The sequence below is a fragment of the Lynx canadensis genome, chromosome C2, assembly GCF_007474595.2.
Source record: "Lynx canadensis isolate LIC74 chromosome C2, mLynCan4.pri.v2, whole genome shotgun sequence".
In the NCBI taxonomy this organism is placed as follows: Eukaryota; Metazoa; Chordata; class Mammalia; order Carnivora; family Felidae; genus Lynx; species Lynx canadensis.
Genome location: NC_044311.2, coordinates 158,143,643 through 158,384,802, shown reverse-complemented (window position 1 = coordinate 158,384,802; position 241,160 = coordinate 158,143,643). Strand labels below are relative to the sequence as shown.

General features: G+C 51.1%; 5 protein-coding genes and 2 pseudogenes across 7 annotated transcripts in view; 5 read left to right on the top strand and 2 right to left on the bottom strand.

Annotated features, from left to right (window-relative positions):
- Window positions 1–6,147: 6,147 nt before the first annotated feature.
- On the top strand, window positions 6,148–43,488 carry LSS (lanosterol synthase). Of its 3 annotated transcripts, XM_030329654.1 has the most exons (23): window positions 6,163–6,222; window positions 6,525–6,693; window positions 7,326–7,464; window positions 10,071–10,179; window positions 11,210–11,331; window positions 12,708–12,804; window positions 14,959–15,094; window positions 15,412–15,520; window positions 16,085–16,203; window positions 17,935–18,032; window positions 18,501–18,528; window positions 20,523–20,579; window positions 21,260–21,331; window positions 21,660–21,710; window positions 22,319–22,468; window positions 23,085–23,181; window positions 24,039–24,144; window positions 35,718–35,783; window positions 36,304–36,384; window positions 36,922–37,092; window positions 38,051–38,129; window positions 38,644–38,792; window positions 42,430–43,488. In XM_030329654.1, exons 1-22 carry the CDS (start codon window positions 6,209–6,211, stop codon window positions 38,773–38,775), a joined length of 2,202 nt encoding a protein of 733 aa, XP_030185514.1. In that variant the 5' UTR covers window positions 6,163–6,208; the 3' UTR covers window positions 38,776–38,792; window positions 42,430–43,488. The 3 variants fall into 3 exon arrangements, with proteins under 3 accessions (XP_030185513.1, XP_030185514.1, XP_030185516.1); XM_030329653.2 differs by lacking the exon at window positions 42,430–43,488 and having other exon boundaries at window positions 6,148–6,222; window positions 38,644–41,424; XM_030329656.1 differs by lacking the exons at window positions 6,163–6,222; window positions 6,525–6,693; window positions 7,326–7,464; window positions 42,430–43,488 and adding an exon at window positions 9,301–9,452 and having other exon boundaries at window positions 38,644–41,424.
- Window positions 43,489–44,077: 589 nt separating this feature from the next.
- On the top strand, window positions 44,078–44,197 carry LOC115524396 (annotated as a pseudogene).
- A 3,250-nt stretch (window positions 44,198–47,447) lies between these two features.
- Window positions 47,448–61,660, top strand: SPATC1L (spermatogenesis and centriole associated 1 like). Its single transcript, XM_030329657.1, has 4 exons — window positions 47,448–47,649; window positions 52,122–52,472; window positions 61,052–61,203; window positions 61,334–61,660. Exons 1-4 carry the CDS (start codon window positions 47,448–47,450, stop codon window positions 61,658–61,660), a joined length of 1,032 nt encoding a protein of 343 aa, XP_030185517.1.
- A 4,617-nt stretch (window positions 61,661–66,277) lies between these two features.
- On the top strand, window positions 66,278–84,014 carry FTCD (formimidoyltransferase cyclodeaminase). The gene is made up of 12 exons (XM_030330227.1): window positions 66,278–66,401; window positions 68,531–68,619; window positions 68,739–68,915; window positions 70,548–70,685; window positions 70,942–71,073; window positions 76,580–76,641; window positions 77,096–77,225; window positions 77,319–77,480; window positions 81,064–81,107; window positions 81,311–81,449; window positions 82,659–82,754; window positions 83,723–84,014. The coding sequence occupies exons 1-12, from the start codon at window positions 66,335–66,337 to the stop codon at window positions 83,807–83,809; spliced, it is 1,323 nt and encodes a 440-aa protein (XP_030186087.1). The 5' UTR covers window positions 66,278–66,334; the 3' UTR covers window positions 83,810–84,014.
- LOC115523932 lies at window positions 66,749–67,032 on the top strand (annotated as a pseudogene).
- Window positions 84,015–87,074: 3,060 nt separating the features above from the next.
- COL6A2 (collagen type VI alpha 2 chain) lies at window positions 87,075–119,574 on the bottom strand. Its single transcript, XM_030329887.1, is given in 37 exon segments — window positions 87,075–87,769; window positions 87,772–87,856; window positions 87,858–87,896; window positions 87,899–87,937; window positions 87,939–88,006; window positions 88,009–88,063; window positions 88,065–88,321; window positions 93,657–93,695; window positions 93,865–94,317; window positions 94,544–94,696; window positions 94,916–94,961; window positions 95,101–95,136; window positions 95,321–95,383; window positions 95,658–95,720; window positions 96,035–96,070; window positions 96,380–96,430; window positions 96,718–96,780; window positions 97,166–97,188; window positions 97,191–97,227; window positions 97,429–97,491; window positions 98,083–98,145; window positions 98,849–98,890; window positions 98,892–98,939; window positions 99,158–99,220; window positions 100,013–100,075; window positions 100,467–100,498; window positions 100,501–100,519; window positions 101,053–101,097; window positions 101,181–101,207; window positions 101,421–101,447; window positions 101,685–101,729; window positions 101,812–101,865; window positions 102,638–102,703; window positions 103,406–103,426; window positions 103,688–104,286; window positions 104,417–104,556; window positions 119,500–119,574. Coding segments are annotated over 36 exon segments (3,045 nt in total). The 5' UTR covers window positions 104,529–104,556; window positions 119,500–119,574; the 3' UTR covers window positions 87,075–87,719.
- A 114,713-nt stretch (window positions 119,575–234,287) lies between these two features.
- The window catches only part of COL6A1 (collagen type VI alpha 1 chain), a 21,507-nt gene continuing 14,634 nt past the window's right edge, over window positions 234,288–241,160 (bottom strand). Inside the window, exons 22-35 of the mRNA XM_030330053.1 lie at window positions 240,843–240,905; window positions 240,418–240,468; window positions 240,223–240,258; window positions 239,571–239,633; window positions 239,309–239,374; window positions 238,711–238,746; window positions 238,404–238,440; window positions 238,037–238,045; window positions 237,635–237,768; window positions 237,306–237,415; window positions 237,021–237,204; window positions 236,737–236,917; window positions 235,876–235,905; window positions 234,288–235,746 (exon numbers count right to left, since the gene is read on the bottom strand). Of these exons, the coding sequence (XP_030185913.1) occupies window positions 235,124–235,746; window positions 235,876–235,905; window positions 236,737–236,917; window positions 237,021–237,204; window positions 237,306–237,415; window positions 237,635–237,768; window positions 238,037–238,045; window positions 238,404–238,440; window positions 238,711–238,746; window positions 239,309–239,374; window positions 239,571–239,633; window positions 240,223–240,258; window positions 240,418–240,468; window positions 240,843–240,905 (1,623 nt within the window). The 3' untranslated portion in view covers window positions 234,288–235,123. The remainder of the gene's footprint in view (window positions 235,747–235,875; window positions 235,906–236,736; window positions 236,918–237,020; window positions 237,205–237,305; window positions 237,416–237,634; window positions 237,769–238,036; window positions 238,046–238,403; window positions 238,441–238,710; window positions 238,747–239,308; window positions 239,375–239,570; window positions 239,634–240,222; window positions 240,259–240,417; window positions 240,469–240,842; window positions 240,906–241,160) is intronic.

Below are 241,160 nucleotides of genomic sequence, written 5' to 3'. Positions count from 1 at the left end.
CCACAGCTCAAGCAATGGGAGAAAGTTGCAGCTCAGCTAATGAGAAGCCACAACACTTTCAGCACCCAGTTTACTACAGTTGATTTTCTGTTTACAATAGCCCTGCCCAACTCCCTCTTTTCCTCTAGAAGGCCATGTTCTGGTTTGTTCCTTGGAGTTATGGTTTTTTTTTTGTTGTTGTTGTTTTTTTTAATTTTTTTTTTCAACGTTTTTATTTATTTTTGGGACAGAGACAGAGCATGAACGGGGGAGGGGCAGAGAGAGAGGGAGACACAGAATTGGAAACAGGCTCCAGGCTCCGAGCCATCAGCCCAGAGCCCGACGCGGGGCTCAAACTCACAGACCGCGAGATCGTGACCTGGCTGAAGTCGGACGCCCAACCGACTGCGCCACCCAGGCGCCCCGGAGTTATGGTTTTGCCTTAGCTTGCTTGTCTTGCATTGTGGTTCTCTGAAATTCCCAAATAAACCCATTTTTGCTGGCAAGAATAACTGATAATTTTATTTTTAAGGTTAACAGGTCCAACTTTTCAGTTTTCCCTGGAGTTGGTTGCCTTGTTTACTTGTTTTTCTGTTATCACTACTTCACCCAAAACTTTTTGTGCTAAGTGTAAAGTTCCTTCCAACACTGTGCTAGGCTCCACTTTCTTTTGGAGATGACCCACTGGGAAACACCCATTTTTCTGCCACAGTGTGGACATGTCCTGGATTCTGAGTCCTAGATTTTCCTCTTCCTTCGTTTGCTTTCTCATTTTGATGGAGCCCATATTCTAGCAGCCTTCCGAGCTTTCCTATCTTGTCTTTATATCTACCCTTAAATTTGATTTATCATTTGAATGAAAACAGAATTTTATTTATTTTATCTTTTATTTTGAGAGCGAGACGGAGCAAGTGAGGGACAGAAAGACAGAGGGAGGGAGAGAGAGAGAAGCAGGCCCATCTGGAGCAGGGCTCATGCTCACCTGGAGTGGGGCTTGAGCTCACAAACCGTGAGATTGTGACGTGAGTCAGATGCTTAACAACAGAACCACCCAGGTGCCCTATTTTCTTTTGTTATTTATTTTACCTTTGAGAGAGACTGAGGATCTGAAGCAGGACCCACAGGGGCTCTGTGCTGACAGCAGAGCCCGATGTGGTGCTCAAACCCATGAACTGTGAGGTAATGACCTAAGCTAAGTCGGATGCTCGACTGACCGACCTTCCCAGGTGCCCCTTATCTTTTAATTTTAATTAATTTCTTTATTAGAAAAAACGTACACATAAGTAGGGGAGAAGGGCAGGGGAGAGAATCCCAAGTAGGTTCCATGCTCAGCATGGGTCCTGATACAGGGCTCAATTCCACAACCCTGGGATCATGACCTGAGCTGAAATCAAGTCGGACACTTAACCGACTGAGCCACCCAGGCACCCTGGAAATAGAATTTTAGATTGGTAATCATTCTCCTGTTTTGGTTGTTACTGTTGCTGGAAGTTTTGGAAATCATCTGTTCCTAGTGTTCTTAAATTTCTCAAAAACATGCTTGATTGTGTTGGTCTCCCTCTTCTATTACCCACCCAATTTGTTGTGCTGAGCATTAGTGGTGCATTCCCCCTCCCCCCCCACCCCCCCAGTAGTTATTGCTGTGTAACAGACTACTCCAAACATATGTGGTAGCAAATGTGGGAAGGATTCAGCTGGGCAGCTTTCTCTAGGGATTGCTCACACAGTTGCAGTCACTTGAAGGCTTGATTAGACTGGATGTCCAAGACAAGTTCACTCACATGGTTGGCAGGGGGCTCAGCTGGGCCTTTCAACCTGAGTGGCTAATATGTGACTGCACTATGTGGCCATGGCAAGGTTGCCCAGGGTAGTCAGACTTCTTACATGGAATCTCAGGGGTCCAAGTACAAGTGCTCCAGTGAGCAAAATGCAACCCCAGCTTTGGAACTCGTGCAGGATAACTTTCACAGCAAGGTATTACAAGTGTTTGGTTACAGATTCAAGGGATGGGATGTAGATCCCACTTCTCATTGGGACGAGTGTTAAGACCATATTGTACAAGAGCATGTGAGATGGGAGGTGTTGCAGGAATCTTTAGAAAACAATATGCCATGCTTTCTCAGTCTGGAAAATTATCTGCCTATGTTGGAATTTTTTGAAATTATTTAATATATTCTTTTCCTCCATTATTTCCCTTTGCAACTCCTAATATTCAGACGTTTGACCACCTGGATTGATCCTCTAATTTTTTCTCCTTTTTTATATCCTTATTTTTTATCCCACTATCCTAAAATTTCCCTATTTTAAATTGCTATTCTAGGGACTTAAAATCTGATGCCATATTTTTTATTCCTGAGAGTCTTTTTCCTTAATGTTTCTTATTTAGAGAATCCTGTTCATTCGTTTATTCAGTATATACTTTCGGAATATTTACTGTCTGCTAAGCATTATTCCAGGTGCTGGGGATATGACAAACGTCAGCCCTCACAGGGCTTATATTTTAATGGAGAGATAGGCAGTAAACAAGATAAATATGCAAACTGTTTGGTCTGCTAATCAGTGGGAAGCACTGAGGAAAATAGTGTAGGGAGGGAAAGAGCATCAGGTGGTTCTGGTTTCATGGGTGCAACATCCTACCTCTGTGAGGACATGTTTTTGTTCAAGTCCTCTTCCACACCTGGCATCCTCTCTATTTCTCAAAATTCCCTTTTTTGGTGTGTTTTGTTGTCTTTCTTCATAGAGGCTTTCCTCAAATGTCTGGCTCACGTTGATGAGGGGCTCTAAGGAGCTTGTTGGAAGCTCTGTGTCAAAACAGCCGATTGGCTTCTCCACTTTAACAGTGGGTCCCAGCTGTCAATGTCTGCAGGTCTTTTTGGGGGGCCATTTGCTCCAGAGAAATCCTCTTCTTACTGCCTGAAGTCTTATGGCTGAATGGAAGGCGCAGGACCGGGCTCCTACACGAGTGTAAGACTTTCACTCAACCTTCCCCTGTCCCCCCCACTTTCAGTAGACTTCAACTGTCTTTCCTGAGTTCACACCTGCTCTGACTCAACTGTTACAGGCTCCCACCCAGGTAGAGGAAGGGACCTATCACCATACTGCTTATTCAAAGGTCTTTCGATTTCTGCACCTTCCTTGGATTTGTTAGCAAAAATGGTCTCTTTCTTGATGGCTTCACTTCTACCTATGGGTTTCAGCTTTTTCTGGCTTGCTAGGTCAGTTATCACTTCTTACATCACAACTTCTACAATTGTGTTGATCTCTCTAGTTTGCTGGTAACTTCTCTCCCGTTCTTTCACTGTGAGTTTTTATCTTTTATTACTTTATGTAAATAGAGTTTGGATGGGAAATGGAAGTCAATGCCTGTGCTCAGTCTGACATGTTTAACTGGAAATTCCCCCCTTAAAAACAAAATAAAACTCTGTTGCCGGGCTCTTCTCTTCACATTTCCTAACATTGCTCTTATCAGTCACCAATAAGTTGTCTTGCAACATTTAGAATCATCAATTCTCAGACCCATTTTACAATTCCTCTAAAACCTTTACGCAACCATGTCTTTGCCTGGCTTCCCTGACTCCACATTACCCTGGTTTTTCTCCTGTTTTTTTGGCTACTCCTTCTCTTCTGAACTGGAAACTATTCCTGCCCCAGGACTCACCCAGAAAATCTTCTTTGGAACACTCACTTTCTAGTTGATCTTGTCCAATCTCCTATTCTCAAACATCACCTAAAAATAGGTAACTCCTAAATTCCTTTCTCTAGCCTTGTCCTCTCTCCTGAACACAAGTCTACTCTAGTGTACTCACTTACATGTCTGATGAGCATCTGTCTTAACATGTTTCCAATCTAAGTTGAAATTTCCCCCAAAACCTTCTCTACTTTTGTAAACAACACCATCATATGCCCAGTTGTTCATGCCAAAAACTTTGGAGCCTTCTGTATCCAATTTATTAAATGAGTTGGAATTGGTAGGGTGCAAGTAGAGAGAAGTATTATTTTTTCTCATGACTATCTCTAGAAAGTCTTACCTGTGAATTCTCAGATGGATTTTTACACTTTTTTTCTTTCCAAGATATTTTAAATTTTTTTTTTTTCCAACGTTTATTTATTTTTGGGACAGAGAGAGACAGAGCATGAACGGGGGAGGGGCAGAGAGAGAGGGAGACACAGAATCGGAAACAGGCTCCAGGCTCCGAGCCATCAGCCCGGAGCCTGACGCGGGGCTCGAACTCACGGACCGCGAGATCGTGACCTGGCTGATGTCGGACGCTTAACCGACTGCGCCACCCAGGCGCCCCTCCAAGATATTTTAAAAAAATTGTTATTTTGCTCATAAGAATTCCAGTACAGTAAAATATCAAAACTCAAAGTGTGCTCCAACTGAAACCGCTTCTGTCCCTTGGCTTTGCCAGACTCAGGGTTTCAGATGTCCATACTGTAGGCTGGAGCCCTAATTCCCACTCTTTGTGTTTCCACGTGGAGGAACATCAGTGGAGAAAAACTGTTTTCTACTCCCAGCGAAGTATGGATTGGTGAATTTGGGAGAATGGACAGGGTAAAGTATGCTCAGGCTCCTCTGAGTACACTTTGTGGGGTCCACAGGCTGGTGGTATCTTCTTACCTGCACTTGGCTGCATGGTGCTCGGTGAGGCAGCTCTGTGGCCTGGAGGCTGCAGCTGCCCATCTGGTCAGGGGTTGAGGGAGATGTTTGTCTGATTTAGGGGTGGGTCAGTATTCCCCTCTTGATTGCAGATCTAAGGCATGTCTTCCAGACTAGCTTTGTATATGTGGAAGGCTGGTATTTTAAATTTTTTTTTTTTCAACGTTTATTTATTTTTGGGACAGAGAGAGACAGAGCGTGAACGGGGGAGGGGCAGAGAGAGAGGGAGACACAGAATCGGAAACAGGCTCCAGGCTCTGAGCCATCAGCCCAGAGCCCGACGCGGGGCTCGAACTCACGGACCGCGAGATCGTGACCTGGCTGAAGTCGGATGCTTAACCAACTGCGCCACCCAGGCGCCCCAGGCTGGTATTTTAACATCATCCTACTTGTGTGTCATCTTCACTAGTTTCTGAACGACGATTGCAAGAGGCAAGTGTCCTTTACTGACCGTCTAAAACCCCAATACTCATTCCATTAAAGGGAAAGTGTGTGTGTTTCTTCTTTTCCAAGGAGCCCCTCCCCCACCGCCTTCCCTCTGGCTTTCGGAGGTTCACACGTGGGGTGGAGGGGGCGGCGCGGGACCGGAGGGATGTCAGGGCTTCTGTCCGCAGAGGACCAAATGCTGGGGCGACCTGTGGGTTCTTGAGGGGTTGCCTCTGGGCCCTGTGGCTCTAGTCCCTCCGGGTCAGCACCGTTTCCTCCATCAGATGCCCTCCACTCTCCCCGCAGCCCAGGTTTCGGCTGTGCACCCCTGAGGGCCAGGCTGCCCCTACCCCAGCTGTCCCTTTCAAGCTCGGTTACTCTGTGTCTCCACCTTTATCTCCCTTCCCTTTACTGTCAAGCCCTTTCACCTTTAAGTTATCCCTGACTCGGGGCACCCCTGTGAGTAGCCGAGGCTGTCCCCGAGCGTCACCTGACGCCCCCGCTTGGCCCTCCCGGCCCCTGGGCCCGGGGTGGGGGGCGGGGGCGGTGGAGGGGGGGCGGAGGCTCGCCTCACCAGGCCCATCCCCATCAGGGCAGCTCGGGGGCTCAGCCTCCTCCGGGTCCCTACCACCTCCCTCCTCCGCCGAGGAGGCTTCCCACCTCATCGCCTGGAGGCCCAACCTCGAGGCTTCCGTCTTCCCCTCAAGCACTCACCTCCAGCTAGCCGGCCTCTCCCTCAAGGGCAGGAGCTCTTCCCTGCCTGTGACCTCACCCTGAGCCTCTCTCCCAGATCGCTCCCGCCAGTCCGCCCTCCTCCGGCGCACCGGGACCCTCCCCACGCGGCTCTAAGCCTCAGGCACTCCTCCTCACCCTCCACGCGGCTCGCCACCTGGAGCTCCGGACCTGACTGCAGGCCCCGCCCCGCCTAGGCCACGCCCAGGCCACGCCCTCATCGCGCTGGGGCGTCTGGCTCTCCACCACTGAGGCGGCCGGGCGCGCCCTGGGCCCACCCTCGCGGCGTTCTGATTGGCTGCACGGACATCGGCCCACCGCGCTCCACACGTCGCGCGAGGCGCGAGTCTATGTATTGAGCGCGCGCGGACCCGCGCCGGGGCGCGGGTGGGGAATATCGCGGCCGCCTTCATGACGGAGGGCACGTGAGTCTCTGCTTCCCGGGACCCCTGCGCGGCCCTAGCACGCCCGCTGGACGAGGCCGGGACCCCCGAGAAGGGAGGGAGCGGTCCGGAGCGCGGCCGAGGGGCCGCGGGGGCGGGGGCTTCGGGGAGAAATCCGGCGGCGGGGGCGTAGTGGCCCAGCTGGCGCGGAGAGTTCTCATTTTGTGAGCTGAGGAAAACGGTGGCCTGTGTGTGGGCTGCCGGAAGGGACGGCCGCGGCCTCCGGGCTCCGACTTGGGAAGAACGGGCAGGACGGCCTCTCACCGGAGCGCGACCATTTTCAGGTGTCTGCGTCGTAGAGGGGGCCCCTATCGCACCGAGCCCGCCACCGACCTCAGCCGCTGGCGCCTCCGAAATGAGAGGGGAAGGCAGACGTGGACGTATTTCCAGGAGGGGGAGGATCCTGGCCGCGGGCAGACCCGGCTGGAGGCGCACTCCCTGGGACTGGACCCGGTAGGTGGGCGGAAGCCGGTGCGCAGCCCCTGCCTTAGCGGGGAGCGCCGGGCCCGGCGGGGGTGGGGCGTGCGGACCAAGATGTCCCCTAAAGGTGGGCCGGGCTCCTCTGCTTCAGTCCCTTTAGCACCAAGTGACTCGGAGGAAACCGCTGTCCTTTTGAGAAACACGTTTTTGATCCAGGGAATTGCATGTGAGCGATTCGGCTGGTGGAAGGAGTGTGCAGCGCCGGGCGGTGGGGCTTCTCCCTGGGGCCCTGTCTGCCGGTGCCACCTGCCGTGCCGTTCAGTCCAGTCCCGTCCCGTTGGCGGCCCTTCCTGAGGTGGGGGGGGGGGGGGGGGGGAGGGCAGGCCCGGGGCAGTACTGCACCCCTCCCGCGCGCCTGGACATCTGTCTTACTGATTTAAGACGTCCCAGAGAAGTTATGAAGAAATTTGAAAATAGTGACTGGAAAGCAGGAGAACGTAGAACCTTCCTTTTGCCTCTTGAGGTGGCAGTGCTTTCGAAGAGTTGTAGACTTTTGATCCGAACAGTTGAAACTTGGAAAGTAATTTTGGCCTGGCTGTAGGTGCTGAGGGTTCCTCTGGCCTGGCCACAGACCCCTCATCTCTCCTGTCTTTTGTCTTCTGCAGACCGGTTACTTTAAGGACTTGCCCAAAGCCTGCACAGCCCACGAAGGGGCTCTGAATGGGATGACATTTTATGTGGGGCTGCAGGCTGAGGATGGGCACTGGGCAGGTGATTATGGCGGCCCACTCTTCCTCCTGCCAGGTAGGTGGGTGCTGCCCCAGCTTGTGGGTGAGGCTGTCCTGGGGTCCTGGTCGGGCCTGGTTCAGGCCCTTGGTGAATGTAGCGTGTGAATGAGTAAACAGGTGAAAACCCAGGAGCTTACTTGGAAGATGTCTCTGGAGGGTTGCCTTGTGCCTGTGTTGTCCTGGTGTTGGTGCTGGGGAATGGGAGTGCCATCCCCAGTGTTCACTGCCAGCCCAGTGTTTCCGTAAGGGAAGCAAGGGGTATTCTTGTGGGGACAGAGGAGGAGTGGCTCTTGAGTCCCAGTACAGAGTGGTAGGGACACTCCAAGGGGGAGGACCTAGCCTATGTAAAGGTGCTAGCTAGAGTGGGCAGGTGAAGGGTGGGACCTTTTTAATTTTTTTTAAGTTTATTTTTAATCTCTACACCCAACGTGGGGCTCGAACTTACAACCCCTGGATCAGGAGTTGTGTGCTCTACCAACTGAGCCAGCCAGGTGCCCTGATGGGTGGGATCTTTAAGGCTTCTTTGGGCAGGTGGGGGGAGGCCAGACAGCTTGGGTGTGTGAACTTAACCTTGAAGGGGTGACTGAGGGAGCCAGGGCAGGGAAACTGCAGGTTCAGTTGGTTGAGTCCTAGGAGGATTGCACTTGGGCCTCCTGGGTACTGAACTGGTTTGGCTAGGTAAGGCCATTGTGTTCTGAGAGTGTTTCACTGAAGAAATACTTGGCTATGTAATGTGAGAAATCTCCTTTGAATTTATGTAGAAGAACTCTTTTCTCCTAGTGGGAGGAGCATTGGGAATCCATTGTGTTCTTGTCTCTCCTGGGCTGTACGTCATTATATCTTCTTATCCAGGAACCCACGGGCATGTCCTTAGGGGCAAGTCAAGGGCCTTTTTCTTCCCTTGGCCCCACTAGGAGCCTGTTGAGACTATTCCAGAGGTTTTCGTAGGGAAGTAGTGGCACATGATCCCACTGGTCTGCTTTGATCCTGGGCAGAGTGACAGGACTTCACTGTGTCTCAGCCACCTCATCTGTGACATGAAGATGATGAGAATCAGGTTAGGTCATACACGTACAAAACCAGGCATGCAGGGAGCTCTTGGTCCTGCGTTATTTTAGGCTTGCTGCTGCAGCTCTGGGCTCATCCAGCTGGGGCTTCTTGCTCTGTGCAGGCTGCAGGTTGGGGCTTTTCCTGGGCTTCCCCTTTTTGGACTCTGGATAGACCTTCTTCCTCAGGTTGATGCTGTTCTGTTCAGAAGTACCATTCCAGCGTTCTTCCGTGGCTGGGTGAGCTTTGGTCCTTCCTTTATCTGCTTTAATTTGGAAAATGCTCCTGGGGGGGGGGGGGCAATTCTGTATAGACAGTTCCTGACTGAGTGTGGTTCATGTGGCATTGACTATTCCCAGGGGTCTTTATGGGGGAGGCAATGACATGGCACTGGCTTGCTGTGACCCTGGGTAAGGTGACAGGACTTCACTGTGCCTTAGCTGCCTCATATGTGATATGGGGAGTTGGATTCAGTCATATATATACATATATGCATCGCTATGGTGAGCCCTGATTCTAGGGTCCAACCCCCTGGGTTCCTGCCCCAATCCCACCACTTGGGGCCCCTGCCTCAGTTTCCTTGCCTGTAAGATGAGGGAGACACTGGTTCTGTTTTTTGCCCACGTGTGTTTCTTTGTCTTGACAGCATTGTAACTGATGAAAAGAGATGGGCTTGATTTGGGATGACTTTTTTCTGTGAACCTCTGTAGCATCTCCAGACCTAGCTGTCCCTTCTTCCAGGCTGTGTCTCTGTGTGGCCATGTCTTCCAGGGCTTCTGATGCCTCTGATCTAGAGCCAGGCATGTATCTCATGGTGCATTTTGGCTAAGGCCTACCTTAAGACACCTCTCCCCTTGCAGGGCGCTACAGCATGTGACTGATGGAGCCAATGCTGGGGGAGATAAGAGTGGGGTTGAAGATGGCCTGGGAGCACCATGTTGAGGAGGGCTAGGCTGGGTAATGTTTATTGTCCTTTTCCCACATTTGCAAAGTGACATATGCTAGTAAAAAACGTATAGGGGCGTCTGGGTGGCTCAGTCAGTTGAGCATCTGACTCCTGATTTCAACTCAGGTCATGATCCAGGGTCGTGGGATCAAGCTCTGCATCCGGCTCTGCACTGAGGTTGGAGGCTGCTTAAGATTCTCTCTTCCTCTGCCCCTCTCCCCCTCTTGACACACACTCTCTCTCACTCAAAAAAAAAAAAAAAAAAAAAATTCCTACGTGTGGTTAAAAAAAAAAAAAACATATAAAACAGAGAAACATAAGCAATAAATATTCTGTCCAGGGGTGACCCATTTGGTATTTCTTTTCCAGCAGGTATGGACAGTATTGCAGGACCCTGAACTTGGCTGGGTGGGCTCTGCACACCCTATGTAAGGAGTGTCCTGTGTTGTGGCTGCTCCCCGGGTCCTCACTCCCAAAGTCCCTCGTGAGGCCAGGAGGAATAGCCTTCTCTGGTTTGTTTCCATGCAAAGGAGACCCAGCTCCCTGTTGGGTTGAGAGGAAAGGGGCCTAGGCTTGGCAGTACTGAGTGTTCCTCCTCCCAGTAAAGGAACGTCCTTTCTGCCACACAGGTCTCTTGATCACATGCTATGTGGCGCAAATCCACCTGCCAGCCGGATATAAAGAAGAGATAGTGCGGTACCTGCGGTCAGTGCAGCTCCCTGATGGCGGCTGGGGCCTGTGAGTCATTTTGTTACTGCACACATGTGCTTACTTGTGCACACATGTTCATATGTAGGAGATATACCTGTCAAGGGTGGGGTGACTAGCTCTGGACCTGGGTGGGTCGGGGGGAGAACTTGGGAGGAGGGAGGTTGGCTGGATGCTGTGTGCTGAACTCTGGTTTCCCAAGGGTCTTACAAGAGGTGGCTACTTGCTTTCTGGGCGTTGGTTTCATAGCTTATGTTGTACCTGGACTTTATGACTGGTTGAGAGGCTCTTGAGACCCACACCTCACAGAAAGCCACCTGGCTGTTATTGCTAAGGCAAAAGGAAATTGTTCTGGGCCCTGGGATGGCAGCAGGTGGAACCAGGGGGGCCAGGTAACCCTCCCCAGGTCTCAGTGTGCCTTTCTGACACTTAGCACGCTCTGGGAGCAGGGTCTTCCCCCAGGGTGGTCAGCTGCCTGCCCACCTTGGTCATGGGCTCTGCTGCCCCTTGTTCTACACCCAGAGATGGGGTTCTTTCTGGCGGGCTGAATCCACACCACAGGGATTCTCCATTAGAATTCTTGAAGGACAGCCCAGCCTCTCTTCATCCCTTGACAGAGTTGTGGGCCTCAAGCTTAAGGCCTTGGCTCTCGGGCCTGCAGGTCCCAGGGCATCTTGGTGGATGTTGAAATCTCACTAGTGCCCTTGGACAGGCACAGGGTCTTGGCCTTACCTGCCATGTTGCCTCTGATGCTTGTTCTGTGTGCTGTAGTGACAAAGGAGCCTTAGTTGGATTTGCACCCTGGGACTGGTCATGTTGATTCAGGCATGGGAAGTAAGCCGAAGAGGCAGGCAAGTCTTGCACAGGCACTTTTGGAACTGTTCAATTATGGGAGGCACGTGAATTCTTACTGGAAAATTGCTGTTCTGTGTTTTATTATGTTGTCATGTTGTATCAGTGTAAGGTAATTTAGTATTTTTGATTTTCTGAGGAAATTTTGCTGAAAACCTTACAAGTAATGAAACATGGCATTCTCTCACTCTGTCCTTTGCTCCCCTAGGCACATGGAGGACAAGTCCACAGTGTTTGGGACTGCACTCAACTATGTATCTCTGAGAATTCTGGGTGTTGGCCCTGACGATCCTGACTTGGTACGAGCCCGGAACATTCTTCACAAGAAAGGTACCCCTGGCACAGTGTGCATTGGGTTAAGGGTCCATATCACCTGGGCATAATGAGCTCTAGCCAATGAGAACTAGAAAGATCAGCCTCCATTTGAAATCCTGGGTGAAATATGTGAAAAGGGATCCATCAAAGCAGAAAGAGATGGACACATTCCAACCTCACTGGTATTGTTTCAAAAGGGAATTAAGATAAGTACATAATCCCGTTTGTCTCACACAATGGCAAAGACTCAGCCAGTAGTCCGCCAGTGTGCTGCTGGCAGGGCTATACCTGGAGTGGCTTTTCTGGAGGCAGCTGGCTCTGCTCAGCCCCACAGTCACCCTCCCACACACCCCGTGGGGCTTCCAGCAGCTGGCGCCTCTCCCTCCCCTCTGGACTCTGAAGGTGACAGATTATAGCTCTGGGGGGCGTCTTGGCTCCTGCTGCTCTACAGGTTGGGCAAGGTCTCTCCCATTTGTGTGTCACAGACGTTCCATGATCTGCCTGTCCTCCTCGCTCCGGTGCTCACACAGAGGCCTCCCGTCAGCTCCTTGAGGCCCCTTCCTACCCTGGGCCCTGTATATGGTACTTCCTCTGCCTAGAGCCTCCTGACCCACTCCCACCCTGCTGCCTGGGAACTTCTACTTAGCCTTCATCCAGCACTGTGGTTGTCACTTCTGTGGGAGCCCTTCCTGACCCACCAGGCTAGATTAAGCCTCTTGGTGGACATTCTAATAGGTCCTGTGTTGTTCTTCACAGGTTTTGTTCTGATGGTGAACTCGTCGTTAGCCTCAAGGCTGCTTTCTGGTTCCTTGCGTGGTGAAGGAGTTTCCTAGTAGCTTTGTGGGTGTTTGACTTTACACACCTGGGTTTGGGGTGAGGCCTTGTTGGGAAGCATGTCCTGGACAGTGTTTCTGTGCCTAGGCCTGGTGCTTCTGGAAGTGGCCCCAGTTTGGCGTCTTGGGTGTCTCTGAACGCCATGTTGGGGCATGGACATGTCTGCCAAGTAGGGAGTCCCAGATGAGGAACAGTTAGGTATGGTCCCCCGAAGAGAGAAAGCTGAGTGTACGCTCACTTCCCCTCATCACCTTCTCTAGGCCTGAGGCTGCTGCGTGCATCTGGGCCCCTCGCCTGCCCAGGTAGCTGCCTTCCTGCAGGTGGAGGCTATGAATGTCTCTCTTGGGGCTGGACACACTTATTCTGGGGAAGCAGCTGGTTCCACTCAGTGACTGTGCTGTTGGGTGGTTCTGAGCAGCTCTGGAACCTGCTGCTCATCTGGGGTTGGAGGATCCTTAGCACTGTCTTCAGTTCATGTGAGAAGAGGCACACGTAATTTCTGAGGAGCTAATCTTCATAGTAAGAGGCAGATGATCTGGGCCTTTTCTCTTCTGCAGGTGGTGCTGTGGCCATCCCCTCCTGGGGGAAGTTCTGGTTGGCTGTCCTGAATGTTTATAGCTGGGAAGGCCTCAACACTCTGTTCCCGGAGATGTGGTATGTTTGTCCTTCTGAGGTTGATGTGTGGCTGGGTTGCCAGTGCCTTGCTGAGTTGTGTGACGGGCCCTGGATCGCTTGCTGCCTGTTCCCCAGATGAAGAGGCGGTCCATTCTGTGGAGTGAGGCTGTGTTAGGCTCCTGGTGGAGGCCTGCTTGGCTGAATCCTGCAGACAGATGGAAGGGGTTCCCAGTTGGGCAGGACGGAGGGAGGTACCTTGGGGGTGGGCCATGTGGCAGGTGGGTGGGGCCCTGCAGGGCTGGGAGAACCAGTGCTGTCCTGTGTCTTGTTAGGGATGTTTTGAGCATCTGTAGAAGTGGAGACAAGAAGGCAGTAGGCCATGCAGCCCTTGCCAGCCTCAGCACTGGAGTGTGCTGTGCTGTTTGTTCTGTTCCCTTAGCTTTCTGCTGGTGAATGTGAAAGTTAATCCCAGGCATCATACTTTATCTGTGAACACTTCAGTGTGTATCTTTAAAAGAGAAGAATTTCCATGTTACAACAGAACCACAATGCTTTTTAAATACTCAGTAAAATCGGGGCACCTGGGTGGCTCAGTAGGTTGATTATCTGACTCTTGATTTCAGCTCAAGTCGTGATCTCACTGTTCAGTTTGTGAGATTGAGCCCCATGTCAGGCTCCGCGCTGATAGCACGGAGCCTACTTGGAATTCTTGCTCTCTCTCTCTCTCTCTCTCTCTCTCCCCTATCCCTGTCCCTCCCCTGCTCGTGCACATGCCCTCCTCCTCTCTCTCTCTCTGTCTCTCTCTCTCTCTCTCTCTCAATAAATAAATAAATAAATAAATAAATAAATAAATATTTAGTCAAATCAACACTAATGTGATACTTCTAATCAATGATATTCACATTTTGTGAATATCTACTGAAAGCTATGGGCGTCTTCCCAGAGAACATTCACGTGTGTGTAGATCCCCCAGAGTCCCCGTCAGGAGGTGAGCCCCCTGCTAGAGCCCCTGCTGGCTCCTGGGAGCACACCAGTGATGTTGCAGCCCCCCAGAAAGCTATCAGGGAGGTTGGAGGGTTTCTGTTGTTAGATGACTTTGGTAGAGGAGAGGCATCGGGTGAAAGATCCTGATGAAAGTGCTGAGGGCCAAGCCTTTGCAGCCTTGAGGGGCAGTGAGGAGGCAGTGGGAGGGGGTCTGTTACCCAAGGCCTACACTTGGGAGGAGTCCGGGAGGCATTCTGGGGCTATCCCAACGGTGCTCACTGGCTGCCTGCTGGCTGCACCCTGGACCTGCCTGGTGTGTAAGGAATGGGCAGAGTGCCAGGAGGGTGTGTGGGTGTCAGAGCACTGTTTGTTGTCTGTGCCCCTACATGGTGGATCTGGCAGTCAGTGCTAGGCTGTGAGGGCACTGCCAGTCTTTCCTGGAGTGGTTTTGAAGGGGTGGGTAGAAGATGAAAGGAATGTGTGCAGGAGGGGGACCAGAGATCCTGGACCGCCAGCTACAGAGAGATTGTAAAATACCTCCCTTTAAAGTGAGTAGACAAGCCCTTGAGGGTGAGGGAAGTGGCCTGAGGACAGGGTTGGGAGAGGCGGGAGCCTGCCCAGCTCGTGACTGGCATGCCCATGCCTCTCACACATGAGAATAGGAGGCTTGAAGGGAAAGCGTGGGGAAAATACTCTGGGTACCCACCTACGTGGGAAGCTGGTGGAACTGTGTATGCTGAGGTCAGGCTAACTGGGCAAAAACGTGTTGGTGGTGATAACTCTCCAAGCCTCAGTCCTTGGGAAGATGTGCCAGTTCTAAGTGGTTTTAGGTAAACTTTTTATTTTGGAACAGTTTTCAATTTCCACAGAAGTTGCAAAGATAGTCCAGAATGTTCCTGTAGACCCTTCACCCTGTTTCTGTTATTAACAATTTATATTTCTGTGGTACCTTTGTCCCAGCTGAACCCACAGACAGTCCTGAAAGTTTAAGAGTCAAGTCTCCTGGTTTTAGGATGTGCCCAGCTGAACTGAGAGGAGTGGTTGTCACTCTTGCAGACTGTGCTCCTCGGCACCCCATAGGAACGTGGCTGTGACATGCCGACTTGGGCTGAGCATAGCCATCTACCCCGACTCCACCCTTGGAAGGGCCTGGGCTGTACTGGTGGTGATGGCGGGGCCAGATCTCCTGCTGACATGCCGTCTCCCCAGGCTGTTTCCTGACTGGGTGCCTGCACATCCCTCCACACTCTGGTGCCACTGCCGACAGGTCTACCTGCCCATGAGCTACTGCTACGCCATCCGGCTGAGCGCTAAGGAGGACCCACTGGTCCAGAGCCTCCGTCAGGTAAGAATTCCTGGGCAGGGACCCCAGGTGAGGGGTTACCCTTGAGTCCCGACTGTACACGCCTGCTTGCCGGAGACCCTGCAGGGCTGAGTTCTATGAAGTGGGGGTGAATCCTGCACCTCCCCGTGTCATAAGTGACTTCCCAAAAGGGCTTGCACGGTGCGATGGCCTCAGGGCACCTGTGAGCAGAGTCCTGGCCTGCGCTGTGTCTTGGGGAAAGAGGTACTGAGATGGGGCTTGGGGTGCAGATGTTCCTTGGGCGTGCCCTCGGGAAGGGAGTGGGCAGAGGAGGGTGCTGAGGCGCTGCTGCCCCCCAGGAGCTCTACGTGGAGGACTACGCTAGCATCGACTGGCCGGCGCAGAGGAACAACGTGTGCCCTGATGATCTGTACACGCCGCACAGCTGGCTGCTCCGTGTGGTGTACGGTGGGTGCTTTCTGAGGGGCTGGTGGGCCTCCTACACCTAAAATGATGCTGACTCTCCTCCTCTTCCTCACCGCCTGTCGTTTGGGTCCTGTGGTGACCAGGGCTACCGTGTGCGCCACGTGTCCAGTAGGCCTGCCCTATCTTCACCTCTGGAGCAAGCCTGTGGCTGGGGCTCCTGGACAAGAGGATTGGAGGCTGCAGGCCTGGAGGGCACGCTTGTTCCTTCCTTAGGGGAGAAGGGGCAGGACCCTGTGGGGCCCAGCTCAGACCCATCTTCCTGCGAGAACCCTGGTGGCTCGGGGGCCAGCATGGGGTGCCGCGTGTGAGTCATGTTCCCTTGATCACATGTTGTCTTGCTCACGTCTTCTGTGCTGAGCCCTGGGGTGGGAGCTGGGTCTTTGCCCCAGTCAGTGCTGAGAGGCACCCGGGCTGGAGTTCCACTCGGGGGAGTGGACCCTGAACATGGCATCAGGGACAGGGCAGGGCGGCATACCAGGATGTCCAGGAGGGTCATGGGGAAGGCCCCAGGTGCTGCCCTGTGCTGACACCCTTGACTCCCCGCAGTGTTACTCAACCTGTACGAGGGCCACCACAGCACCAGCTTGCGGGAGCGGGCCATCCAGAAGCTGTACGAGCACATCGTGGCCGATGACTGCTTCTCCAAGTACATTAGCATTGGCCCGGTCAGTGATCCCACTGCTGGGTGTCTGGGCCTGGGGTGGGCACCCAACTGCAGCCCATGTGGGGGGAGGAGCTGGGGCAGAAGGCCGTCTCGAGGCCAGTCTCTGGAGCTGGCAGTGGGGGTCTTCCCGGAGGTGAGGTCTCCCACGAGAGCCTGGCAGAGAGAACCCCCATCTGTCCCCTGTGTCTTGCACTTAGTACTCCCTTCCCTTCCTGTCACCTGGTGAGTGTGTAGTGCTGCTCCTGGGGCTGCCTCTCAAGATCTCTCTGGCTGCTGGGAGGGATGCTTGGCCTCTCCTGAGTGTCTTCCCTAGAACTCATTTTCTGCCCTTGTCCTGTGGGGTTTGGAGTGCCGGGGCTCTTGGGTTCCAGTCCTGGTTCCTGCCGCGCCTGGTGACTTGGAGCTCTCTCCTCCGAGCCTCCAGGCTCCTGGCCTGGCTTTGCGTCGTGAGGCTGTGGAGCTTGACAGAGGGCGGGTGTACCCCAGCCAGTGCAGGGTTGGGGGGCTGCCTTACGGCCGTGGGGTGACAGCTGCGGGGGACGTTGTTGTTTTGGGCCCCTGGTGGGCCGTGCCGCGGCCTCTCTGGGGAAGTCCAGTTGGTGTGGCATCCCGCAGCTCCGCTCTGCAGCCTGCTCCCTGGTGTTCTGTGGGGCCTCTGACAGCCTGGTGGGTTGTCCTGCCTCGACGGAGCAGTGGAGCAGTGAGTCGTGTTCCCTTAGCAGCAGTGTGATTTTCATGGGCTTTCGGCTCAGCACTGAGTAAAGCATGGCTGACCTACATGAGAACAGCACTTAACTGCTTATGAGAAGCCAGAGTCGGAGGTTTGGGCCTTTAGAACGTTCTGTCCAGGGATGCCTGCCTGCCTCAGTCAGTTGAGCATCTAACTTCGGCTCAGGTCACGATCTCATGGTTCGTGAGTTTGAGCCCCGCATTGGGCTCTGTGCTGTCAGTGTGGAGCCTGCTTTGGATGCTCTGTCCCCTTCTCTCTCTGCCCTTCCCCGATGCTCGCGCACGCGCTTTCTCTCGCTCTCATTCTCAAAAATAAACATTAAAAAAATATATCAAGGGGCGCCTGGGTGGCTCAGTCGGTTAAGCGTCCGACTTCGGCTCAGGTCATGATCTCGTGGTTCACAAGTTCGAGCCCCGCGTCGGGCTCTGTGCTGACAGCTCGGAGCCTGGAGCCTGCTTCCGATTCTGTGTCTCCCTCTCTCTCTGACCTCTCTGTCTCAAAAATAAATAAACGTTAAAAAAAAAAGTATCAAATCATTTCTTAAAAAGAAAACAAAAAACCCAACATTCTGTCGTGAGCAAGCAGTCCATGCCACACAGGTCTTGTCTCTCTGTCTCTCCCCTGTCCCTCCTGCCATCCTGTTCTGCGTCTCTGAGTTATTCAAGGCACACCCTGCATGCCCACATGGGGGACCCCCAGCCCTCATGGTGGTTGTGCTTGCTCGCCAGTTGCCTCGGCTCACATTGTTTCTCACAGGATGCTCTGTCTTCTGTCTATGCACGTGCCCCAGGCCGTTCCCATCTCCCTTTCTGGCGGCACAACTTGGCTAGGTCTCTGGCTCTCGGGGCTTGGTGAGCAGTGAGTTGCTCCGCTTAGAGTTGAAGGCCTTGTCTGGCCCGGAGCGAGGCTGTGCTGGGGGCCCAGTGTTTGGGCTGTGGTCCTCATGCTTGGGAGCCACTACAGGTCTGGAGCAAGGTCCTGACACAGCCATGTCTCCTGCAGATCTCGAAAACCATCAACATGCTTGTGCGCTGGTACGTGGACGGGCCGGACTCCTCTGCCTTCCAGGAGCACATCTCCAGGATTCCTGATTACCTCTGGTGAGTGCAGCTGGAAGGGCCTGTGGCTGGTCAGCATCACACTTGGTCCCTGACGCACATGGCTGAGAGCCAAGGGCAGACGTGCGTGGGGGCCTCCCCAGCACAGTGGCAGGCGTGGAGATCACGTATGTGTATAGTGACATTTGGAATCAGGAATTTCAGGGGTTGTGTGGAAGATGGTGAGGGTTATCTCTGAGTTGAAAGATTTGTTATGTGGCAAGAACTTCTGGTGGTTTGGGAAGGTAGAGCTAGGAAGCCTGGGGGTGCATGGGGCAGGTTCTGGTGAACGTCAGAAAGGCCTCGCCGACAAGAGTAATGGGTCAGTCACTGATTGCAGTTGGGACCATGGTGGGTGGGTCTGCCAGGTGGGTCTGCTGCCAGCAGTGGGGTGAGCCGGGCTCTGGGTGGCCGCCTGACTTCGGCTCTTTGCCCTCTGCTTCCTGACCTGGGCTTTTCTTGTCCTCACAGGCTGGGTCTCGATGGCATGAAAATGCAGGTAAAGGCTATAAAGCCGTGGCCGTTTGCTTCCTTTTCAACCATTCCTGCTCTTTAGGTTTGTTAAGATTCAATAAGTCCTCACAGTGAGTTCTGGCAGCACGTGCTGAGCGGCCGCTGGTATCCCCAGTCCTGAGTCTGAGGGGACAACCGGGGTGCTTCCTGGGCGTGTGCCGTGTGACAGCGATGCCGACAGGCCCCAAAGGCTGCGGGAAGGCTGAGAGTCTGCAACTCCCCCATGGGAGGTGGGCGTCAGGCAGGAAGGAGGGGAGCCTGTGCTTCATGCCCCCAGCCTCGTGTCCTCGCACCCCCGGCTGAGATGTGCTCCCCCGTGGCCCTTCTCTGTGTCCGCTGCTCTGCTTTTTGTGCCATTTATCATAAATGGTGTTCTGCCACCACCTCCCTCCCTGGCTCATTTCCTGTGTGTGACCCTGGGGGTGGAGGTGTCTGGTCACAGTGTGGCTAGGGCTGACCTGAGAGCGGTCAGCCTGGGAACCGCTGCATCACCCTGTGGGAGTTTTGGTGACAATGTGTACTGTCACCCACCTGGCTAAGTGTGGAAACACAGAGCCTCTGGCAGTGTTCTTGGATCAGATAGGCCACTGGCCCTTGGGACAGATACACATGGACCCAGCACTGCCCAGTACAGAGCTCGCTTCGGCGTCCTTGCCTTACTCCCAGCTCCCTGACTCTTACATGCCAAGTGGAGGCAGGTCACAAACCCCTGTGTGGGCTCTCCATCCCCTCTGACTCCTTGAGCACCCCAGCTTATTTGTTCTTGCAAAATCACACTGCTTTTGCCTTATGGGGTTGATGACAGTCCCTAGTTTGGTTTTGTGGCAGGTTTGTTGGCATCAGGGTTTGAGCCAGGTGACTGGTCCTCGAAGCCACTTTTGCCCAGTGGTCTTCTGGGTGCTTGCCCTTCCTTCCTGGATGACTGATTGGTTCCCAGGGCATCCCCCTTCTGGATCTGACTGGTTGTTTCCTCTGTGCCCTGTATTTCCTGCAACTGGCATTTAGACCCTCAGGCTTGATCCAGTTCAGGTTTCTTTTGGCCAGGAGGCTTTCCTGGTGGCAGGTGTCCTTCCTATATATTGTCCTGCAAGGCCATGGTTTTTGTTGCTCTCTCAGTGCCGCCAATTGGTCTGGGCTCTGGCATTGCCATCCCTGTCCCTATTATCCAAGTGCCTGTCACCGTCTATCTTAGTGTCACTGGGATTTGGCCACTGGCATTCTGGTGGGACCAGAGTGTTGACCAATGAACTAGGCTCCCAGGGTGGGATTTGAAGGGGGCCTTCCCAGCTCTGTTGAGGCTTCAGCCAGGCCCCACCACCTCCAGGTGTACTCAGAAGTGAGGGGGTGTTTTTGGTCATCATTGTGATTCGGGCAAAAGCCTGTTGTTGGGTATTGGGACAGTGGAGGTCACGGGCGGTGGTTGTCCAGATACCGGAAGTGCCCTGAGAGGGTTCTGTCCCAACTGGTGGCCTGGTGAAGGCAGGTGGAGCTGCCTGACTCTCATCTGCCTGCAGAGACGTCCCCTTTCTGGCCCTCGGGCATTGAGGGGTGCACAGAACATGGAGCCTAGGTCAGGAGTTGGCTAGGCTCCCACCACTTTGCGGGAGCTGTTGTGAGCCCCCAGACTCCTCCTCGGCCCTTGAGGTGCCCTCGATCCCTGAGGATCCTGGGCAGTGGTGGGTGGGTAGAGGGAGCTGCAGCTGCTGTTCTAAAAAAATTTTTTTTTAATGTTTATTTTTGAGAGAGAGAGAGAGAGAGAGAGAGAGACAGAACATGAGTGGGGGAGGGGCAGAGAGAGATGGAGACACAGAATCTGAAGCAGGCTCCAGGCTCTGAGCTGTCAACACAGAGCCCCGATGCAGGGCTCGAACTCACAAGCCACAAGAATCATGACCTGAGCTGAAGTCGGATGCTCAACTGACTGAGCCACCCAAGTGCCCGGCTGCAGCTGCTGTTCTAATGGCTTGTGCTTGCGTGCAGGGCACCAACGGCTCACAGGTGTGGGACACCTCATTTGCCATCCAGGCTCTGCTAGAGGTACGTGGCTCTGCCTCCTTGTTTTTTAGCCTCCCGTGGCTCCAATTGACTTTCCTGGGTGTCCACCCCTGCACTCAATGTGGACGTGGCACTTGCTAGCCCTGACCCTTTGTCCACCTGGACTCCGAGGCCTCTGGCGATGGTCTTGCTGAGGCAGTGATCTTGCCCAGAAGTTTTGGCAGTGATCTTGCCAGCTGGGAGGCTTCAGGAGTAGGGAGCGTATAAGGTCTATTCCTGGGGAGACAGGGCAGGAAGCTTCTAGCGGGGAGAGTGGGCTCTAGGCTTTTCTCAACATTCAAATTGCTCATTATGGGTACCTCTGAGCACATGCTGGAGGGAAACCAGAATGTGTTTTTGTGCTGGTAGGATTGAGAGTGGTGACATTCTGGAGAACCTTGAAGAGTGGTCAGGGCCACGTATGGTCTGCCTTAGATGGGGCAGGGATCCTCTGGACATGGGCTGGGCTGGGCTCCACTGGATGTGGTGTGGACTGTCTCTTTTGCCTACTTTATTTCTCTGTCACATCTTTCTGACTTGTCAGCAGAATCCAGAGCCTGAGACTCTGGTGAGATTGCTCCTGTTTCCCAGTGGTGGCAAGACGTCACCAGGATTGTCTGGGAACCACTTCATCTGTGCAGGCTTGTGTCAGCGAGCAGCTTAGCCTCTGTTGTCTCTTCCAGGCGGGGGCACAGCACAGGCCCGAGTTTTCATCTTCCCTGCAGGAGGCACATGAGTTTATCCGGATCTCACAGGTGAGGTCGGATCTGACCTGAGGGTGGTGGGGCTTCTGCACGCAGAGGTACCGCCTCCTCACCTCTGCCTTGACACCCTGGTCTGCCCTCTCTGGTGCCGCGTGGTGCCTTGGTCATGTTTCCCCAGCAGTGGATGGGGGTGGCAGGCCTTGGGCCACGGGGTGATGCTTTAAAGGGTGCCTTTGGCCCCGATGGTTGAGAGGGCAGTAGGCCAGTGGCTCTTGGTCCCTGTGTATTTTGCACTAGCCCCTACTGGCTCTGGTGTCTGCATCTGATGGTGACATGGGCCTTCTCTGTTTTCTGCATGTGCCATGTGGATGCCGCCTAGGTGCTAGACAGCCCCCCTGACTACCAGAAGTACTACCGCCAGATGAGCAAGGTACCACGGCCATCCCTGTTTGCCCCAAGTCCTACGCCCTGCGCTCCAAAAGAGACCACCACAGTTAGCTATGCCTTGCTAGTTGAGAGGGCTCTTTCCTCGGTCTCCTGTGGCTTCCTGCTCTGATAGACACACGGTGTGGGGTTTCACCAACACACTCAAGGTTTCCCTGACTGGGGAGTTGTGTGCGTGAGTTAGTGAGCCGTGTGGGGCTTCCTCATGCTGCCACGACAAGTGTTTTGTGCGCGCGCGCGCACACACACACACACACACACACACACACACACACCTGTGCCTCAGAGATGCTATTAGACAGCAGTACATGCAGATACCAGATACGCTGTCGGAATGTGGTTTAGGGTGGTGAGGGAGCTGCAGAGGGTGGAGGGCAGCTCCTCTGGGCGTGTGGGAGCGTGGATGCAGTGCACACCTTCTCACAGCAGGTTGGGAGGCTGTCCACATGTGTGTGGTGTGGGGCTGCGGCTGCACCTTTATGGTGGCCAGGGCTCTGCCTGGGTGAGGGAGGTACCATCACCTCGGGTGGTCCTAAAGATCAGGGTACGGGCTCGGCCCTCTGCCCTGGCCATGACTGGCCCCACACTTTCCAGGGTGGCTTCCCCTTCAGCACGCTGGATTGTGGCTGGATTGTTACTGACTGCACAGCTGAGGCCTTGAAGTCCATCCTTCTCCTGCAAGAACAGTGTCCCTTTGTCACCAAGCATGTCGCACGAGAGCGGATCTATGATGCTGTTGCTGTGGTAAGGCTGCTGGGCACGAGGGAGATCCGGCTGCCCCGCCGCCAACCCTTGGGTCCACTTCGTGCTGCGTAGGAGCTGCACTTCCCGTGGCTTTTGCGTCCACAAATCCCCAGGGCCAGATTGAAAGCCCAGAGGGGCATGTCCTCTGACAGCATCTGTGTTTGGGAAGCCGTGAGCCCTGTGTTGGAGGCTTGCATATCTGGCTGCTCCCAGGGGCTGCCTTCGGGAAGGCTGGTATTCTCCACGGGGTATCTGCAGAAAGATGAGAACTTCTGTTTGTTTTTGTGTAAAACCCTTTCAGTACACCCACTCTGTGCGTGTTTTACAATGGAGATCGTGTGGCTTGGCAGCACACATGTAACTTATAAATGGATAAGCAGGTGCGTGTCAGGGTCCCAGATGGTCACTCGTAGAGCACGTGAGTGATAAAGTTGTGGCCCACTCCTCTAGGCACTGAAGGTCTCAGTTTAATATGAGAACTGGCCCCCCATTCCCCATCCCTGCCCCTTTCATTTTAGCCTTGGGTGTTTCTAGAATGGTCTGCCACAACCTGTGGGCTCTCCCGCCTGCTTAACCACATGAGTGAACTCTCAGGATGCCCTCTCTCTGGTTTTAGTTGCTGGACATGAGAAATCCTGATGGAGGGTTTGCCACCTATGAGACTAAGCGTGGGGGCTACTTGCTGGAGCTGTTGAACCCCTCGGAGGTCTTTGGTGAGTGGTTGGCCAGCCAGGTGGTACGCAGACCCAGGGGCCCTGCATGCCCTGAGATGGATTTGCCAACCAGAGCCCGGAGTTCCTCCCCCAGGGTGGGAGCAGTGCCAACAAAGGTGTTGGCAGATGATGGTGGATCCTTTAAGGAGCACTCCCTAAACACTGGAATGTTCTGTGCTCCTTGGCCTCTGAAGGTGGTCATAGTGCCTGTGGTTGTGGATGGAAAAGCTGTGGTTTTGTTTCTCGGGGGTTGGCAGAGGAGTCACCTGGCTTTCTGGCTCGAGCCTGGGCTGGCTCCTGCTCTGTTTTCCATCCTCCGTGGAGACCACCCCGTGTCCTGCGTGCTCTTCACGGAGCTCAGGCACCTGGCAGGAGGGTGTCGGTAGGGACCCCCTAGCCCTGTGTCCTCCCTGCTGTGCGCATGGTTCCGGTCTGTAAGGGCAGCTGCTTTACCTGAGTGCCTTCACCTGAGTTTCTCCTTGCAAACCTTGCAAATGCCCCTATACCCTGCTTGCAGGTCTCTGTCTCGCTTCTGTAACTGTTGAATGTGGTCTAGTTGGAGTGGCTCTGCCCTGTACCCCTCTCCTTTCCCCTCCCACTGGCTTAGCTCTCCTGTAGCCAGATGGGCCTCCAGGTCACTGTGTATGTGCCGGCCACTGTCCCCCCGCCAGTGGCTGTGTCTCCTGGGCCAGTCACTGGGGTCTCTTGCCTTGTTCCTCTGGAGGACCTTGAGGCTCTGGATGTTCCATGTAGGTCTGCATGTTACGATCTTTGCATTCTTCATGGTGTGGTCTGAGCTGCCAAATTGGGCAACAAGGTGAAGCTGATAGGCATCGATTCTTCCTTCCCTCTTCCAGGGGACATCATGATTGACTACACATATGTGGAGTGCACCTCAGCTGTGATGCAGGCACTGAAACTTTTCCATGAGTGTTTCCCGGACCACAGGGCCAGGGAGATCCGGTAAGGGTGGTCTTGGCACAGGGATGTTTGGTCACTGAGCCACGGGTGTCATCAGCTCAGGAGCCAAGAGCTGAGATGCTGCCACACAGGACACAGAGCGTGTTGTTGCTGGGGTGGGTGGCTCACTGCAGGAAGGGGACTCTGTGGATTAAAACTCACTTAATAACAGAAGGGATTTCCAGTGTTCCTGAGTCTAGTTGTATGCCCTAAAGTACAGTTGACCCTTGAACTGAACAACTTTGGAGTTAGGGGTGCCAAACCCCTGTGCAGTTGTAAATCTGTGTGTAACTTAAAAAAAAAATTTTTTTTGCCGGGGGGGCTGGAGGGCGCCTGGGTGGCTCAGTTGGTTAAGTGTCCGACTTTGGCTCAGGTCATGATCTCAGTGTTCGTGGATTCGAATCCCGTGTCAGCTCTGTGCTGACAGCTCAGAGCCTGGAGCCTACTTTGGATTCTGTGTCTCCCTCTGTCTCTGCCCCTTCCTGCTCACGCTCTGTCTCTGTCTCTCAAAAATTAGTAAACATTAAAAAAATTTGAAAAAGAAATTTTTTTTAATGTTTATTTTTGAGAGAGGCAGAGAGCAAGCAAGCAGGGGAGGGGCAGAGAGGGAGACACAGAATGAATCCAAAGCAGTCTCGAGGCTCCATGCTGTCAGCAACAGAGCCTGATGTGGGGCTCGAACTCACGACCCTCAAGATCATGACCTGAGCTGAATTTGGATGCTCAGTCGACTGATAGAACCACCCAGGCGCCCCATAAATTTGCATACAACTTTTGATTACCCAAAAACTTTACTGATAGTCTTGTGTTGACTAGAAACCTTACTGATAACATAAGTAGTTGATTAACATGTATTTTGTAGGTTATGTGTTATATATACTGTAATAAAGTAAGCTAAAGAAAACATTAAAATAACAAGAGGAAATATATTTACAGTACAGCATGATATTTATCGAGGAAAATCTGCGTAAAAGTGGAATCCATGTTCTGAAGTCAGTTCTACATCAAATATGTGTATTGAGGGCTCAGAGTGGCAGAGCTGTAACGCAAAAATGAGTTACTTTTCACATCTCTTAATGAAGGTCAGAAAGATCTGTACCCCCAACTCCACCTGTGTCCCCATAAACGGTAGTTTTTAAATAAGCCTGTCCTGTTGACATCTGACACATATGCAGAGAGGTGTACAGATCTCCTATGTGTGGTGCCTAATGAATTATCACCACGTGGGCACATAGATGTAACCAGAAGCTGCCCTCCTGGTTCTCAGGCTGCTCTGATCCTACACTTAGGGAATCAGTCCCACAGCCAGACTCGTGGGTCTGGCTTCTTTCACTCGGCTCGGTGCTCGGTGAGGCCGTGGTTGCGGAGCAGCAGCCCACCCTCTTTGCTGGCGGCATTTCTGTTTGGCGCAGATGCCACACTTTGTTTATCCGTTGGTTTGTCTTGGATCCTTGGGAGCCTTTCAGTGGGTTCCTGTGAATTATCCTGCTGGGAACACTCTGTACTTGCCCAGGGCACCCCCTTTCTTGAGGACACGTGCTTAGGAGTGTACTCTCTGTGTTGTGGGGTACGTTCATTCACTTTCGTAGATAACCCTTCATCCGGTGTGATCTCGTTGTTTCATGCTTCACAGCAAACCTGGTATAGACTCAAGTTTGGTCGTGGTGTGCTTTCTTTTTTGGATATCGCTGGATCTAGTTAAAAAAGTACTTTTGAAAGGATTTTTACCACTGTGGTTATAGGGAAACCAGTCTGCTCTTTCCCTTCAATGTCTCTGTCAGGCTCTCCCAAGAAGGTAACGCAGGACTTGTAAGAGGAGTTGGAAAGTATATTTTCTTTTTAGATTTTCTGGAAGAGTTTGTGAGGTTTGTGCTATATCTGCCTCAAGTGTTTAGAGGTTCCATTTGGCCCTGGAGTTCCCTTTGACGGAAAGGGTTAAATTTTTATTTACAGGTTCAGTTTCTTGTTATAGAACTGTACAGATTTCCTTTTGTTTGTGTTTCTATCAGTTTTGGGGATTTTCCTGTTTAGCTCCATTTTCTGTGGATCAGCACAGAGCTTGCCCACGGTGCTCAACAGCTCCCTTGCCACTGATGGCCTCATTTCCTTCCTGATGTTGGCAGCTTGGACCTCTTCTCCACCAGCAGCTTATCAATCTCACCAGTCTTTTCACAGAAACCATCTTTAGTCTTTGATTCTGTCTAGCTATGTTTATGTTTTTGATGTTTGTTTTTGGTTTCACCAATTTTTGCTCTTTATTATTTTCTTTCTACTTTCTTTTTCTAACTTAGATGGATACTAAAATGATTTTCAGGCTTTTTAAATGTGCACTTAAGATACAGTAAGTCTTGGTGTATCATTCGGTTAAAATTATTTCTGTTGTGAGTTCTTCTCTGGCCAGGAGTTGTTCAGGAGTATGAGGCTTCATTTCCAAAAAAAATGGAGGATTTTCTAGTTGTGATTTGCTGGTTTTCTTCTGTCCTGGCAGGTGGTACAGCTGCTGGGGGGTTGTCACCTCTGTCTCGTCGTGATTTTGTCACCTGGGCCTGGGGGTCCATGAGCCATGCACTGCGCTGAAGGGTGATCTCTGGTCCCTTCCTCCGGGTACAGCTTGTTCTCAGTGACACTCTCATGTAATTGACCTTTTTTAATGTATCATCTTTTTAGGAAGTATTCAAAAAAAAAGTAAAGTGTGCCCTTTGGAGGAATCTTGGAGAATGCAGAAGCAAGCAGCTCATCATTGCTGGGAGGAATCTGTGAGGACTGCTTGATCTCCACGTTTCCATGGGTCCTATAGAGCAGGCTCAGTTGGTGCTGGCGAGGAGTCTGAGAGCAGGGGATGACTTTCCATGTCAGGAAGTCCCGTTCTCCTCCTGCAGGAGTTGTGATGGTTGTAGGCATTTCATTGTTTTAGTGGCCCAGTAGTGTCTTGGGTATTTCTAAGTTTTCATTGTCATTTTTCAGCTTTTCCCCATTTTAACCTTAATTAGTGTCCTCTTGCTAAATCTTCATCCAGAACCATTACTTTTCCCTAGATCCACGTGATTTTAGGGTCAGCCTGTGTGGGGAGATCCCCCCCCTCCTCCACCCTTGCCCTTTCCTGGTAGTGTTGTCCTGGTCCCAGTCACTTCCCCTGTCGGCCTGGACTCCCCGACCCAAGGGGAATAGTGGGATGGGTGGGGGCAACAGTTCGGGAAGCACAGAGTGACTGTTGTTAACTGTGTTAAAGCTCTAGACCATTTTTATCTCTTGCCAGTTTGAACAGAAGCATTTAAATAAATGTATTAATTTATTATATTAAAATTTTAAATTTATCTGGGGGAGTTTTAGAGATATAGTTTGAGGTAGCCAGGTACTGTGACGCTACATATATGGAACATTCCATTTTTACTACCTTGACTTGAAATTCTCTCTTAATTTCAAGCTTACAGGAAAGTTATACTAGTAGTACAAAGCTTTCCTCTTTATCTTTTACCAAGATTCTTCAGCTGTTAACATTTCACATTTGCTTCATTGTGTTCCTTCAACGTATGTTTTTTTCCAAAATCATTTTAGGGTAAATTGCAAATGTGATGTGCTTTAATCCCTAAAATCTGTAGCATTTCTTTTTAAAAATTTTTTTTTAAGTTTATTTTTGAGAGAAGGAGAGAGAGAGTCGGGGAGGGGCGCAGAGAGAGAGAGAGAGAGAGAGAGAGAGAGAGAGAGAGAGAGAAAATCCCAAGCAGGGTGAAGAGCAAGATGTGGGCCTTGATCTCAGAACTGTGAGATCATGACTTGAATCACAATCAAGAGTCAGATGCTTAACCGACTGAGGCACCCAGATGCCCCAATACTTTAGCCTTTCTTAACAAGGATATTCTCTTATGGAAATACAAGTCACAGTATTAACACTGTATAATATTAATGTCGATATAATCCTATTGTTTATTCTACAGAATTCATTTAAATTGCCCAAGTTGCTTTTATAGCAAAATCTTCCCTCATGATTTAACCCAGGGTCACTGAATTGAGCTGCCAGCTGTTAGTCTCCCCCTGGAACAATCCTTTAGTGTCTCCTTGGGGTTGACGACTGACATTTTTAAGGCTCGTGACAAGTTTTTGTAGAATATCCTCAACATGTGTTTTTCTGGTGTTTCCCCATGATTAGATTCAGGTTATGAAATTACGCATTTATGTCAGGAAGATTACAAAAGTGATGGGGACTTCTTAGTGCATGACACCAGGATGTGCACGTCAATATGGACCCTGTGATTAAGGTGATGACCACTTGTTTTCTCCACTGTGAAGTTACTGTTTTTTTCTTGTGGGAGAAAGTGTTAGATTATGTAAGTGACCTGTTTCTCATCAAACTTCTACCTGTTAGTTTTCTCATCTGATGATGATTTTTGCCTGAATCATTATTTATATGATGGCTACAAAACTGTCATTTTTTCCATATGTGTTAGTTGGTGTTCTACTGTTTGCTTTTCCCCTGTTTGTTTATTAATGTGGAGTCATGGGTTCTTATGCTGTTGACTTTTTCTTTTTTTTTATTGTGTTAAAATATACCTAATGTGAAATTTATCACCTTAATCATTTTTATTTTTGTCTTTTTTAAATTATTATTATTTTTTTTTTCAACGTTTATTTATTTTTGGGACAGAGAGAGACAGAGCATGAACGGGGGAGGGGCAGAGAGAGAGGGAGACACAGAATCGGAAACCGGCTCCAGGCTCTGAGCCATCAGCCCAGAGCCTGACGCGGGGCTCGAACTCCCGGACCGTGAGATCGTGACCTGGCTGAAGTCGGACGCTTAACCGACTGCGCCACCCAGGCACCCCTTAAATTATTTTTTTAATGTTTATTTATTTTTGAAGGAGAGAAGACAGCCCAAGAAGGGAAGGGACAGAAAGAGAGGGAGACACAGAATCTGAAGCAAGCTTCAGGCTCCGAGCTGTCAGCACAGAGGCTGATGTGGGGCTCGAACTCACAAACCGTGAGATCATGACCTGAGCCAAAGTCGGATGCTCAACTGACTGAGCCACCCAGGCGTCCTTTAAATTATTTTTTTAATGTTTATTTTTGAGAGAGAGAGAGAGAGAGAGAGAGAGAGAGAGAGAGAGAGAGACAGAGTGCGAGTGGGGGAGGGGCAGAGAGGGAAACACAGAATCCAAGGCAGGCTTCAGGCTCCGAGCTGTCAGCACAGAGACTGATGCGGGGCTTGAACTCATGAACCGCGAGTTCATGACCCGAGCCAAAGTCAACGCTTGACCATCTGAGCCACCCAGGTGCCCCTGTACCTGTTAGCTTTATTTCCTCATCTCTTCTGCCCCCATTCCCTGGCAGTCCACATTCTGTTTTCTGTCTTTTCTTACCTCATGTAAGTGGAATCCTGTAATATATTTTTGTGACTGGGTCTGTTGGTTCTCACCCCCCTTAGGAGCTTCCCATGTATAATCTGAAACGTGCCTTGTATGTGGAGGGCAGGGAAAGACCGAGGAAAGAGACAGACCCTCCAGATGGGTAGGGGCAGTTTTTTTTTTAATTTTTTTTTTTTTTTTTAACATTTATTTATTATTGAGAGACAGACACAGAGCGTGAGCAGGGGAGGGGTAGAGGGAGGGGGATACACAGAATCTGAAGCAGGCTCCAGTCTCTGAGCTATCAGCACAGAGCCTGACATGGGGCTCAAACTCACAAGCTGCGAGATCATGACCTGAGCCCAAGTCTGTTGCTCAACCAGCTGAGCCACCCAGGTGCCCCTGGGCAGTTTTAATAAGCAAAGGCATGTCTTGGGGGGGGAAAGGGGCAGAAAGGTGAATGGATCCCTGCAGGCTCTCACCAGATCATAGAAGTTTATAAAGAGGCCCTACCTGGGCTCAGTCCTGTATACCTTGGAGAAGTTCTTTTTATTTTTTTAATTTTTTTATTTTTTTACCTTGGAGAAGTTCTTAGTACCACATCACCATCTCAAGGTTGGGTCCTTGTAGCAGCCTCTGGTAGCCAGAAAGGCAAGTGGAACCCATATCCCCAGGACAGGGGAAGGGGTGAGGAGCCTCCCAAGTGCCCAGGTCCAGCTCATGGGTCAGTTGTCAGTCGCTCCTTTTTGATGACCTTCCCCAACAGGCTTATTTCACTGAGCATAATGACCTGAGGGTTCATCCATGTTGTGATTTGTGTCCAAAGTTCCTTTTTAAGGCTGAATAATATTCCATTGTATAGATAGACCACATGTTGCTTATCTGTTCATCTGTTGAGAGACACTTGGGTTGCTTCCACGTTTTGGCCATTGTGACTAATGCTGTAGTGAACAGCATTTAAATTCCCTGGTGGTCACTTCAGCTAGAGTGGGAGGTGCAGCAATGTCTGATCAGAAGCAGCAATCAGAGCACAATATTTTGGAAGACGGTCCTTTTTGCCCACCTAGGCGCTGTAAGCTGTGTGTAAGCTGCTCCAGGAGTAGGTGCACACCAGCCTGCCGAGGGGCTGGGGCTGGGAGACGGGTGGCTGCTGCCGTGCTGAGAGCTGCAGTTTCCCCTCCAAGCCTCCCCCTGGAAGTTGCAAGCCTCGGACAGACTCCAGAGTTACAGCAGACAAGGTGCTGCCGGTGCCGTTGGTGCCCAGGTGGGAGACAGGTTCCTGGGGCTTCCTGCTCGGCCACCTTCCCAGAGTCCTCTCCAATTGATTTTTGATATTGATCTTACAGCTAGACAATTTGCTGAACTTAAAAATTTGATGCACTTTATCTTATTGAGCAGTTTTAGGTTTGCAGGAAAATTGAGTGGAGAGTTCCTGTTTACCAGCCCCCTTCCACCTCCTACCCCATCTTGCATAAATTGGTTCGTTATTTTACAATTGATGAACCGATATTAATACGTTATCATCCAAAGTCCACGGTTTACATTCAGGGTCACCCTTTGTGTTGTACATTCCATGGGTTGTGACACATCTATAACACGTGTGTTCATCATTATCCTATAGTAATGTTTCACTGCTCCAAAAATTTTCTGTGCCCATTCACCGTTCCCCTTACCTGTCCCTGAGAATCACTATAGTTTGCCTTTTCCAGAATTTCACAGTTGATTTGCTTCTTTCACTTAGTGATATGTATTTAAGTTTCTTCCCTTTTTCTTTTTCTTTCTTTAAACGTTTTTATTTATTTTTGTGAGCACGTGAGCGAGGGAGGGGCAGAGAGAGAGAGGAAGACACAGAATCGGAAGCAGGCTCCAGGCTCTGAGCTGTCAGCACAGATCCGGATGTGGGGCCCAAATTCATGAAATGTGAGATCACGACCTGAGCCAAAGTTGGACACTTAACTGACTGAGCCACCTAGGCGCCCCTCTTCCCTATCTCTTCATGGCTTGGATGGGTGGCTCAGTCAGTTAAGCATCAGACTTGCAGTTTGTGGGTTTGTGGGTTCAAGCCCTACATCAGGCTCTGAGCTGTCAGCACAGAGCCTGAAGCCTGTGAGATCATGACCTGAGCTGAAGTCTGATGGCTCCTTTGTCAACGATCACTTGATTAAATTTATGTGGGTCTATTTCTGGGCTCTCTATTTTATTCCATTGGTCTCTTTGTTTATTCTTTCTCCAACACCACACTGTCTGATCACTGTAGGTATTATAGCAAGTCTTGAAGTTGAGTGGTGTTGGTCATTGACTTTATTCTCCTTCCGGAATTGTATTGGCTGTGCTGGGTCTTTTGTCATTCTGTATAAACTTTGGAATCTGTCAGTATTCCAAAGTAACTTGCTGGGATTTTGATTGGGATTGCATTGAATCTATAGATGAAGTTGGGAATATCTTTGATTTCTTTCATTGGATTTTTGTACCTTTTCTGTTATAGATATTGTACATATTTTGAGAGATATATACCTAAGTATTTAATTTTTGTTCTTGATGCTAACATAATTGATCTTGTGATTTTAATTTCAGAATTGCTCATTGCTGGTAGAATTGTTTTTTGTCTATTAACCTTGTATCCTGCAAGCTTGCTATGATTGTTTAATAGTTCCAGAAGTGTTTGGGTTGATTCTTTGGGATTTTCTATATAGATATTGGGATTTTCTACATAGATAATCATGTCATCTGTGAACAGGCACAGTTTTATTTCTTCCACACCAATCTATATACCATTTCTTTTCTTGTCCTGTTACATTGGCTAGGACTTCCAATACGATGTTGAAGAGGAGTGGTGAGAGGGTACATCCATGTTCTTCATCTCAGCAGGAAGGCATCATTTCTCACCATTAAGTGTGATGTTAGTTGTAGGTTTTTTGTAGCTGCTCTTTATCAAGTTGAGGAACTTCTTTCTATTCCTAGTTTGCTGAAAATTTTTAATCATAAATAGGTGTTAGATTTTGTCAAATACTTCTGCAGCTATTGATGTGATCATGTGATTTTTCTTTTTCAGCCTAGTTGATTTGATAGAGTATATTAGTTGATTTTTGAATGTGGAATCAGCTTTATGTACCTGGGATATCGTTTGTGGTATATAAATTTTTTTTTTTTTTTCAACGTTTATTTATTTTTGGGACAGAGAGAGACAGAGCATGAATGGGGGAGGGGCAGAGAGAGAGGGAGATACAGAATCGGAAACAGGCTCCAGGCTCTGAGCCATCAGCCCAGAGCCCGACGCGGGGCTCGAACTCACGGACCGCGAGATCGTGACCTGGCTGAAGTCGGACGCTTAACCGACTGCGCCACCCAGGCGCCCCTCGTTTGTGGTATATAATTCTTTCATGTTATTGTATTTGATTTGCTAATACTCTTGAGGATCTTTGTGTCTGTGCTGCTGGGAGATAATGTTCTATAGTTTCCCTTTCTTGTGATGTCTTCGCTTTTGGTATTCAGGTGATGCTGTCCTCATAGAATGAATCAGGCAGTGTTCCCTCTGTGTCTATTCTCTGGAGAACACTGTAGACACTTTGTATAATTCCTTCCTTAAATGTTTAGTAGAAATCACCAGTAAATCCATCTGGGCAACTCTTTATATTCTAATTAATTGTGGCTTCTTTTGATTCTTCTCCCTAGACCGTCCTATCACTTGCAAATGATACATTTTTCTTTGTCTTACTGCCTTGGCTAAGCCTGCATAGCAGAAGTGGCAGTAGTGGCATCTTTGTAGTATTTCCTGATGTTAAAGGGGGCTGCTTCCAATATTTCTCCATTTAGAATGATTTTTGCTGTAGGTTTTTGTTAATTACCCCTTTTCAGGTTAACAAAGTTCTTTTTTTGTAATTAAAAAAATTTTTTTTTATGTTTATTTTTGAGAGAGAGACTGACTTCAAGCAGAAGAGAGGCAGAGAGAGGGGGAGACATAGAATCCAAAGCAGGCTTCAGGCTCTGAGCTGTCAACACAGAGGCCGACGTGGGGCTTGAACTCACAAACTGTGAGATCATGACCTGAGCCGAAGTCGGATGCTTAACTGACTGAGCTACCCAGGTGCCCCTTTTGATTTTTTTTTTTAAATGTTTGTTTTTGGGGGAGAGAGAGAGAGAGAGCGCGAGCGAGCATGAGTGCGAGCGGGGGAGGGGCAGAGAGAGAGGGAGACACAATCCAAAGCAGGTTCTAGGCTCTGAGCTGTGATCACAGAGCCCGACGTGGGGCTCCAACTCATGAACCATGAGATAATGACCTGAGCTGAAGTGGAATGCTTAATCAAGTGAGCTACCCAGGCGCTCCTGACAAAGTTCTCTTTTTTTTTTTTTTTAATTTTTTTTAACGTTTATTCATTTTTGAGACAGACAGAGCATGAATGGGGGAAGGTCAGAGAGAGAGGGAGACACAGAATCTGAAACAGGCTCCAGGCTCTGAGCTGTCAGCACAGAGCCTGACGCGGGGCTCGAACTCACGGACCGCGAGATCATGACCTGAGCCGAAGTTGGACGCCCAACCGACTGAGCCACCCAGGCGCCCTGACAAAGTTCTTTTTAATGCTACTTTGTTAAGTTGTTTTTTCCCTCTGTTGTGAATGGGTGTTGTATTTTAGGAAATAATTTTTCTATCTCTGTAAGGATGATAAACATAATCTCTTTTATATGTTAATGTCATAGATGATTACTATAGATCTTCCTAGTGTTAAAACCCCTCTGTTTCTGGAGGTGTTTTATGCCAACTTAGTATTGCATATGTCCAGCTTAGTATTGGCATATATCTATGCTGTATTCAGTTTCTTAATATTTAGATTTGAATTTTGCATCTGTGTTCATTAATCAATAGCCTGAAGATTGTGCTTTGCTACATCACTTTTATATGGTCTGTTGGATTTGCAGAATAACAAGGGGTGTTCCTTCCTCCTGTGTTTTCTGAAAGAGTTTGTGTAACATTAGAATGATCATTGTTGGTGAGTTAGTAGAACTTACCTTTTAAACTTTTAGGCCTAGACTTCTTTTTCTGGGCAAAGTGACTCCTGTCTTTAGTAGTTGTAGAACCATCCAGGCTCCCTCTCTGCTTGAGGTGGTTTTGAGAAGCTACTTTTCCAGTAGTTTGTGCGTTCTGAGTTTTCCCATATGCTGCCGAAAGTTTTTTTATTTTCTCTTAACCTTTTAGTTTCCACTATACTTGTGGTCACATCACTCTTTGGTTGCTAGTGTTATTTATTTGTCCCTTCATCCTTTGTTATCTCTTGCTGAGTCACAACATTACTAAGACTTGGTGGCTTCAAACAGCACATGTCTGTTGCCTCACAGTTTCTGTGGGTCGGGAACCTAGGCACAGCCTAACCAGGTGCTCTGCTGCAAGTTCCATGGGGCTGCAGCCAGGATGCCGGCCAGGACTGGGATCTCATCTGAGCAGCGGCTAAGGGAGGGTCTTATGGCATTCATGTAGTTGCTGGCAGGTTTCCATTCCTTGCAAAATGTCAGCCTCAGGGTCTCATTTCTTCTCTGACTGTTGTCTGGAGCCACCCTCAGTTTCTTGCCATCTGGGCACCTCTGTGGTGTCTCATGAAGCTGGGAAGGGCCAGGGAGTCTGCTTGCGAGACAGAAGCTAGACTTCCCTGTGCCCGAGTCACGGAAGTGATGTCCCATCAGCTTTGCTGCAATTTGTTGTTTGGGAACAAGTCTTAGGTGCCGTCCACACCCAAGGGATGGGATGACATGGGTGTGGGTACCTGTTGGTGAAGGTCACGGGGGTCACCTTGGAGGGTGTATTTGTATCTTCACTCTGGCCTTTTCAGGGAACCAGTTATTCTCCTAACGTACCAGTTAGACTTAGGATGGATCTCTGCCCTCAAAATCTATTATTTTCTAATTTTTCATTTCTTTTTAAAATTTCATTCTGTATATTTACTGAAACTCGCGTCAGTGACATTATTGCGGTGAAACAGAGTTTGTCTGTATCTGTAGCTGCTTGTAATACGGGTTCATCGCTGACATTTTACTTCCCTCCTGCATTTCTTTTCACTGGCAGTTTGCTTCTCCCTCCTCTGCCCTCTCATCCCTTCTTCTCTGACCTTTGCATTTCTTCTCTCAACTGTTGGTTTATTTTTACCTATTTTTGTAAGGGAGACCTTGCTCATTCTTCTGAGACCGTGGGACGGGTGAACTCAGGGTGGGTGGATTGCTCTGTTGGTTAGCCATCCTTCTGTGTTCCAGGGAGACGCTTGAGCAGGGCCTGGAGTTCTGTCGGCAGAAGCAGCGGGCTGACGGCTCCTGGGAAGGGTAAGTGAGCTCCCGGTTGTGTGCGTGGGATGGGAGGGCTCTGCTCTTCTGTGCTCCTGTGATGCTCAGTCGTGTGCTCCGGGAGTGAGCTGCCAGCAACAGATTTCTGGTGGGCCTTGTTCAGTTTTGAACACTTGGCCTCACGCTGGCGGTGCTTGCTCAGCTCACTGTTAAAGCGGTTTGGCCAAGTGTGTTGGAAGGGCTCGGTGGCCTGGTTTGTTGTGTCTGTGATTACTCCTTCCTCTGGGTGTGCATCAGTTCTTACACTGCTTTGTGGCGGCAGCAGCTGGAGCCATCTTGTGAGGGCGGGGGGGTGGCAGGTGTGTTTTCCTTGGCCTGAGAGCCTGGGGACACTAGTCAGTTGCTTGCTGAAGGCTATGTGGATGGGTTTCTTGCAAATCACCCCAGCTTCCTTGATTCCGTGATGGAGGGTGTTCCCAAAGTCCGGCAGAATTCCTGTTGTTTTACACGCCCTTCTGAATGAGACTGCAAGGCTGAGGTCCTCCTGTCTCCCCTCCAGCTCCTGGGGAGTTTGCTTCACCTACGGCACCTGGTTTGGGCTGGAAGCTTTCGCCTGCATGGGGCAGACTTACGGCAGCGGGTGAGTATGGGCATTTGTCCCTGCTGGAGTGAGGCTCTTTTCAGCAGGACATTCTGTTGGGGGTATCTTTTCCTTTGAAGTATTTTGTATTTTTCTAAGCTCATGAGCCAACAGCACCCCTTCTAGTAAAGACACTGCTCTGGGAAGTTTCTGGCTTGTGTGTGGAGGGGCACCTTGGGCTTGCGTGGGCCCCACGCCCAGTGGGATACCCTCTGGGCTGGGCTGAGAGAAGGGAGGCGGCTCAGATCTGAGCTGTCTCCAGCCACCTCACCCAGCTCTGTTTTGTGGTGTTTCGGGGTGGTCATACCTGTGCGGCATCTGCAGCCAGAGAGCTTTTCAGTTTATCTTCCCAGCATACCTAGGAGGCAGGTGTCTCTGTGCCCTTCACTTCACATAGTGGGTGGGACTGGGGTGCAGACTGCCTCCCTCCCCCCCACCATTCTCCTCCCCTTACCCCTGGGGAGGCCTGGCCAGTGGGCCATCGGGCCTGGGACCTCCCTGGAGTGACAGCATCTCCTGTCTTGCTGGTCTCTACAGGGCTGTGTGTGCGGCGGTCTCCCAGGCCTGTGACTTCCTGCTATCCCAGCAGATGGTGGATGGGGGCTGGGGGGAAGACTTTGAGTCCTGCGAGCAGCGGCGTTACATACAGAGTGCCACGTCCCAGATCCACAACACATCCTGGGCCTTGATGGGGCTCATGGCCGTCAGGTGGGGGCTGCGAGACCCATCCCCAAGTAGTGGGGTTGGGAGGAGTGGGGTGTGGGTGGCTGACCTGTGAGCAGGCGTGGGAGGAGGTGAGGCCTGCAGGGCGAGGGCATATGTCTGGCCAAACACAGGGCTTCCTGCAGAGAGGCTTGCCTTTTAGAAGACCACCCAAAGTGACAAGGGAGACAAGAGGCCTGTGTCAACAGCGTAGGGTGAGGCAAGTCCCTGTAGTTGCTGTCTTTGGGCCTTCCTACCTCCATGTGTGTGTGTAAGCACAGACACGTGCACGTGTGTGCACGTGTGCATACATGCACACAGACACGCGTAGTGTCCCAGCCTGTGCGGTCTCGTTGGTTTTGAGGCCGTTTGGGGAGTCTTCCTAAAACTGCCTCAAAATTAGGCCAGGTCAGTGTGAGCAGGAGCAGCAGTCTGTGGGGGGACCTCTAGGGAAGGGGGCTCAGGGACCAACCCCCGATCTGCCTACCACAGCCAAGCTCAGTCCTGCACCCTCAGTCCTGGGGTGTCATCCCTTTCCATGATGAGTGAGGATTAGCACATGTGGCGTGTGCGGCCCTCAGAGGGTCCTGAGGACCAGTGGGCCGACAGCCATGAGGTTTCACCTCATTCTGTCCAAAAGAGCAGGTCTGGAGCAGGCGGGGCCATCAGCCAGCCACCTGTGTGGGGCTGCCCACCTGGCCTGCTCACCTCCACATTGGCTGCCTTTTGCATTTTTGTGGGATTCTGGGTAGAAAACGTGCAGCGGTAGCCTGCAGCGTGCTAACTCTCATGGTGGGTTCTGGTTCCTTGTGTGCGTCAGCGCCAGTTTAGTCACCACGCAGGATTTCCCATCTGCCTTGTGCCAGTAGCGCAAGGGTGCGGGTGCAGGTTGGGCTGTAGCCAGAGGCGCTTCCCCCAGAGAGTGGTGGCAGGTGCACTCAGTGCCTCCTCTCCCCCCCACCAGGCATCCCTGCGTAGAGGCCCTGGAGAAGGGAGTCCGGTGTCTGCTTAGAAAACAGCTCCCCAATGGCGACTGGCCCCAGGTATGCTGAGGAGGTCTGAAGAGCTCGAGGCCCAGCACCGACCTCGATTTGCACGCGGGCGGGGTCTCAGCTTTGGGGATTTGAGATTAGTGAACACCGCCGATGAGAGCCTGTGGTGGAAGCAGGTATACAATGAAGCCCTGGCTCGGAGGCAGGGCTGGTGGTGCTGGGGCAGAGGACGCTGGATAGCCTCAGGCTCTGCCTCAGCATGGAGTGCAGGAGCACCTTCACCTGTCTCCTCTGATGTGGGGTCACGAGGTCACACGAGGCTGACCCCCTCCCTTGGATGAGTCCAGGGTTGACAGCTGTGAGGGGCTGGTAACTCAGGCCAGAGGGTTTGCTGCAGGGTGAGGGGTCCAGAGCTAGGGTGGCAGCAGGGGGATGGCCTGCAGAGGTTCCCTCGGAAACCCCCCCGCCTCTGGGAGCCTGCCAGCTCTCTGGCTAGGGTCTCTGTTCAGGGAGCCCCTTAGCCACCTGCTAGAGCCTTTGTGTTTATTTCTCTGTGTTCTTTCAGGAGAACATCCCTGGCGTCTTCAACAAGTCGTGTGTCATCAACTACAGCAGCTACAGGAACATCTTCCCCATCTGGGCCCTTGGCCGCTTCTCCCACCTGTACCCTGAGAGTGCCCTTGCTGGCCGCCCTTGAGGGTGCCTGGCAGGCAGGTGGGTGGTGGGCACTGTTGTCCGGGAGGGCGGGGCAGGAAGGGGGCATCATCTCCAGTGAGCTGCAGGATCCCCTGCCCAGGGGTCCAGTGCCCCTCACAAACCCCTTCCCCGGGGTGGGACCAGGCCTGGGGCAGGGGTGGGGCCGGTGGCTTTAGGTACTTGATTTTCAGGGTAGGTTTAGTTCTTAGAAGAGCTCGTGGAGCTCAGGTGAGGAAAGGAACAAGATGAGCCATGATCCTGGCACAGTGTGTTCTGCAGCACCTAGCCAGGGTGTGCGGCCTTGCTTTGGGGCTGGGAGGGCTTTCTCCACCAATACTTCAGTTCTTGGGAGAGGGGAGTGCGGCCTCCCCTCTTCCTGCCCGGTGCTGCCCAGGAGCCAGCCCGACTGGGCTTGCCCCTAGGCTGGCTCTTCCTATTTCTTCTGTCTGTGGGGCTGAGGGACGTGATCCGTTCACCGTGGCGGCCCTGGGCTCGGCAAGGGACAGGGACCAGACTCGCCGAGTGTCTGTGGCTGTGTGGAGGGGAGTCAGTTGTGGCTGCTGGCCGTACCCTACACCCTAGGCTCACCCACGCTGCATCGTGGTCACCAGTTGGGGGCGCCAGTATCGCTCTCTCCCAAGTTTGTAGCCTGCAGTGTCTCGTGCTGACAGGCGCAGGCAGGAGACTAAGTGTGACGAGGGACAAGTGCTCGTGAGTGGTTTAGTGGTTACCACCATGGGGCACCACGTGTGCCAGGCACAGCGGAGCAGTCAGCGCTGCTGGCTGGACGGGCCCGATGCTGTAGGGTGCCCTCTTGGCCGCCGCCAATGCTCGTGTCCTGGTTTGTGCTCTGAGGGGAAGTGAGGGCTGGAATTCCAGGGTGGTGCCTCTTAGGAGCTAAACCTTTCAATTCCCTTCTGGCTCTATGTCTGGTTTGGTGTGCATGGATTTGGGGGCCAGGATGGAAAAACTTGGGCTCTGGATTTGCCTTTGACCTATGAGGACAAGTGGGTCATGTGCTCAGGGCTTCGCTAGGAGTGTGGCTGTGAGGAGTCACCAAGAGCTTTGATGAGAATAAAATCCAGGCCTGGTGTTGCCCCTAGGGCCCTGCTCTGGTTGGCCACCCTAGTGCCTCTCTGCCTGTTCTTCTGTGCCACCTCCTGGATTGGTAGCCGCCCCTGACTGTGCTCCCTTGGCAGACCGTCCTCCCTCAGACAGCCAGATGTCTGAGTGTTCCTCTGCTCCTGCCATTCTCTGCCCAGATCCCTACAGGGCCATTGCTGAGACTTTGCACCATATGGCCTTGACCCTGCAGCTCTCTTGGCCTTGAGTGCCATCCCTGACTCTGCTTGGGGCTTGCCTGCTTTGGGCTTGAGCTGTTCCTTCACTAACTTCTCTTGCCCCAGGGTGGTGCTTCTGCTATGAGCCCTGCAGGGCTGGGTTTTGTGTACACGTAGATGGCCCCATCGGCTCTACTGGCTGCCACACTGTGTGGCACGTAGTGGGTGTTCAGTGGATACCTGTTGACATCAGCACTTCTCCCCAGACATTTTTAAACTCGGGTTTATTTTGGCTGAAGGAACTGTTGGGATCCCTTTGAAATCGTCAGGTTTGCTCTTGCACTTCTTTTCGTGGCCCCTGTTCTCCCCAGCTGGGGTAATAGCAACATAGGTGGTGATTGACCACAGTCTGCTCCTTGAAGTGGCTGCTGCCCCTGGTAGGCTCCCAGCCATGGCCAGATCATAGGGTTAATGAAACCTAAGAAATAAAAATCTACTTTTATACTGCAAATGTTGTCACTTCTGTGGGCAGCTACCTTAATAAATTGACATGTGATTCCCTTAGAAGCATGTCACACTTGTGTTTTGTCTCATCTTGGAAAGAGTCACAGATGTGGGGTTTTCAGAGACTCACTTGGATACCATGTTGGACACTGGGCCACCACCTCATCAGTTTCAGGGGATAAGAGTAACTGCTTAAAGATGAGCAGGTGCATGTTGTTTTGAATGGAAATTATGCGCTTCGGCCTAATTAAAAATCAAGTTCTCAACAAAACAGAACAGAAATAGACAGAATGGACTCATGAATATAGAACAAACTGGTGTTTGCCAGAGGGGAGAGGATGGGGGATGAGTGAAATAGGAGAAGGGGCATAAGAACACAAACTTCCAGTTATAAAATATGTAAGTCAAATGATAGAAAGTACAGCATGAAACATATAGCTGATGATACGGCAGTCCCATTGGGTGGTGACTGCACTTACTTTGGGGGTACTGAGCATGTACACAGTTGAATCAGTGTGGTGCACCTGAAACTAACACAACCTTGCGTGTCAGTTGTACTTGAGATTAAAAAAGAATCAGGCTCTCTTTCCTGGGCAAATCATCAAAGATGCTTGAATTCAAATTATTTTTGGTTATTGGGAGCAGATTCTGAGTATTTACTGGGAAGTTTTTGCTGGAGCCATATTAGGTTTTCTGCATTCACCAGATGTAAACTTTAAACCTTTCCTTTGAGGAATTCTCTAACTATAAATCCTTAACTCACAGTGGAAATTCAACTCTAAGAAAATACTTTTCCTTACTGAACCTAATCAATATGCTACATATATTTAGATTTTATTTAGGCAATAAAATGTTATAAAAAGTAATGCTATTTACTGTTGCTTCTTTATCCTTTTCTTATCTCAGCAGTTATGCTAATTATAGGTTAATTGGTCAGCTTGATTTATCTTTGTCTCCATCTGCAATATAAATTTTTATTCACGATTCACTTTGTTTAAAAAGGAATTGAGGGTAGAAACAGTCAGAGGAAAGTCGATAGGACATGAGGCATGGGTCGGGGTCAGATTGGTTTGTTCTTATGACCTCAGTTTTGGTGCTTAGCTTTCTAGGAGGTGGCTGGAGCTTACACACAACAGCCCCAGTGGTTGGGGAGATGCTGGTCTCACCGGTTGTGGATGGGTCACAGCTAGGGCGTCTGCTCGCGGTGGGATCCCACCATAGTCACCCACATAGGTGGCAATGGAAGGAGGCTGAGGATGCTGCTCTGGAGAGCACCGGGCCACTCTGTGGTATGAACTTCGTGCCTGGCATTTTCACCTGGGGTTTTGGGTGCTGTCTCAAAGACTCCCTTTCATCACTCAGGAGGATATAAGGGTGATATGGATAACTTAAGGTTACCTGTTTTCTTCAGTGAAAATGATTCACCCGTTAGTTTCTCCATGATGACTACTGGTGGGTGATTTCCAACCTTTCTCTGGGGACAGTGATGGCCCAGGGAGTGTCTGAAACCCATGCTTGAGACAAGTGGAGAACAGCTAGTTTGCATGGCTTCAGGTGGCCTCAGATACCTTCCCCACAACCAGGCCTTTTGTGGGAGTGAGACGCAGTGGGCTGGAGACCCTGTGTCTTTGATGCCCTCTCTGGTTCTTGGGAGGGGGTAGAGAAGTGGGGACTATTCTTGGACCATCCTGGAACAGGTGAGCACTGAAACAGCCCATGGTGGCCAGAATACTTAAAAAAAAAAAAAAAAAGTGCCAGTGACCTGTTGGATGATCTTGTGTGGTCCAACATGCATATGATTGGAGTCTCACAGAATGGGGTGGGAGGGAGGCAGAAAAACATCTGAGTAATCATGGCTGAAATTTTTCCAGATCCATAGATCTGTGATGCTCAGCAGACACAGAACAATCGCACAGACGAAACATGCCAAAACCAAAACCTCCTCCAGAGCACATCATGAGTTGATGAAAACCAGTGATGAATAAAGGCTTAAAAGCAATCAAAAACAGACATGTTATATACAGGTGAACAAAGGGAAGGACAGCTGACTTCTCATCAGGTAAAATGCAAACCAGAAGGCAGTGCTGCATGACATCTTTATAAAGTATTAAAAGGGAAAAACTGGTCAGCTTAAAATTCTCTATTCACGGAAAATGAAAGTGAAGGCAAAGTAGACCCTTTCCAGACAAACCAAAACTGAAGGAATTCTCCAGCAGCCTTGCCCTACAAGAAACGTTGTTTGGGCCCAAGGATAGTGATAACCAGGTGGAAACTGATCTGCACCAAAGAATGAGGCCCAGAAATGTTACGTGTAGAAGGCTTTTTCCCCTTTGTTAAAAACAAGCATACAAACAAAAACCTCTTTAAAATAGAATTAACTTTTAAAGGCAAAAACAAGAATGTGAACACGGACAAGAAATGTGCTGGAGGACAACGGCAGATGCTGCTGAGAGGGCTCCCCTTGTGTGTCAAGTGCTGCGTCCCCAAGTGACAGTATTTACCAGGACACAGATTGTTGTAAGTAAAAGGAACCTATTGTAAACCCAGAGTAAACCACTAAAAAAAAGAAAGGGGGTATAGCTAGAAAACTGATAAAGGGGACAAATAATCCCAAAGGAGACAGGAAGAAAGAACAGACAGGACGATAGAAAATGTGATAAACCTAACTCTTGTGGACTGGATTGTGTCTCCCAACATTCATTTGGAAGAAAAGGACCTAAATTTGGATATGGGGCCTTTCAGAAGATAATAAGGTTAAATGAAGTCACAGGGTGGCTCTGATCTGATAGGACTGGTGTCCTAAGAAGAGATGAGGGGACACACAGGAACGACCACGTGAGGACAGAACTCTGCCCACACCTGATTCTCAGGTTTTGTGCTTTCAGAACTGTAAGAAAATAAATTTCTGTTGTTAAAGCCACCCAGTCTGCTGTTTTGTTAGGTAGCCCTAGAAAACTGCCGCACCAACCATTTAAGTAATTTTACTAATTGAAGGGCCAAGTGCTCTAGTTAAAAGCAGAAACTGTCACATTGAATGAAAAAGCATGACTCGTGTGTTGTCCGTGAGAAATTTTAAATGCAAAAATACAGGATAAAAGGACTAGTTTAGAAAACTATACGAAAAAACATTAATCATAAGGAAAAGTACTATATTAATATAAGGTAGGTTTCAGGAAAAGGAACGGTACTAGAAGCAAAGAGTCATTTAATAACAGTAATGCGTATGCCCTAATAACAGAGCTTCAGAATATGAAAATCAAAAACGGGCAGAGGGAGAGGGAATCCGATAAAGTGGGAGATTTCAACATTGTCTCAGCAGGAACAATCTTGAGTAGACAAAATCTTGAGCCAACTTGAAGTGATGGACATTTATGGAACACTTCACCTAACATTCTTTTTCAAGAGCTTATGACCCATCATTCACTAATACCACATGCGGGGTGAGGAAATTTGAAAGGATTGAAGCCATACAGTGTATTCTCCAACTGTAATGGAATGAAATTAAAAATCAGTGACAAAAAGAATACTTGGCAGGGGAGCTACCATTGCACTCCGAATGTGCTGACCCCTGCGATTTCCCCAAATGTAGGAAATTTGACTGCATAATTTGTGATGGGGGAAAAAAAGAGAAAATCCCAAATAACTGGAAATTAAGCAATATACTTCTAAATAACCAATGATCAATAAATGAAAGTACAAGGGAAATAAAATATTTCAAGCTAAGTGAAAAAAATGACATCAAAATTTGTGGGATGTATCTAAAGCAGTGGTCATAGAAATGGTTACAGGCTGAAATATTAACACTAATATAAGGTTTCAAATCTGTGATTTAAATGTCCACCTTAAGAATTTTATTTATTTTTAACGTTTATTTATTTTTGAGACAGAGAGAGACAGAGCATGAACGGGGGAGGGGCAGAGAGAGAGGGAGACACAGAATCGGAAGCAGGCTCCAGGCTCTGAGCTGCCAGCACAGAGCCCGATGCGGGGCTCGAACTCACAAGCTATGAGATCGTGACCTGAGCCGAAGTCGGACGCTTAACCGACTGAGCCACCCAGGCGCCCCTTAAGAATTTTAAAACTAGGGGCACCTGGGTGGCTCAGTCGGTTAAGCGTCCGACTTCGGCTCAGGTCATGATCTCCAGTTCATGGGTTTGAGCCCTGCGTCAGACTCTGTCTTGACAGCTCAGAGCCTGGAGCATGCTTCAGATTGTGTTTCCCTCTCTCTGCCCCTCCCCTGCTCATGCGCTCTCTCTCTCTCTCTCTCTCTCTCTCTCTCTGCCCCTCCCTGACTCACACTCTGTCTCTCTCTCTCTCAAAAATAAAAAAAAAATAAAAATCTTAAAACCAGAGTAAGTAGAAGGAAGGAAATACCAGATAAAAGAGCACAAGTCAAATGCTGTAGGAAACATAACAGAAGAGATCAGTGAAGTTGATGCTTGGAGAAACTTAACAAGCCTCTGGTCTGATCCGGAAAGAGAGGACACCTACAGCAGGCATTAAAAAGGTGCATTGCCACAGGTCCCGCAGATACCAGGCAGTATCCAGCCTGGTTACCCCCAGGCCTACTGACCTGGCGTGGTCCGCTCGAGCTCACCGTGCTGCTGCCTCTCTGCATCCCACTGCTCGCGCTGCCTGGCTTGCTGATCCTTCTATCCTGCTGCACACACCTGCTGGCGCTGCTGTTCCACGTTCACGTTAGGTTTTCTGCTATGGCCGTGCAGTCTGTCCTCACAGGCATGAGACCACAGAGTACAATGAGAGAATGTCGTGGGGTGCTCAGTGCCAGTGTTCCACAGCGCAGACACGGAAAAATCCCCTGAGAGACACGGTTATTATATAGGTGTTCCTGAGAAGAAGTGGGAAATTTAAATCACCCTGTGTCTATTTTAGAAATTAATTTGAAATTTAAAACTTTCCTAGAAGAAAACTCTAGTCTCAGGTGGCTTCCTGGTGAATTTTGTCAATCATTTAAGACAGAAATAACAATCTAACACAAATACCCAGACATTCGAGGAGGAGGGAACGTTTTGCGACTCCTTTGAGAGGGTGTGACCTTGATAGAAAACCAGACCAAGACATTACTGGAAAAGGAAATACAGATCAATTTCCCCACACAAATACAGAAAATATTTAACAGACTACTAGCAAGTTGAGCCCAGTGATAAAAGAATGATGCATCATGATCAGAAAATTGGCAGACGGTGGTGGTCCTGTGGCTGGAGGGGATATGATTTCCATAGGGTTTTCTAGGGGTCGTAAGAAAGGGCATTTTAAATGCCATGGTGTAGGGGGGATGCTTTCATGTCCCAGGGCCTTGCTCTTAGGGGTTTCGAGGGGAGACATCCATCCTCCGTCCTGGGAGCTCCTGCACACCCTTGCTTAGTGGGAACTACCCATGTCCCCGCTGTCCTTGTCTGATGTGAGAGGCTGTGGGTCCAGACACTGGGCCTGTTTCAGGTTGAATGAGGGACGTTTGGGACTTAGAAATCCTCTTTCCCAGGGGTGCCTGGGTTAAGCGTCCGGCTTTGGCTCATGATCTCACGGTTTGTGAGTTTGAGCCCTGCATCACACTCTGTGCTGACAGTTCAGAGCCTGGAGCCTGCTTTGGATTCTGTGTCTCCCTCTCTCTCTCTGCCCTTCTGCTACTCACGCTCTCTTTCTCTCAAATAAGCATTTAAAAAAATTAAAAAAGAAAAAAAATCTTTTCCACAAAACCCAACTCAAGGCTTTCTCTCCTTGAAGGAACCTTATGCTAACTTGGCAGTCTGGGGAAAATAATGGCTTTCTTCTACCTGTACCCCGAGTGCCCTTGATGTGGCATGGGGAACCCTGGGTGTTGGGGCTGAAGGATGGAGGATATGCTGGTTCCTTGTTTGGACTCTATCCCTTCCTAAGAGGATCAGGACATGACCTCTCTGGTGCCTCAACGGCTGCCAAGAAGCACGACCAAGAACTCCAGAGCCAGGAAACAGTGCTGAGTGCATTTATTGCCCTCAGTAGTTAGTTGGAAGAGCGGGTGTTGGGGTGGCTTTTTGGTGGTCCCACTACCTGAGGACCGAAATCTGCACCCTGGCAGGACTCCACAAACACAGGTCTGTGTGTGATTGGTCCGCACAGCCCTTGTGCCCGGTCAGGGGGAGTCTTCAGTTAGGTCCAGTAACAGTCAGTGTTCCGGTCGCTCAGGGCTCACAGTCCAGCCCTTCTTACGAGGGAAATGTGGTCAGCAGGCTGCCTCCAACTGCCAGCCCCTTCAGATCAGAGCCCTCCTGGAGTCCACGGGGCTTGTGGGCTGTTGGGGGCATCCGAGCTCCCCTCCCTCTGCCCCACTGCCCCTTTTTCTTAAAGTGTGTGTCCCAGGTGCGCACCCTAATACGTGTCTGCACACCAGACACCGGCCTCGGTTCTGGGGGATCCCGCTTACCCCCCAGAATGGGGAGCCACTCATGGGCAGAGACACCATAAGTCAGGCGGAGTAAAGGCAGAATCCCCCTGAGGTCTGCACATGCCACACGGTGTGGATGGCCCGATGCTCCCCTCAGCCCAGCGCTCTGGCTGTTGCTAGAAGGTGCCGGCACATTCCTCTCTTGAGCTCACTGCCCTCCCCTCAAGACCCGTCCTCATTCCTCCTGTCCGTTCCCTGTGTTCTTGGCACTCACTCTTGGTGGGAGGTGTTGCTCTGTGGGCACCGGCCCAGGCGAGGTCTGTGGGTGCAACGGGTGGGACGGGCGACGGCCGGGGTGGCACTGGCTCTTTAAGGGCGACATCACAAGGCTGCGGAACGCCCGGCAGTGGTGGAACTCCAGGGCTGTTTCTGGAGCGTCTACGGCACTGGATTTTCACCTCCATGGGGCCGCAGGCCCATACGTGAGCACCTAAAGACGTGGCCATGGCCGAGGGGAGTGAGCTGATGAACAGGCTCATGAGTGAGAATGCAGACCTGAAGAAGCAGGTGCGCCTCATGAAGGAGAACCAGATGCTGAAGCGTCTGCTCAGCGAGAGCTGCCAGGAGCGCTGTGGCCTTCGGAGCCGGGACCTGCTCTTCCCCAAGGCACCCGCCTACCCCGAGGACAGCTCCCCCGGGAGCGCAGGTGAGGCTCCAGGCAGGACAGCAGGGCCCAGCTGGCTGCTGGGGTCCAGGAGCTGTGGTGAGGCCGCTGTGCCCCGGCAGGGGCCTTGTTCGGTGATGCCGGTGGTCTCGGGCCCCTTCCCATCCCTCAGGTCTGAGTAAACCAAGACCCAGTTCCCCATTCTCCTGTGTGTCCTCAGGTAAGGCCCTCTGGGCCACGAAGCCACATCTAGAAAATGGGGTGGGCGTTAGCCCCCCACCTCACTAGCTGCTACTCACCAGCCCCCTGCACAGAGCTCATGGATGCAAAGCCCCTTGGGCAAACATGTCCTTGGGGTCCTTCAGCCTCAAGGAGGACCTTGAAGAGGGAGCTTGGACAAGCAGAGGGTGGGGGTGGAGGATGGCAGAAAGAGGACAATCACGCCCCAAGGGGCAGCTGGAGAAAACCCTATCCCCACCAGTTCTGAATTCCCACCAGAGGCCAAGGCACATGCTTGTCACCAGAAACTTGCTGAAGAGGGACTGACCTCCCAGGACTTGTCACCTGTGTGACATCCCACAGAGGGTCAGTGCTGCCTTCTTGGGCCACCAGGGATGCATTGTGCAGTGGCTGCAAAAGGCACTTGTCACCAAGCCTCATAGGTGCTGTGGTTACTGCCAAGAATCAAACCCAGTGTGACTTCATTGTCCTTTGTCCTGAGAACTGGGTCAGGCTGGGGCCACCTCTGAGGGCTCAGAGCCACCCCTGTGTCAGTACTGGCAGGAATGCTGGGGCCCTCCCTCTCTCACCTTCCCTCCCATGCCTGGTTAGTAGAGGTGCGGACTCACAAGGGTCGGGCTGCTCCTGGAGAGACCCTGGTCAGGGCCTAGGTCAGGGCAGAGTCTCTGGGACCACAACCAGCACCCCTGCCTGTGGGTCACCCCTAGCAATCCCAGACTTTTGCCAGACACCAGTCTTAGCAGGAGCTCCAGTCCCCCTGGGCCAGCCCAACACCACTAAGCCTTCCACACGGAGGCCTGGAGCCCTTGCTGCAGGGCGTGGGCCAACGTCAGCATGGCTGACCATCCTCAGGGAGGGGCCACCCCCATGCCTGGGGCTCTGGGACGCTGCCTTTGGGCCTGGCCACAACCCTCAGCCTTCTTTGGGGACTGGAGTTTGGAACAACTCTTAACACAGCAGCAGACATTTGTGAACAGAAGGGAACTGCCACCAGCAATGGCTCATGTTTCCCACGGGCCCTTAACGTCTGCCTTCAACAAAGGATGTGCTTTAAAAACCTGTTTTCTTCATTCAACAACAGGAGCTCCTGGCAAACTTATAAATACCCCAAGAGGATGTAACATACAAGGCCAAGCTCGTGCTCCTGGCCCTGCTCCCAAAGGGAGCCACTGTCAACATTTTCTTGGGTTTCTGTCTGAAATTTGTGGTGGATATTCATGTGCACATCGGGGGATCTTCTGGGTTCCCCTAAACACGGGAACTGTTGAACTGTTCTATACTTTGATTGCCCCCTCCCTCCACCTTACTTTTGTCACCTGGAAGTCCTCTTTTCTAGATCCAGGGCCTGCACTCCAGCGCTGGAGCGACTCTCGGGGTGGAGGGCAGGGGTTCCCCACAACAGCAGCCCGGCGCCAGGCCAGGTGGTGCCCTCCAGCCCCCTGCCACCTGCCATTGGGGTAACGGCCGGGAAATCCTTGGGTCAAAGGCCCTGTGCTGTTGAAATAGATGCTGCTGTGTCCTCTGCGCCCTTCCAGTTCCCTCCTGACCCACAGGACCACGCACAGTGGCTAGGCTCGCACACCAGCCTCTTCCTCAGCTGCCTGTGTGCCCTGTGTGCTACGCTTGTTAGTTTGGTCTGTTTTCTGAGTCTACAACCGCACTGTGTGCAAATGATTTAAATGAGATCGACAGTGTGTATACTTGTTAATTTTGCCTTTGTCTTTGCCCTTGGTATTCCCAGAACCCTGGCTCTGGTGGCAGTTGGGCCTGGGGGTGGAGGGGCATGCAGGCTAGGTGCTGGGAGGACCCTTCTAGTCCTTCTTTTTAAAGAACAAGAAAATTGAGAAACAGCTTGTTTTGTTCAGTTTCCATGACCTTGTTTGGCCTTGGTAGGGTGCCCTCAGCTCCTGCCCTTGGCCTGCTCCATCGGGAGGCCCCGGGCTCCTGTTGTCTGTCCTGGTGTTCACTAGGATGGGTCTTTGCTCGGGATCTGGGGACTCTGTTCCTACCTGGATCTGGGCTTTGGTCTTCTTTCTGTGGGATCTCTGTTTGGGGATTTGATACCAGACTTGTGACCAGTTATAATCTCAATCAAGAAGCATCTTTTAATTTTTTTCAGTGTTCCAACCTTATTTATGTAATATAGGGATTAAGAATCATTTGGAGCCTGAAAGAATTTACCGCTAGGCCCCCAGGCCTGCAGCCCTCAGAGCATAATTGTTTTATAACTTCTAGATTTTTCTTCTTTGCTTACTGGTCCATTTAGTTTTTCTACTTCTTACTGAGTCATTGAAAAATAATTTCCCGCAAGAGTTCTCCTGTTACTGAAATCTTAGTGACGATGCAGTTGTGTATAATGGTTGCTTGTAACTCAGACCTCTTCCTGGTCTTTCTTATGTTGCTTTTCTCATTTCCAATTTTATTTCTTCATGTTTTCTGTTTCCCTAAGGTAGTTTTCCACAGTTTCGTGGTCTTGTAGACTTTCACAGAACTGTCTGCGGTGTATTTCGCGGTCGTGTTCATTGTTTTCTTAAGAGCTCCTCTTCATATCTTGATTTGAATGTTTAATTTTGAGATGATTTTTATTTATTTATTTATTTATTTATTTATTTATTTATTTTTTAACGTTTATTTATTTTTGAGACAGAGAGAGACAGAGCATGAACGGGGGAGGGTCAGAGAGAGAGAGGGAGACACAGAATCTGAAACAGGCTCCAGGCTCTGAGCTGTCAGCACAGAGCCCAACGTGGGGCTCGAACTCACGGACCGCGAGATCATGACCTGAGCCAAAGTCGGAGGCTTAACCGACTGAGCCACCCAGGCGCCCCGAGATGATTTTTAAAAAGTAATTGAAGCATTTAAATTACTAATTTCAATCCAAATACAGTTTTAAACGTACTGATGTCTTAATATATAAAGTTCTGATTTTCATTATTTCTCAATAATCATTGTTTTTTATTATTATTTCTTCCTCGATGTGATCGTTACTTGGGAGAATGCTTTTACTTCTGAGGAAATGCAATTTTCTCCTGGCCACATGGGCAACAGGAGGCAAGACACATCCTAATGGATGTCTTTTTTTGAACATTTTTTTCTGAGAAATCATTGCTGGAGATAGATCAGTTGGTTCCTGAGGAGGCACCTTTTAGGATATAATTTTTCATGATAGCTCTTAAAACACACTATTTCTCAAGTATATATTTACCTTATTGCCAGGAGAACAATATTATAACATGAGGGTAAGAAAGGATTTTATAAATCAAAAAGAATCGATAAGTTAAAGTTGACTACATTATAATTTAAAACTTCTGCATGAGAGTCAGTATAAAAAAGATTCAGACCTAAGCAAGGCACCCACCGGAAGACACAACACTTTTCATCAACAAGGAATTAGTATGCAGGAGACAAAAAAAGCTGCTACAAATAATTTTAAAGACTACCCCTCCCCCCGAAAAAACAAGCAGAGAAAAGGCAAAGAAAATTCACAGAAAGGAAACCTGAGGGGCCGATGAGCACATGAAATGATGTTCACTATCACTAGGGATTAGGGAAAAGCCATGTGTTGTTTTCTGCCGGGGGACCACTGATGTAGAATACAGAGGAGGTTAAACAGCACACACCTGAGCCCAGTGTAGACCGTATAAACAGCACACACCTTGCCCACTGTGAGCAAGGAGGCACATTAAGGAATGCTGATTATAGCTTTGCTTTTTCAAGGAAAACAGGAATCATCCCCATGCTTATCAACAGGGCAGTGGATATGAAAATTCTTTGTGTGTGTGTGTGTGTGTGTGTGTGCGCGCGCGCGCATGTGCGCGTGCACGCTCACATGCGTGCATGCATGCATGCCCATGTGTGCCAAGAAATGGTTAAATGTATCAGGTAAGCTACCCAATGATTCAATATGGATGAATTCCCAAAAAAATGCTGCAGCAAAAAGGTATTTTGCAGGATAAAACATCTATAGGATGATACCATTTATGTACATTTAAAAGCATAAGCAAGTCCCTCTGTATTGTGTGTGGGTTCCCAGGTGGGTGGGAAGCGCACAGGGGCACGTGTGCTTGCCATGCCCATAAACTTGAGGCTGGTGGTTTCCTCAGGTGGGCTGGGCACCCACAGTGTCATATTCTCTAGAGGGAGGAGGAGGGCTCTGAAACATGGGGTGGAGTGTTACAGATTGAGGCTGGGTATGTGGATGTTCTTCTGTATTCTCTCCCTCCTTAGGGATGTCTCAGGAACACAGCCTGACCTGCCTTCCCTCCCCGTCCCAGGTGCAGACTTTGGAAGGTTCAGTGGCGTCCCTGATGCACCCTCCCAGCTGCAGACGTCCTCCCTGGAGGACCTGCTGTGCTCACATGCCCCCATCTCCAGTGAGGATGACGCCTCCCCTGGCTGTGCCACTTCCTCCCAGGTGCCCTTCAAGGCTTTCCTCAGCCCCCCAGAGCTGCGTGCACCCCGAGGCACTGACAGGAAGCTGTCCCCGCTCCTGAACCCCTTGCAGGACCCGCTGGCAGACAAGACCCTGCTGGAGCCCAGGGAGATGGTCCGGCCCAAGAAAGTGTGCTTCTCAGAGAGCAGCCTGCCATCTGGGGACAGGACGAGAAGGAGCTACTACCTTAACGGTATGGCCCAGGCAGGGGCGGGCACCAGGGTGCAGTAGTCTGGGTGACCAGCTGGGCACAGCTTCTCCATTTTCCTGCAGAGGGAGGAGAGTGTGGCTGGGAGGCCAGGGTCTGGGGCTGCTTCTGTGGACATTTTTTGCCTATTAAAAAAAATGGACTTGCTTATCTTATGATCGAGTTGTCAGAGGTCTACATATATTCTGGATACAAATCCTTTTCTGGGTGTATGTCTTGCAAATGTTGTCTCCCACTCTCTGGCCTTTCCAGTTGCATAAGTGTTCTTTAAAGAGCAAAACTGTTTAATTTGATAAAGTCCAGTTTATTGATTTTTTTTGTTTTATACAGTTCATGTTTTTTGTGTCCTATTTAAGAAATCTTTGTCAAACTCATGGTCACAAAGATTGTTTCCTATGTGTTCTTCTAGAAGTTTTATGGCTTTAGGTTTTACATTTAGGTTTCTGATCAATTTCAAGTCAATTTTTGTGCATGGTATGAGATTTGCATTTGTTGGCTTCTTCCAACACCAGTGTTTAGAAAGATTATTTTTTCTTCATTGAATTGCCTTGACCCTTTTGTCAAAAATCAACTGTTCATATATGTATAAGTTTATCTCTGGACACCTTCCCCCCGCCATGCTGTGTTATTTGTCTGTGTTGATTCCAGTACATATGGTCTCGATTACTGTAGCTTTAAAGTAAGATCGTCATTCATATAATGTCTTGTTCTCCATTTTCAAAGTTGCCCTGGCTATTGTAGATCCTTTGCATTTCCACATGAGTTTTAGAATCAACTTGTCCAACTTTGCAAAAAAGCTTGCAAGGAGTTTGATTGGGATTGCTCTGGATGTACAGATTGATTAGGTCAGTTTTCAGGGAAATTAACAATTTATTAATAATAATGATATTGAACCTTTGGGTCTGTAAATGCTGTGTGTCTCTCCATTTATGTAGTTCTTTAAACATTTCTTTCAACAGTGTTTATAGTCTTCTATGTATAGATCTTGCACATTTTGATAAATTAATTCTTAGTATTTTCACATTTTTGATACCAGAGGAAATAGTATTGCCTTTATCATTATCAATTTCTGATTGCTCATTTCTAGTATATAGTAACACAGTTGATTTTTGTGTATTTACTCCTGTGATCCTTAATTTTATTTGTCAACTTGACTGGGCCATGAAAAGAACTACCCAGATAATTGGTCAAACATTCTGGGTGTTTCTGTGAGAGTGTTTCTGGATGAGTTGAACATTTAATAGACTGAGTAAGCACATTGCCCTCTCAGTGTGGGTGGGCTTCATCCCATCACTTCAAGGCCTGAATAGGACAAAAAGGTTGATCCTACCCCAAGGAAGAGAAAATTCCTCCTGCCTGGTTGCCTTTGGACCTGAAACATGCCTTGAACTGAAACATGTTTTTGAGTTTCAAGCCTGCAGTGCTCTGGACTGAAACCACACCATTGGTTCTCTTGGTTCTCAGACCTTTAAAGGCAGGCTAGAACAACATTTTCAGTCTCCCTGGATCTCTAGCTTGCTAACTCACCTTGCAGATCACACAGAGACCCCGTTGGTTCTGTTTCTATTTCTCTGGAGAACCCTGAAAAATAAAAATGTTGTATCTTGCAACCTTACTGAACTCACTTATTTTTTTAAATGTTTTTATTTATTTTTTTTGAGGCAGAGTGTCAGGGAGCAGGGAGAAGAGGGAGGCAGACAGAGAATCTGCGCTGTCAGTGCAGAGCCCAATACTGGGCATGATCATGAAATGTGAGATCATGACCTGAGCTGAAGTCAGAGGCTTAATCTATTGAGCCATCCAGGTGCCCCCTGAACTCATTTGTTCTAGTAGATTTCTTTAAGTTTATTTATTTTGAGAGAGACAGAGCTTACAAATTTGGGAGGGGCAGAGAAAGAGAGAGAGAGAGAGAGAGAGAGAGAGAGAGAGAGAGAGAATCCTAAGCAGGCTCCACACTGCCAGTGCAGAGCTTGATGCGGAGCCTGAACTCACAGGCCAGCAGATCATGACCTGTGCCAAAGTCAGACGCTAACTGACTGAGTCACCCAGGCACCACTGTTCTAGTAGCTTTTTGTAGATTCCTTAGGATATATGATTGTGTCATTTGCAAATAAAGACAAATTTATTTTCTCATTTCTAGTTTGTATTCCTTTTATTTTTCTTATCTTATTGCATTGGCAAGAAATGGTGACAGTGGACTTTTTCTTTTTTATCTTTTCCTAATTTAGGAAGCATTCAGTCTGTTATTGGTAAGTATGATGTTAGCTCAGGTCTTTGTAGATGACTTTTATCAGGTTGAGGAAGTTCCCTTTAATTCCTAGTTTTCTTATAATGAATGAATATTGGATTTTGTGAAATGCTTTTTCTGCATCTACTGAGATGAGCATTTGGTTTTTATTTGTAGTCTGTTTCAGCTAATATGGTTAATTACATTGATTGATTTTTGAATTGTAAACCAACCTCGCATTCCTGAGATAAACCTTACTTGGTCGTGACGTATTATACTTTTTTGTGTTGTTGGATTTAATTTCCTAAATTTTGTTGAGAATTTTTGCTGTCTATGATATTGGTCTATAGTTTTCTTTTCATGTCATTTTCTGGTTTTGGTACCAGGTTAATGTTGACTTCAATGAATGAAGCGGAAAGTACTCCATTCTCTTTAATTATGTAGAGGAGTTTATGTAGAATTGGTATCATTTATTCCTTAGATGTTTGGTAAAAGTCACCACTGAATCCACCCAAGTCTTTAATTTTCTTTGTAGGAATATTTCCCCTGCCACAAGTTCAGTTTCCTTGTTGATATACAGCTATTCAAATGATCTATGTCTTCTTAGGGAGCTTTGGCAATTCACTCACGATAGTGAGCTTTTGTATTTTTTAAGGAATTAGTCCATTTCATCTAAGCTGTCAAATTTATTAGCATAAAATTGTTTCTAGTATTCCATTATTATCCTTTTAACATCTGTAGGATCTGCGGTGAGATCATCTCTAATTTCTGATAGTGGTAATTTTTGTCCTCTTTCTCTTTTCCCCTAATATGTCTGGCTACAGGTTTATCAATATTGTTGACTTTTTTCTGTGAAGAATAGATTTTGGCTGAATCTTGGAAGGCCAAAGTTGGACTAGAAATGATTGCTAGAACATCTCAGGTATATATCACTTCTTCCATCCAATTTATGCTTTAAAGACAGAACAGGATGGTAAGAGAGACTGATTCCTGATTAGAGAAGTGTATGAATATAGAAGGGGAAATTTGCACTCTGGGCTTCATGGCCCTCATCTGCCCTGACAAACTGCTGTGCAGTCAATCTGGTTTTCAGCTTGAACTCTTGGGTACTTATGCAGCCTCGCAAAGTGATTAGGGAAGGAGAACACTAAAGACTACAGTGCACTGCGGCAATAAAGTAAAGAAGGCCTGAATAAGTGGAAAAACATCTCATGTTCGGGGACCAGAAGGCTTTACATCATTACGATGGCAGCACTCCCCAAGTTGACCTGCAGATTCAACGTGATTCCCATCACAATCCCAGCTGGCTTCCCTGCATAAATTGACAAACTCCTCCTGAAATTCAGGTGGAAATGTAAGGGACCCAGAACAGGCAACCCAATCTTGAGAAAGGAGAGCAAAATTGGAGGACTTACACTTCGCAATTCCAAAACTTACTGTAAAGCTACAGGAATCCAGGCAGTGTGGTGGTCATAAGACAGACGTACAGAGATCAGCAAAGTAGAATTGAGGTTCCAGAAATAAGCCCAGGCATTTACAGGTTTAATGTGCAACATGGACACCAAGACTTGTGTCAGCAGAGAGAGACTTGTCTTTGCAACAAATGATGTTGGGACAAGTGGACAAACATGTACAAGAATGAGCTGGACCTCACACCACATGTGAAAATTAACTCAAAATGTATCAAAGACCTAAAAAAAATCTAAAAGAGCTAAAGCCATATAACACTTAGAAGAAAACACAGAGAAAAATCTCATGACCTCGGATTTGGCAATAGATTTTCAGATGTGACACCAAAAGCATTAGCAACAAAAGGAAAAGTATATGGATTGGGTTGTATCAAAAGTAAAAATTTTTGTATTTATTGATTTTTTATTTTAGAAAGAGAGAAAGTCCATGAACAGGGGAGAGGGGCGGAGGGAGAATCTTTTTTTTTTTTTTTTTAACGTTTATTTATTTTTGAGAGAGGTAGTGAACGAGCAGGGGAGGAGCAGAGGGAAAGGGAGGGGGACAGAGGATCTGAAGCAGTCTCTGAGCTGTTAGCACAGAGCCCGACACGGGGCTCAAACTCATGAACCATGAGATCATGACCTAAGCTGAATTTGAATGCTCAACCAACTGAGCCACCCAGGCGCCCCAAAACTTTTGTATTTCAGAAGAACACATTTCAAGAAAGTGAACTGAGCCTACAGAGTGGGAGAAAATATTTGTCAATCAGATGATAAGGGGCTAGTATTCAGGATATATAAGAACTCTCTACAACTCCACAGTAAAAAGACAATCTAATTAAAAATGGGCAAAACACAATGAATATTTCCCCAAAGAAGACGTATAGATGACAAATAAGCACATGAAAAGATGCTCCAAATCCTCAGTCATCAGTCAAATACTGATGAAACCACAATGAGAAACCACTTCACGTCTACTAGGACGGCTATAAAAAAATGAGGGACCGGCACAAGTGTTGGAGAGGATGTGGAGACAATCGGAACCCATGTACATTGTCGCTGTGGAAAGCAGTTTGGCATTTCATCAAAAATTACACATAGAATTACCAATGATTCCATTTCTGGGTATATGTATCTAAAAGAACTGAAAACATTTGTCCCCACAAAATTAAAAAAAAATTTTTTTGATATTTTTATTTATTTTTGAGACAGAGACAAAGCACCAACTGGGGAGGGTCAGAGAGAGAGGGAGACAGAACTGAAGTGGGCTCTGCCTGACAGCAGAGAGCCCAATGTGGGGCTCGAACTCACAAGTGATGAGATAGATCATGACCTGAGCTGAAGTCAGACACTTGGCTGACTGAGCGCCCCCACACAAAAATTTTTATATGAATGTTCATAGCAACGTTGTCCATGATAGCGCAAAGGCCTCTCAATGGACGAAGGGATGAACAGAATGTGGTCCATCCACGCAACGGGATTGGTTCTGCCCCAGATAGGAATGCTGTGCTGACACCTGCTGGAGTGTGGAGGCACCTCGGAAACAGCTGAGAGAAAGCCAGCCCAGCCCGAGGATCACCTGCATGAAATGTCCAGAATAGATACATCCATAAGGACAGGAAGTAGTTTGGTAGCTGCGGGGCTGCGGGGAGAGCGCTGTGTGACTGATAGTGGGTACAGGGTATCGCTTTGGTGATGAAAATATTTTGGAATTTGATTGCGGTGATGGCTGTACAACTGTGAATATAGAAAAACATCTGAACTGCATACTTTGAGAGACTCAGCTTTATAGGATGTGAATTGTATCTGAATAAAAAACATTTTTAAATGATCGGGGAAGCATTGTGCCCCATATGCCTCAGTTCCTTTGTCTGTAAGTGGGGTCTGAGGCCCCTTTGGGATCATGGTGAGGATGAATGAAGTCCCAGAGGGACCAGAAAACGCTCCTGGGGAAAGAAAACGGATGCCGCCCCCCAGGATGCCTCGGAGGGCTCCGAATCCCCATCAGGTGGTGCTCCTGGGAGGGGGCGTCTTGCCAGGAACCTCCCTCACCCGCTCACCTCCTGAGGTCCAGAGCTGTGTGGGGAGCCACTGCCCCTCTTGCCGCTCCAGCTGCTTGAGTGACACCAGATCACTTCCCGACACCCTCTGTGGCTCCGTTTCCCCGGCATTCCACCCCAGCATTTCTCCTGGGCCCTTGGAGCCCTGCACCGTCTCTGTTCATATCCAACTTTCCCCACCCGGTGATCCTTTGGCTCCAGGGCCCCACAGCTCCGAGGCCTTCCTCGCGGGGTCTGCTGGGGGACGTGTGGCTCTGGGCCATCTGCATCCACACCCTTGTGGCCCCTCCTTCTCCCCACCCCCGCCTGCAGAGCCGCATGGACTGTGCCCCGTGCGCCTCGGTCATGGACTCCCCGCTCAGTGTCTGCAGGTGCGGCTGAGGGAGTGGAAGCACAGTCCCCTACCCCCTCGGCCTGTCCTCTCTGGCTGTCCAGCCTGTCCTGGAAGGAGCTGATAAGCCCGTGCTGACTGGCTGTTACGTGCTGGGAGGGGCTACCGTGTTCCTGCGGTGGGAGTGACCTGGCAGCTTTCTGGGACTAGCGGTTATGTGGACACAGTCACAGGAGGGGGCCAACTGTACGGGTCACAGGTGTGGCTGGTCCTGGGGCTCCGCAGCGCTCACGGCTCAGATGGCCACACGGGAGGCTCCCCTGGGCTGGTGTGGGGTGTCCTGAGTGTTGGAGCCCGAGCCTCGGGAGGGTGCAGTTGTGTGCGGGTAAGAGGACCCAGTCCGTGCGTGCGCTGCCCGCCTGCTGGGTGGGCCCCGTGGGCTGCACCAGGTCAACGCCCTGGAGGGTCTGCATCGCGGTCAGGTTTGGAAAAGCCACAGGGGCTCTAGGAAAGGCTCTACAGATGGCTCTGTTATTAAGTGTCTCTCGTGGGGATGAAAGAGCAGAGTGTGGAAGCGGCAGGGGTCTGGGGGCCCCGGTCAGGTGGAGGGTCCCCAGCGCAGAGGCTCTGCCTGACTCTGACGCAGGCCCCCTCACTTGGGGTCTCTCCATGTCAGATTCATCCAACGGTAGTAACTGGCAGGGTGTTTTTCAGAGAGCACAGGGTTTTGAAGGCGTGGCCGCCTATCTGCTGCTCAATGAACAGAGGCTGCTGTAGGAGGGCAGATTTGGAAGCAGGTGTTGGGGGGGAGGGTGGCTGCTGGGCCTGGAAACATCAGGAAGACAGTTAGACAGGATCTCCTGCCCACCCAGCAATCCTCTCCACAAACTTAGGGAAGAGTTTTATCATCAAGTAAACATTAAACCAGCCTGTGATGCAGAGGCTGCCAAGACAGCCAGGCGGACCGGACCCGTTACATGGGGCACGCATGTGTTGTCGAGTCACATGAGTTACACACGTGTCATCGAGTCACATGGGTCACACGTGTTGTCGAGTCACATAGGTCACGCGTGTTGCCGAGTCACATGGATCACGCGTGTTGTCGAGTCACATGGGGCACACACGTGTTGTCGAGTCACGAGTTACACGCGTGTTGTCGAGTCACATGGATCACGTGTTGTCGAGTCACATGGATCACACGTGTTGTCGAGTCACATGGGGCACACACGTGTTGTCGAGTCACGAGTTACACACGTGTCGTCGAGTCACATGGATCACACGTGTCGTCGAGTCACATAGGTCACGCGTGTTGCCGAGTCACATGGATCACGCGTGTTGTTGAGTCACATGGGGCACACGCGTGTTGTCGAGTCACATGGATCACGTGTTGTCGAGTCACATGAGTTACACACGTCATCGAGTCACATGGATCACACGTGTTGTCGAGTCACATGAGTTACACGTGTTGTCGAGTCACATGGATCACACCTGTTGTCGAGTCACATGGGGCACACGTGTTGTCGAGTCACATGGATCACACGTGTTGTGGAGTCACATGAGTTACACGTGTTGTCGAGTCACATGGATCATGCCTGTTGTCGAGTCACATGGGGCACACGTGTTGTCAAGTCACATGGATCACATGTGTTGTCGAGTCACATGGGTCAGCATGTTGCCGAGTCACATGGATCACGTGTGTTGAGTCACATGGGGCACACACATGTTGTCGAGTCACGAGTTACACGCGTGTTGTCGAGTCACATGGATCACATGTTGTCGAGTCACATGAGTTACACACGTCGTCGAGTCACATGGATCACACGTGTTGTCGAGTCACATGGATCACGTGTGTTGAGTCACATGGGGCACACGTGTTGTCGAGTCACACGGGGCACACACATGTTGAATCACATGGGTCACACACGTGTTGAGTCAACCTGCACCCCGCCCTCAGGAGATGAGGGGACACGCCTACCTAGCCTCTCCCAACGCACCTGGGCAGAGGGGTGGGCCTTCTGGTAAGGCTTACTCTTGACCCAGGTGCCTGGCCAGAATCCCCTGGGGGAGGGGCAATACAAATAGTCCTGGGCTGTAAAACAAGCTCTTAAAGACATTTCTGTCCATCTCAAAGGGACAGAGAGAGGACTCAGGATCACAGCTTTCTCAGGTTGCTCTAAGAGGGAAAAGAGAATAGGTCTCTCTCCTTTTTGGTGACAGAAAAGTCAAGGTTTTCTTTTCCATTTGTATTTGCCCTCACAGTGGAGGGCAGGGGAAGCAGCAGTGGGGAGGAGCAGGCCATGCGCCTTCATCATGCTTGGGCCCCTTTGGGAAGCCCCGCCCAGGCCCCAGTGGCTTCACCCCAAACTTACAGCAGCTGCGTTTAGGTTGGTCCTTTTCTCAAAGTAGATCCTGGGGCACGGGCAGGAGGAAGGCGGGTGGCCCCTGACCGTCCGTGTCCTGGAGCCCCCAGCCTGGCTCACTGCCCCCGCTGCTCACAGAGATCCAGGGCTTCTCCAGCGCTGAGAAGGACGGGCGCATCGTCGGGGAGATCGCCTTCCAGCTGGACCGGCGCATCCTGGCCTATGTCTTCCCGGGAGTGACCAGGCTGTATGGCTTCACCGTGTCCAACATCCCTGAGAAGATCAAGCAGGTGTGCCTCTCCGCCCCAGGGTCCCCTCCCTGTCCTGGAGTCCCCTCCCTGCTGTGAGGACCCCTCCCTGCCCTGGGGCCCCTGTCGCCCCCACCCACGCCCGCGCTGTGCCCACCCCCACCACCCCCAGACGTCCATCAAGTCCCTGGACGGGTCGGTGGACGAGAAGAAGCTTCGTGAGCTGACACACCGCTACCTGATGCTGACCGCGCGCCTGGAGAGGCTGGGTTACAACCGTGAGGTGCACCCGGTGTTCAGCGAGTTCCTCATCAACACCTACGGCATCCTGAAGCAGCGGCCCGACCTGCGTGCCGACCCGCTGCACAGCAGCCCGGCCGCGCTGCGCAAGCTGGTCATCGACGTGGTGCCCCCCAAGTTCCTGGGCGACGCGCTGCTGCTGCTCACCTGCCTGTGCGAGCTCTCCAAGGAGGACCGCAAGCCGCTCTTCGCCTGGTGAGCCCGCCCGCACCCGCCGTGCCTTGCCTGCAATAAACATGTTTGTTCCAAACCCGGGGGCCACGTGCCTCCTGCGTGTCCCCTCCGGCCCGGGGCAGGGGCCCAGTCTGCCGACAGGGCGCCCGGGGCCACAGGCGCCTCTCACCAACCGGGCCGCGCCCCGGGCACCCGGCCCGCCCGCCGCCCCACCCCCGCGCGGGCACTGTGGCACTTTATTAAAATCATCTGTTTTCTTGTGTACCTTTACCTTTGGCTCTTTGAAGGCGTGGAGGGTGTAGCAGGATGTGCCTGCTGGTATTTGTGGAAAGAAGCCAGGACCGAGCCTCCAGGGCAGGGGGCTGTGGCGCTGGCCAGGCTCCCAGACCCTCCGGCCCTCAGGGCCTTCCCCATGACCCCATTACCATCCTCTGAGGTCTGTCTCCTCCTGTGAAAGGGCCAGTGGCTGGTTTCCCCAAACGGAGAGGCTGAGGCGAGGATCTGGATGCTCGGGGGACAGCAGTAGAATCTGCAGAGCTCTGCGAAAAATGAAAACACAGGTCTCTCGTTCAAAAGTAGGAATTTCAAGAAGGTGACAGCAGCGTGTTGGATAGAGAATAAGGCCCATGCAGCTGTGAGGATTCCTGGGAGGCTATTTATTTGGGATGATTTGATGTACCCCACCCCCTGACCCCTGCTGGAGCCATCAGTTCCCTGTCTCTCCTGGGGTCTTGAGGACAGGTGACCTTCTGGGCCCACGTGAGGACCAGGGCCTGGTGCTGGCACCTTCCTGGCCTTGGCTGTGAGTAGAGGGTCTCTGGTCACTTCTCTGCTGGCGGTGTGAGGACCGTCCCTCGGTCCTCACAGCCTCCGGTGTCCCAGGTGTCCAGCACCTTAGGGCGCGGCTTGGGCAACTTGGGTAACGAGCACCACAGACCAGGGGCGTTCGGACAACACACATTTATTTCCTCCTCGTGCTGGAGGCTGGACACCTGAGGTCCAGGTGGTGGCAGGGCTGGTCCCTCCTGAGGCCTTTCCTGGCCGTGTGGGTGCAGCCTTCTCCCTGGGTCCTCACATGCTTGTCCCGTTGCATGTCTGTGTCCTGACTTCCTCTTCAGGACAGCGGTCAGAGGGGATTAGGGTCACCCTATGACAGACATAATTTTAGCTTTATTACCTCTTTCAAGACCCTGTCTCCAAATACAGCTAATTCTGAGGTGCTGGGGAGTCGGGGCTTCTACCTATGATTTTGGGGGTGGGCACAATTCAGTCCACAACTGACGCCATCCTCCCCTTCCAGCCACGGGACGCCGACGCCCAGCTGAGGGACTCTCTGACTTCGGGGGTCTCTGCAGGGCACACACAGGTCTGGCACCTGGGCTGTTGGAGGAGGGACTGGTGGTGGGCACTTCTGGGATGCAGGCTCTCTCTGGGTGAGCCTTGGCGTTAGGAGCCGGGTTCGGAGGAATGTTTCTATTGGGTCTTTGCTGTCTGCCGGGTGCTGCTGGGGCTCCCCTGTGACCGTGCTGGACCCAGGAGTGGAGCAACCATCGTCTGCGTCCACACGGGGGAGTCGTGGCTGGAGATGGCCTGGCCCGCCCCCAGCCTCCGGGGTCTCTGGGCTCGCCTGGCTGCATCAGGGCTGACGCTGGAGAGGTGGGGTCCCGAAGCCCACACAGCTGGGGATCCACGAGATCTGGGCATCTCCTCACCTGGGCCCTGTGGCTACCCTGCACTGCCACGGCTGTGTGGGTGCCTGTGCCTGGGAAGAAGGCAGATGGGGTATGGTCTGCCTTTGGGGGGTCCCTGCAGGGGGATTGAGAGTGCCCTGAGAGGCGGGGCAGAGGTGAACCTCAGGTTTGAGGTATCTGTACACTGCTGGAGTGGCCACGAGAGGTGGCTTTGCAGACTGGAAGTGCCCACCCCACTCGAGACGGCACCGACTCCAGCTGGGCCCTCTGGGTGCAGGGCCCTGGCTGCTGGCCTGAGCACATCACTTCTTTGTGGGGAGCCTCTGGCCTCGGGGGACAGCAGCCAGCGGCCGGGAGAGCCGGAACTTCGTCGTGAGCACTCGCTCCCCAAGGGCATCCACACATGTGCACACACTCGATCTCTCGCTGCCCTTCTCCTGCCTGGCCAGGCTGAGCTGCCCTCCACCAAGAGCCTCGTCCACCGGTGGCGTCTCACACACGATCCCTCTCATCTGCTTGCTGCCTGAGGCTCACGAGTTGACATGAAGCAATCGGGGCTCAGTAGGTCGCCTGGAGGGCCACATGGAGGGTCGCGTGAAGGGTCACCTGGAGGGCCACGTGGAGGATCACGCAAAAGGTCGCTTAGAGGATGAAATGGAGGGTCACCTGAAGGGTCACATGGAGGGTCGCGTGGAGGGTCACGTGGAAGGTCACTTAGAGGATCAAACGGAGGGTCCCCTGGAGGGCCACGTGGAGGGTCGCGTGGAGGCTCACACGGAGGACCACACAGACAGTCCTCAGGAGCGCCGGGACAAGCTGGGATTGGAGCCTGGACTGGCCTGAGTCCACTGCCTGGAGAGGATTTACTCCCCACCCCTGCTGAGGTCCTGCTCTTGGCTGGGTATGGGGATCCCTCCCCTTCCATTGTCTGGCTCACAGGGGTCCTGCTCCCTTCCCAGCCGCTCTGCGTTTGCACAGGGACCACAGCCTGTGGTTAATAAGCAGCCCGGCCCCCATGGGAGGGCCCCGCCAGGTGGATAAAGGCCCTGCCAGGCACTGCAGAGCACCGTCCCTCCTTCCCTCGGTCTGCCCTGTGAGAGGAGTACCGGGATCGAGGCCCAGACCATGTCCCAGCTGGTGGAATGTGTTCCCAACTTCTCCGAGGGGAACAAGCAGGAGGTGAGGTGCCGGGGGGCGGGGGGGGCGCTAAGCAAGTGGCCCGGGGCAAGGAGAAAGGGGTGTGCTTGGTTCCCGAAACAGAACCACTTCTTGTCAGCCCCACAGGGATGGGTCCCATGAGCACTGGGACTGAGAAGTGGCTGACGGGTGAGGAGGAGACTGTGGGATGGGCAGTCAGGCAGGGGTCCTGGACCTGGGTCTGCATCACAGGGAAGTTGGAAGGTCTCCAAACCTTATCAGGTGGGCTCTGACATTATCCCCATGTCAGCCATGAGGAAACTGAGGCACAGAGAGTTGGTGCAGGCCACTGAGGGCCACGGAACAATTTAGGCCCTGAGCCCCTGCTCCCAACCACTGGGCTGTCCTGCTGCCTCAGAAGGTTTCTGGGCCGTTCATGGCCCTCCCCTAGTGCAAATGCTCCCACTAGGGGCTGCCTTGGGGAAGCTAGGGCCCTGACCTCTGTGACCTTGGCCTATAGGTCACCTTCTGGAGCCCCAGCAAGCCCTCTATCCGGATTCTGACTCCTGCCTCGGTTTCTCTTGGAGGGTGCCGCCTGTTGCCCCCTTCTTGGCAACCATAGCTCGGTGGTAGGCCTCTCTGGGCTTGTACTCTTTGAGGAATTCCCAAATGCTCGGCACCAGCTCCTTAGGCCCATGTTTGGGTGGTGGTTGGGGTGGCAGGAAAGTCATGCCCACCTCTGAAGCTCCTGTTCCCTCTTCCAAGTGGGGAAACCGAGGCACAGTGTCGGACTTTCATCCCCAGGTGATTGACGCCATCTCCCGAGCCGTGGCACAGACCCCGGGCTGTGTGCTGCTAGATGTGGATGCGGGCCCCTCCACCAACCGCACCGTCTACACCTTTGTAGGGCAACCCAAGGACGTGGTGGAGGGGGCCCTCAATGCTGCGCGGGCTGCCTTCCGGCTCATCGACATGAGCCAGCACAAAGGTGAGGGGCCAGAGCACCAGGCTGTCTGTCCTCACCCACAGGGTTTGGCTCAGGGCATAGGGGCCTAATGGCCTGTGAGCTTACCCTTGGGGGACCCCTGGGACACAGAATGTGTTGTGCCGGGCAAAGGTCCGTGGCACCTCCACCATGTTTTGGGGGTTCCCTGTGCATGAGTGGCGGTGAGACTGTGGCATTCTGTTCAGGCCTAGGGGCCTTGGGGGGCAGGGAGGCAAAGACTCGGAAACCGGCCCTGTCAACAGCCTGCAAAAGCAAACACATTTACTGTGGCAGGCAGGGTCAAAGGTTGGTGGACACAGGGAGCTGGTCAAAAGGGCAGGGTCTCTGGCCACTCACAGTGGGGGGAGGTGAGGCCCCACTTGAAGGAATCCACAGGTTGATCCCACTGGTAAAGTTAGAAAGCTTATCTCAAAGCCAGGAGCTCCCTGAGGGGGGTGGGGGAACGTGGCGGTGTGAGGGGGCTCATCATCTTGGGGGGCTGCTGACCATAGCTTGTCTGACCACAGTGGGGGGTTCTGGTTTTGAAAAAGGACGCTCTGCTAGCTGCCCAGGGCCGGGGGGTGGCAGGGAGGGCTGGGCGGCAAGACCAGCCAGGCAGGACTCTGAATGCTCAGCCTGGCAGCCCCGGGCAGTGACCTTTGTGGCTTTTAGGAGAGGGAGGGGTTTACACAAAGATGCTGCTTCCCTGTGGGGCAGCGTGACAAGCTGGGTGTGTGGATGGAGGGCAGGTTGGGGGCAGAAAGTGCGGGGTCCAGGAGCCACCCACCCCTGGCCTCCCCTTCCTCAGCCCCCGTCTCTCTGCAGGGGAGCACCCTCGGATGGGAGCCCTGGATGTGTGCCCCTTCATCCCGGTGAGGGCGTCACCATGGATGAGTGTGTGCTCTGTGCCCAGGCCTTTGGCCAGCGACTGGCGGAGGAACTGGGTGTGCCGGGTGAGTGCCCATGTCTGGGGTTCCCCCTGCTGGTCCCTCACTGAACTTCAGTACCCTCATGGTTCTCTGTTCTTAGCTCCTTAAAAATGCAGTTTAACACAAAAAAAAATCTGCAAACTGACCTACAGGGAAATGTCCTGCTTCTTCCATAATGAGATAAACACAAATAGAAACCATGACCAAGTGCACCCGGGGTCAGGGAGCCAGTGGCCCTCACGTGCTGCCCGGCAGCGGACACTGCTTAGCTGTTTGTGAAGTCCAGTCCGGGCTTGCTAATAGAATTGTCTCACTTTGGGGAACTCACCCAAGTCTTTGAGTGGCATGTCTGAGCTCACCAAGTAGATGCCATGAGCAAAGCTCCCCCCACCGGGCTGGAAAAATTTATGGACAAGAAATTATATTGAAATTAAACGGTGGCAGACACTCCCAAGGAAACTGTGGGGGGGTTGATCCCTTCATGAATCTTGTGATAGATGAATGTGTGGTGATGGCAACTAGTGGGCGACAGAACGACATTAGAATGGCGGTAATTCCAGAAAGTCATGTCATCGTGTTAGGAGCCTTGGAACGAGCATAAACAGTGGGTGTGCTCAAGGGAAGAAACCAGCGGCTTCCACACACCCCCTCTCTATGGCACCTGTTTTCCTACAATGTAAAAATCAGATCGCGCATTTTCATATTGAACTTTTTTGTTAAATAAACTTTTGTAGTTGAAAATGCTTTCTCAGACATTCTGAACCTAGAAAATCGAACGTTAGCTCTTATTCTAATTTTTTCTAATATGAACTATTTCTCGTCAAGAACGACTTGTTCCAAACCTTTTATGCATTGATATAGAAGAATCTGATTAAATGTGAAGCATGGCTGGGGCGCCTGGGTGGCTCAGTGGGTTGAGCATCCAACATCAGCTCAGGTCATGATCTCACAGTTCATGGGTTCCAGCCCTGTATCGGGCTCTGCGCTGTCAGCACAGAGCCTGGAGCCTGGTTCGGATTCTGTGTCTCCCTCTCTGTGCTCCTCACCTGCTTGTGCTCTCTCTGTGTCTCTCTCTCAAAAATAAATAAACATTAAAATTTAAAATTGTGAAGCATGGCTAGGATGGCTTTTTTCCATCTTTTTTAAGTTTATTATGTATTTATTTTGAGAGAGAGACAGAGAGAGAGAGAGAGAGAGAGAGAGAGAGAGAGAGAGAGAGACAGCAAGCAGGGGAGGGGCAGAGAGAGAGGAAGAAAGAATCCCAAGCAGGCTCCACGCTGTCAGTGCACAAGCCTGACGCAGGGATGAAACTCACAAACAGTGAGAGCATGACCTGAGCTGAAGTCAGACGCTCAACTGACTGAGCCACCCAAGAATCCCGGCTTTTTTCCTCCTTTTAATGTAAAGATGAAGAACATGCAAACCTGGCTGGATTTCTTCTGAAACATTAATTGTAATTTTCAAAACTCTTGTCGCTTGATGTACTCTGACTTTTCCAGGTACACCTACATCCAAGTATAGTGCAGTTGAAGTAAACACAGGAGGTAATGGATACGGTTATTCTGAATACAAGAATAGAAATAGAACTCTAGAGGAAAAACAAAACAAAACAAGAAATTAACCTAGAACAAGTGTAGATGAGTCGGAAACAGAGTGCAGGCCCAGCACAGGTCTGCAGACCGTGTCCAATGGGCAGATGGACGCGGGAGCGCAGGGCCCCAAATCCAACCCCATGCAGATATGGGCCAGTGCGCTCCGTGCTGTCACAGTTGTGGTGTGGATCTTGGGAGTTTTGGTGACTTTTGTTTTCCTTTCCTTATGATTCTTACTTTGTGGTCATACTTATGGTACAATGAAAATACATTTTAGAAAGAAACGTGAACATCCATCCCGCACATCTACTTCTCTTATAATCTCTGTGATGGTTTTTTTGGGGGGACATCTGTGCAGTGGGAGCAGCAGGGAGGGTCTTGGCCCAAACCGAGTGTCCATCAGTGAGCACTCACACCCATGAGGCACAAAGAGATGGGAACCGAGGGAGGTTGGTCTTCCGGGCTGAGGCTGGCAGGAGCGGCCCACCTCATTTCTCCTCTGGAAGTGGGGGTTCTGGGCTGCCCCTGGCTGGGAGCCTGACCAGCCAGTCTCCCTCACAGTGTACCCTCTATGGGAGGCGGCGCAGACGGCCGGTCGTCGGACCCTCCCAGCCATCCGGGCCGGGGAGTATGAGGCCCTCCCTGAGAAGGTGCGTGTCTCCTCTCCAGGGTGGGCAGGGATGATTCCCCTCCTCCTTCCCCTTCCTCGACCCTGGCGGGGCGCCCCTCCCGTGGGGGACACCCCAGCCTAGGCAGAGTCTTCCCACAGCTCAAGCAGGCCGAGTTGGTGCCTGACTTCGGTCCCAGCTCCTTCGTCCCAGCTGGGAGCCACTGTCACAGGGGCACGGAAGTTCCTCATTGCGTTCAACATCAACCTGCTCAGCACCAAGGAGCAGGCCCACCGCATCGCCCTCAACCTCCGGAGCAAGGGCGCGGGAAGGACAAGGTGAGCAGCCTGCTGTCCCCACAGAGGCCCAGCACCGTCCCCGGGGAATCCTGAGGGGGCTCCTGGGAGAGAGCCAGGGTAGGGTGGTGCCGTGGCATGGACCTGCTGGGAGCCCAGCCTTGGTGTCCCCAACAAGTGGGACGGGGCAGGCGGAGGTTCCAGTGTTTGAAGTTGGGAACACTTGCCTTAAAGACATTTCCATGGGATCAGTCAGGGGTATAGCTATTGTTAAAATATTGCAGCATTCTAGTAGGAGAAGAGACGCTTCTGAGCCCCAGGTGCCCCCACAGGCCTCTAGGTGTCCCAGGTACTCCCAGGTACCCCCACATGCCTTCAAGATCCATAGGTACTCCCAGGTCCTGCAGGTGCCCCAGCTACCCCCAGGTGCGCCAGGTAATTCAGGTGTCCCCGCATACCTCCAGGTGTCCCAGGTGTCCTGACCCTCAATGTCTGCCACAGCAACTGTCTCCTAGTTTGAGCTTTGATCTAGCAGAAAGTGTGAGTTGGACACACAGACACAGAGACCCTTGGTGAAGGAGGTGGAGGATGACATCCTGCTTGCTTGTCAGCCCCTAACCTCCAGAGACCTGGGTCCCACCAGACAGCTGAGGCCCCAGGAGCCCAGCTTCCCAGCCCGCAGACTGCAGTACGGAAGCACAACACACACAGCAAACCCCAAATCCTTCTTTCTTCTCCTGCTGAATTCAGAGGTCAAAGGTCCTTCTTAGGTGCCACCCAAGAAGCGAGGAGCAGAGAGCCAGTCCTCTGGGGTGAGGGTGGGATGGCAGGAAGGGACTAAACACAGGAGTTAGGGGTTGGGTGGGGGTGACCCCAGGCAGGTCCCCAGCACGTGGTAGAGACCTCAAACACAGTTCTCACCACACGGTCCCACACACACAGTTCTCACCACACGGTCCACACCACACAGTTCTCACCACACAGTCCACACCACACGGTCCTCACCACAGTCCACACCACACGGTCCAACCACACAGTCCACACCACACAGTACACACACACGGTCCTCACCACATAGTCCTCACCACACAGTCCACACCACACAGTTTCTCACCACACAGTCCTCATCACACAGTCCTCACCCATACAGTCCACACCACACGGTCCTCATCACACAGTCCTCCCACACGGTCCTCCCCACACGGTCCTCCCCACACGGTCCTCCCCACACGCGTCCTCACCACACGGTCCACACCACACGGTCCTCACCACACGGTCCTCACCACACAGTCCACACCATACGGTCCTCCCCACACAGTCCTCACCACACGGTCCTCACCACACGGTCCACACCACAAAGTCCACACCATACGGTCCTCCCCACACAGTCCTCACCACACAGTTCTCACCACACGGTCCACACCACACAGTTCTCACCACACGGTTCCACACCACACAGTTCTCACCACACAGTTCTCAGCGTCACAGTCCTCCCCACACAGTCCTCACCACAGTCCTCACACCCAGTCCACACTACACAGTTTGTAAGCCATGGTATCAGTGGAGGAAGGGAGCCCTCCAACCAGCAGGGAGTGCAGGTACAAGTGGTTTTCAGCACAGGGTTCCAGAGGAGGACAGGCAGGGGCCTGTGCTGGGAAAGTCGTTTCTTTGTAGCAGGACGCCTGGAAAAAGGTTCAGGGCATTGGCTGGTACTTGGATGAGAAGAACCTGGCCCAAGTGTCCACAAACCTCCTGGACTTTGAGGTCACCGCACTGCATACGGTCTATGAGGAGACCTGCAGAGAGGCCCAGGTGAGCAGGACGCGTGTCCCCTGCTGGCCGTGGGGGCCCCTCTAGGTGAGTGGGTCAGGTGTCCTCCCGCTGGCCGGGGTGAAGTCTCTCCAGGTGAGCAGAGCGGGCATCCCCTGCTGGCCACGAGAGCCCCTCCAGGTGAGCGGGGTGGCGTCCCCTGGTGGCTGGGGTGACGTCCCTCCAGCTGAGCGGGGCAGGTCCCCGGGACGTCTCGAGTCTGGCTCCTCTGAGCGTTGACCCTGCTGGACCTCTGCAGGAGCTGAGCCTTCCGGTGGTGGGCTCACAGCTGGTGGGCTTGGTGCCTCTGAAGGCCCTTCTGGATGCCGCTGCCTTCTACTGCAAGAAGGAGAATCTCTTCATCCTGGAGGAGGAGCACCGCATCAGGCTGTGGGCTGCGCTCCCCGAGCGAGGGGCTGGTGGGGGATGGGAGCGAGCTTGATGCTCTCAGAGCAGGCCTGGGTGCTGGAAGCACCTGCACCGGGCCTGGAGCCCTGTCTGCGAGGCAGGGCCCCGCCCTCCTCTTCTGCTGTTTTAGTGTCTGGGCTTAGATGAGATCATGCTGTTATCATTTCGGGAAAAGAAACTGCAGAAGTTTTCTTTGTGACCGAGAAGACATTCAGTCTTGTAAAAATTCCTCAGAGAGGATGCACATCACTTCCCCCCCACGCCTTCTGGTGTCTGTCCTGGGGGCGCCTCGCTCTGGCGAAGGTGGGAGCCCTCGCTTCCGCGTCAGCCCTGTGCCCACAGCACTCCGGGATGCACCCACGAACATCGCCAGGTTATTTAGAAGCTGGTGCCATTGTCCCAAGTGATACCTTTACTTGAATTTCTCCACAATGAGCACGAGTGCTCTGACACACTCTGAAAGTCTTTGTCTTTTCGTAGTTGAGTTTATCCCTTTGCATTTCCTGATCCAGCAAATATGTCTGGACTCTTGTCCCATTTTCAGGCATGTGGGAGTGTTGGATGTGGTTGCTTCCAGTTTTATGGAAGAGTCTATTTTTTAGGTATTCTGGTGATTAACCTTTATAACTTATATACTTTCTGTTTTTGATTTATCGGGTTTAAAAATGTTATCCAAATTTTCAAATATATAATTTGATTTGTCAGTTCTATCACTACACTGACAGCCTTCTATGGAGGTGAGAAAACTTACTTAGCTTCTAGTCACTCTTTCTTTCTTCTCTGTTTCCTGAATTTTTTGAGTTATAGTAGTTTTAGTGGGAGTGGGAGTTCTTCTGGTGGTTAAACTTTTTTCAATTTTTCTTTTCTTTTTTTTTAAGTTATTTATTGATTTTGAGAGAGAGGGAGAGAGAATCTCAAGCAGGCTCTAACGCTGTCAGCACAGGGTCCGACTCGAGACTTGAACCACGAACTGTGAGATCATGACCTGAGCCGAAATGAAGAATCAGACGCTTAACTGAATGAGCCACCCAGGCGCCCCTCAACTTTTTCTTTTGTAGTAAAGTACTCGTAACGTACAATTGGCATCTTACCATCTTTAAGTATACAGTTGGTGATATTAAGTACATCATAATGTTATGCAGCCATCATAACCAGGATGGGTTTTTTGTGTCTGCAAAAAGCACCATTAGAGTTCTGATAAGGACTGCACTGATTCTGTGCATTGCTTTGGGGAGTATGGGCATCTTAACAATAGGAAGTGTTCCCATCCATGAAACAGGGGCTTTCCATTTATTTATGCTTTCTTTAATATCTTTTAGCAATGTTTTGTAGTTTTTTTGTACAAGTCCTTACCATCCTTGGTTAAGTTAATTAATTCCTACTTATTTATTCTTTTGATGCTATTGTAAATGGAATTGTTTTTTGCAAGTTCTTTTGAAGATCGCTCATTGTTAGTGTATAGAAATCAACTGACTTTTCTTGTTGACTTTGTACCCTGCTTCCTTGTTGAATTCATTTATTAGTTCTAGGTTGTTAAATTATTAAGTTTAAATAATATGCTTAATCCTTTCTCTCTTTATCAATGTTAGACAGTGTTTGTTGATGTTTGTTTGGTGAAGAAAGACAGAATATTAGTGCACTTGTGCAACTGGTCATCTGTGCTCTAAATTGTTATGTTGCTATTTTTACATTGTCAAATCTATAACATGTACCTTCTGTAACTGTCCACATGTATTAAATAGCCACAGATATTTAACCTTCGCTCTATTCATAGATGAGGTCATCTCTCTTCTTACTTATCTGTTTGTTGTTTGTTGCCTGGATCTCACAATCAAGGAGATTTCCCCCCGTCCCTGACCCCTCACAAGCAGATTTTGTAAACCAAGACTCATGGTGCTTTTCCTTGTGGGATCTGGCATGCTTGACAATGTCTTTCTGTGAATTTTTTCTTGCAAGACAGTTGGAAAGCCAAAATCCCAAGTCACTTGTTTTCCCTGAGAATATTGCAAACCTATCTTTACAATCTTCTGGAATTATATGTCCCGTGGGGAGGTCTCAGACTGCCTGGTTATCTCCCCGATCTCCAGGGACATGTTTTTGTCCGTGATGCCTGCAGAACTCCTTCTCTGTCCTCAAAGTTCAATAAGCCATACACGTCTTGGTCAATTATTCTACATCATTTTCTTCTCTGGATTAATGTTCCTTGTGATTTACAGATTCCATTCTTGCTTAGTTTTAGGAATATTTTCCTCTGTTATACTTTTGATCCTGTTATTTTGTTCTTTTACTTTCAGGATGCCGGTCACATTGCAGTGGCATATTTCTGTCTTTTCTTGACTTTATTTCTACTTCTTCCCTTTGTGTTCACTGTGGTTTTCTCGAAACCTAGCCTCTAAGGTACTGATACAGTTTATGGCCAGGTCTGTTACAAATTTTGTGTATTTTTATGTCGCTATAATTCCCTGCTCACAGGAAAGATGTGGGAACGACACAAGGACAGGACCTCCCTTACATACTCCAACTTCACCTGTATTTCGCATCTGCCCTCTTTGCTTTATTATTCTCTCTCTGTATTCACACATAGTCGTGTTGTGTTTTTTTGGACCGCCTGAGAGTAGGTTAAAGACTATTTACCTAGAATGTTTTCAGGTTTCATTTCTTAAGAACAAGGACGTTCCCTGACACAACCTCAGTAAAATGAGGAAAATCAGGAATTGAACGTTAATACAATTGTAGTATCTAGTCTGCAGACCATCATCGCACGACACCGATGTCCCCGTCATTCCTATTACAGTGCTTTCTGCTCCCACCCATGGAGGAATCCGGATGACAGTCATTTATTGGCTTTAATCCTGAACCATTCTTTGTGCTCCTGCCCTTCATTGACCTTGACATACTTTGAAAGTACAGGGAGCCGTTTCGTACCACGTCTCATGACTGCCGTGGCTGTATGCTGGCGGCGGGAGCAGTGCAGATGTGATGTGCTGTCCTCAGAGTGCCGGGTCAGGCGCCCATCATCTCCCTGTGGCCTGGGGTCCTGGGGTCAAGGTGCCGTTATCCGCTGCAATGTTTCCGTTTTTCCTTTTGTGGTGAGCGCGCTGTGGGACGTACTTTAAGGATATGTAAGTACCCTGTTCCTCTTAAAATTCCAGCCATAGGTTTTAGCAGCCAGTAATGGTTTTCTAATTTACCCTTTTTCTGTAAGAAAATGCTTTCACCTCTCCCACATTTATTTATTCCTTATCAATGTGTTCGATGCTCTCCTGTATCTTTTAACACATTATTTTTTATTCTTTATCTGAAAGCTCTAATATCTGCAGTCTTTGAAGGTCTGATTTGCACATTGCCATATCAGCGAACTTTCTCACAGTGACTTGCTTTGTGTGTTTTGTGATTTTTGATTACGAGTGCATGTTCTTTGCAACTTTATCTGTGGTAATTCTTGGACACCTGGGTTAAAGTCCGGATTTGCCTACATAAGTTCTTGGGGACATGATCACACAGGGCCCCCCCAGATTCAGTCTTTTGCTTGGAGCTTTGGGACCCCACATGTAGAGAGTTCTTTGTGAACCGTCGCCCACATCCCCACCAGGGAGGCCTGTGGTTAGAATTCCCATGAAGGCATCTTCCTGCATCCCCAGAGGGAAGGCAGAGTGTGAAAAGTATCCCGATGACATCCTCAGTGGACTTCTCCCCAACCCCCGCTCATCCCTGGAGATGTCCCCTTTCAGGGGCCTCCAGTCTGACCCCCAACTCCTCAGGACTTGACGCCTGCCTTGCTCATGAGCGGCTTCCAGAGGCTCTCAGATGTCCCTGGGGCACCCAGCTTCAGGGCCGGCAGGCCTGCCTGGTTCCCTTTCTGGTCATCTCTGGCCTCGAATGAGCTCCTTTACTTTCTGCCCACTTAGCCAGGCATGTGAATTCCTTTTTAAAGTTCTGTTTGTCTTTCTGAGGTCTTGTGTGCCAGGAGAGCTTTGCCTTATTGCTTGTTGAGGACTGTCTGGCGGGCTCCCAAGAGGCACTCCTTCTTTTTTTAGTGTTTATTTATTTTAAGGGGGGGGGGTGGCTATTGCTAATGGGGGATGGGCAGAGAGAGAGGGAGACGGAGGCTCCAAAGCAGGCTCCACTCTGACAGCACAGAGCCCGATGTGGGGCTTGAACTCACAAGCTGAGAGATCATGACGTGAGCCGAAGTTGGACGCTCAGCCAACTGACCCCTCCAGATGCCCCTCGAGTCCCTCTTACCCATTTCCATGTCCTCGGGGAGACCTCCCCCCGCCCTTTGCTAGCTTGTTTCTCTCAAGCATTTCTCACTTTCTAGTTTTGTGGAAAGTTTTGCCAAAGGACACAGGAGTGCTGATGCATAGGGGCACTTGTACCCCAATGTTTATAGCAGCACTCTCAACAATAGCCAAATTATGGAAAGAGCCTAAATGTCCATCAACTGACGAATGGATAAAGTTGTGGTTTATATACACAATGGAATACTATGTGGCAATGAGAAAGAAAGAAATATGGCCTTTTGTAGCAACGTGGATGGAACTGGAGAGTGTTATGCTAAGTGAAATAAGTCATACAGAGAAAGACAGATACCATATGTTTTCACTCTTATGTGGATCCTGAGAGACTTAACAGAAGTCCATGGGGGAGGGGAAGGAAAAAAAAAAGGTTAGAGAGGGAGGGAGCCAAAACATAAGAGACCCTTAAAAACTGAGAACAAACTGAGGGTTGATGGGGGGTGGGAGGGAGGGAAGGTGGGTGAAGGGTACTGAGGAGGGCATCTGTTGAGATGAGCACTGGGTGTTGTATGGAAACCAATCTGACAATAAATTTCATATTAAAAAAAAAAGATAAAAAAAGCAAGTTATGTAGAAAGTGTCAGCCTCATTGGCTCAAGAACGCACCGGGATGTGCCACTGGCATATACACCATAAAGTCTTTTGAATATTTTTTGGTGAAAAGAATTCTGATCTTAAATGGAGATTATTCCAATTTTATTTTGAATTCAGGTAAAATCTATTTTTCCTCACAAAACAAGTCTTATGTGTAGGTGAGTCAGGAAGCTCCTGGCTTTAAAAGTTGTGAGGACACCGTGTGTGACACCCAAAGAATTAAAAATCTTTCCCAAAGGGACAGTTTTGTTGGCCCCTTTCAGTGACGGGCTCACGTGTGGCGTTTTCTGTGGGACGCATGTGGCTTAGAATGAGGGGCTTCCTCTCTCTGAGCCTCAGTTTCTCTGTGGGATAAGAAGTGTGGGCGGGTGTGTCAGGAGGTCTGTGGGCCCTGCTCTGGGCTGGGGGCTCTCCCAGGAGCCCGTGGTAAGCAAGCTCCTGGCACGCGGGCACGCAGCCAGCTCTGCCTGGCCCCCGCCACAGAGGCAGATGGGAGCAAGGGGTGCCATCGCGGACTCAGGTGGGACCCCATTATTCAGTAGCCTGCCTCATGTGTGGGGGGCTGAGGTGGGTCCTCATCACCAGCCCTTTTTCCAGGTGGTGAACCGGCTGGGCCTGGACTCTCTATCCCCTTTCAACCCCAAGGAGAGGATCATCGAGTGAGCACAGCCCTCACCCCCGCAGACACCTGCCTCAGTCCTTCCAGAGCCTTCCACTTGGCCACTCATCCATCGGCAAATGCCAGGGTGCCCGTGCCAGCCATGAGGCCGGAGGCTGGTTGAGGGGACACAGTGAGGTCCCAACAGGGTCCCACTGTGTCCTCACGAGGGCTTCTGCGTGGGCATGGCCACTCTGCAAACTGGGACTGTGCCCCCTCCCCTGTGTTGGTGAGGGGTGGGGTGGGAGGGGCCTGGGGTCAGGGATCAGGGTCTGAGCCAGCCCTGCCCTCACAGCCTGGCAGTAGTGACCCTGGATCCTGTCTTCCATTCCCCTGTCCCCGAAAGCCCCATCCCCCATCCCTGGCCCTGCGTGACGGAGGACACATCCCCTGTCCCTGCCCCTAGCTCTTCCCTCCCCTCCTCTGAGCTTTGCTGAGCCGACCCTTCCCCACAGGTACCTGGTCCCCAACAGTGGCCTGAGCAGAGGCCTGGTGAGCAAGTCTCTGTGTGCCTTCGTCCGTGAGGTTGGCGCCCGCTCGGCGGCCCCGGGGGGTGGCTCGGTGGCAGCGGCCAGTGCAGCCATGGTGAGTGCGAGGCAAGGGGCGAGGGACGAGGACAGGGCCCGGGGCGCCTGGCCTGGGGTCCCGAGTCTCACGCGTGGCTCATGCCTCGCCTAGGGTGCCGCGCTGGCCTCCATGGCCGGCCTGATGACCTATGGGCGGCGCCAGTTTGAACACCTGGATGCCACCATGCGGCGCCTGATCCCGCCCTTCCACGCGGCCTCCGCTGAGCTGACCGCGCTGGTGGACGCGGATGCCCGGGCCTTCCAGGCCTACCTGGTGAGTGCTCAGAGAGGGGGTCAGCTCATGATGGGGGGCGCGCTTGGGGAGAGAAAGCTCCTGCGGGGTCACAGACAACTTGCAGGAGGGGGAGGGGCTGTTGCAGGCTCCGGTGTCTGGGCACCAGGGGAGGTTGGAGACCCCGCCTTGAGCGTGAAAGGCTGCTTCAGGGGCTCTGAGGGTTTGGCGCAGGCGTGACCCCACGCTCACATCCACGGCGGCGTCGGGGTGGGGTGGGAAGTTCAGTCCAGGCTCAGCACCTGCCCCCCAGCCGCCCCTGAGTCCTACAGTCGGGTTGGCACCCAGACCCGCAGACGCTGCAGGAAGGCGTCAAACAGGGAGGGTGGGCAGTGAAAATCCCAGAAGAGCCGGTGACCGATGGTCCGAGAGAGACTGGAGAAGACGTTTCAGCCACAAGGTAGAGAGAGGACCACAGGGAGAGCTGGCGGGTCAGATCAGAACCCGCTCGCTCACGGGCAAGAGGCAGCTGGTGTGCCAGGTGGTGGGCGACAGAGAAGGGGCTCAGAACCCAGGGCAGAGGACGGAGGAGTCCAGGACCAAAGCCTGGCCATGCATCTGTGTCTGAGAGCAGTTCCTGGTGGAAGGCCCCGGGAGAGGCATGAGCTCGCAGCTGCCAGCCGCCCCAGAGCCACCTCGCGGGCAGAGCTGGGGTGAAGGGCAGTCTGGGGAACAGGCGGGCCTGCGCTCTGATGACTGCCGGTGACCTCCAGGGCATGCCGTGCACCCCCAGAGTGAAGGCTGTATGTAGACAGGGAAGAATCAGAGTCTCATCTAAATAAGTCACCATCTGGAACTCAAGTTCATGTCCTCTGGGAGGGAGGTGTAGAGACAGATCTCCTTTTCCCATTTGTGTTTTTATGTTTAAATTTCATTTGTTTGCTTTTGAAAGTAGGTAAAAGCTTCAGGGGTTCAGAATTCACAAGGGCAGGAGAGTAGCAGATGAGAAGACCCGATGCCCTGCCTCCCCCTGCCCACACGCCCTAAACAGGTGCAAGTTCTAGGGCATGTGTCCTGGGATGGTTATCTATATTCTCGTAGATGCAGCTTTTTTTTCTCTCCTTTCTTACACAAATGGCATCATACGTGTTCTTAGTTCGCCTCTTGCATTTCTAACTTGGTCTGGCACATAGAGACCACACCCCTCGCTGCCAGCACAGATCTTCCCCAACTTACCAGGGGGTCACATCCAAAAGCCCATCATAGATTGGAAACAGCGTAAGGCGAAAATGCATTTGTTGCATGTAACTTACGCACATCACACTTAGCTGGTCTGCCTTACACGTGCTCAGAACACTTCCGTTAGCCTGTGGACGGGCACAGCCGCCTGGCCCACAGCCTGTTTTACAAGGAGGGTGGACGTCTCGAGTAGTTGACCGAATACCGTACTGAAGTGACAGGCAGACCGTGTGGGCCCAGAACGGTCGTCGGTGTGCGGGGACCGCGTGGCCGCCCAGCCCCGGGGTGACACGGCGTGTGGAAACTCCAGGCACCGTGTTTACTGAACGCACATCCTTTGGCACCGCTTACAGTCGAAAATCCTAAGCCGAACCCTTGTCAGTTGGGGACTGTCTGTATCCTGCAGACGTCTGGGTCACAGCGCGGTTGGCCAGCCCCACTGGGGGATTTAGGCCCTTTAGTCGGCACCCGGGCGGTTGCTGTGGACACCTCTGGCGTCCGTCACTGGGGGCGGTGGGCAGCCTGTGGGAATGATTCGCAGAAGGACTTGCTGCCCAAGGTGGGTGCGCTTCTTTGAAGGACGCTGCCAAGTGGCCCTTGCGGGGCTGCACGGATGGGGCTCTGCCTGAGGGGTCTGAGGGCTCCTCCCCGGGACCCCCGCCGTCGGACTTGTAGTCACCCCGTGGTTTGTCTCCTGGAGCGGCCCTGGCGTGTGCTGCTCAATGTGTGTGGCAAGAGCGTTTCTTGTATTTCTCACGGCGGTGTTGTGTCCCTTCTGGAGAGGAAAGGCACTTTCCCGCTGGCTAGGCCCTTCTCGCACACTTGGGACTCGCTCTGTGGTTTGCCGCTGGCCGTTTGCTTCCGGCGCTGCTCGTGCTGCTTCCTGCCCGGGAGCCTTGTAGGCTGCATGGGTTTTCGTCCCTGAGCTTGGAGTCTGCCGTTTGTTCTTTCCGGTCACGGTTCACAGGGCCTCCTGGCCGTGCTTGCTGGGCTTCTTCCTGGTTCTTCCCAGACTCCTGTGCTCTGAGAGGCGGTTAGGGAGAAGCATCCGTTTAAATATAGAAACAAACATTTAGGGCTAGCCACCAGCGATTTAGAAATAAGGTGAATGAATAGAAAACAACGGGAGGGAGGTAGAAAAATGAAAATCTAGTCAGAAGGCAGGGAAGAAAAGAAAGATAATCAGCAAGGGTGTGTGATTTAGAGAGCGCACCGTCGGAAGCCACACACGCGAGAGCGAGAGCGGTGTGCCACGCTCCCTGGAAGCAGGTGGAGTTCTGGGAAAAAAAAAGGGACATTCTTGTCTTGGGCCAAATGCGCAAGTAATTTTCAGGTGGGGTTAAAAACAAAGTTCACAGTCAGCCTAACTCCAAGTGGGTGGTGTCCTCGCCTGGACACAGATGTGACCGCGTGAAGCACAGGCTTCACTGACATCAGCCCCGATTGGCCCAGTGGAGACTCAGGGCACCCAGCCTGGCGGCCTCACGGTGACAGCCGGGGTCAGTGCCCCACGTGTGTGAGGACTGCTGTGGAGACTGGGGGGAAGCAGCCCCGGGAGACTCAGGAGACACTGGGCAGTGACTCGGTGGGTTCTGGGCGGGGCCAGGGCTCACTTGCCATCAGGCCTGCTGACACAAGCGTCGACTTTTGGGTGGAGATTTATCCAAGTCTTCAACAGGCACATTCCCCACCTGGCAAGGCCCTCAAGCCCTGGGCCCTTGCAGTGGGCAGGGTGGGATTTCGGTGTGTGAGGGAGAGGCCTGGGCAGATGGGGGTGCACAGATGGGGAGCTGACGTAGTCACCGGCGTAGGGTGAGCGTGGCCAGTCCCGGAGGAGGGCCCGAGCCAGTACCGGTGGGGGGCACACCCGTGAGGTCTAGACTCGAGTGGTACAGTTGCCTGTGTTTTTTTAAAATTTATTTTAATTTTTTAATGTTTATTTATTTTTGAGAGACAGAGACAGAGCGCCAGCAGGGGAGGGGCAGAGAGAGAGGGAGACACAGAATCCGAAGCAGGCTCCAGGCTCTGACCTGTCAGCACAGAGCCCGATGCGGGACTTGAACCCAAGAACCACGAGATTATGACCTGAGCTGAAGTTGGACACTTAACCTACTGAACCCCCCAGGTGCTCCCAGTTGCCTGTGTTAACGCACAAGCAGTGACTGGAGTCCATGCTGTGTGAGGGGACACCTGGTCCCTGAGGGCGTCCCCAATCCCCGAGTGCCTGGAACCTGGCAGAAGTGCTCCCGGTGCATCCATGCCCGCAGAAATGCCAGCCCTGGGGGTGCTGGTGTGGACACTGCCCCTTGACCTGCCCAGACTCTCCGTGTGGCCCCAGGCTACGGCCACTGCCCACCCCACTCGCTTGTGTGTTCTGTTCTGGCAGGAGGCAACGAAGCTGCCCAAGGACACACCTGAGGACGGGGACAGGTGAGTCGTGGGGCAGTGCCGCCCCGGGCCATGAACACCCAGGTGCCTTGATCTCGGAGACATTTAATCCACCCGCTGGGGCTGTGTTGTGATTGGGGAATGACTTCCCTGTTGGCCCCACCCTGGTTCTGTGTGCTGGGGGGGCGCCGTGGGTGGGGTCCGGGCGGCCCCTGGGCTCTCACCATGGACCCCCTTGGTTTTAGGCGTGCGGCTGCCCTGCAGGAGGGGCTGAGGCAGGCGGTGGCCGTGCCCCTGGCGCTAGCAGAGAAGGTGGCCTCGCTGTGGCCCGCGCTGCAGGAGCTGGCACAGTGTGGAAACCTGGCCTGCCGGTCCGACCTGCAGGTGCTTGGGACTCAGCCTCCCATTGTAGGGGAGCAGCGGGGAGGGTCGTTGGGTACTTACTGAGCCAGGCCCCGGGCAGGAGCACTTCCCATGGGGTCCTGGCTGGTCTTAGCCCGCAGAGCACATTGGTTCGTCCTGTTTTAAAAGTGGGAAGTAAGGATTTTATTTAAGCCTGCATGGCAGAGGGGCTGAAAGTCTAATGTATCTCCAGAGTCCACCCCTGACCATAGCCCACAGACCGTCCTGGGGACCCCATCTCCTACCCTGCCTCATCCTCTCCCCTTCCCTCCTTCTCACGGCTGCTATTCTGGAAAATGCCTAAGCCCCCTCGCAGATGTGCACAGGTCACCCTGTGCCCTGCCGGTGCGTGGAAGGCTCAGGGTGTGGGAGCATCAGAATGGGCTCTGTGATTTCCACAGTCTGTCCTGAGCTCCAGTGTGTGGGGTCTCTACAAGAGAGACACCTGTTTTCGGTGGTCCTGGGGCCTTGGAGAAGCCTCTCTTCCTCCCCTTGGGGGCAGCCATATGCCATCTGGGCCAAGTGGCTCGGCGGTTCTGGGTTCTGGATTCATCCCTAGGCCGTGCTCTGACCTGCTCTCCCCTGGTGGCTGGCAGGTGGGAAGCAGGGATGGGACTCAGGAGCGCTGGCCATAGTCAGAGCCTGAAGCTGGCAGGCCAGCAGGCCACGCCTTGCTCAGACCCGAGGGGGCCTCTTTTTCTTTCTTTTAGAAAAATTTTTTAAATCTTTATTTATTTTCAGAGAGAGACAGAGTGTGAGCAGGGGAGGAGCTGAGGGGAGGGAGACGCAGAATCAGAAGCGGGCTCCAGGCCCCGAGCTGTCAGCACAGAGCCCAATGCGGGGCTCGAACTCACGAACCGTGAGATCGTGACCTGAGCCAAAGTCGGATGCTTAACCGACTGAGCCACCCAGGCGCCGAGGGGACCTCATTTTCTCCGCTCTGGCTGTGGTTGTCATCTGTTTTCTGGAGGGGCCAGGCCAGAGCCCCCCCGGCTGTGCGTGGAGCCCCATAGCCTCCTCAGACAGGCCAACCCTGTGTCTCATGGGGACCCCCGGGGCGCTCAGTTTGCCATCTTTACTGATGGGGCATGAGAGCCCCCAGTCGTGGCCCCGTGTAGCAGAGTGGGTAGAGCGGGCCTGCCATCTGCGGGGTCAACGGACCGCCGGCCCCATGCCTGGCGCCTGTTGCAGGTGGCGGCCAAAGCCCTGGAGACAGGCGTGTTTGGGGCATATTTCAACGTGCTCATCAACCTGAAGGATGTCACCGACAGCGCGTTTAAGGAGCAGGTGAGCGGGAGGGCGTGGGGGCTGGGCCCCGTGGCGGGACCTGGAGGTCGCCCTCAGGGCTGTGGTTCCAAGATGCGGGCCTGGGGGAAGTGTCCACCTGTGGAGATGTTCCTCTGGCCTCCTGTGGTGGCCGTTGTCCTCTCTGGGGTTTCTGTGGTGGCAGGTGGCCAGGCCACATCAGCTGGGAGAGGCTGGGGGGCTGCTCGGTGGAGCCCCCATGCCCTCTATGGGGCCATCCTGAGCCGCCTTCCACACTCACCTGCCTGTGGGGGCCGCCAAGGCTGGGGTCCCCACGGTCGGCACCATAGCACTGGCGCACGCGATCTCAAAGAACGGTCACCAACCTATGATGCGATCTTAGCTTCAGCCTCTGTGAAAATTTCGTTGTGATCGCTGTTGAGGTCAATTTGAGGAATATACTGTTCACCATTTTAAAGTGTGCAACTCAGCGCATTCTGCACATGTGTGACCACCACCTCTATCAAGTTCCAGAACATTCTCATCACTCCAAAGGGAGGCCCCCCCCCATTGTAAGACCCCTTTTCCTCAGCCCATAGCCCCTGACACCACTCGTCTGTCTCTGTGATTTTGCAATAATCTTTAAAAAGTGACCTTCCAGCTCGGGATGAAGGCCTTTTCAGGGGCTGAGCTTGGCCTCTGAGGGAAGTCGCTGTCCACCACGTGCCCACGTGGCTGTGGACTGAAGGATGGGTGCGGGGACACAGCCTTACCCTCTGCAGTGGTGGCTAAAGTGGGAAAAACAGGAGGGTGGGGGGCCTGGGCCTGGCAGTCCTTACATCTCAAGAGAGACATGAGAGGAATCGGGGTTCCCCAGGTGGGGGGCTCGAGACCACCCCAGAGAGGACGGGCCAGGGAGCATGGTCAGAGGGCGCAGAGAGGTGGCAGGGACTGCGGGCCGGCAGGGATGGGCTGCGGGTGCGGGGTGACACCTGGCCTTTGTCTGGCAGACCCGCCAGCACATCTCCAGCCTCCTGCAGGAAGCCAAGACCCAGGCAGCGCTGGTGCTGGACCGCTTGGAGGCCCGGCAGGAGTGAGGACGCCGGAGACCTCGTGGGGCCTCTGCACCCCTCAGTGCCCCTCCCCCTTCCCAGAAGGGTCCAGCCTCGCCCGACAGCACAGGACAGCCTCCAGTCACCACCCCTGTGGGCCCGGGGTGGGCTGGGTGGGGCCAGGGCTCTGGGGCGGCAGAACCGCCTCCCGCCGTCTCTTGTGGCTTCTAGTAAAGTCACGGCATACCAATAGTGTAGTGTGTTTGGGGCTGGAGTGTGTTTGGGGCTGGAGTGTGTTTGGGGCTGGGAGTGTGTTTGGGGCTGGGAGTGGTGTTCGGGGGAAGAAGGGAAAGGTCGAGCTACGTGGGCGGGGATGGGGGGCTCATGACAAGTGCGCATGGGGGCAGGTGGTCGGAGGAAGTGTGGGCACAGCATGAGGTGACACACAGGTTCCAGGATTCCATGGATGGGTGTTGAGATGCCACTGGGGCCTGAGCCACAGGTCGCTGGGAGCACCCGGGGCTCACTGAAGGGTGCCTGGGCTAGGTGGCCCTGGGGTCATGCACGGGACAGAAGTGCCCCAGATAGTAGGGTCCCTCCATCACATCTCAGGGAGGGGGTGTGGCCGGCGTCCGGTGCTGTGGGGGTGGCCACGTCCAGATGCTGGGGCGGGTGAGGAGAAAAAGGAACAGCATGCCGGGAATTCGTGGGGCAGGTGATGAGTTCCCCTGACCTGGCTGGGAGGGGACAAACCATCAGACCCGGGGGTCCCAGGAGGGCAGTTCCCCCATCTCCCAGCCCACAGCCCCTCTACCTTCTGTTGCGTCCCCCTGCAGGATCTAGGGAGGGGTGTCGTGGAGGTTCCCCAGGGCTTCTGTAGGAGCGCAGGCTGGGCCCATGAGACCCTCCCGCCTGGCAGGCAGCCCCAGATTCAGGTGTTGCCGGGCCAGGGATGACAGCGGTGACTGAGGGGGGTGCGAGGGGCTCTGGGTGGGAGCTCCAGGTAGAGGAAGACAGCAGGTGTGCAGCGGCCCTGGTGAGGGGTGCTGGTGAGGCTCGGCGCAGGTGGCTGCGTTCCCCAGCGGGATGCCACCCTGGGGGCTCCGAGCCTTGACTGGGTGAGGGTGGGCTCTGCCACAGGAGGCCACGCCATCCCCAGCTGCAGGCTGAGCTTTTCCTAGTTTCATCTTTCGAAAGACGCAACGTGTTACGCGCTCAAAAACCAAAGCGACGCAGAGGTTGCGTGAAGCCTCGTTACCCCGTCCCCGCCAGCCCCCCACGCCCTCTTCAGGGTTCACTGCTTCTGTGTTTCGTGCCCACGTAGCATCTAGTGAAGCGTGAATATAGATTCTCAATTCTTGCTTCACTGTGTAAGGAGAGCAGATTACATGCTGGATTTGATTCTACTTCCCGAGAGCCCCGAAGGCCTTCGTATTGGTATTTAAGAGAACGTGTTTTATTCACTCATCCTTTCCCCGTACTTTCTTAACCATTTCACTGTGAAACATAAGACACATTCAGAAACCACGACCAGTAGCTCAAGGATTTGTGCCCATGTCCTGGTGACCCTCTCGTGTCACAGAATCCCCCCTACCCCCACAACCCTGCACTAAGATGACTGGACCCGTTTTCCTCTTGGCCCGTCAGGCAGGGTGCTCGGATGTCCCTGTTTGAACATTTGAGAGGGGATGTCAGTGACGGGTCGCTGGTGAGGAGATCTTAGCGAGGGGACGTTGGCGAGGGACATAATGAGAGGATGTTATTGAAGAGATGTTAACGAGGGGACGTTGTTAAGGGGACATTGATGCGGGCCTTACTGTGGGGACATCATTCATGAGGGATGCTGGTGTGTGGACACTGGTAAGGAGACGGGTTAGCATATGGTTAGTATATGTTTGGGATGTTAGGGATGTTTGTTAGGGCATGCTACTGAGGAACCTTGGCGAGGGGAACGTTAATGTGGGGATATCAGAGGGCATGTGTTGCTTTGGAGAGTCAGGAGGAGTGTTGCTGGTGTGGGCCCTCATCGAGATCGTGAGGGTCTAGATCATTCTAGTCCGGTCTGTCCTTCCTCCAGAGCAGAATTCATAGGACATCACTCAGGATGAGAGACCCCTTCAACACACTGTTGCAGAGGTCACAGGTACACGTGTTGTTTCTGGGTAAGAGGACCCATGGCCTTGGGCACATTAAAATTTTTAAAATATTTATTTATTTTTGAGAGAGAGAAAACAGAGTGTGAGCAGGAAGGGCAGAGAGAAAGACCCAGAATCCAAAGCAGGCTCCAGGCTCTGAGCTGTCAGCACAGAGCCCAATACAGGGCTCAAACCCACAAATGGTGAGATCATGACCTGAGCCGAAGTCGGATGCTTAACTGACTGAGCCCACCCAGGCGCCCCAACTTATGCACATTTTTGAGGCCTGGGGAGTCCACTGAGCTCCCACAGGGAGCTAGGACCCCCACTTTTTGGCGTGGCATGCTGGTGATGCCTCGTGGCTGGCACCTCTCACCGTCCTGGGTGGGTTCTGTAACCACTGTGCCGTGTGCTTTGGTTTCAGACTTCTGGCCTCCAGGTTGGGGGACAATCAATTTCTGTTGTTTAAGCCACCCAGTTAGTGGTGGCTTGTTGAGGCAGCCCGAGCAAACAACAAACAGGAAGGTTAGAGGGTGTAACCTGCGGGAGCCGGTGGCTTGGTGTGGTCCTCCAGGCAGCACTTCCCGGATGGTGAGTTTAAAAGACCAGGGGAGTCTGAACAAAAAGTCACTTAGAATCTATCTACCCAAATGGCCTCATGCAAACCGACAAACTTTTTTTTTTTTTTTGAGAGACAGAGACAGAGAGAGACAAGGGGAGCAGGGGAGGGGCAGAGAGAGAGAGGGAGAGAGAACCTCAAGCAGGCCCCGTGCCCACAGCTCTGTGCTCATGACTTGGGGCTTGGACTCAAACAGTGAGATCAGAGTCAGACGCTTAACTGACTGAGCCACCCAGATGCCCTACAACAAACATTTTTAAAGCACTTTGGCTTGGTTTGGGGATAGAGAGGGACTTCCCTGAGCAAGTAGCATTCTTTTCAGCTCAATGCCGGCAAGACAGGTGTGGATTCCATGGAATCCATGGTTGAAGCTGTCCAGTCTATACATTGGGGTGGTGTGGACAGTCAGTGGCCCGGAGACAGCACCTGCCCCCAGGAGAGGAGGCCAGCCGGGGCACCATGATCAGTCCTGGTGGCCTGTGAACGGTCTGATGTCTCCATGGCCACTGCTAGGTGTCCTTGGTGTGGCGCACACATAAGGAGGCGGAGAGCAGGAGGCAGTTCAAAGCCTTTATTGTATGGGGGTGAGTGCATACAGGAATGTGCAGGGATGCTGTCACAGCTCAGTCTGGGACAGGTGACCTCCAAAGGGCCAGGCGGACACTTTGGAGCAAGCCCAGTGGAGTTGGAGGGCCCACAGAGAGACCCTCTGGAGCATACCGGAGGGCTGAGGAGCCCAGGGCTGAGGCTGGGTGGGGGGCGGGCAGCGAGGGGCCTGTCCGAGCAGGATCTGGAGCACTGGCCACCAGGGTGCGCCCCGGGAAGCCTCTGGGGTCCAGAGAGGGCATGGAGAGCGGGGCGTGGGCAGGAGGGGTGTAGGGCTGTGGGACCCTCTGGAGGAGCTGGGCGTGGGTGGGGGTCCTCCTTTCCCGACCTCACACCCACACCTGGAGAGATCGAGTCCCCAGCATGCGGGGCCTCTGGGTGGGGTCTGAGTAGCACCAAGGATGGAGGACGGCGCCTGCGGGACCGGGGAGCTGGGGGTGCACAGGCTGAGGGCGCAGGGCAGGGCGGGGCAGGGCGGGGCCGGGGCCGGGGCAGGGGCGGGTGTGGCCTTGGGGGCTGGGAGTTCGAGATGCTGGCTGGAAGCCCGGGGCCGGGGGCGCAGGGCAGGGGACGTCGGGGCGGGGGCTGGGGGCCGCTAGCAGATCCAGCGGATGAACCTGTCGAAGAAGCCGGGCTGTGCCAGGCGTCGTAGTCCTTCTCGCGGAAGACGGCGGCCGCGTCGCCCAGGCTGATCTTGGACAGCACGTCCGCGTCCACGTCGCCGCCCACGGCCCACCACGGTGGGCACCACGTTCTGCTTGCGCATGGGAGTAGCACCGCCTCCTCCATGCTGTCGTTGCCCGTGACGCCGTACGGTGAGGAACACGAAGGCCAGCTCGGCGTGGCGGCGCGCGCCCGGGCGCGCACCGCGCACCACGTGGTGATGGCGTGCACTATGCCCGCTCCCACGTGCGAGAAGGAGTTGAGGTAGCGCGCGCCCCTCCAGCGCCTCGTGGATGACCGTCAGGTTGGACGTGAGCGGGAAGGCCACCTGCTGCTCGCCCGGGCCCCCGAACTGCAGCAGGGCCACGCGCGCGTTGAGCGGGTCGTCGTCCCTGCGCGCCAGCGTCAGCCGCCGGGACACCTCCTCCACGAAGCGCCGCGCCTTGTGGAAGTTCTGCTCGCCCAGCCGCTCGGAGCCGTCCAGCAGGAAGACGATGTCCACAGGCCGCTGCGTGCACTGGGCCACGTACAGCTCTGGGGGCAAAACGGGGTGGTGGGCGGGCGACCCGGCTACCTGTCCCGGCCGCCGCAGGCCCTGGCGCAGCCTGGCGCCCCGCCTGGCCGTGCCCTGTGCCCATCTATGCACACCGCCCCCCACTGGAGCCCTAAGAGCCACCAGGGTTGTGGGGTGGCGTCCAAAGTCACCCATCATCGGGAACCCCTACCATAGTGGCCCCAGGCGAGGATGGGGGCTCCTGCCCCATGTCCTCGGAACCTGTCACCATCTTTGCTGGTTTTGCTCTCACCAGGAAATGTCCCCCAATGTGAGGGCCGAGAGGCTTATTTCTACCCTCCAAGCACCGTCTCTCCAGGCCTTCCTGGGCAGGAAGGGGACCCCTGAAATGGCCACAGCCCACAGTATGGGTGGGAGAGAGGGTCAGGGAGGCTGTTTTTCGAATTTGTAATCACGTAAAAAAGATCTCATAAAGACTTCCAGCCCTGAAGACCTCCAGGTTGCAGGGACGCATCTCTGGCCGTAACCCCCTCAGTCCCTGTTGCCCCAAAGCTGCCAATGCTGGCTGGGCCACACCTCTCCCAGTTTTGGGGGCACAGGCAAGGGGAGCCGGTGTCCTCTCTGACTGGACACCTGTCTGGTAGGCGGTAGGCACTGGTGCACCCAGACCCCTGCAGCAGCCTGGGTGACTCTGCTACCTGAGGAGGGCCCTGCTGGTGTCTGGGTGGTCACCGGCCCTGGACACGCCAGACAGTGTGGGGGCGAGGCCACGCCTCTGCGGGATGCGAACGCCACAGCACAGCCTGAAAACCCACTCCTCATATACACGTGGCCCTCCCTCCACGGACATGCGGCCAGGCCCCCCTGCTGCGGCCTTGCTGGAGACTTCAACCGAGCCACAGTCGGGGCTGGGTGGCCGGTCCGGCTTGCATTCAGCTCCTGAGCCCTACGGGCCCCCCTCTGGGACGTGGGTCCAGATTTGCTGACCCCCTGGGGCCAGGAGCGTGGGGATCCCATCAAGGAGGTTCTAACTCCTGGCACCAACGACCAGGGCCTCAGCCCAGGACCCAGGTTTGGGGCGGCTCTGCGGGCACCGGGCACCCGCCTGCACAGGGGGCTGCTTCAGTCCAGCCCCCAGCCAGCGGCATGGTCGCCCCAGCACATCACTTGCACAGCAACGTGTTCACATTCTTTTTCAGCTTTATAGAATGTTTAAGATGTGATCACAGCATCTGAAGGATGCCCCCTGGGTGCGTCACCACGCAGTGTGGATGCCAGGCCACCAGCAGATGGAGCAACGACTGCAGGATTCTTTTCAAAGGAGCTTCTATTAACGACATAGCTTATTTTGGGGGCAGTGCGGACGAAAGCAGCTTCTGCTTTAAATCCACACAGCCAGGACTTGCTGAAAACGTCTAGCAAGTAGTCTAGGTCCCCCGCGCTCCCAAGTCACTCCCAGCAGAGACACACGTGGGGGAGGGGAGTTTTCCCCAAGGCATCAACCAGGGAGGTTGACAAAAATGCACAAGGGTGACCACAGGCAGAAGCTGGAGGGGAAGCTAGGAGTTCTGGGCTTATTTACGAGGCTCTGCTCCTTTCTCTCAATTTTTGGCTAAATGATGGCTCCCCCAAAGATGTCACATCCTAATCCTGGAGCCTGTGAACAAGACCTTATATGGCCCAAAACCAAAAACAAAAAACAAAACCAAAAAACCACCGCAGATGGAATTAAATTATGACCTTGAAACTATTCTGGATTCTCCAGTGGGCCCTGAGTGCCACCACAAGCTCCTTATAAGAGGGAGACGGGGCAGTCAGGCTACAAAAGGGACAGGCTCTGTGACAATGGAGGCAGACAGGAACTGGAGGAGGCAGGAAGGATCTTCCGTGGAGCCCCCGGAGGGAGCGTGGCTCTGCCACAGCGGGGTCTTGGATTTTCGGCCTCCAGGCTGAGCGAGAATAGATTCCTGTTGTTTTAAGCCCCTTGGCATGTGGTGGCAGCCACCGGGAGCTAACGCAGCTGGGCCGGGCAGCTCTGGCCAGCCCTGCATGTGGGCAGCCCCTGCGGCTTCAGCAGAGGGCCAGTGCGGTCTCAGGGTCCCCCACAATGTCCCTGTGCACCGAGCTTAAACGTGTCAATGAACAGTTTCCATCCAGTCCTGCCGCTCGTTGCCTGTGGCGAACTTGGCTCGCTCTGCGGTGTAGACCAGCACGGCCACCAGCCTGGAGTAGGCGGCCGGGTCCTGCGTGAACTCCGTGGCGTTTAGCAACTGTTGGATCAGGGGGATGGTCCTGGGGAAGGAGGCATCCGGGCCCTCTTCCGTGCGGAAGGAAGGTGACCGGGGGCTCGCCGCCAGGCCGCGGTCCATCTGCAGGGCATCCAGAGAAGGCAAGGGGGTGGGATGAGGAGGCGGGAGGCTGCAGCTCCCCCCACTGTCAGCACGGGTGCCAGAGCTCGCAGGGGACTTGGGGGCCAGCAGCAAAGCGCATTGCCGGGGGGACGGGGAGCAGAAGCACCTTCGGGGTCGCTACAGACCTGGAGACCTGCAAGACTCTTGTACACAAGGTGGCACTGAGGCTTGACCGGTCTCGGGTTGGCTTCTAGCGGCTTGAGGCTGTGCCCCGGAGGACCCCAGCCCCACTTACAACACCTGACTGAGAAAAGCCAGTGCGGCCAGGAGAGTTTGGTTGGTTCCAGCCCCCACCATGGCGATCGGCAGGGGCGCCCCGGACCCCCTCTCAGAGGAGCTACCAGAAACCTTGCTGTGATAAATCCTCCTTCCTGTGTTGAGGCGCCCATCCTCCAGTGCCCAGAACTGTCCCCTCACGGACCCGGGGGCTCCGACACGGACACTCGCGGCGTCAGGGCCTAATCTTGTGGACGCCCTTCTCCAGGTGCATGCACCACGGCCTCCTGTCCTAATGTTCCAGGAGTTTCTGTGTCCTCTGGGTAGGTGCCAGGTAGCGAACCCAGGCGGCCTGGTCCCGTGGAGCCCACACCCCCGACACACGCACTGCCCCCCGTGCCTGAACCCCGGCACGCCCAGCCCTAGAGAGTCTCCCGCCTCTGTCCCAGGCGAGTTGGGCTCAGGTCGCCCTGGGGCTCCCGCCCGGCAGCAGCCAGCCCAGGACCAAGCTCAGTCTGCACCTCAGCTGGTGTCCAGCTCTGTTTCTCTTTGAAGCTCTCGTGGTTCCGGCCCAACCGAGCAAGCTGCTCCCTGGCCTAGGGGTGGCTAGGCCTCTGGGTGGATGGGGCCATTTGGCCCAGAAGGTCAGGGTCAAGCCACAGCCAACAGCATCCACCTAACATCCTGTTTGCGGCCTGGAAATGCCCAGAGGCACACCCAGGCCTCAGGGTGCCAGGGGATGGTTGGTGAGATCTTATCCCATAGTTACATCTGCTTCTTCCTCTCTGGTCACCGTGTCTAGTATGCTTGGAAATTTTGGTCGCTTTAAAGGACGAGCTTATGACTTTAGCAGAAAAGGTGGGAGAAGATGGAAAGGGTGTCCCAGGGGGACCACCCCCTTTTACTGCAGGGTCTTGGGGGCTCAGGGGAAGCAAGGTCAGCATCCCAGTGGCCAGTGTTACTCTGACGGCAAAACCAGGGGCCTCACAAGAAAGGAAACCGCAGCCTGATCCTGCTCACGAGCACAGATGCAAAGGTCCCCGACGAATCGTTAGCAAACCAAATGCCACAACATATAAAGCAATTTGTGCACCACGACCAGATGGGATTTATCCCAGGTCTGCAAGCTTGGCTCACCATCTGAAAATCCATGCCCTCCATCACATTAACATGCTAAAGAAGGTAAGTCACACGATCCTATCCAAACATAAAGAAAAAAGCACATGACAAAGCCTTCGTACTGGTTCGTGATGGACTCCTCGGCGACAAGGAACAGAGGGACCTTCTCAGCTTGACAAAGAACCTCTACAAGAACCTCAGCTAACTTCGTACTCAGTGCTGAAAAACTCAAAGCTTCCCTGCCACGGCTGGGGCACGGCGAGAGTGTTGGGCCCTGGCACCAGGGGTGAGGCTCTGGGTTCTGGCCTTCAAGGGGCCAGCCTGATGGGGGGCCCCACCCCAGGACGGGCAGGGCAGGGACACAGCGGGGGGGGGGGGGGGCGGTCGGCAGCTCCGTGTGGCCTCAGGTCTCAGATAGCTGTGGGTACTGCCTCCGGCCATCGCCAGCTGACTCTGGGGACCCCAGGCCCAGGCGGCGTCCAGAGTGATCCCAGAACTCACATAGCCGTGGTGTGGCCAGAGGTACAACCGCGATGGCCACTTTCTGGGATGTTCTCTGTGAGGGGAAGTGTGGGGACTCCTGCCCCCAACCCAAGACAGTTCCTTCCCTCGGGTTGCCTTTGCGCCTTCAGTCTTGCCCCCTGGGGGGTATACACGCAAGCCCAGAAATGCTGACTTTGCACGGCAGACGTGGACGTGGGTGCAGGCCACGCGTTTCCTAGCTGTGTCCTCTGCTGGACCCGGCAGCACGGCCTCACGTGCCCCCACGGTGGCCCCCACCTCCCCGGGCCGGGTCATGGGAGGATACGGGCCCGGTGCCCGCGGCCCGGCCAGAAGGCACGGGGCTGGTTCCAGAACCCAGGCTGGTGGGGAGGTCTCCAGCACACCCAGGGCGCCTCCGTGGGCCCCCTGGCCTCAGTCACTGCACAGCTGAGCCTCGGAGGTAGCATCTAGATGCCAGGGGAGCGCGGACGATGCCGTCCTGCCCCTTCCCTGGCCCCAAGGGACCCCAGGGACAGCCTCTCTGCGCACCCAGCACTTCAACCTCAAATGCAGCGCGACCGTATCAGGCGAGGGCACAGGCCCCGAACACAAGCGGGCGCCTGCTTCCAGAGGCAGTGGCTCAGGGCTGTTGGGGCGGAGGCAAGCGGACGGGCCGGCGCCGTGTGGCGCTTCGTGCGTTCACCTCCCGGAGGTGAATCAGCCACTTTGCGGACCGGATCCAGGGCTTCCGCCTGTGGGAGCTGAGATGGCCCTGGGGTGTCTGCTCCTCCCGGAGGGTGGGGACCACAAGGTGACGAGGCTGTGAGTCTGCGCTGGAGACCAGTAGGCTGCCAGCCAAGCACGGGCCGGGACAGAGCACCTCCCTAACATGTGCTGAGTGGGGGTGGGGAGGGGTGGGGTGGTGACCGAAGGGCTCCAGATGTCAACCCCCACCCCAGCCCCTCCTCAGACGTGCCGGGGTCCTGGGGCCTCGAGACCACCGGTGTGGGCTGAGACGCCAACCTGCAGGTGTTTTTCCAGGGAGGGGTCCCGCAGCGGCCCCTCCTGCCCAGCACCCGGTTGCTTGCTAGTCTAGGGCAGGGGGCTTGGCAGCGCCCCGAATTACCTGTTTGGCAGGGAAGGTCCGGGCACACGATCTGAGGGTCTGGGAGCAAGGAAAGGGGCCGAGGGTCCCGGTCAGTCTCTGCTGGGGCCGGCGGGGGCTGGGCGCCCCCACTGCCCGTGGACGCCCCAGCCCCCTCCCCCCTGCCGCGGGTCCCCCTCCCCACTGGACGGACAGGCCCAGGGAAGCGTGTGGTCTGGCCGCTGCTCACCCGGGCACAAGACATCTTCCATGTCATCGATGAACTTCTCGGCCACCAGGTCAGAGAAGAGGGTCATGTTTCGCACCTGCTGCGGCTTGTCGCAGGCGATGGAGTACAGGTTCTCGCTCTCGTGCCTCTCGTGGAACATGTCACCAATGCCGATGGCTGTCACCGTGACGTCATGGTTGCACAGCGCCCGCAGGTTGAGGTCGTCGTCCCGGGGGTCGTGGCGGCCGTCCGTGATGACCACCGCGAACACGCGGGTCTTCTGGCGCCGGCTCTCCTTGATGAGCTTGTTGTAGGCGAACTTGAGGGCCGAGGGCGTCCAGGTGCCCCCGGCGATCCACTCCAGGTTCTTGACGGCCTCCTTGAAGCTGGACAGGGAGTCGATGCGTTCGTCATCCAGCTGGATGGCTTCGAAGGTGCCCTCGTGGCTGTACTGCACCACGCCCACGCGGGTTCCTGCGGCGGCCAGACACAGGCATGAAGGTGTCACCGCCTTGCATGGGTCGCCACCCTCAAGCGGAAACTTGGGGCCCCTGGGCAGAGCTGAGACCCCCTCCCTTGAATTTCCGTCTGTCCACCGACTCTCGTGACGGGACCTCAGGGCTTCCGGCCTGCCTGGCCTCCCTGCCCGTGATTGGGACCTCCTGATTCCCCACCCGCCCCAACCGCGGGCGCAGCTGACCGGTCTCCGACTTGGGGTCCTTGGCAATGGCCCCCAGCCTGTTGACCACGTTGATGACAAAGTTCTTTTCCAGGGTGAAGTTGGTGTAGCCGATGCTCTCGGAGCTGTCGATGACGAACACCACGTCCAGGGCCCCACACCGCTTCTCGCAGTCTGGGGGTCGGGGGCAGGGTCAGGGGGAGAGGCAGGTGGCTGTGTGCACTGACCCCAGGCCCTGGGAGACACGCCCACGGTGCACGGCCAGGCGCACAGGGGGACACAGTGACCCTGAGGGGGAGGCGCGACCCAGGCAGATGACCATGACCCCTGGACGAGGGCCCCCCAGGGACACGAGTAGCCTAGCTCCTCCGCCGCGTGGGGGCCAAGACTCACCGCAGCACCCGCATGTCTCCCTCACGTAGGTCATGACGTCGCACTCCTGCGACACAGGGGGGGGTCAGCCCCGGCCCAAGAAAGCAAGCGCTTGCTGACCTCGGCCTCTGACCTCATCCCCGCCGCCCTTGCTTTCCCATTTCAGGAGAGAGGGGAACACCATTCCATCTCCACCTGACACTTACCGTGAGGCCGGGATCTCCAGGGGGGCCGGGCTCTCCCTGGAGGAGGAAGGATGACAGTGAGGGGTGGTCCCTGTCTGGGCCGAGGCTGGGCAGCCCCCCACACCCTGTGCACCGACCGCACGGGTCTGCCACCGGCACAGCCCTGAGGTCTGCGGTGCACGCTGGCTGGGCTGGCCCAGGGCTGTGGCCTGAGCGCTGGAGGGACCAGCCACTGACCTACCTCGGGTCCTGGTGCTCCTTTTGGCCCCCGCAGGCCGGGCTCACCAGGGGGACCGGGATCCGCCTGAGGAGGGAGAAGGGCAGGTGGGTGGCAGCCTTGACCCTGGCAGGCCTACAGCCCCCTGCACCCCCTGTCCCTGCAGCCCCCGTGCACTCTCAGCCCCTGTACCCCTCGGTACCCCCAGCACCCCCCCGTAGCCCCCGGCACCTCCCCCGAATCCTCCTGCACTCCTGGCCCTCGTAGGCCCCGGAAGCCCCCTGCGCTCTCAGCCCCTGCAGCCCCCTGCACCCCCTGCACCCCCCGGCACCTCCCTGCACCCCTGGCCCTGAGTACTTACAGGCTCACCCTTCTCGCCCTTCCTCCCGGGCTCGCCTTTGGCACCAAAGTCACCTCTGCTCCCCTGAGACACGGGACACTGGTCAGCCAGGGGTGGGGAGCTGGGCACTGCCTCCACCCCCAGCCAAGACCTCCAGGGCGTCTGCGGGGGGTGCAGCCTGCTTTTGTCGGGAAGAGCCTGTGCCTGGCAGTCGGGTTTGCTGCTGGGCCACTACACATGGCATCTCAGGCGAGATGCGTTTTCCGTCTGACGGAGACTAGCACGTGGCAGTTACCACCATGCAGAGCTCAGCACGGGAAGCTGGTTGGTGGCCGAGTGGGAGGGGAGGGGCATGCAGGCCACCCCACGGTGGGTGCGGAGCGGGCCTCGGTACGTACCTCAGGGCCGCGAGGACCAGGCTCGCCTTTGTCTCCCTGGGAAGCAAGCACAGGTCATGGTCACGGAGCCTGAAGGGCTGTCCCTCGGGCTGGGCGGCTGGCTTTCCCGGGACCCAGAGATGTTTGGAAGCCCCCCCCCCCCCCCGACGCCTTATGGTCTCAGGTGTCACAACCTGTATAAAGCCATGGGGCTGAAGGTGAGTGCCACGGCAGCTGCACCGGGTCTGGGACGATTCCGGGGGCCCTGCCCCTGCCAGGTGACCCTGTGCCCACTCCCTCACCTTGTCCCCTGGAGGGAGGCCCTCGCAGGAACTAGCGGGCCCCCAAACCCATGCCAGGACTTACGGGCGTTCCTCGGGGTCCTGGGTAGCTGAATCCAGGCCTGCCGGGGTCTCCCTGCGGGACGGGGAGGCCGGTCAGGGAGGGTCCAGTGGGAAAGGAAGAGACCGGGCTGGCAGGGACCGAGGACGAGGGCGGAGGGGGCTGGGCTGCTGGGCTGGTGGGGGGCAGCCACGCGTGCAGGGCCCCGCCTGGGGAAGGACGTGCTACCCCCCAGGGTGAGAATAGCGGGGGCTGCCCGGCCCCCTCATGTCCCCCACGCCAAGGGGGCCGGGACTGGCACGCTCCCGGCCGCCTCACTCTAGAGCTGAGGCTGGTCCTGTCCGGCAGGGTATGGGGGGTACCTTGGGACCAGGCTGTCCTGACTCTCCACGGGGACCAGCGTCACCGGGGTCTCCCCGAGATCCCTGAGGGCAGAGAGAAAGCGGAGTCAGCACAGGTGGGGACTGATCAGCTCCAGCAACACTGCCCTTCTCCCCTGCTGCCCTGGGGGGACCGGGCGCCCTGAGCTTTAAGGCCCGCCTCTTCTTCCATGTGCCGCAGCCCGGCCCCCAGATTCCACACCCTGTCTCCCCATTGCTGCCTCCCAAATGATAAAGCTGGACGCCTCAGGGCAGGGCGTCCGTGTGAGGTGCACAGTGGCTCTCGTCCCCCCACTGTGCTGCTGTCCGAGTGGGTCATGGAGACAGTGTCCTGCCTGGGAACAGTGTCCTGAGGACAGGAGGACCCACGTGGCATTACAGGGTGGGGGCGCCAGAACCGCAGGGCCCTCCCAGGTGTCCTGCTGCTGACCTTCTTCCCGGGCTCTCCGAGAGCCCCTGAGGGCCTCTGGGTCCAGGCAAGCCTCGGTCTCCCTGAAAAGAATCGGATGAGGGCACCTCAGAGACCCCGCTGTTGATCACTGCAGATTAGGCAGGGATGGTGGCGGGCGGGGGGGGGGGGTTCCTCCTGCTCTCCAAGAGGCCCTGGGCAGAAGAAGGACAGGGGGTCCGAGTTCCCCCCCTCCAGCCGGGGAGCTGGGTGCCTGCCCTGGGAGGATGAGTGGCCTCACTTACCTTGGCTCCTTTGTTGCCAACCTCTCCAGCCAGACCCCGGGGCCCCTCAGGGCCAGGGTCTCCCTGTTGGAAGAGAGGCCCAGTTAGCCTGGGCATGTGGAGGGGCAGGGGAGAGGATCACTTGACTTCCTGGAGGGGAGGATGCCAGATTATGGCAGGTTTCGCTGGAACAGCAGCCCTGCTCATGCAGGTTCATGCACCAGGATAGGGACTACCACCCATTTCCCAGAGGAGGAAGCCCCTCCTTCAAGCCCTTGACCCAGGTCCTGTGGGATACGGTCAGCCCTCGGATTTTACCACAAAGACAAAGACATCCCGAGTTAGCTACAGGAGTGTGTGTGTCTGAAATCGAAAGCTGCGGGGTGGAGCAGTGCGAAGCCTGCACAGCTGTGCATGTCACTCATGAAACTGGCTTTATCCTGCCCACGCTCCTCGGCAGGGCTTGTGGGTGGGGATGACCTGCCTCCTGTTTTCTGAGAACCTGTAGGAGGTGCCTCTGCCCCCACCAATGGCCAGGACCCAGGGGTCACTTTTGTTTTCCTGGGTGAACCACGGTGGGGGGATGTTGCTTGTCCGTTGTCCCATGGCCCTGTCGACACCACGGTGAGACGCTGGTGCAGACTCAGCCAACAGCTGCCCTTCTCAGACACTCACCTTCTCACCCTTGGGGCCGTCACCGCCCGGGCTGCCCTTGGCTCCTGGGTCCCCTCTGCGCCCCTGCAGAGAACAGGGGAGGCCTTGGTGGTAGGGCCATGTGGGGCCTTCACGCTCTGGTCTCCACACTTGGACATGGACTTTGGGGAGGGGGCCTTGGTCATCTGTTGGGTAAGTTTTGTTGTACCCAAGGATTTAGGAAATGAGGAGTTCCTGATCAGCTCATAAGACCTAGTCAATTAGGAGTTTTAGTTGATGTGACTGGGGCCCAGCTTGGACCAGCCATCAGCACGGTCACTCTGTTCACTTCTGGGCGAGGCCAGTCCTCGGGATGTGTCTCCTCTGAGGGTCAGGCTGGGACCAGGTCCCATTCGCCTGCAGTAGACGTGAGGGGACAGCTGGGCGGGGTCACCGTGAGGGACCCACAGGGTGCACGCCTGCGTGTAGGTTCAGCCCTCGGAGTGTCTCGCTGGGAGGGCACTGTGGGGACACCGGGTCCGTTCCCAGGCAGCGGAGCCTGGCCAGCAGGGTTCTGGCCCTGCCTGAGTGCTACCGCAGGCGGTCTGTTGCGCCAGGGGGCAAGGGGCACACGAGGAGCAGCTGGAGGATGCAGGGCGCACAAAGATGGCCCCAAGCAGGGTGTGGGGGTTGCCCCTGCAGGCGGGGCTGGGTGGGCAGGGCCGGACCCAGAGGGAACAGCCCACACCGGCCGGCCGCCACTGACCTCTGGGCCCCAGGGGTCGGTGGGGGAGGAGCGTGAACTCACAGGCTCGCCTTTGGGTCCTCGGGGGCCAGGCCAGCCCTTGGCCTCCTTTCACACCGGGACTGCCGGGGGCCCCGTTGTTGCCTTGATACCCCTGCGGAAGAGGAGACATGTGAGCCACGGCAGGGAACGGCCCCGCTGAGCGTCCTCACCTCCACAGCACGGCCGCCGTCGGGTGGGTGTGGGGGGGCCCCGGTCACCGGCAGCGTGCGCAGAGCACAGGGCCTTCCTGCGCTCCCTGCTCTGTGGCCGGGCGGGCGCGGCTGCTGTCTGGCTGCAGCGGGAGAGCGGGGCCCCGCCAGGGGCACTTGCCTTGCTGCCTTTGGCCCCGTTGTCTCCTGGGGGTCCTCTGCGTCCCGGGCGGCCAGCATCTCCCTGGCAAAGTTTGGAGAGATCAGTCTCCCATCCTCGGACGCTGGCAACAGGGCAGGGACCCTGCTCTCGAGGGGTGGGCCCCCGCACGGCCGCGCGGGCGAGTTCGCCAGACACGGGCCCGGCGAAGGGCTGTCCTTCCTGCTCCTCCCGGCGGCCCGGGCAGCCAGGAGGGTGGACGCAGAACACCCGCGGGAGCTGAGAGCTTTCCAGAGGGGGCCCGGAGAGGTCTGGGAGGGGATTGGGCTTGCTGTGGCCATCGGGGCACCGCAGAGCTGAGCCAGGATACACGGTCCTAAGCTGGCCATGGACTGCTGCCGTTTCGGGCAGGGCACTCCGTGGCCCCCTGTGTGAGAGCGCTGCCAGGGCGGTGGTGTCCCATGACCCCCTTGGGCGTGGCACCCGACACCCTCCTGAGTGCGAGCACCCCATAACTCCCCTGAGTGTGAGTACCCCACAGCCCCAGGGCGTGGGTACCCCGTGATCCCCTCCCGAGTGTGAGTACCTCTGACCCGCAGTGTGAGCACCATACACACCACGGACAAGGGCACCCCTTGACCCCTCTGGATGCGGGCACCCCGTGACCCTCGTGAGTGTGAGCGCCCCACACCCCCTGGACATGGGCACCCTGTGACCCCTCAGGCAGGGTACTCCCAGGCCTCCTGCTGACAGCCGGTTTGCAGGGACAGGCCCCTCTCGGCCAGGCTGCCTCTCCCCGGGGCCTGGTGCTGCAGGGTGGGAGAGGGCCACTGGGTCTGTCGTGGAGGGCCTGCCAACCTTGGCCAGGCAGCCTACCTTGGTGCCCTGGTCCCCTTGCTCCCCAGGGCTGCCGGCGTCGCCTGCGTATCCATCGGGGCCCTGCAAGACAGGATGATGGGGCTGTCCTGGCTCCTGCCCCGAGCGGTGCCGGGGTTTCCCGGTCAGCTCGGGGCTGGCTGGGGGAGGGCGGCAAACACCCCACTGTCTGGATTGAGTGCTCCGCCTGGGTCTCCGCTGCCAGAACCCTCCGTCAGGACTCTGAGAAGTAGCCGCCCTTGACCTCCCCCAGAATTCCCTGAGGTTATTCCCTCCTGTGTGACCACGGCCCCAGCTGAACCCTGGGTGGGAGTCAGGTGCAGGCAGGAGAGGGGCTGAAGGAAGGGTCCGAGCTTCCTTGCTGCAGCTCGAGGGGCTTGGCCACCACCTGCCCACCCCGCCGGGTACCCAGAGCCAGGGGCTTAACCCGAGGAGGAACACAAGCTGGGCTTACCCGACTCCCGGGGTCTCCCTTGCAGCCAGGAGCCCAATGCGCCCCAGTTTGCCCTGGAGGAGAGGAGGGGAGGGGAGGGGAGGGGAGGGGAGGGGAGGGGAGGGGGAGGGTGCGTCAGGGAGGTGTACCAATCACGGGTGTATGCACAGGTGCGGTCTGTGCGGCTTCCACACCCACGGGCACACAGCTGTGTTTCAGCGGCTCGACTGCATGGGGGCATTTCTGTGGGGTGATGGTGAGTCCCCGGGCCGTAGCCAGAACAGAGGGTCCGAGTGCCTCTCCCCGTGCCCACACGTGTGCATGTGCGCAGCCTGCCAGGCGGGCCAGATCTGGAGCACGGGGTGGGTCCTCGGGAACAAATGTCCACTGGCTCTGTCGGTGTTATTTGTCCCGTGTCCACTGGATAGGTGCCACTGGGACCCATCAAGCTACGGGCTGTGGGCAGTGGCCGGTGGGGCCCAGAGGCCTGGCCCTAGGTAAGAACCTGAGGGTCTCCCGGAGGCTCGCTTACCCCCATACGTCGGAAACACCGATATGCACCTGCACTCCCGCCCAGCCCAGGGAGGGCGCCCGAGACGCACTCTACCTTCTGTCCATCCGTCCCGTTCTTGCCAGCCAGGCCAGGGGCCCCCTGGAGGGAGAGGTGTGATCGTCAACCCGGGAGCAGCAGGAGGGTGGGGCACCCGGCCCGCCCGGCCTGCACAGCCAGCTTACCTTCCGCCCGTCAGCTCCAAATTCACCCTGTGCAGGAGGAAAGTGAGGTGGGTCAGTTAGGCGCCTTCAGCATCACAGAGCTGCCTCAGGGGCCCAGGTCTGCCTTGGACCAAAGAGGCCAGAAGGGCCCCCGAGAGGGCCGCTCGTGGCATGACGACAGGTCCCGTGCCCTGATGGGGGCCACAGGCTCGCTGACGGATGCTGCTGGGGGCTGGGGCCGTGGCTGTGTCAGAGTCTCACCTTCTCTCCTTTGAAACCAGGAACACCCTGAGGTGGGAAGGAAAAAAGAGCAGCGTTACTGTGGGGTGTGAGCTGCACCCACGGGCTCAGGGGAACAGCGGCTGGGTGTCAGCCTCAGGCGGGGTGCTCGATTCGGGGACGACTTCCAAAATATCGAGATGCTTCACTTCTTGCGTTGGGAGTGGAGAGGGTGGCCAGCCCCACCTGACCCAGGCTTGTCCCCACATCCCACCGGCCATGGGGGCAGGGCGGGCAGCAACTTGCCTTGGGTCCCGGGAATCCAATGGGGCCTTCGATGCCTGGATCTCCCTGTGGAAGAACAGAGGCCACAGCTATAACCCCAGTCCTGGAGAAGCGCGGCCGACGGGGCAGGGGTGGGGAGGACACTCACCTGTCGTCCTTTCTGCCCAGGCTCTCCTGGCTCACCCATGTTGCCCTTGGCACCCTAAAAGCAGAAGATGGAAAAAGGGGTAAACTAAGGCAGAAAGAGGACAAGAGACTGCAGGAAGCAAGAGGGCAGAGGCTTCTGTACTGCTGTGTCCTGTTTTGGGGCTCCTCTGTGGCCCCACAGAGGCCAGCTGTGGTCCCTGAGGCAACTTCCAGCGACCCGCACCCGGGAGGACCACGGTGGCCAGAGCTGTGGCCACGTCCATGCCCGGGCACCACCACCCAGGAGAGAGGGCAGTGGGAGTGTTTAGCCGGAGGCCTGGTGGACGTGTGTCTACATCTCTACTGGTTTAAGCAGCTCCCTCAGAAAAGGCGAAAACCCGAGGCTACGTGGTAACAACTTCCCCATAACTGTGTCTCTGGGTGGGGGGCGCTCAGCCCCCCGAGGCCTCCCTCCCTCCTCGGCCTTCATCTATAACCTTTGACGTGAACTAGTGGTATTTCTGATACCCTGGTAGTGAGTGTTGTAAGAAAAATGGAAACCTGCCTATTTGACAGACGGCAGAAGTGGGTGCTTTGCATGAATTAGCAACCGCGTCACTACAGAAACCTGCTTCCGGTTTCGCTGCCGTGCTCGAGCTGGCTGCTTTACCAACCTCAGTACTAACAGAACTGTTCCTACTTTTCTCAAAACGCCATTTAAAAGGACGTAGATAAAAACTGAATTTTGGTACTTCTAAGGTCAGAAGCGTTGAGGCCATTCGCGGTGTGGTTGGTCCTGAATTTGGAGCTGAAGAGGCCAGGCCCGGGGGGCCGTGCAGGCGTCTTACCTTCTGTCCGCGGTAGCCCTTGGGGCCGGGAGGCCCGGGGATCTCCAGGCAGCTCACCTTGTAGCACTGAAACAAGAAGCAAGCGGCGTCCAGTAAGGCCCGGGTGGGAGGCCCACTGGGGGGTGGGGCGTGGCGAGCACGGGCTGGAGGCAGGAGCGGACTCGGGAGGTGCCTGGGAAGCCCAAGCCCACACACACTCTGGTCACGTTTGGGAAAACCGAGGCTGGGTTAAACAATGTCTGATCGTAGCCACTTATGCCTGCGTGTCAAACCACCGTGTTTGTGAGCAGCTGTTCTAGGAAGGGGCGTGTTTGCGGGAACCTCGCAGAGTGGGAAGCGACCGTTCCGGGCTGTGAGCTGGCGCTGAGGACGCACAGGGACAGGGGAGTGTCAGAGCCGAAGGTCCTGAGCCACACGGCACACGAGCCCCCTGCCCGTCCTGCTGGCCTGGCTCAGGTGGACAGAGCCCACCAGCGTGGAGGGCGACCCTGAGCCTTGGTCCTCATGGTGTGTGCTTGGTGGTGACCCTAATGCCCACCCCCGGGTTTAAACAGCCTGGTTTTGGACAGGAGCCCTTCATGCAGACTTAAGAGTCTCAGGCCCAAACGTGGAGCAGAGGGGCCTTGCTGCCTGGCCTCCGCTTGTCTGTCCTAGACGCCGGGGAGCACCAGGGGGCTGGCACGGGGGTAGTCCCTCCTGGGTCAGCGCCTCAGAGGCCCAGCGAGCAGCACCGGGCCAGGGCTGGCAGGAACGGTAAACGTCTCTCACCTCTCCATAGGCTTCATGTTTCTGCAGGAAAGACAGAGAAACCCTGCTTAGCTGAAGCTGCAGGTGGGGGCAGCATCGCATCTGGGTGGGAACACAGCACACTGGGGCAGGGGGAGACCCTGCCCGGGGCTTACCCTCTCCGGACGCCTCCCTCACAGATGGGTAAACTGAGGCCCGGAGCAGTGTATGGCCCGCCGCCGTCCCGGGTAAGTGGGTCCCAGGGCTCTGGCCCCCACCGTCCCCTCCTGGTGCCCCGCGGGTTAGGGTCAGGGAGCAGCTCACCATGACCTTGATGATGCGGTTGATGGTGTCCTGGTCGATCTCCGAGTCGGGCTGCATCGTGGCGTAGTTGTTGCGGTAGAGCTCCAAGGGCATGCTGGCGATGTCCCGAAGGCCCTGCTCGTTCAGCAGGTTCTGCCTGGGGGCCACGGCGAAGAGCCGGATGCCCTCCTCGCGGGCCCTCTCGGCCTGCAGCTTGATGCCCCCGCACGGGCTGCCGGTGACGTGGCCGTCGGTGATGACCACCGCGAAGTTGACCGCGCCCTTGCTCTTGTGCTGCCGGATCTCCTGGGTCATGTTGGCCAGCGCGCAGTCGGTGAAGGTGCCCCTGCGGAAGGACCGGATGCCCTGCAGGCTCCTGGTGAAGGAGGCCCGGTCGCTGTCGGGCGGGCTGAACACCTCCACCAGGTCGGAGAAGTGCAGGCCGCCGTAGCGCCAGCTCAGGACCACCTGGTCCAGGTAGGCCTCGTCCTGCAGCTGGCTGGTGAACTGCTTCACGAACTGCCGCATGTGGTCGAGCAGGCTGTCGGTGGGGGACTGCATGGTGATGCTCTCCGACGTGTCCAGCACGAAGTACACGTTGATGGGGCAGTCGGCCTTCTCTGGGGGGGCGGGGCACGCGTCACCGGCCCGCCCCGGGGGAGGGAGGCCCCGCGCCCGCGGGTTCCGGGCTCTGCCCCCACAGCGGCCCCCCTGCTGCCCACCCCGGGCCCCGGCCCCCGCGGCCAGTACCTGGGCAGTGGTTTCTGTCAGAGGTGCTGGGGCTGATGAGCTCCTGCTGCTGGGCACGGGGGGTCCCCAGGAGCCCCCAGAACAGGAGGGCGGAGCAGGGGCCCCGGAGCATCTTGGTAGCACCCACGCACTCTGGTGTCCTGCAACAGGGAGGAGCGGCCACTGCAGACGGCGCTCGCGGCTCGTGCCGCGGCACCCCTGCGGGCCCCTGGGGCCCTCCTCCCCAGGCGGTGGGAGCGGGCGGTGCGTGGGCTCAGGGAGACGCCCTCTTCCCTCGCCCTAGGCGGGGGCAGGCCGCACACATTTAGTGGGCTAAGAGACTGCGAGCTTTGGGCTTGGTTCTGGGTGGATTCAGACGCTCCTGTCTCTGCCCTGCGGGGCTGGGTGCACTAGGCGGATGGCGTGTTCTCGGAAACTGACGTGCCAGTGGCAGGCGTTGGTGACAACGAGCACGGTGCAGGGGCCCTGGGGGCGGGCAGGGCAGAGGGGTCAGTTGGGGTGACTGGGAGGAGGGGTAGCAGGGGAGGGGAGGAGAGGCCCAGGCTGGGGCAGGGTGGCCTTGGCAGTCGATGCCAGCCATCCCGCTGACCCCATGCTGACAGACCAGGGGGAGCGGCCTTGGGATGGGGTGGGGGGAATGAGAGGCGGACAGGCCCGGGGGGCTGGCAGGCGGTGAGTGCCAGGGTCCTGCTCTGTTGGGGGGACGGCGGCGCTGGATGGCGGGGGGTCCTTCCCCAGTGCGGCTCACCGTGTCCTGTCATGTCTTCGTGGGGACCGAGGCTTCCCTGCTGCTCGCTGCCCCTTGCAACCGGACAGATGGGGAGAGGGCCTAGGGCACGGGTGGGTGGCTGGGTGGCCTCTGGGGACCGGGAGGGAGAGGAAGGGGCTGGTTCTGGCGGGATTCGCACAACCTGGGTCACATAAACGCCTCGCTGCCTTTCAGGGCCCCCACAGCAGAGGGCGGACACAACGGAGAATGCTGCCCCAGCAGGGGCTCCTGGCCTACCAGTGGGGAGCACTGGTGGGCTGGGCCCCGGGGGCAGCTGGTGTAGGTTCCCTGGTGATGCCCCTCAGTGCATCACCTCTTTTGAGAGGAGGTGGATTTGGGCGGGGGGCAAGTTTGAGGTTCAAGGTCGCGTGGGTTGACGGTAAGAGGGGCTGGTCCTGGTAAAGTTGGGGGTGAACAGGACATGGCCCTGCCTCCCCAGCAAAGGTCATGGGCAGGTCAAGAGGCCATGACCCTGCAGGCAGAGGCTGTGACCCAGCAGGGCGGTGACGATTGCCCAGACTAAAGCAAGCCCAGTGGGTGTGCCAGGGAACCCAGGGGAGCTTCCTGCATGGGGTGCTGGATGTGCCCAGACGGAGGGGACTGGCTGGAGGAAGGCGAGCTCCTGGCTGAGGGAAGGCTCATTCAGGGGGGGCCGGGGGCAGCCCTTGGCTGAGGCGCGGGTCGGAACGGTGGCGTGAGGGGCAAGCGAGGGGCTTCCCGAAGAACCTGGAAGCCGGAGGAAGTCAGGCTGCATCAGTCAGAGCAAAGAGGTCCAGAGCCATCAACCACTGGTGACGGCCGCTGTGGTCGCTGTGGGACCTTGGCAGGGCAGGGTGGGGGCTGGGCAGGGCTGAGCACTGGGATGTGGGTGCAGCTCTGTCCTCTACGGCCCTCGCCCTGCTGCCCCCAGCCGGGGAGCCTTGAGTCCCATCCTGTCCTGTCTGCTATGGGAGGGGAGGGGTTGCTGAAGGACCGGGGGTTCTGTGCCCCGCTCGGCCCCGCTCTCCACGGGTGCACACACACTGCACAAACCACACATATCACGCACACCCACACACGTGCTACTGCACACACAATCAATTAAAAGAGGCGCCCATAATAAGGTGTTCTGGTGAAAAATCTTACTCTCAAATGAAACGAAGGATTAAAAAAGTCATCTACACAGGAGAAAACACAATAGCAGCAACAAAATACGTAAAGGACCTAAAGCAAAGAGTTATTTTGGCGTGTGGTGGGCAGCCTCCGGGGGGGCCGATGACTCCTGCCTCCTGGATCTCACGCTCTTCTGAAATCCTCACGCACTCGGCTGTCACTGGCCTGTGTGAGCTGTGGACAGTGTGTGACTTCCAAGATGAACTCACAGAAGGCATCACGGCTGGTGCCTGGCCCTCTCCCGGGTCACCCACTGGAGGGACGCCAACCGCCGTAACATGAAGACGCTCACGCGGCCTCTGCAGAAGCCCACGAGGGAGAACCGAGGCCTCCAGCCAACAGCCAGGTGAGCGAGCCACTGCAGAAACACATCCTCAGCCCAGTCAAGGCTTCATGTGAGCGGAGCCCTGGCCAATTCCCTGACTGTGACTGCAGCTCATCAGGGACCCTGGGCTAGAATCACCTGGCCAAGCCATTCCTGCATTCCTGACCCAAATAAACTATGACATAGCAAACGCTCACTGTTTTAAAGCCCTAAGTTTGGAGGTAATTTATTACACAGCAATAGATAACTAATTAAGGCATCAAACTCTTCCTCCACAATATCATAGACAGAAAAACAATGAGACCATAACTGCAGAATTTTGTGAAGAAACTAAAATGAACTAAAGATGTCTGTCTAGTCAACCTAGCTTTATGTAAAAGATAAAAGTTTCAGATGTGCAGGGGCTCACCTACATACCATTTCTAAAAAAATTCTGCAGACAACAGAGAAATGAGTAAGAGTAAATGAGAGAGCAAAGAAACCTGAGAAATACAGTAAAATATAAAAAATGAAGGAAAAAAGGGCCAGAAAGCACAATTAAATGCCAGAAACATCACATGGGCCAGTTGGGACAATATATGTGGATGCTTTAAATTCTTCCGTTAAAGACAAATATTCCCACACACCCCATGTTTACAAGAGCAGGATCAATAACGACCAAACTATAGAAAGAGCACAGATGCCCACTGGCTGATGGGTGGATAAAACAGATGTGGTTTCTGTACACAATGGAATATTACTGAGCCATCAAAAAGAATGAGATCTTGCCATTTGCAACAACACGGAAGGAGCTAGAGAGTGTTACGCTAAGTGAAATAAGTCAGGCAGAGGAAGACAAATATCATATGACTTCACTCATATGTGGAATTTAAGAAACAAAACAAACAAAGGGAGTAAAAAAGAGATAAACCTAAAAACAGGCTCTTAATATAGAGAGCAAACTGATGGGTACCAGAAGGCAGGTGGATGGGGGATGGGTGAAATAGGTGACGGGGATGAAGAGGTACAAACTTCCAGTTATAAAATAAATGAGTCATGGGGACGGACAGCGTAGCATGCACTTCCATGATAACGTCGCGTGGTGACAGGTGGTGACCACGCTAACGGGGGGGGGGGGGGGTGGCGGATACAGCTGAATGTATAGAATTGTCGAATCACTAGGCTGTACACCTGAAAGTAATCTAGTATTACGTGTCAATTATACTTCAATAAAAAAAGAGAGAAAAGAAAAGAAAAATATTCCTAAATTGGATCAAACAATGAAACCTGTCTGATGAGGTTTACACGGGAGTGACACTAGATAGACTGTCACAGATGGTGCAGAGAAACTCAGGGCAGGTGAGCACAGAGAGGAAGACGGTGGGGCCACATCGTGGGGCCAGTCTAAATTGAGACAGAAGGGTGAGGGATGGCGCCAAGAAAAAGATGAAGGCTGCTATCTGATAATGAGTCTATCGGATTTCGTAGCACAAAATTATATACAGCAAAAGTGGTGAAAAATCAAAGAAAAAGCTGACAAGCCAATTATTAATAGAAGACTTTATCTCAGCTTTCAAAGTTCTTGATAGATCACATAAACAATAACAAAAAAGAGGATCTGAATGTCATGTTTTGTAAAACTCTGGTAGTAACAAGTATGGAATATGTATTTTCTAAACATTAGGATTTGGATAATGTGCATAGAACAGACACACACGTACCTAGATCTATCTTTGAAACCTACAAGTAGGGAATGTATGTTCTTTTAAAAGTTTTAGAAAATTCATTTCTAGAGCGACCACAGATCAGCTTTAATTAATTTAAAAAACAATTAGAAATTGTAAGGATCAAATTCTCTGAACCACAATGCAAAACCAGTCACTAGTAAGACACACACACAAAAATATTAAAGCATCTGGAAATTGAAAAAATTCTCTCTTGCTAAAACGACATAGGAATTAGTGACAACAGTGTTATGTATCAAAACAAATATTAAAAGGTCAAAGCTGTAACTGCAGGACAATATGTAGCCTTAGATGCTTTATGTTGTAAGATGGAAAATTAGTGTAACAAATTAGACAGTTAAAGAAGCTAAGGGCAGAAGTAAATTAACAAAATGAATCTCAAGAAAATAAGAGAAAGAAAATAATAAGAAATAAACCAATTGATTACAAAACAACAGTAGAACTATAAATACACCTAAGAGCTGGTTCTTTGGAAAAGTCAATAAAGTAGAAAAATTTAATCAAAAATAAAAATGATGAGGCACGGATATAGTAATACAAGAATTTAGGAATGAGTAAAATAATGTAGTGATGGATGAAGAAGGTTTTGAAGGAGCATACCACGTGCAGCTCTAAGCTAACAGTACGAAAGACCATGCTCTGGAAGAGTCTGAGGAGAGGTGCGGAACTGATGGGACTCCGCCCCAGAAGGGGGCACGCCCCTAGGGTTCTGGCCCACATGGATTTGGGTCTTCAAGGACAAATGCTTCTCTGCCTGTTCCAAAACATAAAAAGATAAGCTTTTCAATTCATTTTTAAATTTGGAAAAGCCAGAGGCCAAAAATTGATCAAGGAAGTCCCTAAAGGAACTCTATAGGCAAATCTCACTTTTAAACACAGTTGCAAAAATCCTAACAGAGACTAGACAATAAAGTCCAGAAGCATGTTAAGGATGACTGTACCAAAGCTAGACGAAGTTAGTTTAGAAATACGATGATGCGACACTACAAAGCATATTAACATGAAGCACATTAATATAAAAAGAAAATCATGTCACTGCTTTAAGGAGCCCAGAAACATCCATTTCTGACTGAAAAAAAAAAAAAGGCAAACTCCATAAGAAATCTAGGAGTTGAATTAACATTACAAAGCATATAAATTTAAAATCAACAAACAATATCGTATTTTATACAAAAACTAAAATAGGCGTCCTTATCTTTGTAGGGCACAGATTCCTTCAAGAATCTGGACCATTCCATGTGACACAAATGCACAGATGCCCATGTACAGAAATCACACCTTTCATGAACTCAGGGAGTCCATCCATGGACCTGACCCCAGATTAAAAATTCCTGCACTCAGGGGTGCCTGGGGGCGCTCAGTCGGTTGAGTGTCCAACTTCAGTTCAGGTCAGGATCTCGTGGTTCGTGAGTTCGAGCCCCACGTCGGGCTCTGTGCTGACAGCTTGGAGCCTGGAGCCTGCTTCGGATCCTGCGTCTCCCTGTCTCTCTGCCCCTCCCCCACTAGTTCTCTCTGTCTCTCAAAAATAAATAAAGGTTAAAACAACAACAGCGACCACGACAAAAACCTCCTGCGCTCAAACAACGCCCGCAGACAAACAGACAAGACAAAAACCCCTCTGGTTTTCAGTGTTGTGTTGGAAGCCAATGCAATCGGACCATAAGAAGAAATAAAGTATAAATCTTGGAAAGGGAAGAGATGGAAAGTGCCCTCGCTAAAGACGGGACTGTCCACCCGGAAAACCCAATAAAATCAATTGTAAAAAGTTTACGGGAAGGCGGGGGAGGTTCAGTGAGGCAGTTATAAGAAAAATATATACGAAAGGCTGTCAATTTTCTTCTGTCGGCAACAACTAGTGAGGAAATCCAATGGAAAAAGCACTATTTACATTAGCAAGAAAAGCAATGTAAATCTAAGGAGTGAACTTCAGAATCTAAGAATGTGCAGGACTCATTAAACAGACTCAAAAAAAATTTCTAAGGAACACACAGGAGAGACAAACCTTGTTTCTGGATGAGAAACACAGTATTTAAGAATACCAGTTCTTTCTTTTTTTATTTTTTAAGTTATTTTTTTAAATATAATGTATTGTTAAGTGGGCTAACATACAGTGTGAACGGTGCGCTCTTGGGTTTGGGGGTAGATCCCGGTGCTTCATCACTTACACACAACCCGGCGCTCATCCCAAACAGCGCCCTCCTCAGTGCCCATCACCCATTTTCCCCTCTCCCCCGCATCCCCATCAACCCTCAGTTTGTGCTCTGTATTTAAGAGTCTCTAATGGTTTGAGAATATCAGTTATTTCCAACCGGATCTACAGCTGAATGTAATTTTGACTAGAATCTCCAGGAAACATTTTTGCTTCGTGCCTGCCGACATGTTGACAAAAAGAACCCGAGGCAGAAAGAATAAAGGGTGGCCGAGAGCAACAAAAGACACAGGGTAACGAGGAGAGTTGTGCTATCAAGGGCTCGTGCAGCGATCCGGCACTTATGGTTTGGTGGTGGACTGCGCCAACAGGCCACCCGGCAAGCAACGGGCCACGCCGCACGGAACTGGGCTGAGACTGGCCCTTCCGCGCAGCGACGGGGTCCTGGGCCAGGGCTCCCCGACGTGATGAGAAACGGGCGTAGTCTCGCCTGGACCCAGATAAATCCCAGAGGTGAGTGCGAAACAGACTAAGAAGCCTTTGGGGAAAACATGGAAAGAATGAGACGACGAGGGAATAATATCTCCTACGATCGCCGTGCACCAGACGCCACGCTACCTCTCCTCACGCAACACGACCGCCCTCGGGCACTGGTACCCTGACGGTCCCCGCCTCCCAGTGAGGAGACGGAGACCAAGTGGAGGCAACTTGTCCAGGATGCTCAGCCAAGAGCTGAGGTCCAAAGCCAGGCGGCACGGCTCGGGGTCCACTCTCTTGATAACTGGACTCCCGCAGGGGACCTTCCTCACAGCACAAATGTGAGCAGCCCTGGGACAGACCAAGAGCCAGACAACAGTCTTTCCAAGATTCCATATTTTTCTGAAGTTTACTTACTTATGTATGTATTTATTCATTTAGAGTGAGGGAACACATGTCAGTGGGGGAGGGGCAGAGAGCGAGAGAGAATCCCAAGCAGGCTCCATGCTGACAGCATGGAGCCCAATGAGGGGCTCGATCCTGCAAATCATGAGATCATGATCTGAGCCCAAACCAAGAGTCAGATGCTTAACCGACTGTGCTTAACCGTCGGTTAAGCAAGAGACTGATGCTTAACTGACCGCTTAACCCAGGTGCCCCAAGATTTCATATTTTTAAGGTTTAAAAATTTTGATGGCCTGCTATTAGGTGTGCAATGTTTATAACTATTACAGTTTCTTGCTCTATTGAAATTTTTATTAACATATAATGTCTTTTGTCTCTTGTAACTGTTTTTGACTTAAAGTCCATTTTACCAGACATTAGTACAGCCACCCTGCTCTCTTTTGGTTCTGAATTGCATGGAATAACTTTTCCATCCTTTCACTTTTTTTTTTAATGGTTATTTATTTTTGAGACAGTGAGGGTGAGAGGGGGAGGGGCAGACAGAGAGGGAGACAGAGGATCTGAAGCTGGGTCTGCGCTGACAGCACAGAGCCCAATGCGGGGCTCAAACTCACAAACTGTGAGATCATGGCCTGAGCCAAAGTCAGACGCTTAACCAACTGAGCCACCCAGGAGCCTCCTCCATCCTTTGACTTTTAACCTACTTGTGTCCCTGGATGTAATGTGAGTCTCTTTTACACAGCTGACCCTTGAAAAGTGCGAGGGTCAGGGACGCCGACCCCCCGCTCCCCACACTGTGTAAAACTTTCGACTCCCCCCAGACTTAACTGCTAATAGCCTACTGTTGGCTGGAAGCCTTATTGATAATAGAGAGTCGATTAACACTTACCGTGTATGTTATACGTATTACAGATTCTAATGCTACAGTAAGCTAGAGAAAAAAACGTTAAGAAAATCATATGGAAGAGAAAATACATTTATAGTACCGTAGTGCAGAAAATCTGCACGTAAGTAGGCCTGCACAGTTCAAACTCAGGTTCAAGGGTCGGCTGCAGTTGGATCGTGTTTGTTTATAATCCATTCTGCCAGTCTCTGTCTTTTGATTGGAGAGTGTAATCTGTTTACAATTAATGTAACTACTGATAAGGAGAGACCCACTTCCGTCCTTTTGCTATTTGTTTTCTATATACCTTATAGCTTTTTGTTTCTCATTTTCTGCATTACGACTTTTTCTGTGTTTAGTTGATTTTTGTAGTGAAACATTTACATTCTTTCCTCATTTCTCTTTGTGTATATTCTTTAGGTATCTATGGTTACCAGGGGGATTACATTTAACATCCTAAAGTTACAACATGCTAATTTGAATTTATATCAGCTTTACTTCAGTATTATACAAAACCTCTGCTCCTTTACAAGCTCTACCCCATCACTTTCAGTTACTGATGTCAAAAAACTACGTTTTTATACATCGTGTGTTCAAAACATAACAAAATATTATTTTTAATGCGTTAGTTTCTTAAGTTATGTAGAAAGCAAAATGTGGAATTACTGTTGTTACTATAACATTAGCTTTTATAATTGCTCATGTGTTTATCTTCACTGAGATCTTTATTTCTCCATCTGGCTTCAAGTTACTGTCTAGAGTCCTTCCATTTCACCCTGGAGGACTCCCTTGGGTGTTTCTTGAAGGTCAGGTCTAGCAGTAACAAATTCCCTCAGCTTCTGTTTATCTGAGAATGTTTTAATTTTCCCCTCACTTTTGGAGGACAGTTTTGCTAGATATAGAATTTTTGGGTGACAGTTTTTTTTTTTCTTTTAGCATTTTGAATATCATCAGCCCACTGCCTCTGGTCTCCCAAGTTTCTGATGAGAAATCTGTGGGTAATCTTATTGAGGACACGTGGATATCATGAGTCACGTCTCCTGCTTATTTCAAAAATTTCTTTGTCTTGGTTTTTTGATAGTTTGATGACAATGAGTCTCAGTGTGAGTCTCTTTGAATTTATCCTACCTGGAGTTCATGGAGCTTCTTGGATTTTATGTTCATGTCTTTATCAAACTTGGAAGTTTTGAGCCATTATTTCTTCAAATACTTTTCCTGCCTGCTTCTCTCTCTCCTCTCCTTCTGGGACTCCCACACTGTGCATGCTGGTCCTTTAGGCTCGTTCACTTTTCTTTGATCTTTTTTATTTATGTTCCTCAGACTCAATAGTTTGCACTGTCCTATCTCCAACTTCCCTGGCTCTTTCTTCTGTCTGCTCAAGTCTGCCTTTGAATTCTTCTAGGGAAGTTTTCATTTTAGTTATTGTACTTTTCAGCTCCTTTATTTCTTTTTGAATTCTATATAGATATCTCTTTATTGGTATTTCCTTTTTTTTCAGACATTGTTTTCTTGATTTCTTTAATGCTTTCCTCTAGTTTTTTTGAGTGTTTTTAAGATGGTTGTGTTTAGGTCTGCCTAGTAGATCCACCATCAGGTCTTTTTCAGGGTTAGTTTCTGTTGGTCTATGTTTTTTTTTTCCCTTTGAACAGGCCATACTTTCCTGTTTCTTTGTATGATTTGTGATTTTTTTTTTTGTTGAAAACTGGACATTTGAATCTAATGATGTGATATGTCTGGAAATCAGATTCTCCTTCCCCAGGGCTTGCTGTTTGGTTTTGATTGTTATAGGCCATCTTCGTGCCAAGGATCAGCCTGAAGTGTAAGTAAGAGGTATTCTCAGGTGTTTCCTGACCCCACACCTTCCCTGAACATGTTCACTGCCCACCTAATTCCCCTCTATATGCAGCTGCATTCTAATGCCCTACTCTTCAATGTCTGGCTCCCCCAAAAAGAAAGAGAAAAGTGAATAGGGAAAAAAAAGTGGCCATACTTTAAATCCCCTGTAAGTAAATTCAGCCAGAGAAGGAAGGGATGGGGACTTGCAATGATGGGAGGAAAGGAAACAATAATGGCAGCCTCAATGGTTTAAGAAGAAAATATCACAGAAAGTAGCTTCTCTGTACACCAACAAATTGGATAGCCTTGGGTAAATGGACAAATTCCTAGAAACACAAAACCTACAAACCATGAAGAAACAGAAATTCCGAACAGATCTATAACTAGTAACGACATTGAATAAGGAACTGAAAACCTCCTGACAAAGAAAAGCCCTGAACCTGATGGCTTCGCTGGTGAATTCTACCAAACATTAAAGAAGAACTAACACCAGCACTTCTTAAACTTTTCAAAAAAAGTTGAAGAGGAGGGAATATTCTCTTACTCATTCTATGACATCAGCATTATGCTGATCCAAAGTCAGACAAAGATACTACAAGAAAAGAAAATAGAGACCAGTAATCCTATTGAACATTGACACAAAAATCCTCCACAAAGTATTACCAAACAGAATTCAATAGGATAGTAAAAGGATTAAATACCATGAGCAAGTGGGATTCATTCCTGCAATGCAAGTATAGTTCAACATCTGAAAATTGACCAGTGTAATATAACCCACATGACATCTCAATGCAGAAAAATCTTTTGATAAAATTTAATATCCTTTCACGATAGGAACACCCCAAAACTAGGAATAGAAAGAACCCATCTCAATATAACAAAAGCCATATATGAAAATTGACTTGGATATACATGTTCATGGATTGGAAGACAATATTAAGTTGAGTGGTATTGATGTCAATACCACTCAAAATGATTTATAAATTTAATTCAATCTCTATCAAAATCCAAATGATGATTTTTGCAGAAATAGAAAAAAACATTCTAAATCCATAAGAAATCTCAAGGGACCCTGAATAACATAAACAATCTTAAAAGAGAAGACCAAAGCTGGAGGACTCACACTTCCTCATTTCAAAACTTGCTACAAAGCTATAGTAATGAAAACAGTGTGGTACTGGCATAAAGACAGACATATAGACCTGTGGAATAGAGTCCAGGAATAATCCTTGCATATATATTCAAGTACTTTTCAACAAAGATGTCATGACCATTCAGTGGGGTTAAAGAGAGTTCTTTTCAACAAATGGTGCTGGTGCAGTGAAAAATGAGTATCCACAAGCAAAAGAACGAAGTTGGGCCCTTACCTAACACCAGACACAAAAATTAACTCAAAGTGGATCCATGATCTAGATATAAGACCTAAATCTATAAAACTTAGAAGAAACGTGGGGCAAAACCTCACAACATTGCAGTTGGCAATGATTTCTTGGCTGTGACACCAAAAGCATAAGCCACTTAAGGAAAAATAGACAAACTGAATTTTCTGAAAAATAAAACATTTTGTGTATGAAAAGATACTATCCACAGAGTCAAAAGGCAACCCTACAGAATGGGAAAAAGTCTTTGCAAATTGTACATGTGGTAAGGGATTAAAGTCCCGAATAGATAGAGAACTTCTAAAACTCAACAACAAAAAAAAACCAAACAACTTGACTCAAAAATGGATGAAGGACTTGAATAGAAATTTCTCCAAAGAAGATATACAAATGGCCAATGAGCACATGAAAAGATGCTCAACGTCATGAATCATTAGAGAAGCACATACCAAAATTCTAAGGATATCACCTCATACTCATTAGGACGGCTAAGATTTAAAAAACCCCAGGAAATAACACATGTTGGAGGATGTGGAGAAATTGGAATTATTGGCTGGAATGTAAAACAGAAGAGCCTCTGTGGACAACGGTACGGTGGTTCCTCAAAAAAAAAAAAAGATAAAATTACAATATGATCCAGCAATTCCATTTCTGGCTATATACCACCCCCCAAATCAAAAGCCGGGTCTCAAAGAGATATCTGAACACCCATCTTCATTGTTCACGTTAGTGATTACTCCCAATAGCTAAAACATGAAAACAACCCAAGTGTCCACCTGCATCACTTGAATGGATAACCACAGTGCAAGCACAGAATATAGTGCAGTATATTCACACAGTGCAGTATTATTCAGCCTTAAAGAGAAAGGAAATTCTGTCACCTGCCACAACATGGATGAACCTTGAGGATACAGTATGTTCAGTGAAATACGCCAGTGACAAAAAAACAAATACTGTAAGATTTCAATTATATGAGGGACTTAGAATATTGAAAAAATCATAGACAGAAAGTAGAACGGTGGCTGCCAGGGACTGGGGACGGGAAAGGGGAGTTAGTGTTTAATGGGTACAGGGTTTCAGTTTTTCGAGAGGAAAGGAATTTCAGAGACGGATGGAGGTGATCATGTACCTAATGCCACTGAGCTCCACACTTAAAAATGGTTACGACAATAAGCTTTATGTTATGTGTATTTTACCGTAGTTTTTAAAAACTGGGGGGAAAAGTTCTTACAAACTAGTAAAACTGAGCACCCATTAGGAACACGGGGAAACCACAACCAGCCAAATGGTCAGTAATCAAAAGCTGTCGAAGGCACAGGAATCGAGGCCCTATAGACAGACCAACAGTGCGCCGCTCCTCACCCAAGAGACCGGCATGTGAGAAAACCAAAACAAACCGAACAGCAATCCTGCCCGTTGTGGAGAATGCCAGCGTCCTTCCCCACTTGCCCGGTGCGTATCTGACGGGAAGCCTGAAAGCCTTGACACTTGTCAGAGCTTTTGACCCAGAGCCGCTCTCCCAGCAGCAGGGGCCCCTCACCACTGGATCCCCACCTCCACCTGCTTATTACAGCGGCTGCAATGGGCCACCACGAGGCTCACACACTGTGTGGCGTGGAGCGTTGACATGTTTTAGGTCACCCGGGAGCGTGTGTGTACCGTCCGTGGAGAATGTCGCTTCACGACACGGCCCAATGCCAGCCCTCGCCCCTCGGGTGGGGGTTGGGCTCCCCCAGGTGCTGCTCAATGAGCAGCATCCCATGATCCTTGCCTCTTTGCAGGTGCACCCCACACCAGGGTCCCCCCTTCACTTTGCACAAACGTGTGAAAGAAGCCAGAGAAGGGACTGATCCACTGCAATGTGGAAAGAATCAAACTATTTGTGGTTTTCTTAATCATAAGAACTAAGTTCTTCCGGCATCACAAAGCATTCTGTAGGTGCAAACGTGGTCTTCCCACACTCTGCACCCGGAGACCCTTGGCAGCCCTGGCAGTGAAGAGGGCAGGTACTACTATTAAGCCCAGCCTGGTCCTACAGATGAGAAGATGCTGGCTGGGGAGGAGGGTGGGCCGGCCCACAGCCGCTGCCGAGGCCCCAGCTCCTTCTCCTCGGCACTGGCCGTCCCTCCTCCGACCTGGCCCATCCCAGGGTGCTCATCTGAAGGCCCCCCTGCTGCCCACAGCTCGCGGAAACACAGAGCCACCCTTCTGGCCAGTGACGCCGAGTCCGCTGCATGTCATATGCACTGGCCGGGGCCGGGGCCCGGGCTGCGCCCAACCTGGTGGCCCAGTGGCAGGAGCCCTACCTACTCTGTCCCTGCACGGTGCCTTCCCTAACCGCTGTGCCCAACGACGGCCCCCGCCCTGCTGCGGACTTTGTCAGCCTCCCGGGTTTCTTTCATTAGCACATGGTGGCAGCGTCACGGTGGCCAGCAGGGCCCAGCGGCGCATCGATTCCTGAGTCTGCCAATGGGCCACACCTGGGACTCTTGTGCCCACCTCCTCCAGCCTGGCCTGGGAGACTCCAGGTCACATATGCCCGGGGCTCCTGCCTCCGCTCCCCCCACCCCACTCTCCTGCCTCTGAATAACGTCAGGAAGGCAGACCGCGTCCCTCCTCAGAGCCCCAAAGGCCTGTCCTGCCTCCTGGCCTGGTGAGATGAGGCTGGGAATAAACCCCAAAAGGCTTTCTTGTTGTTGTTAAACAAATGTAAGATTATCCCCGGACCAGAACTCCTTTATTGCAAGAAAAAACCCCGCGAATCTGTGGATCTCCAGCTTCCTTCTTCTTGGGCATTAATCTAAAAATGAGGTTCCTTTTCTTGGGGACAGCTGGGTAGACAGAAGGTATGGGTGCTGGAGCTGGTGATTTTCTCCCTGGGTACGGGGCGGGGGGGGGGCGGGGGTGGTGGTGGTGGTGGTGGTGGTGATATGCCCTGTGGCACACCTGAGGCACCACGCCCTGCTGGTTTTTGTGTTGTTAGTATCAGAGACCTCTCAGTTGACCCCCCCACCCCTACCCTAAAGCCTTGCTCTAAGGGTGCTGGGACCCCAGGGCCCTATTAAACTGGATGAGGAGTCCTGGGAGGGTGTGGGGTCTGGCCCAGCAAGGGGGCCGTCACAGGCGCCATCAGCCAGGACTCCTACTTCTGCAGCCCCCTGCTTAGTCTCACCCGGCACACTTTGGTGGGCAGCGGGGCTGGAGAATGCGGGTGGGCCACCTCCAGCCTCAGAGGAATGGGGGGCAGGCTAGGCTCTTGCTGATTCTAGAGTGAGGGTGGGGGGGTGACCTGTCCTCTCCACTAGAGTATCAGGGACCCTTTGTCACCTGAAGAGTGCCTGGGGGGCCCTGGAGAGCTCATTCTGGACCTGGCAGCTCCTTCCAGAAGGAGGAGGAACAGGCTCTCCCTCTTGAGCCCAGAGGAGAGGGACCAGCCCCGCTGGAGACCCGGTGCGGGTTCCAAGGCAGAGGGGCTGGTCTTCCCGTGGGGGTGACTTGGGCTCCTCAGCCCTCTGAATGTGATCTCTAGGCCAGAGATAAAACCAAACTCCCAGGAAGCAGCCAGGGGTCCGCCTGCACACGCTGAGCCCCTGGGGGCTATTTGGTGAGGAGGTGACCGCGAGGTCTCCCCCCGCTGTCCCAGCAGCCAAGCCCGGAAGCCGCAGAGTCTTCGTAGGAGCCCGGAAATGGAGGAATCCCTCCCAAACCCCTCAGCTCTGCCCCAGAAGGTGCCAAAGAGGGGGCGGCCAGACGAGTCCCTCCCCCGGTCCCCACCGCGTCCTAAGCAGCGGGCGTGGGGAGCTCGGAGGGAGGGCAAGCAGCTGGAACGGGGGTCGCCAGGCCCGCGCGCCCCCGGCCCCCCGGCCCCCCGCGAGGAGCTCGCTCGCCACCGCCACCGGGGAGGCCAGCCGGCCGGCGGGTCCCAAGGCGCCCGCGCGCGGCCGCGGCTCCAGGCGGGTGCCGGGCCGGCCGAGCGGCGCTTACCTGACCCCGGAGCGCGCGGGGCGCCCTCGCCGGACACGTCTCGAGGAGCTCCGGGTGCTGGCGGCCGCGACGCGGGCTCCGAGCGGGCGAGAGGGAGGGGTCCGCGGCGGGGGCCGCCCACTTTATACGCCTCCCGCCGCCCGCCAGGGCCGCGCCCCGACGCCCCGACAGCGCGGACAGCGGGAGGCGCTGCGGCCCCGCGGATGGCGGGGGACCAGGGGTGGGAAGTGAGGGCCCTGGGGTGGGGGCATGTAGGGTCGGAGGGGTGGACTGGGGGGCGGGAAGTGAAGAGGGCGCGGTGGGGAGGAAGGGACGGGGGTGCAGTGTGGCGGGGGGCCGGAGGGGGGCCGGGAGGACGGAGGGTTGGAGGGGGACACGGGGGGGGGGGGGGCCCTGCTGGAAACAGGGCGTGGCCGGGGCGCGGGCGCTGCCACCTCTCCTTGAACTGGTCCGAAGCCCCCGCCCCAGCGGTCCTCACAGCCCTCCGCGCCGCCCAGTCCACACCCGTCCACACCTGGACCACACTGAGGCAGCTGCTTGGACTTCACGCCCGGCCTGGCTGCCTGCTGCCGCTGCCGGATTTCCAGGCCGAGCTGACCTGGGAGATGGGGAGCCGCGCCCTGCACCCGGAGTGGTGGGAGGCACCGGGGACTCGCCCCTGGACGGCGCCAAGGGGTCCCCATTCTCCGTGTCCCCCTTGCTCAGGCTTAGCCTGACCTAGCCTGGTCTGGGAACACGCAGCCCCTGCCACCCTGCGAGTCAGAATGTGTTTCTGCGCCGTGGGCTCCCGCCTCCCCGGGGCCCGAGAGCCTCCCGGTCAGATGGGAGGGGACTGGCTGGGAAAGGGCAGGGGTTCCAGGACAGGGGGAGCCTCAGGAGCTGCAGGGGCGGGGCGGGTGGAGCCTGCAGGTGCACTTTCCCTGGAGAACTCCGCAGGTGGGCTTGGTGCTGGGCCCAGAGGCCGCCGCGATGTCCGAAGTCCACCCGTGGGCAGAGTCTGGGGGCCCCTGGCAGAGCTGTGGTGGGAGTCCCTGCTCCCCACTCTGGAGTGGCAGACCCCCACTGGGGTGCAGGCAGGGCTGGGCAGAGGTCCTGGGGGTCTGGGGCCGGGCTGGATCACTGCCTTGCAGGGAGGGGGCTGCGGCTCCAGCTTCCGTTCGGCAAATCTCTGATTTAGCACCCTCCCCTCAAGAGGAGAGACGTGCGCTGCTTCTTGGTCACCTGTATGTGCCCCGGGGCATGCCCTCTGGTCTTCCTAACCACTTCTTTCCATCTGCAGCCTGATTCTGGTGCACCGGGGTCCCACCGACTGGCCAGATGAGGGCAGGGTTCTAAGGAGGCATCTTTGTGTTTTCAGGGAGCCCCGTGCAGACCCAGATTGTTCAGGCAGAGGGGAGTAATGTCTCCCGTGAGGAGGGACAGGCCACCCCTGCGGCTGCGCCACAGGACGCCCCTACTTTGATGTCCAAAGGGCCTTTGAGATGTGCCCTGGCCCCAGCACGTGGCCTCCCACCTGCTCCTGGCTCCCAGATCACCCCTCTGCCTGGGCCACTCTCAGTGCCCACTCTCTGCCCACCATCCCCGGGAGACACCAGTCACTCCTCTGGTCCGGCACCGTGTTCCTCTGTGTGCGTCAGGTGCCCTGAGTGAGGGGCACCGAGGGAGGCAGGTGTGTGAGAGTGTGTCTGTGCCTGTCTTCCCCTAAAGAGCCCTACAGCATTCACTTGGGTGACTGGATTCACACCCAGAGCGTCATCGTGGCCTCCCTGTTGGAGGGAGGTTTATGGGGCCAGGTAATGAAAGGAATCTTGGCTAAAGTGTTGGTCACAGCGGGTCCCCTCGTCAACAGACCACCCAGGGGTCGTTTCCCTGGTTCCCAAGGGTGTCATTGTCACTCCCATACTTGGCCATCGGAATAACTGGGTTCTGGCCGGTGTGGTTGTGGACACGGCAGGGGGAAGCCCAGGGGAAACTCGGACACTGCCCACCCCACTCCACCCCCCACCCCCCACCCCCCACGGCCCAGAGAGCAAACCGCAAACAATATCGTGTCCCTGGAGGTTGAGACCTGGAAGAAGCAGGGGTGGTGGGCCCCACTGAGCCCGGAGACCAACGAGAGAGGCTGCAGGCCATTGAGGCTTAACCACGGGGCCGCCCAACCTCTGCTGTGTGGGCCTTGGAATTCCGGCAGAATTCTGGCGATAGCAGATTAATGGGGCTGTGGATTTACAATTGCATTATTTTCCATCCTAATTAGGAAAGACAGGAACAGTTTGCATTCGCATGGGAGGGATGATAGATAATATGCATTTGTGGTTTGGCCTCAGGGTCACGTTAATCCTCCCCTCTGTCCTAACGTGGTCTGGGAAGCTGGGTGCCCCGGACATCCCCCAGGGGCAGGACACCGTGCTGACCGGGCAGGTCAAGGGAGAGGAGGCTCGTGTGCCGGAGGCCTTCGGACACATGTGCCCCAGAGGGTGGGAGATGAGCTCCTGTGAACATCCAGAGGTCTGCACTTCAGGGAAGGCTTTAGGGGTCTGGTGGTCAAGGGCATGCTGGGATATCCCCCTGAAATTAAAAGACAAATAGCCTCCTGTTGTATCCTCTGCTTCAGAGAAGAAAGTACAGGCCTGGTGGGACTTGCGGGCTCTGAAGACTACATCCCCCCCTTGGGAATATTACTCTGACCCATATCTCAGGTGACACGGAGGCAGTCAGCTTTAAGGAGGGCCTAGGAGCAGGACATGTCTCTGCGGCAGGCCCCGGCTGGGGCCATGCGGTGCTGGAGATGTCCCTGTGGGAAAAGACACCCAGTGGAGGGCTCTTGGGGCCCCTGCTGGTTCGCTTCCTACCCACTTCCTTCTGTGCAAGGGTCCTGCCGTAAGGACCAGCAGCGAGTGGCCTCACCTTGTCGAGTTTCTGTTTGTCTCTCCAAGCGGTAATGGGAGTGGTAATCATGCCATCGCTCCGTGCCTCCTGAGGAGCACGTCACATGCCAGACCCTGCGTGTGCAGCTCAAGGACCCCCCCCCCCCAACTGCCCTCAGCTGAGAGGACATAGGCCAGAGCTGAAGAAAGCTTCCCCAGAAGGCCCAGCCTGCTGGCAGAGGGCAGGCCCCTGGGCGAGGACTCGCCTTGTGTCTCCACATCTGCAGGGGAGGACCCAGAGCTGAGCGGCCCCTGCAGGGAGCCGTGAGTCAGTAGGTCCTGGAACCTCTGAAATGCAGCCTCCTTGGGGCCCCGTGGTTCTGGAGATTCACGAGGGGGCTGAGAGCCTGAGAATCGCCCTCTGGGGTCAAGCAGTGCTCCAGGCCACCATTAAAACCAATAAGGCCTCCCGGTGGCTTTGCTGAACAGCCCCGGAGGGCGTGAATGTCGGTCTTAGTGTCTCTTGGGCCTGAGGAACCCTCCCCTTGTCTGCCACAGGTTTGTTTTCCTTGATTTGCTGACATTCTAGAACCACCGGTGGGCTGGGTCAGCTCCCTCAGCGGGCCTGGCTGGCCCACCAGACTCTCTGTCCGGAGAGCTTTGAGCGTCACCACACCAGCGCCGCGCCGTCGCCTTGTTCCTGCCTGAGTGTTCCCGCGGCCAGAGGCGGAGTAGCTGGGACAGTGTGAGGGGCAGAGGGGCGTGGGGGTGCTCGGTGTCCCGAATCTGGGGGCTGTCTGTGCGGAGGCCGGCACTGGATGCTCACAGCGCCCCACGTGGTTTGTGCGACCGCGTTTCCAGAGAGGAAGCCCATCCAAGGTCGTGAGACCGTGCCGCTCTGACCCTGTTTGTGCGGTGACAGCGGATGAGCGGCGTAGATGCCAGTGCTCAGGAGAACGACTGTAACGGGAGAAGCCTCGTGGGAGCCGTCAGGGAAGGGATTTGTCATCTGGGCACACTGGGCCTGAGGGACGGTCAAGGAATGCCGTTTCTGTGTCTGCCCACATGTTCTCAGGCCCAGGGACGCCTGAGGGGTTCTGAGTGGACAGGCCCCCCAAGGCTTTCTCATGCTCTGCACGTCTCGTGGGACGGTTCCGGGCGGGAGGGCTCTGCTCTATGGCCTTAGAAACGCATTTCGGAAGACATTTGTTTTCCTTTGCGCGCTCACGGGGTTGAAGGGTAAGGTTCCCCTCCCCCGCCCCAACCGCTCTCAACTTTCTCCAGAGACCTGAAAACGTCACAAAACCCACCATCCACGGGCAACACGGGGGAGTCAGCACATCGTGGTGTGTGTTCCAGCTGGTGAGCGAGAGGTGGCTTCTATTCATTTAAGCCAAAGCTACCCCGTTAGTCCTGGTAATCCCTCTAGGTCTTGGGCAGCTGGTACGTCGGCCTTCTAACTCTATGATGACACTTGGGCGGAGAACTTGTCCGCATCTCCAGGGAGCCAGGACGGAGCCAGGCACGCGGGGAGGGCCTGTGGGGGCGAAGGTGCCAGGTGGCAGGGAGGTCTGGGGACAAGTGCTGGCGGATGGGAGCTGCCCCCTGGGTGGAGAGGGGCTGTGTCTCCCAATGGACTCGGTCCACGCATGGCGGTGCTCCCGAGGGGTCCCCACTTGCTCTGGCCTCTGGCCTTGGACGTACGGTCATTTCTTGGAAAGTGAAGCCAGCCCGAGACCACAGCACGCCGGTGGGACGCCTACAAAGCTCCCCTCACATGCCTGACCTGATCAGATCCTGCTCATGGGCGTCTCACAGGCAGGACACGGGGTCTCCCGGGGGACTGTGCGGGGGGAAGAACTTTTGGTCCAAGGGTGGTGGTCTTTCCCCTTTGCCCCCTCCAAGCGTATGTAAACTTCATGAAACTCGTTTATAAAATGCTTCAAAATATTTATGCCTCATTAAAAGCTCCTCGTCACCAGCTGTGCTTCCCTGAGGTGACAGGGTCACCAGAACGTCACGTGCCTCGGCTCCCTGCTGGCCCGGGAGGGCCCCTCCAACACACACTCCAGGGGCTGGCCAACCCGAGTGGGCCAACACTGGGAGCCCTACCCCAGGGCTTCTCCTCAGGAGTCAGGGTGGGGAGGCAGGGTCACCACAGCCCCAGAGTCTGAGCCAAACCTTGTCTATGTGCGTCTCCTGGCAAGGGGGCCAGATGTCATTGGATTCTCAAAGGTGCAGGTGGTTCCAGAAGCATTACACATACTCGGTGAACTGGGACACAACAAAATACACAAAATCATGCTGTTTAATCTTTCTGGATGATTTAGGAGGTCTGGAGCTGTCCTCCTCCTCATGACCACGACCCCTGCCGTCACCTCCCCACCATCATCTATTTCTCCATAACAAAGCATCACCTGCACTTACTGGACTAAACAATAATCATCTCCTTTGCTCAGTTTCGGTGGGTTGACGTTTTGGGCTGGGGTCAGCGGAGCAGTTCACCTGATGGTTTCATCTCAGCTCGTCCAGGCTGTGGCAGTCAGGAAGGCCTGCGGGGGGAGGACGATCTAGGTTGGCATTACTCACAGGTCTCTTGCTCTCCTCACTGTGGCCTCCCTGGAAGGACAACTCAGATCCGTTTATGTGGTGGCCGTGTGCAGCGGAATGGCGGCAGAAGCCACGCAGACTCTTGAGATCCGGGCTCAGGGGTCATAACCAATCGTGTTGCCACAATTTGTTGGTCAAAGCGAGACACAGGGCCAACTGTGACTCGGGGAGTGGAGACAAGGGCTCCAGCTCTTGCCGGGAAGAGCGCCACCGTCGGCCTATTCCGCCACCACCGCCACCATCTACCCGCTGCTGCGACTGTCAGCTTTGCCTCCCCCACCGTCCTCTCCACAGGCAGGCACTGACGATTGCAGGGGGTTGGATCTCAGAAAGATACAGCCTCTGTCCTCAGAGGTCTTGCGTGGGTGAAGATAAGAGACAAGTTCATGATGGACGGACAGTGGCGTTGTAAAGGCTCACGCTCGCGAAGCCTTGAGGGAGTCAGAGGGCACAGGTGCATGACCAGATTGTGCCCTTTGTCAGTTGGGCTTATTTTTCTTTGCCTTTAAATTTGTTTTTTTTTAAACAATTTAAAAATGTTACTAATGGTTGGTGTTAAACTTTTGTAATATTACTTATTTATTTTGGAGCAGATAATGCATGTTCATCGTCCCAGATTCGTAAGGTACAACAGGGCACGGGGTGAAAGGCGGCCTTCCCTCTCAGAGAACCTTGCGAGGTCTGCCTGGGGAGAATCATCTCCAAGCTCACTCACGGGGCCGTGGCGGGTCTCGGCCCCCAACGCACGGCAGCACGGCAGCTCACTTCCCCCCCAGTGGGAGCTGAGAGAGAGACAGAGACACAAAGAGACAGAGAGAGCGTCAGTGAGAGAAAACAAGAGAAGGAGACAGGTCTGTGAAGGGAGAAGCCAACATCTTTTTGCAAACTGACCTCAGGATTGACCTCCTATCACTTTCACCATGATCTCTGCTTGTTGGAAACGAGTCTTGGGGCCCAGCCCACACTCCGGGGAACAGGATTACACTCTGTCATGAGTACCAGGAGGCAGGGTCATGAAAGCCATTTTAGAGACAGCTTGCCACCATCCCCTTTATCATTTTGGTTAGTGCGCGTCTGCAGGCAGCACATTTTTCAGGATTTACCTGTCGCACCGACTTTTTATTGAACCTTCAGTTTTGAAGGCTATTTCTCCGGGTGAGAATTCCATCTTAGCGGCCATTTCCTTGTGATTCCCTAAAGATGACATTACATTGTCTTCTGGTGTCCAGATTTGTGGGAAATCTGTCTCTCTGTCGTTCCTCTGAGGATAACCTGCCTCCCTTCTCCGGCTGCTTCTAAGACGTCCCGTTATCTCCGGCTCACAGCGCTTTCGCGGTGACGCACTACTCACATGTGGCGCTCTGCATCTGTCTGGCACGTGGATTTCTCTTCTGAATCTTTGGAAAGATATCTCTTATCAGTTTTAGAAAATCCTTTAGAAAATCTCTTCAAATACTGCCTCTGTGCCATTCTGTCTGTATTTTCCACTTGGGCTTTAAATTTCACATACGTTAGACATTTTCATCAGGCCTCATGTCGTATGCTCTTTTCTGTGTCTTATAGCTGTTTTTAATTTGTCTTTCAGTCTCGCCCATTTTCTCCTGAGCTGTTCCAATTAGCTTATTCTCACTTCTGCTTTGTTTAATCTGCCGGTAACCCCAATCCATTGCAGTTTAACTATCAAATACTGCATTTTTTTATTTTTAGAATTTCCGCTTTCTCTTCAACTTACAGATTACAGTCTTCTTATCCAGTTGTCTGTCTCATATTCTCATATTCCACTTTCCTGAGATAGTAATTCCATTTACTTTAAATTTTTTAATGTTTATTTACTTTTGAGAGAGAGAGAGAGAGAGAGAGAGAGAGAGAGAGAGAGATTGAGAGTGAGCGAGCAGGGGAGGGGCAGAGAGAGAGACACAGAATCCAAAGCAGGTTCCAGGCTCCGAGCTGTCGGCACAGAGCCCGATGCGGGGCTCGGACTCACGAACCATGACCCGAGCCAAAGTTGGACACTTCACCGACTGAGCCACCCAGGCGCCCCTTAGTCACATTTAGTTTAAAGTCCATATATGATAACTCCAAAAATCAGGGCCACCTGTGGGTCTGTTTCTCTTGTTTGTTTTTCCCCATAGAGTCATGTGGTCCCATCTCTTGACCTGCCTGGTGATTTTTTATTAAATGCTGGACATTATGTGTGAAGGATTGTAGGGGTCCTGCATAGTATTATCTTCTTTGTTTAGAATTGGATTTAATTTTATTTTGGTGGGCAGTTAGTGTAGGGAAGATTCCCTTTATATGATTCAAATCTGGGTTTATCTCTCCGTGAAGACCGGGGTGTTATCACTCCTTCCTTCCTCCTGGAACATAACTTTCTAAGGGCCCCGTTGAGAGCCTGGGGTATTTATGTCAAACCGAGGGTCCTGTCCCTTTGAGGGTCCCGAATTCTAGGTGTTGTCTCCCTATCAAAGAGATGGCAAAGGCTATTTTATGCTTTTTTAAAAACAGGCCTGTTGAGGTATGTTTTGCATAACAAAATTCATCCTATTCAGGTGTGCAATTCCACAAGTTTTGGTAAATTGAATGGTATGGCCATAGATCAGTTTTAGAACTTTTTCCCACCCCGTAAGACTCCTCATGCCTCTTACCCACCCTCCACCCCGGAAACTACTAGTCTACGTTCTGTCTTCATATATTTGCTTTTTGCATGTTTCATGTAGAATTCTCCACATTAGCATTCAAGAATCAAAACTAAAACGAACATCAGACCCGAGGTTCTTTCCGGTATAATTCTCATTGTGTTGATGGTTTGGTGAGTTTGCTGAGGCTTCTTTCTTCTCTCATCAACCCAGTAAGAAATATGATGATCAACTTTATGCCAGTACATTGAGACAACTTAGATAAAAGAAACAATTTTGGGGGGGCTATACAGATTATCTGACTAGCCCAAGAAGAAATAGCCCTATATTTCGTCAGGGCATTGAATTCATTATCTGAGAGGGCTTCACTGGAGAATTCTAGCAAGCATTTAGGAAAGAAGTAACACCCATCCTGTATAAACTTCTTGAAAATGTGGAGGAGAAGGGAACATTTCACAACTCGTTTTATGAGGCCAGGATTACCCTGATACCCAAACCAGACCACGATGTCTCTGCCTGACTTCCCTGTGTGGCTAGGCCTGTCTCTGTCTGGGATGATGACCAGGCCAGTCTGTCTGTGGAGGTGAGAGCCTCCGGTGGGCCCATGACGACAGTGGTCAAGATGATGGCGGCCAAGGCACACAAGTGACCGGCTGTGAAGGGCACGGCCCCAGGCTCAGACCTGTGCTCTGTGATGCTGGCCAGGGTTCATGGCACGTTGTCAGGTGACATGTTCCGTGTCAGTAACTTCGCAGGCTTCTAGGGTCGGGACGATGCGCTTTGTGTCTCGACCTCTCTGGCATCTACCAGCTCCCTGGCAGGTCTCAGCACCACCCGGTGCACCTGCGTGTTGTCTGGTGTGTTCACGTACTCACTCCAGCTGAACCCAGGGAGGCACATCTACGTGTCCCACGTGGAGAGAAGAGGAGAAAACCTGTCACTGGTTAAAGAGAGGCCAAAACTGCCTTCAAAAACACCTAATACCCGTTTCTGCTGGACCTTATTCTCACATTAGTAGACATGTACACTCACGCTCAGTAGCAAAATCTGGGCTGCTTTCCTGTACGTTCCTCATTTTCCCAGCTCCCTCCTGGTGTGGGACGTGTCCCCACCTCTGCTCTTCTCACTGAATCTGTGACCCTCCCTAGTTCTACTGTGTTATCCACAGGCTCAGAGCCTCATTGGCTTGGCAGTCACATGCCCCCACTCCTCCAGCGTGGCTTTGACCTGGCCCCCAGGATGGCAGAGATGTGCAAACGCAGAGTGCTGGGAACACAGGAGCGTACCACCTCCCACGAGAAGTCCCGGGGCGGGCAGGTAACAGGCTGCACGGGGGTGGTGGGGTACTAGGACATCTGGGCTTTGTTCCAGCCTCAGAGGGCAGGGGACGTCACGGGGCTCGGGACGGGGCACCGGGTCATCTTTCGGAGCTGGAGTTGGAGGCCTGGGGCTGGAGGTGACCTGGCGTGTGTTCAGCCCCAGAGACTGGACAGCGAGTCCGGTTGTTGCCGCTGAGATGCCAATACTGGGGAAGGGCCGGGAAGCAGAAGGGACCCCTGGGGACCAGAAGCAGTGTGCACACGGCCGAGCGTCAGAAACGGAACACATCCCGGGAATGAGGAGAGCCCCCGGAAGCGACCTTTGGGATCACCTGAGGAGGCGCACTCGCCTCTCAGCCCGACGCCCTGAGCCCGGCCAGGACTCTGGGACTTGTGCGGCTCCCCGCAGTCAGGAGGGGCATGGGGCCACAGCAGCCAGCCTTGTGCCCTGCTGTGTTTCTTCAGGAGCCCACCCTCCTCACACGGGCACAGACCCCTCCCCTGGTTTGCACTCACTTTGCCTGCGGCCTCTCCCTTCTCCGCGGGCTGCCTCCGGGAGGGAGACGCAGTGACATCAGCCAGAGAAGGATCGCTTCCCTTTGAAGGACCCACTCTCTGGCAGGCAAAAACATTTAAATTGTCTGACAAATTAAGCCCTAAACAGAACCAGCTTGTCTGAGGATTAACGGTCTCGAGACCCAGAACAAACGAGAGCATGGGTGAGTTCCCACAGACCTACATTCAGGGGGCCAGCCGGCGCTGTGGGCGGTGACTGGAACGGATTTGTGAGTTGGAAGGGACTTCAAGAGAGCCCTGATTCCAGGGCTCAGGGTAATCGTGGGTGTGGGATTTTCTGAAAAGCCACGGAGCCCTATCAGTTTCTCCTCGGGATCGGGGACTCCCAGGGCCAGGAGGGATTCACGGGTGCAGCCGTCGCCTGCCCTCTGCTCTTGTGTGACCTGTGGTGAGGCGCGGCACGGCTGCGGGTGCCCTGCCTCGTCACGCGCACCGGGCCGCCGTGGACGTGGTCGAGGTGAGGCCAGCAGCGAGTTGCTCCACCCACTGGTATTCCACACACTTAACCCTCCACGGGTGTAGACGTGGCGGCACGTGCCGGGGGGACACGGCAGTCCCCGCTTCCCTCTGCGGGTGAGGCCGGCGCTGTCCAGGGGCTCATGGGTGAACAGGCTCAAACGGGGGCAGCGCCTCTACAAAGAGCAAGCCCGTGTCGACCCGGACTCCCTGAGCCGGGAGGAAGCCCAGTGGCCTCCAGGTCACCGTCTCCAAGCCCGGGTGTCCGTCGAAGGGGTCTGGCCGTGCTCAAGTCCCTGCCTGTGTGCTCCCTGGGCCCCAAAGGAGTCTGGATTGTGGGCTTGGCACCAAGGCCTGTGACCATCACTGAGCCCGAGCCTGGGCCATGGCGAAGCCCCCAGTCCGGCCGGCTCTTCCTGGAGCACATCTTCCACCAACTCAGAGACCCCTCTGCTCAGGGAACCCCGGCCACCTTTCCCTGCCCTAGGTCCCCGCCAGCCTGTCATCTCACTTGGCCTATGTCTGGTGACCTGGCCTCCCCATTCTGAGTGGAAGTGGAAGCGGAGGCCCTCTTGGAGGAGGCACCAGCCAGCGTGGTCCTCCCGAGTCTTCTCTCCCTGCTGGTCCACGAGGTGCCCCTGCAGCTGGCAGTCCCAGGCTCGGCACCGGGTGACCTGGGGCCCAAAGTGAGAGGACGGCTTTGCTCGCGATCCTGGCCTACGGGGCTGGGCGGAGCTGGAGTGTCCCTGGGGAGCTGGCTGGCCTGGGCTGGGGGTCCGGTGAGGGTGGGGGGGGGGGGCAGGCAGCCGATGGTGGCCGTGGAGGAGGTGACACCCTGCCGTGGCGGTCAGCCCTCGGCATCATCGTTCGAGCCACGGCTGACGCAGGGTGAGGCGCTGCGGGGCTTGCGGGCCCACGAAGCACAGAGATGTCCATCTGCAGCCCTCCTGCCCCACCCTCCTGGCCTGGCCTCGGGGCTGCCTCCAGGGCTGGGCTCCCGCACTGCCTATAGACGCGAAGCCCAGCCTCTCGGGGCCCAGCGGCGCAGCCTGCCCGAGGGATGGTGTCTCAGGGTCTGGGCGCCTGCACGGTAGGTGGGGGCCTCTGCCCACCTCTCGGAGGGTCTCTCCACCCCTAGGCCCCCAGTCCAGTCTCGGTGCGTGCACCCTCTGATCTCTGCCCAGCGCGGCACCGACCGGAAGCCGGGTGCTCAGAGCCCCACTCGCCGCTGTGTTCCCTGAGGCCAGCCACTGGCGCCCTGGTTGCCTCAGTTTCTCCACCTGTAAGGTGGGCGTCTGCGTCATCTGAGACAGTCTGTGAGACAGAGCAGGTGGCTGTCCGCTCCCCGTTAAGAGAACAAGTGAACCGCCCGCGTCCCTGCTCGAGACGCTGCTGGCCGGAGGCCCCCAGTTCTGGTCAGGCTAAATCCGTCAGCCCCTGAGGTCGGGGTGTGCGAGCTGCTCGCGGGCACGGGCGTCCCCACTGTCTGGGGCTGGGAGGACTGGGGGCTCAGAGCTAGCTGCTGTTGGCCCGGCGGCACGGGGCAGGGGGAGCCCCACAGAGACCCAAGGCCAGCTCTCCTCCTTCCTGCTCTGGGCCCGCCCCTCGGGTCCTGTTGCTGGGGACTTGGTGGGGTCTGTGGGGCCGGGAGGAAGCTTCACATCCATCCCTCGCCCGCTGCGGGGGGAGACGTGGCCACAGTCCCTCCCCCGGGACAGCTATACTGGCCGCTGTGGCTCCGGTGATGACACACTTTCCAGAATCCGGGCAGTTGGGCTGTATTAGTCACTCAGGGAAAATGTTCCGAAGGTGGTCAGGTCCAGGTGGATGTGTCACAGCAAATTTATCAGAAAGAGATGTGGCCGTTTGTGAGTAACCGTGGAAACACACATCACACTGGCTGCCCAACAGGCCCTCTGTGTCGGGTCCCCGGAGGAGCCCGAGCATCAGCTGGCGTCTGGGAGTCTCCGCTTCCGTCCGCGGTCCTGCAGAAGCCGCTTCAGGCCCCGGGAGGTCCTTGTGGGCGGCGGCGAGCACAGCACTGCCGCCTCCTGTCCCTCCTGTGGCCGCCGAGTCACGCCTGCAGGTGCGATGAAGCTGGTCAACCAGCTGACCTCAGGAGGAGGTGACCTGGGCAGGCCCGACCAGGTCACACAGCCCTCGGGGGGCGGTTTTCCCCTGCCGGGGGCAGAAGAGGAAGCCCGAGGGACGGGGACCCCCGAGGAATTGGGTGTGAGGGAGGTGGGGGTTCTCGTGGTGGGGTACAGAGGCCGCGTGGAAGGGGCCGAGCTCCCCCCCCCGCCGCTGACAGCCGGCCGGACGCCCTAGTCCCACAGCTGCGGGGAACTAGGTTTGGCCAGTGGCCAGGATGCGCTTGGGAGAGGGTTTCCTCACAGCTTCTGACCGGACCCCAGCCCTTGGCGTCAGCCTGTGAGGACCCACTGGCCCCCGGGCTTCTTACCTACAGAGCATGGGCTGAGAGTGGGTGTGGCGCAGAGTCTGTGGGAAACTAACACGGTCCCGGAGGTCCCCTCCTGCCAAGCCCAGGGGCCTCTAACCCCCTGCAAGGTTGGCAGTCTCTCTGCGTTGGCCCCGCTGGTTTAGTGGCACTTTTACGACCCCACTGGACAGTGCCCGGGGGCCTCGCCAGCTTGCGGGCTGGCATCTGCCTGACACTCACGGAATGTGCTCCTGGCTCCTCGCCGGTCGGCTGGTGGTGGGTGAGGGGAAGCCAGATGTTGGGGGGGGTGTGGGCAGGTCCCATCTGGATCACCCTCTAGGGATCGAGATCAGGTAACCGGAAGATAGAGTATAAGAGGTGAAGGTGCCTGGGCTGATGAGGCGAGGCCGGGACCGGGTGGCGCATGTCCTCCATCAAGGTGTACCCCCGAGACACAGTCCATGGTGCACACACTCCATAGCACACACACCCTATGGGGCACGCCCCGTGGCACACACCCCATAGCATACACACCCTTGCACACCCACGAAGCAGGGACTGATTTGCCATGAGCTCAGGGGCTGCTTTTCAGTGGGGGTGAGGGAGAGTCTTGTGATTGTAGGAGAGACTCAGTGCCCCTCCCACCCCTCCCATCCCCAGTGGGGACTCCTGTTCTCTGCTGCATTTTCCTGAAGTAGAGGCCCTGGGGAGGGGCCTGAGGCAGAGTATCAGGAGCCCTGCATGGTTGCTTCAGTGTGCCAGGATCCCATGTCCTTGAGGAGCTGTGGATATGTGGATATGTATGTGTGCATGCATGTTTATGAATATGAATATGGTATATGTCTGCATGTGTACACGGGTGTGTGCCTACATGTGCACGTGCGTGTGCGTATACGTGTCTCCGTGTGTATGTGCACATACATGTGCACATACATGTATATGTGTGTATACGGGTATATAAACGTATATGTATGTAGCCAGGTGCTCTTGGCAGGGATGAGGCATTGTGGTGACCACTCTCCTGGAGTCAGGAGAGACATGCTTGGGAGCAGAACCTTCTAGAACACCCTGGCTGGATGAGATCAGCTGTGTGGCCAACACATGTTAGCCAGATGGAGCCGGGAGCTCACAGGAAGTGAACCCCCCTGTTAAAAAGCCTGTGTGAGTTGGTGGGGGAGGGTGGTGCCGGCTTCCTCTGAGTCACACACAGGTCTGTTTCCAATTATGTGTCCCACTGGCAGAGAGACTGCTGTGTGTGGAAGCTGGAATCAGAGCAGCTATATTCAGCCTCATGTACTCTTTGGACCCTGTGGGGGACTGTGTCCTCATCTATGCTGGGCCATGAGAGCCCTGGGGGCGTGGTCAGGGACGTGACCACATCAGCACTTCTGACCCACATCTGGAACCACTTGACTCGAATCCTTGGGTTTTGAAGACAAGTTGGCAGCCTGGTGGTCTGGGGTCCCTCCTGAGAGTCCCCAGCTGGGGGTCCTGGGACCGCTTCTCCAGCCTGGCAGGGCCTGGGTGTCTCCGAGGTGCCTCTGTGGCACTTTGCGGGACACGCTCAGTGGCGCCGGGACACTGGATCCCTTATCTCCCCGTAACCCTGCTCAGTGGCTAATCAGCCTCCACGGCCCTGGAACCATGTGTGTTCAATCCCTGTCAGGGGGGATTTTCTGGCCCCGTCCCAGAGAATCCTAGGAGGCTCCTGTGGCTCGAGGCATCGGGGCACAGTGAGTGCCCACCCTGGGGCCAGCAGCATCCCCTGCCTCAGCCCTCAGGCCCAGCAGTCACCTCATGTTCTCAGGGTCTGCAGACAGCCCTTCTCCTCTGTCTCTGTGCTCCGTGGGCCTGGCGGCCCCGCCCCGTCCTGGAAGCCCTTGCTTCTGTGCCCTCCACACTTCCCACACAAAGGTTGCCTTCCCCAGGCTCAGCCTGTGATGCAGGATCTTCTGGAATCTTCCACTCTCCCTGAGGTCCTTCTAGCCCCTCAGGGACTGGGATTTTGAAACACGAACATAGGCATAGACCCATTTTCTGTGCCTTCTGTGTTAACTGGAGTCAAGAGGGCCAGGAAGTACATCCAACGGGGGAGCCAGCCACACACAGGAATCCAATGGCAGCCCCCGGCGGGGGTTGGGGGGAAGCGCAGGAAGCATCAGGAAGAACACTGAGGGCCTTTGCCTGTTACTGGCTCTGCATTTCTAGTCTGTGGGGCAAGAGTATTAGTCAAAGGGTCTCCAGAGAAACAGAACCAATAAAATATCTATCTATAAAAATATCTGTCTGTCTATCTATCTATCTATCTATCTGAGGACACTTATTAGAGGAATTGGCTCCCTGGGTTATGGAAGCCCGAGGCCTCTCGATCTGAGTCTGGAAGCTGGAGGCCTGGGAAAGCTGGTGGTGTTGGTCAGTCCTGCCGTCCAAAGGCCTGAGAACCGTGAGCTCCACTGTCTGAGGCAGGAGAAGTCGGATGTCCCAGCTCAATAGGGAAAGAGAATCCGTCCTTTCCCACTTTTTTTTTTTTTTTTTTTTTCGAGAGGAGGGGAGGGGCAGAGGGAGAGAATCCCAAGCAGGCTCCATGCCCAGCATGAGCCCAATCCCACGACCCTGGGATCATGACCTGAGCTGAAATCAAGAGTCAGAGGCTCAACCGACTGAGCCCCCCAGGTGTCCCCTTCCTCCACCTTTTTATTTTACCAGGCCCTCAATGGATTGGACAAGGCCCACTCACCTTGGGGAGGGTGATCTACTTTATTCTGTCTACCAATCGAAATGCTAATGTCTTCTGGAGACATCACACGGACACACCCAGAAATAATGTTTTACCAGCTGTCTGGGCGCCCTTAGCCCTATCAGGTTGACACATAAAATTAACATTACAAGTCCACTTCTTGTTAACTTGGCATCCATACACATATCCTTAAACCATATTTAATCTCCAAATAAAGGCAATAAAATGTCACACATAATTTTGCCTAACATGAAACAACCATCCTGCATACAGGTGAAATTGCATTAACTCCTTCCCCAGAAGAGGAGGTAAAGACCTTGGGTGATTCTGACAGTCTTCTGCTTGATATCCCGTAGCTTAAATACTATGATGGAAAATTAACAATACTTAATACTGGTATGAAGTCAATACATTTTGTATTACATACGAAGGGAATAAGAGAGGAAAGAAAACAAAGACGTTTGTTTAATACACACACACTCACACACACAAATATATCTATTACAAAATAAGGAGGAAATACTTACGGGAATTACAGCCATGTTACTGGTCACATGGTAATAGTTGGCATTTATAACTATATTCTACTCATTCTGTACTCTTTTGCTGCAGCAAGCACCTCGGCTAGTCATGGTTCTGACCACCACCTGTTGGGGTGGCCCAAACCTTCATTCCTGAAGGGTCTGTGGGTCGTTAGTGGTCCTGCCTGGATTGGGTTGCTGTGGCTTTCCACTGACCTTAATTCCAGGGCATGCTAATACTAAGAGATGCCCTAAAGGATCTCCAGTGATCAGACACACTCTTCCTCGCCCCCACCGTGGAGGAGTAGTGAGATCTCCCTTTGGAAGTTGGGATCAATCGTCCAGCTAGCACAAGAACTCCCTTCCTTGCCTTTGATTCACAGGCAGGGGATCTGGAAGTGACTGGGCAGCAGTCTTAACTTCCAATTCAGTGGAATCCTTATAGCTCCTGGTGGGAGCACTCCTCTCTCAAGAACTAAGGCTGCCAGGCCAGCAGAGCATAAAGTCACAGGAATAGGAATCAAAAATATTCCTACTGGGTCGCTAGGGGTGATAGTGAGTAGTACCTCTCTCATTTCCACCCCTTGATTCCGGGATGCGTGAATCCCGACTACGGGGAGTGACAGCACCATACACGGGACGCTGGTTCAGAGCATGTGCAGCCTTCTGGAGAACCACCTAGCTGCCACTGTAATTGAGTCTTCAAAGGGCCGTGTCACCATTTGAGCAAAACAGTTAGTTGCTTCAGGATGGTGGAGAACATGGTAAGACCAACGAATTCCGTGAGGATGGGCCCATTGCTGTGGTGAAATGGGTTCCTTGATTGGAAGCAGTACTGTGAGAATGCCATGATGGTGGATGAGGCATTCTCTAAGTCCAGGGACGGGCAGAAGCATTATGTGCAGGAAAAGCAAATCCATATCCCGAGTAAGTGTCTTCTCCAGGAAGGACAAAATCCTGCCCCTTCTTTGATGTAATCAACTGCCACCAGGTGGCTGGCTGATCACCCAAGACATGGTGCCACATGGGGGCTCAGTGTTGGTCTCTACTGCTGGCAGCTTAGGCATGCCATGGTGGCCATAGCCAGCACAGCCTTGGTGAGTGAAGTCCCTGTTGCTGAACCCATGCTTAACCTCCATCCCTGCCACCATGGCCACTTTGCTCATGAGCCCATTGGATGATGACAGGGGTGGCTGGAGAAAGAGGCTGACTGGTATCCACAGAAGAGTTCATCCCATCTACTTGATTATTAAAATCCTCCTCCAAGGTCACACCTTGGTGAGTAGTCACGTGGGATACACATGTCTTCACTTTCGAAGGTAGAAGGCTTTCCACAAATCTCTTCCCCAAATTTGTCAACAATTTTCGAATCATGTCCTAATCTAATCAAAGTCCTTGCCAGGCCAGCCAAACAACTGACCAGGGCTCATTAACTGGCATATAATCACATGTTAGGCCATCTCTCCTTCCAAGCAAAGTCAACAACCGGGTGCTGGGCCTGGAGTTCTGCCCACTGGGGAGGATTTCCCATCGCCCCTGTCCTTCAGGGACAGGCTGTAGTGTGGCTGCTGTCCACTCTGGTGTCTCTACATCGTGTAAACCAGGCTGAAGTTTCTCTTCCTCTGTCAACTAATCACGGGGCGCTCCCCATGAGGCCACAGGTGCAGGCTGGGGGAGAGAAGGCAGTAGAGCAGGAGCGGGGGCCAGGAGCATTTGGACCGCTTCATGTAACGTACTCGCGCCTCTAGGGCCCGCTTGGGTCTGATCATGTGTACATCGCTTCCATGTGACGATGGAGTGTTGCTGTGCACGCCCAACGCTACGGCTTTATGAGATCGATGGGCAGCTCAGGTCACATGGTAACTTAGCGGTCTGGGGTCAGTGTAGATCATTTTGGGGAGTTTTATTTTAAAGTTATGGTGTTTTTTGACTCATAAACATGGTATACCTCTCCACTTATTTAGGTCTTAATTCTCTCAGCAATGTTGTGTAGTTTTAGGAGTACATGTCTCAAACTGATTTTCTTAAATTTATCCCTGAGCAGGTCTTTTTTTTTTTTTTAATTTTATGCTATTATAAATTATATTTTAAAAATCACAACTTTCAGTTGTTTGTTGGCAGAATCTAGAAATACAATGAATTTTTTAAGGGTGTATCGATCTTGTATTCTGTGACTTTGTTAAATTCGTACGTCAGTTCTAGTAGCTTTTTAGTAGATTCCTGAAGATTTTTTTGGGTATGCAATCATAGTGTCTGTGCAAAAAGACAATTTTACTGTTTTCTTTCCAATCTGTATGCCTTTTATGTCTTTATTTTTGAAAGGAGGGCTTATGGTAAGGCTAGCTCTTAGGTGAGCCCTATGAGTACAATGTTGAATAGAAGCTGTGTTTCTCCTGTGTCTTGTATTAATATACGATTTCATTCTTGCCTTGTTCCTTTTCCTAAGAAGGATACGTTTAGCCTTTTACATTAAATTGATATTAGCTATAAGATTTTTTTCCTGTGAATGTCCCTTATCAGGGTGAGGAAATTTCCTACTATTCCCGATATTTAAGAGTTTTGATTTCCTTATAGCAGTCGAATTTTGGCAAATGCTTTTTTCTACATCTATTAAGACAATCATATTGGTTTTTTTTAATTATTCTATTAATATGGTGACTTGAATTGTTTGATTTGTTGATGTTAAATGAATCTAGTACTTCTGGGCTGCTATTTGATCATGATACACTTAAAAATGTTCTTGGATTTGATTTTTTTGAGGCCTTTTTCATCTATACTCATAAGGGATAGTGGCCTGTAGTTTTCATTCCTTATAATGTCTTTCTTTTGGATGCAAGGGTAATACTGGCATCAAAAAATGAGGTGGTAATTTTAATTTGTGTCTTTTAATAAATTTTTCCATTTCTTCTAAGTTGTCAATTTTGGTGGAGATAAAGGTCTTCGTAATAGCCTCCTACCCTTTTAATGCTTTGGACTCGTGTTTTACTCCTAATATTGATAATTTGAGGTTTTTCTTCTTTATCTTAATCAGTTTATCTGGATGTTTACCAATTTGATTGATATTTTCAGTAAACCAGGTTTGTTTTCATTGATTTTTTTTCTATTTTGTTTCTGTTTTTTATTTCATTGATACCACTCTTTTCCTTTTAATTTTCTATTTACCTTTTAATTTTTCTAGCTTCTGAATATAAAAAAACTAGATCTTTCATTTTAGGTCTTTTTCTTAATATAAGCACTTCATGTATACATTTTCCCCTAGACACGGCTTTAGCTATACCACCTATTTTGATGTATTGGGTTTTCATTTTCACTCAGTACGAAATATTTTCTAAGTTTCTTTTGACCTCTTCTTTGACTAAAGCTTCATGTGTAAGAATTTTGTTTAAGTTTAGAATACTTGGGGATTTTCCAGATATCTTTTGTTATTGACTCCTAGATTCATTCCACTGTGGTCATAGAACATGTTCTGTATGATTTCATTTATTTAAAATATATTGAGACTCATTTTATGGCCCAGTATGTGGTCTATTTTATAGAACTTTTCACACATACCTGAAAAGTATGCTTATTCCACCATTGTTAAATGTACACTTCTATAAACGTCAATTAGGCACATTCGTTAACTGAGTCTTTTATAGCTCTCCTGACTTTTTTGCCTGTGTTCTGTTGGTCACGGAGAGCAGTGTTGAAGTCCCCACTGCAATTGTGGGGTTGCCAGTTCTGTCCGTTCTTAATTCATGTATTTTGAAGATTCTTTTATTAGATGAATACCCATTAATTTTTTTTTAAGTTTATTTATTTATTTTGAGCAAGAAAGAGAGACAGAGAGTGCAAACAGGAGCTGGGGAGGGGAAGATACTGAGGGAGAGATAGACGGAGAGAATCCGAAGCAGGCTCCTTGCTGCCAGCACAGAGCCCAACGCAGGGCATGATCTCCGGAGCCATGAGTTCATGACCTGAGCCTAAATCAAGAATCAGATGCTTAACTGCTGAGCCACACGGGCGCCGCTAGATGAATAAGCACTTAGATTGTCTTCTTGATGAATTGGCCGTCTTATCATTATGTAACACTCCTCTCTATTTTTCATAATATTGCTTATCCTGAGTCTCATTTGTCTGATTTAATATAACCACTCCAAGTTTCTTATGATTAGCATTTAAATGGCTTATCTTTTTTATCCTTCTATTTTTACCTATTTGTGTCTTTGTATTTAAAATGTTTCTTTAATGTAAAAAATTTTTAAAAATATTTACTTATTTTTGAGAGAGAGAGAGAGAGAGAGAGAGAGAGAAAGAGGGAGAGAGAGAGAGAGAACCAGCAGGGGAGGGGCAGAGAGAGAGGGAGACACAGAATCCAAAGCAGGCTTCAGACTCTGAGCAGAGCCTGTTGCAGGGCTCAAACTGTGAGATCATGACCTCAGCCGAAGTTTGGCACTCAACCAAATGAGCCCCTGTTTCTTTCATTTTTTTTAAAGTTTATTTATTTTTAAGTAATCTCTACACACATCATGAGTCTTGAACTCAAGACCGTGAGATCAAGACTTGCATGCTCTACTGGCTGAGCCAGTCAAGTGCCCCTAAAGTATGTTTCTCTAAATACTGTTGGATCTTGCATTTTTATGCATTCCGACATCTCTGCCTTTTATTAAGGGTGTTTTGACCATTTCTATTTAATGTAGTTATCGATATATTTGGCATTAAATATATCAATTTGTTGATATTTTTATTTGCCCCATCTATTTTTTATTCCTTTCCCCCTCTTTTTCTGCCATAGTCTGGATCGAATATTTTTTAATATTCTATTTTACCTCCTTTATTTGTTTATTAGCTCTACCTCTTTGTTTTATTTTTTTCAGTGGTTGCTCTAGAGCTTACAGTATACATCTTCTACTTTCTTCAAATATCCCACTTCTCACGTATTGTAATAAACTTACAGCAGTGAATGTCTGTGTCTCCTCTCCCATCCTTTGTGCTATTGCTGTTATATATTTTACTTATACATAAGTTACAAGCTCCAAACTATGTTGGTATTATTTTTGTTTTAAATAGCCAATTATCTTATAAAATAATTTTAAAATGAGAAAAATTCTTATATATCTGTCTACAGTACTCCTTATTATTTTATGTAGGCTTGAGTTTCCATCTGGTATAACTTCCCTTCCTTCTGAAGAACTTCCTGTATCATTTCTTGTAGGTGCAATTCTGCCAGAAAAAATTCTCTTAGCTGTTGTTTATTTGAAAATGTCTTTACTCCGCTTTTTTTTTTTAACGTTTATTTATTTTTGGGACAGAGAGAGACAGAACATGAACGGGGGAGGGGCAGAGAGAGAGGGAGACACAGAATCGGAAGCAGGCTCCAGGCTCTGAGCCATCAGCCCAGAGCCTGACGCGGGGCTCGAACTCACGGACCGTGAGATCGTGACCTGAGCTGAAGTCGGACGCTTAACCGACTGAGCCACCCAGGCGCCCCCGCTTTCGTTTTTTAAGGCTGCTTTGCTGATTACAGACTTGTAGGCTGTTCTTTCTTTCAGTTCTCCCAATAGGTTGTCCCATCATCAGTGGCTTGCAAGGTTGCTGCCAAGAAGTCTCCTTCCCTACATGTAAGATGTCTCCCCCAGCCCTTGACATTACTGTCTTGTTTTCTATGACTGTTTTAAAGATTTTCTCTTTACCACTGCTTTAAAGCAATTTTATTATGATGCTCCCAGTGCTCATCTCCTTTGTTTATACTGTTTGGTGCTTGTAGAGTTTCTTGTATCTGTGGCTTCATAGTTTTTATCAAATTAGAAAAAAATCAATTATTTCATCAAATATTCTTCTGATTCCCTCATCCCGGAATTCTAGTTACAACCACGTATGATCAGTTGATATTGTCCCTTAAGTCCTTGACACTCTGCTCTTTGCTTCATTACCTTTTCCCATTTTACCTTTCAGCTTGTAGTTTCCCTTTCTGTTTTTGCTGGCTCATTGACCTTTTCATCTCTAGTGTCCAATCTATTGAAAAACCAGCCGGTTATCATTTGTATCAGATACATTATTTGTGGCTCTAGCTATTGCATTTATTTCTTGTAAGATGTAACGAGCATTCCTCTCCTCATTACGCTCACAGACTCTTAAACGGTGGACTGTGGCCAGAGCCCAGCACTTCTCATTCCGGTTCCAGGACGCTCTTAACTTCATTAGCGTTCCTTTGCGTAACTGGAGCAGCTATGAGACCAGATGCTCCGGGTTTCAGGGCCTCATGCAGAGCCCCACCGTCTGGCTCTTACTTCATTGCACTCGCCACTGTCTTCCGCGAGCCCATCTCCAACCACTTGACTCCTGCTTTCTTGATTCCTTGGAACTTTGCCACCACGCTCAGCCCGCTCACTGCAATCCCAGGCCTGCTATCCTAGGTATTAGGCCTTCCATGTCCCTTGTTAATGTGATACAATGGAGAAGAGCGTCACTCCACCCAGAAAACAGATGCCCGTGTTATCAGTGCCTTAGGCCCCAAGAAGGATTCCCAGTGAGGATGATGGGTCTCAGGCACATGTCAGGCAGGGCAGGTGACCTCTGGCTGAGTCCCAGAGCACACTCTGAGGCCTGATCGGCCTGCATGGCCCTGGTACCTCCTCGCACCCAAACCTACAGTCCTTTAATAAAACGCAAACTCATCTGGCCCTCAGAGTGTTAACCTCCCACCAATAGTTGTATCTTAAAGAGGAAGGACAGAGCCAACTTAAGGATACATGACCATAAACGACCCCTTTGAAGAATGATTGGAGACTGCCTTCAAAGAAGTTGGCCATTAGCAAGCAAGCTTCTGTTGCAAATGCAAGGATGTCAGGGACTTCTGGATGTACTGAGAGTTCATGTGAGTGGCCAAGAGAAAGTCAGAGCTTTGAAGGAACCCTTACTAACAGTTTTGGGTATTATTCAGTCAAGTTGCTGGATCATTCTTTAGCCAGTATTTTTGATACTTAAAACTATATCCTAAACTGTCACCCATCTCCCTACATGCAGAGGCCCAACAAGTCCTGTGAATTTTCCAGTCATTCACTTGTTTATGAATAATATTTATTGATCTATTTATTATGTTTATTTATTACACATTCAAAAGATAATTACCGAGCGCCTGCTCTGGGCCCGGGCCCGTGTCAGGCCCTGGAGACATACCGATGAACGACACGGACAAGACTCCTGCGCCTCCAAGCTCCTCTGTAACTTCCTTGGCCTTTTTGTCCACACTGCCTCTCCTCGGGACCCCACATTCTACTAACTGCCTCCATAGCTCCTGTGAGTCAAGCACCTTTGGCTGCAATGATAGCCTCACCAGTCACGAAGATAGCTGCAGCCTGGCCCTGGTGGTTAAGTGCTGCTATCCGGTCTCTATTTTGGGGGGCCTCATCATCCCCTGGATACTAACAAGCCGAGCTCCGTGGCCATATTTCCTAACTGGCTCAGAGAAGCGAGCCACTCCTGGATTCCTGAGTGATGCAAGTGCCCCCTCATGGGTGCAGTCATGGTGGCCTTGGTGGATGTCGTGGTCTCTGGGTCATCCTGTGGGACATAAGCCTGGTCCATTTTCTGGGTAAATTTCTTTCTCACAGGGTACAGCTTAGCAATTCTGACAGTGCTTTATGTGCATATTAGGATTGAACAAGTAATTAAGTGATGATGGCTGGTGGAAGCCAGGTTTCTCACCGTTGGGATGGAAGTTATAGACAAGTCAGAAAGGGAAACTAGGAGGACCCTGGAGTGCTGGATTGGAGTTGCAGACATCGGTATGAAGTCACGTTTAGCCACACACACACGCGTGTGCACACACACACCCACGTGCACACACAGACAGACGAATGGGCAGAAAGTGGCCCACAGCCATTTCCTTAGGTGACTGGGGAAAATAAAAGGCACGGAGAGTTTGAGGACAATTGGGCACAGAGTCTCAGCTGACCCTGTTACTCAGAGACCTAAAATGTGATTGTGGCCCCTATTAAAGGGAGGGCTCGCAGGTAATAGAATTGTGGCTAACGTCCAGCTCGCCACAGGTTCGCTGGGCTACCAATCCGCCCAGTGTTATTTAGAGTGGAGACGTGCAATCCATACACTTGGCAATGGGGTAAGCCTTCCGTTGGGTTCTTGACCTGCGGGTTATGAGCTATAATAACGGGAAGGCCACATGGAAATTTCTGAAATTGCTCCCCACTTGCAGTCGAGACGGTAAATCAGAAACAATATCATATTCCAGAGGGGATAACAGAGAGTAGTGCCACCGTTAAAGGCCTGAAATACGTAGGCTCCTCACAGCTCTGTTTACGTTCACCCTGTCAGCGATTGGATCTGTTCCAGAGTGACTATAATCTCCTACAAGAGGAACCAAGTAGAAACTCAAAACGCAGCTGCTGTTCTGGTTGTGGTATCATCAACAGAGTAGATGCGTGAGACCTCAGGTACATGATACGTGGCCATTCGTTTGGTGAACGTGCTCTATTCTGACTGAAAAGACTATCAGAATCAGTCTGCAGTCACGTGGGATGGACTAAAACTTTTCTTTTCAGTTTGGCCTCAGGTTCCGTTAACTTTTCCATCTTCACTCGTATAGTCCAAAGAAATTTGGACTGCCTGGACGTCCCGGAGAACAGGACGCTGATAAATTACATCGATGACCTCATGTCGATCAGGCAGGATGAGAAGGAGGGGCTCTGGATCAAGCCCATGCCACAGCAGTGAGTCGCATGCTGTTGGCGAAAAAACAGCTCTCGGAATGCTGCAGGGCCTTGACGGGACTGAGCACTTGACCAGGAACAGCACACGACCACGTGTCTGAAACTCCCCATTCTGGGGTACAGTCTGTTGGATTCACGGGTCCAGCTGCAGGCTTTCGAAAGTCGGACAAGAGTGTGTAAGTTGCAAGCAGGCAGCTCTGACACGCACGTCACCACAGCAGTGACACCAGTGGCCTCTTCCCCAGCTCACACCTACGGCCACGTGGAGGGCTCTGTACGACCAGACAAAGAGGAGGAAAAGGCCTGAGCTTGGTTTATAGATGGGGTCAGCCGGTTATGAGAACAGGGATGGCTGCTGTCTTCTGCCCACAGTCAAGGCTATCTTGGAAGACATTGAAGGAGGAAAGCCGCCCAGTGGGCAGTGCTTTGAGCACCTGGTCGCCCACTCTGTGTGGAAAGGAAGCAGGTAGTATGCGATGGCCTGGCTGTCTGGTGAGAGAGCCAGAAGGAAAAGACCGCAAGGTCAGGGAAAAAGAATTCTGAATGTACATTCGGGAGTGGACACAAAACGTGAAGATTTGTTTTACCACTTGTGAACACCCACCGGAAAATCTTCACCACAGAAGAGGCCCTAAACCTCCAAGAGACAAAATGTCTTGGCCAGTAGACATTCGCCCGTCTCCGTGATTAATCACCCAGAACCAGCGTGACCGGTTTCTGAATGGGGTGGCCACGCTGGTAGAGCTGGGCCCAAGACTATGGACTCTCACTTTCGAGGCAGATCCAGCTAACCTCTGAATGTCCACACTCTCAGCAACAGAGACCAGCACTGAGCCCCGTTATTCCTCAAGGAGACCAGCTGCATACTTGGTGGTAAGTCAAGTACACTGGACGCCTCCTGTCCTGGAAGAGCTGGGGAGGTAGATATTCCGGGCCCCGGTTTATCGTGCTCCTAGAGCCTCAGCCTGCAGGGCTACAGAATGCCTGACCCACAGGCGCGGAAGATGCATAATGTCCAACCAGGGGACCCACTTCTCAGCAAAGGAGTGTGGGCTCTACCTCATGACCGTGGGGCCTGCTAGTCGCACCACGTGCCGTACCACCCAGAGCCGGCTGGCGTCCCGGAAAGCCAGACCCTTTTTGAAAGGCAGAGTTAAGGCACTGGCAAGGGGGCAAACACTCAAGGGCAGGGTGCGTCCTTCAGGATGCGGGGCTGCACTGAATTGGAGACAGTAACATGGTGCTGTGTCCCCATCAGAAAAGATATACGGGTCCGGCCACAGAAGGGTCACACCTACCATCACTCCCACTCGCCCACCAAATTTTGGGCTTCATATCCCTGCAGCCCTGGGTCTATAAGGTTGAAGGTCTGGTCCCCAAAGAGTCTCATTGGACCACAAGTTCCAGCTGCCGACAATGGACTGTGGACTCGTGTGTCCGGAGAGCAGCAGACGAGAAGGAAATTTCCCGGTTTAGTGGAGTCACGGCTCTGAGCATCAGGGGTGGGACAGATGACACCTGTGAAACCGGGTAATGCCCCAGGAGTTCCCTTTCACGCCAGAACTGCGAATGGACACCTGCGGCAACGTGGCGTGAGATTTGACTGCCAGCCCGCTTCTCCAGGATGAAGGTCTGAGTCACACTCTGGGGAAGCTATGGAGACCAGCTCAGGCGGTCCCCCCGCTGACCCTGAAAGAGAGGCTGTGGGGGTCACGGAGGAGAGGGCCTGCACAGTGAGTGCCTGGGGGTGCTGCTGAGGGAGCAGAAGTGAATGACGGTCCCCTCCACCTCCCCGGCTCCCCTCCCCGCTGTCCCGGCACCCAGCCACCAGTCCCGGGGGTGATCCGGCCCAGTGACTCAGCCGGGGGCGCTAAGGCAGGCCATCCTGCGGCACACGGGGCCGGGACTTTGAGGGGCACGCCACCCGCTGAGCCTTTCCCACCTGGGCCTGGGCCGGTCCCGTGTGCTCCCCGGTGGGCCTCTCTTCCTGGCACCTGTCCTGGTCCCCCCCGCCCCCGCCCCGCCCCATCCTTCACAGATGTTTCCGCAGCACATCTCCCGCACCTCCAGGACATCCGCCTCTTGAAGGACATGAACTCTCGTCTTTTTCCTTCTAATGGTAGTATTTTTCACTAAGTCCACGATTTTCTTTATTCAGCGTTTTTGAAAGAAGTCTTTCGGTGGCTCATTGCTGAGGGTCACGTCGGGCCTGGGGCGGGCCCTGTGGAGACTGAAGCGTGCTTCCGTCAGAATTCCTTGACAGTCAGAAGAAAGGAGGAGGATTTGCCGCAAGTTTCCACGGGTAGTTTAAGATCCAGGCCCGCTGGGGAGGCCCGTGGCAGCAGGAGCTACAGACAGTTCTGGAAGGGATTGGAAACTGCGTGCCAGCCAGGCTGCTAGTCTGGAAACAGTCCTGGGGTCACCTAGCTGCTGACGTGACCACGTGCCTCTGCCTCTCAGCAGAGACAGGAGGGCCTCGGTGGCATCTCTGCCCCTCAGCCGTTCCAGGTCCGTCCTCCCTGGGCCCTGGGGCCTGCGTCCCTCACGGGGGGGGGGGGGGGGACAGCCTCCGCCGGTCCTGCCAGGCTGATCGTTTGTACAACGGGCTGTGGGCCCAAGACTCCCGGGCAGCAGCCCGGCCTCTCCCTTGGCTTCCAGCCTGAACACGTTTTTGCGGGGGGTGGGGAATCTCCAGCCCACAGGTTTTGAAGGGATCTGGTTGGGAAGGTTAGATGCTGCTCTTCAGATTCCTATTTCGCTTGAAATTCTTTCCCCCAAGTTCACCGTAAGCTGTAAAGTTACACGGTACTTATCTTTGTATGAACTCTCACTGGATGTACGGTAGGTGCTCAGTAAGATCACCTTCAGCAAACGGTAAGAAGATCCCCGAAGGTCTCTTGCTGTCCCCAGTCGAACAGGCACAGAGCGGGGAGTCACTGCCAGTGGCGGCCTGGTGCGCGGGTGGGTGGAAACGAGGGTCGCACCAAGGATTTTAAGTTTTTATAATGGGTTTCCCGTTTTGTTCCCCTTGGGTGGGACTAAGTAACGTAAGCGTTACACTGTTCTGCTGAGAAGCCAAGACAACCGATATTCTCAGCCCGTGAAATGCTGCGGGAGGGGCCCCTGTGACCCACACGGTGCAGGCCACCTGTCCACGCCTCTGCGGTCCCTCAGGAGACCAGGCGCTCGAGGGCGGACACCTGGTCTTTCCCTCCCCGCGTTCCTGCCACACAGGGCTCTGCCCATAGCAGGCGCTGAGCAAGCCCTCGGTGAATTAATGGGTAAAAGGAACCTGACCGACACGCTTGCGTGTGCTAGAGAAGTTTCTGTTGTCAAGAGTACATATTTGAATTTCAAAACTGGGTAGAGATGTGGAATTCCTCATTTTGAACAAAAATAGACCACGTCGGCGAGAAGAGCCTCGGTGAGGCAGCTGGCTCCTGGAACCCGGGCGCCTGCTGCACTGTACGTGCGGCGCCGGCCAAGCGGAGCGAAGGGTGACTGGAGCACAGGGGTGAGGGCTCCTCTTCCTGGTTTGCCACTAATTTGCTGTGTGGCTTTCTGCTTGCTCCTTGGCTGCTTCGTTTTACAATGAAACAGTTGGAATAAAGGAACACTATTTTTCTAGCAACCGGATTCTGTGATTTCTAGAGACAAGGGGTTCTCAGCTTCGGGGCACAGCCAGCCTGTCCCACCACCCAAAGCCCTGGTTGCTAGAGGGGAAGGCGAATGCCGTGAATTTTTGTTGTTCTTACATTTCAATCACGGGCAGGGTGGGAGAAAGGAGAGCAGGTGTGCCCCCCGCACAGGTCTGGGAGGAGCCTGCTCTAGAGCGGGAAGAGTGGCCGTGGCCCTTTCTCCGCGGTGCCCCGGACGAGGGCGTTTGCACAGCTGGCTCTGGGCGGGGGTGAGCGCAGAGTGAAACGGGGGAGCAAGGGTTAAGTACGAGTTAGTTTGAATTTCTGGAGTCCGAGCCTTGCTGACTTTCCAGCCCTAGGTGTCTGCTGGAAAAATGTAGCTGGGAGCCAGGTGACGCAGCTGTGTGTGTTTGTTTTCTAATGTTACCAGAGAAACGAGAGGGAAAAATCAAAAAATGAGGTTTCCGCAAAAATTCAAACTGACTTCAGAAACGTCTGCGTGCATGGAGAAAGGAGAAACACTCAGCCCATGCTCCAACAATGGCGTGCTCTGTCCCGCCTCGGCAGCCCACACCCAACCCACACCCGGGCGCACACACGCTCACACACGGGAAGTGGAAGAGCAAACTGGTTTTTCCACGCGGGCACCGGCCGCCCCTCTGCCTCCGTGCCAGCCCCATGAGGTCAGTCTCAGCCAGGGTCAGGGGAAACACTGCACTGACTGTTAGCATTAGGTTAGTGGGTGGATTAAATAAAACCACCCGGCCACATTGAGACGTTGGTCTGCATTATTAAGTGGTTATAAATAGGAAAGGAGGGATAGCTGTTAGCAACTGAACACCGAGAACCAGGAGACGGGAAAGGAGGAGGCTGTGAACTTAAAGAAGAGGCAGGGAGCCAAGCGTAACGGGCCAGGGGGGCCTCTATCCCTCCCACAGGCCCTGACGTTGCCCTGCTGCAACGTTGGGTCTTTGCAGAGCAGACGAGAGGCCAGGCTCTACCCATGCTGTCTCCAAGGCACGGGACGGGGTGGGGCAGTCTCCTAACCAGGACCCAGAGTAAAGGGCCCTGCGCATGCAGGGTGCCGGGCAAGTGTGCCAGTGGGTGGGTCTTAGCCTCGCTGCCAGCTGGTCACCCTGGGCACTCACTGGGCTCTTGTCTGACCATAAAGTGGCTCGTGGCCCCCTCTGGGCCACAGCATGTGCATTTCCATCACTGACGCCCTCCGAGGGAGTGCTCCTCGAAGACTAGGACAGGGTGCCTGGCTTCAAGGCACCGGAGTGGAGATAGTCTGTTGAGGCCACTCGCCACCCCTCCCTCCTTACATCCTCTCTGTCCCTCCTCCCTCTCTCATTTCTCCCTTCCTTTCTTTCAGATAAAATTCATAATTTTAACCACTTTAAAGTGCGCAATTCATTGCATTTAGTACATTCACCACGTCGTGTAACCACCACCTCTAGTTCCAGAACATTTTCATGGCTCCAAAAGGAAGCCTCCTACCCATTAAGCAGTAGCCCGGCTCCCCGCTTCCGCCTCCCCCCGGTCCCTGGGAACCACCAGTCGGCCTTCCATCTCTATGGATTTGCTTATTCTGGACAATTCATACAAATGGCACCGTACAATATGTGACTTTTTTTTTTTTAATTTTTTTTCAACGTTTATTTATTTTTGGGACAGAGAGAGACAGAGCATGAACGGGCGAGGGGCAGAGAGAGAGGGAGACACAGAATCGGAAACAGGCTCCAGGCTCCGAGCCATCAGCCCAGAGCCCGACGCGGGGCTCGAACTCACGGACCGCGAGATCGTGACCTGGCTGAAGTCGGACGCTTAACCGACTGCGCCACCCAGGCGCCCCAATATGTGACTTTTTGTCTGGATTCTCTTAGTGTGACGTTTCCAGGTTCGTTCCCGTTGCAGCATGTATCCTACATCCCTCCTTTAACGACCGGTGATATTCCATTGCGTGGAGGTACCGCGCCTTCCTTACCCAGTCCGCCTCCGAGGGGCACGTCGGTTGTTCCCACTTTCTGGCTATTGTGAATAAGCTGCTAGGGCCTCTCTTCCTTTCGGGAGTCATGTGAAGTTAGTGTCTCTAGCCCGGGTTCTCTGTGCGACAGAAGCAGAGATGGGCAGGTGGGGCATTTCTCCCAGTACTGACTCTGGACAAGCTCCTGGCAGGGCTGGCAGGACCCCCAGCACCCACGGCAGGTGCCAGGGCGGCGAGTAAACCAACGTCCAGACCCACGGAATTTCCGGGGGCTGCACGGCTCTAGTCCACGTGACTTCCGGGGGCGGGGCTTCTGTCCCCGGAGTCTGCAGTCCCTGGGGAGGTGGACCTCGCTCCCCCAGCACCCACATGACTTCCGGTGTGGGCGGGACTTCCGCTGCTGGGCGCAGGGAACCTGGGCACCCATTGGGCTTGCGTGTTCTTAGTGTGGGGCCGGGTTCCTTTCGAGTGGGAGCGGAGGCCCCCGGCGAGCGCGGTGACATGCGGTTCCCAAGCTGGCTGTGGGACTGGAGCAGGTGCCTCCGCCCCTAAGTCTCGGGCCAGAGCCCTGGACCACTTCTTGGTCCTGGAGCCCACGGTGGGCATGGGCTGCCTGTGTGGGGCTTTTTATGGTTCGTAACTGAAGAAAAAGGACATTAAAGCTACTTACTGCAAATGAGAAAATGAAGAGGCAGCGTCCACCAAGGCCAGGTGGAGGACTGTCTGTCCAATGGGTGGTGTGCAGAATAAACTGGAAAACAGGGCCCCTGGGTGTCTCTGGTGACCTCTAAAGGGTCTGAGGCTTTAGCCTTGAAGAGTTAGACCCTCTTATCCAAGGATTTAGAATGATTCCGAGGGCTTGGTTGTTCCTCTGTGCTGTTCTCACCGCTTAATTAATGATAAATTTCATGAACCGATGAGTGGTTCATATTCTTAAGGTGTTGGCTCCACTTGGTTCTTTTTTATCCGCATTTTCCTTTTCCTTTTTTGTAGACACTGCTTGAGGGGGGGGGTGGGTAAAGAGGGGACTGAGGGAAGGCTCAAGAGCACGTGTCACTTAGCTCCCTTCATTAGAACTTGCCACAATTTGGTTACTTAAAAAATTGGTGGGGCAGGGGGTGCCATCCTGTCTAGAGGACCGTGCCTGTTGACCGGAAGGCTACACTTGTATTTCCCAGTTGCCCAGGAGCTGAGTTGTCACATTTCACCCCTAGCCCTCCAAACTTCAAAGCCACTTCTCAGACAGTGTACCTTTCTGGAAAGCCAGAACTAGAGTCCGTGCCGTATTTAAGGAGGCGATCACTACAGCTGGGAGTTAGAGTAAGTCCTGCCTGGTTTGGGAAAAAAATGTGAGAATGTCTTGCAACAACCAAAATAAGGGCCAGGCAGAAGGCCTAACGTGGAGTGGGAAGGGGAATGGGGTGGGATGGGGTCCCTCACGGAGGCAGGGTCTGTACTGACAGCTAGCTGTGATGGTTTAGGGAAGAGGGTGGGGCGAGCATGGCTCTGAGACCGAGACCCGGATTATGGAGGAACCAGGACAGAACGAGGAGCGTCAGGAAGGAGGGAAAAGCGTTGACACAAAGGGCAGACTGTGGGGCAATGCCCTCCGCCAGCAGCAACCCGAATCTGAGAGCTGGAAGCAGCCAGAACGGGGACTTTTCCCCGTGAAGGAGATGGCTCTCCGTCCCCAGGAATGTTCTCGAGGTCCCACCTCACGGCTTCCCTGATATTTTTCCCAGTGTCTGAAATGCCTTTCCTACGATCTCCATCTATTCAAACCCTACGTACTTTCAAGACCTAAAAATGACTTCTGGAACCATTCCCGATACCGTACAAATTTATGTGGCTCCCCTTTGAGATAGTGCCCGGGCTCTGGCAAAGGTAGACTCATAAAAGCTCCGTAAACATTTATTTTAAATTGAATTGAGTTACATCGATTTCCTCAAGTGTCCCCACTGGGACAGGCTATCCCAGCCTTGGAAGCAGAGACTTTCCACTGGAAATTCCCAGGGACCCAGGCAGCCGGGGGCGGGGGTGTGTGTGCTGTACCCCATCCAGAATGACTCACTGTGGTCACCCTGTGACCCATTTTCCACAGGGTGGAATGGCTGAATGGGTTTTCGTGATACTTCTGTTTTACGACGGTCACCTCGTCACTGAGAAGGCAAGGCCAAATGAAGCTTGGGTTGGAAACACTGAGCTTTACAATGTCACTGCTGAGGGTGGAAGGGAAGAGGCAGGTCCCTTAGCACGTGGCATAACCTGGGTTGCTTTTCTCCTCCCCAGTAAAATGGCTTCTTCCATCTCCTCGGAGAAGTGCAAGGCCTGTGACAACTGGGCAGCAGGGTCTGGGTAGGTGGAGACAACTCGCCCGAGGCTCCAAGACCGGGAGCAGTGAGTCCAGGATTGGGCCACGGTGCTCTTCCTCGTCAGCCGCGCAGCTGTCGTGTGGGGGAAAGTTAGGTGCCCCTGTCCCACGGCATCACGTACGGATGACTTCCTAAGTGTGACTCAGTTTTAAATTTTTTTTTTTTTTTTTTATTTTTTTAGGGACAGAGAGAGACAGAGCACGAACGGGGGAGGGGCAGAGAGAGAGGGAGACACAGAATCGGAAACAGGCTCCAGGCTCTGAGCCATCAGCCCAGAGCCCGACGCGGGGCTCGAACTCACGGACCGTGAGATCGTGACCTGGCTGAAGTCGGACGCTTAACCGACTGCGCCACCCAGGCGCCCCAGTGTGACTCAGTTTTAACAAATGCCTTTAGTCATGCAACCCCTTCTCCTGTCGGAGAGCTCCGGGACGAGGCGCTTCCGCTCTCTTCGTGGCCGTTTGCGTCCTTCTGTGTCATTTCATGGTGTCCTCGATGGGCTTGGGGGGGTCAGGGAACCTGACTGTCAACTGTGCACCATCACTCCCTTTAATCACAGGCGTAAATATTCTGTCAGTTTTTCAGAATGTAGCTATGGGACACACGACTCTGCCAGGCAAATACTGTGAATAACAACAACGGCCGCTGTTTCTGAGACGGTCACATGTGAGAAAACAACACAGGTGAGAGTTGAATGAGCACACAAGCCTGTCCACACCCACCCCGGGGGGTAGAAGAGCTCAGCGTGGGGGTCCCAGCATCCCTGCCTCTAGCCTCTGGGTACTTCAGACCTGGCCATCAGGCGACAAGGCGTGTGGTGCGTGGTTCCAGTAAAATCCTGCGGCATCGTCGAAGCGGCTCACGCAAGGATTATCCGGGACTGTGTCCCCGTGAGCCCGTGTCTGGTATTACCACTTGCTGGGGGCTCAGGCTCCGTGACGTTTCCTGTTGGCTTGCTGGCTGTTCCTGGGAGAGGCCCGGAAGGCTCCGTGATGTGACTGCTCCGTAGGACGTGACACCCCGACTCTAAGTCAGCACGCTCATGTCAGAAAGTCTTTCCTGACGGACAGACTGTCCCTGCTCCTCTGAGGACTCTGAGCCAGGCCTGTCACCTCCCTGGCTGCTCATGGATGAGCTGGAGACGATCTTTGCTACATCCTCACCCCATGCTTGTGTGAGAGGCATGTTTTTAACTTTTGGAAAACCAGACTTGGACAGTGAAAATGTGCAAGTCTGTGTGGGCCGTTGTCGCTATAAATGACATCGGCCAGGCCACCTCACTTGTTCCATGAGCCGCAGATGCTCCCAAGCCAGCCTGGAGTACAGATGAGCCCTACGTACTGTCATCGGGATGTCTCCTCCGCCCACAGACACCTACCCAGGCTGTGGCGACGGGTCAGAGCCCTCTCTCTGGGGGAGGGGGAAAGCCCAGCCCCAGATGGGGAAGCTTTGCTCTTTCTGGGAAGGAATGCTGGCTCCAGGCACAAAAGTAAGTCTCTTGAAGGGCATAAAGCTTCAAAATGCACAATCTAATGCCTTCCCCTCCTTCCCTCTGGCCGCTGAGCATCCAACGTGGGGAAGGAGACCCCCGGGGCCCAGCCCTCCTGAGACTTGAATGCAGTCTACGCGGCAGAACCAGAGACCAAGAGGGTTTGCTCTTGTTCAGCCTGCCATAAAGGGAGAAATGCTGTTTTGAAAATTGGCTGCATTTCAGCTGACAGCTTGAGGAAGGACAGGAGACTTCCTGGGGTCGGGGCCCCCTTCCTGGAGGTTCAGGCTGTGCAGGACGGCTCCTGCCTCATCCATGCCCACTGCTGCTCTGGGCAGAAGGGCACGGCGACGGGGCGGCCTGGGTCGCACGGAGAGTCAAGCCACAGGAGCGCCGAACGGTCCCTGAGGGGCTGGGGTCCTCGGAGGGAAGAGACGGGAGCAAGATCTCAGGGCACAAAGAAGGCACAGGGGCTCGGGGGCTGGTTTCCAGGGGCGTGCTGCACCTCCCCCGGCCTCCGATGTCCGGGACCATGGCGGTCACCCCAGCCCCTGTCCTGGGCTGAGGCGGTGACCAGCCTGGGGGGCTCCCCACCCTTCACTGCCTGCCCCTCCCCATACCGGACAGACTTATAGGCTCACGGGGGTATTAGACGTTAAATAAACACAGAACAAGCCAGGCAAGAAGACTGTGCCCAGTGAGCCCCGGGGCGGCCCGATTCCCTGCCAGGCGTGTGCGCCATACGTGATGGGAGTGTGTGGTGTGCGCCAGGTGTGGCCCGTCCAGTCACAGCTGCAGCCCCGGCGTCCAGGCTCTCACTTCGGCCGAGCGGCTCTGCGGTGCCCTCTGTTCACTTAAGCCTTCCCATCTGTGTGACCAAACTGGGAAGACCAAATTCTGGCCATAAATGGAAACATTTCGAGGGGGCCCCAGTCAACTGCCAGATGAGCTGGGAGATGACTAAGCAGCCAGAGAGAAGGAGAGAAGTTTCTCGGTGCAAAGTGTGGCTGTCTTCCCGGAGGGTCAGCGTGTGACCAATGTGCCAGCAGTGGGAGGGTGTGCTCGCCCGGGTCTTGGCGCCTTCTGGTAAAAGCGAACTTGGAGGGTTCTCAGCTGGGTAAAGGGAAATCTCAAGGTTGACCACTTAAAATCAGTTGAAAGGTAATGGTTAAAGGACTTTCTTTTTCAAAGTTAGGGCTCGGTGATGTCGGAAAACTTTCTACGTGGATTTACACGTGGTCTGTGTGTTCATACCGCAAAACCGTTAATCATCATCAGGTTTGGTCAGTTTAATGAAAACCGGGCCAGAGAGATAATTATTTAGTGTGTTAAGAAACACTTCTAAGAAATCTGTTGCTATGCCGACTCGTTCTTTTCCTTTCAAAATGGCATTTTCTTTCTTTGCTTCCCGTTTCCCCCAGTTTTCTGCCGAGAATCCCACAGCACTGCAGCGCAGCGTGGACACGGTCGCGGATGTGCGAGAACCAACTTCCCACGCGGGAAGAGTCCCTGGAGCATAGCCGCGGGCGGGGCCGAGCTGGGGGTCCTGCAGGCGCACCCCCGCGGGCAGGTGAGGGTTCTGCAGGGGGCGCGCTCACGGCTCCCAGGCCCCTGCGGCTGCCCAGAGGAACGCGGCCTCCCCTGAGGATGGCCCAGGGGTCTCCCAACACCGGGCCCCTCGGGCCGTCACACGGGAGTGTCAGGAAGGGGCAGGGCGCTCTTGGTGCTCACCCTGCCCTCGGTGACAAGGGACCTCAGCCCAGAGAGGAAGCTTGTGCCGGGCAACACAGGTGAAGACCGCGGGCCTGGGACTTGGACCAGGTGGGGCTGTGTGCTCCCCCGCGTCTGGGGCGCACAGCGACACCCCGTTTCCCAGCCTTCTTGTCGGGTGGGGTCTCGGGGCCGAGTTGTGGCCGTGGATCCCGAGGGGAGGCGACGGCCGCCCTTCCGGCCCGCCCCGCGAACACCGCCCCGTGACCCTCCACGTCGTCTTTCCCTCACCTGCCTGGGTGCGGAGGGCTCCGGGGACGGACCGTGGGGCACTGGTGGGGCACAGCCGTCGGGTGGAGGGATCCCGAGTCCCCGAGTGCCCACGGGGCCGGAAGCACCGTCCTCGCTAACCTGCTCTGAGTGGTGGCGGTGGCGGAGTGGCGGTGGGCCTGAGGTTCTGGGGGTGTCTGGCGCCTGTGCCAGCGCTCTGCCTGCGCCGGGCCGCTGAGGCCGTCCCGCTCCCCGTGCTGCTGGGAACCTGGGGGTCCTGAGCGCGGGCCTGCTGAGGACGCACAAGGCCGTTGAATCCGCACCTCCAGCTGTGCTACCCAGGTGCGGTGGACGAGAAACCCTCGAGCGCGGGCCCAGCTGGCCGAGCAGGACTCTCGGGCCCGGGGACGGAGACCCTGTCCGCCAGCGGGCCCCGAGTGGGGCGCGGAGGCTTCGTCCGGCTACTTCTTTCACAGAGGCCGCTGCTGGTGCCCTCGCTGTGGCCCGCTTGGTGGGGCTCCGAGGACACGCAGCCTGAGGGTTTCTCTGCGGTTTGTGAAAGGGGCCGGCGGGCTAGCAGGGACCTGCAGGACGGCGAAGAGGCCAGTGCAGGGCTGAGGGACAAGCCACATTCTGCTCAGAGATGGCAGAGTGGGAAAGAGCCGCGTGCCGGGCCGCACGCGGGCCGTGTGGGAGAGGAAGCTGGCGGGTCGCTCTGGGGCGGGCGGAGGGCTCCAGCAGAGACAACGCCTGAGGACAGGCTGACCTCGGGGCTCTGGGGCTCCGGGGAACTGGGTCGGCAGAGAAAAGTGCATCGCCGCATCCAAGGACGCGGGTCAGAGGGCTTTGCGCCCGAGAAGCGTGTTCCCGGAATTCCGCTGCTCATCTCCATGTCAGCGGAACAGACCCCACAGACTCTGCACCAGGCTGTCCTGCGGAACGCTGTGCAGTTCGTGAGGTCAGCCAAGTGCTCTAGTGTAGAAATGAAAGCCATCGGTCACAAAAGCATCGAAGGATGCATATTACTTAGGGACAAATCTAAGAAAACAGGTGCAAGACCACACTGAAAACTAGGCCTCATTGCTGAGGTTGGAGAAGATGAGAAAGGCAGAGAAGTGGTCCATGTTCATGGACTGGAAGCCTCCGTGGCATGGAGCTCAGGGATTCTGGAAGCCTCCACGGTATGGAGCTCGGGGGTTCTGGAAGCCTCGGTGGCATGGAGCTCGGGGGTTCTGGAAGCCTCGGTGGCATGGAGCTCGGGGGTTCTGGAAGCCTCCACGGCATGGAGCTCGGAGGTTCTGGAAGCCTCCACGGCATGGAGCTCGGGGGTTCTGGAAGCCTCCACGGCATTGAGTTTGGGGTTCTGGCATTGAACTCAGGATTCTGGAAGCCTCGGTGGCATGGAGCTCGGGGGTTCTGGAAGCCTCGGTGGCATGGAGCTCGGGGGTTCTGGAAGCCTCCACGGCATGGAGCTCGGAGGTTCTGGAAGCCTCCACGGCATGGAGCTCGGGGGTTCTGGAAGCCTCCGTGGCATGGAGCTCAGGGATTCTGGAAGCCTCCACGGTATGGAGCTCGGGGGTTCTGGAAGCCTCGGTGGCATGGAGCTCGGGGGTTCTGGAAGCCTCGGTGGCATGGAGCTCGGGGGTTCTGGAAGCCTCCACGGCATGGAGCTCGGGGGTTCTGGAAGCCTCCACGGCATTGAGTTTGGGGTTCTGGCATTGAACTCAGGATTCTGGAAGCCTCCGTGGCATGGAGCTCGGGGGTTCTGGAAGCCTCCGTGGCATGGAGCTCAGGGATTCTGGAAGCCTCCACGGTATGGAGCTCGGGGGTTCTGGAAGCCTCGGTGGCATGGAGCTCGGGGGTTCTGGAAGCCTCGGTGGCATGGAGCTCGGGGGTTCTGGAAGCCTCCACGGCATGGAGCTCGGAGGTTCTGGAAGCCTCCACGGCATGGAGCTCGGGGGTTCTGGAAGCCTCCACGGCATTGAGTTTGGGGTTCTGGCATTGAACTCAGGATTCTGGAAGCCTCCGTGGCATGGAGCTCGGGGGTTCTGGAAGCCTCCGTGGCATGGAGCTCAGGGTTCTGGCGTTGAGCTCGGGATTCTGGAAGCCTCCGTGGCATGGAGCTCGGGGGTTCTGGAAGCCTCCACGGCATGGAGCTCGGAGGTTCTGGAAGCCTCCACGGCATGGAGCTCGGGGGTTCTGGAAGCCTCCACGGCATTGAGTTTGGGGTTCTGGCATTGAACTCAGGATTCTGGAAGCCTCCGTGGCATGGAGCTCGGGGGTTCTGGAAGCCTCCGTGGCATGGAGCTCAGGGTTCTGGCGTTGAGCTCGGGATTCTGGAAGCCTCCGTGGCATGGAGCTCGGGGGTTCTGGAAGCCTCCACGGCATTGAGTTTGGGGTTCTGGCATTGAGCTCGGGATTCTGGAAGCTTCCGTGGCATGGAGCTCGGGGGTTCTGGAAGCTTCCGTGGCATGGAGCTCAGGGTTCTGGCATTGAGCTCGGGATTCTGGAAGCCTCCGTGGCATGGAGCTCGGGGTTCTGGCATTGAGCTCGGGGTTCTGGCAGCCTCCACGGCATGGAGCTCGGGGATTCTGGAAGCCTCCGCAGCATGGAGCTCGGGTTCCTCCAAACTGATCTTCAGATTTAATGTGATCTCAGCCAATCCCACCAGGCATGTTTGAACACACTGAAAAGTTGATTCTAAATTTTATATGGAAATTCAAAGACTTTAAATAGAAAAAATAATCTCTAGCAGAAAAACAAAATGGGAGGTTTTGTATCACTTGGTTGGGATCTGAAACCTTATCAAGGGACTTTGTGCTTCGTGAGCTTGTGAGCAGATGAGGGTGAGGAGGTCAAACAACCTTTCGGATTATTATCAAAGTAGGTTGGCCTCGCAGACCCCCTGAAAGAATCTTTGGAGCTGCTGGGACCCCCAGACCACACTCTGAGAGCCGTGCAGTCATCAGATGGGTGGGAATATTCTCTGAGCGAACAGGGCCCGCTGGAGCCCGGGGCCGGGCTGCAGAACGTGGATCTCTGTGCCCCCCCCCCCCACTGGGGCGTCCCGCGATCCGTCAGCTTCAGGACCCACCGCTGGGGGAGCGGGAAGCTGAGAGTCACAGGAGACCCCGCGGGGCTCCCACGGTCGAGGAGAGATGGCCAGTGAGGAGCAGGCGGGCGGCCGCAGCCTCCCTGGCCGCCCGGGAGTGGCCTCGGCAGGTCCCCTGGCGGTAAGGCCCGAGCATCCTCTCACACAGCCGTTCGGGCGCTGTGTGGCGCCGTGGGGAGGAGGCCCTTCCCCCTGCACACGTGACTCCACCCTCACACTGCCGCCTCACTCCTGTGCCCGCGCCCACCGCGAGAGACTAAGGGAGGGACCAGAGGGAGCTCTTATGGAAGGGCCGGCTTCCTCCCGGCGGCCCCCCCCCCCGGACGCTTCCACGGGCACCTCATAGACCACGCCTCGATGCGGAGACTGGCACATGTTGTCTCTTGTCCGGAGCAGCAAGGAGGAAGGGAAGGATGGGTGTGAGGTCAGCAGAGAACACGCTTGGCCTCAGCCTCGCCCGCCCCTGCCCTGGCTCTGACGACGCCCTACTGGGGAGCTCCAGGGCCCCCCTGCCCTGGCCCCGAGGGAGCCCCAGGCTGGTTCCCTGCCCCTGACTCCTGATCGGGGCTCCTCTTGTAGGACACAGATAGCCAGTCTCCACTCTGCCTGACCCTGTCTAGGGTCCCCACAGTGACCCGGGAGACCCTCCCCGGTGCCAGCTGGGCTGTGTGTGGGGGGCTGTCTGCAGGGGTCCGTAGCCCCTAAGCCCCTGGCCTTTCTGCCCTCTCTGTACATTTTGAAAGTGAATCGGCCCTCTACTGCCATGTCCCCAGACCCTACCCCTGAGTGGCACCCCACAGTGGAAGGGGGACCTCTGAGCTCAATTCTACGGTGAAGAGGAGGGTGAGAGAGAGAGGCAGGGCCAGGCAGGGCCGAGAAAGCCTGTCCTGAGGCTGGCGGCCAGCGTGTAGGGCAGGCGCTCTGCGGGAAGCCTTCGTGCCAGCCCGTCTGGCAGGCCTGAGGGGCTCCAGATGTGGGTCTCCGCGTGACTCATGGAGGCGCCTGGGCTGCATTAGGCTGTCCTCAGGGATTCTTTGTGCAGCCAGGAGGACGGACCCCGCTGCACGTCCTCAGTCTCTCCAGGCCCAGCAGCTGGCTCCTGCGGGGTTCCTCCGAGGCAGCAGGCCTGGGGGACAGGGCAGAGGGCTGTTCTCAGGGCCCAGGGTGAGGCCCGCAGGCCAAATGCATCGAGGCACACCTGCAGGGTGGGTGGGTGAAGGGTGTGCAGGCTCTGAGGGGGCTGTCAGGACAAAGCGGAGCCGACTGGAGAGGTGTGAGGGAGGGAGGCCGTTCGCCTTGCTGGCCTGCTCCCGACCTTCTAGTTGTAGATGTTAAACAATGACTCGGACCCTCTGCCATCACCTTTTTTCCTTTTTAAAGTAACAATCATCCACGGCACCCATTAAAAACGGCTGTGCGCCAAACGAAACTAACATTTCCTCCTCGGAGACGAGTAGTCTCCAAGTATACATCTTGAATGAAGCGTCGTTCTGGCTGAGCGAATGTACATATTTAAAAGTCAAGCTAGAATGTCCCTGAAGAACAGGTCTGTGGGAAGAGCGGCAGGCGGACCCCCCACTGGGAGGAAGCAGTAGGTGGCTGTGCAGAGAGCAGATCTGATGAAATGTCCTTGGAAGACACGTTGACATTTCATGGGCTGCGAGGCCGTGTCGGCGTTCCACGTCCGGGGTCCCCCAGGGCTCCTGACACAGCTGCGGCAGGCAGGTCACAGGGAAGGGGCGGCGCCCGCGCCTCCGGCTGAGGCTTGTTCTGTGCGATCCCCCAACTTCCCTGTGGCGTTTGCCTGAATTTCCTCTGGATGTTGGGCTCGCAGATGTCTGGTTATGCAAGACTCATTCCCATTTTTGGCAAAGGAAGTTGGTCAAGGAGGAAAGGAACGCCTTGGGCTGCCGCCAGCAGGCGGGGGAGGAGGCCCGGGCGCCCTTCTCTTGGGGACAGTGAGTGAGAGTGAGCGAGGGCCCCGGGCTAGTTTGGGAACGCCTCTCTCTGGAATGTCTCTTGGGAGCAGGAAGCCTTCCCAGATTCCTTCCTCATCTCCCCAGCCGGAGGTGGTCATGTGCTCTTTCCTGAGCCTGGGGCAGAGGACTCACCTGCCCTCCCTGGTCTGGGGCCGAGCCGGGCGGGGAAGCTGGACAAGGGAAGAGTCAGTTACCAGGAAGGCGGAGGAGCAGATGGCGGCGGGTGGAGGGATGCAGGCCCTGCCCTGCAGCGTCTCATCGGCAAACCCAAAGTCATAAGCAAGCCCAGGGGGCGATGATAATAGTCCTTAGAGAGTCCTCGTCCTCAGTGGGGCTTTCTCGCCCCAGGAGAGCATTTAGAAACGTAGGAGGGCTTTTACAAATCACATTCTCTGAGGTATAGTATGTATTGCACGGAAAGTTATACATACAGGAAGACGCACCATTTTAAGTGCAAGTTTGGTAATCTTGACAAGTTTATATACCTGTGTGACCATTAGCATGATCAAGACCGAGAACATGCCCATCCCCCCCATGGGATCCCTCCTACCCTTTGCAATAAACTGCCCCCACCCCATGTTATCACTGAGGGCAGTTTGTAATTACAGGTTAGTTTCCCTTGGAAAGCCAACGTGGGCTCTTCTGGCCGGTGTATGTTTTGGAGATGCATCCCAATTTAATTGCTGAGTATTTAATCACGCGATATACTGCGGTTTGTTTATACAATCACCCGTTCATGCACATTTCCAGTCCATCAGCTGGTTGTTTCCAGTTTGGGACCAGTGTGAATAAAACTGCTACACACGCTCGCGCGGAAGCCTCTGTGATGCTGCGTCTTTGTGCTTCTCTTGAGTAAATATGTGAACTGAATGGCTGGGTCACACAGAAAGCGCACAGTTACGCTCAAGGAACCGCCAGTTTCCCACAGCGGTTCTGCCATTTTGCATTCCCCGCAGCGGGCGCGAGGATCTCCGTCCTCCACATCCTCATCCAACTTTGCCGCAGTTTTAGTTCTTATCATGCTATCTAATCAGAGCTTTAACTTGCATTTCCCCGGTGCCTGGTTGGGGGGGGGGGGCGGGGGTGGTGCACGTCCTGCTTCATGACCGGCCAGTTGTAGATCTCCTCCTGGGAAGGGTCTGTTCTACTTGTTTGCCTCCCTTTTAAAAAAACTTTTTATTTTGAAATAATTTTAGATTCACGGAGAAGTTGCAAATCTAGTACAGAGTTCCCACGTATCCCTCACCCAGTGTCCCCAGGGATATCATCCTACATAACATCATGGAAATCAAACAGGTCAAAAGCAGGAAACAGTCCTTGTCACCAAACTACAGATTTTGTTTGGATTTCTCCAGTTTCCTCTCTCTCTGCCTTTCTTGGGATAGACTTCATGAATCTATAGACTTGTGTGGCCATGACCACAGTCAGGGTGTAGAACTTTTCCATCACCCCAAAGGAGCTCCCCCGTGCTATCCCATTATAGTCACACTCCCCCTCAAACCCCCATCCCAGGAAACCCCTATTCTGTTCTTTATATAATTTTGCTATTTTAAGAATGTTATATAAATGGAACCATACAATGTGTAATCTTTTGAGGTTGAATTTTCTATCATTATAATGCATTTGAGATTCAAGCAAGTTGTTGCATGTGTCAATGGTTTGTTCACTTTAAACATTTCCTTTGTTATCAGGGCGCCTGGGTGGCTCAGTCGGTTAACCATCTGACTTCGGCTCGGGTCATGATCTCACAGTCCATGGGTTTGAGCCCCGTGTCCGGCTCTGTGCTGACAGCTCAGAGCCTGGAGCCTGCTTCCGATTCTGTCTCCTTCTGTCCCTGCCCCTCCCCTACTTGGGCTCTGTCTCTCTCTATCAAATAAATATAAAAAAAGTTTAAACATTTCCTTTATTATTGATGTATAGTTGGCATACACTGTTGTGTTAATTTCAGATGCATGACTTAGTGTTTGGACAATTCTATACATTACATGGTGCTCATCCCGTAAGTGCAGTCACCACGTGTCACCAGACAACGTTACTACAGTGTTATGGACTGTATTCCCCATGCTGTACTTGTCATGCCCATGACTCATTTATTTTATAAGTGGAAGTTTGTGCCTCTTCATCCCCTTCTCCTATTCCCCGATCCCCCAGCCCTCTCCTCTGGCAACCACCAGTTTGTTCTCTGTATTTATGTGTGCTCTTTTTTGCTTGTTTGTCATTTTGTTTTTTAGATTCCACGCGTAAGTGAAATCATATGGTATTTGCCTTTCTCTGTCTGACCTATTTCACTTAGCGTAAGTGAAATGTTGTTGAAATGGAAAAATTTCATTCTTTTTGATGGCTGAGTAATACTCCCGTGTGTGTGTGTGTGTGTGTGTGTGTGTGTCTGCATGTCTGTGTGTGTGTGTCTGTGTCTGTGTGTGTGTCTGTGTCTGTGTGTGTGTCCGTGTGTGTGTGTGTCTGTGTGTGGGTGTCTGTGTGTGTGTCTCAGTGTGTGTGTGTCTGTGTGTGTGTGTCTGTGTGTGTGTGTCTCTGTGTGGGTGTCTGTGTGTGTGTCTCAGTGTGTGTGTGTGTCCATGTGTGTGTGTGTCTGTGTGTGTGTCTGTGTGTGTGTGTCTGTGTGTGTGTCTGTGTATCTGTGTGTGTGTGTCTGTGTGTGTGTGTGTCCGTGTGTGTGTGTGTCTGTGTGTGTGTGTGTTTCTGTGTGTGTGTGTCTGTGTGTGTGTGCGTCTGTGTGTGTGTCTGCGTGTCTGTGTGTGTGTGTCTGTGTGTCTATGTGTGTGTGTCTGTGTGTGTGTCTGCGTGTGTGTGTGTGTGTGTATGTGTGTGTGCGTGTCCGTGTGTGTGTCTGTGTGTGTGTCTGCGTGTCTGTTTGTGTGTGTGTGTCTGTGTCTGTGTGTATGTGTGTCCGTGTGTGTGTGTGTGTGTGTGTGTACACATACCATGTCTTCTTTATCCATTCATCCATCCGTGGACACTTGGGTTGCTTCCATATCTTGGCTATTTAAATACTGCTGCAGGGGCGCCTGGGTGGCTCAGTCGGTTAAGCGTCCGACTTCGGCTCAGGTCACGATCTCGCGGTATGTGAGTTTGAGCCCCACGTCGGGCTCTGTGCTGACGGCTCAGAGCCTGGAGCCTGTTTCAGATTCTGTGTCTCCCTCTCTCTCTGACCCTCCCCCGTTCATGCTCTGTCTCTCTCTGTCTCAAAAATAAATAAATGTTAAAAAAAAATTTGATAAAAAAAAAAATACTGCTGCAATAGACATAGGGGTGTGTGTATCTCCTTGAATTAGTGTTTTTGTTTTCTTTGAGAAAATGCCCAGTAGTGGAGTTACTAGATCATGTGGTGTTTCTATTTTAACTTTCTGAGGATAGTTTGTTCCTTTTTTTGTTGCTGAGTAGTATTCCATTTGATGAATGTACCACAGTTTATTTACTCGTTGAAGGACATTTGCATTTTTCTGGAACAAGCTCCACTTGGTCATAGTTTATTAGTATTTTTATATATTGTTGTATTTTGTTTGCTAACATTGTGCTGATGACTTTTGCATCTTTGTTATTGGGGAATATTGGTTTGTAGTTTTCTTTTTGTGTGTGCATGCTATCTTTATCTAGTTTTGACATCAGGATAATGCTGGCCTCATAAAGTCACTTCGGAAGTGTTCTCTCGTATTTTATGGAAGAGAATGAGTAGAATTAGTGTCACTGCTTCTTTAAATGTTTGGGAGAATATATTCGTGAAGCCATCTGGGCCTAGATATTTCTTTTTTTAAAAATTTTTTAAATGTTTTTATTTCTTTTTGAGAGACAGAGAGAGAGAGAGAGAGCATGAGCAGGGGAGGGACAGAGAGAGAGGGAGACACAGAACAAGAAGCAGGCTCCAGGCTCCGAGCTGTCAGCACAGAGCCCGACGCAGGGCTCCTCGGGGCTCAAACTTATGGACTGTGAGATCATGACCTGAGCTGAAGTCAGACGCTTAACCGACTGAGCCACCCAGGCGCCCTGGGCCTAGGTATTTCTTGTTTTGTAAGGTTTTTAGATAAGAATTCAATTTCTTTAAGAATTGTAGAACTACTTAGGTCATCTGTTTCACCTTGAGTGAGTTTTGGGTACTTGGCAGTTTTTGAGAAACTGGTTCATTTCATCTAAGTTGTTTTTATGTGTGCAGAGTTTTTTTTGTTTTTGTTTTTTTAGTATTCGACTATTTCCCTTTTAATATCTGCAATCTGGAATTTTGGTATCTCTTCTTTCATTCTTGACAGTGATAACTTGTGCCTCCTCTCCTTTTTTGGTTGGTTTTGCCGAATTTGTATCGATCTTAATTGTCTCAAAAAACCAGCTTTTGTTCCCATTGATTTCTCTTTTATTTTTTTTCCTTCTACTTGATTTGGATTAATGCTGTTCTTTTAAAGTAGATTCTTTTTTTTAAATGTTTCATTTATTTATTTTTGAGAGAGAGAGAGTGAGCAAGTGGGGGGGGCGGGTAGAGAGAGAGAGAGGGAGACAGAGAATCCCAGGCAGGCTCAGCATGGTCAGCACAGAGCCTGACGTGGGGCTTGAACTCTTAAACCATGAGATCATGACCTGAACCAAAATCATGAGTTGGATGCTTCACTGACTGAGCCACCCAGGTGCCCCCTTTTAAAGTAGATTGTTGAGGTGAAAGCTTGGTTATTATTTTGAGATCTTTCTTCTTTTCTAATATAAACATTTAGTGTTACAAATTTTCCTAGAAAGACTACTTTAGCTGCATACCATGGATTTTGTTATGTCATATTTTCATTTTTATTCAGTTAAATATAACATTTAATTTTCCTTGAGACTTACTCTTGGTCCATAGATTACTTAGAAGTATGTTGCTCAATTTTTAAGCATTCAGAGATATTTCTTCTAATATTTCTGTTATTGTTACCTAGTTTGATTCCATTATGGTTAGAGAACATACTCTTCAATTCTTCTTTCTTAAATTTTTTTTTTTAACATTTATTTACTATTGAGAGACAGAGAGACACAGAGCATGAGCAGGGACGGGGCAGAGAGGGGGAGACACAGAATCCGAAGCAGGCTCCAGGCTCTGAGCTGTCAGCACAGAGCCCGACGTGGGGCTCGAACTCACAAGCTGCGAGATCATGACCTGAGCCGAAGTCAGACGCTTAACCGACTGAGCCACCCAGGCGCCCCAATTCTTCTTTCTTTATTAAACAACTTTTAAAGACTATGAGTATCATTTATCTTGGTAAGTGTTCCACGTGCACCTGAAAAATGTCTGCTTTCTGCTCTGGTTGGGCGGAGTGTTTCGTAAAAGTCAGCCAGATCCCACTGGTTGGCAGTGACATCCAGTTCTTCATTGTCCTTGCTGGTTTTCTGTCTGTTGTTCTGGGAGAGAAGTGTTGATGTCTTCAGCTACAATTCTGCATTTGTCTATTTTCCCTTCCAGTTCTGTCTTCACAAATTTTGTTTCATGTATTTTGAAGCTGTGTTGCTAGGCACACATTGAGGTTGTTATGTCTTCTTGATGAAGTGACCCTTTTGTTATCAATTTTCCTCTTTACCTGTGATAGTTTGCTTTTCTCTGAAGTCCACTTGATCCAAGGGGCGCCTGAGTGGCTCAGTCAGTCGAGCGTCCAATTTCGGCTCAGGTCATGATCTTGAAGTTTGTGAGTTTGAGTCCCACGTTGGGCTCTGTGCTGACGGCTCAGAGCCTGGATCCTGCTTCGGATTCTGTGTCTCCTTCTCTCTCTGCCCTTCCCCCACTTGTGCTCTGTCTCTCTCTGTCTCTCAACAATAAATAAACGTAAAAAAAATTTTTAAAAATAAGAATAAAAAAATAAAAAAAAGAATAGATGCAACCCAATTATTTTGATTTGTGCTTTGATGGTATATCTTTTTCCATCCTTTTAACACTAGCCTACTGATAGTATATTTGAAGTGAGTTTCTTGTAGATAGCACCTAGCTGAGTGATGTTTTAAAAAATTGATTCTGATAATCCCTGTATTTTAATTGAGACTACTTACATGTAATGTAATTACTGATATGTTTGGATTCAGGCCTACCATTTTATTTTACTTTTGTTGCCTTTTCCTTCCATTTTTTATTCTTTTGTTTCTTCATTCTTTGCTTTTGCTTTGATCATTTGAATATTTTTTAACATTCTATTACACATTCTAAAAACGTTTTTTATATTCTATTTTAATTTATCTATTACATTGTTGATTAAAAAAATGTTAGTAGTCTCTCAGCAATTGCAATATGCTTATTAACCTTTCACAGCCTAGTTAGAATCAACCTTTTACCATGTCGTGTGTTTTATAGAAATCCTGCCCCCACGTCGGTTCCTGTGTTCTCCATCTTTTATTTTGCGTTTGTCCATGTTCAGCTGAAAACTGTACACATGCTGCAAATTACATGAGACAATAGGATAGTATTTGCTTTTAATCATCAAACATTTAAAGAACTGAAGTGGAGAAGAAATCTATGACCGTGTTTGTTGCTCTTCTTTCCTCGAGTTTCCTTGTGTCTGAGAAACTCTTTTGGCCACTGGTTTAGGGAATGTTTCCTGATAGCAAATTATCTTCGTTTTTCTCCATCTAAGAATATCTGTATCTCATGTTCATTCCTGAAGGATATTTTTTGCTGTGTACAGAATTCTGAATTGGTCTTCTTTTCTTTCCCCTCTTGAAAAATACACCACTTCCTTCTGGCCTCTGTGGTTTCTGATGAGAAATCTCTAGTCATTCCAATTGCTGTTCTTTTGTAAGTTATGTGTCATTTTTTATTTGGCTGCATTAAAGATATTTTTCTTTGCCTTTTGTTTTCAGAAGTTCGATTGTGAGATGTCTGAGTGTGGATTTATTTAGGCATTTTTTGCTTGGAGTATGAAGCACGGATGTTCCTAAAATGGAACCATGTGATGAGGCAGTGAGGAACTTTGAGTGTTCATTACCTTTGTTTTTAAGATAATTTAATCATACGTTTATTTAATTTGATTTTTAATAATGGCTGTGTTTAGCAACAAGGTCTCAAAATTCCTGAACATGTCAATGTCCATGTGAGCTCTGGCACAGACCCTGGGTGTAGATGTGGCAGCAGGAATACCACCCGGGGGTTGCAGGACAGAGTTCCTGGGGGTCACTGTGGAGGGGTGAGTCTTGGAGGACATGAAGGGATTTGGGCCGGGGGGCCTCAGGCCTGGCTCCCAGCTTCCGCAGGGTGGGGACCTGGGACGTCCTCTGATGCTTGCTGACTCACTGGGTCCACGGCGAGATCTGGGTCACTCACGTCCTTGTGACTCACGGGTTGGCCACTGCTGCTTCCAGGCTACTTTGCATCTGAGGGTCATGGTTTAATGCTGACTGTCCCAGTGCCTCTGGGAGGCCCCCCTCCCTCCTTACAGTCTGTCCAGCTCCTAACCAGAGCAGGACAGGCCTGCAGGGGCCAAGTCTCTGAGGACATGAGGATTTCTTGGGAATGAGCTCTCCATGGTTCTCCGTGAGGCCTGGAGAGAGGTGGAGCCAAGGAGTTCCAGGGCCAGGAACAGAGAGCTTCAGAGGCCCGGATGCCATCAAGGCCACACACTGACCACCAGCCTCGTTCATTCGTTCATTCATTCATTCATTCATTCATGTTTCAACAACTCTTCTGAGAGCCTGCTGGGTGCCCTTGCCTCTTGGAGGATGAACAGGTGTACTTGGGACAAGACTCAAGTCCTAATTGAATCCTGCCGGCCGCAGGTGGCCAGTGCCACGGGGGTCGACACTGGGCAGCCTGGTAGGTGGGCAGCAGCCTTCATCATGGAAACTGCTGGAGCATTGAATCAACATCTGCATTGCCCAGCAAAAGCCATCGGAACATCTCCACTGTGAGTTCTAGTCACACCTTCATTTGGGTACACATTCAAAACAATTGTCCTAAGAGCTATTCTCACTTTGCTTTGTAGTTAGCAAAATGTTTGTGATCAGTAAATCAAATCCTGGGGAAGTTAGTTTAGTAGTCATCCGAGTCAGACAATGTGGGTTCGCGTCCTGGGTCTGTGACCTGGGCCGCTGTTCAGCAGTTCTGGCCTGGAGTGGCGCCCTGCTTGCCTAGAGGTTGTCGAAGGTGTGACCGTGTGAGAAAACAAAAGCATTTGGGAGAAGAATGGACCATAGCACAGTGACAGCTCCTTTCTTAACTCAGGGGCATCTTTCAGCCTAGGAATGTTCGGGGGTCTTAGGCGTTCTGTTGGAGGGAAGCTGGGTTCCCATCCTGGGCCCTGGGAGAACCCGTTTGTACAAGCCCTGCTCCCTCTCCCTGCCCTGAAGAAGGAGAGGGTCTGGATTTGCTCTGCCGGCCTGGGGGAGGGGGAGTGTGCCTGTTCTGTTCTTCTCTGTGAGGCCCCAGGGCACCCCTGCCCCAAGGCAGGCCCGCTGCCGGGGTTGTGGCGTCCAGGCGGGTGGGCCGGTGGGTCTCCCGTGGGCAGGATGCCCCAGCCCGGGGTCGCTGGGGAGGAAGGCCCTCGTCCCACCTAGTGCTTGCCCCTGCCCTGGGCCTCACGGTTTGTCATTCTGTGTTTGGGGATCGTCTGATTGGCTTCCGTCCCGCCTCCGGATGGCAAGCTGGGGTGGGGGGGGGGCAGGCCCAGTGCTTTCCCTCGGTCATGGGATCATTCCCGTGGAATGGCCCAGCCACCGCCTCCCTCTCTCTGGCTTCTCTCCCCACACCCCTCCCACTGACCCTCCCAGCCCTGTCTTGACAGCCGGCCTCCTTTATCCTGGGAAAGCTGCCGACTCCTCTGCGCACCCCCCTCCCCCAGCCCGGGAGCTGGACCGCCGTGGGCTGTCCTGCGGGCCGAGCGTGGGAGGACGGCCGGGGTTGTGGGGAGGCGTGATGGAAGCCATCTGGGGCCTGTCGGCGCCCAGAGACCCTCCCCCTTGACCGCAGCTTTCTGCGGAAGTTGAATGCTCCGTGGGACGATGCCCAGACTGGGCTGTGGTTTGGAAAAGGTTGGGGAAACTGGAGGCGGATGGCGGCGTTGTGGCGATTTCAGAGTCCGGTTATCTGAGCTCGGTCCGTTAAGGCCCTGTCCAGAAAGCAGGAAACTGCCCCGCCGGCACCTGCTCCAGCCAGGGTTCTGGAAGCCACACTCGCGAGGTGGGCCAGGCTGTGCCATCTTCTGCCCCGAGCCCCCCAGCCAGGCCAGCGGTGCGGGCAGAGCAGCCTCCTGGGAGCTGCTCACAGCTGCCCGCCGTCCTGGGCCCAGAACCTCCAACGGGCTGGCCTCCGCGTCCCCTCGGGGCCGCGTGGGGTGCTCTTCCTCCCCACCCCCGCCCCAGTTCTGTCTCCCTCCAGCGCCCTTTCTGCCCTCCTTGCAGTCGGGATCACCACCTCTCCCTCCACACCCTTCAGGTGGGGCTGACTGGCCTCACCCCGGACTCAGCCCATGCCCGGACCCTGGTTTTCTGAGTTCTTGACTTGGGGCGCAGGCACGTCGACCACGATGAAGTTACTCCAGCTGACAACAATAGCAATGTTTATTTGTTGCTGTGAACTCAAGACCGAATTTCTGCCCACCCTTCGCCCTTGGACCTCACCGAACAAGACTTTCAGCAGCTGGAGACGGCCAGTCTGTGCTCAGGAGAGGAGCCGCGGGGCTCCAGGGGCGCACCTGGCTATTAGAGGCAGGGCTCCGGCTGGGGGCTCCCACTGGCCAACCCTCACTGCAGAAAACCACACCCAAGCCCCTTCTAACGCCCGGTTGGTGGAAATCTTCACCAACGCTTCCTTGTGAGATCGGATTCAAAACTCCAAAGACACCCCTTCCACTGAGCCCGCAGTCTACACAGCACGTCCCAGTGATTCCCAAAAATCCTCATTTCCTTAAGGGGAACGAATACTGTCCATGCAGCTGACTCTGTAATGAGAATATCGGCCTGGTCTTTAAGTGGGATTTCTCTTTTATTGGACTTTTAAAAAATTGTTTTCATTTTATTTTATTTCATTTTATTTTATTATTATTTTGTTTTATTATTATTTTTGAGACAGAGAGTTCGTGAGAGCACGAGCGGGGAGACACAGTTGAAGAGAGAGAATCCCAAGCAGGCTTCACCCTCAGCATGGAGCTCAGTGTGAGGCTCGATCCCATGACCCTGGGATCGTGACCCGAGCCGAAATCAATAGTTGGACGCTCAACCAACTGAGCCACCCAGGTGCAGCTCCAAAATTTATTTTTAAATCTTCATGCGATAAATGCCTAAAGCTATGTGACGCCCTGCCCTGTCCCCCCCACACCCCCAGACCAGGACACAGAATAGTTTCCTCATCCCCCAAATTCCTTGGTGCTACCCTCTGAGGCAAACAATGCCCCGTGGCCGCCAATCTCCCTACACCCCGTGACTCTGCCCTCCAGAGCACCCCTAGGACGGAAGCCCGAGCACGCTGCCTTTGCTCCCAGCTTCTTTTCACTCAGCACTGTCGGCCTGGTTGTTGGGTGTGTCCACAGCTCCTTTGCGTAGCTTCCCTTCTATGTTGTGACAAAGCCCATAGCTGCTGAGAGACATTTGGGCTTTCTAAGTTTTTGGTGATTATGAACGATGCTGCTATCAACATTCATGTGCAAGTTTTAGCTGTAAACACAGGTTTTCATTTCTCTAATATTAATCCTAGGACTGGGTGTGCTGGGTCATATGGTAAGTGTGTGTTTCATTTGATAAAAACTGCCAAACTGTCTTCCAGAGGGGCCGTACCAAGCTGTAGCCTGCCGGCCTGGCACGAGAGGCCCAGCTGGTCTGCGTCCTCGAGCACTTGATACTGAGAGATTTATTTTCTGTTATTTTAAAAAAAATTTTTAATGTTTATTTACTTTTGAGAGAAAGAGAGAGACAAAGGTGTGAGCAGGGGAGGGGCAGAGAGAGAGGGAGACACAGAACAAGAAGCAGGCTCCAGGCTCTGAGCCATCAGCACAGAGCCCGAATCAGGGCTTGAACTCATGAGCCGTGAGATCATGACCTGAGCCGAAGTCGGACGCTCAACAGACTGAGCCACCCAGGCGCCCCTATTTTGTTTTTTAATAGCTATTCTGTGTGGTGTGTGGTGGCATCTCATGTGATTTTATTTTGCATTTCCCGATGATCGGTGTTGTTGGACACCTTTTCGTGTGCTCACCTGCAATCCTAGATATTCCTTGGTGACGTGATTTTTTTACGCTACTTGTTTTAATTGGGTTGTTTGTTTTCTTCTTGCCGAGTCTTGAGAGTCCTTTGTCAGATAAGAGATTTATGATCATTCTCTCCCAGTCTGTGACTTGCCTTTTTGATTTCTTAAAAGTGTCTTTCAGAGAGCAAAGTTTTTAATTTTGATGAACTCCAACGTATCAGTATCGGTCATGCTTTCGGTGCTGTGTCTAAGGCTCATTGGCTAACGCGGGGTCATACAGACTCCCTTGTCTCCTAAGGGTTGCGCACACATCCAGGTGCCGGGCCCACTTTGAGTCAGTCTTTGTGTGAGGAGCGGTGAGGCCCAGTTCTGGTAGTTCCCTTCATTTTCTGTCTGCATCAGAATGGAGACGTCCCAGCACCATTTATTGGGAAGAATGTCCTTCCTCCATGGAATTGCATTTTCATCTGTATCAAAGGATCCAATTTTTCAAGGGGAGATGGGAGTCCAGGGAAAAGCTCGGTAGGGTTTCCAGGAGGGCCAAGTTCAGCCCCCTTCCTGGGTCAGCAGAGGGCTGTCCAACCCTTCCGGCCTCCAGGGACGAGGGGCCTGGGGGTGGACCAGCTCCCCTGTCCCTCGCGTGACGGGTCTGCCTGCAACCTTGGGGCACGGTACCTCTGAGTTGCTGTCACATCTTTGGGCTCCACTGTCCTTGTTAGCGGCGCCCTCCTGACTCTGCATCCCAGCAACAGGCCCTTTGTCCATGATGCTTTCCCAAACCCGCCTCTGCCAACCTGGAGCCTGGCAGGGGCCCCCGGCCCCCTTCACCCGGCCACACTGGCCAAGACCCCAGCAAAGCCCCCCTGTACTGGGCGCAGCACGGCGGTTCATCTCCCAGGTCACTGCCGGGTCCCCATCATTCATTCACAAACACAGGCTGTGTTGTCAGTGCTCTAAGCAATGGCCTCGCCCCCACGAAGGCCGCCCCCCCACCAAGTTGGGGATCCTGAATCTGAATGCCGTCCTTCCAGACAGTCATGTGTTTCGTCATGATGAGAGGTTTCCTGTAATGTTGGACATTCACATAGCCTCCAAACTTTGAGTAAATGTTTACATTTCAGACTAATTCACTGGCAAACGTTTGTAAAAAGAGTTACTGGCCTCCAGAGGAATGAAATTTCTGTGGATGTTTGTGCCCATTTTTATTTTTTTATTTTATTATTTTTATTATTATTTTAAACTTTTCAAAAATGTTTTTATTTATTTTTGACACAGAGAGAGACAGAGCATGAGCAGGGGAGGGGCAGAGAGAGAGAGAGACACAGAATCTGAATCAGGCTCCAGACTCCAAACTGTCAGCAAAGAGCCCGACGCGGGGCTCGAGCTCATGGAGTATGAGATCATGACCTGAGTTGAAGTCGGACACCCAACTGACGGAGCCACCCAGGTGCCCCTATTATTATCTTTTGATGTTTATTATTTATTTACTTATTTTTAAATTTTTTATGTTTATTTTATTTTTGAGAGCTAGAGAGACAGAGCATGAGCGAAGGAGGGGCAGAGAGAGAGAGACACACACAGAATCCGGAGCAGGTTCCAGGCTCTGAGCTGTCAGCACAGAGTCTGACACAGGGCTCGATCCCACAGACCACTAGATCATGACCTGAGCCAAAGTCGGATGCTTAACCGACTGAGCCACCCAGGCAACCCATTGTTTATTTATTTTTGAGAGAGACAGAGCATGAGCAAGGGAGGGGCAGCGAGAGAGGGAGACACAGAATCCGAAGCAGGTTCCAGGCTCTGAGCGGTCGCACGGAGTCCAACACGGGGCTTGAACTCACAAACAGCGAGATCATGACCTAAGCCAAAGTCAGACGCTTAACCGACTGAGCCACCCAGGCGCCCCTCATGTTTTCTTTACAGCACGTTTGGCTTGTAGCCGCCTCACAGCTCCCTGGCCGGCCACAGGGAGACTCATCTTAGCTTTCAACAGCAGATTAAGCCCCTCTCCAGTATTCTGGAACTTTCTCTCTGCACAGCTTCTTCTCTGCAATTCTGCCCTGAAAATTCTTGTGACGTCCATCTTCCCAAGCTCTGGTATGTCTCCTCAGCTCAACGGGACCTTTTTCTGATTGACTTTTCTCTCTTTCATGGGAATTCAGTCAGGCCCCGGAGCCGAGGGAGAGCTAGCTTGTGTCTGAAAACCCTTCAGACTCTCTCATGCCATCTTACTCGGCTGTTTAAAGGTTTCGGGGTTCTTTGTACCCTAGGATAGTCCTTCTGCCTTGAGAGACCTGCTTTCTATTTGCCTATGTTCAGATGTGAAAATGCACTCAGGGAAAAAGTGGTGACATGGTCCCCAGTGAGGCTCATCTCTCTCTGGAACTTCATCTATTTTGACTTCTTTGTCTCCACAGCCCTACTTGGTTTTACGTTTTTGCATCTTAACATGTCCGGTGCTCTCTATTGTTACCAGAGGAGCTATGATCTGCCATGACCTTCTACGTGCTAAGAGGAAGCAGAACACTTGGCATGCATTTTTAAGTATCTTGAGAGGCGCCGGGGTGGCTCAGTCGGTTAAGCGACCGACTTCGGCTCAGGTCATGATCTCGGAGTTTGTGAGTTCGAGCCCTGCGTCAGGCTCTGTGCTGACAGCTCAGAGCCTGGAGCCTGCTTCGGATTCTGTGTCTCCCTCTCTCTCTCTCCCCTCCCCTGCTCACGCTCTGTCTCTCAGTTTCTCAATAATAAATAAACGTTAAAAAATTAAAAAAAAAGTATCTTGATATAGATTTTCTAATTGCTTCCAGAAAGATTGAACTAATGCATAGCCAACCCTGTTGGTGGTGCGTGTGTGTGTGTGTGTATACCTATCCTACTGATATCTTGAAAGCACTGGATATTATTAATTGTTCTTTGAATATTTGACTAACCCATTTTATTTTTTCATACGCTTACTGGGCATTTCTATTTTTCTTTTAGTGCTTTTTGTTTAATTTTTGGGACCATTATACCTTTATTATTGGTTTATGAGATCTCTATATTATGGGGCATTCGTTTCATCTTAAATTACACGTTATACATGAACACATTTTTCTTGAACAGTGTTAAAACTGATACTTCTTTTTCTTGTACCCTACTCTTTTTTTTTTCTTGGAGGCAACAACTTTTAACTATTTGACATACAACTTTTCTCTTTTGTTTTAATGCATTCATTTATATATAAATAGATCCAATGTAAAATTGTTGATGGCCAGTCACTTTTAAAATTTTTTTTTTTCAACATTTATTTATTTTTGGGACAGAGAGAGACAGAGCATGAACGGGGGAGGGGCAGAGAGAGAGGGAGACACAGAATCGGAAACAGGCTCCAGGCTCTGAGCCATCAGCCCAGAGCCCGACGCGGGGCTCGAACTCACGGACCGCGAGATCGTGACCTGGCTGAAGTCGGACGCTTAACCGACTGCGCCACCCAGGCGCCCCAAGTCACTTTTAAAGTCTCATGAAAATAGCATTTTCATATGCTTCAATCTAAAGAATAGTTGCAACTTTTACCTAATAAGTTGCCATTTCTCTGGCCTTTTATTATTTTGTTTTGGTGATGTTTCTTTGTGAGATATATATAAAATATTCCATCATACCCCAAATATTTTGAATGTAGTCACTTCATTTTTGAATGCATTTATGTTGTTTCTATATTTCTGCTGTTACAATGATAATGCAGCCTTCCTCTTGCACATAAACAATTACTCCTCCAGGAGACTGATTGTATCCGTTCCATGCTCTTCTGACCTCTGTACCTTTGTGTGTTTTGAGATCTGATTAAGTTCTTTTGTTCCAAAGTTTTTCTGGCAATCCTTTTCTGTTTTCCCACTGTAACAAACTTGAGAATTCTCAGGTCAGTTTGGGACTCCATGAGACTTCTAGCTTTAACTTTGGCTAGAAACTGACATCTTCATAATGCTGAGTTTTCTTGACGAAGAGTGCTATGTTTCCTTATTTATTTAGGTCTTTTATATTCATCAATAAAAGTTTATAGGCATTACACTTTTTAAATTATATTTTATTTTCTTTATTTGCTATTGCAAATGGGATCCTTTTTTCCATTATTTTACTAATTTTGTATTTGTATTTTTTCTACATAGTTATCCAATTTTTTAAAAAGTGGGCATCTGACTCCTACTGGTTCCTAATGGCAGTATTATGACTAAGTTTCTGAGATACTTATTTTATTGGACTACATTTTTTCAAGATATGTCCTGAAGGAGTTGATTTAAAAAAAAATCCATGACAAGCAGACTTCAAGCTGTATTTCAAAGCTGTAGTCATCAAGACAGTACGGTACTGGCACACAAACAGATGTTCAGATTAATGGAACAGAGTAGAGAACTTAGAAATGAACCCACAAACATATGGCCAACTAATCTTTGACAAAGCAAAGAAATCCAATGGAATAAAGACGGTCTCTTCAGCAAGTGGTGCTGGGAAAACTGGACAACAACATGGAGAAAAATGAACCTAGACCACTTTCTTACCCCATACACAAAAATAAACTCAAAATGGATGAAAGACCTCAATGTAAGACAGGAAGCCATTGAAATCCTTGAGGAGAAAGCAGGCAAAAACCTCTTTGATTCTGGAAGTAGCAACTTCTTACTCAACATGTCTCTAGAGGCAAGGGAAACAAAAGCAAAAATGAACTACTGGGACCTCATCAAAATAAAAATCTTCTGCACAGCGAAGGAAACAATAAGCAAAACTAAAAGGCAAAACTAAAAGGCAGAATGGGAGAAGATATTTGCAAATGACATATCAGATAAAGGGTTAGTATCCAAAATCTATAAAGAACTTATCAAACTCAACACCCAAAAAACAACCCAGTGAAGAAATGGGCAAAAGACATGAATAGACACTTCTCCAAAGAAGACATCCAGATGGCCAACTGACACATGAAAAAATGCTCAACATCACTCATCATCAGGGAAATACAAATCAAAACCACAATGAGATACCCCTTTACACCTGTCAGAATGGCTAACATTAAAAACTCAGGCAACAACAGATGTTGGAGAGGATGCAGAGAAAGAGGATCTCTTTTGCATTGTTGGTGGGAATGCAAGCTGGTGCAGCCACTCTGGGAAACAGTATAGAGGTTCCTTAAAAAAATTAAAAACAGAACTACCCTACAACCCAGCAATTGCTCCACTAGGTATTTATCCAAGGGATACAGGTATGCTGTTTCGAAGAGGCACATGAATCCTAATGTTTACAGCAGCACTATCAACAATAGCCAAAGTATGTATATATATATATATATATATATATATATATACACACAATGGAGTAGTACTTGGCAATCAAAAAGAATGAAATCTCGTCGTTTGCAACTATGTGGATGGAGCTAGAGGATATTATGCTAAGTGAAATTAGTCAGTCATAGAAAGAAAAACATCATATGACTTCACTCATATGAAGAACTTAAGATACAAAACAGATGGACATAAGGGAAGGGAAGCAAAAATAATATAAAAACAGGGAGGGGGACAAAACATAAGAGACTCTTAAATATGGAGAACAAACAGAAGGGTTGCTGGAGGAGTTGTGGGAGGGGGAATGGGCTAAATGGGTAAAGGGCATTAAGGAAGACACTTGTTGGGATGAGCACTGGGTGTTATACATAGGGGAGGAATCACTGGAATCTACTCCTGAAATCATTGTTGCACTATATGCTAACTAACTTGGATGTATATTAGAAAATAAAGTAAAAAAAATAGAAAGGGAAAAAAGTCCATGAAAAGAAAATGTGGCTTCCAAAACACTGGCTTCTTAACAAGGATTTATTTCATGCCTACTCTGCACTGGGCTATTTGCAGGGCCAAGCAAGGACAGGGTCGTCCCAGGGCTTGTCACAAGGTCCTATAGTAGCAGGTAGCAATGACAGAGGCACAGTGGTCATGGGGTCCCGAGCCCAGGATCCTCATCTCAGCTCTCCTGACCAGTTACCAAGCCACCTGACAATGGAGCTGACTGTCCACACCGGAAGTGATATGGTGAGGCCAGACGCAGTGATCTCTTTAAAAGTGTTTCATCAAGAGTAAAGTGGGACTCCTCCTCTTCCAGCCTTCCCCATCCTCTGCTCCTCCTTGGACGAGGATCTATCCCGGTAGTCTCCTTCTCTTCTTGGATCTTGTTGTGAGGAATCAGTACTCAGAGGATACAAAAGGACGGGAAGAAAGGGACTTGGGCCCACGGCAGTTCCTGTCATGTGATGTCCATGTCATGGAAGTTACAGAAGTGACATTGGTGGGAAAGGAAGAGTAAGAACCCCTGAAAGCCTGCTACCATATAAAAACAATGCTCACACTGGCAAAAACGGTCAAAATCAACGTTGAAGGAACTTTGGAAATCGGTGAAAATTTGCAGCAGTCAGAAGAGTGTTTATTCAGGTCAAACCACTGAATCGCAGTAAGAATGTGGAGTTTTAATTTGCTCTGTTCCCATCCTTTCCCCCCCTCCTTCCGGTTTTGTGGTGCCCTTCAAAACCAATAACCTGGTGATTGTTTCAAAACCCAGCCAGCAGCCTAGTAGCCACTGGAAGGGGCAGCGTGTGTTTGGACCTCCCCCAAATAACAATTCTCTAAGAATTATTTTTTGACCTTTCTGTACAACCCCATTCACAATGCTTGTTTTCATTTTTGCTGTCTCACACCTCATATACTGCAAAAAGCATTTTGTCCAAGAGAATTTGTTGAAAACAAGAGAAACGAGTGGCTTATACACTGAAAATTATAAAACATTGTTGAAAGAAATGAGAGAAGATGTGAGCACACGTGAAGACATCCCACATACATGGATTGGAAGACATAATATGAAAATGGCAATACTCCCCAAAGTGGTCTACAGAGTCATCACAAACTCAGCTAAAGTCTCAACTGGCTTTTTTAAAAATAGAAATTGACAGGTTGATCCTAAAATTCATATGGAAGTTCAAGGGATCCAAACTGTCAAACAATATTGAAAAATAAGAACCACTTTGGAAGACTCACACTTCCCAATTTCAAAGCTTACTCCAAAGCTCCAATAATCAAATCAGCGTGATACTAACCTAGGGACAGACATTTAGGTCAATGAAACATGGTTGAGAGCCCAGAAGCAGACCCTTACATTTGCAGTGGATTGATTTTCAACAAGCTGCCAAGACCATGGAATGAGGGGAAAATAATCTAATCAACAAGTCGTTCTGTACCACCTAGATATCCACATGCACTAGAATGAAGTTGTATTCCCACCTCGCATCATATATAAAAAGTAGCTCGAGTTGGATCAAAGACCTAAATGTAAGAGATAAAACTATAAGCCCTTATAAGAAAACATCTTCATGACCTTGAGTTAAGTAATGGTTTCTGGGATATGATACCAAAAACACACATTACAAAAAAGGTAGATTATTTAGACTTCAGCACAACTAAAAATGTTTGAGCTTCGAAGGAGACATTAAGAAAATTACAACACAATCCACAGAAGCAGCAAAAACATTTTCAAATCATATATCTGATCAGCAATGTTTAAAGAAGTCTTACAACTCCATAATAAAAAGACATCTGATTAAAAAGTAAACAAAGGACTTGAATAGACATTTCTCTGAAGAGGGCATACAAATGACTAAGTACATGAAAAAATACCCAACGTCCATAGCCGTGGGAAAATGTAAACCAAACCCGCAATGAGATGCCACTTCACACCCACTAAGGTGGCTACAATAAAAAACACGTTATTATGAAACGGTGGCTAGAAGGCAGAGCAATGAGGAGCTTCATACATTGCTGGTAAAAGTGTAAAATGCAGCCACCTTGGAAAAGAGTTTGCTAGTACTTCAAAAAGTTAAACCTAGAGTTACCATACAATGTAGCAATTCTGCTCCTAAGTACCTACCCAAGAGAACTGAAAACAGTGTATCCACAAAAACTTCTACATAGACGTTTATAGCAACATTACTCATACTGGCCAAAAAATGGAAACAACTTAAATGCCCATCAGTTGATGAATGGATAAACCGAAGGGGGTGTGTCTACGCAATGGATGCTATTCGGCCACAAAAAGGGGTGAAGCCCTGACCCGGCCTATAGCATGGGCGAACCTGGAAAACATTATGCTCGGTGAATGATCCAGTCACAAAAGGCCACATACTGTATAATTCCACATGGATGAAATGTCAGAATAGGGAAATCCAGAGATGGAAAGCATAGCTGCCAGGCACCGGGGAAGGGGAATGCTAATGGATATAGGGCTTATTTCTGGAGTGACGAAAATACTCTGGAATTAGGTGTGGTGATAGTGCACATCTCTGTGAGTATACTACAAGCCTTGGATTATACATCGAAAATGGTGAATTCTATGGTATGTGAATTATCTCTCAAAAAATAAAACAAAACAAAAAACACCAAGACTGTACTCCTGCTTAAAAACAAAAAAAAAGAAAGGGAAGGGAAAAAGAAGTTGCACCTTCCCCTAGAAAAAAGAATAAAAAATTCCATAAGCCCACCCACCACCCCATCATTCCCCCTTTTAATATTTTTGTCTGTATCCTCCCTAATGTTTTCTCTGTGTGCAGACATCGACACATCCGTGTACTGTTTTTATAGTATCAATGTAAACTGATATAATAGAAAATCCTTTATATATATAAACATTTTTATTTCAATAAATACATACTGCTGATAAAAAAAAATGAAGACAAAAAAGTAAAGTGAGTTCCATACAAGGACCACAGCAGAAGGCAGGCCTCCCGGCTTTCTAAGCCCCGCTGGCATCGGTCTGCAGAGGGCAGGACAGACGTCCCACGGCAGCGGGGCCGCTGAGGGGGTCCGGCCCCGGGCGAGGGTGGCAGGTGGCCCTGGCCCTCGGGCAGGTGCTGCTGGGCTTCCGGATCTCGGGAGGGCGCTGCCGCCCGGGGCGCTGTCACCAGGGGTCACAGCCTCTGTGCTGTGGGTGATGGTAAGAAAGGAGCAGTTTACACGCCGAGCGCTGTGGTGTGAGGACCAAGCATCTTCATTTTTCATGAAATGGAAGAGTTAAAATGTTATCAAAAACAGCAAGAGAAAGCAAGGACTGTTAGTCATGGGATGAAGCCCGACAGCGCTGTTTTCATGCTAACATCCTGGGAGAAGGGCTTTGGAAGCGTCTCGACTTGCTGGCAGGAGACAGTGTAAATATTTATGGGCTTCCGGCAGCGGCAGCTGGCCTGTGGCTCCCGCTCGCGCCCCCCACAGAACACTCTCAAGAGGGGTCTGGGTCACCCCCAGGTGGGCCGACCCAGCCACACCTCCTCCTTGGCTCAGCGGGGACAAAGAAGACGTGTCCATTGGGGGGGGTGCTCGGCGTGCTCCTCACCCGCCTGTAGCCCTGCACGTGGTGTGTGCGTGTGTGTGCGTGTGCATGTGCGTGCGTGCGTGTGCATGCCTGTAGGACAGGACCACTGAGGCACAGAGCTGGGCAGAAAGTGGATGATGTACCTGCAGTCAAGACGTGCCTCCCTGCTTGGGGCCACTCGCGGTCCTGGTGAGAGCACGATGCGTGACTTCGTCTGGGCCGGCAGGAGACAGGGGAACTCCTGATGGCTGAGCCAGTACGATATATATATGTGCTGTTGGCCCGTTGGCGACGCTCAGATCTTCGGGGAGGCCTGGAGACCCTGGCCGTAGGTGGAAGAAGAATGCAGGGCCTATCCCCCGCCTGGTCTCCTCCCGGGACCCCCGCGGCCCGCGCCTCGGAGGCCTAACCCAGTCTGCCATCCAGGAACCCCCTGCCGTCCTGGTGGAACATCCCATGAGGCGTGAGGCCGGGACCGCCCAGCCCGGGGTGCTCACCTGCCATGTGACTGCCACTCTGTGCCTCGGTTTCCCTGTCTGTAAGGAGGGGGCAATGACAGCATTTCTCCCGTCCCCCTAACACGGGGCTGTTTCGAGGGCAGAGTGAGTTAACAAGGGCGGAGGGCTCTCACCCGTGTTGTCGACATTACTGTTATTATTACTGCCATAGCCACCCAGCCCAGTGTCAGGGACCCGGTTCACCCCATCTGGTGTCCTGGAGCCCAAGAATGTCCCTCCCAGCGGGCCTCAGGTGGCTGCTTTTCTCTGTCCCCAGAGCAAGCCCTTACAGTCCCATGACCCTGCCCAGCCTCCGGCCTCCTCCCTGGGCCACCCCGGCCTTGGGGTCTGGGTGTGTACTCAAGGCCTTCCCAGGGCACCTACTAGCTGTGTGGTTTTGGGAAAACCACAGCCTCCCCTGGAAGGGTGTCCTCGCCCCATCGGGAGGAAGGCGGATGAGACAGTGTGCGAACCTGTTAACCGCATGGGTGCAGTGAGTGTGCACGCTCCTTAAGTCAGGGAGCCCACGGGGAGATGTCTGACTGTGGGAATGGAGAGCTGCCCCTCCCTCTGCCGGAGCGCCCGGCTCCCAGCACACCCTGCGTGCAGGCTGGCCAGCTGGGGCCCAGGCTACAACGTGACCCTTCCTCGGGAGCCATGTCAGTGACCTGCACCAGCACCTCCAAGGCCAAGTGCGGCGGCTTCCAGGAAGGCAGGAGGTTCTCATCACCCAGACACTCCATCTGGACGGCCCCGCCCAAAGTTGTGAGGCCCAGGGCAGGGTGCTCCAGGCCGGCGTCTGGGGAGGGGGACACGGTGGGGGCAGGGGGAGGCGGGCCAGGGCTCGTCCTGCGGGGCCCCTCGGGTCTCCAACGGGCTTTGGGACCCTGGACCGTGGCTGCGTGGTGATAAAGCAGCTGGCTGACGAGAAGCCCCTCCTGCCGCCCATGTCTCCTCGGCACTCCGCAGGCGGGACTTGGCATCCTCTCAAAGGCCTCATTTCCTTTCTTCCAGTTCAGCAGAAATCCTTCTCCAGATGTGTTCTCAGTGTGTTTGTTTAGAGTCAACTGACATGTTACAGGGAAGGGGTGATTCACAGAGGCCCTCAGCTCCTGAAGCCGACAGTGGCCAGGGGAGGCCCAGACTTCTGGGTGGGGGTGGGGACCCAGCCCCATCCTGGGGGGAGGACAACGTCCAGGCCCCGCTAAGGCTGGTGCCCCCACCTCCGGCAGGCCGGTAGGGCGACCTCTTGTCCCGGGAGTGAGCAGGACACTTGGTCCCAGGGTGATTGGGGGAATGCCAAAGAGGGGAGCGGGACAGGGACCCGATCTCAGCCCAATGGGGTCCGTCTCACAGTAGGGGTGTTCCCCCTCTCTCCATCCTGAGGGATGTCCTGTGTGGACCCAAATGGGCAGACCAAGGTCACTTCTGGACCCTGACCCACGGCAGCCGGTGGGCACAGCAGCTCCAACAGGGGCCGGGCAAGCCCCTCATTGCCCCCGTCACAGGTTGTCCTTGGTGTTGCCACCGTGTGTCCTCTGAGACACAGGGGCTGGGGTGATGTTGGGATGCGGACAGAATACCTGTTCAGGTGGATGGCTCACATCCTCCAAGATGTGAGATGCCCGTGTGGCTTCAAAGTGAGTCCCTCTCAGCGCTGTGTCCTCAGACCACAGACACACACATGAGGTGAGCGAGTGAGAAACAAACACAAAACCTGCTGCTTTTAGCCTCTGCTGTTTGGGGATGTTTGTCTCCCAGCCCATCTGACTGGTACAGACTCCAAACACCCCAAACTGCAAAGCATGACCTGCACCTGCATGTTAACAAAGCAATTACAGAACAGACGCAAGGAAATGACTTTGCTTTGGGGTTTGTACACAGTCTATGTGGTTTCTATCTCAGGGGGTCAGTGTGTGGTGTTGCGGCCGTCCTGGCAGCTGCTGCTGCCTGAGCCCCGAGGGCCATCGTCCCTCATGGTCCCTTCCTTCAGCCCCAGTTCCAGAGCCCACCCCCCCCCCCCGGCTCCCTGCCATCCCCCTGTGCTTGCCCTCACTGGTCTGGGCACGGTGGTGGGCAGTGAGGCTTGGCGGGGTTGCGTCCCGACTGCAGCTCAATCTCTGCAGGCCTCAGTTTCCCCCTCCCTAGAATGGGATTCAAACAGTGGTGGCTTCCTTCTGTCAGTGTATCTCAGTCCAAAAACTCCTTAGAACCATGGAGGCTGGCGCCTAGCAGGCGTACCCCCCACAGAAACGTGCACAGACTGCCTGGATGTGGTCAGCCGGCCTCCCACAGGACAGAGTCCTGGTCCCACATCCCATGGGAAAAGCAGTCCCGGGCCCTTTCCAGCCACCCCCACCCCCACCCCAGGGCAGCCACAGTCCTCATTCCTAACGGACCAGGTTGTCCTGTCTGGTTTTGAACTTTATGCAAGTGGAACCCCATACACACAGCTCCTTTCGTCATGTGGCATCTTCGAGGCCAGTCTCTGCATCATGGTCTGTCACCATGTAGGTCTCCACTGTGGTTGCCACCGTCTGCCACCGCATCCAAGGCAGGCACTCGGGGCTCAATCAGACAGCACCCTTGCCATTTCTGTGGGTGCCTGGGGACACGAGCTAGCTGGACCTGGCTCAGGGCACCCACCCACCCCACCCACAGCACCGCTGTCCCTGCCGCCCACCCTGCCAGTGCCAGCTTTCCATCTGCCAGGGCCCAGCTGCAGGCAGGCAGTGACAATCATGGTGGCAGCCCACCTTGCACTTAAAGGCCGGGTTTTGGTGGAACAAGGTGTGGGGTAACGGGTGGTGATAAGGGGGTCCCAGCTGGGCTCTGTGCCCCACCGTGTCAACTGGCCATTGGTCCCCTGCACGCAGACCGACTTTTCTCACTCCAGAAAGGAAGTGCATTCTTGTCGCAGGAGCCCCAGACTGACCTTGAGTACCTGTCCCCCCATGCCCCCCCCCCCAAGGCAGAACCACCACAAGGGGAGCCCTTAAGGACAGCGCCACAGGAGGCCACGCTCTCTCAACAGGAAGTGGTGTCTGGCCATGGGACCTCTGCCCTGGCCTCATGGGGATGTGAACCCACTCACCGGGCTGGGGTGTGACTTTTGACCATGGCCACACTCGTTCCACCTGGAGAGAGCGGAGCCAGCCAGGCCAGGACTTAGAAGACGGAGCTGGGCAGCTCTGCCCCGGGACTCATCCCTCAGGTGCACACGGGCCCCACTCTTTTATCTGCTCAGATGATGCAGCCATAGGATTCCCAGACTCCAGGCTCCCTGACCCACGCCCTCCCCACCCAAGCTGGGACCCTGTGCTCTGCTAAAGCCCGGAGCTTGGGCCTCTGGGCCTCTGGGCAGAGGCTGGACCCATGCTTTCTGTGCAGGAAGTGGGGACTTCCTTACCCTCGGGTGATGCTCACTCGGGGAGGAGCACCGGGGCAGTCCTGCTGGGCTGAGCAGAAACCTCTGTGCTTTGGATAGAAGTTTCTGCCCTCCTGGCAGGGGATCATGACTCCTTGACCCTTTCCTCTTGGAGGCAACACTTCAGCCAAGGGGGTGCAGTGTGTCTGGTAGGAGGTTCTGGAGGCTTTTGAGCCTTGTGAAGAGAGGACTGAGTCGAGGACATTGAAGGCACATGCCTGGAGCTGTCGCCATGTCCATCAGGGTCTCCTTGCCTGAGCCAGATATTTGAAATTGTTCTGGGCGGGAGCTGGAGAGAACCCATGGTTTCTGAAGCACCATGTTAAAGAGACTGGACCACAGATTCCCTTCTAGACTGTTTCTTTATATTGTGTTCCCAGTTCTTGAGGTTCCATTCTTTTTTTTTTTTTTTATCATTCAAAACCAATCTCTAACTGTCTAATAGTCTATGTGTGTACATTGTCCTGTATGGTGTGAGGTAAGGATCTTTTACATAAGATATTTTGCATCTGTTCCCCATACATCTTCATTTTCCTCTCATAACTTTTTTCACTTCATAGTCTCTTCCATATTCTAAGAAATTTTCTTGAGCTTTTTTTTTGAAATGATCTGGTCTATAAAATCCGAACTGCTATTCATTCTTTGCATTTTCAAAATGAAATATGTCAAACAAAAAGAATACGGAAACAATGTTTTCGACACCCACCGTGCCACCCCTCAGGTTTAACATATGTTGGCATTTTGTTGTATTTGCTTTCTTTAAGAAATAAAACATTGTGAATATAATCAAATCTATGAGTGCTCTTCCCCAAGTCCAAAAGGCGCTGGCTGCTTAAAGAAGAAATAACGATCCTGTTCAACACTAGAAAATGTACTCACTCACGGTACTACAGGAACAGATTAAAGAGAAAACCCACACAATAATGATAATAGGTGCAAAAATAGCATTGAATAAAATTCAATACTCACTCAAAACAAAACATTAACAAGTAAGAACAGAATTATTCTTAACCTGAAGGAGGATGTTCATAAAAAATCCATCATTAACATCAAACTTAGTAGCGCAACTAGAAAGTTCCATTGTAGTCAGGAACAAGATGAAATTGCATATCATGGCAGTGGTTATTTTCCAGAGGCCACAACAAAATGTTCATGCCACCTGTCTACAAGTGATAAATCCCACGTTAGCGCTGAGTTTGTTTGGGAGCAAGAGAGAGTGGGACCGTTCAGTCCTTCTTCATCCCTGGTAATTTTTCAAATAGTGCTCTTTTGTCTAATACTAACATAGACAAAGTTTTTGTTTAATGAGTGTTAACCTGAGCTATACTTTTTCTTTATTTTTAGCCTGTCAGTGTGGTTTATTTTAGGTGTGTCTCATGTAAACAGCATTAACTGAGTATTATTTTATTTTATTTTCATAAAGTCTGTTGATCTTTATTCTTTATTTAAAACTTTTTTTAATTAAAAATTTTTATTATTTTATTTTATTTATTATTTTTAATATTTTTTTAATGTTTATTTATTTTTGAGAGAAAGAGAGCTCAAGCCAGAGAGGGGCAGAGAGAGAGAGAGACATAGAATCTGAAGTAGGCTCCAGGCTCCAAGCTGTCAGCACAGAGCCCAATGTGGGTCTTGAACCCATGAGCGGTGAGATCATGACCTGAGCTGAAGTTGGACACTTAACTGACTGAGCCACCCAGGCACCCCATCTTTATTTTTTAAAATATGAGTTTAATCCATTTACAATTACGATAATTACTGACACATTTGAACTTTTTTTCTACCATCTTATTTTGAGTTTTCTACTTGCAAGAGTTTTTCCCTTTGCTTTTTTTCTTTCTTTCCTTACTTCTGATGGATATGTTTTTTTAATGCTTATTTTTATTTGTAAGAGAGAGAGAGAACATGCGTACAAGTGGGAGAGGGGCAAAGAGAGGGGGGACAGAGGATCTGAAGCAGGCTCTGTGCTGACAGCAGAGAGCCTGATGGGGGCTCAAACCCTCAAATCAAGAGATCATGACCTGAGCTGAAGTCTGATACTTAACTGACTGAGCCACTCAGGTGCCCCTTTTTTACCTTTTTAAAAGACTAAACTTTTCAAAAAGTAATTTAACCATTTTTCTTTTTATTTATTTTTAACTTTACATCCACATTAGTTAGCATAGAGTGCAACAATGAGTTCAAGAGTAGATTCCCTAATGCCCCCTACCCATTTAGCCCATCCCCCCTCCCACTGCCCCTCCAGCAACCCTATGTTTGTTCTCCATATTTATGCGTCTCTTCTGTTTTGTCCCCTTCCCTGTTTTTATATTATTTTGGCTTCTCTTCTCTTATGTTCACCTGTGTTGTCTCTTAAAGTTCTCATATGAATGAAGTCATATGATTTTTGTCTTTCTCTGACTAATTTCGCTCAGGATAATATCCTCTAGCTCCAACCACGTAGTTGCAAATGGCAAGATTTCAACCTTTTTGATTGCCGAGTGCTACTCCATTGTATATATATATATATATATATATATATATATATATATATATCACATCTTCTTTATCCATTCATCCATCCATGGACATTTGGGCTCTTTCCATACTTTGGCTATTGTCGATAGTGCTGTTATAAACATTGGGGTGCATGTGCCCCTTCGAAACAGCATACCTGTATCCCTTGGATAAATACCTAGTAGTGTAATTGCTGGGTCATAGGGTAGTTGTATTTTTAATTTTTTGAGGAACCTCCATACTGTTTTCCAGAGTGGCTGCACCAGCTTGCATCCCCACCAACAATGCAAAAGAGATCCTCTTTCTCAGCATCCTCGCCAACATCTGTTATTGCCTGAGTTGTTAATGTTAGCCATTCTGACAGGTGTGAGGTGATATCTCATTGTGGTTTTGATTTGTATTTCTCTAGAGATGAGTGATATTGAGCATTTTTTCATGTGTCAGTTGGCCATCTGGATGTCTTCTTTGGAGAAGTGTCTATTCATGTCTTTTGCCCGTTTCTTCACTGTGTTGTTTTGTGGGTGTTGAGTTTGATAAGTTCTTTACAGGTTTTGGATACTAACCCTCTATCTGATATGTCATTTGCAAATATCTTCTCCCATTCTGCCTTTTAGTTTTGCTGATTGTTTCCTTCGCTGTGCAGAAGCTTTTTATTTTGATGAAATCCCAACAGTTCATTTTTGCTTACCATTTTTCTTATTACACACGCCATTTATTCAAATTATTTTTCTTTTTGATGGAAGTATGCTCCTTAATCTCTCTTTTAGAGAGGACATCTAGATGGTAAGGTTTTTCAGTTTGTGTTGTGGTTCTCTGTTCCTACCTAACACACCATGACGAAACACAGTGGTGTGAATGACAGCTCTTCCATTTTGCTCCTGTACTCTGGGGGTCGGGAATTCTGACAGGGGACCCAGGATGGCTCAGTTCTGCCTGTGGTGTCTGGGGTCTGGGCGGGGGCACCTCAATGGCCAGGCTCAGCTGGCAGTGCTGACCAGAGCGCCCCCGCGTGGCCTGTCCATGTGGTTCGGATGGGCTGTCCCAAGGTGGAGTCCTCCCACATGGCGCAGTGCTTCCCGGAAGCCACACATCCTCTGCTCTGCAGGCCCAGCCCTGGGGGCCACACAGAGCCACCCTGCCGTCCTTCATTCCTCCATTTGTGGACGGAATCACAAGCTCACTCAGATTCAGAGAGGAAGGGTCACAGATTGCCCCCTGCTGTCTGCCCCCAGCTGCTCAGAGTTGAGGGTCTTGTGCCTTAATTGAGTCTGAATCTGAATAAGACACTCCAGGCATGGTTCCTCTTGCTCCAAAGGCTTATGGGAAAAAGAGACAAGCCGTCTTGCCCTCCACGCTCAGCATACAGAGGTGGGTAGGGCAGGGCCATCTCAGTGAGCACGCATTCAAGCAGGGCTGCAGCGGGAGGCTCACACAGTCCCTGGTCCCAGCGAGCCCCAAACCGCTGGGTATCTACCAGCAGGTACCTGATCAGGCCTCCATCCATTTCTTAGGGGGGGGAGGGGACTCTTCTCTCTTAACTTTTTTTTTTTTTTTTTTGCATTCTCGTTGACCCTCTCTCTGACTCATCCTCCATCCTCTGTAAGAAATGACTAGTGTTTGCAGCTGAGTTTGCCTGGCCTGTTTCCTTTCTGTAATAGTTCGGGAACCCAAAGACCACTGCCAGTTCCATGGTACTCTGTCCCCTCCGGACGGAGCTGATACATTCCTTTAAAAACATTGCGAGGCTCACTTTGTATAAACTGTATTTCACAAAAGGTGCACCTGAAGGATAGATCCCTCTGTAACTTAGCCTCCCTGTGAGGCTACTGCGCAAGGGTGACCTTAAAATTCTTAACTTTGGCTAACATAGAAGGTCGGGAAGGCATTTCTGTATGATCCTCAGAAAGCTGTTGTTTATTTGAAATGATCTTTGAAGCACTGCTTTAAACATTTCTGGGGCCTCACCTAGGGGTTTTACAGTCACACCCTTGGTTTCAATCTTTATTCTGAGGCCACATTTTTCTGAACAGTTACTGCATTTGATCTTTATTCTCAAGTTCCATAGCACTTTGAGAGTTGTTCTCTGACAGGGAGCACTGTGCCTCTCTAAGCGTCTTAAATTTTGCTTGGAATCGGAGAAATTTGATTTTCAGTTTGTCTCTTTCCTGTTGCATTTTATGGTAGACAGTGAAGAGTCCAGGCAGAGCCTTCACCACCTCCTGCCCAGAAATCTCCTCAGCTAGGTCATCACGTGTAGTAGAACATTCCCTGTTTTCCCCATCACTGTAGATAAGTGCTTCCAAGTTTTCCATGCTGCGTAAGGAGTACTCCCTTTCTTCCAGCTTCCAAGGACATTCTTATCCTATTCCTGTAAGCCTTTCTCCAGGCCCACCAGGCTTCTGCCTGCTGTCTACTCTCCAAGGTAACAGACTTTGAGTTTTTGGTACAGCAACATCCAGCTTTCAGCTCCCAAAATCTTAAGGCATTTTACCGTCCCACCCTTGGCTTCATCTTTCCCCAGAGACTGTTTCCCTGCCTGTCCTGGGTTTTATCTTTGCCCCAAGGCCCTTTCTTGTTTTGAGAGTTCTCTGTTGCCTGGAAAGATTGTCCTAAACCTCCTGTTTTCTCCAAACTCTGCTGGGAAACTGAACAGTTCATTGTTTTTAGGTTATGTCTCTACACCCAATTGTTTGTATTATATTCTCACTCCTGAGTAAAACCTTAGCTGGGTATAAAATTCTAGGGTGTCAGTTGGAGCTGTTTCTCCATTATTTTCTTGATTCTCTTAATCTTGATGAGAAGCCTGCTGTTAGTGTAGCTGTTCTTTTGTAGGCATTTGGTCTATCCCTGAAGTTTAGTAGTAGGACTACAATGCATCTGGGTGGTAGACACTATTTTCTCTGTTTGAAATTTGGACTCTCCTTCATATTTGAGGCAAGAGACAGAAGGTAGTGAGCTCCTTGGGACCACACAGCAGGTTGGCAGCAGAGCCAGAATGAGAACACAGGCATCCAGACTCCCCAGTGAGTGTTCTTCTGTGGCCCTGCTCCTTCCAGAGGACTGTGGTCTGCACTCCTCTGAGTTTTCTGTCTTAGGCAATGTGGAAGGGGCAAGCAACCAGGGGCCCTCACTTCCATGGTGACGTTCTTTCTTCCCTGACTGGATGTACATTTCTTATCCTTGTTGATAATACCGTGTCATGGAGCAGGTAGGCTCATTTGAAAGAGAACAGACTTCAATGCTGGGTGGATGTGGGTTGGAATCCAAACTGCCACTGAGAGCTGTGTCGTCTTGGACAGATTGTTAATATCTCAGAGTCTTGCTTTCCTCTCAGAGTCTTGCTTCCCTCATTTATAAATTGAACATATCACCCTCTTCCTATAGGACGTGCGCATGTTTGGAACACTTAGTAGATGCATGGCAGGTGCTCAGTACAAGCCTGCTGAACAGTATTCGAGGCTGGTGATGTAAGACTACAAACAACTAACTTAGAATCACCCAGATGCCACACTGTCGGGGGCGGCAGGGGGAGGGCTAGCAATAGGAGGACAGAGGTCTGCTCTTCCTTGTGGCCATGAGCACGTGCAGACCTGAGGGCACCTCTGGCCAGGACATGTGTCAAACTTCTCTTTGCTCCACCAGGTGGATGGTGTTACTGCTCTGGCTATCACCTACTTTATTTTTCTGAGAGTGGAGATTTATGGAAAGAAAAAAACCAGATCCCTAATCTCTGACTTACTCTGTGAGTTCATTCCAGAGCATTCCAGTAATGTTCCCCAGAAATCTCTGAGCAGAGGCTGTAAGGGGGGTAGTATTTTGTGTGCTTTCGTTGGAGGTTGGCAGCTTCCTCCAGCACTGCGGTGAATGGTAGTCTCCAGAAGGATTTAAATCTCTGCTGTGAATAATGCCTGTCGGCTTCATAACCACTTAAAAGCAGGGTGATGCAGAAGTGGATTTAAAAAGAAAACATTTTGAATTTATTTTCTTCAGGACAAAGCATGTGCATTGAAGGGCTCTGAAAAGAAAATTTGAATTACCTAAAATACAATGGGTTAACACTTTTGATGTGTGTGCCTGTTGACCTAGTCAGTTCTCTGTGATGCTGGGTCTATGACCCACCTGAGGTTGGTGCCAACAGGGCTGAAGAAAGTATGTGGCTCAGAGCAAAGGAAAGACCAAATCTCCTCTTATGAAAGTCCTGGCAGGCCAGACAGTCCTCCATCCAGCAGATTCCCCTGAAATGAAAGCTGTTTTTAAGAGATGCCAGATCCTGGATCATGATTTGAAAATGTTTTCTAAGCTCTGTGATAACCTCACTGGGGTCACATCTGGCCTGGAGGCCACATGCCAAACATTCTGTATTTAGAGCTGAATTTGCAAGTTCACAACAGGAGGGAAAAATATAATAGAATGGGTCAAAATACCTTCTTGAGAGGGAACCTAAGGACACAGAATTTGTTTATCACAAACTTGTTTTTTTTTTTAATTTTTTTTTCAACGTTTATTTATTTTTGGGACAGAGAGAGACAGAGCATGAACGGGGGAGGGGCAGAGAGAGAGGGAGACACAGAATCGGAAACAGGCTCCAGGCTCCGAGCCATCAGCCCAGAGCCCGACGCGGGGCTCGAACTCACGGACCGCGAGATCGTGACCTGGCTGAAGTCGGACGCTTAACCGACTGCGCCACCCAGGCGCCCCCACAAACTTGTTTTTTGCATGGTGTCATGATTGGTACATGCAAGGCCAACCCTTTCATATCTTCACCAACCTTAGATGTTGTCAGTCTTTTGAACTTTAGCCTTATTGTTAGTACAGAGTGGTTTTAATTGGTATATCTCTGTTGACTAATGATGTTGATCACCTATTTTTGTTGGAGTGATTATTAGATACCTTTGTATTTGTTTAAGAGATGACTCCTTAAGGGGCAACTGGGTGGTTCAGTCAGTTAAGTATCTGACTCTTGATTTTGGCTCAGGTCATGATCTCATGGTTTGTGAGTTTGAGCCCTACATCAGGCTCTGTGCTGACAGCATGGAGCCTGCTTGGGATTCTCTCTCTCCCTCTCTCTGCTTCTCCCCTGCTCATGGTCTCTCTCTCTCTCTCTCAAAATAAATAAATAAAACTTAAAAAAATAAAATAAAAAGAAATGACTCTTTGAGTCTTTTTCCCACTTTTAATTGGGTTGTCTTTTTATTATTGGGTGGTAGGTTCTTTATATATTATGAATATAAGTCATTTTTCAGATATATGTATTATAAATATTGTATCCCATTCAGTAGCTTGCCAATTTATTTTTAAGTATGGGTTTTGATATGGAAATGTTTTCTTTTTAAATTTTTTAATGTTTATTTATTTTTGAGAGAGAGAGAGAGAGAGAGAGAGAGAGACAGTGTAGCAGGTGAGGGGTAGAGAGAGGGAGACACAGAATCTGAAGCATGCTCCATCCAGGCTCAAAGCTGTCAGCAGAGAGACCGACATGGGGCTTGAACTCATGAACTGCGAGACCATGACCCAAGCGAAAGCCAGACGCTTAACTGACTGAGCCACCCAGGTGCCCGTATATGGAAATGTTTTTAATCTTGATAAACTTAAAGTTGTCTTTTTTTTTTTTTCATAGTAATCTCTGTGTATCCTGTCAGTCCAAAGGTTGCAAAGGTATTCTCCAGATTTTCTTTTTGGAGGTTTTACAATTTTATTTTTTATCACTAGGTTTTTGATACACCCTGAGCTATTCTTCATGTATGTTGTGAGATAGGCATTAAGATTCATATTTATTCCTTATGATTAACCAGTTGTTCAAGCACAATTTGTGGAAAGACTTCCCCCTAATGAGTTGTTTCAGTGGTTTGGTTGAAAATAAATGGACTATAAAAGTGCTGGTCTGTTCCTGGACTATATTCTGTTTCACTGATCTACTTATCTGCCTTTACATCAATACCACACTCTCATAATTGTTAGACCTTTACTAAGTCTTGAAATCAGATAGGATAAGTGCTCTGATTTTGCTGTTGTTTTTTTCCCCAAATCTTGATCTTTTGGCATTTTCTTGTGAATTTTAGAATCAACTGTTACTTTCTATTTTTAGAAAGTCTACTGGGATCGTTGTTGACATTTATTAACCTAGATATCAGTTTTGGGGAAGTTGGCATATTAACAGTATTGACTTGTTCAATCCTTGAGCATGATACATATCTTCACAAATGGATTTTCAGTAGTTTCAAAATTAGGTTTTCTTGAATTTTTCTCAGCCACGTTTTGTAGTTTTCTGTGAATAGGTCTTGCATATCTTTCGTTACATTTAAACCTAAGTATTGTTAAGTTTTGACGCTATTACTAGTATTTTTTCCATTAAATGGTTGCATTTTCCAATTGTTACTAGTGTATAAGAATTCATTTGATTATTGTATTGACTTTATAACCTATGACCTTGTTTAATTCATTTATCCTTAAATTTTTTTGTTGTTGATCTTCAGGGTTTTCTTTTTTCCACCCTAAGATTATTTATTTATTTATTTTGAGAGAAAGAGAGAAGAGAGGCAGAGATTGAGAAAGAGAGAGAGAGAGAGACAGAGAGAGAGAGAGAGAGAGAGAGAATGAGAATCCTTGCTGACAGTGAGGAGCCTGACTTGGGGCTCAACCCCCGGAACCGTGAGATCATGACCTGAGCTAAAATCAAGAGTCAGATGCTCAACCAACTGAGCCCCTCAGATGCCCCGATCCTTAGGGTTTTCTGCATACACAACCATATCCAACAAAGAAGGGTTTACTTGTTCCTTTCCTATGTTTATCAATTTTGTTTCTTTTTCTTATTGACTTTAGCTAGGAACACCAGTACAATGTTGACTAGAAGTAGTAATAGCCAACATCCTTGCCTTGTTTCGATTTTAGATTGAAAACATTCAGTATTTTAATACTGAATGTTATCTGTAAGTTTTCAACTTAAGTTCTTTTCTATTTCCTGTGTTTTGATAGTTTCTAAGATGAATAGGTTTTGAATTTTGTCACAAGGTTTTTAGTACTTTTTATTTAGATGATCTCATGAATTTTGTCCTTTAACCATTCAATCTGGTGAATACATTTATTGAGTCTTGAATTGCATTCCTAGAATAAACCTCACTTGATCATGAAGGATTATCCTTTGTGTATTGCTGTTTGATTAGCTAACATCTGTGTGTGTGTGTGTGTGTGTGTGTTTCGTTTATGTTCAGTAAAGATATTGGTCTGTAGTTTTTCTTTAGTTTTGCAAGGGTTTGGTATTAAGATTATTCTGACCTTATAAAATGATTTGGGAAGCATTCCACGCTCCTTTGTTCTTTTCTGAAAGGGTTTGTGAATAATAGGGTTGTGACTTTATGGAAAACTTATTCCATAAATGCTTAATATAATTTACCATTGAAGCCATCTGACCTTGTTATTTCTTTGTTGGAATGTCTTGAAGTATGAATTCCATTTTATTTATTTTTGGGTCAGTTTTGGTAAGGCTTATCTTTCAAGGTTTTTATCCATTTCATCTAAGCGGTTGATATAAGGTTGTTTATAATATTCCACTATTTCTTAGTAAAGGTTTAGAGATATAATTCATGTACTATAAAATCTACCTTTTGAAGGTATATATGGGTGCCTGGGTGGCTCAGTCAGTTAAGTGTCTGACTTCGGCTCAGGTCATGATCTCACGGTTCCTGAGTTTGAGCCCCATGTCAGGCTCTGTCTGGCAGCTCAGAGACTGGAGCCTGCTTCAGATTCTGTCTCCCTTTCTCTCTGCCTGTTCCCCACTCACGCATGTGCGCACGTTCTCTCTCTCTTTCAAAAATAAGTGAACATTAAAAAAAATTTTTTAAATATAAATAAAAGTATACAACTCAGGCGTGCCTGGGTGTCTCAGTCAGTTAAACATCTCTGACTCTTGATTTTAGCTCAGGTCATGATCCCAGGGTCATGGGATTGAGCCCTGTGTCAGGCTCTGTGCTGAGCACGGAGCCTGCTTAAGATTCTCTCCTTCTGCCCCTTTCCCCCCTCACATGCTCTCTCTCTCTGTCTAAAATAAAAAAAAATTAAAGCATATAATTCAGTGTTTTTTGGTATATTCATAAGGTTGTGCAACCATCAGTAGCATCTCATGTCACAATCCCCCAAAGAAATCTCATACCCATTGGCGGCCATTCTCCATTTCACACCCTCCCAGCTCCTGGCAAGAACCAGTCAACTCTTTGTCTCCGTGGATTTCCCCATCCTGGACATTTCATATAGTTGGGATCATACAGTGATCTTCTGTGACTGGCTTCTCTCACTTAACATAATGTTTACATGGCTCATCCACATTGGAGCGTGAATCAGTACTTCATTTCTTTTTATGGCCGAATAATATTCTACTGTTCGGACACACCATCTCTTATGGATCCATTTATCACAATGAACATTTGGGCTGTTTCCATATTTTGGCTATTATGAATAATGCTGCTATGAATATTCACGTACAAGCTTTCATGTGGACATGTTTTCAGTTCTCTTCGGTATACGCCATGGTGTGGAATTTTTGGATCATATGGTAACCCTGTGTCTAACATTTTGAAGAGCTGCCAAACTGTTTTCAAAGTGGCTGCACCATTTTGTATTCCTATGACAGTGCACGAGGGTTCTAATTTCTCCACATCCTTACTAACACTCGTTATTGTCTGTCTTTTTTATCATAGCCATCCTAGAGGGTATGGAAGCGTATATCACTGTGGTTGTGCTTTGCATCTCGCTGATGGCTCATAATGTGAGCAACGTCGGGGCATCTGGCTGGCTCAGGCAGTGGAGCATCCAGCTCTTGATCTTGGGGTTGTGAGTTCGAGCCCCACAGTCAACGTAGAGTGTATAGAGATTACTTAAAAATAAATCTTAAGGAGCGCCTGGGTGGCTCGGCCGGTTAAGCGTCCGACTCTCGGTTTCGGCTCAGGTCATGATCTCACAGTTCATGAGTTCGAGCCCCGTGCGGGGCTCTGTGCTGCCAGTGTGGAGCCTGCTTGAGATTCTTTCCTTCTCTCTGCCTCGCCCCTGCTTGCACTGTCTTGGTCTCTCTCAAAATGAATAAAAACTTTTAAAAACTCAAAGTAAAACCTTAAATGATGTGAGCAATTTCTTCCTGTGCTTATTGGCCATTTGCGTGTCTTCTTCGGAGAAATGTGTACTCAATTTTTTTGTCCATTTTAAAGTTGGTTATTTGTCCTTTTACTGTTGAATTGTAAGAGTTCTTCATATATTCTGGATACTAGTCCCTTATCAGATACATGATTTGCAAATATTTTCTCTTATTCTGTGAATTACATCTTTTTTTTTCCAACTTTTTTTTTTTAATTTATTTTTGGGACAGAGAGAGACAGAGCGTGAACGGGGGAGGGGCAGAGAGAGAGGGAGACACAGAGTCGGAAACAGGCTCCAGGCTCCGGGCCGTCAGCCCAGAGCCCGACGCGGGGCTCGAACTCCCGGACCGCGAGATCGTGACCTGGCCGAAGTCGGACGCTTAACCGACTGCGCCACCCAGGCGCCCCTCTGTGAATTATATCTTAATATAGCCTGATAGTATCCTTTGAAGAATGAAAGTTTTAAATTTTGATGAAGCCTGATTTACCTATTTTTTCTTTTTATTGCTTATGGCTTTGATATAATAATATGCTGTTCTAAAAAATTATCGTTGAGGAGTGAGTGGATAGAGCACAGAGGATTTTTAGAGAAGTGAAAATACTTCTGATATTTATATTTTAATATAATTTAATTTCCAAATATCTGAGGATTTCATTATTTTATTTATTTTATTTTATTATTATTATTTTTTCTTATGCAGAAATGTAGCTCTTTCTCGGTTGCATCTTTCCTTTTAGTCAGCCTCTGGAAGTGGTAGGGTGGGGAGGAGCTCACCCTCCTCAACTGAAGACCCCTCAAAAAATATTCCCAAACACAGAGTCATCTCCTCTGCTGTGAATTATGCCTCTAGTGTGTTAAAGTTGCTCAGTCAGATATATTTCTGTTATTGATTTCTAAACAATTCCATTATAGTCAGAGAACATATTCTGTATTTTTTCAATCCTACTAATTTTATTGACTTTATTTTATGGCCCAACATACAGCCTATCTTGGAGTATGCTCAATGTGAACTTGAAAATTATGTGTATTCTTCAAATGTTGGGTATAGTGTTTTGTAAATGTCAATTAGGTTAAGCTAACTGACACTTGTTTGGTACTATATATCTTTACTAATATTTTTTTGTCAAAGAGAAAAGAGTTAAATTTCCATAGTAATACTAGATTTATCTCTTTTTAGGTGCGAATATATTTATATTTGTTATGTTTCCTTAAGGAACTAATGCTGTTATCATTATGAAATGTTCCTTGTCACCACTAACATTTCCCGTTTTAAAATCTACTTTGGTTTTGGGGCACCCGGGTGGTTCAGTCAGTTGGGTGTCCAACTTGGGCTCAGGTCACGATCTTGAGGTTTTTGAGTTTGAGCCCCACATCGGGCTCTGTGCTGACAGCTCAGAGTCTGGAGCCTGCTTTGAATTCTGTGTCTCCCTCTCTCCCCGCCCTTCCCCTGCATGCACTCTGTCTCTCCCTCTCTCTCAAAAATAAATAAAGACAAACACATTAAAAAAAAAATCTACTTTGGTATTTATGAATACAGCCACTCCAGCTTTCTTATGATTAATGTTTTCAGGGCTTAACTTTTTCCATTTTTTAAATTTTTATCTTTCTGACATCTCTTACAATCAACATATAATCAGCTTTTATATTTTAAGAATCCAGTTTGGCAATATATGCTTTCTAATTGGAGGGTTTAGGTCATTTTTATTTATTGTAATTATTAATAAGGTTTGTTTTAAATATGCTGCCTTGTATTTTTTTTCTATATTTTTGTTCCCATTTTACTGTATTACTTTTTCCTTTTTTTTTTTTTTACTATTTCAGTGTATTTTTGTATTCAACTTTTTCTCCTTTATTGAATTTGAACTATATATTTTTATTAATTGTTTTATAAATTCTACATATACTTTTTTTATCAGTCTACCATGAATCAATATTATACTACTTCATCTGTAATTCAAAAACCTTACAGTGGTATATTTCTATTTACCTTTTTCATATCTGTGCTATTTTTGTCTTATACTTTACTTCTACATATATTATAACCAACAGAATTCAGTATTGCTGTCTTTGCTTTTAACTGGCTTTCAAAAACTAAAAACACATAAAAATATTATTTTATATTAATCAACAGTAACCTAGTTACTGTCTTATTCAGTTTGGGCTGCTGTAACAAAGTGCCAAAGATTGGATGGCTTGTAAACAACAGAAATGTCTCAGGGTTCTGGAGGCTGGAAGTCCAAGATCAGGGTGCCAGCACGGTCATGCACTGCGGAGGGGCCTCCTCCAGGCTGCAGACTGTCAACTTCTCACTGTGTCTTCACATGGTGGGAGGGGCAGGCAGCTCTCTGGGGGTTTCTACAAGAGCACTAATCCCATTTATAAGTGCTGTACCCTCATGACCTAACTACCTCCCAAAGCCCCCATGTTACGTTAGGGGTTAGGATTTGAGCATTGAATTTTGGGAAACATTTAATTTCCAAACAACACAAACATTTGGTACATTAACAGTTTCCTTTTGTTCTTCATTTTCTCAGGCAGACTTAATTCCCACAGGAGACATTTTTTGATTGTCACAATTGGAGGAGGGTGCTCCTCGAATCTAGTGGGTAGAAGCCAGGGTTGCTGGAAAACACAGGGCAGCTCCTCCCTCCCCCCGCCAACAGAGACTTATTTGGTCCCAAATGTCAACAGTGCCACGGTTGAGAACTTGCTAGAGATCCATGTTTATATTTGGCTTCATTTCTCTCCACCCCCCCAATCTGCCTTTAGTATTACTTGTAGTGGAGGTTCAATTGTTACAGATTATTATTTTTTTTTTAGCTTTTGTTTATGTGAAAAATCTCAACTTTATCCTCTTTTTAAAGGATAATTTTGCTGGTTATAGAATTTTAAATTGAAGATTTTTTTTTCTCTTAGCACTTCAAACATGTTGATTTCATTTTCTTCTGCCCCCCAATGTTTCCAATGGAATCGACCATCTAAAAAAATCATTGTTCTCTCTATTAATACATATTTCTCTGACTGCTTTTAAGATTTCTCTTTATATTTGGCTTTCAGTAGTTTGATTATGGCTAGTTGTGGTTTTCTTTGTATTTACCTTGTTTCAGATTCATTCATTTCCTGAGGATATGGGTTGATCTTTTTCATCAGATTGGAATATTTTGGCCATTAATTTTTCAAATATTTTTCTTCCATTCTCTCTTTCCTCTTATTTTTGGACTCCAAAATGCTCGTATCTCATACTACTTGATATTAGAAAACTTCATAGTGATTCTGTATTTCACACATATTCTTGTCATGTTCTTAAAATATATTTCTTCTCTTTTTTCCAGTTTAGGTACTTTTCATTGGCCTTTTTTTCAAGTTCACTGATACCTTCTTCTTCACTGTCCAATCTAAGCCCATCTGCTGATTGTTTTTCTTTCACATATTTTACTTTTCAGCTCTTTTTTATGTATTTCCATTCCTTGCCTGAAATATACCATTGTTCATTTATATTTGAAATAGTTATTTTAGTTTATTCATATTCCAGTAACTGAACCATTGATAGTTACTTTCCAAGTATGTATTTCCTTGTAAGTATGGGTCATATTTTTCTTTTTAAAAATTTTTTTAATGCTTATTTATTTTTGAGAGAGATAGGGCAGGAGTGGGGGAGGGGCAGAAAGAAAGGGAGACACAGAATCCGAAGCAGGCTCCAGGCTCTGAGCCGTCAGCACAGAGCCCGTCGCGGGGCCGGAACTTCTAAACCGTGAGATCATGACCTGAGCTCAAGTTGGATGCGCAACCGACTGAGCCACCCAGGTGCCCCTGGGTCATATTTTTCTGATTAATTGCATGTTTTATAATTGTTTTTGTTGTATTCTTCACATTGTGCAGAAAAGAATAAAAGACACAAGTATTTTTGTTTTGCTCTGTTTCTTCCTTACAGATCGTAGTCTGTTTCCTCCCAAGGCAGTAAAGGTGAGGAACTAATCATTCACCTTTCTGCTAGTGTCTACTGGAGCCAGCGAAGCTGCAGCTTTCCTCCGGTTGCGTTAATTTGTGATTAGCCAAACCGTAAGTCCTGAGCTGTAGTTTTTTGGAGCTTGTCAGTGTTTGGGCTGAGAAGGGGCTGACTGCAGCTTCACCTCGTGCAGGGATATGGGATCCATTAACCAAAAGCAAGCACGGGACTTTGTGATTTCTCTCTCCAACCTTCCTCCACTGCCACTTTCATGACAAAACTTGGAGTGGGGGAGGGGGAGAACTGTTCAGGTTGAGTGCTCTATCCTTGCCTTTATGGCTTTTCTGCACTCCGATTTGTCCATCGGCCCATACCAGCATCCAAAGTCAAGCTGACAGTCATTTGTTTTCACAAAGCTTCTTCATCTAGAACAGGCCAACTCTACCCAGACTTCAGTGTGGAAGCGGGCAGCTGTCATGTCTCTGTACAACCATGCTTGTTTCTTTCCGGAGTTTGGTTCTCAAGGCTTCCTTCTGTCCTCTCCTCTTTTCACTCTTAGAAAAGTAAAATTTTGTCTTGGTTTCTCTTGTTCCCATCGGAATGAAGGTCTTTTTCATTCAAATATGAATCAGAAATCTCTTATACTTAGCATTTTGCTACATACTTTTTTCCAGTCAACAGTATATCATGGGTACCTTTCCTTGTGAACACAGACAGGTTTATCACATAATTTTAGAGCTTTAAACATTATTGGTTTTTAAAAAAAGTAATGCCTCTTCATTACACGCAACTTGGTAAAGTATTAAAAATACGGACACACATACAACAAAAATAATCTCTAGGCTGACCGTTGTTAACTTCTCTTGCCTTTTTGATTGAGGAATAATTCACACACAGTAAATGTGCCCACATCTTAAGAGTCCAACCCAATGAACTTTACATACATTTATACTTTGTGACCACCACTCAGATCAAGATACAGGAGACTTCCATCATGACTCTTGCCAGTGAATACTGTTTCCCAGACATAATTATTTTGATTTCTAGCATGATATATTGGTTTTGCCTGTTCTTGAGTTTAATATAATTAAAAGCATTTGGTAGGTTTTGTATTGTGTTTGGCCTCTTTTGCTCAAATAATATCTGTGAGATTAATACATGTTGTTATATATTTCATGTTGTTTCTGTTCTGCCGCATAATATTCCACTGATGAATGATAGCATAATTTATTCACTATCCAGTTGATCGACAATTGAGTTGCTTCTGGTTTTTGCTTTGTTATGAACAAAGGCAACATGAATGTTCTTGTATGTGTTTTCCGGTAAGCATACACACTAATTTTTCTAATTTTACCTAGGGTGGAATTGTTGTATCAAAGGGAGATGCATATATAGCTTTAGTAGAAACTGTCAATTTTCCCAAGTAACGGAACCATTTTATATTTCAGCAGTGTATGAAAGTTACAGTTGTTTTACATCCTCACCAACATTTAGCACTATCAGTCTTTCTAGATGTCTGCCTTTCTCTGGGGTGTGTAGTAAGACCTCAGATTTTAACTTGCACTTCCCTGATGCTCTTCCATTATTTTTAATGACTGCATGGTATTCCCCAGTGTGAATTTCTAGAACTTCTTTAGGCATTTAATTACTGGCGGACATTATCTTTGTTTCCATTTTTAATTCTTAAAAACCCTGTAGCATTACACATCCCGGACCCCCACCTCAGAGTCTGCATGCAAGTATTCGTGGGCACAGGTCTCAGGGCACTTGGCACTGCAGTATAAAGCTCAAGGGAGCCAGACTGTCACGCAAAGCCCTTACAGCCTGTCCGTAGCCTTCCGCCCAACATTATGCTGCCTTGTCTCATGGGACACAGCCACCTGGAACCAAACATCATGGAAACATGAGGACTTTCCCCTTCTGAACCCAGAGACACTGTTCAAGCAGTGTTTTCATCTCCTGTTTCTTGAAATGCTCTTTCCTGGGGTTCCCATTTCCTCTGACATCAGCATGGATGGGATACATTTCCTTGGCTTTCCTTTCCTGGCTGCTCTTTTAAACAAGGCATTTTTAAGAATAATAGTTTTCTGCCTGTTGCCGAAGCAAAGCAGACCAGCAGAAACAGAAGCGATCAGAGCAAGCTGTACAGCTTAGAAGCCCTCCCGCAGACTTGAGTCTTGCAGTCTCGGTCGGCCTGACCCATGCTGCTAAGATGGAAATCAGCAGCCTCCCTCACCAGGGACTCCTTTTGTCTGCTCGTGTCAGGAAAAGTCTCCTCCATTTAGACCTAGAAGAACTCTTTCCTCTTTTAAGTTCCTGACCCTGGGAGAGCTTTGAGTCCATCCAAACCCAGAAGGCTAGGAAAGACGACCATGAGTGAATGACACACCCAGCTCAGAAACCATTCTGAAAACCGTCCTAGGCTGTGGTGAAGTGTTCTGAAGTTGATCATCCCGGACTTAAATTTTGGCTCCCCAACTCTTTAGCCATGTCAGTCTGGGTAAGTAACTTTAACCTCTCCATGCCTCATTTGCTTCACCTGCTAAATATGGAAAGGAACAGGAATGATTTCATAAGATGGCTGTATCGGGGTGCCTGGCTCTCAGTTTGGAGAGTGTGCCATTCTGGATCCCAGGGTAGCCAGTTCGAGTCCCCCATCGGGTGTGGAGCCTGCTTAAAAACAGCATCCAGCAATCGTCCACAGTACTGGTGACACAGGAAGAGTACTCCTGCTGACCGGATCTCCAGGGAGGAGGGAGGGGCTAACCAGGTGGTCCCATAAGAAGAGACTTCAGAGTGCTCGTGGCAGGGTCCATGGAGTTGTGGACAGGACGGGACCACCCAGAGTTCGAATCCGGGCTCTGCCCCACTTTTCTCATCTCCCGATGGGCGTTCAGGCCTGTGGCCGGGGGCTGTCGGGGGTCCCATTGCCTCAGTGTGGACATCGCCAGAACGTGCTCAGCATCCCGCGATGCCTCAGGAAAGCTGTCCTTGCTGCACACACTACCGGGAACAGCAGGTGCTTCCAGCCCGCACACCCAGAGACGCGGAGGTCCGGCGGTTTGGCGCCAAGCTCCCACTTCCTGTGGAGCCCCTTCGTTCGGCAGTGGCTCCTCTGCTCCTTCGGCCCAGGGCCAGACAAGGGTTCCCAGCCCTTCAGATCGCCCGGGGACCTCAGGGCACGACAGCCCCGCGCCCTGGAGAGACCTCCTCCACTGCCCCTAGGCCACGCCCCTGCTGCGTGCGACCTGGGCCTCTCGCCCAGCTGAAGACGCGCATTTCCTTCCCCAGCCTGTGATTGGCTTAGAAAGACACACGTGATGCCTCGTTGGCCAATGAGGTGTGAGGACGATTTCCCTGGGGGATTCTGGGAAGGGCTTTCTTCCCGAGACAGAGGGAGAGAGAGAGTGCGAGAGGAGAGAAGGAGAGAAGCAGAGAGCTCCATGTCTGGTTAGTCGGGTGAGTGCCTAGTGGTCCTATAATGAGGTCCCATGAGATGGTCCCAAGAGGGGGGTCTGTGACGTGGACTTCAGTGATGATCCCCCTGAGGTGGTCCTCTGTGATGGTCCTATGATGGGGTTTGTGACATGTCCCTTGAAGTGGTCCTGTGAGGGGGGTTGTGGCATGGTCCCCGAAGTGGTTCCCTGAGGGGGGTTGTGACATAGCCCTGGCGGTGGTCCCATGAGGGGGTCTCGCTGAGGTGGTCCCATGAGGGGGGTTGTGACACGGTCCCCGAAGTGGTCCTGTGAGGGGGCTTGTGACATGGTCCCCGAAGTGGTCCCGTGAGGGGGGTTGTGACATGGTTCCCCAAAGTGGCCCGTGAGGGGGGTTGTGACATAGCCCCGGCTGTGGTCCCATGAGGGGGTCTCCTGAGGTGGTCCCATGAGGGGGGTTGTGACGTGGTTCCCCAAAGTGGTCCCGTGGGGGGGTTGTGACATGGTCCCCGAAGTGGTTCCGTGAGGGGGGTTGTGACATAGCCCTGGCGGTGGTCCCATGAGGGGGTCTCGCTGAGGTGGTCCCATGAGGGGGGTTGTGACACGGTCCCCGAAGTGGTCCTGTGAGGGGGCTTGTGACATGGTCCCCGAAGTGGTCCCGTGAGGGGGGTTGTGACATGGTTCCCCAAAGTGGCCCGTGAGGGGGGTTGTGACATAGCCCCGGCTGTGGTCCCATGAGGGGGTCTCCTGAGGTGGTCCCATGAGGGGGGTTGTGACGTGGTTCCCCAAAGTGGTCCCGTGGGGGGGTTGTGACATGGTCCCCGAAGTGGTTCCGTGAGGGGGGTTGTGACATAGCCCTGGCGGTGGTCCCATGAGGGGGTCTCGCTGAGGTGGTCCCATGAGGGGGGTTGTGACGTGGTTCCCCAAAGTGGTCCCGTGGGGGGGTTGTGACATGGTCCCCGAAGTGGTCCCGTGAGGGGGCTTGTGACATGGTCCCCGAAGTGGTCCCGTGAGGGGGGTTGTGACATAGCCCCGGCTGTGGTCCCATGAGGGGGTCTCCTGAGGTGGTCCCATGTGGTGGCCTCCACGTGGTGGTCCTGTGAGGTGGTCCCCGTGTGGTGGCCAGGTGACGTGGCGCTGTCTGGTCAGGACCCAGGGAGGGGGTGGGGGTGAGGGCCGAGGCGCCAAGTGGGCTTCTAGGGGGCACCGTGGACTGCCGAGTCCGCCGCTAGGCCAGCCTCGGGCTTCCCTCGGCAGGAGGAAAAGGAAAGAGCAAACCCAGCCAGGGCAGGAAGAGCCTCGCTCCTCGAAGCCCGTCGCCCCGGTTTAGAGCCGCCCCAGCCCGGGGTGCGGGCCGAGGGCCTTCGTCTTCCGGGGCCCCGGGCTGTGAGACGGTTACTGCCGGGATTTGCAGCCGGAGTTCTCCAGGAAGCCTGGCAGGAAGCTCGGCCCCCTCACCGAAGGAATGCTCGGCTGCAGCCGGAGTTGCTCTCATCTTCCTCCAAGTGGTGTTTGGGCAAAGTGTGTTGTTTGGTTTCTGTAGCTCCCACAGCACGTAAGGAATGCGAAGGGCTTCTCTTCCTCCCAGGCAGCGGCCGCTCCTTAAAATCACCTGGGCTGTCTCCAAAGCCGGCTGGGCCTGGGCTCTGGTCCAGAGGGTCAGAGTTACTTGGGCTGGGCTGGGCTGGGCCTGGCATCAGCGGTTCTAAGGGCCCCTTTGCCACTCCTGCCTTTGTGCTCTGTGAAGTCGGCTGGGAACCTCTGCCGTGGGGGCTTGACTGGGGTGGGACTGAGGGCTGCCCGGAAGAGACGGCAGCCCGCGGGGTGCATGTGCCGTCTCCAGTTCTCTGCTCAACTTGTGCTTTGGGTCTACATGGCTGCCTCCGCTCCCTCAGCTGGTGGGGCGTGGCCTGACACATGGAGAGTCCCCCGTGGGTCTGGAACTTCTTGCTTCACCTGTGCCCTCCGACCTCGGGGGCAGGTGGGCCCTTGCCGTCCTCAGCTCAGCCATCCCACACGTGCTCTGCCATAGGGGAGTCTGAACCACACTATGGCTGCGCTGACAGCCTCTCCTGCCACATTTGGGAACCATCTGGGAGAAATGGAGATCAAACACAAGCCTGAGAAGAAACTTCATTAGATCCAACTGGCAAAAGATGAATAAATATGCAGAACACAGGGACAGAATCCACAGAAAAGCAACATGAAGGCAAAGTTAGTGGGGAGCTGACCTAGGAATGCTGTCCTGCAAAACTCAAGATAGTGGACAGCAGTGACTTGTGTGCATTGAACACTTCTGGGGTGCAAGGCACAGTTAGAACCTCCTTGTCCCTTTATCTCACAGCACGGGATAGGCACTTTTATCAGGTTTATAGACTTCATTTAAACACTTCGCATCATACTTACCGAGTCCTAGGCACTGTCTAGGTGCTTTACAGAGACCACTCTAACCTTCAGACCAGCAGTCTACCTTGTGTGCTGTTACTGCTCCCATATCAGAGATGAGCAAATGGAGGAGCCAACAACCAAGATCTGAATCTAGTCAGTTGACTCCGGTGCCTGTGCTCTTAACATTAGCGCCCAGCTACCTCTGGAACAGCAGTCAGGGACCAACACCGGGAAGCTAGCAAGTCTGAGTTCAAGTCCTGCAAAGATTAGATAAGACTAGCCTTGACCCCAGCCTAGTGAAAATCCAAAGTTCCTAGGGATTTCTGCTCATTCATGGAGACTCTCACTCTCCTGACGTCTGTGCCCCAGCATCAAGGTCTGTACACTGTCCCTAGTCCTACTCTATATCCACCAGGTACAGGACTCCTCACATCTCAGTACCCCTCAGAAGCTTTAAAGGAGAAACACCGACCATACTGAGTGGTACATGGGTGGGGGGGAGGAGATTCGTATAAGACTCTAAGATGTGCCTGACTTTCTGAAGTCCACTTTGCTCTCTCCCAGCTCATATCCTACACAGTCTCAGCATTTTTCTTTTCCTTACCACATTTAAACTCCTCTAGTGACTTTAAAATCCTCTCTACTGTGCTGTACATCCACATCACCTTGTCTCTTTTCTGAAGGCTTGTTGCCCTCCTTGATCACAATGAGAGGAGAAGGAGCCAACTCCTTTGCCTTTCTACTCTAGCACTTGTTAAGGAGTTCTTTCCAAGAAAACAAATGTTCTTTCCACCAAGACACCTCATACTAAATGAAACACTCATACTGAATGAAACAATTTTGATCAGGAAATCTTGCTTCTGTCCCTACCATATTTAAGAAGTAAAAGTACAAGATGGGAATGAGAAGCCTCCATGCTATATAGCCCCATCACTTGCTGGCTGAAGCTCTGGAAGAAGTTCCTGGTTTCTTCATCCATAAGCTAGGGATCAAAGTCACCACTCCACATTTTTGTAGAGTTGTCAGTTGCTTTTGGCCTAGGAGGTTGGGTGAAACCAGTTCTCAGTCTTACTACTCTCAAACACAAGGATATGAACAACACAGGAATTTGGAGAAGTTAAGCCAAGTAACAGCAAAAGTCTTTATTGTTGAAAGGGAGAGAGGCAGACCAGCTTGCTGCTGCAAAGCAACACTTGCCTCCACCCTGCCTAGAAGCTGTGAAGAGAGAAGGCTGAAGTCAGAGTCTTGGGGAAAATGCCCACTGATCCTGTCAGCAGGAGTATGAATGAAATGGGAGTCAGCAGCCCTGGGAAAGGAGGTGAAAGTTTCAAAGAGAGTGGAGTCTTTCTCACCCCTTTCCTCTTGCCCCAACCACAGTGATGGTGATTTCTTCTGGGATAGGATGGGGTCACTAGCTGGCAAGGAGAATGAAAGATGGAACACCCAGTGCGGCTTATCACCAACAACAGACAGAAATGTGGCCAAAGACAAAGAGAGGATAAGACAAATGAGAGAAGACCTCAGAGAGCAGGATGAGGGAGCTGGCACACTAAACGTGCCAGGGGATTCAACATGGTAGCCCTCAGCTGCCTGCTGTTAGCTTTTATTCCCTTCTGATTCGAAGGAAAGATATGAAAAGCACCAACTTCCAGAAAAAGGTAAACTGGGCAAAAGCAAAACAGCTATTAGACTTAGGGGTGACACCTGAGATCCCTCTGCCTTGGACCAGATATGTTATGGGCAGGGTAGAGTGGATTCTTGTGCTGGCCATTGAACAGAAGCCAGAGCCCAGGCCTGCACCCAGCAAGGCACACAGTTTGACTTGGTCTTCTAGTTTGGGTGGGTCCAGTCCTCAAAGGGTCATAGATGGGGGGAGGGGAACATTGAGGTGATTGACCTGAATATATAAGAATAAGGAAAAGATTTAGCAAGAACTGAGCAAGGTACACATGAGCAAGAAAAATACAAGCAAAACCAACATTTTTTCTTTTTTCAATAGGGCTCCTCAGCTGGACCACAGGACACAAAAAATGATTAAGTGACTATTTTCTCAATTCTCCCAGGATGGTTTATGACTAGTACTATTCCAGATGCAGAGAAATCAAGTTGATTTGTTATCAGCAATGGATGCCTTAAGGTATTATGACTTATTTTTCTTGGGGAACCCAGTTAAGAAAGCCTGAGAGAAGCCTGATATGAAAAATTTTTTTCTGGAAGAAAAATATCCAAGGGTGAAAATCCCACAGGCATTTTCAGTTGGGGTGGTAACGCCAGTTATACTTAAAAAAAAAAAAAAAAAGATTGCAGTGATATAATGATTAATGAGAGAGGTGAAAAAAGAAATTGCCCAGCCAAAGATGGCATGAGGACACTGAAGCACTGAGAAGTCAACAGGTGCTATGTCATGTCAAGCAGTCATTCAAGTAGAAAAGCAGGAAGTAGTCTCAAATATGAAATTTCTGGATGTTAGCTCTGTTAAATAAAATAAAACTGTTTAATTAAGAGATGAAAGGAAAACCTACAAGGCAAAGATAGGGGATGAGCACAGACTTAATACTATAGAAAAGTAAAGTCCCACAACTATAGGACGGAGTCTCAGAAGAAAATGTCATAAATGATGATAAAGTAAAATTGACAAAAGAAATCAAGAGGCTTGGGGAAGGGAGTATGAATATTAGAATATTGATCTCTCACAGTGGGATGGCACAGATATTTTCTAAGTTAAAAAAAAATCAAGAAACAGTTATAAAGGGTCCCAGAGAGAGAAGAACTTAAATAGAAATGAGCATGAGTTAAAACCAGAAAAAATCAGAAAGTAAGCAAGGAGAGGAAAGTTGTGATGAAGAGGCAGCCTTTCACTTTCTTGTCCTTTTTAGTGCATGGTCAATAGATATTCTCTAAATATGCTAAATCTAAGAAAAGTGTTAGAGTATAATATATGAAAGAAGAAACTGGAGTAATTAAACAGATTGAAAACCTTTCAAATTACCAGAAGGAAAACACCCAACTTCAGAAAGAAGAAAGTGAAATAACAAGAATGAGAAAATTAAAAAAAAATTGTAAATAGAAAATGTAAGATACTGGCATTAAGACAAAAAAAATCTGTTATGCCAAATTCACATTAAATTAACTCATTGAAAGAAATAGCAAAGCCAACATATATGTTATAAATAAGAAATTAAAGTGATTCAGAAAAGACCCATTCAACCTTAGGAAGACAAGGCAGATTGAATTTAAGACACAAATTATGAAACAAGATAAAATGTCACTGTATATTTATAACGGAGATAAAATTGTCACAAATCTCAATACACCAAATAATATAGCAATAAAAATATGTGAAACTGGCTACTTCTTTGGGACATGGGATTACTTTTCCCTATTCCACCCACTAAGTACAACTAAAAATCTGGATATTGTATATAAAACAAACCTAAAAAGATTTTACAAGGTACAGAAAAGAAGGGAGACCACCAGGGACATTAGGAACTGAGGAACAACATGGTGGTAAGTTCTCTGGGTTTTCTTTCTGCTTTATACATTTCAGGCTTGGAGCTGAAAAAGCTGGTAACCTAGAAATAACAATGATGCAGACAAAACTAGTCCCAACAAAAGCTTGCTCTTGGATCAAGGAAAGGGATCAAATCAAAGGATCAGGAAAGGGACAACCTAGAAAGGCAGAAAACTTTGAGACATTAATCTCTCTATTCTAGTTATAAACCACATAAAAGGAAAACTATGGCCCCACTCCCATCATGCAAACAAAGGCCAAGTGGAGGAGCGTAGACTTTCACCCTCACAAGAATGATACTACAGAATGCCAAATAGAGAGCCAGGCTTTTCATCCCCATTAGTTGGAAATGAAGCATGACTCCTTGCAGCTCAGTGGAGACCACAGAAAGAATGGATTTCCACCTTTATCCATCAGTAATGAGGTATATTTCTCCCTCCTCACTGGAATGGTGTCAGTGGATCCTGTTGAAGACTTAGGACTTACATATTGCTCAGCAGGAATGAGGCCACCTCCAGTGTGGTTATCAGTGGAGACCACATGGGGAGCTGGAACTCCCTCCATCACCCAGAAGTAACAGAGTTCTCCTCTCCTTGTGTATCACTGGAGGGTTTCAGTGATACCTCTATCACTTCTACCTCTATCTGACTTCTACCTCTATCTGACTGTAACAAGATAGTGCCCCTTCTCTTTGCCAGAGCACTGTCAAAGAAAGCCAACTAAAACAAGATTTAAAACAGATCCAGAATCTCATAACATAATACAAAAATGTCCTGATTTTAACCAAACATTACTAATTATACCAAGAATCAGGAGGATCTCAAAATGAATGAAAAAGACAATCAATAGATGCCAACACTGAGATAACAGATGTTAGAATTATCTGATAAAAATGCTTCAGTGAATAATTACAAACATGCTTGAAACAAATGAAAAATAGAAAGGCCTCAGTAAAGAAATGGAATAGAAAGTCTTAAGAAATAGAAGGTATAAAGAAGAACCAAACAAAATTTAAAACTAAAAACTATAATAACCAAAATAAAAGCTCAACAAGGATGGGTTCAACACTAGAATGAGGAACTTGACAAGAAATTAAAAAAACAAACAGTAGAATGAGGAAAGAGTCCATGAACTGAAAGATAAAACAATAGAAATTACCTAATATGAACAATAGAGAGATAATAGACTAAAAAAAAAAAATGAGCAGAGGCTCAAGGACCTATGGGACTGTGACAAATGATTTGACATTCATGACATCAGGGTCCCAGAGGGAGAGGAGAAAAAGGGTAGGGTTGAAAAAGTACTCAAAGATTTTTCCACAAAGGTGCACAATCAATTCAATGGAAGAAAAATTGCCATTTTAATAAATGATTCTGAAGCAATCGGACATTCATAAGTAAAAAAAAATGAACCTCCACCTAAATCTCACACTTTATATAAACATTAATTTTACATGGATCATAGAACCAAATGTAAAACATAGAAATAATGAAACTATTAGGAAAAAAATAGAAAAATTTTAGGATCTAGCACTAGGCAGAATTCTTAGACTTGACACCAAAAGCATGATACATAATAGGAAAATTTATAAATTGGAGTTTATCAAAATCAGAAATGTTTGCTCTGTGAATGATCCTGTTAAAAGGGTGAAAAGCTATAGAGTTGTAGAAAATGTTTGCAAACCACATATCTGAAAAGGTCTAGTAACTAAATATATAAAGAACTCTCAAACTTCAATAGGGAAAAAGATAATCCAGCTAGGAAATAGGCAGAAGACATGAAGAGAAATCTCACTGCAGAAGATATTGATGGAAAGTAAACACATGATAAGATGTTCAGCATCATTATTCATCAGGAAAATGCTAATTAAAAGCACAATGAGATATCATTGCGCATTTATCACAATGGCTAAAATGAAGGGTGGTGTTAGTACGAAATATGGTTGAGGATATGGAGAGACTTACTTATATGATGTTGGAAGGAATAGAAAATGGTATAGGAATTCTGGAAAACAGTTTGGAATTTTTTTTAAAAATGCAACTATTGTATGACCCAGCAATTTTCATTCCTGGGCCTTTATCCCAGAAAATTGAAGATTTACACTCACACAAAAACCTGTAAACAAATGTATATAGCAGCTTTATTCATAAAAGCCTCAAACTAGAAGGAACAAGTTGTCCTTCAGTGGGTGAATGGTTAAGCAAACTGTGGCATATCTATACCATGAAATATTACTCAGCAATAAAAAGAAATTAGCTGCTGATACATACAACACCTAGGTAAATCTCTAGAGAATTATGCTGAGTGAAAAAACACTTATCCAAAAACACTTGTGAAATGACAAAGTTAAAGAAATGAAAAACATATTAGTGATTGCTTGTAGTTAAAGGATGGAGTAGAAGTAGGAGGGAAAGGGATGTGACCATAAAAGAGCCCTAGAGGGATCCTCTATGGAACTGTTCTGTATCATAACTCTGTCAATGTCAATATCCTGGTTGTGTCATTGTACACAACACATTGTATAGTTTTATAAGATGTTACCATTGGGAAAAGTCGGGTAATGCATACACAGGGTCTTTCTACATTATTTCTTAAAACTGCATGTGAATCAATTGTCTCAGAATAAATTATTTAAAGAAATTTAAGTACATGAAACATTACAGAATTTGTTTCGCATTTGAAAATCAATAAATGTAATTCACCATGATAACAAACCAAAACAGAAAAAAAGCTATGATCATCTCAAAAGATGCAGAAAAGTATTTGATAAAATTCAATATCTTTTCTTGATTAAAAAACACCCTAATAAATGGAGAGATATACTATGGTAATGGTATTGTTAAGATGTTCTTTCTCTCCAAATTGATCTATTGGCTCAATTAAAAATTTAACAGGCTACTTTGTAGAATTGATAAGCTGATTTTAAAATTCAAATGGGAATGCAAAGGACCCAGAATAGCTGCAATCATTTTGAAAAAGAAGGTTGGGGGAATAATACTAATTTTGAGACTTATAAATTGTAGTAATCAGGACAGTGCAGTATTGAAACAAGATAGACAAATAGATCAATGGAACAGAATAGAGTCCAAAAATAGATCCACACATATATTTACAACTATTTTTTTTTACAAAGGTGCAAATGTAATTCAGTGCAAAAGAAGTCTTTTCAACAAATGGTACTGTGATAATTGCATAATATGTAAAAATGAGCATTGATCCATATCTTGAACCATATGCAAATATTAACTCAAAATAGATAATTTAAAACATAAAACTATAAAATTTATGGAAAAATTTTGGGTGTGGGCACTTTATACATATGACTCAAAAAGCAAGATCCCATTTTTTTTTGAAGAAAAAGCTGAAATGGACTTCATAAACAACAACAACAACAACAACAAAACTTCTGCTCTTTGAAAGACATTGTTACGGGAATGAAAACACAAGCCACAGACTGGGAGAAAAAAAATTGCAAATCATACATCTAATAAAGGACTTGTATTCAGCATGCATTAAGAACCCTTAAAACTAAATAATGAGACTAACAACCCAATTTTTAAAAAACAGACAAAGGGTTTGAAGAGACACTTCAACAAAGAAGATATATGGATAACAAGCGCAGGAAACCTCAACATCATGAATCATTAGGGAAATACAAATTAAAACTATAATGAGATTAGAATGGCTACAATTTAAGACTGATCATACCAGTTGTTGGTGAGAATGTGAAGCAATTGAATTCTCTTATATGCTGCTGGTGGGAGTGTAAAATGGTACAACTACTTGGAAAACAGCTTGTTTCTTAAAAATTTAAACCTATATCTATCATATGACCCAATCATTTCACTATGAGGTTTTTACCTAAAAGATATGAAAAGGTATGTCCACACGAAAATTTGTATACAAATGTTCATAGCTGATAAATGTGTGGAGAAATGGTCATGGCCATGAATTATCAACAAGACTCCATTTTTTTGTAGACTTTTTTGGGGGGGAAGTTTAGCAACATCTGTCATTTTTTCCCCAAGAGAAACTTAGTCCTCAGCTTATGGGAAGTTGGCTCCAGGGTTAGCTCCTTCATTTGAACATTTTGGATCACTCTGGATATTCAGAAAGAATAGAAATAAAAGTGTTACAGAAATACACACTAAAATATGTTAGTTATGTGTTTGTGAGGATTTTTCTTTACATGCCCTATTTTCCTTGCTTAATTGTTATTAGTAAATTTATTCCAAATGAACACTTTGTTGAAAACATTTTAATTGTGTGGCTGTTAGTACTTTTGCAAAAGTTGCTTATTAAAACTTCTAAACAAAGGCTAATTTCATCAGTGACTATACTTGGTATTATTTTTATCCCTAAGTACTTCAGTGTGTGTTTCCTAAGAATAAGAACATTGTCTTACATAGCCAGTGCAGTGATCAAATTAGGAAACTTAATATTGACACAATGCCATCCACAGACTATATTCAAATTTTGATGATTGTCTCAATAATTCCCTTTATAGCATTTTTTCTCTTCTGGCGCATGATCCAGTCTCAGGTCACATGTTGCATTTGGTCGTCATGTCTCTAGTCTCCTTTAATCTGAAACAGTTGCTCAGCCCTTCTCGATGTTTTGTGACTTTGACATCTTGGAGTAATATAGACCAGTTATTTTGTAGAACGTGCCTCAATTTGGGGTAGTTGGATGTTTCCTCATGATTTAGATTCTAGTTATGCATTTATATCATTATGTTATGGGCAGGAATACCACAGAGATGATGTTGTGTCTTTTTAGTGTACCCTATCAGGATGCCCATAATGTCTGTAAGTTTCAGGTTTGTTTTTTCTTTTCTTTTTTTTTTTAATATAGGTGTTTGGTTCCTCTTAAACCATTAATTGAAAGAGTTTTCTTTCCCCACCAGCTTAAATCTTTGCTTTCCCTTCCCCTTTTAACCCATGTTTTTCTTCGGGCCTCTTGCACTCTCCTTTGAATATGTACAGTTCAGTGGTCATGTGAATGGACACCCTTCCCATTATGGGTGGACACCCTGCCCCCTCTGTGGCCTTCTCCTTTCATAGACCCTCCACAGACACACACACTATACACACAGGGTAATTTGAGGTGGCTCATAGGCCTACATGTAAATGCTTAAACAAATGTTAGAAGAGAGTGTCCTCATGACTTGGGGTTAGGCAAAGATTTTTTAGGACCCACAAGAAAGCAATAACCATGAGATAAAAATGGAATATTAGACATTATAAAGATTGAAATCTGCTTACCAAAAGATCACATTGGGAATATGGTGATTAGATAAGTCATGGAGTGCAAAAAAATTTGCAAAATATATGTAATAAAAGACTTGTATTCAGATTTTTAAAAGAACTCATACACAACTACATACATAGAACTAGAAAACCACACAACCCAATAAAATTGGGCAGGAGATTGTAACAGGCACCTCAAAATGGAGTGACTAGTCAATAAGTGCTAATCATTAGCGATCAGGGAAAAGAAAATTAAAACCATGATAAGATACCACTGCACACCCACCAGAACACTAAAATTAATAAGATTGGTAATATTAAGTGTTGACACAGATGAAGCAGCTATAATGCATACATTTCTGATGGAAATATAAAATGGTACAAACACTTTGGAAAACAGTTAAAACGTTAAACAGATACTTACCATACAATCCAGCAATTCCTCTTTTAGGTATTTATCCAAGAAAAATGAAGATATTGGTCTAAACCAAAATCTGTACTGAAGAGTTCATAGCAGCCTCATTCATAAAAACCCAAACCTGGAAACACATCCAATTATCATCAGTATGTCAAGGACTGACTACTCATCAACCAGACTACTCATACAATGGAAACTCACTGCTCAACAACAGAAAGGAATAGATTCCTGACAACGTGGATGGACCTCAAAAACATTATGTTGGGTGAAAGAACCCAGAAAAAAGAGTGCATACTGTATGATTCCACTATTATGCAACTCTAGACCAGACAAATCTAATCTATAGTGTCAGAAGGATGTCAGTGTCTGCTTGGGGTATGGGATGAGGCCCAAGGTCGGGGATGACAATGTTCTTGGTTGTGGTAGCTGCTATGCAGGAATGCACGTTTGGCAAAACTTAACCTAACTATACACTTAAAACAGGCTCATTTTATTGCATATAAATTTGTTTTAGTAAAGTTGATTTGAGTAAAAGAATACAAGGGTCATGATATTTATATTGTACAGGACACATTTGGGGCCAAAAAACATTAAATGAGAGGAGGAAGGACCTCAGAGTGTGGGCTACTTTTCATAATGATTGCATTTCAGTGACAGCTATTTATGCAGCAAATGACACGGCCACAATTGTTATGAAGCAGAAACTATAGGACATAATAGGAGAAACAGAAAGAAATCCCACTATTAGATTTAGTGCTCTTCTATCAGTCCAAAACAGATCCAGGGGACACAAGGAGGTTAGAATGGAGAAGTCCGATATAGCATGGTGTGGTAGGTCTTGTGAATAGCTGTTGAAGTCTGTGCTCTGATCATAAAGAATACACATTTTCTGTTCCAGGACACATAGAAGAATCATGAAAACTGACCACAAATTAGGCCACGTGAACATTTCAGTTCGAGATAGAAATAATGTAAACAACATTTTAAAACTAAGAATCAAAACAAAGTTTAAATGTTCTTTTGCCTGTATATTTTAAAACTTTGTTTAAAAACTCTTGTGTCAAAGGATAAATACAAACCAATTTCAGAATTGCTAGAAGATGTTGGTAATGAAAACATATCAGAATCCAGGGAGTGTTGCTCGGACAGTGGTCAGAGACAAACTTACAGCCTTATATTTATTTTATTTATTTAAAAAAATTTTTTTTAACGTTTATTTATTTTTGAGACAGAGACAGAGCATGAACGGGGGAGGGGCAGAGAGAGAGGGAGACACAGAACCAGAAGCAGGCTCCAGGCTCTGGGCCATCAGCCCAGAGCCCGACGCGGGGCTTGAACTCACGGACCATGAGATCGTGACCTGAGCTGAAGTCGGACACCTAACCGACTGAGCCACCCAGGCGCCCCTGACAGCCTTATATTTATATCAAGAAAAACAAAAGAAAGAAAAATGAATGAAATGTCAAATTCCAAAATTTAAATTAATAACAATTGAATAAACTGAAAGTAGTCATTAATAAGGGATGGTCAGAAATTAACAAGTTGGAAAACAGAGAAACAGTAGAATTAACAAATAAAAGCCCAGTTCTTTGAAAACAACCAACAAAATAATAAGTAGTAGATAACCTAATCCAGAAAACGTAAAACCATATATACACATAGCAGAAGTCCTAAAAGGAAGAAGAGATGACCATCAAGATAGAGAAAATAAATCTTAAGAGATTACTTATAACTCTAGGCTGAAATACCTGGGTGAAATGGTAATTTTCTATGACTTACCAAAATTGAGTAAATAAATACAGAATGTCAAAGCAGATGTATTCACATAGAAAAATTAGAAACGTTTCTCTCCATCTCCCACCCCCAAATCACCATGCTTCAAAAGGAGCTAAGGAGAAAATTAGATGCCATCACCCATTTAGCCATCCCCCCCACCTCCCCTCCAGCAACCCTCAGTTTGCTCTCTGTATTAAGTCTCATGGTTTGTCTCCCTCTGTTTTATCTTATTTTTTCTTCCCTTCCTCTGTGTTCATATGTTTTGTTTCTCAAAATTCTACATGAGTGAACTATATGACACTTTTTTCTCTGATTGATTAATTTCACTTTGCGTAATACACTCCAGTTCCATCCACATGATTGCAAATGGCAAGATTCATGCTTTTTGATCACTGAGTAATATTCCATTGTGTGTGTGTGTGTGTGTGTGTGTGTACTTCTTTATCCATTTACCAGTCAACAGATGGACATTTGGGCTCTTTCCATAATTTAGCTATTGTTGATAGCACTGCTATAAACATTGGGGTGCATGTGCCCCTTTGAATCAGCATTTTGTATCCTTTGGATAAATACCTAGAACTACCTTTGTAGGGTAATTCTATTTTTAATTTTTTGAGGAACCTCCATACTGTTTTCCAGTGTGACTGCACCAGCTTGCATTCTCACCAACGGTGCAAAAAGCGTTCCCCTTCCTCGCATCCTCGATAATCTCTGTTTCCTGAGTTGTTAAATTTAGCCATTCTTACTGGTGTGAGGTGGTATCTCATTGTGGTTTTGATTTGTATTTCCCTGATGATGAGTGATGTTGAATTGAGCATCTTTTCATGTGTGTGTTAGCCATCGGGATGTCTTCTTTGGAAAAATGTCTATTTTATGTCCTTTGCCCATTTCTTCACTGGATTTTTTTTGGGGGGGGGGTGTTGAGTTTGATAAATTCTTTATAGATTTTGGATACTAAGTATTATCAGATATTTTATTTGCAATATCTTCTCCCATTCTGTAGCCTATGTTTTAGTTTTGTTGATTGTTTCCTTCACTCTGCAGAAGTTGTTATCTTGATGAAGTTCAGTTGTTCATTTTTGCTTTTGTTTTCCTTGCCTCTGGAGACATGTTTAGTAAGAAGTTGATGTGGCTGAGGTCAGAGAGGTTTCTGCCTGTGTTCTCCTCTAAGATTTGATGGCATCCTTTCTCTCACTTAGGTCTTTTATCCATTTTGAATTTATTTTTGTGTATGGTGTAAGAAAGTGGCCCAGTTTCATTCTTTTGCATGTCCTGTCCAATTTTACCAACACCATTTGTTGAAGAGACTGTCATTTTTACATTGGATATTCTTTCCTGCTTTGTCAAAGATTAGTTGACCATATAGTAGTGGGTACATTACTGGGTTTTCTATTCTATTCCATTGATTTATGTGTCTGTTTTTGTGCCAGTACCATACCGTCTTTATGACTCCAGCTTTGCAATATAGCTTGAAGTCCAGACTGTGATGCCTCCTGCTTTGCTTTCTTTTTCAAGATTGCTTTGGCTATTCAGTGCCTTTTGTGGTTCCATACAAATGTTAGACTTGTTTGCTCTAGCTCTGTGAAAAATGCTGGTGTTATTTTGATAGGGATTGCATTGAATGTGTAGATTGCTTTGGGTAGTATAGACATTTTAACAATGTTTGCTCTTCTAATCCATGAGCATGGGATTTTTCCCCATTTCTTTGTGCCCTCTTCAATTCCTTTCATAAGTGTTCTATACTTTTCAGAGTACAGCTCTTTTACCTTTTTGTTTTAGGTTTATTCCTAGGGATCTAGGAATACCTCGATGTTTTTGTGTGTGTGTTCAATTGTAAATGGAATTGATTCCTTGATTTCTTTTTTCTGCTGCTTCATTATTGGTGTATAGGAATGCAACTTTGCTGAATTCATGTGTTAATTCTAGCGATTTTTGGTGGAGTCTTTTGGGTTTTCTACATAAGAGTATCATGTCATTTGCAAATAGTTAAAGTTGACTTCTTCCTTGCCAGTTCGGATGCCGTTTATTTCCTTTTGTTGTCTGATTGCTGAGGCTGAGACTTCCAGTAGTATGTTAAATAGTAACGGTGAGAGTGGACATCCCTGTCTTGTTTCTGACCACAGAGGAAAAGCTCTTAGGTTTTCCCCACTGAGGATGATATTAGCTGTGGGTCTTTCATGCATGGTTTTTATGATGTTGAGGTATGTTTCATCTATACCTACTTTTTTGAGAGTTTTTTTTTTTTTTATCAAGAATGGATGCTGTATTTGCCAAAGCTTTTTCTGCATCTATTATGAGGATCATATATATTGTTCTTATCCTTTATTTTATTAATGTGGTGTATCACATTTATCAATTTGTGTATATTGAACCACCCCTGGGGGCGCCTAGGTGGCGCAGTCGGTTAAGCGTCCGACTTCAGCTAGGTCACGATCTCGCGGTCTGTGAGTTCGAGCCCCGCGTCAGGCTCTGGGCTGATGGCTCAGAGCCTGGAGCCTGTTTCCGATTCTGTGTCTCCCTCTCTCTCTGCCCCCTCCCCCATTCATGCTCTGTCTCTCTCTGTCCCAAAAATAAATAAACGTTGAAAAAAAAATGAACCACCCCTGCAGCCCAGGAATAAATCCCACTTGATTGTGGGTGAATAATTCTTTTAATGTACTGTTGGATTTGATTCCTAGTGTCTTGCTGAGAATTGTTACATCCAGTTCATCAGGGATATTGGCCTGGTAATTCGCCCTTTTAGAGGGGTGTTTGTCTGGTTTTGGAATCAAGGTAATGCTGGCCTCATAGAATGAGTTTGGAAGTTTTCCTTCCATTCCTATTTTTTGGAACAGTTTGAGAAGAATACATGGTAAACTCTTCTTAACTTCTGGAAAAGGTCTGTATGCTGAAAACTATAGAAGCTTATAAAGAAATGAAGAAGACCACAAAGAAGTGGAAAAACATTCCATGCTCATGGATTGGAAGAACAAATATTGTTAAATGTAAATACTACCCAAAGCAATAGGTACATAGAATGCAATCCTAATCAAAATTGCACTGGCATTCATCTCAAAGCTAGAACAAACAATCCTAAAATTTGTATAGAACCACAAAAGACCCCAAATAGCCAAAGTAATGTTGAAAAAGAACACCAACGCATCACAATCCTGGACTTTAGCCTTTACTACAAAGCTGTAATCAAGATAGTATAGTATTGGCACAAAAACAGGCACATAGACCAGTGGAATAGAATAGAGAACCCAGAATTGGACCCACAAACATAGGGCTAATCTTTGACAGAGCAGAAAAAGAGTATCCAATGGAAAAAAGACAGTCTCTTAAGCAAATGGTGGGAGACTGGATAGCAACATGCAGAGGAATGAAACTGGACCACTTTCTTATAATATGCACAAAATAAACTCAAAATGGTTGAAAGACCCTAAATGTGAGACAGGAAATGTCAAACCCTAGAGAAAAAATAGGGAACAACCTCTTTTGATTTCAGCCTCAGCAATTTCTTGCTCAACATATCTCCAAAGGCAAGGGAAATAAATGCAAAAATGAACTATTGGGACTCATCAAGATAAAAAGCTATGCACTGCAAAGGAACACTCAACAAACCTAAAAGACAACTGACTGAATGGGAGAAGATATTGAAAATGACATATCAGATAAAGGGTTAGTATCCAAAATCTATAAGAACTTACCAAACTCCGAACCTGAAAAACAAATAATCCAGTGAAGAAATGGGCAAAAGACATGAATAGACACTTTTCCAAAGAAGACATCCAGATGGCCAACAGACACATAAAAAATGCTCAACATCACTCATTATCAGGAAATACAAATCAAAACCACACTGAGATACCACTCACACTGGTCAGAGTGGCTACAATTAACAACTCAGGCAACAACAGATATTGGTGAGGATGTGGAGAAATGGAAATTCTCTTGCACTGTTGGGGGAATGTAAATTGGTGCAGCCGCTCTGGAAAACAGTGTGTTTAATTCCTCAAAGAATTAAAATAGAACTACCTTATGACCCAGCAATAGCACTGCTAGGAATATATCCAAAGGATACAGGAGTGCTGATTCATAGGGGCATATGTACCCCCAAGTTTATTTATTTTATTTTATTTTCAATATATGAATTTATTGTCAAATTGGTTTCCATACAACACCCAGTGCTCATCCCAAAAGGTGCCCTCCTCAATAACCCATCAACCCACCCTCCCTTCCCTCCCACCCCCCATCAACCCTCAGTTTGTTCTCAGTTTTTAAGAGTCTCTTAGCTTTGGCTCTCTCCCACCCTAACCTCTTTTTTTTTTTTCTTCCCCTCCCCCATGGGTTTCTGTTAAGTTTCTCAGGATCCACATAAGAGTGAAAACATATGGTATCTGTCTTCTCTGTATGGCTTATTTCACTTAGCATCACACTCTCCAGTTCCATCCATGTTGCTACAAAGGGCCATATTTCGTTCTTCTCATTGCCATGTAGTACTCCATTGTGTATATAAACCACAATTCTTTACCATTCAGCAGTTGATGGACATTTGGGCTCTTTCCATAATTTGGCTATTGTTGAAAGTGTTGCTATCAAACTTTCACTTTCAACAATAGCCAAATATGGAAAGAGCCCAATGTCCATCAACTGCTGATGGATAAAGAAGATTATATATACAATGGAATACTACTTGGAAATGAGAAAGAATGAAATCTTGCCATTGCAACAATGTGGATGGAACTGGAGGGTATTATGCTAAGTGAAATAAGTCAGGCAGAGAAAGACAGATCATATGTTTTCCCTCATATGTGGAACTTGAGAAACTTAACAGAAGACCATGGGGGAAGGGAAGGGGAAAAACAATTTCGAACAGAGAGGGAGACAAACCGTAAGAGACTTAAATACAGAGAACAAACTGAGGGATGGGGGGGGATGGGAGAGTGAGGGAAATGGGTGATGGCCATTGAAGAGAGCATTGGTTGGAATGAGCACTGGGTGTTGTAAGTACAATGAATCATGGGAATCTACCCCAAAGCCAAGACACTGTGTACACTGTATGTTAGCTAACTTGACAATAAATTATATTTTAAAAAAAGAAGTGGTTTACAATTATAACAAATAAAAAAATAAAAAAATAAATGTCTGGTAGAATTCCCCTAAGAAGTCATGTGGCCCTAGACTTTAGTTTGTTGAGAGATTTTTGATTACTGATTCAATTTCTTTGTTGATTATGGGTCTGTTCAAGTTTTCTATTTCTTCCTATTTCAGTTTTGGTAGTTTGTATGTTTCTAGGAATTTTTCCATTTCTTCCAGATTGCCCAGTTTGTTGGCATATAATTTTTCATAATATTCTCTTATAATTGTTTGTATTTCTGTGGTGTTGGTTGTGATCTGTCCTCTTTCATTTGTGATTTTACTTACATGGGTTCTTTCTCTTTTATTATTTTATTTTAAAGTTTATTTATTTTTGAGGGGGTGGGGGAGAGAGAGGAGGAGAGAGGCAGAATCCCAAGCAGGCTCTGCATCATCAGTGCAGCGCCCAATGGGGGGCTCTAACTCACGAACCATGAGATCATGACCTGAGCTGAAGCTGGATGCTTAACCGACTGAGCCACCAGTGCACCCTCTCTTTTCTTTTTGATAGGTCTGGTGAAGGGTTTAATTCTTTCCAAAAACTAGCAATTAGTTTCATTGATCTGTTCTACTGGTGTGTGTGTGTTGTGTGTGTGTGTGTGTATGTGTGTGTGTGTGTATTATTTATTTCTGCTGTGATCTTTATTATTTCCCTTATTCTGCTGGCTTTAGTCTTTATTTTCTGTTCCTTTCCTAGCTCCTTAAGGTGTAAGGTTAAGTTGTGTATTTCAGACTTTTCTTGCTTCTTGAGGTAGGCCTGTATTGCTATATACTTCCCTCTTAGGACCACCTTTGCTGCATCCCAAAGGTTTTGGACCATCGTGTTTCATTTTAATTTGCCTCATGTATTTTTTAAATTTCTTCTTTAATTTCCTCATTAACCCATTCATTCTTTCATAAGATTTTATGTAATCTCCATGTATTTGTAATTTTTCCAAATTTTTTCTTGTGGTTGACTTCAAGTTTCATAGCATTGTGGTCTCAAAATATGCTTGGTATGGTCTCAGTCTTTTGTACTTGTTGGGGGCTGATTTGTGACCCAGTATGTAATCTGTTCTGGAGAATGTCCCATGTGCACTTGAAAAGAATGTGTATTCTGCTGCTTTAGGATGGAATGTTCAGAATATATCTGCTAAGTCTCTCTGGTCCAGTGTTTCATTCAAAGCCATTGTTTTCTTTTTGATTTTCTGCTTAGATGATCTTTCCATTGCTATAAGTGGGGTGTTAAAGTCTCCTACTATTATTGTATATTATCAATGAGTTTCTTATGTTTGTTATTATTGATTTATATATTTAGGTGTCTCAAGTGGGGATATAAATGTTTACAATTGTTAGATCTTCTGATGGATAGTCCCCTTAATTATGATACAATGTCCTTCTTCATCTTTTGTTATAGTCTTTGGTTTAAAATCTAGTTTTTTTATATGAGTATGGCTACTCTGACTTTCTTCTGGTGTCTATTAGTAGGATAGATATTTCTCATCCCTTCCCTTCAATCTGCTGATGTCTTTAGGTATAAAATGAGTCTCTTGAAGGCAGCACATAGATGAATCTTGTTTTTTATTCCATTCTGATACCCTGTGTCTTTTGATTGGGGCATTTATTCCATTTACATTCAGAGTGATTATTGAAAGATATGAATTTAGTGCCACTGTGTTACCTGCAAAGTTGGTATTTCTGGTGATGTTCTCTGTTCCTTTCTAGTCTTTGTTGCTTTTGGTCTTTTTTTCCCCACTCAAAGAGTCCCCTTTAATCTTTCTTGCAGGGCTGGTTTAGTTGTCACAAACTCCTTTAGTTTTTGTTTGTCTGGGGAAGTCTTGTTTCTCTCTCTCTTTTTTTACTGTTTATTTATTTTTGAGAGATGGAGAGAGAGAGAGGGAGAGAATGAGCGGTGGGGGGCGGGGCACAGAGAGAGAGGGGGACAGAGGATCTCAAGTGGACTCTGCGCTGACAGCAGCAAGCCTGATGTGGGGCTCCAGCTCATGAACTATGAGATCATGACCTGAGCCAAAGTCAGACACTCAACCAACTGAGTCACTCAGGCACCCCTCTTGTCTCTCTTTCTACTCTGAATGACAAACTTGCTGGATAAAGTATTCTTGGCTGCATATTTTTTCCTTCAGCATGTTGAATATATCATGCCATTCCCTCCTGGCCTGAAAACTTTCTGCAGTTATGCTGTGAATCTGATCTGTCTTCCCTTGTAAGTTAAGAAATTTTTTTCCCTTTTTGCTCTCAGGATTTTTTCCTTGTCTGTGTATTTTGTGAATTTGACTATACTATGTCTTGGTGATGGCTGGCTTTTGTTGAATTTAATGAGAATTCTCTGTACTACTTGGATTTCAATGTTTGTTTCCTTCCCCAGATTAGAGAAGTTTTCAGCTATAATTGCTCAAATAAACCTTCTGCTCCTTTATCTTTTCTTCTGGGACTCCTATGATATGAAAGTTATTATGCTTTAAGGAGTCACTGAGTTCCCTAAGTCTACACTCATGATCCAATACCTTTCTTACACTCCTTTTTTTTCAGCTTCATTATTTTACATAATTTTATCTTCTATATCACTGATTCATTCCTGCGTTTCATCCATTCTTATTGTCATTGCATCATTCAGTTTTGCATCTTCATTAAAGCATTTTTTTTTTTTTTGGCCTGACTTATCTCTGCAGTAAGGGATTCTCTAGTGTTTTCTATGCTTTTCTCAAGCCCAGCTAGTATCCTTAGGGTTATTGTTTTAAATTCTGGTTCAGACATCTTACTTGTATCTGTATTGATTAATCCCTGGCCATGAATTCTTCCTGTTCTTTCTTTTGGGGTGAATTCCTCCATCTTGTCATTTTGTCTGAGTCAATGATGTGTGTGTGTGTGTGTGTGTGCGCGCGTGCGTAGAGAGAGAGAGAGAGAGAGAGAGAGAGAGAGAGATTGTTAGGAAAACCTATTTTATTCATGCGCCCGAGAGTAATAGCTATATTCAGAAGAGGGTAAAAAACACAAACAAAAAAAAACCTCCCAAAACAAAAACAAAAAATAAACAAGATCCCATTTCCCTTAGAGCTGAAGATTTGCAGCACTTGATGATCAGTAGACTTGTGCATGTGAGGGGTTTGTGCTGGTGTCCCGGGAAGGGGACCTGTTGCTCTGGTTCTCAGGTGTTCTTGCCCTAGTGAAGATGACCTGCAGGGGCTCTGGGTGAGGGATGGGGGCTTGGTATAAGCACCTCAGGCCTCCACTGGTGACGCTGTTTTGCTCCCTGAAGTCAGCCAATGTTGATGGGAGCAGATAATGGCCTTACACAGCTCTTTTATCCTGGATTGGGGAGCTCCTGCCTGCCACTCTTCAGAAAGCCCTCACAGAAGAGCAATCACCTCACTTGTGTCCCTGGCTTCTGCCAGATCCCCACCTGCCACCCTGCCAGCGACTGAGCTGTCTGCCCGCCAGGCAGAAGAGCACTCGTGTATTTTATCCTGTGCAGCTGGGTTTCAAAACTCCAAATTAACAAAAAAAAATTTAATGGTTATTTATTAAACCATTAAACAGAGAGGACAGAGCATGAGCATGGGAGGGGCCAAACGATGGGGCGACACAGAATCTGAAGCAGGCTCCAGGCTCTGAGCTGTCAGCACAGAGCCCGACGCGGGGCTCGAACTCACAAACCGAGAGATCATGACCTGAGCTGAGTCGGACGCTTTAACCGACTGAGCCACCCAGGCACCCCTCAAAACTCCAAATTTTAGAGATCTGCATGGTGTGGACCTGTGCTGATCCTCTGGGGGAGGGTCTCGCTGTGCTGTGGCTGGTGCAGTCTTGTCCCAGAAATGAGTTGTGTGACTGCCATAGCAGTTCAGAATTTATTGTAAAACGTAGCTAAAAGCAATACCAAGGTTTGCTGTCCTCAGCAGAGTGTCTTTGTTCCTATGCTAGGGAACAGGGCAACATGCTGGCGCCACAGGGAGAGGCCATGGCGTCACTCCCCAAATGCACTCAAAACAGGGGAACTGCTGCTCTCTGTGTGAGCTAGGGGATTCTCCAACCATGTTGCCCGGTCCCGGGTCTCTGCCCTCTGTCCCCCCGAGAGCACTGCCAAGCCCATCAGGCACGACCCTGGCGATGGTGCAGACCCTCTAAAATTTCAGACTCTGTACTCCGCTGTTTATGAAATCTTGTGGTATTCAGCCCCTCTCCCTTTTCCAGCCAATGGTTTTGGGGAAGAGTTTTTCTCGTACAATTCCCAATGAGTACTTTCACTCTTTCTCTCTCTTTTTCTTTCTTTTTCACTCCTCCTTATCTTAGCACCCACAGCTCTTCTCTCCCTCAAACCTACTCTCTGCAGTTCCTACCTTACATGATGTGGCCGTTTTTTCTACCTCTAGTTATGCAGTTTTGCTCTCTCAGTACTCGGATAGACTTCTTGGGTGTTCAAAGTGATTTAATATTTATCTAGCTGTGTTCAAAGGACAAAGCAAGCCTAGGGTCTCCCTACCCCCCCACCATCTTGAACTCCTCCTCTCCCTGATTAAGTTTAAAAAGTAAAAGCAAAAGACCAATGACAAGTTGAGAACAAACACTTGGAAGTTGTCACTAAGGGCTACCTATTTTAATATGTACAGTTTCAGGAAATGGAGAAGAAAAAAACAAGAACAATTGAACAGATGGCAAGGGCCACAAATATGCCTCTTCTCAGAACAATGAATCTCAACATATAAATAAGTGCTTAGCATCATTTGTAGTAAAAGAAATCAAATCTGTGCACTGAAATACTGGTTCTTAGCCATCAGATTAGTAAACCCCAGAGGCTTGACAGGCGATTTCATTGGTGAGACTGAAGGGAGCATCAGTGTACTTGTTGGCCATCCTGTGGAGGGATTGGCTGGGTCTAACAAAGTTACAGATGTGTTTCCCTTGGTCTGTTCTAAAGATGCACACATGTGCAAGACCGGAAATGACACATGCATGGAGTTTTCTTCGCAGCCTTGGGATTGGAAACTGCCCAAATGTCTTTTTTGCGCGATACTGTTTGAACCCATGGCCAGACCCAGGAGATGGAAAACCCACTCACTACAAGTAGGAAGAAGAGCTAGAGTACCCTCCAGCTTGTGTTGTTAAATGAGGACACGGAGTGCAGCTCTGTGAATACAGGGCACCTCCTTTGTATGGAATGTGTTGCAAAAAGAAACCCTGAAAGAAACTAACTAGAACCAATGAAAATGGGTTGCCTGCAGGGTGCCTTGACCTTTGACTTTTGAACCGGGTCAGTATTTTACGTATTTGAACAATCAAATTAAAAGAAAATATTTTGATATTGAAAGAAGACTGAGGAAAGATGGCAGAGTTTATTGATAGTAGAACCCCACACAGGAAAAAAAATCATTTCAAGTACTTTGAGAACACAGTAGCTTTTCCATCCACTATTGTTGCCATACAGGATGGAGAAGTCCAGAAGCAAGCCCTACCCTTCCATCAGAGTTTAGGAGGAAAAACAACTTGTAGAAGCTAACATTTGGAAAATTGTGGAAATTTAATATGGCCCAGGCATTAGATGATTATAGAGGCTATTTTTAGCTTGGTATTATATTTTTGAATTTGATTCAGCAACAGTATTACGCCTAATGTAGAAAAGCAGTTGTTATTTTTTTAGAGATGAATACTGAAGTATTTATGTGTGAAATGTCATAATGTCTGTAATTTCAAATGTCTCCAGCAATGAGGTCGTTAACGCAAGAATGGCAAATGTAAGATCGACGAAGCTAGAAAATGGGTTCAGCGATGGTCATTGCTCTGCTCTCCCTACTCTACTCTGTGTTGGAGATATTTCATACGTGAAAATAAAAATGATGGCACATAAAATGAATAAGCAGGATCCATTTGGGACAAGGGGTTGGGGCGGGGGCATTTAAGCTAGGCCTCGAGCATGAAGAAGTCAAGTGTTGAGAGAACAAGGGTCTGGGTCTCAGCAGGAGCAGGAGCGGGGTCACAGGCCACGGCCACGGTCTCCTGACCACTCACTTTTGCCATCTTTCCTTATGTCGAAAAAGTATTCCCACAAAAAACGAATGACCTGTCGTGGAGGCCTATTCTCATAAGAGGCCATCCTTCTCTCAGGCCAAGTTTGAGCTCATCTCCTACATGACCAGATGCGTGCCTGTTCTGCCAGCAGCTTCTCTGGAAACGGGGACGGATGTCTCAGGCACGGAGCAGCTGCTGCTCTCAGCCCCGAGGAGAAGAGGGAAATTGCGTATGCCTCTTCTCTGTCCCAAAGAAGAGTCTTAGGGACCCGTTGCCCCCTCTCAGCCCATCCACGGGGCTGAGACCTGGTCGAGGGCAGGCCCTTCGTGTTCTTTCGGCTAAATACTGTCTGAAGAATCCGAAGTGTTTAGGAGCCAATAGTGATATAATCCATGTTCAGGATTTATAAAGTTTGTTTTTATAAACATATCAATCATCACTCACTGACCCCAGCAACATTCTAGACTCTCCAGTGGATTTTCACAGGCTCACCCAGGAAGTTTGGTTTTTTAATTTTTTTAAATGTTTATTTATTATTTTTGAGAGGGACAGAGACGGAATGCGAGTGGGTTAGGGGGAGAGAGAGAGGGAGACAGTCCAAAGCAGGCTCCAGGCTCCGAGCTGTCAGCACAGAGCCCGATGCGGGGCTTGAACTCACGAGCCGTGAGATCATGACCCGAGCCGAAGCCGGACGCTCAACCGACTGAGCCACCCAGGCGCCCCTTACCCAGGAAGTTTTGAGAGTGTGTAAGCCCCGACTGTGTGGTCAAGGCAAGGCTGAGACAGGCTGCATATCAGTTAGAGAACGTGTGTCCTCTGTGGCTGTAACAAATCACCGCAAAATTGATGGCTTAAAATAATGCAAATTTAATCCTTATGGATCAGGGGGTCAGAAGTCCAAGACGGGCCAGTAGGGCTGATTCCTTCTGGAGGCTCCAGGAAAGACTCCATTTTCTTGCCTTTTCCAGCCTTCGCAGGCACCTTCACTCTTTGGCTCCTGGCCCTCCTGGCATCTACAAGGCAGCAGCATTCAGTCTTCTGGTTCCTACCACTCTTCCCCTCTCCCCCAGGCCCGTCTCCTCCCTGTGATGACACTGGGCTCACCTGGGCAATACCCTGTAATCCCCCTGTTGAGGAGATGTGTACTGTGAAGGGAGAAGGAATATCAAGGAGGGCCGGGAAGCCAAGAGGGGGACAGCCCTGCTCGTGGTTGCCTGGCAGCTGGGCTCCACATAGACGGGTGGGCAGCCTCCCGGGCCCTGCGGGAGATCTTGTCCTGGCAGACAGGAAGGGTACACCCAGTGTGGGCTGATGGCCCTAATTCTAGAAGTGAGGGGTAGGAGAGGAGAGCAGGCGTTTACAAGGACTAGAGGGTGAGGACATACGGATGGGGTGGATTAGTTCTAACATGGCTGCATAACAAATCATCACCAACTTAGGCACTTAAAAAACACCAACAGACCATCTCATGGTTCCTGTGGGTCTGAGGTCTCGGCACAGCTCCGCTGGGTCCTGTTCAGGGTCGTGTGGTTAGAACCAAGCTGTTGGCCCATCTCATCTGAGGCTTTGGGACCTCTTTCAGACCTAACTCGTGTAGCAGAATCAGTTCCTGCAGTTGCAGAGGTGGGGTCCATTTGTCACTGCCCACCCTCAGGTTTCTAGCTGGGTGGCCCCCACCATGGGCAGTTCACAGGAAAAGGACAGCAGGAGAAAATCTCTCCGACATCTTTAGGTCTGACCACCCGGAGAATCTTCCATTTGATTAACTCAAAGTCAACTGGTTTGGACCTTAGTTACTCGTAAAATTCTGGTTAATACAGTGTAATGTGATCCCAGGAGTGATTTCACACTCAGGGAGGGTACGAAGGGTATATACTCCAGAGGTAGATCATTATGAAGAAATTAAATACCATGTTCTATCTACAAAAGGGGGGATGTGGCTGCATTAATCGAGGCACAAAGGGATTTCGCACCCTGGGAGGCTGGAACGTGACCATGGGGAGCAAGAAAAGGAGAATGTGCGAGCTTTGGAGGCAATGTAGACAGGAAAACCAGGGGTACCAATTCTGCCCTTTTCTTTTCTTTTTTTTTTTTTAAGGGTTAAAGCATCTGTACCAGGAAATGTGCAGATTCTAACATGTACAATTCTAAGGATTTTGAGAAATGCGCCCATGTAATCCACCACACCCTCAAGATAGACAGCGCTCCCTCTGTCTAAAAAGTCCCCTGTGCCTTGCAGGCCAGTCCTCACACGCAGAGGCAATCGCCGCCTGAGTTTTAGCGCCAGTGATGAGTTTGCTTGACCTCGAGCATCTGTGAATGGCTACGCCTGACTTCTTTCACTCAGCACAAACATGTGTGAAACTTACCTATGTTCATTTGCTCCCTTTTTGGTTTTTTTGAGTAGCGTTCATGGCATGGGTGAACCACAGTTTGCTTGTGCATTCTCCTGACGATGGACAGTCGGCTTGCTTCTAGCTTTTGACTCTTATAAGTAAGGTTGTACATTCTCCTACTGGTGTAGAGGTGATGTTTTCATCGCTCTTGGCCGATACTCAGGAGTGGAGGGGGTGAGTGGCGTGGTGAGCACATGTGTGATTTTAGGAAACCACTGAGGAGATGCTAAGTGGCTGTGTCCTTCATGCCGACACCAGCCACATGCGAGCCTCGTGTCCTCCCGACCTTCGGCACAGTCAGGCTAAGTTCAGCCATTCTGATGTGTTGTCAGGGTTCCGCTGGTGTTCCCTGAGGAGGGCCGTGAGACTCAACTCTAGAGGTGGGCTCTCAGTGTCCAGGGTTAGGGTAAGTGTCACTGTCTCGGCAGCTGGACAAGCCACACCCTTGGTATCACATGGCTGTCGTCTCTTTAGAAAGTGGCTGCCAGACCAGCAGATGGGGACTCTGGGCTAGAGACATCCCCCTGGTGGGCTGGCTCCCAGGGTCTTGGCCAGGGCAGCTCTCTGATTGTGCTGCCCACGTGCTTCCAAAAGTCTTAGATAGAAAAATATACCTTCCTGCATATCCTTAGCATAGAAAATGCATGATGAAGACCAAATATCAGTTGTAATAGCAAATGTAAATGTGTTTGATTTTTCTATAAACAGCAAGGACTGTCAGAATGGGTGGAAAGATGCCTTTACGGGCCATCTACAAAATGTTGCACCTAAACGATGCGGCTGGAGAGATCAAAAGCAAAGGACATGGAGAGACATCTGACAAATGTGAGTGAAGGAAGCAAGGGTTGCGGGCCTCACGCTGTCCAGGTGGAATTCACCGCCGAGACCCAGGACAGCGGAGCTGTTGGCACTGAGAAGGGAGAGCTGGTCATGGGTGGGCGGTGGTGGTCTGCTGGTGGGGGGCCTCCGGCTCCCCTCACGCTTGGAGAGACGGACTATCGGGGGTGTCGTGGGGCAAGGCCGGGACAATGGGACCCCCGAGCTGGTGGACAGAGTGTGGGGAGCTTCCTGGGTCAGCAAGTGGGGGCTGGCAGGGAGCCTCCCCGAGCACTCCCTCAGTTCTCCATTCCCTTTTCCTTCGAGGACCACTCTTCCCAGGAGGAGGAGGGAACGGCGCCCAGAGGCTCCTAAAGGGGAGAGTGGCAGGGCTGGGGAGAGGCCTGGGATTGGCCCCCGCAGTTCTGGGTCAGGACAAGCGGAAGTGATGACGGAAGGCCGCCCTGGCGGCGTCCGGCACCTCCCCCAAGCCCGTGCCTTGTAGCTCCAACGGTGTGCAGGGGAAAGCTCGGGGAGCCGGTGGTAGAGCTGCTGGGCACCGGCTGCCTCCTGGCCCAGGAACGGGGATCACTGCCCCCCCTTACAATCAGGGGTAGCTGGCTGTGCACTTATGTTTCAAGACTTCACTGCCATGATCTAAAATATTGCTTTCGTAAACTTGGAACGGACAAGGCATGATGGAGCCTGCAGTTTCCTTCATAACCTATTTTAAATGTCAGGTTCCCTAATGTGAATGGGGGCTCCTTAGGTTTTCCTCGTGGACGTCGGGAGGCGAGGGGTTAAGAAGTACAGCAGGGAACAGAGTGTGGCCCTCATTTCAGACCTGGGTTCTCAGCCATCGGTTCCAGTTAGAGAGATGATTCAGGGATTACAGACGCGGTCCTTTCTTAAACACACACTTCAGCCCTCCCCCTTTCCCTCGGGAGAGGTCTCGGATGACCCCTCCCAGGCAGGAGGAAAAACCCACAGACCCCACCTGACCGGGGTGCGACCTGGGGCGACCAGGAGGGAACTTGTGCATGGAGGGTCGAGGGGAGGGTCTGGAGCTGGCACCTCTTCACCGGGCCCCTGCTGTCCTCCCCAGCCAGCCTTCTGGCCTCCCCGTGACGGGCACCAGGTGGCCTCGGGCCTCTTTGCCGGCCCTCCCAGGTGGCTGTTACGGGTTCATGAACCCATTTTGCAGTTCACGAGAGTGAGGTGAGGCGCAGGTGACCGGCTCGAGGTACCAGGTGCAGGTGGTGGGGAAGGAGCCAGGATCTGTGGCCGCTGCAGGGACATCCCTCAGGCTGGGGGCTCGCAGGGCGTGACGGGCGGGCTAACGTTGGGGTCACGCTGCAGCAAACAGGCCCCCGGGATGGATGTCGGCCGAGTGAATGGAAACTTTCCGTGCTGGCAGCTGTCTGGTTCTCGTCACGTGCATGTGTGATGTCAGTGCAGGGGCTGGGACTGGGTGTCTCTGAGACTCCCTTGCAGACTGTGCTGACACCCACCGATGCTATGTGGGGTGCTGTTCTCTGCTGGAGTCGTGCCCTGGCCCCACTGCCCGGCTTTCCACGTGTGTCCGGTGAAGGGTGTCCCGTCCCTGCCCCTTCTTGTCAGGATCCCCCCCGGCCAGGACCCCGTGCAGTTCCCGCCACCCGCCTCTACTGGCCCTGGTACCTGGTGCCCGCACACCTGCCCTCCTTTAACCCCTGGGGCCGAAGCGCGCCGGCCCCACCCCCTCCCCTCGGCCACCGGCAGGCCCTGCAGCAGGGCGCCGAGCACTCGGGGGCCCGGCGGCCGTGCGTCTCCCCCTCGGGAATCCGAGCCAGGCTGGGCCTCCCCGTCCACTCTGACCTTCCTGAGGCCAGGGCCGTTCCTGTGAAGGGACAGCCACGGCCCCCTGCCACCTCTCTCTGGACCCGGGCCGGGTCTCCCAGGCAGCTTTCCACGGGGCCCGCCGGTCCCGCCGCCTCCTCCTCAGGGACTCGCAGGCTGTCTCTGGTGCCAGAAGGCTGGCCTTTCTGGGGTTTCGTCTCGTTGGATCCGGCCAGCTCTCCCAGCCCTCTGAGACCTGACACGCTTCTGCTTTTGTGGCGCAGGGTGTCGGGGCCCCTCCCTGCTCCTCGCCATCCGTGGACAGTCCTCCCCGACCCCAGAGAGGGCTGTCCGTCCGGACCCCCGCCCATCTCCACGGTCTCGTCCTGTTGTGGGAAGTGCGGGTCTGCGGGGATTTTTTTACTCCACAGAAAGATGACCGCGGACGGAGGAGTGAAAACTTTTATTTCAAAAAGCCTCTGATGTGGACACAGTGAGAAAAAACCCAGGAAGGAGTAAAAATAAAACTAACAAATAAACGGGATCTTGAATAAAATGTGGAACCAATCGCTCTCTTGAGGAAAAAGAGCTTTGGGTTATTTTTTATTATTTTTTTAAAACACATCACTTTGTGTCACTGGATGGCCCAGGGGTCTAGGCCTCTGAGTAGATGGGGCAGGGGTCTACGGGGTAGCACCGTTGTTCTCGGGGTTTTCGGGTTGGGGAGTCACCGTTTTCTGCCGTTTTCTGAAGACACCAGCCAGCGTGTAAGCGTTCGCTTGCCCTGAGCTCTGTGGCCCGAGGCCTCAGGAACCAAGGTCTGAGCCCTGAGGGAGGAGAACCTTACGTGGAGGAGTCTACTCGTCAGGGGTCATGTTTTAAAAATGCTCTCGACCTTGGCTTTCCAAAAACGAAGCGTCCACCGTCTCACACGAATTTACTAGCAGACTTTCGAGAGTGTACATGAAATGCTAACTAAAGAATTGTGCGGGATTAGTGAGAAAAGTCAGACTATGCGGGAGGTGCGGGAGGGGGGCACTCAAGCGACCCCCCCAGACAGGGAAGGGGGAAGCGCCTTCGGGGATTCAGAGCCTGCTGGGGGTGGGGGGATGCTAACACGGTGAGCGGGGTAGGCGCTGGCAGGGTCCCGGGACCCCAGGGGCGGGCAAAACACACGCGGCTTTTCAAGCCTTTCCTTTAGAAACATCCAGCTCATCAGGTTGGTCAGGAACATTCACGTCACATCTTCCTTCCCGTTTTCGCGGTGGGAGAGGGGCCCCGGCGCTAGCTCAGCGCCACCTTCCTGGACACCGTCTGGTAGAAGACGCCACGCGTTAGGGCCCGGTAGCTGGGCACGCGGAACAGGTGACGCTCGCCATAGGCCACGTCGTACTCGGCCGTCTTGCCCGTGACCAGGACGCGGATGTGCGGCTCGTTCACCTGGTGGCCCACCACCACCACGAAGATCTCGATGCCTGCCCGCTGGGCCTCCTGCACCGCCTTCTCGATGGCCGCCGCCGTGGCCCCCTGTGAGTTGCCGTCAGAGAAGAGCAGCAGCCTCTTCTTGGCTGGGACGGACGAGGCCTCGCGGTAGAAGCGCGTCACGTAGCCGAGGGCGTCGTTGACGTCAGTGGCGTCGTTGAAGAAGGTCATGCTGTCCACGGTGCCGGCCAGCACGGTGTAGTTCTGCAGAAACTGCAGCGACGCGCGCTCCGGCTGCTGCTGCCCGGGGCCGCTGTACTGCAGCACCGACACCCGCACGTCGTGGGAGGGGTTCGTCTTGCCCGCCGTCAGGAAGCGCTCGGCCAGCCGCTTGGCGAAGCGCCTGGTGGCGTCGAAGTTGTGGCTGCCCACGCTGGCCGAGCCGTCCAGCAGGATGGTGATGTCGGCCGGGGAGGTGAAGGTGACTGCGGGGTGGGGGGTCGTGTTGGTGCGCGGCCGGGGCCCCCCGACTCGGCCGCCCTGGGCTCCCCCTATCTCTCGCCCTCCTCCGGGAGCCCCCGCCGGCACCCCGTCCACGCGCCCCGGGTACTCACTTGGGCACGTGTAATCTGGGCACTTCTTGTCTGTAAGAGAGAAAAACGCCATGCGGTGTGAAGCCAGTGATCTCGCGGACCACCCTCCCGGCTGTAATCCCCCAGCAAAAATGGCGGCAGAGCTCTCGCATGGCAGGCGTGGAGTAGCCACGTGCACAGGTGGCACTCCTAGACGCCTGGCCAGCATCTACTCGGCCCACTCGGCCCCGCCGAGAAGGGGTGCCCCCCTTTTCGAGGGTGGGCCTTGAGGTCTTGGGCCGGGCCCCCGCCTGCTGTTCTGTGGCCCTCACACCAACCCAGTGAGGGGCGGGGGGGGGGGGGGCAGAGCCCCGGCCCCTTCCGAGGACCGGTTGGCCGAAGCTCAGCGAGGAGAAAGGACGGTCTGCAGGTCAGACACCCCGCGCCACACTGTCCCCAGGCGACACCGACCGGGTGGCTGCAGGCAGGCGTATCTGACCGCGGCAGCTGTGTCTGGCCGTCCACCAGCTGCCTGCGCTGCAGACCCAGCTCTACCACCGGGCCGGGCCCAGAAAGGCGTGTTCTGCGGCGGGGGCCTCTGAGTGGTCTTGAGCTCCGAGGCCAACCCCTGCCCCGGCGTGTGGATGCACCTGCCGGGACCACGGCGAGCACCAGCGCTCACGGGAGGAAGTGCGAGAAGCACGGTGCCGCCCGCACTGGGAGCGTGGGAGCTGCGCCACTGCGTCCTCAAGCGCCAGTGCGAGGCGGCCTGTGGGGAGGCCCTGGTGCCGTCGGCGGGGGGTGCCGGGCCCGTGTGGCCAGGAGGTCGCGGGGCTGAGAGCAGAGCCTCGCCTCGGCCGCCCCGATGCGGCCCTCCCAGTGCGGCGCCCACCCCGAGCCCACCTATGCAGATCTGGGTGGTGATGTTCTTTAGGAAGGCGTCCTCGAGCAGCTCGGCATAGTTCTCCTTCACCAGCGAGATGCCTGGCCGGCCCTGGGGCCCCAGGCCTTGGCAGGAGATGACGTTGAGCTGGTCGGAGCCCGCGACGAAGCCAAACATGTCCTTGATGCCCACGGAGACCACCTGTAGGGGAGGGGCGGTGTCGGCGTGGCCCGGGTGGAGAAGGTCCCCCACATTCCGGGGGGAGGGGCAGGAGGGGCGGCGGGTGGCGTGGGGGTGGCCCCACCTGGACGTCCGGGCCGCAGAGCACGCTGAGCGGGGTGGGGTCCCTCTGGGTGTCTGAGCGGCCGTCCGTGATGACTAGCACTATCTGGTTGTTGTCGGAGGGTGGCAGCAGCCGGTCCCGCGTGTACTGCAGGGCCTCGCCGGTGAACGTGCCCCCCGCCATCCACTGCAGCTTCTTGATGGCTCTGTGGGGCCAGAGCACCTGCTGTCAGTGCCGGGGGCGGGGCCGGGGGGCGGGGCCGGGCTGCCGGGGGGCGGGGCTGGCCGGGCACGCCGCCGCACTCACTCCTTGAGCTCCTGAGCGTTCCTGATGTTGGAGGTCCTCATGTCCACGTGCTCCTGCATCTGGTTGTGGCTGTACTGCACCACCCCTGCGTGCGACTGCCGGGGCTCAAACTGCACGTGTCACACGCCAAGGTCAGGAGGGGACGTGGGGGTCCCAGCAGCCACCCCTCCACCCACCATCTGTCCCAGGCCGACCTGGCCCACAGGCCCCCCTCCACCACACTCATACTCTGGGGGGTGGAGGTTATAGCTTTTAAGGAACAAGGGCCCCGGGACCCACCCCTTCCCAGCCTGGTGTCCCTGGGACGCAGCAGGGCGGGTGTGACTCACCTTGACCAGCTCGTCTCTGCTCAGCCGGTCGATGACCTTGATGATGAAGTCCTTGGCGATCTCAAAGTTCTGAAGGCCTATGCTCTCCGAGCTGTCCAGCACGAAGAGGATGTCGATGGGGCCACACTTGCACTCTGCAGGCAAGGAAGGGGTCAGCCCTTGGGGCCTCCCAGGGCCCCCCTCAGCAGAGCTGCACCCCCAGCCGGGACCCCGGGGCTTCTGGCCCCTGCCTGTGGCTGGCCGCGTGGGTCCCTGCGGCGAGGACAGGGACAGGCCAGCCCCAAGGCCATGGTGGCATGGTGAGGGGGTGAGGTCCCCTGCTGCTCTACAGGATAAACTGGGAGGAGGGGGCATAGCCCTGTCACCCACAGGGAACCCTCAAGAAACATTCAAATGACTCACCACAGCAAGCTGGGGAAAAGAGGAGAAATGAGTTACATTCCAGTCGAGATCCCACATCGTATTACAAATCAGGTCATAAACCCTCTGCCAGCTCCCCACCCGCCTGGACCACCCTCACCAGGGTAGGCTGCTCTGCCTGGTGCTCAGGCCACCCGGGGAAGGGCGGTGGGGGTGACAGTGGCTTGGCCCCTGCCCCCGACCTTTGGGGACTTTCTTGTGGGTGGGGCACACTCCCACCCCTCCTGTTTGTCTCCCTCCCTGCCGAAGCTCAAATGGTCCCTCCGTGGGCACCAGCAGTGGGCGCTGGGGCGGGTGGGACCTAGTTCCTTCCAACTGAGACAGTTATTCAAAGATGAGAGATACTCACAGCACATTTTCATGATGATGTCCAAGATCTCACATTCCTGGAGGGGAAGAGACGCAGGCACCAGGGGCTGAACTGGTCCCCCAGTTGCCACCCCGCGGACCACAGTGGGACTGGGTTGGGATAGCGGCTCTGACTCAGAGTATTAGGCACCCCGCAGCAGGGGCACCTGAAGTGGTCACTGATATGTGGTCACCCCGTGTTCCTCCATGACAATTTCATGCCCCCGTTGCCGTCATGGCTCCCCACCCCACGGGATTCTTAGCCAGAGTGGTCGGCCCCCCAGGGACGTTCACAGACACCCACTTACATCTGGCCCGGGTGGTCCCGTGTGTCCTGGGGGTCCCTGTCCGAGGAAGGACCGGAAAAAAGTGATAAGGGCGCATCACTTCCTGAGCTGCAGGTCTGACGGGAGCCCTGAGCAAGCCCACCCTCACCCTTCTGGCCTCCGGGCTGACCCCGCTTCCCATTAGGAGCCCCTGAAGGCCTGCGTGCTCAGGGCTGGTGGAGAGTCCCTAACTGCCATCATTCTGTAATCACTGGCTGGCACTTACTCCCTGCCCGGGGGCCAGCAGGTGGGCCGGGCATGGCCCTCACCATCTGGGCACTCAGCACCGGGAGGATAGTTCGCCCCAGTCTGACTGTGCCACCTTGATGGACAGGGGACCCCCCAGGCACCCACCCCGGGCTCTGCTGCACTCTCTTCACCCCTCACCTGGTGACGGGCTGCTCCCCCTTCTCTGATCTCCCACAACCCTTGAAATTGCCTGTTCCCTCCCAACCCTGCTGTCAAAGTGCCAGCCTCCCTGAACCCTTCCCCGGAGACCCACTCCCGCAGTTCCCACCCCTGCCCCTCTGCAGCCTCAGAACGCCAGTGTGCCCTACCCCGGCTGGCCGCAGCCGCTCACCTGGGGGCCTTCGGGGCCTCGGTATCCCTTGGCTCCTTTGACACCTGGGGGTGCGATGTCGTTGTTCTGGAGGGGAACGGCACAGTGTCACCAGACACGACCACCATCGACTAGCCATCTGCTGCATTCTGTCCGTGTTCACTGTGCCCCGATGGCCCCACGCCTGCCCTCAGAGCCTCAGCAGCCCTGGCGGCACACGGCTGCCTCCCTCTACAACCCCCGGCGGTGACTGTGCAACCTCCCCAGTGAGCTCTGCACTCACGTCCTCTCCAGGGTCTCCGGCTTCTCCTTCGTCCCCCTTGAGGCCCGGGTAGCCTTTAGTGCCCTGCGGGTGACAGGGGAACACGCGGTCGCTGTGGCGGAGGGTCCGGAGGGGCAGGTGTGCGTGGGTGGCTGGGACCCTGGCCCAGGGGCGGGGTGGGTGCCGAGGGCCTGGGCTCCCGGGGAGGGCGGGGGGCAGGGCCGCATCTTCACTCCGGCGAGGGCCTCGGCCGGGGCTCTCCCACCCGGCACCGGCCTCCGGCCAGCCGTCTCCTCCACCAGCTTTCCCTTTTCAGTCAGCCTTATTTACTGTCAGTCACAGCACTGCATTTCCTCTCTAAGAAGCAGAAGTTTTACAAGGACAAGATAAAGGAGACACGGTGACCCGCCAGAGCGGGCACATGTTCCTGCGGCTGAGTGCCAGCCAGAGGGACACCCCGAGGTTTGAGCCCCCGGGAGCCCAGAGGGAAGTGCCGGTCGCCAGGTGTGCCCCTGGGCCAGGCAGGGGCACCCACGGGCTGAGACCCACGTGGGAGGGGCCTCGGCTCCAAGCCTGTGCTGGGGACACGTGTGAACGTGTGCGTGTATGTCACGCGCCTGTGCGCGTGCCTGTGAACACACCAGGAGGAGCCCGATGGTGGGCGTGTACTCACGTTTATCCCGGGGGGGCCCCTGCTGCCTGGATAGCCCTGCGGGGGAAGGCGGGACAGTCAGGCCAGGCTCCGATTTGGCTGGGGGGGGGGTGCCCATTGGATGATCCCAGCCACGGCTTCCCGGTCCGGCCCGTGGTCCTGGGTCCAACCCGGCTGGCCAGAGGGGGCGCTAGGACAGGAGTCTGGGGCACTCACGGGGAAGCCAGGGAAGCCCTCAGTGCCGTTTCCGGGTGGGCCGTCTTCCCCCTGTGGAGAGCAGACCAAGTCCTGTCGCTGGGAATCGCCGGGCTCGGGATGGTGCCCCGAGGGGCTTCTGCAGCCCGGAAGGCATCCCCCTGCCCAGGACTGCCCTGCGTGTCCCCAGACTTTGGAGCAGGAGGGGCGGTGCCTGTGGGGAGCACCATGACCACGAGGACCACAGTGACTGCAGCGCCCGTGGTGCCCCCAGACACAGAGGGGACAGTCGCCTGTGGAGGACGCACCTCTCCAGACACTGCACCTGGGACCCTCAGCCCCACATGTACGCTCTTCCCAGTTGAAGCCCAGGGCTCGAACCATGGCTTCCCAGTCGCCAGCAGCCCGGCACCACCCCCACCCAGGCCCTCGGGACCACCACTCACCCTTTCGCCCATCAGCCCGGGGTCTCCGGGGGGTCCCGGGGCCCTGGGGCCCCTCTTGGAACCCTAAGGAGGGGAGGAGGGGGTTTGGGAAAGTCAAGTGGACATCCAGGCAGCCAGCAGCGCAGGCCCGGACGCACACCACCTCTCTGCGGAAAACGAAGGCCGAGTTAAATAAAACAACATTTCTACTCATCAGCACAGCAATGATTAAAAGAAGGATCTTTAAATCCATCATCCTAGGGATGGTGGGGAGTCCATACCTCCTGCCCAGTAACCCACCCAGACGGCACCCCCAGGACAGGACCAGAAGTGGCACTA

Coding starts and splice junctions, on each gene's coding strand:
- LSS (XM_030329654.1), top strand. Junction 18,529..20,522: donor TCGATGGCATGAAAATGCAG/GTAAAGGCTATA, acceptor GCTTGCGTGCAG/GGCACCAACGGCTCACAGGT. Junction 22,469..23,084: donor TCTATGATGCTGTTGCTGTG/GTAAGGCTGCTG, acceptor CTCTGGTTTTAG/TTGCTGGACATGAGAAATCC.
- SPATC1L (XM_030329657.1), top strand. CDS start 47,448: ATGGCCGAGGGGAGTGAGCTGATGAACAGGCTCATGAGTGAGAATGCA. Junction 47,650..52,121: donor CAGCTCCCCCGGGAGCGCAG/GTGAGGCTCCAG, acceptor TCCCCGTCCCAG/GTGCAGACTTTGGAAGGTTC. Junction 61,204..61,333: donor TCCCTGAGAAGATCAAGCAG/GTGTGCCTCTCC, acceptor CACCACCCCCAG/ACGTCCATCAAGTCCCTGGA.
- FTCD (XM_030330227.1), top strand. CDS start 66,335: ATGGATGAGTGTGTGCTCTGTGCCCAGGCCTTTGGCCAGCGACTGGCG. Junction 68,620..68,738: donor ATGAGGCCCTCCCTGAGAAG/GTGCGTGTCTCC, acceptor GTCTTCCCACAG/CTCAAGCAGGCCGAGTTGGT. Junction 70,686..70,941: donor AGACCTGCAGAGAGGCCCAG/GTGAGCAGGACG, acceptor GGACCTCTGCAG/GAGCTGAGCCTTCCGGTGGT.